Source organism: Myodes glareolus, chromosome 11, assembly GCF_982192425.1.
Source record: "Myodes glareolus chromosome 11, mMyoGla1.1, whole genome shotgun sequence".
Lineage (NCBI taxonomy): Eukaryota > Metazoa > Chordata > Mammalia > Rodentia > Cricetidae > Myodes > Myodes glareolus.
In genome coordinates this window covers 42,276,286-42,564,643 of record NC_142036.1, presented here as the reverse complement: position 1 = coordinate 42,564,643, position 288,358 = coordinate 42,276,286, and the positions used below count along the sequence as shown (strand labels likewise).

Here is a 288,358-nt window from a genome sequence, read left to right as displayed (position 1 = left end):
ACTCTATTTCCCCAATGTGCTGGGATTACAATCAGATATGCTATTAATTGGGTCTTTAGAAACATTTTTATTACAGTTATTTGTATGTGTAGATATGTGTGCAGGTGCGAATGTGTATGTGGAAATCAGAGGATAACTCATAAAAGTTCTCTTCTATCATGTAGGTCCCAGGGATCAAATTGAGACCCTTTGACATGTTGAACCATCTGCTGGCATCAGCCTGCAGACTTATTCTTAATATTATTATTAATTACTTGATTTTTTTTTTGGTCCTTATTGCCCATCCAAGCTCCTCCATTAATATTTTGTCCATCCAGTTATAATTAACATGTCCTTTGATTCATATAGCTGCTGTGTGTTAAAACTTTTCCTGGAGAGGGACAACACACAGGTCTATTCACTCCATATAGGAAGCCAGTGACAGACCAAGATATGATAAATACCACCAAAGTTCAACTTGGTAAACCAATGATCATTCTGATTTTTCAAGATGGGGTTTCTCTGTAGCTTTGGAACCTGTCCTGGAACTCACTATTGTAGACCAACCAGGCTGGTCTCAACTCACAGAGATACACCTCTCTCTGCCTCTTGCATGCAGAGGTTAAAGGCATACACCACCACCACCTGGGTGAACCAGTGAATCTTACTGAGGTTTCTTCAGGAATATGGGTCAGGGGTTACAGGAGCAGGAATGACTCAAAGATTGCTACCTCACCAAGGTCCACTCCAACATGAGTGACAGCTCACAGAAATTGGGAAACCTGGAGCAGACTTCACAGCCTGCAGGCAGCTCAGCAGGTTAGAGCGTGTTCTTTCAGAGTCACTCCGACAGGTAGCTATACTGCTCTCTGCTTCATTCAGGCAGCCCGTCTGGTGGTTTTTTTAATTTCTAGTTTTTTTATTGTTTATTTATTTATTTATTTTGGGCAGCTTTCTTACAGCTCAGTTCAGATTTGTTCTGAGAGGGACTCTCAGCTTTTATTTATTTATTCATTCATTCATTCATTTATTATATATACAATGTTCTGCCTGTGTGTATGTCTGCAGGCCAGAAGAGGGCACCAGACCTCATTACAGATGGTTATGAGCCACCATGTGGTTGCCGAGAATGGAACTCAGGACCTTTGGAAGAGCAGGCAATGCTGAGTCATCTCTCCAGCCCAACTCTCAGCTTTTATTTTTTATTTTTCTGTCAGGAAAATCTGATGAGTTTCAGGGACTTACTGAACCTATCTTCAGTTGTTTACCTTCCTGCTCTAGGTTTTCTCTGCAGGATGGAATATTTCAATTTGGAAATAACTTTTACGCAATGACCGCTGTCATTTCTTTATTGTCTTGTCTTAAAATCCTGTCGTCCCACATCCCCCTTCCACACACATGGTCTCTAATGTTTACTGTCTCATTTCTCACAGTCTACCACACCCTGTCTGACTGTCACATTCTGTACCCTTTCCAGATCCCTGATTTTCACTAAAAGTGAAAATGATTTCACTAACTTCTCTTTTGTACCCACCCTATCACCTAGCAAAATGTCTTCTAAATAACGTAATAAGCATTTATTGAATGTCAGTAATAGTTTTGTGATCAGCTCTTGGTTTCCTCTGATTTGAAGTAAAAGGAAGATCAAAAAGATAGCTTTAATGAGTCAGAGAAAAATATAAAATTGTATAAAAGAAGTGAAATAATTTTCCTGATTTTGAATTTAAAGTTTCCTTGTTAACTAACTTGATTAAAAATAGTTAAGTATGTAGATTAGTATTTTTTCTTTTCATTTTTAAAAACTGGTGTTTAGTAAATTGTATTTCATTGCAGCTAGTCAGTCTAATTTGTCTAGTCTTTTCCCTACTTGTTTTCCATTTGCTCAGCATTAAGTCTATAAACATAGACTAACCTGCATGATTGTATCAAGCTGTGTTTTGTTAACCATGGGTCAGGAATAAACTGGTGGGCTGTAGAGATGGCTCAAGGGTTACTAACTAACATTGGGAACTTTTGACCCAGGTTTGATTCCCAGCACACACATGCAGCTTACAAACTGCCTGTAACTCTAGTTCCCGGGGATCTGACACCAGCTTCTGGCCTCCCCTCTACAGCATCAGGCATGCAAGTGGTACACATAAATGCAGGAAAAACACCCATACACATAAAAGAATGAATTGGTGTGCGAGGTGAATTTCTCTAATGTTAGTATTTCGTAGGGAGAGCTGGTCGATGAGGTTAGCCTGATCTACTTATTAAGTAAGGCCAGCCAGTGCTTGTACATATCTTAGAAAACAAACAAAATGATGAGAATTAACTGGTGAGTGTTGGAGTACAGATAATCTATGGATAGCCACGTGTATTATATTCTGGTAGATGAAGTTGCTCCAAGTGAACATCTTCACATAGTCCCTTCCAAATTCATAATGTTTACTGAAGGAACTGTGTGTTTGTTTAGGTTTCCCCAGAATGGCTTCTTTCATTTTATAGAAGTTAGTCTTGAAAAAGTTTCTTAGACTTGTTACTTTGTTAGTATTACTTAGTATACATTTTGGATTTGGAGGTAGAAGTTAAAATTTGGAAATGGAAAGTTGTTGGCGAAGTCAGCTAGAGCTTTAGATCAGAATTGGCAACTTGTCTAATGACCTTTCTAACCCAAATTAACTTCTCTCCTTACACATTATTTCAACACATTTTTGTTTTAATGATAATTAGCAGTCAGCTAAGAGACAGCCTTTCCTAGCTTTTCTTTCTAAAGATGTAGATTGTAAGGAAGTCAGCCATTTGAAAGGTTGAGTTGTGCATTAGTTATTATAAATCCTATATGGTTATAATTCTGGCAGTTAGCTATGTTAATCCTTAAATTTTCAGTTTTTTTGAATGGTAATTTAGAGTCTGAGTTTCTTTTACATTAGCAGGCCTCTGAATTTACAACTCCATTCCTAATCCTATGGTCAGAAACCCATAGTGGGAAACCCATTTGTGGGAAAAAAAGTTAGCAGTGTAGGAAATGTCACACAGATTGTATGTTTTTTCTTCTGGTTTCTTTTTTAGAGCGTTTCACTGTGTAACGCTGTTTGGTCTGAAAATCCCAAGTGCTGGAATTAAAGGCCTTCAGCCCCACACATGGCACAATAGTATGCTCTTTAATGAATATTTTGTTAGTGTAGAGTTAGTTATCAAAGGCCAAGATTCAGGGAGCTGGTTTTGGTGGCATATAGTTGTAATCTCAGCACTTAGTTGTCTGAGATAGCAAATCCCAAGCCCATTGGGGTTTTATGTTGGCTTTGAGCCAAAACAAAAGTAACAAAGTACTCCAAACCTGGAATTTAAATGTAAATGTTACCGGCGCATTCTCTTTTAGAAAGGCATAGTGTATCATTAAGGATTTTAGTGACAGGTGTATAAATTTGAAGGTCTTACTGTCCTTTTCACCAACTTAAAATAGTCTCCATAATTACAGTTTGCTACATATTGTTGATAAATAATTTTAGAAGTTTAATTACAGTCTTGTGTAAGCATCTTGTCTTTATCTAAGATGCCAAGTAGAAAATTTGGCTACAAGAAGATTGGATGAAGAGGCAGGTTTGAGGAAGTAAGAAACTTAATAGAGGGGGTTGTTTTATCCTTGACACAATGTCTTATATTATCTATCATACCCTTCTATTTCTTAGTGTATGTTCATAATGGTTGTGGGCAAAATTCTTCTTTAAACATTTGTGATTTTTACTTTCTAATGATGTAAAACAATGTGTTCAGAATAAGGATTTGTTAAAATTAAATGTTGATTAATATTAGGCTCATTAACTGCATAAAATATATGTCTAATGCTAGAAACATCTTAATGGTTGTTATGAAATAACTGGTAAGTTATAATTACTTAAGTAACCACAAAGCATGAAGTTCAGCTTCAGTAGAGTTGAATGTGATGTTACCAAGAGCCTGACATTTATGTGAAAGATTGTAGTCCTTTTTCTGTTGATGTTTTGGCAGTTGAAACCAGGGTGACTCATGGACCACTGATCTGTGTTTCTGGCTCTACAAGCATGGTTTTAAATTAACTTAATATCTGGGGGCTTTAAGGCATAATTAGAAGCAACAATGGCAATTTTTTTTTTTAAATGCTAGACTGATTTTCTTTTGAGATAGGGTCCTATTGTGTAAAGGAAGCTTTCCCTGGTAGTTATCATTTTCCCTTAGGACTGTTTTTATTTGTTACCTTCCCAGATTTGAGTGAAGGTTCAATTCTTCACTTTTCACTTGTGGCCTTTGTAAATTCATTTTAACTGTTTGAGACTTTTGTGTCCAGTTGGAAGGGAAGATCAGGTTTTGTGTAATCCCAACTACCCACAAATTCGACACTGCTGTGAATACAGGCTTCAGCCATCAGTGGCCAATCAAATATTCAATCTTAATGATTCAATCTTAAATGATCGTTATTAGAGTCTCACTAATATTTTTTTAGAAACATTGAACAAGTCGTTTGTATATGGTTTGATTGATTCTTTTCGTTAATTTTTTTTTGAGACTTTTTTTTGTGTGTAGCCCTAGCTGTCCTGGAACTTGATTCTTGAACTTGGATATGCACCTGCCTCTGACTCCTGAGTGCTGAGATTAAAGACATACTTCACTATTCCTGGAGAGGTTTTGATTCATTATTAATGATATTGCATGTGTGACTCAGGAGAAAGAAGCATATATGGTATATATATATATACGCTGTGGAGACATGGTTTCATTCTGTAGCTTTGGTTGTTCTGGACCTGTATACAGATAAATCTAACTTTGAACTCAGAGATCACTGGCCTCTGCATCCTGGATACTGAGATTAAAGGAGTGCACCTTCATTTCTAGCTAGGTATATGTTTTTACTGCACCATTGGAACTGTAGAAACCAGGCTAGTGAGGTAGCTGATTAGGTAAAGGAGCTTCACTGCTAGACTTGACCATCCAAGTTTGATTCCTGAGATCTTGAACCAACATTCAAGTTATCCTCTTGACTTCCACATGTATGCCATAGGACACACACATAAACACGCATAGAATTTTTTTTTAAAGATTTAATAATATATAAAAGCATATGTGGGGAAAGAAGCCATCATTTTCAGCATATAACCTTTTTAATGTTTACATTTTGTAGATATAGCTATCTAATATTTTTCTTTGTTTAGCCTATTCATATTCTTTGGAATGATTTTTTTCCATTCTCCCCAAATTTGTCTTGGTTTTTTAAGAATGCCAGACCAGAAACTGTTACTAATGATGATGAAGAAGCCTTAGATGAAGAAACAAAGAGAAGAGACCAGATGATTAAAGGGGCAATTGAAGTTTTAATACGTGAATACTCCAGTGAGCTAAATGCACCCTCACAGGAGTCTGACTCTCATCCCAGGAAGAAGAAGAAGGAAAAGAAGGAGGACGTATGTGTTCTGACAACATAGTCATTTCAAATGTTTATTCTTCTGAAAAATTATGGTGTTTCTTTAGAAACTCTGGGGTTTGTGTCATGAAAAATGCTATAACTGTATATATCGATTATTTAGGGATAGGTTCTATTTTGGGTTTCAGTGGTTTTTTTTCCCGGCCATTTTAAGTTTTATTTTTGGCTAGATACACTTGTATTACTATAATTTTTCACTTGATCATAAATGTGGGTCTACTTAATATGTCTATTGTGAAAGTTGATAGTTTGTAGAGTTTGTTAGGTATTAGGTAAACTAGAACTTCCTCTATTGATGTGGAAGGAGAAAAATAATTGATAAGGGAGAATAAGTTATAGAAATACTATTCTTTGGTAAGAATTATAGGCAAATCTTTTTATGTGGTAGATACTTTTTTGTGCATTCAAATACATATCAAGTGGCAAATGTTATTAATATTAAGTCTGCTTATTTTCTACAGCTTAGAGATATGGAAACAGTCTTGCTACCCTTTTTTTTCTTTTCTAGTATTGTGAGATAAGGTTTCTCTATGTTACAGCTCTGGCTGTCTTAGAACTCATTTTTTAAAATTACTGTTTCTTAAAATTTATTTATTAATTATATGTGCAGTCTTCTGCCTACTATATGCCTGCATGCCAGGAAAGGGCACCAGATCTCATTACAGATGCTTGTGAGCCACCATGTGGTTGCTGGGAATTGAACTCAGGACCTTTGGAAAAGGAGCCAGTGCTCCTAACCTCTGAGTCCTCTCTCCATGCTGGCTTTCGAACTCACAAAGATCTGCTTGCTTCTGCCTTCTGAGCTCTGGGATTACAGGCATATACTACCACCACTTGGCTAGTCCTGCTCTTCTTAAAGACACTTTCTTCCTGTCCTCGCCAGAGGAGGTTTTAAAGATAAGGAAATAATTTTAAAGATAAGGAATATCAAAATATCACAAGTAATGGTTCCAGTGTAAATATGTAGTAAGTTGAATTAAGCATGATGTTTTTAATAAATAAAAAGTTATAATAAACATTAATAAATAAAATGTTTTTATAATAAAAACAACATAATGGTTTTAAAAAAATCTTTGTGGATTTCTCTGCAGATTTTCCGTAGATTTCCAGTGGCCCCATTGATCCCTTACCCACTCATCACCAAGGTTCGTTTAAAACATACATTTGGATTTTATGTGTGTGCTAATTGCCAGATTTATGCTTTTTTCTATTTTTTAATCATTACCTTAAATTTTGCTGCCAAGTTGGTGTCTTTTTCTTAGTCGATTTTGTAATACTTGTACAAAATACTGAATCATTTTTTATTAATGTATATAAATATTTATTCCTTTCTGTTTTCTTATCTTTAGGAGGATATTAATGCTATAGAAATGGAAGAAGACAAAAGAGACTTGATATCCCGAGAGATCAGCAAATTCAGAGACACACACAAGGTAGTATTCTTATATTTTCACTTGATACCAATCTAGACTTTTTACAGAATCCAAAGCAAACAGACAAGAAAATCAACTTTACATTATTAGAGTATAATTTATTGCCTTGTAAGGCTTAGTTATTACTGAGGTAGAAACAAAAGAAGACAAGCACCACATTTAAAAGTGGTCGTTATTTAATTTTTTTCAGTCACTAACTACTCAACATCTCAACTTTAAAAGAACAAGTTAATTCATAGATTTCAACATAGATGTCAAGGTCAGATTTAACTATATTTAGGGGGCAGCAGATACCATACATACAATTTAGTTTATTTTTGTGGGCAGTTCTTTAATCTTAGGAAAACTTCTTTTTAAAGAGCTGAGATTAAAATTTAAGGTTTATATTTGTGTAGATTTAAGTTTGAGTGGGGGAGATTTTAAAAAGTAGGTCAGTGATTACCAGACTTACCAAATTATAGATGCATGGAAGAACTGTAAATTCCCATAAAGCTAATCTATTCATTGACCCCCCACCATTATGATAGAGATCATATGGTGACTAATGCAAGATGAAACTCTCAGCTTGGAAAGTAACAAGGAATAGGATGTAAGTATGAGCTTCTGTTTTTATTATATTTATGGATGCCCCCTCAGAAAAATATGCAAAGGGGTAACTGGCTTGAAATTGGTATTTGTGTACAGTAAATCCCACTCACGAGTTTTGCCTATTTAAAGCTTCTCTCAATGACAGTACCTCTGTGAATGTTGGCTGGTATTGAAAGTGGTGCTTTTGGATGGTGAAATGCAAAATGCATGAGATGTATTTTGATGTTTGAAGTAATGAGATCTTACTGGTTCTGACTAGATTGAGAGATACATAACATAACTGAGTGGTGTTAAGTGTTCATTTTCTCTATATTGAATCTTATTGGTCTCAAAATCCCAAGTTGATAATGCTAATGAATAAATGCTGCTGAACACTTAATGTCCAGTTGCCCAACCATAGCTCACAACGTTGCTTTTTCTGGAAGTAACTGTGTCTAAAAGCACAAATGTAACTCCCACAACTTGAGAGTTATAATGGTGGTCTGTGCATTGTCATTGTAGAATACTTCTATATATGGTCAGTATTCCAATTCAAGGCTGAGTAAGCTTAAAAATGGTATACAGTTGTGTGTGTGGTTTACCCCTTCTATTTTTATTTATTTATTTTAAACCTTCTCATGTTATTGGTAAATTATGAGGAAATCAACTTTGTAAAAAATTTTAATTGAGAAAATATTACTTCAGCATTTTAAGGGTCTGTCAGGCATTTCGCTGCCTTAATACTGTTTTACTGAGGGGAATGTTCCTAAAGATCAAAAAAGAAAAAATCAAACTGGTTCTCTTTGGGTGGTGTCGTTAAGGGGATATTTGAATTCTTAGTAAAAAAAATGAGCTCAGTGAACCTTTGCATGTTTTGGTATGAGTTTATTAAATAACCGCAGACTGTCAGGGTATCAGCGTGGCAGGGGGCGTCCATTTACAGCACGGATGAGTCTGAAGAGAGAATAAGGTAAGATTTTTGATTTTTTTCTTTTTCTTTTTAACCTCTTTCCTTTTCTCTTCATTACTTAATTTTTAAGGAATCATTTCATTTCTTTCTTCACTATTTCTTAACATACATGTATATATGCTTGTATGCATACACATATTGAATATATAAATAACTTTTTAGAATGCATTTGTTATGGACTTTATTTGCTCACTTTTGTTTACATAGAACAATTAGGACTTTAAAATGAGTTTTGATAGATTGATTTTTACATCACAGATAAGGTAGCATAGTAGTAAACAACAGGAGTGAAAAAATTGAGGACTTTTACAAAAGAAATTAAAAATCTGTAAGTATATATTATCTCAGAAATAAGTTTCTTAAATGTATGATACTGAGGTAAGTTTTATGTAGTCTAGATTCATTTTAAAATACAATTTTGATTTCCATTAGGAATGTTCAGAAATTAGATTTTACTCCTGTAGTACTTTTCAGTTTCTGACCTCTTTCTCTCCATGTCTCCTATCTTCCCTTTCTAATTTCAATGTATTCAGTATTGGCTCTGCCTGTATGCTTAGTTCAGCAGCTGAATATATTGATGCCTCATACACTAGCTTTTCTCTCATAATCCTCTATCAGTTCTTTTGTCCGTGAGCAAGAGAAAAAGTACCTGACAGGTAAGACTGCTTTTTAAAGTTTTAAATCCTTTACATGACTGAGAAAGAAAAATGCAGATTTTATTGTTGCAGTTTCAGTTTCATTTCTGTGAAATTAAACGTAGAACTTCAGGAATAAATGTGTTTTGTTTTCATTTTGTTTACTTGTTGGGGTTTTTGTTGTGTTTTTTTTCCCCTTCTTAGTTTGTATAGAAATCTTGTGGTACACTGGTAATCTTTTAGGGATACACACTTGGTCTGACTGTTATTTGGTTTATTTGTGAACCATGTACTTGCTCTTCCTCCCAGAAACATAGCTTGTAGGCAAGGTTAATCCAGTGTTGGCGGTCCATGTCCTAGCACAACATCTGTAAGTTAACATAAGATCCTTGCAAGGGTGGATTTATCATTGTAAATATATTTTTTATTGTCTTACAGGCATAATGGTGGGCATAACTGTACTGCTTTTAACTTTTAAATTAAAATGTTGCAATTATGTACACATTGCTTGAAGTGAGTGGTTTTCAAAGTTTCTGTATTTGGTGGACCATCCATTTTGTAATGGTGGGAATACATATTTCCATGGTAAAGACAAAATTTTTGACTGAATTCAGCTTCTGCTTCTTGTGGAGGGTGGGCAGCCTAGAGTGCAGAAGATTGCTGTATAGTGAGTTGAATGTTTTCCACCTCTTCTTAAAAACCCTCATCAAGTAATCTTCAAGTAGTGAGCCATCTAGGATTCTAAATACTATCACTGTTCCCACTGACTTAGAGATATTCATAATGGGCAGAATTAAGCTTTAGCCAATTGTATTTCTAGGAATTACTAGAGATCACCACATTCTTCATGGTTATTTTAGATATTGTGTAGTTAGTGGTCAGCCACTCAAGTTTCCCCAACCCAAGATTGGAGATTTTTGGTTTGTGTAGAGTATATGATTTTGCACAAAATCTAGCATTCTGATTGTTTTAATTTGTCAAATAAAGCCACAAGTATTTAAAGCCTTGGTGGTTTGATGCTTTTCTTACCAGTATTGGGCATTGCGCCGGGGAAATTATAAATACTGGAGCCACAAAACTAACTCTAAAAGTACTTTTATTGGTTTCTAGAAACTGGAAGAAGAGAAAGGCAAAAAAGAAAAAGAAAGACAGGAAATTGAGAAAGAACGGAGAGAAAGAGAGAGGGAACGTGAAAGGGAACGAGAAAGGCGAGAACGGGAACGAGAAAGGGAAAGAGAACGTGAACGAGAAAAAGAAAAAGAACGGGAGCGGGAACGAGAACGGGATAGGGACCGTGACCGCACAAAAGAAAGAGACCGAGATCGAGAGAGAGATCGGGACCGTGATCGAGAAAGGAGCTCAGATCGAAATAAGGATCGGAGTCGATCAAGGTAAGAGGACTATATATGTAATTGATTGTTTTTGATAATGTAAATGAATTACAAGATTGCCATTGATACCATTTTCATTTAAGTTTTTCATAGCCTGCCTATCTTGTATACACAATAATATTATTGACGGGTGAAAGTAACCTTATTTTTTCTTTATTTTGAAGGGTTGGGAGAAAGTTCTCTCAAGGTAGCTTTTTTTGCATCAGGTAGCCTGGAATTTCCTATGTAACCTAGGGTGATTGTGAATTCATCTTTTTGCTAAGCTTTTTGTGTTCTGGAGGGCTTATGGCATATCCATCATGCTAGATAGGATGTTTGGGCACAGGCAAGCACTCTACTGCTGGGCTCCATTCCCAGCAACAGCAACAGCAACAATTTTCTTTTCTGTAGTTACTCTTTCTCTCTCAGGCCAGTTTTTAAAAACCTGTTACTGATGGTTACCTCAGTGTTAAGAAAGACATAGTTCCATTATATCTTTGAGTTGGTAGACTGTTTTTCTATTAGCATTCAGAAGTCAATTCTACCAGTACTGTTTTTAGATGTAGATGTGTAAATTTCCATTTCCATGTGTCCGTTTATCCATCTGGTTTAGTAATTTCACCATCTTTTAAGGTGGTCTTTTAAAACTTTTGGTAATTTATGATATTTAGAGCGAGATAAGAGAAGAGCAGGGATTTAGAAGATAGGAAAACTCAATTTTTTAATCATTTTCGAAATACATGTTACTTGTGGCAATGTAGCTTAAAGCCTGCTTTGATAGCATGACCAAAAGTAAAATTGGAGAGTTTATTTAGGATTTCTGTTGCTGTGAAAAGACACCACGACCACAGCATTTCTTATAAAAGAGAACATTTCATTGGGACTGGCTTACTGTTTCAGAGGTTTAGTCCGTTATCATTATGGTTGGATATAGTGGTGTGCAGGCAGAGAAGATATGCTGGAGAAGGAACTGAGATTTCTATCTCTGGTCCCTGGGTCTACAGGAAGTGAATTCTATCCCTCATGGTGGCTGGGGTGGGAGGGGTTGTAGCTTGAACATAGAAAAGCCCACCCCCACAGTGACACTTCCTATATAACAAGGTCACACCTCCTAATAATGCCACTCCCTATGGGCCATTATGCATCTAGATCCATAGTACATTTTATATTTTCTCTTTTTTCCTTGTTGTTATAGCCCTTAATGAGAATTTGGCATTCTCTGAAATTAAACAATTTCTTTTTAAAAATTATCCTTCAAAACCATACCTGGTGGTGCACATTTTTCATTCCAGCACTTTTGTAGGCCAGCCTGGTAGCAAGTTCTAGACCAGTTAAGACAATACTCAAATATATATATATATATATATATATATATATATATATATATACATACACACACACATACACATTCAAGGGCTGCTGTGATGGCCAGGGGTTAAGAGCACTGTCTTCTCACCCAGCAATCCTGAAATCGAGTGCCAGCTTCTGGCCTGCAGGGATACATGGAGGCAGAACACTATACATAATAAATACATCTTTAAAAAGATATACACAAATAAAAATGTCCATTAGTAACAAAATTGTCTCAAATATACACACAGGTATTTATCTCTGGGTATTGTGATGTATTTTGCAGTGTAACTTTTTTTAAGGTTTAGTTTTAATTGTGTATGTGTGTTTTCTGACGTGTGAATAACTATTAGGACTGACTTGAATGCAATTTAGAATTAATAGTTAGAATCTGCGTTTTTGTTTAATTCCAACATTGGGATTAAAATGCTGGACCTTGTTCATTTTAGACAGTTACTTTACCTGAATTTGTACCTTTCAGTATAGAGATATTTACAGTTCTCTGAAAATATTAAAATCTGACTTGATTATATATTGATTTGTAATGTATATTACAGCTTCCCTTGGTCCCTAAAGAAAAAGAATAGAGCGATAAAAAATATTTAATGTTTTATTTCCAAAGAGAAAAAAGCAGAGATCGTGAAAGGGAACGGGAGAGGGAACGAGAGAGAGAGCGAGAACGGGAACGAGAAAGAGAGCGAGAACGAGAGAGAGAAAGAGAAAGAGAACGGGAGCGTGAAAGAGAGAAAGACAAGAAGAGAGACCGGGAAGAAGATGAAGAAGATGCATATGAACGAAGAAAACTTGAACGCAAATTGCGAGAGAAAGAGGCTGCTTATCAAGAGGTAACCCGAGGAAAGGCCTTTCCTTGTGAAGTGTGTTCTACTCACATAGGCTGGTGGTCATGTTTTACAGAGTCCTGTGTGAAATTTTAAAGTTTTGAAACTTTTTTTCCATATTAGCGCCTTAAGAATTGGGAAATCAGAGAACGAAAGAAAACCAGGGAATATGAAAAAGAGGCGGAAAGAGAAGAAGAAAGAAGAAGAGAAATGGTGAGGTTTTAGGTGTAAAAAGGTGTTTTGTCAAGTTAAAAACATTCAAATTTAACACAGAAAATGTTATATATGACAGCTTCTCAGTTAATAATTTTTTGCTTCTGCTTTTTAGTATGGTATCACTGTGTAGCTTTAAATGCCCTGGAATTAATGATGTAGATCAGGTTGGCCTTGACTTGACTCATAGAGATCACCTGGATTTCTCATTTCAAACAGCTTTGAGATAGACTCAGTACACATCTCCTCCTACATTTCAAAAATTTTGCTGCCCATTAATGATATTTAGCATGATATCAATCTGCTCCAGTGGGTTATAGAAACTTAGAATTAATTTGATGTCGTTTAGTTAAGATTTTAAAAACTTGCTGAGCTGACAAGATGCCTCATCTTGGAGAATTGGCTGCAATTACCACCCTAAAGTTTAGTCTGCAAAAAACCTTTTGGTTGAGAGAGAAAACTGACACCCACAATTTTTTTTTAAAAAAGATTTATTTATTTATTATGTATGCAGTATTCTCAGTATCTGGTCTGCATGTATGCCTGCAGGCCAGAAAAGGGCACCAGATCTCATTACAGATGGTTGTGAGCCACCATGCAGTTGCTGGGAATTGAACTCAGGACCTCTGGAAGAGCTGACGGTGCTCTTAACCACTGAGCCATCTCTCCAGCCCCAACACCCACAATTTGTACCTTGACCTCCATATATGTGTTGTGGCATCCACAGGCACATACACAAAAACTTAGTGCCATAATTTTTTTCTTTTAAACAGTTCTGCATAATTGTTGAATTAGTTAGTGCGGGTGTGTGGTTTGTTTGGAGGGAACAGGCTTATCTTGTTTTTTTTTTAATGATTTGTTTATTATTTCACTGGTGTTTATTCTGCATGTATGTATTCTGAGGTTATCATATCCTCTAGAACTGGAATTGTGAGCTGCCATGTGAGTGTTGACAACTGAAGAGCAGCCAGTGGGTGCTCTTCAATCAATGATAAGCCATCTCTGTAGTTCCTCTTGGCAATCTTTTAAGCAGAAGTACATTTAGCATTTATCAAGTAGTTTTCTTGCTACTGTATTCTCTTTATATGGTCATAAATTTAGTTTTGTTGCATTTACATTGATAATTGTTAAGCATGAACAATTTGTTTGTTGAGAGTAGTGATAAAAGTTGCTTCAATAATATGTTCTCTGTGTTGTGTTATGCAGGGTGTGGTGGCACACACCTTTAATTCCAGTACTTGAGAGGCAGAGGCAGGTAGATCTCTGTAAGAGGCCAGCCTGGTCTACAAAGCTAGTTCAGGATAGCCAGGGCTACACATAGAAACCCTGTCTATGATAAAAAAGGAAAAAAAAAAGATGAGAGATGGGATTAGTTGGAGAAACAGACAATGTTGTGCTTGCTGTGAACAAATCTGAAACCTTAAGATAAATATTTTCTTTACAAAAATTTTTTTCTGAATTTAAAAAAATTGTTGTTAACTTAAGCATTTTCTCATGTTTAAGTAACAGATAAATTCAGTACAAGTGAACGTTTCCCTGAGTAGTACATTTCATTTGCGTTTCTGTGTACTTTGTCGCCTGTTCTATATAGCTGTACCATGAATATTTGAAGATACATAAATTACTGTTATTCTTGTCAACAGACCTCTCCTTATCATATTCCTGCCTAATGCATTGGACTGGACCATAAAAGAGTGTTCATAATTTTGAAATAAGTGTAAAGAAAATATGAGTGTTTGAGATATGAAAGAGTTTTGCTCCCAGTATTTTGGAAGTACTACAGAAGGCTCATTGTGCCTCAGGGAGTAGTTACTGAGGAATTGACAGATGGTTCCTATGGATGTCTGTTACAGGACTTTTACATCATGATTGCTGAAATGTATTAAATTGTTAAGTTAGAAACTATTATCTGCTTTACATATAGATGTGAATTCTATTTTTAGAATGTGGACATCATTTAAATCAAAATCTTGAATTTTACTTAAATCACTTGTAGTTGTATCTGTCATATGGAATAATAAGATACTTTTGCCTATCAATAACATTTAATAATATATTGTATTGCTTTTTAATGTCTTCAGGTTTCATTGGGAGAGTATTTGAAAATTATATTTAAGGGATATTTGTTTACCGTATTGTATGGGTGGAATTTTTCGCATCTCAGATATGTCCTAAAGCTGAGTTGTTTAAAATTTTAATTTGATACCCATTTCTATGTGAATAAATGAGAAGTATTAAAATTTTAATATAGATGTGGAAAAAAAATTTTCCTAAATGAAGGAAGGATTCTAACTCCTAACCCGAGTTTTCCATACTTTGTCCTTTATTTCTACAAAGGCTAAAGAGGCTAAACGACTAAAAGAATTTTTAGAAGACTATGATGATGATAGAGATGATCCAAAGTACTATAGGTAAGCAAGTGTAAACTGATGGGCTGTTTGTGAATACGAGACTAGCAGGTGTGTTTAGGTTTAGAACCAATAATCCCATGTGTCTTTAGAGGGAAGCCTATCATAGGTACAACAAAGCTGTCTTCCAGCCTGGTGGTGGCCGCACACACCTTTATTCCCAGCACTCCAGAAACAGTTTTTTCAAGGCCAGTCTGGTCTACAGAATGAATTCCAGGACAGGTTCCAGAGCTACAGAACTACCCCTGTCTCGTTTAACAAAACAAAACAAAAACAAAAACTTGTCTTCCCCTTGAACATTACCTGTTGGCTTTTAGGCACATTAGAATGATTTTTTTAGAAGAAAGTGACAACTCGGTGCTTACTTGTTGGTTAGGGTTAGGGCTATGTTACACATTAATGTAGAGAGTATACTGTCTTGGGAGTTCTTTGTAGAACACTTGAGTCTTCTTAGCATTCAGTTATGTGGTTTCTAATATTGGGAAAAGGCACTGTTGGAAACATTCTGTGTTTAGGCGGTGATCTGATTATTAAATAAATAAATTCTTTTAACTTTTTAGGGGGAGTGCTCTTCAGAAACGGTTGCGTGATAGGGAAAAAGAAATGGAAGCTGATGAACGAGATAGGAAGAGAGAGAAGGAGGAGCTTGAGGAAATCAGGCAGCGCTTACTTGCAGAAGGACATCCGGATCCAGATGCAGAGCTCCAGAGGGTGAGATTACAACACTTGAAATTGTTTGGTTTTAAATCACTAGAAACTTTAAAGTCGGCTATGTTATATTTTTGTTTGTAGATAAATATGATAAATTGTAGATACATTGTGGTCTTGGAACTTAATGGTGCCTTTATTTAGTAAGTTAGTAGGTACTTCTGTTCCTGTTAGTGCAGAAGTCATCAAGCTGAGTTGAATTTACACCTTTCTGTGTATGTGTATGTTGGGGGACACTTCAGGGGTGATGTACATGTGAGAGCCAGAAGTCAGTCTTGGGTATTATTCCAGAGAAGTGATCTTTCTTGGTTTATTTGAGACAAAGTCTCTCATTGTTATGCTAGCAGGCTGTCTCCACCTTGCCAGTATTGTCATTGCATATGTACTTGGTGTTGCTGGTACTAGAATCAAACTCATATCCTCATGCTTTCACAGCAGTCAGTAATCCAATGGAGATATTTCCTGGGCCCTTGAATTCACAAATCTTTGTAAAATGTCAACACATCAATTAAGTTTCCCATTACTGGTGAATATTTGTTAATAAATTTGGATAGAAAGTGGTCCATACAATTTTTTTGTTTTGTAATAAAACTATAGTTTGAAGTATTTTCTTACTAGAAGAGGTTTTCAATTCATAAAGTATCATTTTAAAAAAAGGTTTAGTTATTTTTATTTTATGTTAGTTGGTTTGCTTAGATGTAAATATGTCACATTCCTATCTAGTACACTCTCAAAAGTTAGAGTCTCTGAAATTAGAGTGATGGTCGGGAGCCACCATGTGGGATCTGAGAACTGAGCCTGGGTCCTCTTAAGGGACAGCGGATGCTTTTCATCACTGAGCTGTCTCTCCATCCCAGTAGTCTATTTTTAAGCAGAGCAGACTGTTAAAAGATGTACCATGCTCTACTTTTGCATCCAAGAACTATTAGTTTTGAAAACACTTTTAGTTCTTCTATTAAGTAACAGTAGAATGTTTCTGTATTTTTACATGTTACATACCTTAACAAAAACATGTCCTTCCATGTTCCCTTTTTGTTTACTGAGTTGAATACCCTGCGACTTGAGTTACAGACAATTGTAGCCAGACAAGCAATGCTTTTAACCTCTGAGTTCTCTCTCTCTCCCTAGTACTCAGTTCTTGCTTAATATTAAGGTTTATCCCACTGGTCAAGTAAAAAAAAATTTTTTTTGTTTTTTTAAAGATTTATTTATTGTGTATATAATGTTTCTCCTGCATGTACACCTCCATGCTAGAAGAAGGCACCAGATCTCATTACAGATGGTTCTGAGCCACTATGTGGTTGCTGGGAATTGAACTCAGAACCTCTGGAAGAGTAGCCAGTGCTCTTAACCTCTGAGCACCCCCCTATCATTTCAAGTAAATCTTTTATCAACTGTTTTATGTAAAATGTGTAAAGCAAATGGAAGAGTTATAGTAGTAGTCCTTTTTAAGGTTAATCAGGTAGTGGTTTTTTTGGCTGCAGATGGAACAAGAGGCTGAGAGGCGTAGACAGCCTCAAATAAAGCAAGAACCAGAATCAGAGGAGGAAGAAGAAGAAAAGCAAGAAAAAGAAGAAAAACGAGAGGAGCCTATGGAAGAGGAAGAAGAACCAGAGCAAAAGCCTTGTCTTAAACCCACTCTGAGACCCATCAGCTCTGCTCCATCTGTGTCCTCTGCCAGTGGCAATGCAACACCCAACACTCCTGGGGATGAGTCTCCTTGTGGTATTATAATTCCTCATGAAAACTCACCAGATCAACAGCAGCCTGAGGAGCATAGGCCAAAAATAGGACTAAGTCTTAAACTGGGTATGTTTGATTTGCCTTCCTTTTTTGTCCTTTCCTCCAATGTCCCAAAAACCTTCACTGTAAGGTCAGAGACAATCCGTATAAATATATGGCTCCTTGGTAGATAGATAGCAAAGTATTCAACAATGCCTTTCTAGCTCACGATTGTTTTCGTAGTTCTACTAGTGCTCCTATATCTCCAGCTGCCTCAAGCTCTGAGAAGAAGTGAAAAGTTAAATTTTCTAGCACTTGTGAGTAGAGAGTTTTTTTGTTGTTGTTGTTGTTTTTAACAGTTGGGATCTTTCTCTGAGAACTGTGGAAGTATATTTGCATTTTATGAGGGATGGTGGGTTGTCAAATTTAGCATTTGAAAATGTTGTTTTCTTACTAAGCTAGTGTTTTTAACTATAGGTGCTTCTAATAGTCCTGGCCAGCCTAATTCTGTGAAGAGAAAGAAACTGCCTGTAGATAGTGTCTTTAACAAATTCGAGGACGAAGACAGTGATGATGTGCCCCGAAAAAGGAAACTTGTCCCCTTGGATTATGGTGAAGATGATAAAAATGCCACCAAAGGCACTGTAAACACTGAAGAAAAGCGCAAGCACATTAAGAGTCTCATTGAGAAAATTCCCACAGCCAAACCTGAGCTCTTTGCTTATCCTCTGGATTGGTCTATTGTGGATTCCGTGAGTAGCACATTATATGTCGCTGTATTTGGGCTAGTTTTCAATGTGACTGATGTATGTACAATCTTACTAACAAATAAGGTGGAATAATCTACTTGGCATGGCGAATCTTGTCACTCAGTAGATAACTTGGCAGAGGTTTTTCTATCTCCTTATAAAATCATTTCATTGTAGCTGGGTGATGGGGAGTGCATGCCTTTGATCCCAGTGTGGTCTATAAAGCTAGTTTCAGGTCAGCCAAGGCTATGCAGAGAAACCTTGTTTCCAAAAACTTTAAAAAAAATTATTATAATAAAATCATCACAAAAAGCATCACACAGCTAGCTACATTAAGATGGCCACTCAGGTCAAGCAGTGGTGACCCATATCTTTAATCCCAACACTCGGGAGACAGAGGCAGGCCTCCAAGTTAAGGCTAGCCTGGTACAGACCAGGTTTCAGGACATATAGGACTGCATAGAGAGACCAAAAAATTTTGTAAATGGAAGTTATTCTGAAACTATTGAGCTTTACTTAGGGTTTTATATTTTCATTGTCAGTTACATTTTTATGTACTTACACATCACAGATAGAATAATAAAAAACACCATGTAGTTGAAATTTAAAAATAAATTAGCTTTATTTCTCCTCTTTTTGACAATTTCTATTATCTTTTTCTCTGCATTCTATCCTTCAATACCTAATTCTGCCCTTTTCTCTGCCATAGCCTTATCCTCCGTTCCTCTCACCACCCTCCTACTCCCACCCGCTGGCCCAAATACTGCCTTCTCTTTAAATGTTAATAGGGTTCACAACACACAGTAAGCTAAGTGACACATAGGGAATTTTTTTTTACTTTCTGAGTTTAGGTGACAACACTTAATGTTTTATGCTTAAGTTCATTTATTTTCCTGCAAAATTAATGATTTTTTCTTTGTTTTCTTTATTGATTTTAATTGAGCTGTATATATTTTTCTCCATCCCCCCATTCTTCATTCTTCCTCCTTCCCCCCCATGCTCCCAATTTACTCAGGAGTTCTTGTATTTTTTTTCTGTCCTAGGTGGATCCAAGTATGTCTCTCTTAGGTAGGGTCTTTGTTGTCTAGGTTCTCTGTGGTTGTGGAATGTAGGCTGGTTATTCTTTATGTCTAAAAGCCACTTTTGAGTGAGTACATATGTCTCTCTTTCTGGATCTGGGTTACCTCACTCAGTATGGTTTTTTTTTGTTTTGTTTTGTTTTGTTTTCTTTTTTAAAATTCCATTTGCCTGCAAATTTCAAGGTGTCATTTTTTTTTAACTGCTGAGTAGTACTCCATTTGTAAATATCACATTTTTCTTATCCATTCTTCAGTTGAGGAGCATCTAGGTTGTTTCCCTGTTCTGGCTATTATGAAATAATGTTGCTATGAACATAGTTGAGAAAATGTCCTAGTGGTGTGACTGAGCATCCTTTAGGTATATGCCCAAAAGTGGTATTGCTGGGTTTTGAGGTTGACAGATTTCTAATTTTCTGAGAAATTGCCATACTGATTTCCAAAGCGGCTGTATAAGTTTGCACTTCCACCAGCAATGGGGGAGTGTTCTTCCTTACTCCACATCCTCTCCAGGATATGTTGTCATCATTGGTTTTGATCTTGGCCATTCTGGCAGTTTTAAGATGGAATCTCAGAGTTGTTTTGGTTTTGATTTGCATTTCTCTGGTGGCTAAGGATGTTGAACATTTTCTTGTTTCTTTCGGCTGTGACTGTTTGAGATTCGTTTGTTGAGAGTTCTCTGTTTCGGTCTGTATTCCCCCGCCCCCCACACCTTTTGTTGGATTATTTGTTCTTTTGATGTCTAGTTTCTTGATCAGTCTTCTGACAGATGTGGGATTGGTAAAGATTTTTTTCCATTTTGTCCTATAAAGGCTGCCATTTTGTCTTGTTGACTGTGTTCTTTACAGAATCTTCTTAGTTATTGTTGCTCTCAGTGTCTGTGCTACTAGCATTATATTTAGGAAGTGTTCTCCTGTGCCTGTTTGTTCAGGCTACTTCTCACTTCTCTATGAGGTTCATATGAGGTTCAGTGTGATTGGTTTTATGTTGAGGTCTTTGATCCATTTGGACTTGAGTTTTGTGCATGGTGATAGATATGAATCAGTTTCATTCTTCTGCATGTTGATAACCAGTTATGCCAGCAACATTTGTTGAAGATGCTTTCTTTTTTCCATTTTGTAATTTTAGCTTCTTTGAAAAATCAGGTGTTCATAGGTATGTAAGTTGATATCCAAGTCTTTGATTCGATTGCATTCTTCCTTCTGTTTGTTTTTATGCCAATTCCAAGCTGTTTTCATTACTTAATAGAGTTTGAAGCCAAGGATGGTGTTGCCTCCAGAAGTTGGTTTTTTTGTTTTTTTGTTTTTTTGTTTTTTTTTTTTGTACAGGATTGTTTTGGCTATCCTGGTTTTTTGTTTTCCCATATGAAGTTGAATATTGTTCTTTTGAGGTCTGTGAAGAATTTTGCTGGGATTTTGATGGTTGGTCCATAGACTCTGTAGATTGCTTTTGGTTAGATTGCCCTTTTTATTGTGTTTATCCTACATGCCCAAGACCATGGGAGAGCTTTCCATTTTCAGATGTCTTCTTGGATTTCTTTCTTCATAGATTTAAAGTTGTTGTCATCCAGGTCTTTCACTTGTTTACTTAGAGTTACCCCTAAGATATTTTGCTATTTTTGTACTTGTGTACTATACAAGTTAAGATTGTTTACACACACAGTAACCTAAGTGACTCATAGGGAATTTTTTTCTTCTGAATTTGAATGAGACCACTTAATGTTTTATACCTAAGATTATCCATTTTCCTGCAAATTAATGATTTTGTTTTTCTTTATACAGTTTTTTTAACGTGTGCCAGACATTCATTATCCATTAATCTACTGATAAATATCTTGGTTGGTTCACTGTAGTAAACAGAGCAGGAAGTTCAGATAGCTCTATGACAGAGTTCTTTGGCTATAACCTAGGCATCGAATACTGGGTCATATACCAATCACATCCATCCATCTATCCATCTATCCATCCATCCATCCATCCATCCATCCATCCATCCATCCATCCATCCATCCATCTATCTATCTATCTATCTATCTATCTATCTATCTATCTATCAGGCAGTGTCTCACTGTGGTTTCAGGTCTTCTAGCCTTTGTCTCTTGTGTCCTGGATTTAACATCTGTGCCCCTACAGTTGACTTATTTTAGTTCTTCAATCTTGCTTTGTTTTGCAGATGCTGATGGAACGAAGAATCCGGCCGTGGATCAATAAGAAAATCATAGAATACATAGGCGAAGAAGAAGCTACATTGGTTGATTTTGTTTGTTCTAAGGTTGTTTTTTTTTTCTTCCTCCATCTTTAACATTTATTTTAGACACTTAAAAATTTTGCCAAGTACATGATAATTCAGTTTTAATTAAGTGACCTGATATTTAAAGGAAGCCTCCTCCTTTTAGACCCATCATTCTACAGCTTTGCTTCTGAGTCAGGGAGGACAGAATTGGTGTCTGTTCCCAATTATATTTTCTCTTTTCTACTGCAAATGCCATGCCACTGTGGTTTTGTCTTTTGAGTTTGAATTTTGCAGAGGTAGCCAATAGTTTGTTTTCTCAATTTCTTTGGCAGTCACCCATCTTTTGAATAGTCCTGTCATTAATAGTGTTTAGGCAGTGTCTGATTAGAGTTCTTGACAACTGTGTATTCTATGGAACTTTGTCTTTTAACTTTGTAGCAGTATACAAGTCTCAAATGGCATCCTTACTATATTTATGCATGAAGAAATTGAACCTTATGGAAAATGGTGTCTTGGCCATTTTTATACAATATGTAGCATTTTCAACTCTACAGGCTTTTTTTTTTTTTTTGGTTTTATAACAGATTCTTATAGCCCAGGCTGAGTTTTTCCTTGCCTCCATTTCCTTAGTGCTAGAATTAATAGCATGTACCAGTACACTCAGCCATCATCCAGCAAGATGTGTTTTATTGTGTGTCCTCAAAGTATTGTGTCTTTTAATAAGATGGTTATTATAGTAGGAGCATCATATTCTTGTAATAGTATAAATAGTAAGAATGTTAATCTTCCACTATTCTCTGCTTAAAATTATTATAGGATTAAGATTTATATAGCCAAGTGTGGCAGATTTCTGTAATCCTAGCACTTAGGAGGCTGAGGCAAAAGGTCACAAGTTTGAGGCCTCGCTAGGTTGCATAGCGTGAGAGGCGGGGAAAAGGCATTTTGTAAGTAATGATTAAACTGTTTTAGTGGTTAGGAACCCGGGTTAAAAAACTTAGCCAAATGATAGTGGCACACACCTTTATCCCTAACACTTAGGAGGCAGAGGCAGAGTGATTGCTGAATATACAGAGCAAGTTCCAGCACAGTCAAGGCTTCACAGAAACCCTTTCTCCTATAAAAAATTAAAAAAAGAAAATAAAAAGCTTTTAGAGCCAGACATGGTGGGGCTTGTCTCTAATCCAAGCATTAGGGAGGCAGACAGATCTCTGTAAGTTCCAAGCCTTCTCATAACTAAACATTGAGACCATGCATCAAATAGAGAAACTCCCTCGGGCACAAAAAATTCTAACCTACCGTTTAGAGGTTTTGTACAGCTTTGTAACTTTGTTTGTATCTTTGTTTCTTTTAGGTTATGGCCCATAGTTCACCTCAGAGCATTTTAGATGATGTTGCCATGGTAAGTTAAAAAAATATTGTTATCTGTGTGAACAAACTGCTTTATAAATTTCTTGCATTTTCTTGCTAAAAAAATCAAATTTCTAATTGTATTTGATTTTGTATTATGATCAGTATTTTTCTTTTATTGAACATTATAATTTTATAAGCAGAAGGAGGGAAGAGGTTTGCAATTTAAATGAGAAAAGTACTGCATGAAATATGAGGGAGGGCCTGTTTAACCCTAACCCTAGCAAATTTGAGTAGAACTGGTAGGCTAACTGTGGAAGATTACTTATAACTAAACAACTGGGAAAAGCTTGCTGTCAGAGAATAAGGTGATAAGAAAGTAGACTGCGCTGAAATTGCATTCCTTTAATCCCAGAGTATTAGTCCAAATGATGGCACTTGCCTATCATATACCTTGGGAATTCCTAAGAGCATTGAGACATGTATTAGAGAACGGTACGGGGGTTAGGTTTCAGCACAATGGTATGTGTTCATACCCCAAACAAACAAACATGCAAGTAATTTAAAAATTGTTTTTTAGCTAGTCAGTGGTGGTGCAGACCTTTAATCCCAGCAGAGACAGGCAGATCTCTGTTAGTTCAAGGCCAACCTGGTCTATAGAGCAAGTTCCAGGACAGCCAGGGGTCTTTGAAACCCTGTCTCAGGGGGGAAATTTTGCATTTTTTAAAAAAACTTTCAAGGTATGTAGGCACATGTGGATAAGGCTTCTTACTGTCAAGTACGATGCTTTACAACCAACATAGTAGAAGTGTGCTCATGCAGGGGCACCCACTTTGTAGACCAGGCATGCACACAGGTAAAAGAAAGTATAAAAAGTAATATTCTCATGTATCTAAATGAATAGCTCAGAAAAAGTGCTTACTGCTTACTCAAAATCTAATTAAAATGTTGAGTGTGGTGGTATGCTTTCCTGATCCCAGAATGGAGGGATCTCTCCACGAAGGAGGTGAAGACATTGTTGGAGCTTGTCCAATCACCTCTTTTAATTGGTAAGTCCCAGGTTCTGGTGAGAGATCCTGTCTGGGAAAACAAGGTGGACAACTCATTAGATGAAACCACAGGTTGATTTCTGCCGTCCTTGAACTTACACCTCTCCACACCAAAATACCAGAATAAAAGATGGAGAAATGAATAATTGAAAAGAACAATCTATCATGAGATCCAGATTTCTAGTTGCAGGAACCATGCTGTAAGTCAGGCACACCACCTGCACACTTGTAACTCCAGCAGACATGGGATTTATAAATGCTTCTTAGATGTTTAAGATAGATTTTTAGCTCAAGTAGTACTTTATTCCTGATAAATATATTTGGTGTTTTTACTTTTATATTACAAACTTTGATTACATATTTTGTGTTCCAAGATCATTTCTCAAACTACGGTGTAATAATGACCCACAAATGTGTTTAAAAGAAGTTTAAAGAAATTTCATTTGATAATGTACTGATCACTATGTAGCAAGTACTCACCTGCAGCTAATTTAGTTCCTGCAGTAGTAGTACTACTGGTATGATGCAGCAAAATTTCTTACATTTTTACAGCTCAGAGAATTGAGACTTAGTGAGCTTCATATGATTCTGCCAAGTACACATCTAATAGATGGTAAAGATTTGAACCTAGTTTTTTTTTAAAATATTTATTTATTTATTATGTATACAATATTCTGTGTGTATGTCTGCAGGCCAGAAGAGGGCACCAGACCTCATTACAGATGGTTCTGAGCCATCATGTGGTTGCCGGGAATTGAACTCAGGACCTTTGGAAGAGCAGGCAGTGCTCTTAACCACTGAGCCATCTCTCCAGCCCCCTTGAACCTAGTTTTAATAGGGATTGGGTTCTCAAAATTCTTAGAGGCTGTTTAGGGAAGAAACCAGGCAATAAGAAGTTGCTTTCCACTCAAAGCAGAGATATCCTGGAATTTCATCATAGATAATGTCTTTAAGGAAGTTAGGTCTTTTAACAGTAGGCCCGAGGGCCAGAGACTTATGTCTGTAGGCTAAAGGCAGAAGTAGTATTGGGAACATTATGTAGTGATTAAATCCTAGGTAGATAGTAAAATAACCTAGTTTATTTAACAGAAAAAGATAGTGTTCTTTTATCCTGTGGCGTCGGTGTTCTCTTAATTCTGTTTACTGCATTCTAGAGACTAGTAAATTCTATTGCAGTGCTTAATTCGGTGGCACATGATGACCGTTTGTTAAATGTTAGGTACGATGATGAGTCTGACTTGGGATAAATAATATTACTCTACTAATATAGATAGTTGTATATTTAACTCGTTCATAAATTACTTTTTATGGTAAGGTTTTGCTTTATTTATATAGTTTGGCCAGTCATATATAAATGTAACGTCTATAAAATTAACATCAAAATAAAAGAAAAATATTACTGGAGGCAAGAATGGTGACATGTCTATAATTCCAGCACTCAAAAAGGGGGACGGTTATTTTTGTTTTCATTGAAGTTTAGCGCTAGCCTGGGTTGTGTGTCTCAAAGTCAAACCAGTAAACAAAAGTATAATGGAATAATTATTAGTTGTTTTTTTTTGTTTTTGTTTTTTTTTGTTTTTTGGTAACTTAAATATTCTGTTGAAATCTTTTTTTTCATCCTGGATAATTTTTCTTTTTGGTTTGTTTGAGACAGGGGTTCTCTGTAGCTTTTTGGAGCCTGTCCTGGAACTCACTCTGTCAACCAGGCTGGCCTCGAACTCACAGAGATCCACCTGCCTCTGCTTCCTGAGTGCTGGAATTAAAGGCGTGTGCCAACACCGCCTGGCCGGATAATTTTTCTTTAGGTCATTCCGTTGATTGTGCTTGTGGGTAAGAGTTTTGCATGTTACTGTTGACTTGACATGCCACTAATTATCTTTGCATCTTTTGGCCTCTAGGTACTAGACGAAGAAGCAGAAGTTTTTATAGTCAAAATGTGGAGATTATTGATATATGAAACAGAAGCCAAGAAAATTGGTCTTGTGAAGTAAAACTTTATGCATTCAGAGTTACATTTCAGAATTCTTCTTTCATACCCTTCAAAGAACTTTGAATTTTCTGTGTCTTCAAAGACATTTGTGAGATCTGTAATTTTTTTAATGTAGAAAATGTGAATTCTTTTGTCCTCTAATTTGTTGATACCATGTGTACACGCTTGGTTGTAAAGTCCTGAATCCCTGGTTCCCTTTATACTCACCAGGTACAAATTGCTGGTGTGTTTTATAAGCTGCAGCTACTGTACACAGCCTATCTCATGTAATCTTGTTCTGCTGATTCGTCCCTTGTAAATATTGAAATGACTTCCCAATTCTTTTGCAGGATTCCACCTAATATTAAAACTGTACTGTATAGGCACCAACATGAATAATTTGAATACTAGTCATACTCATTCCCGTGTCACCCCACTCCCTTGATCAGAAATGGCAAGCCCTTGTAAAGGCATGGAGTTTAAAATTAGAGTGCAGACCTAGAGACAGCCATTCCTAATGTATCTCTGTATTAATGTGTTTATGTCAGTCTATGCATAAAAGTCTTTTTAAATTTTCTTTGGGTTCCCTTAAACATTTCATAATTCATCAATAGACTCATAAAGGAAAAGTGATAATTGTGCCAACCCAAGTAACTAGTATAATTACGGTGTGAGTTTCCCAGAGTGTGATATTCTGCAGTGATCAACAGTCTGCTAAACCAGATTTGTGTTTCTCTGTGAATAGGATGGTATATCATAGTCTTATTTCTTCTCCCATTTGAATGCTCACGATTGAAGCAGATTCTAAAGTTCTGGAGCAGTTTACTCAATACATTTTCAACTTACTTGACTTCGTTTAATTTGGATGTATTCCTTTTAATAAAATAAAATAAATTCCCAAGGGAGGGGAGGAGCCCATCTTATTTAACACAAATAACCAGGAGGCACCTCAGTGGAAGAGCTTACTATGCTTACCATGAAAGAGGGCCTGGGTTCTGTCCCTAGCACCAATAAATAAGTAAATAAGGTAAGTTTACAGAAGAGATTTTGACAAAACACAGTAGTAGTTCACTATGATATTTAACTGTTTATATCTTTCTTCCAAAGAAACATCATTCATGGCAGTTTCCCACCTATAAATCTTTATTACTTGTCATCAAACTTTTAATATATTGATGACATGTTTAGAAAAATCCTTAGAATTTAACAGTAATTCAGAAGAACACCAGGGGACAAAATTTATTTGAAAAGTACCAAGTTCCAAACAGTTACTAACAAATAAAGTACAGCTGTTGCCATGTTTGTTTATTAAAAGGTAAAGATTGAATTGTTAGGGTAATGGAACTGTGAGCTTGAGTTACTAAGTTTTTATTTTAATTTTTTTTCTTTTAAACATCTTGAGGACATCCAAAACACCGTTCTTAATGTTGAACCTTGACATGGCTTCATTTTGTAAATATTTCAGTTATTAAAAATGTATATATTTGATCTTGGAAATGCTTTCTTTGAGTCTTATAAATAAATGACATTATGTTATAATTGTGTAGTGCATATACTAGAAAACAACCCAAAACTAAATTTTTAAATGAGTTTTTATGGTATTAGAAGATCAATGAGGCCTTAGTTACCTTATTTTGGATGAGGCTGTGTCATCCATGGATATCTCTACAAAGTGTTGAATATATTTCAAATTTTGTTTTTTAAAAGAAAGTTGCAGAAAAATGACCCTTCCAGTTAGAAATGTATTTATTAGCCATTTTTCAGATTTATCCCTCCACTAGCCCAATAACCTGTTTACGTCATTTATTTTGTTTCTTTGTCTTCTAAACACATTGAACATTTGCTTTGACCTCGTGCTAGGTTTTTATTTAGTTAATATTACCATGAAGTTTTATTCAAATAGATTGACTTTACCTTGCTAGTCTCTCAGATACCTGTAAAAACTAGAGATGTTTACCTGAAGCTTTTAGGAGTATATACCTTATACTGCGTAGCACCTCCCCGTAAAGTCATAGAACCTTTCAGGAGAGCTGGGATGTTCATGTGGGTGGCAGAAAAAGTGGTTAAATTAAGCTTATATTTTAAACCAAGTTTTGCCATTAAAGCTTCTTAGTTTTTATGATAGATCTGTACATTCATTTTAGGTTTTATATTGGTTGGTATCACTCATTTAAGTAATAAAACACATGAAGTCTTAAAACTAAAATGCTTTTCCCTCGTTTGACCACAGAATAAAATTTAAGTATATTTTGAGAAAGAGTAGTTAAAATGTTTGACACTAGTTTTTCTCACATTTGATTGGGCCCTTTTGTTACTTGTCTTGTTAAAATGCCTATGTGGTTTAGTAGGGTGGATAATACCTTAAAAAGACACCCTCCCCCACCCCCCCCCGGGTTTCTCTGCGTAACAGCCCTTGCTGTTCTGGAACTGTCTCTGTAGTTCAAGCTGGTAGCAAAATACAGAGATCTGCCTCTCTCTTCTTCCTGAGTGCTGGGATTAAAGGTGCGTGTCACCACTATGGGCAATGCCTAAAATTTTATAATTACCAAGTCATACTAGTACCAACTGATCCATGAGTTACATTAAGTCGAATAAGATTTTTCAGATACCTGCACATTATTTTATCTTGGCAGACTATATAGTGGCAACATTTGTTGCTCAAAGTAGATTTTAAAGAAAATAGCTATTTTATTTTACTGAGATTGGACAATTTTCTAATCAAATTCAGGCTGTCCTTGAATTTCCCAGGCTTCCATTGCAATCCAAAAGACTAGGTTACAAGTGCTCAAATATGGTGATGCTTGAGAACAGTAGTTAGCTATGTACAATATGTTCTATTTGTGAACATCAAAATAACCCTCCAAAATAGTGCCCTAGGTCAGTTGTCCCCACCAGACTCTGAGGATGTTCTTTTAAAAGTTTGATATTTGAGCTTTATGATAGTGCTTCCCTGTAAACTGTGTAATAGCAAATGTTGATGTTTTCTTCACAGTAAAGTTTCAGATAATCTAACAGGAATACCTATAAGATACAGAAAAATCAGTTTTGCCTGGCGTTGGTGGCGCATGCCTTTAATCCTAGCACTTGGGAAGCAGAGGTAGGCAGTCAGTTCAAGGTCAGCCTTGTCTACAAACAACAGCTAGTTCCATAGCTACAGTGAAACCCTGTCTTGAAAAACCAAAATAAATAAATAAAATAAAGAAAAATAAGTCTTGAGCCAAAACAAGTATTACGTGTCTGTGTGTATCTCTACCACGAAGAAAATAAATTAGCAAATTCATATAAATAGATTTCTAATGTTTGTGAGGCTTGTTTTCGTCAAACTTTTGGTATCAAGATCTGTGATTTCAGAATGGCTGTGGATTTTTCTGGTTATAGTTCAACTGTTTATTTACTACATACAATTTTAATATCTTTATTTCAGAATGTGCCTTTTATTTTTTTTTCATTTTTTTGTCATTTTTGTTAATTTTTTTTATTTTTTGAGACAGATCTCCCTCACCTTGGCTAGCCTGGCACTCACTATGTAGATATCTGGCCCTGCTTAAGTTGTTTTTGTTGTTGTTGTGTTTGTTTGTTTGACTTTTGAGACAGTGTTTCTCTGGGTTGCTCCGAATACACTCCCTCTGTAGACCAGACTGGCCTTGAACCCTGGTGCTGGGATTGAAGGCACGCACCACTGCCTAGCTCTCTCTTTGAGTCTGTTTGGTTGGTTGGTTGGTTGGTTGGTTGGTTGGTTGGTTGGTTGGTTGGTTTTTGATCTTAGTTTTAGTTTTCGAGATGGTTTCTCTATATATCCTGACTGATACGGCTTGCCCTAGCCATCTGCTTGCCTCTGCTTCTGCCTCCCAAATGCTGGGATTAGTCACTCACCACTACCTAAGTGTGTCTTGAAGCAACCAAATTAGGCATAGTTGTAAATATCCATAGAAAAAAATAATTATAAAAATGAGTGAAAAAATACTACATACTTATTAGTTGAATCGACGACCTTTATATTCTCATACAGAATGGGAGTTATATTGTGTAGTAGCCAAACTTTTTTTGTAAAGGAGAGTTTATGTTGAACATGGTGACCTTAAACTCACAGATCCTCTTGCCTCTGCTGAGATTAAAGGCCTGCATCACCACACACACAAACCCCTCATTTTGAGTGTGTACTCTTTGTTTTTCAAGACAGGATTTCTCTGTAACAGCTGTCTTTGAACTCTGTAGACCAGGCTGACCTTGAACTCCTCTGCTTCCTGAGTGCTGGGATTAAACATGTCCCACCACTGCCTGACTTTATGTGTGTGTTTTTTAATTGGGATTGATTTTATTGAAGTCCTTTCTTCTTACACATCCCCTTTTCCCCTCTGTCTCTCCCCATCATTGTCTAGATTTGGCCTAGGCCCATTTGTGTAATCCATGTTGTCCTCAATTTACCAAGAAACCAAGTCAAACAATATTCCATTCCTGTTTTGATAACAAAAGGAAAACGAGTCCAACAGCTAAGGGTTCCGTTTCTGCCTTTAGTGTTTAGTGTTGATAGATGTATTCAGTTACAGAGATTGAAGTAATTAGTGAGAAAACAGACTCAACTTTCTTTTGGATTAGTTTATTTCTAGGCAAGAATCTAAAGTTTGGGCATACTTTTAATTGAAAGACAATTCAATGTTTCTATAGGAATTGTAGTGTTAATGTGAGTAAAAGCAAATAATGATCATATGCAACTGTTAATTGTGTATCTAGGACTCCTTGGTAATACACGTGGCGTTCTCATTGACGAGACCTTGGCTTTAGCGATGACATCATTTATACTCTAGTCTTTCAGGCTCCCTCTTATGTAGCACTTTCAGGTTCAGGCTTCATTCATCACTAGTTAGTCACTATTGGATCTTCTTGCTGCATTTTGTTGTTCATACCACTGTTCTGTTTCCATGTTCTGAATATTGGGGAAAAGAAATGCCCTATTGCAGAGACTCTTGAGTACTCTTGGTGTTGATAATTCTTAGGTTAGCTTTCAGTGTTTCTAGACTCAGTGTTACAGTTCACTGAAAAATATTGGATGACTTCTTGCCTACATACCCACAAGTCCACCACATGCAGCAAATAGCCCTCAACCCTATCAAGGACTTGTTAGAAAAAGTATTGGGCGAATTTCTAGTTCTCTAGTTCACGAGTGTAGCAAACTTAAGTCCTGCCTGGTGTAATAACTCCATTTGAGTTATCTAGAAGACCTCTTTTCTGGCCATCCCTACAGTTTCTTGATCCTTGTTCAAGTAATTTTCTTTCTTTGAAATAATTTTGTTAAAACAGGCTCACCTTGAAGTCTTCAATACTGCATCAGTTCCCAAGGTATATCCCACCACAAACCAGCTTTCTTCTTAGTTTCAAGAACAAAACACAAAAGAATTAACTTGGCTTCCATCTCCTTTTTATTAGTGATTCCAAGAAATTAATATGTACCTTCCAAATGTCTCATTCATCCTCTTGGAAATGTGTGTAATTCTCAGTGTTTCCACTGATTCCTTGTGGCAGCACTATTGGGACACACAATAGCTTGACTCTAAGCATTTGCTGTCTACTTGGGATTCACAGGTGTCAATGTTTAATCACCTTTGTGCTCCTCTAATGTCTGTCTTCACACCGTCTCTTGGGTGTTCATATCCCTAGAAAGAGGAATATAGAAAACAGGAAAAGGATCTGTAGTCCAGTTTGTGTGTCTTTTCCACCTGCTGCTGACACCTTTCCACCAACCCCTAGACAAAGTTTCTCTTTTCTCTATTGACCTGGTCTCTCAAACTCACCTGCTTTTGTCTTTCTGGGATTGACAGTGTGTACCACCACACTGGGCTTTGCACATAACTCATGCGAGGCTTTTTTTTTATTTATTATGTATACAATATTCTGTCTATGTGCATGCCTGAAGAGGGTACCAGGCCTCATTACAGATGGTTGTGAGCCACCATGTGGTTGCTGGGAATTAAACTCAGGACCTTTGGAAGAGCAGCCAGTGCTTTTAATCGCTGAGCTCATCTCTCCAGCCCCCTCATGTGAATTTTATAACATGGGTGAACTGTGATTTTTTTTCTTTATTTTTATATACCAATACTCCATGAACAAAATGTTATGTTGAGGTTGGTTCTACCAAAGATTGCAGTTAGGATAATGAACAATTTTACAAATGCCTTTTAGCCTGTCTTTGTTTAGCGCTTGTATTGTGCTCGCTCTATGTGCTCTCCACTATTTTCTGTATTCTTCCCCATATAAATGAATTTTATTGGGGGAAAAACTAAGGGTAAGAAATTTATGGTTTGAAGTATGTATGGTGTGTCTCCTCCCAGCTGCCATTCTGCTGTTGTGAAAGACAAATATGAAAATTTTACGTATGAAAATATTGCATGAAATCTGTGTTGAAGCAGGGTTGAGAGTGTTGGGAGAAAATGGAGATGGTTGCTCTGGATTAGAATGAGGCGTCCTGGGAAATAAAATAATTAGACCCTGTGTAGCCCAGTTTACCCTGTGATTTGTTAAGCCAGTTTGACCTCAGCTCACTGACCTGCCCTCATCTACTGAGTTGGATGACAGACATAACTGTTAACAATCGTCTTTACAATTACATAAAATCTTACGGATGCAAACTCAAAGTAGGAAACATTTTCTGCTCTCCAGACGCTTGCATCTTGGAAGACCTTTTCAGAGTTGGAGCCTAGAATATTAGGGTAGTTTCTCAGATTCCGTTTACCCACCAATCGCTTTAATTTATTGAGGGCACGAACAATAAATTATATCCATTTTGAGCAACTGTACAAATGTGAAGAAAAGGGAAGTGTCCGGTTTTAAATGTTACCACAAAACGAAGGATGATGTCCAAACGCGTACGGTGTATACAGAATAGGTTTTCTTTTTCTCTTTTTTGGCGGGGGGGGGGATTTTTGAGCCAGGGGCTCTCTGTAGGTTTTTTTTTTTTTTTTTTTGCCTGTCCTGGAACTAGCTCTTGTAGACCAGGTTGACCTCGAACTCCCGGAGATCCGCCTGCTTCTGCCTCCCGAACGCTGAGATTCAAGGCACGGGCCACCACCGCCCGGCCCAGGATAAGTTTTCAAGGCCGTATGGGGTGTGTTTGAGACCTGCAGGGAACATACGAATCTCAGTCTCAGCCAAAACACAAGGGGAAAATGTCTTCGGTTTTAGCATGGGAGAACACTAGATCAGTCTGAAGCCCTACAACTGCTTCAGATCGCCCAGCATCTTACTTCGACCCACAGCAGTGTAGCTCCAACCCTCACAGTCTGCGCGCGCCACCGGAAGTCCCGTTCACTGTTCGATCTCGTAGCCAACGTCGTGGGGCCGGAAATGACGACACCGACGAGGCCTTTAGGGCGGGGCCTAGGACGACCTGCTCTGCGGGCCGCGAGTTCTCGTCGGAAACAAAACAGCGGCAGCCTAGACCGAAACCTCCGGTGCGAGCCGGCCGTCAGGGCGCGGAGAGAGAAGGTGAGTTTCCGGGTTTTGCGGGGCGAACGGTGTCTCTGCCAGCTGTGGTCGCTCGTTCTTGCCTAGGGCCGGAGCCTGAGCCTCTGCGGGCCGCGCAGCGGGCGTCCTCGAGGATGAGGGGCGGGGTCCGGCCGGGCGGAGACCGAGGAACCCCGCATGGGAAACGAGGTCGGCCGGTTTGTCAGGGCCGTCCAGGCTAAGAGTGACCCCCTCCGAGCTTTGGTCCGGAAGTGCTGGCTTTCCCGGACGGCCCGGAGCAGGTGGCTGCTGTCGGGGGTGGCCGGCTGTACGGGAGTGGAGCAGGAGATAGAGGAAGCGCCCTAGGCTGGGTCGGCTTGAGCAACTGGTGAGACGCTGCGTCTCGTGTCTCCAGTGTGTCCTAGTCCAGGAGTGAGTGGCACTCAGGGCTAACTTCTCAGTGTCTCCATTGCCAGGCAAAGAGTCGTATCGCCGTCGCTTGTTCCTTCATCAGAACTGTTAAGATGCATGTGCACGCCCGACGCTTGTAGGCATCTTTAGCGCTTGCCTTTTCTTCTTTTTCACGTTTTCAGATGTGACACTGCGGTGGACAGAGGTTGCTACAGGCACATCCGTCTGGTAGTGAGGCTGAAGTGCATAAGAGAATTTAGGTGACTTTTATGTAATTAGGAGAGATGAGAGTTACAGTAACGGGAATGTATACAGGAGAAGCGTGAGCAGGACAAGCTATCGGTTCAGCTAAAGTGTGAGATTGAGTTCAAGAATGAGAGAGAAATGAGGAAGTTAGGAAGTGGTTTGAAAATACCACTTTTGAAGTGTCAGTGGGTGAAGATGGCCTGAGGTTAGCACTGTAGGCATGGGTCACTTAAGTAGATTTGCTGCTTGTTGTTTGAGCAGCTAACTGGGTGACAGGAACTCGAGAGCCAGGTGGAAGGAGGGTTAGGAGACAGCTGAGGATGAGTGTAGAGCCACAATAGTGCAGTGTCACAGAAGGCAGGGAGGCTTGAGGTTCGGGAAAGCTTTGTCAGCGACTTGGAATGAAAGGCCTGGTATTGTAGAAGTATCTGAAAATCGGAGTAGCATTGTGCGGTTGAAAGAGGAAGGTGAACCACACAGTTAGCAGTTTTAAGTGTGCCAACAGACACGTCTGTAAAGGTTACAGGAAACAGGTGAAATTCGTTTTAATGATTTGTTAGCCCAGTATAGCTAGCAGTTTTATTTTAGCATGTAATCACTGTAAAGATGAACTTGTCTTCTCCGCTAGATCTTAATTGAAAAAAAAAATCTGATTTCTAAAGTGTCCCAGGCACATGGCACAAAAGTTTTGTTGTGTAAAAGAAACCCAGTTCCTCTTTGAATGCTGGAAGAATTCTTGTTTGGTTTTCATAATGCCTTACCCAGTTCCTGGTTTAAGTTGAGTAAAAGCAGACGAATTTAGGCAATGATAAATATCAGAAGCTTGCAAGCTAATTAGATGTAAATATTCATTTTTAATTAAAAATTAGTTCTATTCTATCCATTTCCACAGAAGGTTGAGACAGTGATTCACAATAATCATAACTTCATTACAGGGTTATTAAAATTTAAAAGAGTAGAAAGTAAAAAAATTAAAATAACATTGGGAGAAAGAGTCTTTATAGTTGCCAGGTATGGTGGCATGCATTTGGAGTCCCAGTTAGTTGGAAGGTGAGTAAGAAAATCAAGGCCAGCCTTGATGAGAGAGAGACAGTGAGTGAGTGAGATGAGATTTGTCCTATGTGATCTGAACCTATTATAGTCTGTAGTCTATTTATAGCCTGTGTAGGTAGATAGGACATATAGTACAGTGTGTGTGAGAAAACTATGTAGACTCTCATTGTGTGGGTGTATGTATGTGTGCACATGTGTACTTTATATGCAAAGCTACAGAGTCTTTGTCTATATATGTGGGTGCATGCATCCATGCTTGCAAATGCAGAGGCCAGAGAAGGACACTGGATGTTTTTCTCTTTTACTTAGCACCTTTTTTTTAAAAAATCTTTTGTTATGTTTTTTTGTATGCAGGGTTGGGGGATGGTGGTGGTGGTGGTGGCATGGTGTATGTGCTGAAGTTTGAAGTGAGTTCTTCTTTCATCTTTAAGTTGGTACTGGGGATTGAACACAAGTCTCTAGGCTTGTGAGGCAAGTACCTTTACTTTCTGAGCCATCTCTATAGCCCCTTATTTTTTTTTTAACTTAATTGTTTTGTCTTGTTTTTTTGAACAAGGGTCATTCTATATAGCTCTGAGTATCCTGGAACTCACTAGACTAGGCTGGCCTCAAGCTCACAAGTTCCAGATCTGCTGGAACTGAAGGAATCCAGCTTTAATTTTGAAAACTTAATTGTGTGTGTGTGTATCCGTAATGGGGATCATATGTGCTGTGATACAAAGGATAATTCACAGGGTTATTTTGTGGAATCATTCTTGTTTACATTATGTGGGTTCTGAGCATGGAATTATGGTTGTCAGATATATGCAGCAAGTGCTCATCAGCCCTGTACCTTATTTTGTAAGCCAGGGTTTCTTTATTGCACCCGAAGCTATTTCAGCTAGAGGGCTGGCCATCAATCTCCTGGGATCCTCATCTCTACCCCCAGTGCTGGGATTATGGGCACTATAGTTTTGCCTGGCTTTTCTGTGGTGCTGGGAATTTGAGCCCCAGGCCTCTTATTTTCACAGTAAGTGCTTTTCCCCACTGAGCCATCTGCCCAGATTATATGTACTGTCTTAATATACTTTGAGACTGTTGGTTTGTTTCGCTGTAGAACTGGATTTATTTGACTTCTGTGATTCTAAGACTCTTGGAAGTAGTATCAAGCATATATTTGTATCACATTGCCTTTATAAAATCCAGAAAACATCTATATTCTAATACATTTAATCCTGAAGGTTTGACTAAGATCCTCAGCTGTTTTTAGCTCATCTTCATTGCATCTTCTGAGCCAGCCAGCATTACCACTGTTTTAAAACAAGCTACAGCAGGAAGTGTCCATAGCAGCCCTCCTTCAGAGCTAACAGCTTAGAGCGCATAGATCTCACTCACTCAAGGCTCTGCTTCAAGGTGGTAGTGTGGGGCAGCTGGGACCATTTTGATTTGAGCATCTTATGGGGCCTAGGTGGGGAGGGCAAGGAGTACCAATCCATGCTAGTGTCTTCTCAAGGCAATGTCGAATGTATAAAAGGGCAGGGCCAACTGCACAAGCGTAGTTCACATATCTGCCAGTGTCAGTCAACTAAGATTACATTGACAAAGGCACATAGGATTTCACCTAAAGGCTTAGAAGGTAGATAATGAACTTCACCCATCATGAGACCAAAGAGAGATTGGTTCCAGGACCACTAGATTCCAAAATTTGAGGATGCTTCAGTTCAGTCCTTATATAAAATGGTATATAGTATTTGGGGTGAGAATGTAGTCATGTACAGAGACCTACACTGGGTCCCTAGCATTGAATAAAAAAATCTGAACAAAAATATATTTGTTACTTATAATCTATACACACAAATCCTCTTGTATACTTTAAATCATTTCTTCATTAGAATATCTAATAACACAAATAATTGTTACACTGTGTTGGTTAAGGAAGAACAAAGAAAACTACATGCCACATATATCAGTCTTTAGTTGGTTGAACCCAAGAATCCTGAACCAGAAGATATGAAGGCTAACCATTCTTCTCTTAGGGATACTGGGGGAAGAGAGAATATTTACTGAATAATAATTTTATCTATCACAGATGGTTCACAGAGGTGGAGTGGGATGGGAAGAGGGAAAAACACACACTCAATAAGATGCATCACCACCCTTGCTCTTTTTAGTTCTGTCCCTTTCATATCTCTTGGAGGGCAGGGGAAATGATTTGCTCTCTGTACCTTAAAAAATAAGAGTTATCTTGGCTATTCCTAAATTAAGGGATTTTCATTTCAGTTATAGAATACAGTTTAGAGTTTGGTTACATTTATTATTGAATGTGAGCCTTCAGAAACTCAAGTAGAACCAGGTTTGATAGTAAACACTTTTAATCCTAGCATGTGGGAGTTGGAAGCAGGAGGACCTCAAGGTCAAACATTTGAGCAAGACCCTGTTTAAATAAATACGTAAATGACAGGGTATGCCTTTAATCCCAGCACCCAGGAGTTTGAAGTCAGTCTGATCCACATATCTGAGTACAGGCCAGGTGGCAGGCTACATAGTGAAGCCCTGTCCCAAACAAACAAACAAACAAGGGGAAAGCCAAGGTATGGCTCAGTGGAACACTTACTTGCTTCCCACCAACCAAAATAAACAAATCAAAACTGGAATCAGCATTTGGGCTGCGTATCAAGGAGCAGCTGTCAAAATGACAAGAAGAAGATAGAGTGGGGAAAGTGTGTGTGTAGTGGGCATGGGGAGAACAGCCAAAATGCCCGTTTGTGCAGTCTGTTGGTCAGTTGTGAGACTCTGGCCCCAACTTTTTGGGAGAAAGCTTTAATTTTTTTTAACAGCCAGCCTTGGGCTCACGGGACGTCCATCAGTCTCAAAGGAAGTAGATATGTGGTAATAACAACAAAAATATTGATCTTGATAATTCTTGTCCCCCTTAGGGTCAGAATATCACTTTATGAGGTTAAAAAGACCTCCTTACCATAAATATCACTTTATGAGGTTAAAAATGCCACCTTACCATGAATATGCCATCTACCTCAAATATTCATCATAAAGTCTTTAAAGTCTGTAGCTCAGAACCCACTCACGTTCTGCTCCTTGTGTATTTTCTTGTAGCCTACTTGGGTCTTTCTTTGGAGTATATACATTGCTAAATAAGCTTTTGCTTAGATTATGTATGTGTGTGTAGACTGAACCCTCACCTGTTAAGAAATAAGACCCTCACTTTAGGCCATGGGAAGATGTATGTGGAGACTGCACCTTCATTTACCGGCCACCCAGACCTAAGTAATCACACAGAAACTGTATTAATTACAACACTCTTTGCCCTATGGTTCAGGTGTATTTTTTGCTAGCTCTTACATCTTAAATTAACCCATTTCTATTAATCTTTATATCACCATGAGGCTGTGGCTGGAACAGTAACATTCCAGCATTTTTCTCCTTGGGCAGCTACATGGCATTTCCCTGACTCTTGAACTTCTGATTCTCCTACCTGCATTCTTCTAAGTATTGGAATTAGAAATGTTCAAACCCATATCTGGCTTATGTGTATGGAGACTGAACCCAGGGATTGGTTTATGCTGGGCGAGTACTCTAGGAACAAGCTACCTCTCTAGCCCTGTGGCTGCTTCCTTGAGTGGGATTTTCTCTTAGGAGCCTATTCTGAAACTTGAAACATTGCTCCTGAGATGTTTTTGAAGTTTTAGTTTATAGAGGTTTCTAGTTGGATAGACTTAATTTTTTTCCTCATATGTGGTATGTTGATGTATGCATGTTTTGTTATATGCTCGAGACTGATTTCTGGACCTTTTCTAGATCACTTTCCACCTTATTCTCTGAGACATAGTCTCGATCAAACCCAGAGCTCACTGATATAGCTAGTTTGGCTAGGGAGCTTGCTTTGGGAATATCCAGTCTTTGCCTCCTGTGATTAGAGCTGGGTTGCCAGACCCACCCACCCAGTACTGAAGTGAGTCCTGCCATCCCACAGCAAGCACTCTCACCCTGAACCATCTCCCCAGACCCTGCATAGACGTTTCTGTGGAACATGTCTGAGCTCTGAGTTTATTCATAGTTCTGGGACTCTTTTCTCCTTTGTATATCTGTCTTGTTTTCCCTAGTACTAGGGATGGGCCCCAGGGTCTGCACATACTAGGAAGCAGATCTGTGTCCCACTTGTTAACTGTCTTTGTCTGATAGAAATTGTAGTTGCTCATCAGAACAATGATCGCTTTTTCCTTTGTCTGACTGCCTGAGTTGTGCTAGGAACAAGCCCAAAGCAGAGGGTAAAGTATTTGCTAGATCAGAATTGATGTGAAGGTCTAGTAAAGAAAATATACTGTGGACAGAACTATGGCAGGAGTGTGGGGTGGGGCAGGTAGGGGTCCATGATTGGTAACGGGATCATTTTATAGCAGTCAAGAGACTGATTACCTGGCCTTATCTCCTGACCCATTTGTATGGGATTCACTTTGAGTACTTCTGTACTCAAAATTTACTCAAAAATGTACTAAAAAGTCCTTGTAGGCTGTCAAGGTAAAGCACTCTGATAATTAGGAGTTAGTCTCAATTGTGTATATATGGTCAGCAGCACAGGCTCCATAGGTAGGATCTGATAGTGAGGGGTTTTGCTCTTTTACTTTTGGCACTTTGATTTCGGCCCTTTGTCCCCACAGTGTCTGATAGAAAGGAAATAGATGGCAGTGAAGAGCTTCAGTGTGTCTGTTCTCAGCAGGGTCCAGAGTGGAAAGCACCAAGATCTACATCCCTTCTCCTCCCTTGCAATGCAGGTCTCTTCCCAGCTACTGACTTTTGTTCACATCTCTCAGCTGAGAATGTTATCAAATTTGCAAGTACCTTCTGCCATGCTGCCTGAACCGTGAGGTCAATTTTCCATCACTCTCTTCAGCTGTTCTGGATCAAAATCAGCTCGATTTGACCTACCCCTTTCTTTGTACCAGCAGTATGTGTCTGCTCCCCGCCGTGGCATGGCCTGCTTCTGCTTCTGGGTTCCTTCTGAAGACAGTTCTATCAGGGAGGCTCTTCTTATGCACTGTGATCCTCAGAGCTACGGGGGAGGCCTGTCATTTCTCTAGGTGACCAGAAGAGCCCTGGGCTGAGTATCCTCACCCCCTGGGCTCTGGATTGGTGGTGTTACTCATTTGCTCCTTAACCCTGCACATACAGATCCGTTTGCCTTAGCCTCAGGTGCTTGTTGTGTGTGGCATGTAAATGCAGAGTCTTGGGCAGAATTTTTTGTTTTGGTTTTTTGGGTTTTTTTTTTTTTTTGGAGGGGCAAGCAAGGAAGGTTTTTTGAAAGGGAGAGAAGGAGCTCCCTGAAATAGGAGTGGAGGGTGGAGGATTAAAGAAAGAGCTGTTCCTTCATTAGAATTTTTATTATTTTCAGAAATTTTTGTAGATTTATGCGTATAAGTGTTTTGCCTGTGTATAAATATGTGCACGTCTGTGTGCCTGGTGCCTGTGGAGGTCAAAAGAAGATATCAGCTATCCGGAAACAGGAGTGATGAATGGTTTTGAGCCGCTGTATGGGAGCAGGGACAGAAACCTGGGTCCTCTGCAAGAGCAGCAGCAAGTGCCCCTTAACCACCGAGCCAACTCTGTGCCCTCGGGGAGTTTTTCTACCCCATTTATTTATTTTTATTTTATGCGCATTGGTGTTTTGCCTTCATGTATGTCTGTGGGAGGGTGTCAGGTCTCTGGAACTAGAATTTCAGGCAGTTGTGAGCCGCCATGTGGGTGCTGGGCTTTTAACCACTGAGCCATCTCTCCAGCTCCCCATGGGAACTTTTAAAGAATCAAATGGAATATGACTATGAAAAGAACTTTGAAAATAGCATTGGGAATATGCGGAAGTAGTGACTGTTTTATTATTGATGGTTCTTACAAGGAAGATTTGTCTGCGAGAGCTCCAGTATGGTTCCTTCTAATGGCTAAACAGACTGTGTAAACATTAAAGAGACAAGTAAAATGGCAGTCCTTTATAAAAATAAATACTAGTATTGGAAAATGCTGTTTGTGGAAAATACTTTAAATATCTCAGGTTTTACTTAATACTGAAAGCAGTTGCTACTTGTGAGCAGTAGTTTGCTAGTGATAAAAATGAGTTTCACAAGCCTTGAGGCGGTGGTGCCTGCCTTTAATCCTGTCACTTTGGGGCAGAGGCAGGCGGAGGGCAGCCTGGTCTGTAGATTGAATTTCAAGACAGCCAGAGCTATATAGTGAGACCCCATTTCAAAAAACCAAAAAGAGAAAAATGAGTTTAATATAACCTAGTCTGAATTGCTGTAAAGCGTTAGGCAAGGATAGTGTACTATATGTGGGTTTGGATGCCTTTGTTTACCAGATAAGACCTTGGTTGAGATAGTTGACTTCTTCGTACTACACTCCCCCCCCCCTTTTTTTTCTTGAGACAGGGTCTCATTATACAGGCTAGGCTGGCATCAAACTCTGAGAGATTTGCTTTCTGAGTGCTGGAATTAAAGTATTGTGTTACCACACCCAGCTATTTGATTTTATTGTAAATGAGTGGATAAAGTGAATAAGCTAATTAGATGTTTTTACTTTCTGTTTAAATTTTCTGTGGAAGGAAGGAGACAGATGAACATAAAAGAGAGCCTGCAGTGACTAGAAATTTGCCATGGGAAGGCTGGGGTGTGGGTTGGTAGAAGGCTTATCTAACATGAGTGAGACCGTGGGTTCCATTCTCAGGAGCCCCCCTCTCTTAGAAAAGCTATTTGTTGGGGATAGAGAGACTGGTCGGTGGTTAAAGGGTGCATCTGCTCTTGGAGAGGACCCAGGTTTGTTTCCCAGCTCTTAACCCAGGGCCTCAAAGCACTGTGCCCCTGAAGTCAGTGCCCATCCCCCTCTTCTGCTTTTATAAATGGCTGTCCTGTCGGGTGAAATGAGACGGCTAGAGAAGGGTTGTGAAGTGAGAGAGCTAGGCATCTATGGTATGAAGATGAAAAATTAGTTTAGAGTTGTCAGCACAGAAAAGGAAATTTGAACCTGTGGTGATGCACACTTTTAATCCCAGCACCCAAGAAGCCTCAGAGGTAGGCAGATCTCTGAGTTCAAGGCCAGCCTGGTCTACAGACCAAGATCCAGGACAGCCAGTGTTACACAGAGAAACCCTGCGTCGCCCCCCCCCCCCCCAAGCAAAACCAACAATAAGAAAAAAAAGAAATTCAAGACTGTCTCTTAAAATCACGTGACTTCTTGGTTTGAAGTTAGAAAGTATCTCAGTGTTTGAGGTCTCATTGCCATACCGCTCCCTAACACAGTAAAATTTGCCAGTCAAAGGTCACGCATAGCAAGTTAACACATTTCTTCTGACTTGCGAATGTTTGAGTGGATTTGACTAATTATGAGTAACGTGGTAAAATCCTATTTCATACTAATCCAGGAGTCAGCACGTGACGGAAGCCCTAAAAGGTCCTTAAGCAGCTCGGCCTGGAAGAGAACACATGAGAGAAAGGTTTGTTTTTACAGAATGTAATTCATGAGAGTGTTTAAAAATAAGTGAGTAATCTTAACAGCTTGAAGTTCTGCCTTGTTTTTCCCTTTTCAGAATCCCAAGAGGCTCTGTTTTCCTTGAAAGGGTATTTCTATACAGTTGCTCCAATGACAGACATACCTGCACCCTTGTCCTACTTCCAGAATGCACAGATGTCTGAGGACAACCACTCCAGCAGCACCGTCCGTAGCCAGGTACAGTGTGGGCTTCTGAAGCTTTCCCACCATCCTCATGCGCCTCTGGAAGGTGCTGAGCCTGGGGCAGCTTTGTTCTACTTTGGACATCTTTATTTACTGAACACTAAGCTGTGGGTAAAGTATCATAGCCTTGGTGAACGGCGCTCCAAAACTACTTTTGTTTTACTTTGTTGTGCTGGGAACTTATCCTAGTGTACTGAGCTGCTCCCCCAGCCCATAAGGCTATTACCACATGAGTGTTAATGCAGGTCCTGCTGGCCTCATCACCTCAGCTTCCTGAGGTATAAGGACCTCATGGTCCACATTTTTCGTCATGATCTTACTCTTCTACAGGAAGAAGGGATACGTTTTATTAAGTTTTCTAGTTTCTGGAAGTGTTCAGTAAGTAGTGACAGTGATTATACAAGGTAAAGCATCAAAGGTCTGAGTTCAGGATAGGGCTGTGGTACAGTACACAAGTTTTGAAACTCTTACTACAGTCCTGAACAAATAGGTTCAAGATTGAACTGGTTACTCTTACCACAAGTATAATGAATTGAAGTCATTTTGGAAACGACTAGCCAAATCTTTATAGTCTGCTAGTTGACATTCTTGTCTAAGTTTAAGCACCATTATATGTTGTTAGGTAACATAATTGGACATAACATGTAAAAAACATTTCTTGTTCCAGATGTCTTTAGCATAACCACTTTTATTTAATTACTTATTTTTATTTTATGTGCATTTGTGTTTTACCATGGATGTCGGCTCCCCTGGAACTGGAGTTACTTGTGAACTGCCATGTGGGTGTTGGAAGAGCAGTCAGTGCTCTTAGTCACTGAGCCATCTCTCCAGCCCTAGCGTAACCTCTATAACAGATGCAATGAGGGGCTGTAGGAGTCCCAAAAATATGTTTTCATCTTGTGGGCTGCTATGTATAATCTTATTTATAGTCAAGGGACTAAGTGGATAAGAGTCACTATTTTTTAAAGTCTAAATATTTATAAAAATTTTATTGTATAATGTTCTAAGCATCTAGAGTAGTGGTTTTCAACCTTCCTAATGCTGCAATCATTTAATATAGTGAGAACCCCAGCCATAAAATTATTCTCATTGCTGCTTCATAACTGTAATTTTGCTACTGTTATGAATCATAATGTAAATATTTAATATACAGGATAGCTGATGCACAACCCCAAAGGAATTGTGACCCACAAGTTGAGAAGCACTAATCTAAAGCATAGCAAATAAGTAACCAACGTTACTAAAGTTAAAGGCTGTATTATTTGGGATGTACTTCTTGTTTGTAAAGGCGGTTCAGATTTTTCTGTTTCTATGTCTGTTGACCAAGGTTTCTGTCCCACCTGGTCCTGCAGCCGTTCAGTCCCAAAGAAACACAAAGAGGTCTACATTGATCATAAACTGGTTGGCCTATTAACTCAGACTTCTTGTTAATTCTTATATATTAAATTAGCCCATAATTCTTAGCTGTGTGGTTTGGTACCTTTATCACTGAGGCATTCTCATCTTGCTTCCTCTGCAACTGTGTCACGACTACAGACTGACTCTTTCCTCTTCCCAGAATTCTCCGGTTCTTGTTGCCCCACTTCTACTTCCTGCCTGGCTACTGGCCAATCAGCATTTTATTAAAATACAAGTGACAAATCTTTACAAAGTACAAGACCATTGTCCCACAGCATATGTCTCTTGAAAACAACAACAAAAATGCATTTCTATGATGTGGCAGTTCAAACCCCGATATTTGTACATGCTATGCTGTTTCTATTTATTGATCCTAAATTCAATGAAACCATAACCAAATAAAATAAATTTCTACATTTAATTTGGAAAGAGACACTAGTTTTGTGGGAAAACAATATAGAAAAAAAATTGAAGTACCTCTTCCCATCCCACCCTCTTTTGTAGGGAGTTACTCTTCTAAATTTGGCTCTTTTAACATGTTTACTATAAATATGCAACAAAGACAGACTTTTGCAATTGTACATGTATCAGCCCAATCTCCTTTGTTCTCTTTTGTGGATATATAAAAACTTGGTTTACAAATGTTTGGTAGTTCCCAGTTTCTCAGATACTGAGCAGATCTGTTGCCTGTGGTGGAGGCTTGAGAGGTCTCAGATAGAGACCAGATTGAGTCTCTGTCCAGTGTTGCTCAGCTCTGAGACAGTGCGTGGGGAACTGAAAGACAGTTCTATTCTAGAGCAGTAGTGCACTTGGAGTGTGCAGGCTTTTTGGGAGAGTTCTGGGTGTTTATTTCACAGATGAGCCTTAATGGAAGGGCTGAATGGGGGGTTATCCAGATAGGAATCTGAGTAGGTTGGGGTTTCTTCCTCTGTAGGGTTTCTTACTCCTTTTTTGTCCTTACAAAGTTTCTGGTGTATGGAAATAGATACATGATGAGAACAGCCAATTTTGCAAGGCTAAATGAATGGAAATTCATTCTATAAAAGCAAAGTCTGGGTTGGCTATGCTGGTCCCAACCAATTTGAACAGTGGTGTGATAAGATAAAACACAGCTCTGTGGTTGCATTAGTCTCTAAACCACCAGCAGTTTGTCTGTCCTTTTTTCCTATGCCTGTATAGCCTATCTCAGAGCTGCCATTTTTAGTAGAATAACTAGCGAGAGCTGTCACAGGAGCCCAGTGGAGATTTCATGGTTTTCCCACTACACACACATACACACACACCCTACTTTACTGCCTTCTGTCAGCTTACCCACACTGCCTCAGTGTGCACACGACTTTCATGTTTGTTGATGCCATTGATTGGCTATGTGTGTATGGACTGGAGACTAAAAGATGGTATAGTTAAATAATTGTTCACCTATTTCTGAAAAAAAACAAGGTTTAGAAAGCAATAATAACCATAGCCCTTTTTTGTTCTAAATTACCATTTAAATTAGGTATTCAAGAAACTCTAATAAGAACCCTGGGTGTTTGGCTGTAGTTGGAGAAACAGTAGTAATTAACCTTGCTCTCTGAAGTACAGTCCTGTGTTGCAGTCAAGGCTGGCTTCTGCCTTGCCATCCTTCCTAGATGCAGGGATAATAGATATTCATCACCATACCCGACTCTTCTTTTGTACTTTTTTTTGAAATATTTTAATATTAGTATTTTTTGTAATGTAATATATGTACCACTCTTGTCAATGATGGCAGCAGTGGAAGAGGCCGGGAGAATATGTGAAAACTCTACCCAATGTCCTCCATTCTTGTTTCTGTTTTAGTTTTGTTTTGTTCAGAGACAGGGTTTCTCTGTGTAGTCCTCACTGTCCTGGTACTCCCTCAGTAGACCATGTTGGTCTCGAACTCATAGAGATCCGCCTGTCTCTGCCTCCTGAGTGCTGGGATTAAAGACATGTGCCACCATTGCCTGGCTCTGCCCAATATTCTTATAAACTAAAACTGCTAAGTGTATATTGAAAGGAAGACATGGATTATCACCACACATGAAGGAAGCCTTTGAAGTTTTTATTGTTTAGAAATACAGAAGTATTTGTGATGAAAATGAGATTTGTTTCCATAGTTAAGAAGAATCAAAGTAGGTAGTGTGTGGGAGAAAAGATGAATCAAGATTATCGGTTTTTCACTTAGGGCTTTACTATTGTATATTTCTGACACTGCTTAACTTTTTCCAGTAGTGGTACACACCTTTAATTCCAGCACCTGGGAGGCAGAGAAACCCTGTCTTCTACCCTCCACCCCCAGCCGCTGCCCACAAAAAAAAAAAAAAAAAAAAAGTTGTCCATAATGAAAAGTTTATTGCTTGCTCTTTTTTGTTTGTTTTAAAGACAGAATCTCTAGTAACCATGGCTATCCTGGAGCCTGTCATGTAGCCCAGGCTAGCCTTTAACTTACCATCTTCTTTCCTTAGCCTCCCATGTGTTCAGGTATAGGCATATGGCACCATGCCAAGTGAAAACCTTTCTTTTTTTTTTTTAATTTCTCTTAAGATAACGCTGTGTCTATATCTAATCCTTTTAGTAGGCACAGAATTTTTAATTTTGGAAACCCCTAAGTATTTTTAGTATCATCTCCTCATTTTAACAGCTTTGAAAGCTGTTCTTTGTTTTGTTTGTTTTTGTTTTTCTGAGGTAGGTCTCTTTATGTAGCCTTGGCTATACTGGAACTCAAAGCATATTTTAAAATTCCTTTAAAAAGGTGCTTACATTTTATTTTATTTATTTTAAAAGAGAATCAGTCTCTTTTAATTTAGACTGATTTCACAATTCTGCCTTAGTTTCCCAAGTGTTGTGATTATAGGTGAGTGTTATTATGACGATTTTGATGGAGCCAGACTGTATCCCAGACTGGCTTCAACCTGGAAGTATAAGCATCTACCACTGTACCCGACTGGCAGTCTTTAAGAATGGCTTTATCATGGTATAATTGGCATATAATGAACTATACATAGTATTCCATGTGCTGACTTTTATAAATACTCTTCAAATTCCACCATGGTCAATAATGAACAGACCTCATCAACCCCAAGTTGCCCCAAGCTCCTCTTGTGTTGTTTCTCAAGCCCTTCTGCGCCCCAGCAATCAAATTTTTGTCACTGCACTCTAGTTTTGCTCTTCTAGAAGTTTATATAAATAGAATCATGCTGGGATGGAGAGATGGCTCAGCCTCTAAAGACTAGGCTCATAATCAGAAATAAATGGAATCATGCAGACTTTTTTGTCTGGCTTCTTCCATTAGCGTAATTCAAAATTAATGGGTATTATGTCAGTTGTCTCCTTTCTATTCCTGAGTTGGATCTAATTGTATGCTTGTGCACAGTTCTTTGATCATTTACTTATTTCAGTATTTGGGAGGTTTTCAGCCTGTTGACATACTGCAAATAAGGTGCTGAGGATATTCAGTTAAAAAATTTTAAATGGACATGTATTTGTTAAATATCTAAGGGCAGAGCATAATCTAGTATTTCAGGGTATATTTAGCTTCTTGAGATACAGTTACTATCAGTGTATGAAAGTTTCATCCAGTTCATCCCATTCTTGTCAACACTCAAGGGCCAGTCGTAAGCTTTGCAGCACTTGTAAAAGGTGTATTGTAGTGTTCCTTGTCTAATGAGCAGTGGTGTTGGTGTTCTTCTGTTGTCACACTGGTGGCATTTTCTCTGGTAAAGTCTCACAGTTGGTTGCCTATTTTTAAATTGTTTGTTGGGGTGGTTGATTTTTGTCTTTTTGGGTAAGTTGCTTTCTTGCTACTAAGTTGTGAAAGTTCTTTAAATTCTGGATAATGTAAGTTATAATATTTACATCTTGAAAGTATTTTTCCCAATCTTTGGCTTTTTTTATTACTGGTGTTTTTTGAGCAGCAGTTTTGAATATTGATGAAGCACTTTTTGTCTTTTTTTTTTTTGGTGTGGATATGGTTTGTTTGTATATGTGTGTGTTATTATCTAAGAAATCTTTCCCAAGTTTTTCAAAGTTTTTGTCCACATTATTTTCTTTATAGTTTTATATTTTACATTTATCTGTTATTGGCCATTATGGCACACACTTGTAGTCCCAGCTACTTATTTGAGAAGCTGAGGCAGGAACATCACTTGAGGCAAGCCTAGACAACCCAGGCTCAAAGACAAATCTCATTTTGATCTGTGATGTAGTTTAAGTTGGTTTTGTATATGGTCGCACAGTATGGGTGAGAGTTCGTTTTTCTGCGTGTGAGCATGTCAGCACTATATTATGAAGAAGACTCTTGTTTGCAGTAAAGTGTCTTTGTATCCTGGCACACATCCTGTTCTGTCCCATTGGTCACTTTGTCTTTGTACCAGTGGCACATTGCCACTATTACTGTAAGTGTATATTAAGTTCTGATATCACTACCTAATTGGTTGTTATTTTGATTTTGGTTTTTTTTTTTTAAATATCAGTTGAGTATGGCATTGCACACCATTAATCCCAGCATAAAGGAGACAGAGGCAGGCAGACTTCTGAGTTTGAGGCCAGCCGCTCTACTTAAGCCGTTGTGTATTTTAAGTTCTTTTACAAAGTTTTCTTGTATAAGGCCAACTGGCAATTTGAATTGCATTGAATCCATTCATATGTTTTGTAGAGGATTTGTGGAATTGATATCTTTATAATACCAGTCTTCTATTGCATGAATAGTATATTTCTATATTTATTTAGGTCTTTTAATTAAAATTTTCAGTTTTGGTAGCACAAAGTTTAAAGTTTGCCATCTTAACCAGTCTTTAGCTCATGGTTTAATCTTAACCACATTCACATTGTGCTCTAGAATGTTTTCACATCTTGCAAAGCCAACATATCCATTGAACTGTCTTCCCCACCTCCACAATGATAGTTATAGTTCCTATTTCTCCCTGTGACTACTTTAATGCTTGTCTTCTGTGGCTTGCTTCCTTCACTTACATAGTGTTCTCAAGACTCTTCTATATTATAGAATGTGACAGGATTTTCCTGTTTGTTGCTTAGTTTTTCCTTCCTGCTCCTTCTTCTCTGTCCTTTACAGCATAGCCAGGACTACAGGTATACCCCACCTTGTCTGGTTAGGACTGCTTTAAGGCCAGGTAATACTCTGTTACATGCTTGCATGTTTAAAATTTTGGGGGAGGGGTACCCTGTGAGACTTCTGTCTCCTAGCTGTAGAGGATAATGTGCTTCTTTGAGTATGGGTGTATATCTCTTTCAGATTCTGTTTTCAACTTAGTAATTTAGTATATGTTATATATGTCTGAAATGGAATAGCTAGGTCATTTGCTATTTTTAATTAATTTGAGCAGGATCTTGCTATGCCTCAAACTTATTGTCCTCCTGCCCTAATGTCCTGTGTGCTGGGAATACAGGCTGTGCCACAGTGGCTAGCCCCACCCCCTCAGGAATCCACCTGTTACTTTCCTTATTGGTTGTGCCTTTTATGTTCCAGATAATAGAGTACAAGGGTCATAGTTTCTTCACATCACTATTGCTGTTAGTTCCTGTTCGTTTTTCTAAAGCTGGTTTTTCTTACCTAGCTTTGCTCTAACTAGACAAGCACTTTAGACTGAGCTACACCCAGCTCCATTTTGTGTTTTGTTTTGTTTTGTTGATGGTGGCTATCCTAATGGTGTGAGATAATCTTTGATATGTTTTTCAAATGGAATTTACTAGTAGTTTCTTTTGTTTGTAGATTACCTATTCACTCTACTACATGTTCCTTTGGTGCATTTTTTTCTTTTGTAGTTATTTATTTTATTCACTTTTTTTAAAAAAAATTCCATATTCCTTTCTTCACAGCTGCATGTCAAAAAAGACACTATAAACATTTTGAAATACATGTAGGAAAACAGATATTTGGTATAAAGCTTATTTAAATTTTTTCTTAAAAAATTATTAATTCAGAGTTTCAAGAAATTTAATAAAATTTTCAGTGATGATTATTTCTGAAATGTACAAAATTTAAATATTATAAAAAGGTTAAACCAAAATATGAAAAGTTTTTGCTTTTTCCTCCATAGTAAAAATTCAGATGAGTCATATCGAGAAAGTTCAAAAGGTTATAGTGGTTGTCATCTCAGTCACCCTTGGAATTGCTATCCCTTCTCATGGGGACAGGGCCTCGCACTGAGGACAGCAACACATCTTTGATAGGCTTCTTGGGGTTCTCCTTGAGGTCTGTCTTGATTCTCCCGACTTAGACAATTTCCACTCCAGCTCCTTGCTTGTACAGGTGTAAGATCACCCAGAAGCCGTCACCAGCCTGGTAACTTCTTGAGCATAATCCTTTCCTGAGATCTCTAAAACTTCTCCATATTTGTTCCTCAGCTGATTTACTTTCCACTCAGCCAGCTCGATAGCACGTTCGTCCTCCTCATTGAATTCATCCTCATTCTCCTCCAGCTTCTCCAAAGTCATCTCTTCATATGCTTTCACCACTGACTGCTGGGGGAGTGCCTGCTCCTCTTTTTCTGCTTCCTCCTTTTCCAGTTCCTTCAGGTTCCCCTTTGGGGGCAGGATGCCCTTTTTGCATAGGATGTCATTCCACTCGGTGTCTGCATTGGGGTCCTGCTTGCCTCCATTCACTCAGACCAATTCTTTGGTGCATTTTTTATGGTTGGTGTAGTTATTTGTTTTACTTCTATTCTTTAATTTCTCTTTGCAGCATTTTGTAATTTCAAGTGTACAAGATATTTGGGGCAGGAGTCCTAGACTACCCTCGGTTCTGTAGTTCACTGGAAGGTCTCACAGACCTCGGGAAAACTATTGTGTTCACTGTCAGTTGATTAGCATGAAAGAATACAGATTAGCATTGGTGATAGAAGAAGGCACATCAGGCAGGCCAGAAGACACTTGCATGAGATTCCAGTGGATTTGTGCAGACAGTGCTTCAGTTCTAGCTACAGCACATGGCAGAACACGTGGACTATTTTCAGTCAGGGAAACACACTTGGGCCTCAGTGTCCAGGGTTTTTATTGGTTATGATCCATACAAATACCACTGCTTTGGTTCTCCTTCTCCTTCATAGGTCAGACTAACACTGTTCTTGATAGAGATCACAGTCTAGGTTGCTGGAAGGCCTCTCATAGACAGTCCTAATAGGATATTCCAAGGGTTTACTGATATCTTCTAGGATCTAGGTGAGCCAGAATATTCTTGGCAGGTGCAGATTTAGAAAATCCTGGTGGACTAAGTTGGTAGCCTTACTGTTCAACAGACCCTTAAATCTTTTCTTCCACCTGGCTTGGCTTTCTGGTGTCATCTGCCCCAAAGTAATCACATCCCAGGTTTCTTTACCCTCTGTTTATTCTTTGCAGAATGGTCCCCGAGTGTAGCAGTCTTGTTTGTGTGTGTGCCTTGTATCAGAGTAGTTGAGGAGAACAGGGCCTGTCTGTCTAGTTTCCCTGCTTTTCTCCTGGCTCACAGCATCCTCTTTGGACATGACTTATTGTCACTCTTTGTTACAAATGTAGCAATTAACGCTTAGAAACTGAAACACATTTATTTAACAGGAAAAATGGTGAAAGACAGGAATACAGTTTATTTCTTTAAACTTTCTTTGTTTTGTATTTTGGGGTGTGTGTGTGTGTGTGTGTGTGTAACCTTGGCTACCATGGACTCACTTCATAGACCAGACTGATCTGGAACTCAGATCTGTAGTTGGACTTTTCTTTGGACTGCCAGCCATCTTCCAGGTAAAGACATTGAGACATTTTATTAATTATGAATGTTCAGCCTTAGTTTAACTCTTTAACTTAATTTAAACTGTTTCTATTCATCTACATTTTGTCTTGGAGCTTTCTACCTTTTTTTGTTTCATTCTGTATATCCTACTTTCCTGCTTCCTCTGTGTCTGGCTAGCTGGCCCCTGTCATCTCTTTTTCTTTCTCTCCAGAACCTAAATTTCTCCCCCTCCTTACTCTCCCTGCCTGGAAGTTTCACCTATGCCTTCTCCTTTGCTATTCACTGTTCAGTTTTTTATTTGACCAATTAGGTGCCTTAGGAAGGTAAGGCAAAACAACTATACATCTTTACATAATTAAACAAATGCAACACATGTTTGCATAATTAAACAAATATTCTGCAACATTTCCCCTTTTTTGTCTAAATAAAAAGAATTTAATTTTAACATAGTAAGACTCTATACAATAAACAGTTATCAAGTAAGAATTATATTTACAATATCCAGTCCATTTGTATTTGGCAAATTCAGAGAAAATACTCTGTTCTCTATCCTGTCTTGGTAAGTTCAAAGTTTTATACCTAAACCACTGTCTATCATAACTTGTAATACCAACCTAAAAATATCTTTTTAAACCTTAAAACATTTTATTTTAGATAAAAGACTTTATGTCTATCAGCCTTTGTAAATTTTGCATCTTTTTTTGTAAGCTTTTTTTCTGAATTTGGTAAGGAAGAAAATGGTATAACTATCTAGTCTTCAATCCCATCAGAGACACAAGAAGGATAAAATATTACCTGAGTAAACAGGAAGTGCAGAACAAACAACTCCCAAAACTGTAGAAATGATAGAGACATCTGGTTGCCTTGACAGTCAACCAAAGTTCTTCTGCAATATTGGCACATCCATCTTTGGCCTTTAGGCCTAGAATATCTGATAGACTACTTTTGTGTGAAGCAGGAGTTTTGAAGGACTGTCTTACTTGCCTTTGCAAAGTTTGGCAGCTACTTTATTTTATGTCCTGCTTGTCCAGTTTTTACAGTATACTGTCAGCAGTTGAAGCAAGGGCAGTTTCTTGCTCAAATGACTAGCTTTGATACAGTGAAAGCAAATTTCATATGGAGGTTCTTGAGTGCCCATCACCCTTTTATGAAGTAGATTGATGCTGGGAGCAGATGTGTCTTGCTGTCATGAAAAGCATTAGGTTATTAAATATCTTAAATGCCATGTTCTGTAGGTCTCTGAAGCTTTTGAAGATTACTCGTTTATCTAAAATAAATCTGTTTAACTCTGAAAACATATCTAATGTGACTACAAGTTTGATTGTTATAGGTGACTATTAACTTGAATTTTAAAAAAATATCCTAAACAGTTTGTAATGATAGCTTTCAAGGACTAGAACTTTATATTGCATTTTTAAATGAGTTGTGTGGGTACAATACAATGCCTTAGACAAGAGTAGAAACACATAACAAAAATAACCTTAAATTTGTATCAGTATACAAGAATCCATACAATATAAAATATTTGAGATGAATAGTTGTCTTTTTGTCCTATATTTTATATCCCCACTAAATGATGGCAGATATTCTTAAGCCATCAAAAGACCGAAAACCACCCACCCCACTTTTTGGGAATGTGGGTGTTATGTTCTTTAGACTGCTTTCTACTTTCTGGGGCTGATGGCATTTCCAGGGGACCCTGAGAAAATTGAGGTAATGGTCGAGTCCTAAGAAAATTAGCTGTAAAATTTGTTGTCCAGTGTTTATGTAATGGGAAAGTGCAGGTCTTATCTGAAGCCCTGGCTGGGATGGTCTGTGAGGCTGGGCCATCTCAGGTAGCAGCTTTGAAGTTGTTCCGAATGCAGAATTCTGAGGAAACTGTAACAGAAGCACTCTGGAAGGCTGCTTCACCTGGCCACCCGTTTTCAATGGTGTCAGGTTCCCTTGCTCTGAAAACACAGAAAACTTTCAAAGGTGACATACATACCTGCACTAACATAAATATGGAATATGTGTTATATACAAGCCAACCAAAGATGATTTTGTAGTTTATCTTTGAGCAAGTAAAAGTTACCTGTCAACTTTTTAAGTTTTTTTGAACTGTATAATGAATGAACCCTCTATCCGTGCCATATGAAAGGACGGCATGTAATAATAAGTCATGAGGACTCTGTAACTAACAAGATATATCCTGTCTCATCCAGTCTCAGAGTTGTCCCCACGTCAAGGGATCAGCATAGACGTCATCTGTCTTGTAGTCTTTCTAGGTTTATCTCTGTGTCTTCAGCCAAGATTTTCAGGAGGTTTCCCCCAGTCAAATCTGGTCTCTATTAATTTTGAAGGAATTCACAGGCTTTCATTTCCTATGTGAACAAAAGCATAACTTCTTCCCCAACACAATACATTTTCTGAATTCCACTTAAGAGTTAAGGCATCCCTAAAGTCTCTAGGCTGGTTTATTCTCAGTTCCTCAGCCAACAGCGCACCATAGAGGATCCAGACTCCCTGTGCATTTCTCATCGTTTCATGGCTTGTTCTTTTTATATTACTTTACTCTTTTTTAAAGACTTATTTATTTTTAAACTACTTTTTTCCCCTGTTTCTACCTCCATTTTATTTCTTAGACACCTGTGCACATTGTGTAATTTGTTTAAAATTTTTTTCGGTCTAGACCTGTTTTACTGTGCACTTGTAGCATTCTCTGACCTCATGAGCCAAACCTTAAACTACTGAGCAGCAGCTAGATCCTCCACTGTATGATTCTGCTTCTCCTTACATCCATAAGAGCCGAGCCATAAACCTGCAGACCTGGCCTGGCCCAGAGCTGTCTGTAACTGAGAGCTACATTCAACCACCCAGCTCTAGGAAGTTGGTGCCCTCACTGTGGCAGGTGTTTTTACTTAGCTTGCCATTTTACATATTGCGGTGACTGCTCAAATGCTGTGCTGCACAGCAGCTCCTCTTAAAGGAGTCATGTTCAGTTTTGTTTTTTGTTGTTGTTGTTGTTGTTGTTTTGTTTTGTTCTTTCTTTTTCAGGCCCCAGCTTGGGCACCTGAGATCTGCCTACCTCTCCCTCCCAAGTGCTGGGATTAAAGGCATATGCCACCACTGACTGGCAAGAGACCCTAATCTTAAAAAAAGAAAATGAGAAACTGGTTGTACACTTTTTCATATTTCTTACTTTAAAACCATCTAACCTTTACAATATGTTGTACCTTTCTAAAAGTTGAAAATACAAAGACTAGGGAGTTAAGCAAAATAGTGGATGTATGTATGTGTATGTGTGTGAGAGAGAGAGACAGAGACAGACAGACAGACAGACAGAGAGAACAAATATTCACTGCTAAGTTAAACCACGCTCTCCTAGATCATTTTAGGCTCAAAACAGGGCAGGGTTGAGTGATGTTCCTCATCAACCAGAATATCCAGTGTAGGAGTGAGTGCTTGATCTCCTTGTCATACCAGCTTTAATTAAACTGTTCATACAGACTGATGATAGGACTGTGGTGCCAAGAAAGTCACACCTATTTTAGTTCATGGTGCACATTAACCCATCAGGGTGATTAGAATTGTATTGCTAAACACAGACGTCACATGTGGCTGATGACTTGATCACTTCCTTCTCTGGGAAAATAGAAGCCTAGTTTATCTCTGTTGCTATTTTCTAAATTTATTATTCTGTGTGTGCGCATGCACGTGCTTTAGTCTTTATGACTTTGTATTTCTCACAGGATAAAGTCTCAAGTCTGTGATAGGGCAAATAAAGTTTCCTTAGAACCTGTCCTAAAAGTCAGCAGAAACTTTTCAAAGAGCAGAGTTTCTAGAGCCAGGACCCTTTTAGGGATACTGGGTTTGAACCCAAGGTCTTGCTCATATTGAGTAAATGTAAATGAGCTACATTCCCTTTTCAAAATTTTATTTTGAGACTGGGACTTAATCATACTGCCCTTCAGACTTATTTCTCCTGCCTCAGCTTCCTGAGTAATTAGACTGTAGGTGTGCCCCACCACACCCAGCTCAGAGTCTAGAGTGAACTGATTTCAGTGTTGCCACAGCAGAGGATCTGGGATGTAGTAGGATTCTTCTGATTACTTGTGAAATGGTATCTTAGTTACTTTTCTGTTTCTTTGGCAAAACACCATGACCATGACAGACTGTAGAAGGAAGGGTGTATTTGGTCTGTGCTTCCAGAGGGTTAAGAGTCCATCAGCATCATGGCAGGGAAGTGTGGTGGCAGACAGTCTTGGTAGCTGAACTGGAAGCAGAGAGAGCGTGCACTAGGAATGGTGAGACTTTTAAACCTGCCCCTAATGACTTATTTCTAGTAAGGCCATACCTCCTAAGTCTCCCAAACAGCACTATCAGTTGGGGACCAAGTATTCAAACATCTGAGCCTGTGGGGGACATTTTCATTCAAACCACCACAAATGGGTATGCTCAAGCGAAATCAAAGAGAACCTTAGCCTAGGAGGTATTCCAAGATCCCATGTTGTCTCTCAATTGGCAGATTAGGAGAACTTTTTTTCTGGAGGCAGGAGGCTCTGGGTTGAGACCCTTGTACATTTGCTAGCTGTGCCTGTTTTCTTGTCTATGGAATGATGGCAATAGAGTTACTGAAAAGTAAAGGGTATGTAATAGTCCTTCTTTCAATGAAATAATTCTTTTTTTAAAGATTTATTTATTTTTTTATGTATACAACATTCCTTTCATGTATGCTTGCATGCCAGAAGAGGGCGCCAGATCTCATTATAGATGACTGTGAAAGAAAAGAAATAAAGCCAAGGGTCAATGAGATAGATCACTGGATAAGGGCACATGCCCCCAAGCCTGATCCCAAGTTTTTACCTGTACACACACACACACACACACATATACACACACACAACAATAAAATAAAGTCAGGATGAGACTGTGGCTTGTTAATGGCAGACTTGCTGAGCATGTATGAGGTATGAGACCTTGAGTTCAGTCCTCAGCATCACAGACAAAATAAAGAGGGGTTGATAACCCTAAACATAGACTAGATATGAAAATAACAAGATAACCCCTGGGTTTAAGTAAGGAAAGTGAGGTCTTGCAAAGATTGTAAACTCATCATCCATCGTCTAGTGTTCATATCCACTCCCTACTGTATTAGGCTCAGTAAAGGTTGGGAAGGTGAGGACATGGAGCATCAGGATTGTGTAAGGCCACTTGCTGTCCAGAAGATTGCTTGCTTGTTTGTTTTGTTTTGAGTTAGGGTTCCTCTGTGTAATGCTGGATACCTGGAACTCACCATGTAGAATAGGCTGGCATGAGTTGTTAAGTGTAAGGATCAAAGGCATGTGCCACCATGCCTGGCTGGGAGAATTTATTTCAATTAAATATTTTAAAATGATTCTAGTTTTACATGGCATTATGAGAAAGGATACAGAGAGATAATCTTGAACATTACTACATATATTTTAAAATCTTATTAACAATGAATCCCAGCATTCGGGAGGTGTAGGCAGGCAGATCTCTGAGTGTGAGGCTAGCCTGGTCTATAGAGGGAGTTCCAGTACAGCCAGGGCCATACAGAGAAACCCTAAAAAGGATAGTATACTGTCTATAAGTTGACCCTTTCTTGCTTCGTATTTTTCAAATTTAAGTATTGATTGGCCCATTACTATTAATCCCAGGTATAATTCTTATAGAATGCCTTGGTTGTGCTGAGAGTCTGATTTACTGAATGGTTTTCTTTGCTTTTAGAATGACAGTCAAGAACGGCAGCAGCACCATGACAGGCGGAGACTTGACAACCCTGAGCCGGTCTCTAATGGTCGACCCCAGAGTAACTCACGGCAGGTGGTGGAACAAGATGAGGAAGAAGATGAAGAGCTGACATTGAAATATGGAGCCAAGCATGTCATCATGCTTTTTGTTCCCGTGACCCTCTGCATGGTGGTAGTCGTGGCTACCATCAAATCAGTCAGCTTCTATACTCGGAAAGATGGGCAGCTGTAAGTATTAGTGTTTCATTCTCAAGGCCAGTGTTACTTCTTCCATGTCAGAGCCTGTTGTTATCCCCTTGAGACCTCTGTACTCACAGAGTATGGTAGAGCCATCTTATCTGATGGCCAGCGCCAGTGGGGATGACGGTGTTTGATTACTTGGTACTTTCAGTGACAGAAAGAATGCTGGAGAATTATTCCCAGGATGCAGTCATGGGTGGAGCTGAGTTTATGTGACACTGAACAGGGTGACCGTCATCTTTCCTGTCAGGATCATTGGGCCATCATTCTTACTCCTGGACTGCTGGAGCTTCTTTGTTGTTGTTGGTCTATTTTGAATCGAATTCTTACTTTTCAACCAGGCAGGTGGCATGGTTGGCATGGGCCTGCAATCCTAGCACTTGGGAAATGGCTCATGGGAGTTTAGAGGTTTAGAAACCCTGAATATGGAGGTTCGGCATGTGTTTGAGATACAAGCATGGTGGCTAACATATACCTGTAATCTTAGCACTATTGAGTAGGGGGTGGAGAAGGAATAATCAGGAACTCGTGGGCAATTTCTGCTCTATGCAAATTCCAGGCCAACTATTGTCCTCATCTTGGCTTGCCTGTTAAATCTTTAACTGTAACTGCCTTCATCTTCTGCTAGAACTAGATCTTTACTAGTGTTTCTCACTGTGTCTCAGGCTGGTCTGGAATTCATTGTATAGTCTAGGCTAGCCTCAAGTATTTGATCCTTCTGCTTCAGCCTACTGAGTGCTAGGATTACAAGTGTGTAGTACCATACCCAGCTTTATGACCCTGTTACAGAAACTCATTTCTCTCAGAGTAGTGCAGGGGTAGGCAGCCCAGTACTGGTCTATTGGCCTTTTATTCGTGAAGCACCTTGGCTCCTTTCTTCCACCTCTGTCCTCTGGGCTCCTCCAGGGTCCAGACTTAGAACCTCAGCCTTCATTCAGACAGCAGGAAGTTGAGAAGGAGATGTAGTCATCACTTAGCAAGGGCACTCCTTTCAAGAACTTCTTTATAACACATATTCAAAGATCTTTGGCCATCATTTAGTCTCATGACCACACCTGCTATAAGAGACAGAAGAAGAGTCATTAGGCAAAGAGCCTTGGCACCAGAAATAAAGTAAAAAAATAAAGTATGTAAGTGAAAAACAAGGAGAAGACAACTCCTATTGTAATCACTCTACAGATAAAAGACAATGGTTCAAACCTTGTTTCCTCCCTCTAATAATTGTCGTTTTGCCTAGGTAGTTTATATGGCAGATCCTGGCTATTTAACAGATTCTAATGACCCGTGGAGAAAACGTTGGGTGAGATTATTATTCCAGTACATGACATCCACTAGATGGAGCCAGTGCTTGGCTCATGTGTGAGTGCATCTCTACAGAGTCTAGCTATTTCCTTTTACCTTGAAGCAGTTCTTTTAGAGGATAGCTATTTTTCGTAGGTTAAAAATTCTTAGCTAGAGGTTTGGAGAGATGGCTCATCAATTAAGAGGTTGTACTACTCTTGTGGACATCTTGAGTTTGATTCGTAACACCCCTACCAGGGAGCCTTTAATTCCAGCTCCATGTGATTGGATGCCTCTGCCCTTCATGAACATCCACACATGTTAAAATAATAGTATATATCTGTGTATTCTTAAAAATTGTTAGTTAGCACCAGAGTAGTACAGACCTATAATCCCCACAGTTGAAAAGCAGAGGCAGGAAGATCACATATTCAAATACAGCCTGGGCTACATGGTGAATTTCAGGCTAGCTTGGAGTTATTTACTAGATTCTGTCTCAAAAAACTAACTAAACAAAAAAAAATTCTTAATTGTCTGATTAACTGTGAAAAGTATATTCTACGGCACTCAGTTACTCAAAGACCTCACAAGGGAGTATATGGTTTGAGATATCCATTAACACTTTTGTATTGGTTTTTTTTCTCTACTTCCCTCCCTCTAGAATCTATACCCCATTCACAGAAGACACTGAAACTGTAGGCCAAAGAGCCCTGCACTCGATTCTGAATGCTGCCATCATGATCAGTGTCATCGTTGTTATGACCATCCTCCTAGTGGTTCTTTATAAATACCGGTGCTACAAGGTGAGCATGACATACAGCTTGGCGTGCTTTCTGCCTTGATCTTTCCAAACTTTGTTAGTATGTAGAAAGGAGAGAGAGGGTGTGTGTGTGTGTGTGTGAGAGAGAGAGAGAGAGAGAGAGAGAGAGAGAGAGAGAGAGAGAGAGAGAGATTGAGATTGTGTGTGTGGGGGGGGCCTGTGCTTGCCAATGTACATGCACAGTGGAGAGGACAACTTTGTGAAATAGGTTTTCTCCATCTTTTCGTGGGTTCTAGATATCTAATACTCAAGGTTGTAAACACTTGCATTCACCTCTTGCCGCTTCACAACCTTCTCGTCTTGTTATATACTTGACTAGTAAAGAAAAACGTGCCTTATATCTGGATCTAAGTTTTAGCTGTTTTTCTTTCTTTTCATTCTGGAACATGTTTAAAGTACCAAGACATGACTGGGAAACATGTTTCCATGTAAGATCATGTAGCACAACGGTAGTGGCCCACGCCTTTAATCCAAACATGCGGGAGGCAGAGGCTGGCGGATCTCTGTGAATTCGAGGCCAATCTGGTCTACAATAGTAAGTTCCAGGACAGCCAGGGCTACACAGAGAAACTCTGTCTTGAAAAAAACAAAAAACAAAGATCATGTGGCTTCAGTATTTCGATTTATATTGTGCCTGTGGCATTCCAAAGGGATGTGCCCTAAGATTTTTGTGTATATCCTTATAGACAAATAGCACTATAGGATTTAAGTGTGCCATAAAGCCACCTTCAGATGCTATTGTTAAACTCAGCAGTGACTGGCTAGCTGACTTGAGAACTCTCAACATCATTTGTGTGATCTCTTGTCCTGGCTACAGTGAGAAGGTGCAGTAATAATGCAGGCCAGCCTCAAACCTCTCCTCCCTCCTTTTTCTCTCTCTCACTAAGTGACGGCTTCCTGAATTTCAATCATCTAGCACATACTTCAGACTCATATCACAGAGAAACTAGTCATTGCAAGTCATGAACTCTTAAGATCATTTTCAAATAATAGGAATACTAAGTGTTAACTCTCTAGATATTACAGTCTAATTTCCTCTATGTATTTTTTCTGTGTATTCTTAAATGTGACTAAAATGTATGGTCAGTGTGTGTCCTTTCTTAATTTTTTTTTGGCATAAAGGCTTAGAAAATATTTCTGTAGCTCTGTAATATAGCTTGGTAAGTATAATTTCTGTCTTCTGAGCTCTCTGATTTCGGACATTGTTTCTGTTTACTACTGTAAAGGTAATGTCTTTATGAGTAGACCTTTTCCAGAAGCTTAAAATTTTAATCATCTAGAAGGTTTATGGGGTTTTTTTGTTTGTTTGTTTGTGTTTTTTTCTGAGACAGGGTTTCTCTGTGTAGCCCTGGCTGTCCTTGAACTTCCTCTGTAGACCAGGCTGGCCTCAAACTCAGAGATCCTCCTGCCTCTGCCTCCTGAGTGCTGGGATTAAAGGTGTGCGCCACCACTGGCTTTCTACAAGTTTTTAACTCTTAGTGTGCCAAATTTGTGTTTAGACTTATTTATTTTGCTTTATGTGTATGAGTACTTTTTATGTACATACATACGTATACCACACATATACCTGGTGTCTTCCGAGGTCAGAAGAGGGTGTTGAATCCCCAAGAACTGGAGTTAGATGGTTCTGAGCCACCATGTGGGTACTGGGAGTTGAACTTTGGTCCTCTGGAAAAACAAGCGCCTTAACCTGCTGAGCCATATCTCCAGAATTATTATTGTTTTGTTTTTAAGATTTATGTTGTATTTATGTGTGTTTACATGTTTGTCCATCACATATGTGCAGGCCAGAAGACAGCCTTGGGTCTCCTGGAGTTAGAGGACCGATGAGCTGCCTGACGTGAGTGTGGAAACCAGATTCACGTCCTCAGGAAGAACACTGAGAACTCACAGCCACCGAGCTAGCACTCTAGCCCACAACATTATTTTTCAAAAAGATTTACAATTTGTATTGATCACCAATAGCAAATGGAATATCTGTATTTTAACCTTCACCGATGTAAATTCTGCCCCTTTTGATAAAATACCGTTAATTAAGCCAAATGTGGTGACACATATATTCATCAGAGGCAGGTAGATATTTGTGAGTTTGAGGCCAGCCTGTTCTATTACTAGTTAGATCTACATGGTACAACCCTATACCATGTACAAAATAAAACATGTGCACACACACACACACATTTTTATAGGGTGAAACTCAGTTGACTGCTAGTCAAAATCAAGTTATTTTTTATACCCACGACTCTAAGCTCATAATCTAACCTTGCTAGATGAACCTTTGAGCGTGTGGTGGTGTTCGCCTGATGTGTAAGCATTGTGTTCTGACATTTTGTGGAGGCCACTGAAGAGGAAAAGTGCGTGATGGCGACAGGTCGTCAAACATTCAGAAGCAGAAGCAAATGCCTAAGCCCTCCCTTCCTTGAATGTTGTGTTCTTTAGGGTTCTCTGTGCCCTTCCCACTGCGGCTGTATATGTGTCTGCCAGTCCCTTTCTTGGCTTAGTGGGCACATTCTGGAGCTCAACTGATTATAGGCTAGGCTTGTTCTTTGATTCCTTTTCAGATTTAATTAGGGGTGGAATTCTGCCTTCTCCCAAGTTTATTCTCCCCTACTCCTAGATTTCTTGCTTTTCTTTCAAAATCACCTGTGTGCTTGGATAGAGAGCTGTGGATTCAGCATTGTATTTCCTGAAGTTCCCCCCCCCCAGTAATTTTGGAATATTACTTCATTTCTGTGAATTTTTACATTTTCATATATAGAAAAGAAACCACCATCTGTAAGCTACCTCTCCTCTCTCTAATTTTTTTTCCATGCAGTGACGACAATATAGCAAACTATGTTCACATCTGCCTTGTTTCATTTTAATATCTCACAAGCGGTGCATGTGGAGGCCCCTCTGTTCTCTCAGCTTTACAGTTGAGGTATGGAGGCAGGATCACAGTTGCCGTGAGTCAGAAGCGGGTGACTCAGTTTTGGAATTTTAGTCCAAAATTTGGCCTTGATTGACTCATAGCCGTTATATAAAAATCCTCTCAAATCTTGTCCTCAATTCCTAAAAACTGCTTTCTCTTTGTGTGCCTCATGGAAACTATGTACACATGTTAGAAAGTATTTCCCTGGTTGGGAAGTTATGTTTCCACATATGTTCTCTTCATTAAAGGCTAAAAATTATAATAAACATGTAAAACTTTCAGTGGGGTTAGAAAGATGGCTCAGTGATTAAGAGCTATTCCAGATGGCCCAGATTTAATTCCTAATACCCACATGGTGGCTCACAACTGTCCATAACTTAGTTCAGGGGATCAGATGTCCTCTTCTGGCTTCTGCAGGGACCAGGTGTACACATGGTGCATAGTCATACATTAAGGCAAAACACTAAGACACATAATATAAAAGTAAATAATAAAATCTTTTAAAAAAATTTCAGTGCCATGTGTGGTGGCATATGTCTTTAATCCCAGCACTTGGGAGGCAGAGGCAGGTGGATCTCTGTGAGTTTGAGGCTGGTTCCAGGACAGGCTCCAAAGCTACAGAGAAACCCCTTCTCGAAAACAAACAAACAAACAAATTTAGGTATTTTGTCTGTATGTGTGTGTGCATGCGTGTGTGCATGCATGCATATTATGGGCTAGTCCAATCTGCATATTTAGGCCAGGCAGTTTCATACTGAAACCCTGTCTCAAAAACAGCAAAACCAGAGGCTGGAGAGAGATGGCTCAGCAGTTAAGGACACTAGCTGCTCTTCCAGAGGACCTAAGTTCAAATCCTAGTACCTCACAACTGCCTGTAACTCTGGTTGAAGGAAATTTAACATCCTCTTCTGACCTCTACCACTACCAGACTCACAGGATGCACAGACATACATGTAGGCAAAACACCCAGAAACATAAATGAGAGTTGTGTTCACATATGCTTCCTGGGAGATAGGCCCATGACCTCATGAATGGCTTCCCAGAGGTGACTTTTCGTTTCTCTAGACTTTTCTTTTTGGTTCCTCCAACCAGACACTGAGACTCTTTCCTTGGTGTCAGGATAGAAAGATGGGAAGTCAGAGAGAAGTCGAGCAGCTCGTCTCATTCCCTGATGGTGACCAGTGAAGATTCCCCAGGGCCCCAACTGCCGCTTTTTCCCACTCAGGGCTGGTGGGTGGCTGGACTTAAATAGAACTGAAAAGCGGCGAGGGACTTCCAGAGTGCTGTTGTCTTTCTAGTGCCAGCTCTGGTGGACTCTGTGTGGGAGTGAGCGGGACCGAAGTGGCGCTACTTGGACTTGCCCAGCTAGCTGAGACACATAGCCTTCCATGTGTACCTGTATTTAGAGGAGAGACACATGGAATGTGCTTATTCTGCCATAGCTAGACCTGATCTTAACATATTTGGGTCAGTTCTGTATATCTTTTAATTATGCTAAATGAAAATTTATTCCATTTCCACTTGTTCATTTGTGTTGTTTCATTGTTAATGTTTCAGTCTTAAGAAGCATAGCCAGTTCTATAGAAGAATGTTGTTTACTTTGACTTCTTGTGTGAAGTAGAAGGAGCTTGAGCCAGGCATTCAGAAGCTTGCTGGGACCTGTTTAAAAATAATAAGCCCTGAGGAGTTCTCCTGTTAGTAGTTTGATTGTACGGTGTCTACAAGAAGCCAAACAAACAAAAACAAAACAAAGCAAAAAAATAACAGAAAACAACCTTACAGGGGAAGACACAGGAAAGGCAGTTGACCTTGACACATGACTTGTGGCAGATGAACTGTAGCTTTAAAGCCATGAGTTGCTAGCCTGCATAGCTCGGGTTTAGAGAAAGTACTCACAGCTGGGAACAGAGCAGAGCTCCCAACTTTCAGAGCCTTTACCAGTGGCACTAAGCTTGGAGACTTAAAGAGAATAGAAAGCTTTCTTGCCCCTCGATTGTCTCAAGTGGAGGGTGCTCTTTAATCATCAGAAAAGTCATGAGAATCATAGGGGATCAACCTAGACTACGTACAACCTCATTACTTGTGAGGGAAATAGAAAGAAAATGGAACAAATAGCCTGTCAGAAATACCTAAACAGAGAAATTAGGAGGGGGGGCATGTATGTCGATGTGTTTCCTCATTAGTGGAAACATAAATGCATGCTAAAAAAAAAAATCAGATTAACGTATTTGGCACATTGATGTGATTAATCTTTTTGTAACTATTAGCCGGTGTTTATTAATGATCAAGTAATTAGGAAAACTTAGTAGACTTTTTTTTTAAATATTTATTTATTTATTATGTATACAATATTCTGTCTGCGTGTATGCCTGCGAGCCAGAAGAGGGCGCCAGACCCCATTACAGATGGTTGTGAGCCACCATGTGGTTGCTGAGAATTGAACTCAGGACCTTTGGAAGAGCAGGCAGTGCTCTTAACCTCTGAGCCATCTCTCCAGCCCCTTAGTAGACTTTTAATTAAATTTAAGTAACTTTTTTTGGAGGGGGTGAGGGATTTAGAGACAGGGTTTCTCTGTAACTTTGGAGCTTCTCCTGGAACACCATCTGTAGACCAGGCTGACCTCGAGCTCACAGAGATTCGCCTGTCTTAGCCTCCCAAGTGCTGGGATTAAAGGCGTGAGCCACCATCACATGGCAAATTTAAGTAAATTTTAAAATTAGTTTCTGTGAAAGAACTGAAAATCCAGAAAGAAAAAGTTGTATGCTAGGGCATTCATGATAATAAAAATAATATTGGGTGGGGAGAAAGATTATTAAATATATATAAATATTTATAAAACAGATTCCATATGTAGGAAAAGTCTAGATTGTAAATTCATACATGCAAGTGGAATATTTAAAAATCATGTTTCAAAAAACATTTGGTGTGCTCTGTGAATATGTCTGTAATAAGGATGAAGTGTAGCTGGCAGTGGTGGCACACCCTATAATGCCCAGATTGAGGCAGGATTATGAGTTTCTGGCTAATCTACCCATCCCTCAAACCAGATTGTTTTTAAAAGCATAAATAGAAGCTTATACAGCTGACATTTTGTTAAAAGACTTGCATACATGCTGACACTTTCAGGTGAAAACCATGTGAGGAGAAAATGGTAGTTTTCTTTCAGTATTTTTATGTTTTCTAAATTCTATGGGTACTTGTTGCTTTTTTGTTGTTACTTTATTTTTAATTCCTACAATACTAGAAATTGAACCCATATTATGAAAGCACTTTACCATGAGTTGTTACCCAGCATACCTTGCTATGGTGTGTCAAAAAAAAAAATTAAAGGCTTTTAGAATGTATCTAAACAGGAATTTTTAAATTGGTTTATTGGTATTTCACATGTTTTGCATGTCTGTGTAAGTATCTGCACCTGAGTGCAGCTGTCTGTGAAAGCCAGAAGTTTCAGATCTCCTAAAAAGCTGTCCAGTGTGGGGCATGGTACTGGAAACCTAGCTCAGGGTCTCAGGAAGAACACCATATGTTCTTAAACCACTGAGCCATCTTTCTAGCCCCTTTATTGTTCTTTTTTTTTTTTTTAAAAAAAAGATTTATTTATTTTTTATAACATTGGGGTTTTGCCTAATGCTATATCTGTGTGAGGATGCCAGATCCCCTGGAACTGGAGTCACAGACAGTGGTAAACTGCACATGAGTGCTGGGAATTGAACCTGGGTTCTTTAGAAGAGCAGTCAGTACTCTTAACCACTGAGCCATCTCTCCAGTCCCAACATTTTTTGATCATCTTTTTTTTTCTTTCAAATTATGGGCCAGAATAAATAATAGGAATTATTGTCTCTTTTTTTTTTTCAAGTAAATGCCAAGTGATGTCTTTTGTTTCTTTTATAAAAGAACTTAAAAAAATATGTTAAGTGTTTGTGTATATATGTGTATATATATATATATATATATATATATATATGTATCTTTATGACATTTCTGTTTTACACTCTGATTAGCACCCAAGATTTCTGGATAACTAACTATTCACTGATCCCAAAGCCACATTTGTTCTGCCATTTAAAGGTAAACGTGGGCATGGATTAGAACTTGGTAATATAACAGTTGCCAGCATGTGTCAAGTCACAGGTTTCATCCCAAGCACCACAAAGGAAAAACAAACAACAACAACAAAAAAAAAAAACAAAAAAAATCAGAGTGATAGCATGTATCCTGTTCCTTGTTTAGAAATTATAGAGTTTGTTGGTTATATTTGAGTTCTCTCTCTTCTAGGTCATCCATGCCTGGCTTATTGTTTCATCTCTGTTGTTGCTGTTCTTTTTTTCATTCATTTACTTGGGGTAAGTAATACAGTTTCCTGACCTCTTTATTTACTGTGGCATCCATCACTACCCTTAGATGAATTATTTTTTTAAGTAATCATTTTCCAGATACTATGCCTTAACCGGAATATAAAAGGTGAGTTGGTATTGCTAGGTGTAGTCTCTCTCTCTTTTTACCTTATTTGTATGTACATGAGAGCAAGCACCCATATGAAGGCCAGAGGACAACTTTTAGGAGTCCATTTTCTTCCACCCTGGGTTCTGTGAATCAAACTCAGGGAGTTGGGCTTGCCTTTACCCACTGAGCTTGGTGTAGGAAGTCCTTCTGTTTGTGTTGCTTTCATTGGTTGAATAAAGAAACTGTCTTGGCCTTTTGATAGGGCAGCACTTAGGTAGGTGGAGTAGACAGAACTGAATGCTGGGAAAAAGGTCAGAGAGAGAACTGCCATGGAGCTGCCAGGTCAGACATGCTAAATCTTTACCAGTAAGCCGAGGTGACATACAGATTATTAGAAATGGGTTGAATCAAGATGTGAGAGTTGGCCAATAATAGGCTAGAGCTAATGGGCCAGGCAATGTTTAAATGAATACAGTTTCTTTGTGATTATTTCGGGTGTAAACTAACTGGGTGGGAGACCAAAAGCAGGCCCTCTCTCCTCACTATGCTGAGCCATCTTGCTGGCCAGGTAGAGAGGTGGGTACCTCGTGCCACAGTATATATGTGGTAGTCAGAGGGCAACTTGGAGGTGTCAGTTCTCTCCTTCTACTGATTAGGTCCTGGGGATAGAACTCGCATCATCAGATTTCACAAGCACCCATGCCTGCTGAGTTATCTCAGCAGCCCTTTAGTGGGGATTTTCTTGTTCTTTGTTTGCAATAAGTAGATGTGTAAGGATTCACAGCTGGGGCTGGAAAGGTGTCTCATTGGTTAATAGCACTGACTATTCTGCAGAGGACCTGAGTTTGGTTCCCAGCATCCCCATGGTGGCTTACAGCCATCTGTAATGCAGTTCCTGGGAATCCCCCATCCTCTTCCAACTTCTTCAGGCACCAATCAGATCCACATACCAATACACATACATATATTCAGACAAAACACTCATACACATAAATTTTTTTTAAAAAAATTAAAGAATAAAACCCTGTCAGAACTGTGTGTAATAGACTGTCATTTGTATCTAATAAGAATATGTGTATTTGGGCTGGGGAGGTAGCTCAGTTGGTAGAAAGCCATGAATTCCTTTTCCACCACCACATAAGCCTGGTATGCAAGCAGCAGAATCAGTAGTTCTAGGTCATCCCCCATTACCGATTGAGGGCAAGCCCATCTTCAACCCTGCGTGAAAATAAAGTGTGCATTAGGTAGACTCTGGAAGGATATCATAAAGCTAATACAGCAGTGTTTTTCCTAGAGAACAGAACTGTGGGACGGGAAGGGAGACCTGTTGTCCATCTTGTGTTATCTTACGCATATATCCCTAAGAGTTGAGATTAGTTTGATTTTTCTATTTTTGAAATTAGTATAATACACATTGCAACCTCATTCAGAAATATCAACATTTTACTTTATTTTAGAATTTCAAAATAGGAAAAAAATCATCTTCTGGATTGTCCCCTTGGCCCACAGTTTGTGCTTAAATATATTCTTTCTCTATAGCTACTTAGGATATCTCCTGTAGTTGTGATCTCTTTAGATGATAGATTTTATTCTCCAGAAGTAAAATGGTAATTTTCTTCATCTGAAAAAGTTAAGCATGGTCCAGGGAGTTGGTTCATGTGGCACTGTGTGCTGGTCAAGTATGAGAACCTGGGTTTGGATACCCAGAACCCACGTAGGAGTCAGGTATAGTGACAAGCTCCTATAACCACAGCAGTGGGAGACGGAAATGGACAGATCCCAGGGACTTGCAGGCCAATCAAGCTAGCCAAACAGCAGCAGCAAGTTGTGTGAGAGGTGGTGTCTCAAAAAATAAGGTGGATGTCAAATTCATGCCTCTGTATATACCCTTGTAGGCGAGCTTACCCACATACACCACACAGAGTAAGCATTCTTTTCCTTAAGGGGATAGGAATATAAATCGGTGGTGGAGCCCATGCTTAGTATGCATGAGACCTTACTTTTTTTTTTCCCAGTACTGCACAGACACTCTATTATATTTTTTATTAATTCTTCATTTATTTACATACCACAGTTTCCCCTCCCTCCTCTCCGCCTGTTCCCTCCCCCCACTTCCCTTCTAACATCCCCCCATTCACTCCTCCTCTGACTCCATTCAGAAAGGGACAGGCCTCTCAAGGGAGTCAGCAAAGCATAATACATCAAATTGAAGCATCAAATTGGGTGAGGCAACCGAGCATGAGGAATGGGTTCCCAAAAGTCAATTCAGAAAGTGGGACAGGTCCAGACCCCACTACTGGGAGCCCCACAAACAGATCAAGTCACACAGCTGTCACACACATGCAGAGGGCCTAGGTTGGTCCCATGCAGGCTTCCTAGGTGTTGGTCCCGTGTTGGCGAGCTCCCGCGAGCTCAGGCCACCTCACACAGACACTCTAAATAAAAGGCATTTTATAAGAATAAAGGTAACCTAGGTGGTGACACATGCCTTTAATCCTAGCATTTGAGAGGCAGAGACAGTCTGGGAGTTTGAGGCCACCCTGGTCTACAAAGTGAGTTCCAGGACAGCCAGAGCTACACAGTGAAATCCTGTCTCGAAAAACCAGGATGAATGAGTGAGTGAGTGAGTAAGTGAGGGAGTGAGTGAAAAAGGTAAGTCCAGTCGTCCTTCTAGAGGTTAATGGATAAATCTCCAGCTCTGTTCTCTTTTCGTTTGCTGGGATTAAAGGCATGTGCCACCCCACCTGGGTTCCAGCTGTATTCTTGGGACACTTTTCTCATCAGTGGGATTGGAGTTTGTTTCTTTGTTTCTGTAGCAACAGTGTATCAAACTATATTCTTTGCATGTGTGTTTGTATAAAAATTATGTTTTGAAATGGATACCTTAAGTTTCATTATGAAAATATATTTCTTCTATAAATCTGATTGGTCCTTTTTTTAGTTTCAGATACTTTAGGATTTCATAAAATATGGTATTATAGGCAATATAATTTAATTCTTCTTAGTTTTTGCTCTTATTTTACAGGTGTGACCTGTATTAATGAAATTCATTCATTAATGTGAATGATGTTATACCTGTTAAAATAAGTTCTGCTTGAGGAAAGTGTGATTTAAAAAAGATATTACATAAATAACAGTACAGCATGGGCCATAGTAGAAACATAAAAATTTGAATTTGAGAGTTAACGTTTCAGAATCTTAGTTCTAAACTATGTAACATGAGAATTATTACACATAAGTCACCTTAAATCCTTGTTTATTTTTCCAGGGAAGTCTTTAAGACCTACAATGTTGCTGTGGACTATGTTACAGTTGCACTACTCATCTGGAATTTTGGTGTGGTGGGGATGATTGCCATCCACTGGAAAGGCCCACTTCGACTGCAGCAGGCCTATCTCATTATGATCAGTGCCCTGATGGCCCTGGTATTTATCAAGTACCTCCCTGAGTGGACCGCATGGCTCATCTTGGCTGTGATTTCAGTATATGGTAAAACTCAAGACTGACACTTTGTTCATCACAGAAATCCTTGCTGGTGTGTTTTCCTTCCTCTTCTAGTTCTCTTGATTTAAGGAAAATCTTAACAGTTATTTCCCATAGCTCATTAGTGTTCTTTTCTTTTAAAGTGCTGAGGGTTTTATCTGGAACTAGTTGGTGCTAGGCAAGTGCTGTGCCATGAGCCCCATCTCCAAACCTGAGAGTAAGGACTTGAAGTTTTGACTAGGTGTGTGCCGAATTGATGGGAGGAACCATAGGTCTCTGGTCAGAAGATTTAGAGTCAGTTCTTTCTCTTAGCATGTGTTAGGCCCTGGCTTTAGTCCCCAGACCACAGTAAGCAAAAAAGCAAAATAACATCTATGATCAGTAGTTTTATTGAGCTTTGATTTCCTTGTAAGTTGCGAACAAGTGTGCAGGATTGTAAGAGTTTAGTGAATTGAATAAATACTGAGAAGTGCTAGCAGCTGCCTGACGCATGTAGAATGTTGAGTTTATTCTTTAAGAATTATTAGATAATTTTTTATATAAAGGCATGTGTTGTGGCATGAGTATAGAGGTCCGAGAACTACCTCTGGAGTCAGTGCTCTCCTTCCTTCAGGCCGGTCCTGGGGGCTGAATGGGCTTAGACTGTCAGGCTTGGTGGCAGGTGCCTCAGCTGACCTATCTCTCTACCCCCAACTCGTTTTTTTCTTTGACTTTTTTTTAATGTCTGTGAGTGTTTGCCTGTATAGCTATGCATGACACACAGGCCTTGTGCCTGCAGAGGCTAGAAGAGGATGTCATATACTCTAGAACTGAATTTACATCCAGTTGTGAGCTGCCTTGTGGGTCCTGAGAATTGAACCCAGGTTCTCTAGAAGAGCAACCAGTGCTCTTAACCTCTGAGCTACCTTTAATCCCTTCCTCAATTAATCTTTTTTAAAAAATAACTTCTTTTATTTTGATTTTATATGTATTGGTATTTTGCCTGCATATATGTCTGAGTTGAGGGTGTTGGGTCTTCTAGAACTATGTTACAGACAGTTGTGAGCTGCCATATAGGTTCTGGGAATTGAACCCAGGTCCTCTGGGGGAGCAGTTCTTGCTCTTAACCACTCAGCCATTTCTCCAGCCCCTCTTCAATGCATTTGTAAGGTCAAAATCATACAGCAACTTCAGTGGAATCACCCCCTTAAAGATGAAATTTTTACTGATGTGGTGTGTACACCTGTGATCTCAACACTTGATCGGTAGAGGCAGGAGGACCAGTGGTTTCAAGGTTATCCATAGCTAATATAATAAGTTTGAGACCAACCTGAGCCACTTTAAAACCTTTTTCAAAAAAAAAAAAAATCTGAGAATGAGGTTTACATTTGTAAAACAAGCCCACTGCCTGTTTGTTTATTGTATTTGAAGTTAAATCTACAGAAAGACCTGTGGGTAGAGCCCATAACTTGAGGGGTCCCAACCTGGCGCAGATTGACTTCATCAGCCTGGATCAAATTTCAGGGAGTCTAATGCCAGGCGGTTCATCGTCGGCTTTATTTAAAACACAGTACAATTTGGGGAAAGGTTTCCAGGCAACAATCAGTCCAATTCCAGGTTCACAATAAAGCTTAATGTGTACCAACAAAGACCATGTGACCGTGAGGGTGGGTTCTATAGCTAAAAGGCCTAGAATCTAGTGTGATCTCTGACCATAGCATAAAAGTCAGCAGACCATAAAGTACTTGCAACATCTCCCCTAAGAATGAGTAATGGCTTAGGAAGGGAAAAGTCTGGAATAACCATTCTGGGGAATTGGGGTGAGGTCTGTCTCCACAGATAAAGGTCACCAGGTCATTAACAGAATCCATTCTCAGCTTTCTGGATGGAATCTAGATACTTGATTTGTATCTCCTCCAGTGAGGAGACACCCTGTGTGATTAACATTCCTTCTTCTCTTAGTGCTTCTCTGTGAGTACAAGGACCTCTGTGCCTCCAATAATAACTGGTATAAAAGTTCTCAATAAGAACCTATCATTTTACAGCCAGGCATGGTGGCGCGGGAGGCAGAGGCAGGCAGATCTCTGAATTTGAGACCAGCCTGGTCTACAGAGAGAGTTCCAGCACAGCCGGGGCTACACAGAGAAATCCTGTCATGAAAAACAAACTAAAACAAGCAAAAACCTCTATCAGTTCAATAATAAAAGCAAACCTTGGGACTGGAGAGATAGGTCAGTAGTTAAGAGTGCATACCACTCCTGTAGAAGACCAGAACTCAGTTCACAGCACCCACATACATACACATAATTTAAATTTTAAAAATTGTAAACATGCTTTTGGACAAGTAAAGATTCTAATTCTTTAACAACTGCTGTGACATGGGTCCTGAAAATGTCACAATACTCTAGTCATGAGTAACGGGGACTGGCTTTATTCTGCAGCTCTTGCCCCACATGAAAGCCAAAAAGAGCTCCCTTCTCAGAGACTACTCAGTGCTCACCATTCTAAAGAGCATGGACATATGTGGTGACCTGTAGCCGGGATCTGTCGTCCCCCTTGAATTGATGGAGAAAAGCCTTTGAGAATAGAGCAGCTAGTCGGGGTTAGAGAAGTCCTTTACTCTGTGCCCCACTCTTATGGAAACTCATCTTAGTGATGCTTTGTAAATCTACCATCTGTCTACTCATTGCTAAGCAGCTTGAAGGTTACAGAGGTGAAATATTTGCCTAATCTCATGTGACTTGACCTAAAATCTGAATTCTAAGCCTGTCTTATTCTCTCCGTGACCCTCAGCCCCCTGCTCATAGCACAGGTGAGACCTCCTCAGAGCTTTGGGTCTTCGGAATGTGGAAGAGCTGTGCCCGGTGTTAGATACTGACTCTCAACTCCATTTCTTACAAAGCATCAAGATGTTTTGTCAGAAGTGTTCTGAAAACTTTTAAGTAAATTAATCTTCATTCATTTCAGTTGCCCTAAAAATAACTGAATCTATTTATTTCAAAATTCTATAAGGGAAACATGTAATAAAACCAGAATAGTTGCAGGATGTGGCCCCTTTAGCCACATTAGCTGCCAGCGCCGGAAATCCGCTTTCCTCACCTGGACTAGAGGAGAGCGCTGTGCTGTGTTCTCGCCTGCAGATGCATGGCCACTGCAGGCCTCGCAGTGGCATGAGTCAGCTGTCAGGCCTTCCTTTGCAATTTTAGTGTGCCTGTTTGATATTTTTAGATGTTTGAGGTTATTTTCTGAATTTCTAGAACAGAAAATACAAGAAAAATTATAGTTTATGGAAGAAAATGGTGTCACATCAGACACAATTTAGGCATATTGCCTCCTCTTTGAGCTGCTATTTTTGTGAAATAGGTCAGTGTTTAGCTCCACATATGTTCTGAGACCTAAATATTTATGAAGTTCTTTTTTGACTGGAAACTGAAAAAATATTAAACTTTGTCATACAAAATTATTTTATTTAAATGTGTTGCCCTGTTGTTGCAAGTTCCTTAATTAAGTGTGCTTGCTTTGAGATGCTGGGGACCAAGTTCAGGCTCACATGCTGGACAAGTGCACCCCAGAGCACACCCCCATTCCGCGCTGTTAATCTGTAGGTGGAATTATCTGGAAATGATTCCCTTCCACTCTGCGGTCACAGATTGAGAACCACTCTAGAATCGTTCTCTCTTGCTGCTGCCGCGTCTCCTTCCAGCCAAGAGTCGAGTCTAGACCCCAGTAATCATACACTGGAGACTGGGCACACGGCAGGAAGGCCAGAGTGTAATTTGCACAGGTCTTCTGTTTTATTTTGTTTAGGTTGCTCTTTTTCTCACTTAACTTGAAGTATTTCCATGTTTTCCCAGCACTCCTTTGTCAGATACATTAACCTGTCCCTCAGTTAAGTCCTCCCCAGCATGTACTCATTTACACATTTCAGTATATTTTATTGGGTGTCTTTATTTCTTTCTTTCTAGATTTGGTGGCTGTTTTATGCCCCAAAGGTCCACTTCGTATGCTGGTTGAAACAGCTCAGGAAAGAAATGAAACTCTCTTTCCAGCTCTTATCTATTCCTGTAAGTATGCCGGAGTGATACTGTGTTAGTGCATTCAGTTTTAAGGTGCCCTCTGAGGTCAGAAGTCAGAAGAGAGCATTGGATTCCTGGAACTAGATTTACAGATGGTTCTGAGCCACTGTGTGGGTGCTGGGAATCAAACATGGGTCCTTTGCAAGAGCAGTCAGTGCATCTGTGGCTCTAAGTACTGAGCCATATCTCCAGCTCCAGTGCATTCAGTTCATTCGTTCCTTCCTTCCCTCCCTCTTTCTTTCTTTCTTTCTTTCTTTCTTTCTTTCTTTCTTTCTTTCTTTCTTTCTTTCTTTCTCCCTTTCTCCTTTTTTTTTTTTTTGTTTTTTTTTTGTTGTTGTTGTTGTTTTGTTTTGTTTTTTCAAGACAGGGTTTCTCTGTATAGCCTTGGAGCCTGTCCTGGATCTCGCTCTGTAGACCAGGTTATATTTGTTCCTTCACCTACAGTCTTTTACCATGTTTTAACCCTCAGTTACTCCTAATTGTTTAACATTTGAGGTGACATCACAGACCAGTGGCTGCAGCCGTAGAGAAGTCATGGCCTTTTGCTTGCTAGCGCAGTGTCCTAGGCTGTAAGAACTCACCAGAAACTTTGTCTTTCTCAACAGCAACAATGGTGTGGCTGGTGAATATGGCTGAAGGAGACCCAGAAGCCCAAAGAAGGGTACCCAAAAACCCCAAGTATAACACACAAAGTAGGTGACACTCATTGGTAACTGTCCTAGTTTTACAGGCTCATTGTCATTTGTAGATAAATAGTTGAGGTTATGAAGCAGTGACTTAAACCTTCTCTTTGGTCATACACTCCTTACTGGAGCTCAGGACCAGAGCACTTTCTTGCCATTTGAGAAGCCCTGGGCGTAGAGGATGTGTGACAATGACAGACGTCACAGAATCTCCTAGAAAAACTGGCCACCCCGGTAAATGCACATAGAACTATTTTTTTTATTTTTATTTTTTATTTATTATTTATTAAGCATACAATGTAATGCTGGCATGGAAGGCACCAGGTCTAATTACAGATGATTGTGAGCCACCATGTGGTTGCTGGGAATTGAACTCAGGACCTCTAGAAGAGCAGTCAGTGCTCTTAACCGCTGAGCCATCTCTCCAGCCCCACATAGAACTATTTAAGGAGCTGAAATATTTGCCAAGCCACCAGTCCACCCTGGACTAAGATGCTGTCGTTAATGTGTATATTTTAAAAACAAAGCTCTCTCTTTCTCACCCACCCTCTAAATAGGTAAAAATGAGAACCTTAACCAATTGTAGTCAGAACATCTGTAATCTCAGCCTGGAAGTAGAGGCAAGAAGATTGTTAGTTCAGCCTTTGACTGTGTAGTGAGAGCCTATCAGCAAAAGAGGGAATGGGGTCGGTGACTCTTCTCCAGCATGTCCAGGGTAACGGAATGTCTGTTGAGAGGTGTGGTGATGCTCACATTAAGAAGGTTAAGTACCTCAGTGGATGGATAATAGTGATGAGCAAGGACTGGTTTCTACAGAAGACAGTAAGGAAAATCAATTAGAAGGTGTGTCACAAAGAATTGAAGAACAGGGACTGGAGAGATGGCTCAGCAGTTAAGAGCACTGACTGCTCTTGCAAAGGATACGGGTTAAATTCCCAGCACCCAAATAGCAGCTCACAACTGTCTGTAACTCCAAAATCTGAAACCCCCACACAGACATACAGGCAGGTAAAACACCAATGCAAATAAAATAAAAATAAATAAATATTTTTTAAAAGAATTGAATAGTGTGGTGTGAAAGTAAAACAAAGAAAATTTCTTAAAAAGACAAAGGAAAGACTATCCTTTGGAAGTTGGAAAAAAAAAAGGAAAAAATAGTTAAGAGAAGAACAGTGGGACCTGCAGAGATCAGCAGAGGGCGTCAGATCCCATGGTTGTGAGCCACCATGTGAGTGCTGAGAGCCAAACCCAGGTCCTTTGGAAGAGCCATCTCTCCAGCCCCAAGTCTGGGTGGCATATTGAGCTAAAGAAAAAAAGTTGTGACTGTATATATTAGGGTTTCTATTACTGTGAAGAAACCCCATGACCAAAGAAACTTGGGAGGAAAGGGTTTATCCAGCTTCCATTTCCACAGCATTGAAGGAAGTCAGGACAGAAACTCAAACAGGGCAGGAACCTGGAGACAGGAGCTGATGCAGAGGCCGTGGAGGAGAGCTGCATGGCTGGCTCAGCCTGATTTCTTACACAACCCAGAACCACCTGCCCAGAGATGGCACCACCCACATGAGCCAGGCCCTCGTGAATCAATCACTAATTAAGAAGATGCTCAACAAGCTTGCCCACAGCCTGATCTTATGGAGGCGGTTTCTTCAGCTGAGTTTCCCTCCTCTCTGATGACTCTAACTGTGGCAGGTTGACATGGACCCATCCAGCATACATATATTATATGAGTGTGACTGTATTTTTGGTATATTGAGATTTTATTCTTTCAGCAAATGGTGACTTAATACGAGGTGTATGCCCAGTGCTGTCTTAAGCTTTGAGGGTAGAGTACTGGACAGTACATTCCTTGGTGGTGTTCACTGTGGTGATACTTTGTGTTTTAATAAATGAAGGGGCTGGAGAGATGGCTCAGTGGTTAAGAGCATTGCCTGCTCTTCCAAAGGTCCTGAGTTCAATTTCCAGCAACCACATGGTGGCTCAGAACCATCTGTAATGAGGTCTGGTGCCTTCTGGCCTGCAGGCATACATGTAGACAGAATATTGTATACATAATAAATAAATATTTTTTTAAAAAAAATGAAGCTTGCCTGAAGATCAGAGTGCAGAAGTAAGTTACTAGAGGCCCGGGAGTGGTGGCACACACCTTTAATCCCAGGACTTGAGAGACAGAGGCAGAGGGATCCTGTGAGTTCAAGGTTATACAAGATTGAGTCTGTCTAAAATGAAACAGAGCTCACACAAAGGTCATCCCAGCACTGGGATCACACGCCTTTAATCCCACCAATAGGGAGGTGGAGAGAGGAATATCAGGCAGGAGGAAACAGGAGCTCAGTGCAGTCTGAGATTTGGTGAACACATTTGTAGTCTGAGGATCACCCCTGAGGTCTGAGGATGCAGTCTGAGGAGACAGTTGGAGGACAGGGTCACCTTTTTGGTCTGAGCATCGGTAGAGGTAAAAGAGCTCTCTAGTGGCTGCCTCTCTGCTCTTAAACATTAACCCCTGTATCTGACTCACGGCTTTTATTTTTAAGACCAGCTAAAGTTTGTGCTGCAGTTCACAGGAGCGCAGGTTCTTTACCATTTCCTCTCCACGACCTTTGACATCTCCTTGTGGTCATGACAGTTGCAGTGCTGGGCATTATATCCAGACCACATGCAGGGGAGATGGAAGCCATTCCTTCCTTTCTTAAAAAGGGGAAAGAAAGGAAAGAAAGGGGAAATGTCAACACTCAGTGCCAAGTCAAAGTTCTTCAGCTGTAGAGCTTTAATTGGCTGTGCTTTCCTGAACCAGGATTCTGCATTCTAGAGTATGAAAGAAATGGCTCTAAGTATTAGAACTCTAATTGCTGCCTTCTCTCTTAAAGGAGCAGAAAGTGAGACACAGGACACTAGTACTGGTACCGATGATGGTGGCTTCAGTGAGGAATGGGAAGCCCAAAGGGACAGTCACCTGGGGCCTCACCGTTCGACTCCTGAGTCAAGAGCTGCTGTCCAGGAACTTTCCGGCAGTGTCCTAACTAGTGAAGACCCGGAGGAAAGTACGTGTGTCGTGTCTGACTGCAGTCTTGGCTTACTTTGAGTGTATTACCCGTCTCTTGAGAGTGCTTTGAATTGTTCAGGGGAATAGCTTATTCTGTATTTGCCACACAAGCATGAGGACCCGAGTTTGATCTCCAACACTCATATTTTAAGAAAAAGAAAAAAAAGATCAGCACAGCTTTAGTGATCCCAGCACTGGGGAGGGAGAGACAGGAGGGTCCTGGGGTTTGCAAACTCAGGGCCAGTGGGAGACCCTGTCTCCAAACTACGATGCTGAACAACTGAAGAAGACACCAGGTATCAGCCTTTGGCCTCTAAACCTGTCAGTTGCATACAAGGTCATGTCGGGATTCTGTGGTACAGGTTCTCACTGTGAGCTAGGCTTTATGTAAAAGTCAGGAGATGTTAATTTGGTTTCTGTGGTTGTTAAGATGGGACAGCAGCCTCAGTTGGGACTCCTAAAATTCCTGGTGTAAAAAAAAAAAATGAAAGATAAAGAAAACAATCTTTCTGAAGCCTGAATTGTGACTATTGTTTACTGATAGTAAGGGACTATGTGGGGTTTTTTTGTTTGTTTTTTTAAAGATTTATTTATTTATTACATATACAGTGTTCTGCTTGCATGTACAGCTGAAGGCCAGAAGAGGGCACCAGACCTCATTACAGTTGGTTGTGAGCCACCATGTGGTTGCTGGGAATTGAACTCAGAACCTCTGGAAGAGCAGTCAGTGCTCTTAACCTCTGAGCCATCTCTCCAGCCCCCGGGACTATGTGTTTGATTGATTCATTTGGCTTTGGTTTTTGAGATAAAGTCTCACTGTATGAGGCAGACCTCAAACTCCTGGTCTTAAGCTGTCCTCCTATTCAGCCTCCTAAGTGGCTCAGAATGTAGATGCATGTCACCACGCCTGGCTTGGGGTCATAAATTTGAATTATGAGATCACAGCAGTTAGGTGTGGTGGCACGCACTTGTAGTCCTAGGGCTTGAGTGGCAGAGGCAGTAGGTTTACAAATTCAAGGCCAACCGGGGCTATATAACAACACCATCTGGGGGAAAAAAGCATAGGAAAGAATGACAAACTTTCTTACATCTTTAATCTTTCTTTTTTTAGGGGGAGTAAAGCTTGGATTGGGAGATTTCATTTTCTACAGTGTTCTGGTTGGTAAAGCCTCAGCCACGGCCAGCGGAGACTGGAACACAACCATAGCCTGCTTTGTGGCCATACTAATCGTAAGTGTGCCCTGGCAAAGATAGGTCAGACACTGAATTCCCTGTAACTTTAGGATAAATTTTTTTCACGTGTGTTCATGCACATATACTGTGGAAAATGTGTAACAGAACAACTTTTGGGGAGCTGGATCTTTCCTTCCCCTGGGGCAGGGCCACTGCAGTTTTTGCCCCCCATCTGCCCTCCTGTCTTAACTTCCCATCCCCCCAAAGGAGTGCTGGGACCACAGGTGAGTGCCCGCTACATCCCACTCTTTACATGCGCTCCTGGGATCGAACTCAGCTTGTCAAGCTTACGTGGCAGTGCTTTTACCTGCTGAGCCATCTCCCTGGCCCTAACAATTTCCTTTGGATTCCAGATAGGCTGAGAATTCCAATCCCTTGAGAAGCTTTTAAAAATGGATAATTAGACCCTACCTGAGTAGTTCTTCACTCTGGACACACATTAAAATCGCCTGCTGTTTCTGGCCTAGCTGTGTCCTGTCTGCGAAGAAGCATATTGCTGAGTCTCCTAAGCTGCAGCATCGTGCACGTGCTCCTTCCACACTTGCTTTGCCATCAGTCCTGTGCTCACCTCTGTCCCATCCAGAGATAGAATGGCTACCTTGTTTTGAGTAGTTCTTAGAAATTCTCCTGGAAATTATACCTCTTAGACGGTATGTTGAGAGCCTGGCAGCGTAGGTGGGAGTCAGCAAGGATTCCCAGTCCATGCGCCGAGCCAGCACCCAGTGCTCTTACACTGACACTCATCCGCCAGGATTTCTTTGGGACGGCAGGTGTGGAGCGAGAAAGGCTGGCCCAGTACAGGATCCCATCTTGTTTATAGTACTTCTGGCTTTCAGAATTTAGAAAACTGGGTGTGTTGGTATACACCTTTAACCCTGGTATTCTGGAAGCAAAGTCAGGTGACTCTCTGCCTGGTTAAATTCTAGGCCATATATAGTAAGATCCTATCTTCTTGGTTTTGTTTTTTTCGAGACCAGATTTTTCTGTAGTTTTGGAGCTTGATTTGAGGCCAGCCTAGGCTGTATGTGATGGTCTTTAAAAAAAATTCTATTTAATTCAGGCATTGTGCACACTTAGTTCCTAGTACTTAGGAGGCTGAAGCAGGAAAATGAAGAATTTGAGGCCAATCTGGGCTGTATATATAAATAAACAAAAAAGCAGCAACTGTCTTTTCAGGGAGGGTCACTCTCAGCATGCACAAGACCCTGGCATCGCCAATACAGATGTGTCTTCCCTTTCCTCCCCTCCCATGGCCTCTGTCCTCCCTTTCTCTGGAACCAGCTCTCACTGTGCTGCCCAAGCTGGGCTCCAGCCTCGGCCTCCTGCGTAGCTGGCATGTGCCATAAGGTTCCATTCCAGAAGCTATGTTTTTCTTTCCTGACTTTAGATTTCATGAGAGTTTTGTTGTAGAAGTTAGGACTGAAGAGAGTGTTCACTGCATGTGGTACTGAACAGTCCTGAGTGTGCATCCCTCCATCCCCACAGGGCCTGTGCCTTACCTTACTACTGCTCGCCATCTTCAAGAAGGCGTTGCCAGCTCTTCCCATCTCCATCACCTTTGGGCTGGTTTTCTACTTTGCCACGGATTATCTCGTGCAGCCCTTTATGGACCAGCTTGCATTCCATCAATTTTATATCTAGCGTATCTGCAGTTAGAATCCATGGATGTTTCTTCTTTGATTATTAAATACCTGAGGAGGACATATGTGACTCTCCCATGTCCTCATCTAACGAAGTCAAAACTCTAGCTGGACTTTTGCAACTTCCTTCCAAGTTCCCTGGCCACCTGCATTGTTGAACTTTGGAAGGAGGTGTCTACAGAAAACGGCTTCCAGCATTCATCACTGCAGTGGGCAGATATCCCTCAGTGCAAATACCACCAAATTTGAGGGACAAGGACAAGAAGATGTGCTGGACCAAGAAGTTGTGTTCTGCCAGTAGTGTGACCCTTGGGCACGAAGATTTTGCCAGCACTGGGAACCCTCAAGAGGCTAAATGAAGTGGTGTGAACCAAACAGAACTTCCATCTTCTCCACCATGTTGGAAATAAAATCTGTATTAGCTGAATCCTGTACTGTCCAGAGGTTCTGTGAGGAGGGAACACTGGCCTGGGCCTCGCTCTTAGGCTCTTTTGCTGCCCACTTGTAAGTTTACATAAGGGCACCACCCCCCACAAACTCCCACTCCTGTCACATCCGTGGTGTTGACCATTTTTGTTCTCAAGCACTGACTCACTATCATCTGTGGTTGCCGCTTCTTCCCAAGGCCAGTCTGGACGCATTTGGGGTTGCTTTATTCTGAGAGTCCATAACCTCAGGTTCTAAAGTTTATAATTTATGGAAGTGATGGAATTATTGCTTGACAGTACCCTGTCTTCCTTAAGTAAGTTCTGGATTTTCCACAGCCTCATTGTTAGACATACTTGCGAGGTACTTCACCCCTGATGCTTCTCTCTCTGTCCCTCCCTTGTCCCCACAGCAGTTCTATTTGACATCAGACAGGGCAGCTCTGGGAGGTAGCAAATGACCCTGATAACCCAAGGTCCTAACCTCACATAAGTCAGTGCTGCAGCCTGGCTGTCGTCTGACCCCCTCGGAGGCAGACAGGATCAAAGCGCAGGCTGGCTGGTGAAGCGCTCTGGCCTGGTGTTTCTTCTGTCACGGCAACCCTCTGTCAGGGTCAGAGTTAAACTAGGACTGGGGTAGAACTCAGTGGTAGAATCTTTGTCTAGCAAGACCCGGGTTCAGTCCCCAGCATTGGAAAAGAAAATAAAACTACAGAATTTGAATTAATGTCCAATGCCCGTAGTTTCTCAGTTCATGAACCAATTGTGTCTAACAACACAAGAGTTTGACAGAAAGCTGGTTCTTAGTTAGCTGTGGAGAAACTGGAGTCTACCAAGGGCAGGGGCCTCCCACAGCCGTGGGCAGTGTGCTCACTACACAGGCGGGTGTGAATGGCAAGGCTGTGCTACGGAGGTCACAGGTGAGCTCAGGTGCTATGGGTCAGTTTGGCAGCATGCACAGACTGAGGAGTCCCATGAGTATGTGACAGCGGCCTCAGCCAGGAGATCGGCCGGGCAATGTGAAAAACTTTGATGTGGATCAAGAAATGCTTGCTAGCTCTATCCCAGACTAGCCTGTGAGCCAGTTTGGGCTTCTCTTTATTCATTTTGGGTCACAGTAGTGTGTGTGTATGCGTGTGTGTATGTGCACATGCGTGCATGTGGGAGGGGGCACAGTTGATCGCACCTGGGGTTTGGGGCATGCTAGCAAGTGCTCCACTAATGGGCTAACTCAGCCTGGGGTAATTCTAGTAAGAATTTGACTTTAGGAGTCAGGCCTAATCCCTCACTGGTAAGGTGGAGACAGGTGGATCTCTGGGCTTGCTGACCAGCTAGCCTAGCCTCATCGAGGTCTAGGCCAGTGAAAGGCCCTGTGTCAAAAAGCAAGGTGGATGGCTCCTGAGGAACAATACCCATACAAATGCACACCCATAAGAAGAGCTGAGGGTGTAGCCTTTTGGTAAAGCACAGGGCGCTCAGCATCCTTGGGGCCCTGGGTTCAGGCTCATCTTAGCCAATGAGAAGAAAACTAAGAACCACACAAGGAAGAGAGGGACTTGGGTAGAAGGTATTGTTTTATTATTGTGTGCACATACCTCAACCCATACGTGGAGGTCAGAGTCAGCCCTGTGCTATCTCAGATCTCTCTACATCCACATGGGTGCTGAGGCTCAGACTCGGGCCACCAGGTGCTGCCCAGCCATCTCACTGCCCCCCTTTGCCCTCACTCGGACAGCAGAATGGAAGTCACAGCCTTTTGATTCAAGGCACTTTTGTGGCTCTCAGCCAGAGCAGCTTGTGTAAGGGTCCAAGTGTTTCGTTGTCTTTCATGGACAAGAGGGTCCATCCAGGCTGTGCTTGTGTTGGGTGTTTAAGTCCAGGAGAGGAGTGGCTGCAAGCCGCACCTGGGATAAAGTCACTGGATCCAACCTGCTTAGTGGAAAAGTGGTGGGGAGAGAAAGAAGCAGTAGCTTTGGGGCTCAGGTCCGATGCCTGCAGGATACAGCATTTCTGGGCAGGGTGCCAGCTGCAGTTGGCCGGAGAGGAAGGACTCTTTCCTGTTTTTGATCCTGCTGTGCTAGAGGGGTCCTGGGGCCACAGCTTTTACTCTCAATGACTACATTTCTCCAAGAGGAAAAAAATGGAGCAAAGGACAACAGCCAAAAGCAGTCTGTCAGTTTCACCACAAAGGAGCAAAGTTTCATTTTTAAACTTTGCTTGAGAGTTTAGTGTCCTTTTACGATAGACGCCCAAGTGTTTGCTTCTTGTCCTGTCTGTGGTTTTAAGCCAATGTGTGCATGTGTGATAGGGTCTCCTGTGGAAGCACAGGTTGGACTCAAATTTATGATCCTTCTGCCTTCACCTTACAACTACTGGGATCACACAGACATGAGCTGAGTCATGTATGTATATAATATATACATTACATTTATTTGTGTGTAGGCGCGGAGCATGTGCTCATGAGGTCAAAGGATAAACAACAGCAGTTGCTTCTCTGCTCCCATCATGCAGGTTCCAGGAATTGAACTCGGATCCTCAGGCTTGGAGGCCTATGCTTTTTACCCACTGAGCCATCAAGGCCCTGTGTATGTTCTTGATTCTATTTGTTAAACTGGCAAACAAGGTCTTCCACAGTCAGACTTCTAAGGGCAGTAAGTCTCCGTCTCCGACCCCAAGAGCCAGGCTTTGCATTGGTGACCATTTGTGACCTCACCCTGGAAGAAAAGCTGAGACGCAGGCGTTGTTCAGTATCCTGTGTGCTTGGCATGGTACAGGAGTCAAGGCTGCAGAGATGAGCCAGAGCCTTGCTTGCCCTCTTCCCTTCCTGCCTTCATCCCTCCACTTCCCTTCCCTTTCTGAAAGAAAACCCCAGGCTATCCTCAGATTCATCATTTAGCTGAGGGTGTTCCTGAACTTAAGCCCTTCCAGTTCTCGCTCCGAAGAGCTGGGTTACCCACACGCACCACTGTGCCCAGTTTACTCGGAGCGGGGGATCGAACCTGAGCCGTGTGCGTGATAGGCAGGCACTCTACCAATTGAGTTACATCCCCAGATACCACACAACGTCTTTTGACTACTTTTGACCACTGAGGCTTACAAAGGGGGTGATGTCTATGAGGTGACGTCATTCCCTCAGAAATCCGCCCTTTCAGCAAGCCCCCTTGGATCCTTGATGCTCAGTTTGAGGATAGCTCAGGAACTGGATATCTGCTTCCACCCTCAGGATGGAAATAGGTGTCATATCTTGCGAAGTTAGAGTTCAAAAGCATTCCTGACGTCTTCTCGTGTCTTTAGACTATCCAAGCACAGGCAGTTTTTAAAAAGGAAAAAGGCACCGGTTTTTGTTCTTCCCAGCCCTCTTGGATAATGCCAGCTAGATACCCACAGGCTGCCACGTCTCAGGGTCTTCTGCACCTCATCAGTCTACACATCTGATAGGAAACCATAATTTGCATATTGCAAAGCCCATCTTGGTGCTGAAATGAACCCTTTCTTGAATGTCAAAGCCATTTCCAGGAGTGTGGGGTAGCAATGTACCTCTCTTGGGATGCAAGGGACCCCCTCTGACCCTGCCAGGTAGTGCTACAGCAGGAAGGGTTCCCTGGAAGCACTTCTGTTCAGATGCATACTTGTGGAAGGCTGATGCCGAGTGGCAAGTGCCAGGGTGAGCTTTTCCAGAGTGTTCTTTACTCTCACGTGGTCACTGCCTGGCTTCACCTACTATGGGTAATAATTTGTACATAGCAGACTGTGAATATAACTTTTTAAATAAATACTTTCAAACTCTTGGTAAGATATAATTTTGATAATGATTGCAGATTTTTTCCCTGTATTTGTCAAATGAATAAAGAATGCATGAGCCCAGTGGTGCTAGTTTTCTTCCAAGGAGCATTGGGATGCCGAAGCCTGTGCACTGGGTCATAGATGCCAAGACACCTTGGAGCTCACTGTTCTCTATCTGTAGCAAGGCATTATGGGTTGTAGCAGAACCACACCCTTAAAGGTGCAACATCCCATCTGTTTCTAACTGCTGTTCATGGTTCTGTATTACGGATCTGTGGTTCAGCAGCCACAGATAAGTAATTTGAAAAACAAAACAAAACATTGCATTTGTATCAAACACACAGAATACTCAACATCTCCTAAATGAAACCACACTTATTAGCAGTCTGTATTCTAAATAACTCAAAGCTGGGCATGATGCTTGCCTGTACACTCAGCACTTAGGAAGTTGAGCCAAGAGGATTGCTATGGGTTCAAAGTTTTGTTTGTCTTAAACAAAACAAACAAAAACACCTGGCAGTGGTGGTACACACCTTTAATCCCAGCACTTGGAAGACAGAAACAGGCAGATCTCTGTGAGTTTGAGACCTTCTTGGTCTACAGAGTGAGTTCCAGGACAGCCAGAGCTGCACAGAGAAACCTTGTCTCAAAAAGCCAAAATAACAACAACAGCAAAAAAAACAACAACAACAACCTAGAGATGATCCAAAGTTGTACAGGTGGATCTCTGAGTTCCAGGCCAGACTGGTCTACATAGCAAATTCCAGGCCAGCCAAGGCTATGCAGTGAGACTTGAGGAGCAGGGAGGGATTGCTCCATAGCCTCACTAGTGGAGAAATGCACTCCTGTTTTCATTAGGTGTGGCCCCTACCTCTCTCTGTCCTGAAATCGGAGACATCTCCTCTTCTGAGCTGTGAATAAATACATGACGGCTCAGCAGGTGGAGGTGCAAATCTGAAGACTGGAATTCGATCTCTGGGACCCACTTGGTAGAGAGAATGGACCCCTGCAGCCATACAGAGAATCTTACACCATTAGCTCGGGCAGGGAAAGCCACCGCGTGCCATTGTCCTTAGAAGGAGCAGCTCAGAGGTAGAGCCAGGTGTGGGGGTGCACACTATAATCCCAACACTTAGGAGACAGAGGCAGAAGAATTTAAATTTAAATCCAAGGCCACTCAGACTAGTAGGTAGCTAGAACCTGCCTCAAAAAACAAAAGGTGAATGAATGGCTAGTCATGCCCCAGCCCAAACATCCGGAATCTGAATGTTCACTCCTGTCTTAGGGTTTCTGCTGCTGTGAAGAGACATCACGACCATGGCAGCTCTTAGGAAACATTTAACAGGTGGCTTACAGTTTCAGAGTTTTAGTCCATTGTCATCCTGGTAGGACATGGCAGCATGCAGGCAGACATGGTGCTGGAGGAACTGAGAGTTTTACATCTTGATATACAGGCAAGACTGAGAGCAAGCCTGCATTCCTCTCTTCGGCAGGTAAGGACCACTATTCTGTCAGCCAGTGTCACACCGCATCTTAGGGGTCAGGGACAACTCAGGATCTAGCTAAAAAAGGCCATCACAATGGTTCAACAGGTTAAAGCACTATACATGTCTGAGGACCTGAGCATCACTGCCAGATCTACACAGCAGAGGGAGAAAACCATCTTTAGAAATGTTTCCTCTGACCTCTGCACGCGCACTGTGGTGCACAGCAACCATACTCAATAATAATACAAATTTAGATGAAAGATACAATGGCTGGGCCTGGAGAGATGGCTCTGTGCCTAAGAGCATTGCTGCACTTGCAGGGGGCCCAGGTTTGGTACCCTGGACACACACAATCATCTGTAACTCCAGTTCCCAGAACTCTGACTCCTGAACTTGGGCATCAGGTATGTACATGATACACAGACATACATGGAGGTAAAACATATACAAATCTAAAAAAGTTTTTTTAAGTGCACACATACATATATGGAGAGCGAGCAAAAGAGCTATTGTTTTTGTTGTTGAAACTCACTATGTAGACCGTACTCACAGAGATCTGCCTCCCGAGTGCTGGGATTAAAAGCATGTGCCACCAGGCCCAACACACGTATGTATGTATGTGTGTACACACATTATTTACTTATTTTAGGGAACTGGCAAGGAACAGCATAATGTTGGCTTACATAAATTAAGCAGAAATCCAGGAGGTAAGGATCCATAAAAGATGAGATTTAAAATTTGTTTTACCAAGTATCACAAGCTTTTAATCCCAGCAGAGGCAAAGACAGGCAGGTTTCTATGAGTTTTGAGCCAACTTGATCTACATAGTTCCAGGCAGTTACATAGTGAGACCCTGTCAAGAATCAATACATAAATAATTTTATATTTATACACACGTGTGTTTGTGGTGTGTGTGTGTACAGGTGAGCGCTGGTGCCCTCAAAATAAAATGCTGATTGGTCAGTAGCCAGGCAGTAAGTATAGGCGGGGAAACCAGGCAGGAAGTAGAGGTGGGGCAATGAGAACAGGAGAATACTGGGAAGCGGAAAGAGTCAGTTGGCAGTCGTCACCCAGACACAGAGGAAGCAAGATGAGAAGAATGGTACCAAGTCACATGGCTAACATAGACAAGAATAATGGGTTAATAGAAAATGTAAGAATTAGTTAATAAGGAGCCTGAACTAATAGGCCAACCAGTTTATAATTAATGTAGACCTCTGTGTGTTTCTTTGGGACTGAGTGGCTGCGGGACCTGGTGGGACAGAAGTCAGTATCCTCACCTGCCATGTGGGAAACTGGAGTTTGATTCCCTGAGAGGGAGCCAGGGACCTGGTGGGACAGAAAACTCTGTCAACAAGAATCTACACAACTTTGGGACATTCATCATGCTCTATTAACATAAGGGTTGGGGAGATGGCTTTGCAGTTAACACTTCAAATCCCAGAACCCACACAAACTCCAGGTATGGCCACATGCTCTTGGAACTGCAGCCACAAGGGGAGGGGCAAAGAGACAGACAAGTGAGCTGGTCACCAGCCTCGCCCTGTTCAGTGAAAGATCCTACTTCAAGGGAACAAGGTCGAGCATGGTAGAGCAGGACACCTGACTCCTCCACACACATGCCCAGTATGCTAAGATGGCTGGCCAGCGAGCTCCTGGGTCCTCTGTCTTCAGCCTCCAGCATTGGGACTACCTGCCCCGCTAGGCTCTTTACATGGGTGTTGGAATCAAAACTCCAGTACTAAAACTTGTGCCAAAACACTTTTCCCACCAAGCCATCCCCAACCCTAGTTTAATATTTTCCTTTTACATGATTTAGAGAGCATGAGGAGGAGAGGTTGGTTGTATAGCAACCCTAAGGTTATCGCAAGGTCAAAAAGACTGAATTTAGAACATTGATTTTGACCTGCCCAGTAGTGTCGAAAGGGTTCAGCACTTGAAAGACAGAGGTACCAGGTAGGTTTTTCAGGCCAGCCTGGTCTCCATAGTGAATTTTAGTCTAACCAGGGTGACACAGTAAGGCCTTGTATCAAAAAAGGGCAAAATAAATTTAAAAATACATAGATATAAAAATAAAATAACAAAATCTTTTTTTAAAAAAAAATTTATTTATTTATTATACAATATTCTGTCTGTGTGTATGTTTGCAGGCCAGAAGAGGGCACCAGACCTCATTACAGATGGTTATGAGCCACCATATGGTTGCCGGGAATTGAACTCAGGACCTTTGGAAGAGCAGGCAATGCTCTTAACCACTGAGCCATCTCTCCAGCCCCCAAAAATAAAATAACAAAATCTTTATCACAACTCAGTTTTCTAAAGTAGTCAAAAGCCTAAAGAAAGCTGGGCAGTGGTGGTGAATGCCTTTAATCCAGCACTTGGGAGGCAAAGATCTCTCTGAGTTTAAGGCCAGCCTGGTCCACAGAGTGAGTTCCAGGACCACAACCAAGACTACACAGAGAAACCCTGTCTTGAAAACAAAAACAAATGGAAAAGCAAAACAAACAAACAAGCAAAAACAAAAACAAAAAAAAAGAAAGGAAAGAAAGAAAGACAAAGGCAAGAAATTATGTTGCTAGAACAGAATCTACCCCAGGAGAACTACAGCCAAGAACAGAACATTTACTCCACTTTCAGGATGTAAAGAAATCAGAAATTGAATGTTTGTGCCCTGTTGTCGAAGTGCCAACTGCGGGTGAGCTAGAGACAGGAGGCAGATGCTACTGCCCTGTGCAAGGAGTTCCTAGGGTTCAGTGCCACTGGGCAAACATCATTGGACTTCGCCTGTGCTGTGGGTATCCCAGGAACTGGTGGAGCCAAGGAGGCAGGATGCTGATAGTGCCCTGCTGGCCCTGGCTGTGGCTGCTGTGGGAAACTGATCCAATCTTGCTCCTTGCATCAGACGACATCATGGAGTCTTCTGTCACTTGTTGGGGGCAGAGCTGCTGGTATCAGAAGCCAGGCATAGGTCTAGAGGCCATCTGTGATGCTCTGCTACTGGAGGCCTGGCCTGTATCTACTGCTTGCTGAAGCCGCGCTGCGGGAGCTCCCTGCTCCCGGCACCTGATGGAGGCTTCCTGCTGAGTTCCCAGCCACCTGAGATCCGCACACTCTGGATGAACTCATCATCACTATGCTCCCAGGCCATGCGGGTCTGGGAAGACACTGCAGAGGTGCACAGCTGTTGTCAAGTACAAGACAGCTCCGGGCTCCTTCCAGCTGCCATGCTCATGGCAGGCATGGATAGGGAGCGGGAGTAGCCAGTGCCAGGAAGGTCCTGCTGGAGATGGGCTCTTTCAGATCTGGATGATTACTTTGATCTTCTTGGGGACCCCAGTGTTGGCACTGACATCTGGGACAATGTAGATGGTGTTTCAGGGTCTGCAGTGAGCTGCTCCCCAGTAGCACCAGATCTTAAGGGAGAATCAAGGACAGAAGGGCCCAGAGAAGGTGAAGCAGGTAAAAGCGCTTTATGAGGAACCAGATCTGCCCTGTGTTCCTCATGTATGAGGAGGCAGTCACAACCCTGGCAAAAGTCTCATGGAGCAATAGGCCACCGCCCAGTTCCTGCCCTAAAGCATCTTCCCAGAGGCAGCAAAAGAGCCACAGAGAGTGACCTCAGTACAGCCCGTTGGGAGAGCCCTTCTTTGTCATGGGTGAGTCCTAGGTTGGGCCTGGTGCTACACACCTGAAATCCCAGTACTTGGGAGGCTGTGGCAGAAGGATTGCCATGTGAGACCAGCCAGGCTACATAGCAATACCCTGTCTCAAAAGACCAAAAGGGCGGCAAGGGGAAGACATAACAGTCATGGTGCGTGCCATTTTCTGCTACACTGGCTAGCAGACACAATTGCCCTCAGTGCAGATCAATTTACACGCTTCCATAGACCTTGGAGAAAGCATTTCAAGATGGGAAGATTGTTGAGTGGCTAATGCTGTCCTGTAAGTGTGAGAATAGGAGCTTGGAGCCCCAGGACCTGGGTAAAGCCAGACGTGACGCTGTCATCCATGGTGAATGAGAGGTGAAGACAGGACAATTCTGGGGAGCTCAAGGGCCCAGTCTGTAGAGTAGTGAGCAAGAGACCTTGCCTCAGAGAGCAAGGTTAAAGGCAAGCACTAACACCTGTTGTTGCCCTCTGACCTCCACATGAGCACAATGGCACATGCATGTACACATATGAATACATGTACACACATACACACCATACACACAAACAGCACACACATGGCATACACATATCTTATACATGCTATATACCTTAAACACACACCATACACACACATCACACACATATATGATACACACATCATGAATACATACCATACACACACATCACACACATACAGATACCATATATATATATATACACATCACATACAGATACCATATATACACATATTACACACATACATAGAACAAGTTAACCATGTCTGCATCAGACTGCAACAACAGAACAGCCCTAAGAAAGGAGCAGGAGGGAGGGAGGCAGCGAATCACACACAATCTGCTGACCTCGGTCATGAGACACAGCAAAACTCAAACTTCTGGGAGATGAATTCGCAAAAGGAGAAGCCCATCCCAAGAAATGTAATTGCTACTTTAAATAGAGGCGATAGCATTCAAAACCCAGAATTAGGGAAATTAAATGGAGCCTGCAGGACGGGGAAAGCTGCAGTCCCAAGGGTGGTTGAAAAAGTAAAAAGTGGCATCAGAACAAAAATCAAAGCTTCTCAAAATGTTTACAAAGAACAGCCCCAGAGAGCTGCGTGGCTGACCTGTTGCAGCAGACAGGTTCTGCATTTGGATAATGTGGTAAAGCTCAGTGTGTAGGGGAATTTAGGAATAAGTCCCTTTCGATCACAGCCAACTTGACCACACACAAAATTCCTTTTATAAAATTATTTTTCATCTGGGTGTGTTGACACTTGCCTGCGATCCCAGCTTTCAGGAGGTTGAGGTAGGAGGACCCATGGCCAAGGCCAATTTTGGCTATGAAAGTCAACAAGACCCTGTCTTAAAAACTTAACACCAAGAAAAAATTCGTCCTGCACAAGTGTTTTATAGCTACCGCTGCCCTCGAGGATGTGGGTCACATCTATAACCATAAAGACCCTGGACGGCAGCTGGGTTTGCGGGCTCCTGCAGTCCCAGCTACTGAGAAGCTAAGGCAGGAAGATGAGTTGAACTCGGAAATTCAGGACTGGCCCAGACACCATGGTAACAGCCCTTGGGGGGGGGGGGGTGGAGACATAAAACAAAATGAATTTTCAATTGCAATAAGCCTGCATTTTAGGACAACTTTTGAGTTTTTTAGAAACATGAATTCAGCTGGAGTAGTGGTGGTTCATGCCTTTAATTCCAGCACTCAGGAGGCAGAGGCAGGAGGATCTCTGCGAGTTCGAGGACAGCCTGCTCTACAAAGAGAGTCCCGGGACAGCCGAAGCTACACAATGAAACCCTGTCTCAGAAAACAAACAGAAACGTTAATTTGTGATCTTTCAGGTGCTCACACTTTAGCTAGCACGGACTGAACGGTGAGGCTAACAATCTCTCCTTGTTCCCTGCACCTTAGCAGCAGATTCGTCCCTCTTTCCTCGCCCTGCGCCCTAGCAGCAGATTCGTCCCTTTCTTACTAGCCAAGTTAGTTTGGTCAAACAGCAAACGCTTTAAGGATGACGTCTAAGGAATTCTCTGCAGTGTTCAGCCTTTCCTGGCCCACGTGGCAGATGGAGCAGGTTTGATCTTGATGCCTAGCGTTATTTCAGTGTTGCTCCGAGTTCAGGGTTCTGACCTGTGTGCTCAGGAAGCTTGGCTTTCATAACCACCTATCCTCTTCACTGTGGAAACCGGCAGTCTTTTAATTAACTGTTCCTCACCCTAACCAATCGTTAGCCAGACAGACCTAAGCTTACCGTCCCAAAAGGGATGACTCTGCTGTTGGCTGCCATGAAGCTGCTGTGATTGGCAAAGCCATTAATTAGAAGATTAGAAGGCCTGCTTTTTTCTTATCTTGATTGGAATAGTCTAGGGGGATAACTCCGAAGCAGGCTTTGAAATTAGCAATAGTTCATTCCGTGTGTGTATGTATGTGTGAGTGCGTGTGTTTGTATGTGTGTGAGTGTATGTGTGTGTGTGAGTGTGTGTGGTGTGTTGTGTACGTGTGTGTATGTGTGTGTGTGAATGTATGTTTGGTGTGTGTATGTGTGTGTGAGTGAGTGTGTGTGTGAGTGTGCGCATGTGTGGTGTGTGTGTGTGAGTGCGTGTGTGTGTGTGTGTGAGTGCATGTGTGTGTGGTGTGTGTGTGTTGGAAACAAGACTCATCCCTTGGGCCTTGTGCATGCTAAGCCCCTGCCCTGAGTTATGATCTCAACCCCATTTCTATCTAAACTAGTTAATCTTTTAAAAGTTCTTTTTAAGGAGCAAGGGAGGTGGTGACTCAGTCGTCAAAGGCACTGGCTCCTCTTCCAGAGAACCTGAGTTCCATTTCCAGAACCCACATGGTGGCTCAGAACCATCTAAAACTCTACTTCCGGGAGATACAATGTCCCCTTCTGGCATGCATGGGCACCAGGCCCACACATGGCCCACAGACATACTTGCAGACAGAACACCACACATAATTTTACAGTTCTTATAAAATATTTTGTTGGTGGTGGTGATGGTGGTGGTGTCTGTGTGTGTGTGTGTGCGAGAGAGTGAACCTGGCACAGCAGAGGTGGCTGTTCCCCTTCCCAAAATGACCCCAGGGATCAGTCTCAGGTCATTGGTCCTGGTCATATGCTCTTACCCATTGCTGCCCGACTGTCCTCTAAGCCAAACTGCCACTGACTGAGGAATGCAGCTGTGCCAGCTTGCACGTGGTCATACCAGCTGGGCTTGTTGACTGTCTATACCCCTCACAGAGCAGGGGAGGGTCACAGACCCTCACCTGGGCATCCAGCCACTTCCTACTACTGTTGTGTGCTGTTCTGCCCTAACTGTGCCGAGCTTCCGGGAGGGGCCAGAGTGTATGGGGCAGTGACGGTTAGGGGAGGGGCTCCATCTACGTGGTTGTGTGAGAATCATCATCCAGGCTGGGTAAAGACTTTCCAGTTCAGCCTGTGGGGTGGGAGAAGCATGCACACTCTGGTGACCTCCCCTGTGCTCTGTAAGTCAACTTGCTGGTCACTCCGAGTGAACTTTGGTGGAATCATACCTCTGTCTGGCTGAGGATGGGGCGTAGGAGGAGGGGTAGATGTTGCCTATGCCCCCTCCCTCCGGGGAAGTAATTTTAGCAACGCCCTCGAGACACAGCACTCTAGAAAGAGCCCTCTCTTTAAGATACAGGACCTCACTTGGCATAGGCTGGCCTTGAACTCTCTGGGTAGGCAGGGAAGTGTTTGAACTCCTGACCCTCCTGTTTTACCTCCCAAGTGGTGGGATTGCCCAGATATGCCAATACTCTTGGCTTGTACTAGGTGTGATCACCATACCTGACAGACAGAAAGTACTGGAAGAAAAAAAAAATTTTTTTTTTGTTTTTTTGTTTTTTTGAGACAGGGTTTCTCTGTGCAACAGCCATAGCTGTCCTGGAACTCTCTCTATAGACCAGGCTGGCTTCCAGTTCACAGAGATCTGCCTGCCTCTGCCTCCTGAGTGCAGGGATTAAAGGTGTGTGCCACCACCGCGCCCTAGGAAGAAAGCTTTTCCTTTGTCTCATAGTTTCAGTTTATCACAGTGGGAGGAAGGCAGAGTAGTCATGGCAGCAGGAGTGTGTGGCACGGGCCGCATCTCAGCGGACCAGGAAGCAAAAAGAAGTTTAGGACCAGAGTCTATAACCTTCAAGGGCCAGCCCTGTACAGTGACCTGTTTTTGCCAGCTGGGCCCCATCTCTTAAAGGTTCCGCAGTCTCTCAAAATATCACCAGCAAAAGGTACAAGGTTTCAAAACCCGAGCCTGTGGGGACTGCATTTGTCCACTGTCTTGTTGCTGTGACAAATACCTGACATTGCCCCAGCTCTCAAGGATCAGGGAGCAGAGACCACATCCAGCCGGCCCATGGGAGGGGCTGCTTAGTGAGACTCTGTCTCAAAACGAAATATCGGAGAGCAAGGAAAGCCTCTACTCAACATCTTCTTCCGTCTGCAACCCCAGCCCAGGGGAAGGTGCCGCCCACACATGGATCGTCTCACCTCAGTCTACTCTTAAAATTCCTCACATGCACGCCCAGAGATTTGTTTCCCTGGTGACACTAAATCCCATCAAGTTGATAGTCAAATTAACCATCACAGACACATCGCAAACCATCACAAACCCAGCTGGGCTCCCAAAAGGCTCTCCGCCATCTCGTAATGCGTTTGTTCTGTCTCTGAGAGTCCTCATAGTCTTTTTTTTTTAACATTTATTTATTTATTTATTATGTATACAATATCCTGTCTGTGTGTATGTCTGCAGGCCAGAAGAGAGCACCAGACCTCATTACAGATGGTTGTGAGCCACCATGTGGTTGCTGGGATTTGAACTCAGGACCTTTGGAAGAGCAGGCAATGCTCTTAACCACTGAGCCATCTCTCCAGCCCGAGTCCTCATAGTCTTAACAGTGTAAAACTTGTTCCTCCTATGCCCAAAGCCCCTACAGAGACACAATACATATTCTTAGCTATGTGAAGCTACTGTGAAGTAGAAGTGAAAGTTGCAGACTTCCTTCCGGGCTGGAGAGATGGCTCAGCGGTTAAGAGTACTGACTGTTCTTTCAGAGGTCCTGAGTTCAATTCCTGGCAACCACATGGTGGCTCAGAACCATCTGTAATGAGATCTGGAACCCTATTCTGGCCTGCAGGCACACATGCAGACAGAATACTTCCAATATAAAGGAAACACCCCACTCCAAAGTCAAGGAGCAGGGGGACAGCACGGAGAAGGTAAACCAAGCCCAGTGTGCAAACACCAAGCGCTTTTAGGCACCAGCCTTTAGGACATGCAGTAACATCATCTGGACCCTAATGGCTTAGGTGGTCCTTCCCCTGCCACACACATTTCTCTTGGGCTGTGTCGAGTTCTTACATAGCTCCAAGGACACTGGAGAGGAAATGAAGAAAAGACAGACGCTCTGAACAGAAGTGGGGTCATCACAAACAGCTGAACAGGGAGGCGGAGAGGCAGGGCCATCGCATACAGCTGGACAGGGGTCAGGGTTTCTGGCACACTGCAGAATCCAGGAGGAACAGTCGGTCTCTGCAGAGGAACAATCTTCAGGCCATAAACATCCAAGAATAGAAAGCTGTGGTGGACAGTTTGTGTGCGCACTGTGACCATTCACACTCTGGGAAAGACCTTGCCATTTATCTGACCGGCCTGGGAGAAGGCTTTGCCACCCTCTAGGGCTGTGCTCAGCATGGATCCCCTGATGGAGCACACACTTTCACTCAGCACTTCCTCTCAGTGCCCACTCCACTCCCCACAGATAGCTCTCCTCGGTGCTTACAGATCACCTCAGCAAACTCTCCATATTCCTGGTATCTTCAGCAGCCTAGAGTCCATTGTTACTTAAATTTTATGGCGTTTTGACTAAAGAGCCCCATGGGTTCATATATTTGAATGCCTAGTCATCAGGGAGTGGAATTATTTGAGAAGGATTGGGGGGTGTCACTGGAAGTTGTTTTTGAGGTTTCAGAAACCCATGTCAGACCCAAAGAGCTCCGCCTGCAGATCAGGATGAAGTTCTCTGTGCCTGCCAGCTCTGTCTCTCCCTGGCAAGTTTATTCCGTCACTGGCAGGAGAGCCTACATCTTCGGGATCCTGGTGCATCCTGAAGACCAGCTGAGATATCCGGCCTCATGGATTGAACGCTGCTGGATTTTTGGACCTCCTGTTGGTTGGTAGACAGCCATTGCTGCACAAGCAGGACCACAGTCTGTAAGCCAGCTAGCTCCAAGTCACAGCTTCATGAATTGCCCTGTCAGACTCCTTTGGGGAATCCAATCCAGCTACACACTATCTGCCCCCCCCCCAAGTCTTTCTGGAAAATCTGGGTGCAGCATCCATGACTTCATAATGCTTTCATTCTGTATGTCTACAAAGCCACACCACTAGGACCAATCAGATGGCTCAGTTTGTAAAGATCCCTGACGCCAGGTCTGATGACCTGATGTAACGAGTCTTTCTCTGTCCAGCTCCCAAATAACTACTCAGAGACTTACTAATAATGAAAACCTGGCCTTATCTTATGCTTGTCCCACTAGCTCTTATAACTTAAATTAACTCATTTATATTCATCGACATTTGCCTCATGGCTTTTTACCTTTCTTTGATTCTGTGTGTCTGACTCCCTTCATGTTACGTTGGTGTCTCTCTGTGCCTCAATTATCTCCTTCTACTTCTCTCTGTGCCCGGAAGTCCCGCCTATACTTCCTGCCCAGCTATTGGCCAGTCAGTGTTTTATTACACCAACCACAGCAATACATCTTCACACAGAGTTCAAATGTCCTACTTTTCCTCTGTGACTGCAGGAAAGCAAACACCGACAAACAATTTGTGGGAGAAAAAGAAAATTGTCTAGACTCATGACTTCAGTCCCTCACGGCAGGGAAGGGGAAGAACGGCAGAGTCATTCATGGCAGTAGGAGCTTGTGGTGGGATTCTGCTCCTCCAGAGGACCCAGGTTCAATTCCCAGCACCCACATGGCAGCTCACAACTGTAACTCCAATTCCAGGGGATCAGACACACATCCAGATGAGACACTAATGCTCATAAAATAAAAAATATATATCTTAAAAAAATGGGTTCTAGGGCTGAAGATATGGCTCAGTGGTTAAGAGCATTGCCTGCTCTTCCAAAGGTCCTGAGTTCAATTCCCGGCAACCACATGGTGGCTCACAACCATCTGTAATGAGGTCTGGTGCCCTCTTCTGGCCTGCAGGCAGACATGCAGACAGAATATTGTATACATAATAAAAACATATTAAAATAAATAAATTTTAAAAATGAGTTCTAATGACCTACATGACATCCCCAAATAGTGCCATTGCATGATCCTGGCTGAACATGGTGGCTCACACCTGTAATTTTGTCACTTGGGAAGCTGAGACAGGAGAATTGCTATAAGCTAAAGTTCTCCCTTGGCTGCACAGAGAGTCCCGGGTTAGCACAGGATATAAAGCAAGACGGTCTCCAAATAAAAACAATACAACATAAAAACTTAAGCCTGGTTGTCATAACTGAACCACAGTGACAGCTATGTGGTAATGTCTCAGATCCCTGAGGAGAGATTTTTGGAACTTCATCCTGTTCCCTGGTTTTCAAATATATTGTTAGGAACTGTAACTTACTAGGTTACGTTTGGTTTTTCTGTTTACTGATGAGAACCGCCCGCATGTGTCACTAAACAGCTTTAACCCTTGTGAGCTGGACAGAAGCCAGTGTGGGATGGCTCACTGCACTTTCCGAAACCCCTCCCCTTCTAGTCGGAGGGATTCAGGAATGCAGGGTGTTCGCTTTCAGTTTTTCTTCCATATCTGCTCTGGGGTCGCTCTGGGCCGCAACTTCGTATTTTGCAAGTGTGGGGTCTCTTTCTCCGAGGTTACTTCTGATGGCATCCAGAAGCCAATTCCCCTTTTGCATCTCAGTTTCCTGGCAGCGCTCCAGCATCCGAGTAGAGAGGAGGGCCCCTTGCCCTGGCCCCTGTGACGGCAGACAAGCCTGGCCAAATCTCCCCACTGGGAACTTGGCCAAGGCAGATGTTTCCTCAGCCCCTCCCCGGGCTTGCCCTACCCCACAGGTCTGCATCTCCAATGCATTTTTCTCACTGTCCAGGCCCTTTCCTCCAACGGTTGCTTTGCCGGGGCTTTGCCTCTGGCTGCCGAGGACCTGATTCTCGCCGCCTTGATTTCTCGGAGGTTTGACGTTTCTGGGTCTTTCCCACCCCCACCTGGTTATTCCCAGATCAAACCCAGTTCTGCGTGGTGTCAACTGTCAGCACCAGGACGTCCACAGATGAAGATGTTTCCCTCACTGAGGCCCAGGAGCCCTGCAGGGAACCACGAGAGGGCAAATTCGCACAGAATGAGGGGTGGGGTGGGATGGTGGCATCCAGCCATCCAACCTATTCCTCAGAGTCTCGGTCCCCAGGCGCGGGACACCCAACCTAGGCTCCCATGAGCTGTTGAGTAACCGTTTGAATCAGTGAAGCAATGGGTAGAAGGCGTCTGCCAAAGGGGAGTTCATCACTCCAAGTGATGTAAAGGACGTGTTTTGAGTAAGAATAAACATTCCACCCTTGTCTACAAGGCTGTGCTATGGAGTGGCAGGCCTTCTGTGTTTACGAGACCCTTTTTTACAAACTAGTCAGAACTGTGCCCAAAGAACGTTTCTCCCCCAGGAGACCTCCCTGACATCTTGGGTCAATGTCACAGTATTCAGTACAAGAGAAGTAATTCATGACGGGGCTCTCAGTGTTTCCCCTCCTTTAACCAAAGAGCCTCAGAGGAAGGCGGTTTCACCAGAAAGTCAGAAATTATGGAGCAGTTACAATTTTTTTGTTTTGTTTTTCAAGACAGGGTTTCTCTGTGTATCTTTGGAGCCTGTCCTGAAACTCGCTCTGTAGACCAGGCTGGCCTCGAACTCGGAGAGCCACCTGCCTCTACCTCCCGAGTGCTGGGATTAAAGGCATGTGCCACCACCGCCCAGCAGGAGTAGTTACTACTAACATAGTCCAGGCCCAGCAGAAGTAAACCTTCACATCGTCACCTGTGAGGTCAGCCATTCCCATTTTACAGATGAGAAAAATATTAGAAGATGTAAGATTAGCCAGCACAGAAAGAAAAGGTATTTTATTAAAATTTTGGATTAAAAATTCTTTAATAAATATCTGAAAAAAATATTAGAAGACAGCTATACAAGCGGGTGGAGTTCATCCCAGCCAGGGTCTTCTGAGCCAGGACCTCCTCAGAGAGTCCCTGGGTCACCTGCTGGGTGGCTTTGTGGTTCTCAGGATACAGTAGAGCCCTGTGGTTCTCGATTCTCTTATAAAAACTGCTCTGGCAAGAATGCCTGAGGGTCCAGGACGCAGTTCTAAGTGACATCCTGGGAATGTTGCTGGACTTTTTATTTCATAATGTATGCTTTGTGTTATTTATGAAATACACACACCATAAGCCTTACCATCTTAACCAGTGTGCGTGGTCATGTATGTGTGTGTGTGTATATGTGTAGTGTGTAGATGTGTGCATGTGTGTGTTGTATGCTGTGTGGTGTGTTTGCGTGTGGTATCATGTAGGTGTGGTATGTGTGTGTGCGCTGTGTGGTGTGGTGGTGTGTGTGTAGTATATGTATGTGTGGTATGTGTGTAGTATATGTGTATGTGTGTGATATGATGTGTGTATGCTATGTGGTATGGTGGTGTGTATAGTATATGTATGTGTGGTGTGTGTATAGTGTATGTGTGTGTGATATGATGTGTGTATGGTATGTGTGTCTGTGCTGTGTGTGTGTGTGTGTTACTGGGGACTGAACTCAGTACCTCAAGCAGGAGAGACAAGTGCCTATTTTGTGTTTTTTATTTGAAGCAGGGTTTCCTTAAGGCATTCAGTGTCTTAGGGTTGCTAGCTCTGTGATAAAATATCATACAAAGGGAACTTGGGGAGGAAAGGGTTTATTTCATCTTATACCGTGTAGTCCACCATCCAGGGAGGTTAGGGCAGGAATCTGGAGGCAGGAACTCAAGTCACCAAGCTTGGTGCAAGTGCCTTTACCTTTGGAGACACATCAGTGGCCTTGAAATTTTATTTGTATTTTGAGACAGTTTTACTATGTAGCCACTGCTGGCCTCTAACTTGTTGTGTAAACCAGATTGGCCTCAACTCACAGAGATCCACTTGCCTCTGTCGCTGAATGCTGGGATTAAAAGTGTGTGCCACCATGCCGGTTGCCTGGAATTTTCTATCCTCTGCCTCAGACTCTGAGCAGCTGAAATTCCAAGCCTGCATCTCTCCCTGTATGTGTGTGTGTGTGTGTGTGTGCGCATATGCATGTGTGCATCTGTATATCTGTATGTGTGTATGTGTGCATATGTATGTATCTGTATGTGTGCATATGTATGTATGCGTATGTATATGTATGTGTGTGTGCACGTGTATGTGTGCGTATATATGTGTGTGCTGTATGTGTGTGTATGTATATGTGTGTATGTATGTATTGTGTGTATGCCTGTGATGTGGAGGCTTCAGGCCGAGCTTGGGGGTCTTCCTTGATCTAACCCACTCTACTTTACTGAGGCAGTCTCCCAACCAACTGCAAAGGCTGTCAACTATGGCTAAGAAGTCAGCCAGCTTGTTCCAGACCCCCCACCGGCACAGAAGCCCTGTCTGGTTCGCATCCCTGCCCAGCATCTCCATGGGTGCTGGTGACCTGAACAAGCCCTTTATTCACGGAGCCTGCTCCCTGCCCCTCCTTGTCCATTTCTAAGTTTGGGATTCAGAGGTGTTAGGCACAAGTGCAACCAACACTCCTGCCCACCTCTGGAGACTTCTCCTCCTGATCAAACAGCCCCGACCCCTTCCCCCGCCTTTCCCAGCCCTCATGATGCTTTCTGACTCAGTGACTGACTACTCAAAGTAGAGGAGACTTTTTACAAGGACAAGGCTCTTTGTCATGGTGACTGGTTTGTTCCACTCAGTTTACGTCCTCAAGGTACATCTACACACACATACCGTACACACCAAATCACACACACCACATACCACACATAGCACACCACACACACAGATCGCATACACACCACACACACAGCATACTACATATACCACATACACACACCACGCACACATACATCACACACACAGCACATACACACCACACACACACACACATCATACACCACAAACACCACAAACTCACAACCCCCACCCCTGTCTCCCACGGCATTATTACATGTCAGTCACAATCTGGAAGCAGATATTTCTTTTCTTTTTCTTTCTTTCTTTCTTTTCTTTTTTTTTTTTTGAAGCAGATATTTCTAGAAGCTGGACTTCATGTGTTTAGTGTCTTTCTGTGTCCCTAAGGCCACACACCCCCCGCATAAGAAGCACCCACCAGCTATCCCTCAGCCCCAAGTTCTAGCCCATTCAAAGGACAGCCGTGGTTGAGTGATCAAGGCTTGTGCTCATTGGAGGCTGGTGCTGGTGGATCCTCATGGGCCCTCCCTCCCTGAGATGACGCTGTTATTGTTCGCAGTCTTTGGGGCTGCAGATTCCTAGGAATTTTCTAGTTCACTATGATTGATTTTTACATTGATTCCTTTTTTTGAATGAGGTAAATGCCATTTGGGAAAGTTACCTTGCCTAACATGTCACAGCCAGTGAGTGGTGACCTCAGACTGTGGCTAGACAGGCTTGACTGAGTGTCCCGCCCCAGCCTCTGGCCCATGCTGGGGCCAATGTGGCACCAGCAAAGATGAATGTGGCTCATCTGAATCCTGATAGTTTTGCAGCTGTGCAGTATTGAATTTGTGCAGATAATTATAAAATTCAAAACACTTCTAGAACAGAAAACTTGGATTTAAAATCTTTTCTTTTCTGTTTTCTTTTGCACTCCCTCGTTTAAAAACAAAACAAAACAAAATCAAATCAGTCAAACCAACAGAAAAACCCAGGTTCCTTTGTAGCTCAGCTGGCCTTGAATTTCTTTATACTTGAGAATGGCTTTGAACTTCTGATTGATTCTCCTGCCTCTATCTCTTAAGTTCTGGAATGACTGGCATATGCCAACCATGTGATCTTACTATGGTTGGAACTCAGGGCTTCGTGTATGCTGGACAAGCACTTCACTAACTGAGCTACACTCTCAGTTCAGAAAATGGAAAAGGTTTTAGAAAATTTACCAATAAAACCTGACCTGACTTACTGAAGGCTCATGGACTCATTGATCCCATTGGGATGGATATGTTTTGCTGCTGCTGCTGGTATGTGTGTGTGCTGTATCTGTATGATGTCTGTGTATGTATGTATGTGTGAGTAGTGTGTCTGTATGGTGTGTGTGTATGCATGTATGTGTGTGTGTGTGTGTGGTGTACCTGTATGGTGTGTGTGTATGTGTATGTGTGTGTGTGTGGTGTGTGTTTGGTGTGTGTCTGTGTGGTGTGTCTGTGTCTGTATGGTGTGTGTGTGTGTGTGTGGTCTTTTGTTTGCTTGAGATTGAGAAGGGCTTCCATTCTGCTAGGGATGTTACATAGTATGTAGTTTAATGACATCTGAAATCTGAAAACTTCCCAAACCTGGAATAAGAGTTTCAGTTAAGAGATTGGGACAAAGATACAGTAGCGGCCCTTTCTCAAGGGGACACCTTCCAAGGTCCCCAACAGCTGTCTGAAATAGAGCTAATACCAAATTCTGTGTACTATGACTGTCCTTATGAATTCATACCTATGATGAAGCTTAGTTGATAAATTAGGAATAGAAAAAAGATGAACAGAGCCAGAGATATGTCTCTAGTTAAAGGTGTTTGCTGCCAAGCGCAGTCACCTTGAATCAGATCCCTGGAACTCACACTGTGGAAAGAGAGAACTGACCCCATAAGCTGCCTGCCATCTGACCGTCTCAGAGTGTGCACTGTCCCGCCTACCCCCATGATAAATAAGTAAATGTAATCTTGAAACATTAACTATGATAACAAAATAGAATAGTTGTATCCATTGCACTAAAAGATCGATTGTTTAAATTAAAGAGCAATATTAGACTTACAAACTCTTTTTAGAATTTTCTGTGAGAAAGTTTCAGATATTCATATGACAGTTGGCTGCCGGGATCTGAAACCATGGAGACAAAGTGCGGGTGAGGGTGCCTAGGGTACACGTGAGCTCTCCCAGGGACAGAGAAGGCGTGCAGATAAAGACCTGAGGTCCAGTGTTTCTCGCTAAGGTTAAGCCACGCTGCGCCACCCAGGAGCAGCCCATTACCCATCTGTGTGTCTTTATTAGGGATGTGGCATGTTTTTTATTAATTTTAATAGTTTTCAGCTTTGCATGTTTTGCAAGTCATTGTTTTAAAAAACGCTTGAACTATGAGAATAATATACTTGCTTACTAAGTCCTTTAACCAAAAGACTAAACGTTTAAAGATGGAAAATGGGGCTGTGATACGGTCCATTTGGTAGAATGCTTATGTGGCATTCACAAAGCCCTGTTTGGGTTCCAGGATGGCATAGCACTGGCCGTGGTAGAATACGAGTCACCCAGCACGCAGGAAGTGGAGTCAGAAGGATCAAGAAGCCTAAAGTTGGACCAGAGAGATGACTCAGAGGTCAAGAGTGTGTACTGCTCTTCCAGAGGACCTGAGCTCAGATCCCAGCTCCCATGTTGGGCAGCTCACAACTGTAACTCCAGTTTCAAGGGATCAAACACCTTTTTCTGGCTTCTGTAGGAGCCTGCACTTATATACTTCGTTGTATTCATTCACCACCTACACACACACACACACACACACACACACACAATTTCTTTATTTTTTTAAATAGTTTTGATGATTTATTTATTTTATTGATGTTTTGCTTGCATGTATGCCTATGTTGGATTCCCTGGAACTGTAGTTACAGACAGTTGTGAGCTGTCATATAGATGCTGGGAATTGAACCCAGGACCTCTGGAAGAGCAACCAGTGCTCTTAACCTCAGAGCCATCTCTACAACCCATAAATAATTTCAAAAAATAATAAAAATAAACTTTTTTTAAAGGAAGTTCAGCTGTTACCCAGAGAAGCCCTCTCTTGACAAAGCAAAACAAACAAACAAACAAACGAATAAATGAATGAATGAAGTTTGTCATTCCTGGCTAATAGCAGTTCCAGGCCACCTGGAATAGTGAGTCCCGGTCAAACAGCCAGGCGGAGGTGGTGCGCTCCTTTAATCCCTGCACTCTGAAGGCAGAGGCAGGCAGGTCTCTGAGTTTGAGATCAGCCTGGTCTACAGAGTGAGTTCCAGGACAGCCAGGGCTACACGGAGAAACCCTAACTTGGAGGGAAAAGAAAGAAGAAGAGGAGCGAGAACGACGACTCCATGTTAGGAGCACTGGCAGCTTTTGGAGAGAGAACCTGGGTTTGGTACTTGGCACCCACATGGCAATTCAAACTGTTGGCCCTGCCAGTTCCGGGGGTTTCTGATGCCTTCCGGCCTCTGTGGGCACTGCAGGAACATGGCACATACACATATGTGCAAGTACAACATATATAACAATGTAAAAACAAGCAAATCTTCAAGACAAACAACATGAATAAAGATGAAGACAGGGTGAAGTCAGTGGCAGAGCAATTATCTAGAGTGCTCGGGGACTAAAATTTGACCTCCAGCGCTGCAGATAAATGTGTGAATATATATATATATACACACAGTAGGGGCCAGAATAACAGGTTCCAATGATTCTAAAGTTTAAAAAACAATTTAGCAAGAAGAGCAAAGTTGGGCTGTAACTGTGGCTCAGTGTAGGTGACCTCCCTAGAATCTGAGCTCCATCCCCAGAACTGAGACAGGAAGGAAGGAAGGAAGGAAGGGAGGAAGGGAGGGAGGGAGAGAGGGAGGGAGAAAGCACAGAGACACTCAAATTTGGGACTCTAGCACAACTAGGAGGCTGTGAAACTCTGAGGTCCTAAATACACACACACACACACACACACACACACACACACATTTATTTTGTTTGGTTTTTCAAGACAGGGTTTTTCTGTAGCTTTAGAGCCTGTCCTGGAACTAGCTCTTGTAGACCAGGCTGGCCTCTAACTCACAGAGATCACCTGCCTCTGCCTCCAGAGTGCTGGGATTAAAGGTGTGCTCCACCACCGCCTGGTTTCTAAAAATATTTTAAGTGGAAGTTATGTTTCCCATCTGAACCTACTGAACACAATAGCTTAGTCTCAGTGCTCGGGCTTCAGCTTCCTCTATCGTGATCCTGTGCCTGGAGGGAGCTGATCTTGGCCAGTCCTGCCCAGCATGGGGAGGGCACAATGGATCTATAGTCTGCAGATGTTGGGACTGTTTGGAGTCCTGGCCTCCAGCTGCTCTTCCCTGCTAGAGATCTTTACGTTCCTCTGATTTGAGCTACTGAAAGCTGTGTCAAAGTTGTTTACCAGCTCTGCTTCACGAGCACGTGCTGCCTTGCCTTGAGGATTAGAGGATAAGGTTTTCACCTGTTGGCCCACTTGACTGTAGGGTATATAAGCCTCCATGGTGCTACTGAATGAAGGGCTTCTTACCAGTGACTAGAGGTCCGTGTCTCTGTCTGTCTTTGTGTGTTCCAACCTCCAGCCCCTTGTCTGATTGTCTGAAGCTCACGAACTGTATAGTAGCGCATAGAGCGCAGACAGGCGTTGTGCGCTGCATGCAGAAATGATTACGATGTGAAGAATTAACATAATGTCTGGGGGCAGGGGGTACGGGGTGGAAAGAAAAGACTGTTTTTTGTTTTTCTTAAAAATTTAAATGACATTTATTTGTGTATTTATGTTGTGTGTATGCATGCAGGCGCATGCACGTGTATGTTCGTACACATGTGTGGTATAAGCGCCTTTTACCACTGAGCCATCTCAGTAGTCTAAGCGAGCTTTCTGGAAGCCAGTTCTCCCTTCCTCTTCCTTCTCCATGTGAGGGGAAAGGGGGCAGTTGTCGGTGAAGCCTTAGCTCTGGACATCCCACCAGGGTGTTTGTTACCCGTCTGAAGAAAGCTCAAGAGGGGAGTGAGGAGATTGAATCAACTCACGCACTGGAAAAGGACCCCATAACAGAGAATTCAGGTTTAAACATTGGAAGAACTGGGGTGGGGCAGCAGTGTGCATACTGAGCCTCAGTCACGGAGGGGTCTGCTGACAAGGTCCTCACAGAGTTTCCTGAGAAATTCCAGCGTACAACTTGCTGTCATTGACAGCTGTCCCACTCTGAGGGTCCACTGTTCCCTCTAACTGTAGGCTTGGGACAAGGCCTGGAGACCCTTGGGCACTTTTTGAGGGTGGGTAGTCTAGAACAAATCTGACAGGAAGGGGCCAGTGATGGCTCTTGCTGCCAGTTACTCGCTGCCTGGCCGGCTAGCCTGAGTTTGACCCTGGGACCTGTCGGAACACGTCTGAGAACGGAGCCGCGCGAGCGGAATTCTGAGTGCTCGTGAGAAAACCCCGAGAAACCAAGACAAGAATCTTGGGATCTCAGTTTCTTCAAAATACGAAATTGAGCCAGGTGGTGGTGGTGCACACCTTTATTCCCCGTACTTGGGAGGCAGAGGCAGTTCTGAAAAATGCCAAACAACAAAAACCCACGGAATTATTCTTGGAATGTGCCTTCGTGCCCCTCCCAGGTGTAGTGGACGGGAGGGCGGTCGGGTCAGGCTACTCATTACAACTGGCTACTGCTCTCCTTTACGGGCCTCTGAGGTGGAGAAACAGGTCTTTGCCACGTGCAGATTGTCCTTGTGGTATACAGCTTGAATTCACGAGTGCTTTGCTCAGGTGACAGTTCTTAACGCTCAGGGTATTAAAGGTGGCTATTGAACGAGACTTCAGCTCCTCTCGTTTTGGGCTTCGTTCTCCCAGGTCTAACCTCCTCCAGAGTCGTAAAGAGGGATCCGAATCCTGAAAATTGTCCTCTGACCTCCACAGACATGCCGTAACACACGGGTGAGTGTGTGCACACATACAATGAATGGATTTTTTAAAGAGTTGGTAGTGAAAATGTCTTGATTACACTCATCTGTGGGCTTTGGCCTTAACGGAATGGAACAAGCTACCTTGGGCATCACTGGTGTTGAGACAAACACTCCTTAAATGATTTACACGTTCACTGCTTAAGTAAGCAAGAAATTGACACAAAGTAAAGGAGACAAACACAAAACAAAGGCAGAGGGGCCAGGCTTTTGTCCTGCCTGTGGATGCAGCTAGGTCAGTGTTTATCAAAAGCATTTTCTGAAGTCACTGAAGGAGACTTGTCTTGCCCACATTAACACACAGGGCTTCTCGCCCTACCTACCTGCCTCTCAGGACTGAGCTCCTGCTGCCACTCCAGGCTGCCCTACCCAGACACGGGGGTCCTGGTATCGCCAGGGAGAGGCCCCATGTTGGTGCGTGGCTGGTTAAACCGGTGAGGTGGGCTTTACACTTTCTCCTGAACTCGTTGTTTCTTTGGTACGTATAGTACAAGCGTGTCTAAGTGGCTGTTTGTGCAGATGTGCGGAAGCCAGAGGTTGACACTAGGATCTCATCCTCGGTTCCTCATCTCCTCTCTTGAGATGAGCTCTCACTGAACTGGAGCTCTCTGCTTTGGCTAGACCGGCTGTCCAGTGAGTCCCCGGAATCCTCCAGTCTCTGTCCTCTGGGGCTGGACTTTCAGGCCCAGGTTTTGTGTGTGGGTCCTGGGAATTTGAATTCAGATTCTCACGCTTAAGCACTTGACCCGCTGGAGCCATCTCCCCAGTCCCTTCTGCAGTCTTTCTAAACAGTCGTATATGTGTGTGCACAGTTAACCCCGAGATTAAGCACTGAGCTCTGTGGGTCTTAGCGAGCCAGCAGATCCATTCTTGTCTACAGCAGGGATTGATTAGAAAGGCCAGGCCTGCGCCTTGATTCTGCTCTGAACTGGTTCTTCCTTCTTAGCCCCAGAGGCCTCTACGCAGCAGAGGTGAGGACCAAGAATCCAGATACGGGTGTGGAGTGACTGTTAGGATGCAGGCATTCTGCTGGCCTGCCCTGTCATCTGATAGGATGTACCCACCCAGGCTGTACCCTGGCCAGCTCAGGATACTGGTTTGTGCGCAGGTGCAAAGGTCCCTTTAAGAGACAAGTTCCGCCCACTCCTGGTCTCTGGTTCCAGCAGGTCTCTGCCTTCTGCTCTCTTTCTTTCTTCTCTCCCTCAATAAACTCCACACCTAAATTATGTCTGCATGGTGTGTTCACCCGCCGCGGTTTGGGCCCAACCTTTATGGGACACCGCAAACGTCCCCCTCCTGTTGCATCTTAACAGTGCAACTGCCGCAAAGCGTTTGGCGCCATGTCTCACATTTTGCTGGTACAGCCTACCAAGAAGCTAGAAGGCAGGACTCACGATGAATCTGTGAGTGAATGCATGAAAGGTGATTGTAAAACGTATGAAGATACCCCAGCAGCCCCTCCGCCACACACGGTTTCACGCCATCGCTAGGTTTTATTGACGACCTGGAGGGTCTCGGCTGTCTTTGTTTACTTAGTTGATACAGACTGGATCAAAGAGATCTGGATGCTCCTTCACCACAGGCCCAACAAGCTGGGAATTGTTGAACTGGAAGCATTAGGGGCTGGGGGTGGGCTTAGAACAGGTGCATACAGCGTGCTGTAGTGAGCATTTTGTATGACAGCAATCCTGTTTCCATTTTGTTACGCTAGAGCCAAGATTGAATGCATGCCATGGAACATGGATGATCTTTTCATTCGGGAAACCACCATTATAGCCCCTTTGCTCTTTTTCTTTTCTTTTTAAACATTTTTATAATTCAGAGAGAAAGTGTTCTTTGCCATTTAAGGTTGGTTCCAGTCCTTGAAACTGTTGGTATCTGCTTTACAGGAGCAAGCGCACTAAACCCTTGTGGGGGGTGGGGGGAGAAGCTTAGTTATGTCCTCTGGGAAAGTCTTAGTGAAAACCACTAAGAAATGGTCTGTAGGGGTGTGCTGGTTGGTTTTATGTCAATTTGACACAAGCTAGAGACATCAGAGAGGAGGGAGCCTCAACTGAGAAAATGTCTCCATAAGATCAGGCTGTGGGGAAGCCTATCATTCATTTTCTTCTTTCTTTCTTCCTCCTCCTCTTCCTCCTCTTCTTCCTCCTCTTTCTCCTCCTCCTTTTTCTTCTTCTTCTTCTTTTTTTTTTGTATTTTTGAGACAGGGTTTCTCTGTGTAACCCTAACAGTCCTGGAATTCCCTCTGTAGACCAGGCTGGTCTCAAACTCAGAGATCCACCTGCCTCTGCCTTCCAAGGGCTGGGAATAAAGGCATGAGCCACCACTGCTGAGCCATTTGCTTTTTATTTCTTTTGTTTTCCAAGACAGGGTTACTCCATGTAGCCCTGGCTGTTCTGGAACTCTCTCTGTAGACCAGGCTGGCCTAGAACTCGGACATCTCTGCCTGCCTCTGCCTCCTGAGTGCTGGGATTAAAGGTGTGCGCCACTATGATTGACGGGGGGAGGCAGCTCATTCTGTGTGGTGCCTGCCATTCTTGGACTGGTGGTGGTCCTGGGTTCTATAAGAAGGCTGATAGTTCCTGTGTATTTAAAAATGTTGCTCAATAAAGCAATTCTTGCAACTGGAAAAAAAAAAAAACAGTCTGAGCAAGCCAGTAAACAGCACCCCTCCATGGCCTCTCCACCAGTTCCTGCCTCTAGGCTCCTGCCCTGTTTGAGTTCCTGCCCTAACTGCCGTGTCTGAAGAGTGATGTGGAATCATAAGCCAAATAAACTCTAAAAAAAGTCCAGGTCACACCTGGAATGGAGTCAGTTGGTAGAATGCTGGTCCAGTCTATGCGAAGCCCTGGCTTTGCTGTTCAGAACTCCATAGACTGGACAAGGGGTCTGGAACCCTGGCACTCAGCATCATTGTCAACCACACGTTTTGTTTATTTCATTTATTTTTATTTTTCATGACACGGAACTCAACTCTTGTAGACCAGGCTGGCCTTGAACTCACAGAGATTCACCTGCCTCTGCCTCCCAAGTGCTGAGATTAAAGGTGTGCACCACCACAGGTGGCATAGAGAGAGATTTAAGAGGAGTAGAAGCTGGAGAAGTTTGGGGTGGGGGCGGGTATAAATTCAAATTGATGGGGAAAGCACTCGCTCTTTGTGTGTGTGTGTGTGTGTGTGTGTGTGTGTGTGTGTGTGTGTGTATAAATTGATTGTAGCCAACTATAGAATTCAGAAGGTGGCTGTAGGAGGTCTGTCAGTATAGGGTAGCATAGTGAGGAGGAGTGTGTGTGTGTGTGAACTGATTGTAGTCAAAGTATAAAATTCAGAAGGTGGTTGGACACCGAGGTCTGTCAGTGTAGGGTAGGTGTAGTGAGGAGGGGTGTGTGTGTGTGAACTGATTGTAGTCAAAGTATAGAATTCAGAAGGTGGCTGGACACCGAGGTCTGTCAGTGTAGGATAGGCTTGGCGAGGAGGTGTTTAGGCAAAGATCTGGAGGGCTTGGACATGGGGAAGTAGGACTGAAAAGGTGGCTGGCACAGACCCAAGACCCGGAGCCCACAGTTGAGAATAAGTAAAGCCCTGGCAGAAGCCCAAGAAGAGGAAACACGGGGCAATCCTGGGCATCCGGGGCCTCTCCGTGGGGGCACTGTGCTCCTTCAGGGATTGGAGGTGGGTGTCAGCCGACTGGGTGGGGGAAGATGGGGCGGGGAGGAAACCAGCCAGCAGAGGGGAGAGAAAGTCCAACCTCCCCTGGCTTTCGTCGGTCTTGGAGAGGTTGACCTAGTCTGGGCGCTGACGGCGCGACTCCGGGGCTTTGCAAGTCAGGTAGGAAGGCAAGCGGGCGTTTTGGGCAGGGCACGCCCCGGGCATCTGTAGGCATCTGCCCCTCCTGGCTTAGGTAGGTCGCCGGTGACATGGAAGTGAGAGGCCCAAGGGAGACCCCGTCTCCAGCCGTGCGGTGGTCACCGAACTGGCACGGGGTAGGCTCTCAGCTCCGCGTCGGGCTGGGTGGTCAGGTCCCCCCCCCCCTTCACCCCCCTGCTCATCTCCAGGGACAGCATTACCTTTCCCGCCACCCCACTTCCCCGCCAGGGCACAGTCCAGGCGCAGCCTACGGACCAGCGCACCCCCTGGGGACATGCGGTGAAGAGCCTGGCCACAGCCAACACCTGCCAGGCACCCAGGGTCCCCGAGGGAACCGCCCCCTCAGCTCCTCTGGGGGCACATGGCGCCACCCCGGGGCGGAGACGCAAGGTTTGGAGAGTCGAACTGCCAGACTCAGGGATGGCTTTGGTTTGAGAGGAGGAAATGGTTAAGCTTCGGGATTTTGGAATCAGGGTCAGGGTCGCAGGCCTGGGCAGCGCCTGTAGTGAGTAGAACCCCTTAATCTTTTCTTCAGTCTCCCTCTGTTCAGGCTCACCCACCTCCCCGCCCACTAGCCCTTGATCAAGTCTGCGCCCACATCCCCTCCTGGGTGCTCTTAATCCCCCAGAAGGTGTAGCCAAACCTGGGAATCTCTGCTGATAAGAATGACTGAATGACTTGCTGGTTGTGCCAAATTAAACGGGGTTTTCTTCCATCCATGTACTAGAGTAAGCTTTGCTGAATGTGGCTTTTGTGTGCTCTACTTCATCCCTATAAAATGACCGTCAGCCGTTTTATTCTAAAAGAATTCAGAACATCAGTAGAACTACAGATTTTAATATTAAACACACCTGTCAGCACTTGTTTCATGTTCTGTACTGAACTGCATGCTGCTTACGTGTCTCTGATAGAGACATGTGCACACACGTAAGCACGCCCTGCACTGCACACACACGTAGTGCACACATGCCCATACCACTACAGCAAATGCACAAGTGCACACCCTGCACACAACTCTGGGCTCGCGGGTGCATACAGTTGTTACGCAGAGTGCGAAGGAAGATTTCCTGTGAAGACAAGAGTTGGCTCAGATTTAAACCAGGAAACTGTGAAACTGTGTTTTGGGAGGTGTGGGGGGAGGGGAGAAATTAAAAAGGAGGGAGAACAAGAAAGAGAACATTGGTGCTGGGCATCCAAATCAGAGTCTCAGCATACTAAGCATGAACTGGATCCCAAGACCTATACTTAAATTTTGAAAGCAGTTGAATTTGGAGTGGGCCTTTTTGCCTAGACTGGACTTGAACTCCTGGACTCTAGTGGTATTCTTGCTTCAGCCTCCCAGTAGCTGGGGCTACAAGGTACCCACCCTACAGAGCACCCATCCTACACCACACCTGGATAAGCAATTGAATTTATTTATTTATTTATTTATTTATTTATTTATTTATTTATTTATTTATTTATTTTGTTGGTTGTTTCTTTTGAAGATAAGATTTCTCTGTGTAGCCCTAGCTATCCTGGAACTAGGCTCTGTAGAGCGCCCAGCACTACAATTGATTTTTTTAAACTATCCTCACACAGAGGATATTTTCTATATATTTCTATATATTTTCTGGCGAGGCTGGGAATATGGCCCTGTCAGTGAAAAGATTGCTGTGCAAGCATGCGGCCCTGAATCCAGATCGCTACAACTCTGGTAAAGTTGCTGTTGCAGCACGCTCTGGAACCCCAGCCCTGTGGGGAGGGTTGGGGAGGCGGATCCCTCCAGCTCATTGGCCAGTCAGCCTAGCAGAAAAAGCGGAGCAGCCAGTTCAAAGAGAGACACTGTCTCAAAAAAATACCGGAGCGAGCAGCTGAGGAAGACATCCGCGATCAACCTCCAACCTCCCCGGTCCCATGCCTGCACACGCTCACACATACACATATACACCCTTATTTTGGGTGATGAAAATTGACAGCAAATCGATTATTGCTAGCTGTCTTTAAGTGGGATGAAATGGCCTCTTAATTTCTTACCGAGTTTAACGGCCTGATTACTTTGATTTCCATCTCGCTCAGTTCTTCAACAACATAGCCGTATTTTTAACCATTCTTTCCCCTCTGAGATCCTCAAACAAGTTGCTCCCGTGCTTCTGCCTGCTGCCGGCCAAGCCGTCTCTCCCTCGTGCGTGAGTTGCGTACGTGTTGTCTAGTGTCCCAGAGACTGGGTCTCCGTGGGAGGAACATCCCACCCACATAGCAGAAGCCACCACTTTCGGCAGCTGCTGCGGCCCCTCTGGCTCAACTCGTGGCTTCTCCTGCAGGCAGAGATGCTGTTGTTGATTCTCACGTTCCTGCTGCTGCTGGCCTCCACTCCAGGGTCTTGGGTGAGTGCAACCCCGTAGGACTCTGGGAGGCTGCTTTGGGAGCCGTGGGGGAGGGGCAGGAGATTGGCAGTACCCGCAGCCCTCCAGAGCCTTCACAAACCAGGGCACCTCAGAGGTCTGCCTGGGACGTTTAGCTTCCTAAGGGGGCAGTCTGCCTGAAGGAGGCGGCTTGGATGTTCGTTCTCTCTCTCTCTCTCTCTCTCTCTCTCTCTCTCTCTCTCTCCCTCTCTCTCCCTCTCTCTCTCTCTCTCTCTCTCTCTCTCTCTCTCGCCCTCTCCCCCACTTCTCTCTCTCTCTCTCTCCCCCCCACTTCTCTCTCTTTCTCTCTCTCCTCTCTCTCTCTCTCCCCCTCTCCCCTCTCCCCCACTTCTCTCTCTCTCCCCTCCCCCCTACTTCTTTCTCTCTCCCCCCCCTCTCCCTCTCTCCCCTCTCCCCCACTTCTCTCTCTCTCCTCTCTCTCTCTCCCCCTCTCCCCTCTCCCCCACCTCTCTCTCTCTCTCTCTCTCTCTCTCTCTGAGGTTCAGTCAGCAGCTACTTGGTTCATGTGTCTATTGCACACTTGAAATGTGGCTAGCACAACTCAGGAGCTTCTGACGTTAACCCGAGAGCTTAATCTGAACTACAGGTAAATGTGGCTATCAGGTTAGTGCAAACCTAGAGGGCGGATTCTGGAAGCTGGTGATCAGGGAACTGTTTCATGAGGGAGCTTAGGGGGTGGGACTCCCGTGGAGTCCTACAGCAAGGCAGGGACGCTTTGCAGGGAGGACAGAGGGCTTGCAGAGCTGGGTGCTGAGCAGAACAGAGAGCTCAGAGGCAGCCAGGTGCCATTCTCCTCTGAAAAGCCCTGCATAAGGGAGACCACAGCCCTGCTCATCCCCAAGAAGGCCCAGATGAGAGAGGAAAGGCTCAAAGGGTTGGCTGGCTGTCTTGGAAGGAAGGGGGCCTACTACTCCCCGCCCCCCCCCCCCGGCACCGTGCTAATATGAGTGGAAAGTGAGGAAGGCAGGCAGGGGTTGGTGTCAGTGGTACGCACTGGGCAGCCCCACCCCCACCCCAAAGCTCATACTTGGACACATAGACATGCCAGGCATGGGCAGACTGAAGCCCCCTTCCCGATTTCTGTTTCATGTGCCACCTGTGCCTACAGCCCTTGCTCCCTGGAGTCGGCTCTCTGAGGTTCTTCAGTTCATGCTGGTGACTTAGCTGCATGCAGGTGAAGGCCCAGAGGGAGGGGTCTCCATGGCTGCATCGGCACCCCAGGGTGAAATCCCAGAGCCCCAGAACCACTCCCTAATAGCCACTTGACTCCAGTTTGTCCTCCAAGCCACAGACAGATAACCCAAATCCCGTGAATCCCATGTCCACACCACACGCAGGCTGTCTGTCACACAGATGAGCCCATGGTTACAAAGTATACTGAATCCTGTAAGGTCCCTTCTTCTGTGTAGGAACCCGGAGTGGCCTCTGCCTCTTCCTCCTCCTCCAGCAGGAAAGGCCCAGAAGAAGCTGGGGTCTTTCCCTGTCCTCTGTGTGATAGAGAGGCTCAGCTCCCTCTATGGTGGCGTATCCACCATGGGGTCCTGATCACCCCAGGGTCCCTGTCAGGCCTGCCTAGTCAGTCTGCTTGACCGACTGCTCAGATGGATAGTTAAAGGCCTGGCTGGGAGTCCCCTCACCTGGCCTATTGTCTCTGTCCCTTCCTGCACGTCCTGGTGCACAGCAGGCCCCAGAGTCTTCTAGGACAGGTAGGAAAGGGGGCTCCTGAGCCGGGAGCTGGAGGACAAAGGGTGGGGTGCTGAGAGCAGCAGCCTGAGACAGGCAGGAACAGGCCCAGAGCAGGGTTGGGCCACACCAACTCCTGGCTTCATACCACCGCACAGCTGGGGGTTTAGATAATTATGGAGAACAAAACGTGCTTGCGTGCTTGCGGCTCAAGGCCTGATGGGTGTGGAAATTGTGCAGGGAGCGTGGTTCAGTATTGCACAGACCTAGGCTACAGCCACGCACTGGCAGGGGGCCTCTGCCTATAGGTGCTGGTCACAGGAAGCAAGGAATGTCTGTAAAAGGCACCTGGCAGGAGTGTGGCATCTTTAGAGCCCTAAGTTCAGACCATTCCCCTACCTGTCAGACATCCTAGAATGACTTTGTGGCCAGAGCATCCCCTATTGCTGTGGACACATGAATTGTCCCTACCTTGCCTCCAGAACAGCCGGATTTCTGGGGGCTGCTGCTCCAAGGGGCCTAGACAGCATCCAGACAGATGCTGAGCAAGGTCAACACTAGCCAGGCAAGCGAGGGCAGCCGGTCTACAAGGGCCACCTTCTAGTACTTAGCACATGGCAGAGCCAGGCTATGGTGACACATGCCTTTAATCCCAGCCCTCGGGAGATAGAGGCAGGTGGATCTCTGAGTTCGAGGCCAGCCTGGTCTATAAGAGCTAGTTCCAGGACAGACTCCAAAGCTACAGAGAAACCCTGTCTTGAAAACAAAACAAACAAACAAGCACATGGCAGCACAGCTTGAGGGGTCACACGGGCCAGAACTCCAGCCTGGAATGTTACCCCAACACCAACCACACAGTAAGGAGCGCTCCCCTTCAAAACAGAAACTCAAGCCGAATAAAACCAGTTTACGTGTTGTTGCCAGAATACCTGAGCATTTTGGTTCACTGGTTTGGAAAGCCTGGAGGTTCTGTTCTGGCTGGAACTGGAGTGGATGATTTACAATGAGAAGCAAGACCTTTGGTCTGGCTGGCCTGTGCTTGGCTCTGTGTGTGGTTAGCAAGTTCAGTGCGGTTTGCTCTGCTTTTGAATTGTGGTCTATAAAACTAAGAGTAATGAGATAGTTGATGTTAGGCATGAGCAAACATCCCTGCTCGCCTCGGACTGGCTAACCAGAAGGCTCCACGTTGGGAAAGGGCTTGTTTTTCTTTGTTCACACTTGGCCTCTTTCTGAACAATAGGAGTTCCATTTTCTAAGTTCTTACAGTGACACCTCAAAATAAACTCCCGTTTCAGCGCACGAGACATGCTTACTGGGCGCCTCTCTGCACCCTTGTTTAGCCCTTTAGGATCCAGTGTCTCAGGTGGGGACACAGCCCTAGGATGAGCGGTGAGGCACGGAGTGTTTCGGCTTCCTTGAGAGCCATTAGGCTACAAGGATTAGATGAGAGAATGTGTGTACCACGCGTCCATGGGATGCTGGCTGCAGGGTGTCATCCATAATGAATTTCCATTGTGTAATCTCAACAAGGCAGATTGGGTCTAACTCTCTACCTCTCACATACACACTCAGGGGTCGGAAGTTCAGAGCTGTTTCATTTCACGAGATCCTCACTTTGTTTGAAGCCTTTATCCCGAAGTCGTTTGCCAACCTAAAGGGCTGTTCCTACCCTAGCCATTACAGCAGGTTTTCCAGCAGAAAGGCTTGCTGGAGGGCCAGGAAGACATGGCCATGCGCACTGTCTCTTCGCAAAATACTCGAGACTGCTGACCAGCACTTGTGTGTGTGTTTGTGTGCCTTTGATAAGACTTAGGATCTGAGGGCTGGGGCCGGTAAGCTACGGGAAACTAAGAGTTCTGAGCATTGTGCAAAAAGTCAAGTTTTCAGATTCTCTTATAAGGGCTGGGGGAAATAATAATGGGGTACCCCTGGGAGTCTCTGACACAGATTACCCCAAATACTGTAGTCCCCCTACCCAGCCCACACTAGGTTCTAGTTTAATAGGCCAGAACTATAGAAGTTTCTGGAAGTGAGCTCACTTTCGGAGCAGAAGTGGTACAACAGGCTTGGGGTGGCTCTTCTCCAGGGGAGTCGACTGACGTTCTGTCCTGCCTTGGTTACACTCTCTGAACAGTGTAACCTACCTGAGGACCTACCGTGGTGATCTTTCCCACCTACCTGAGGACCTGCCGTGGTGATCTTTCCCATCCCATATGGGTCTCTCTTGAAAAGGATGGGTCTGCTGATCCACAGGATCCATTTAAGGGACACCAATCCAAGTTCTGCACTTGCCAAGCATAGCATTGTCAGGGGAGACAGCCTCTTCCCGGCCACGCCCCCTGGCCACGCCCTCCACGCCGTGTCTGGTAGACACCCAGAATATGTGGTTGTCTTGCTAGATGAGTAGACCACAGTTGAGTAGCGAGGGCCCAAAACAAGACATCGAGGTACCCTCGTCCTAGGTTCCTTCCCCCCTTCCACGTTAGAATTGACCCACAAATGCCTGCACTGGCTGCAGGGCCCCTCCCCCAGGGCCCCTGGAACTGCAGGCTCTTCCCAGCTGACTGAGCCCAGTCACACCTAGGCTGGCTCTTCCACTCCTTCAGAAGGCATCTTAAGTTCGCAATGAACATTTTGGAGTACCCGATGGCGCTTCTGTGTCCTGAACGGGCGGCACAGGAAGCCCCCAGGTGCTTTGAACCGGTCGGGGAGCATCTATCTCTGCAGAGCTCTGGGTCCCAAGTGCGTGCGCGTAGGGGTGATGATGAGGTACAGCCCGTGTCTTCCACAGGCTCGGAATGTGAGGCGGCAGAGTGACACCTGGGGCGTCTGGGGCGAGTGGAGCCCCTGCAGCCGGACCTGTGGAGGAGGCGTCAGCTTCCGGGAGCGCCCCTGTTACTCCCAGAGGTAGGGAGGGGACCTATACAACCTGCCAGCCCCTTAAAAAAAGGGCAAGTGAGGAATGTCAGGCTGCTGGGTGGGGAGCCTGACGTCAGGGCCGTTGTGTGACAGATTCATTGTGGAAGAGTGATGATGTGTATAGGAAAACCGATTTTTCCTGTGTACTCACCTCGGATTCCAACACTCAGCCTAGACTGAGAGGAGCTGGGCCAGGTCTGCATCCTCCCCGTGGAGCCTGGCGCATGGGGGTGGGGTTGGGGGGGGGCTTCATTTGTAGAGCTGACGTGTTGTGGCTTTCGAATCCACTGGGAGTAACCAGAGAACTTAGACTCAACTAGAATTTAGATTAGTTGTGTTAATTTATTCTTACTCTTGGCAGAAGGGCAACATTCTTCGAGCCAATACAGCTTGCCATGTGGAAGGCAGTTACCGTGAGAGGTTTTAAGGTGGACATCAGAAAGACGCACATTCCAGATGTCCATGGAACCCTCAGTCAGGCAGGAACAGCGTTTTACTCCCCTCAGCTGTTTCCCACTATAGAGTAACAAAGAGGCCATTTCATCCCCTTTTCATAGCTACAAGCTGGTTTTACAGAACCAAAGGCAACTGTCAATACCTCACAGCCCTTTATCCTATTCTTGGCTCACCTGCAGGCCACGGATGCCTGGCTCCATATTAAGTCTCTTTAGCCTTTACGGGACCTGTGTAAATGATTAGTTGGGTCTGAGCACTCTACTGACTGGGATAGAGCTGCTCCGTTCTAGACAGGCAAAAACTCAGGGCTGGCTGTCCATGTCCCCACCAGTGAATGTCAGTCCGCAGTTCCTAGTTGCTGTGATTTCTTTGCCCTTGGCTGCTTTGTCAAGTGCAGAGGACCCTTCCCCCGGCAAGTGATTTTAGAATTTACTAGGAGCATTGTTTTAAGAAGGGCTCTGCAGGAAGGTGGTCAGGTTCGAAGGAAAGGTAATGAGGCGCCTCCTACTGGTGGGTTTGTGAACTGTTTCCTGAGATCCTGTCAAGTGTGGTGGGCAACAGTAATCTTAGCACTAGGAAGGCAGAGGCCTGATGATCAAGGTCATCCTTTGCGACAGAGTCAACCTGGCACTTTGTCTCAGAAAATAAACATACAAAAAACCCAAAACTCCAAATATCCTGGAATATTATTATTAAGACGAAGATTGAACCCTCAAGTGGGGGTGTAGTATGTGCTGGTCAAGGGCCTTGTGGCCAGGAGTCAGGTCAAGGGTAGGGACAATCAGCCTAAGAACAGTACAAACAGGTTCCACCCACCCCTCCTCAGCTTGCCTCGGGTTTTGGTCCAGCCTTGCCCATCTGGGGACTCCGCGGAGGGGCCAGGAGGGCCCAGGGATGGGTGGGAACATTGAGGCCTTCCCGGTGCTCTTGCCCCGTAGGAGAGATGGAGGCGCCAGCTGTGTGGGCCCCGCGCGCAGTCACCGCACCTGCCACACCGAGGTAAAACCTGCGTGGGCCCTGCTCCCCACAGCCCCGCCCCACTCCCACGGTCCCACCTCCAAGCCTCATCCTAGCCTGTTCTGGGAACCCACCAGGCACTGGGGGTGGGGGAGAGCTGGTAGCCCCTCCTGGGACGGCGAATGGGACAGAGGTGTAGGACCCCAGGGCTCCAGAACATGGAGGGCGGATAGGGCAGGATGGCAACTTCCCTGGTGCCCACGTTGGCACCCACGTTCTCACGCAGAGCTGCCCAGACAGCATGCGGGACTTCCGGGCTGAGCAGTGCGCAGAGTTCGATGGCACCGACTTTGAGGGCCGGCGCTACCGGTGGCTGCCCTACTATGCTGGTAAGCGTACCACCCTGCTCTGCTGGTTCCACCCCTGCCTCCCAAGCAGCACACCGAAAGTTATAACCTCTCAAAGATGCCTTGCCACTTGGACAATGACGTGGTCCTTAGTGCGCCCGTTAACCCAGTAATGAGCGTGGTGTGAATTCTTTCGGACCTTTTCTCTCCTCCATATGCGTTTTCAAAATTGAAGCTTTGGTGTGTCTGACTCCAGCCTAGCTTTGTTCAGTTCTGAAGCTTCTCGCCCTGTTCACACAGATCTGTGGAATAAGGGGCCGCATGGAGGCGTAGTGCTGCTTGGGGCCATGACTGCCAAAGTCAGGAAAGAACTTGGTACCCAACTACCCAGACCTGCATGTAGTCTGGGGAAATGCAGGATATGGGGTTCAGGAAAAGAACACCACTGAGAATGAATCTGAATCGTTTTGGAATAGCCAAAAGATGTCTTAGGAGCTAGGGTTTCACTCCATGGCAGAATGGTTTTCTAGCGTGTGCAAGGGCCTAGCACAACCAAAACTTCGTGTGGTGGCGCACACCTGATACCTCAGTGCTTACGTCAGGAGTTTAAGGCTAGCTTGGACTATATGTTGAATTCCAGGAGTTCGAAGCCAGCCTGGTCTACTTGGTGATGCCTCGCCTAAAAAATAAAATAAATTAAACATAAAAAAATATCAAGCCTCAGAAAAAGTCTGGGGCATTGTTTTTTTTCCACGAATGATCCCTAGAGACCCTGCACACTGATTTCCAGTACTGAACTCTGTCCTCTCTGTGGCTCTGGTGTCACCATGGTCAGAGAAGTGACCACCCCCCCCCCCCCGTGCCCTTTGGCATACAGTATTCCTGAGAAATATGTTAAAAATAACCTTCACATGGGACTGGAGGGATGGCTCAGCAGTTAAGAGCACTAGCCACTCTCCCAGAGAACACAAGTTTGATTCCAATCACCCATGTCAGGCAGTATATAACCATCTATAATTCCAGTTTCAGGGAATCTGATACCTTCTTCTCTAGCTTCCCACCCTCACCTGTGACACACACACACACACTCGTGCACACTGATGATGATATGAGGAGTGGAAAGATGGGTCAGTTGTTCAGATATCCTGCTCTTGACCTACCAAGGACCTGAGTTTGGTTCCCAGCACTAATGTCAGGTGGCTCACAATCACCTGTAACTCCAGTCCTGAGGGATCCCAAGCCCTCTTCTGGTCTCCATGGCACCTGCATTTATATGTACATGAATGCACACATGTAAACAAATAGTTAATCTTAATTTTTTAATCTTAAAAGATTATACAGTTGGTTGTCTTGTAGACAGGATGATGATCTTGTTAGCACTTTGGGGCTCTCTGAGGTCATTGAGACGTACAGGGAGTTTAAGGCCATCCTGGTTTGGGATTTATTTTGGAAGGGGGAGCAGAGTCTCCCTATGTAGTTCTGTCTGTCCTGGAACTCACTATACAGATCAAGCTGGCTTCCAACTCAGAGATCGCTTGCTGGGACTAAAGGTGTGCACCACTGTGCCCTTCCCTTAAGGCTAGCCTGGCGTAGAGACCTCAACTCTTGTAGGCCAAGCTGGCCTCGAACTCACAGAGATCCACCTGCCTCTGCCTCCTGAGTGCTGGGATTAAAGGCGTGCGCCATCACCACCCAAGACCTCATCTCAAAGCAACACAATTTCCAGGTGGTGGCGCACGCCTTTAATACCAGAACTCGGGAGGCAGAGGTAGGCGGATCTCTGAGTTAGGGGCTAGCCTGGTCTACAGAGTGAGTTCCAGGACAGCCAGGGCTGTTCCACAGAGAAACTCTGTCTCAAAAAAAGCAAAACAAAATAAAGCAATAATATGAAGAATGGAGCTTTGTAGAGGTTGCTGCTTGACTTGGTCTCCAAGATGCAAATCGGTTTGCAGAGAATATCCCTTCTCTCTGGGAGAGGGGTGGGATTCTGTGCTGTTGGGGGTGGGGTGTTGCTGTAAACCCCTCTCCTGGCAAGAGAAAGAGTGTACTTTCGGCTGCTGCCTACACCTCCCTGGGGGATTCTTACAAAGCCATGAGCTAGGTTCTCGGCTTCTCCCTCTTGCCCACCCAGCCCTCAACAGATATTTAGGTGTTACTTACTTACTTTGTGGTTGCTGTAGTAAAACACCCTGAGGGGTAGCTCGTAAAAGGAGTTTTTCTGGGCTTAATGACTCCAGAGAGCAAGTCCATAATGACTGGAGACTGGAGTGGGAATCTGGCTGAGAACTCAAACCCGAAGCGGGCGAGGCTCTAAGCTTTGAAGCCTACCCCCAGCAACGCTCTTCCTGGAAGACTCCCCTGAACAGCGCCACTAGCTAGGGACCAGGTGTTCGAATATGTGAGCCTCTGGGAGACATTTTTGGTTCAAGCCACACTTTTGGGTCAGGATGTCAGCCTTCTCCTCTTGCCTACCCAGCCCCAAACAAGTGTGAACTGAACTGCATTCCCAAGGGGGAAAACTTCTACTACAAGCACAGGGAGGCCGTGGTGGACGGGACACCCTGCGAGCCTGGCAAGCGGGACATCTGTGTGGACGGCGTCTGCCGAGTGAGTTATGCCCCTACCCGGCCTCCAAACTGACTGGGGATTGTTATGACCGGTGTCTTCCGGCCCCAGCAGGACCAAGTGGCTGTCAAAAGCTTGGTGGCTTCTTCAGCCACTAGCACCCAGAATGCAATGCGGTCATTACAGATGTTCCCTGACCACCGCAACTTTGCCCCAGAGAACACTAACCTCATGAGAGAAAGTTTAGATGGCTGAAGGCTGACCTCAACCAAACCCAACCAAATGTGAAGCGAAAGCTGTAGGCCACGAAAGAGCCTAGACATTTCTCTCTCCATCTCTTGCTTTCTTTTCTGAGTCAGCTTCTGGCTCGTGCAGGCTCTTCCCATGAACCTGCCACAAGATGGCAGCTCCAAGCCTCTAGCATACCAACCTGTCAGTTTAGGAGCCCCAGCTCCCTGACCTGCTAGCCTGGGCTCACCTACACCATTCTCTGGGGAAAGGAGAGCAACAAACCTCTGGGCATGCCCAAACCCACATTTATGGCATTCCATCCAAACTGGGAGAGACATGGCCTCCAGAGGAAGACTGGGAGTGATTAGCAGGAGTCAGGATGGACCTGACCTGTCCTGTTTGGGACATTTGGAGCTACGTCCACGACGCTCCTCTCTCACCTGGCCCTGTCATTTCCCTTTTCCCCCTGAAGGTTGTTGGCTGCGATCACAAGTTAGACTCGACCAAGCAGGAGGACAAGTGTCTGCAGTGTGGGGGTGATGGCTCCACCTGCTACCCGGTCACAGGAACCTTTGACGCTGATGACCTCAGCAGAGGTGGGGTCACACAGCGGGCTCTGAAGGGGTCTGTGGCCTGCCTTGGCTCGCCTGTCACCTTCTCTGACCAAGGCTTGAGGCCAAGCAATCTCATGGCACTCAGCCGATCTGACTCAGGTCATGTGACTGCAAGACAGTGGCTGTACCTCTCCTGGGTTGGGACTCTTGCCCACCTGTGCAATCTAATCTCACACTGCTGATACTGGATGCCCACTCTCAGCCCTCCCACCTGTCCCTGCCCCCATGCTGTCTCATTTCCCCCTAAGATGTCAGGTGTCTAGAGTCTGCGCCCACCCCCACACTGCCACGACCCGTGTAAAGCTGGTTCCTCTATCAAAAGCGCTCTCCCCAAGAAGTCCCAGGAGCAAACCAGCACCCCTCACCCGAATCTTGTCCCCGTCAGGCTACAACCAAATCTTCATCATTCCTGCGGGGGCCACCAGTATTCGCATCGAGGAAGCTGCGGCCAGCAGAAATTTCCTGGGTGAGAGATGGTTTGGAACTGGGCAGGCTGGGGCTCAGAGGTGACTGGCTGTCCCACGTCCCCTGACAAGCGGGGTCTCCACAGCCGTGAAGAGCGTCCATGGAGAATACTACCTCAACGGGCACTGGACCATTGAGGCAGCCCAGGCTCTGCCAGTGGCCAGCACAGTCCTACAGTACGAAAGGGGCGTGGAAGGGGACCTGGCCCCTGAGCGGCTCCAGGCACGGGGCCCCACCTCAGAGCCCCTGATCATCGAGGTGAGTGAGGCCCCGAGGGAGGTGAACCCTGCACGGGTGGGCTGCTCTGGCTTCCACGGGCCCGGGCAGGGGGACTTGAGCGAAGACTCTCTGCAGCTCCTCAGCCAGGAACCCAACCCCGGCGTGCACTACGAGTACTACCTGCCGTTGAATGACCTCGGCCAAGGCTTCAGCTGGAGCCACGGCTCCTGGGGCGACTGCAGCGCTGAGTGCGGAGGAGGTGAACACGAGCGTCTGGGGGAGGGGACAGTTAGGTTAGCCATCCCCATGAAGGGCTGAAACTTGCCAGGATAAGGGAGAACTCCTAGGAGGAAGTGCCCACTGTGGTTCCTGACGAAGGTCTCTCACTCGCCCCTAAGGCTCTCTGAGCCTCCCTGTATTCCTCTGTAAGTTGGTTATGATGGTGGTACCTGCCACAGAAGGATGCGAGGGACTTACTCGGGGTTAGCTATGGATCTAGTCCTGAAAGGTGCCCCACTGGAGAGCTCATCTGGAGAGAGCTGGTCTCCCTGCAGCTCTGTGTGGCTCTGCCCCCGCCCCCCCAGGTCACCAGTCTCGCCTGGTGTTCTGTACCATTGACAACGAAGCCTACCCGGACCACATGTGCCAACACCAGCCTCGGCCCGCCCACCGACGTTCCTGTAATCCTCACCCTTGCCCAAAGACCAAGCGGTGAGGCCTTGCCAGCCCCTTCCACCTATGGTGGAGCCCAAGAACTTGGGTGGAAGGGAGGGGCGCTCTTACACTGTTTTAGGCATAGGGTGGAAGAGGGGGCAGGGGGCGCTCTTCACACCAGGTGACAGCTGTACCTGAGGGAGGCAGTGAAGGAGCCTGAGCATGAGGCCCAATAGCGTTCTCTCTATTCCTGGGTCTCCTCACAGAATCGGAATGCATAGACTGGGAGCAGGAGGACTGGGGACAGTACCAGAGGGTCCCCTGTCTGAGGCAACAGGGGGCTCACACAGATGACTAGGGGTGAGGCAGTAATTTGGCCAAAGGGCCAGTAGACTTTGGCAAACGCCTTTGTTCGTGCACGAAGGGTCTCTTTCCTGCACCGGCCGGGAGCGTGGCGCCATTCTGGGGCCCAGCATGTGTGTAGGAACAGGTAATCCGTGGATCAGGGGGTTCCCGGAGGGCTGGTGTTGGTACCCTCACTCTCCTGGCCTGGTGAGACGGTGGTGGGCTTGTCTTTGCATGGTGTGTTTGGGGCTTCCCTTTCCTTTGGCCCTTGTACCACTAGCCAGGCAGGGCTTCTTCACATACTAGGAGCAGAGCCGTTCTGGAGATGCCCCCCCACAGGACGGCAAGGGATGGAATCTGACTGGGATGCCAGGACCCAGTGAGGAGGAGAAAAGGAAGAGTTGGGGCACAGATATGAAAGCCAAGGGGCAGCAGCCAGGCTGTCTGTTAAACAGACCCTTTAGGGGATGCCTAGAAAGGCCTGGCTGGTGGTTTCTCCACAGAGTTCTTGGGTGGGGTGCGGTGGGGCCCCAGTGCACTTCACGCTGGGGAGCTGCGCCCCCTGCGCCAGGCTGACCTGTTTCCGTTTCCTGTCAGCTGGAAGGTAGGACCGTGGACACCCTGCTCAGTCTCCTGTGGGGGTGGATTCCAGTCTCGGCCTGTCTACTGCGTCTCCTCAGATGGGGCTGGAGGCCAGGAAGCTGCCGAGGAGATCCAGTGTGCTGGTCTACCTGGAAAGCCCCCTGCCACACAGGCTTGTAACCTGCAGCGCTGTGCAGCCTGGAGTGTGGAGCCCTGGGGAGAGGTGAGGCCTTGCCCGGGACTAGGATCTGTGTCTTGGGCCTGGGTAGCAGCAGGCCTGGGCTGAAAGGCTTGTCGTCTGTGTGGAAGGAAGCTTACTTAGGTCTTGAGAGGCAAAGGGATCTCGCTGGTCATCTTGAAAGATGTAGCCAAAGCTGGGATGAGATGCATTTGGAGACTCTGGTCCAGGGTTCTCCTGTCTTTAGCATCCCAGGGCTGGGTGGGAAAGGGTTTGTCTTGACTGGAAGACAGAGCTGGGTGTGTTTGGAGGTGAGGGAAGCTTTGCCTCCTGCACCCAAAAGCAGGACGTGGCGGCTATGGAGACCACTTAGTGGCTAAGAACGCTTTTTGCTTTTCTAGAAGGACCTGACTTTGATTCCCGGCACCGTGTCAGGTTTTTCACAACTGCTTCTAACTCCAGCTCCAGGGGGATCCAACTACCTCTCTGGCCTCACAGGGACCCCACACACAAGTGGCATACACACAGGGAAACACACGTATATACATATAAATAAAAAAAAATGATACTTTCAACCTGTGTGACTTCAGAGCAGCGACTTGGCCTCTCTGGGCTTTTGAGGGAGAGAAAGGCAGCAGAGCACCATCTGCCTTCTAAGCCAGGCTGGTAGGGCTCCAGCTGTCCAGCTGGCATGGCTCCCCTGGGGGACCTTTGTGCTGATAGCTTGTCCCTACAGTGTTCCGTTACCTGTGGAACTGGCATCAGGAAGAGGAGTGTCACCTGCCGGGATGCTGAGGAGTCTCTGGTCCACGCCTCAGCATGCTCCTTGAAGGACCAGCCACCCCCCACTGAGCCCTGTGTGCAAGAGGCCTGTCCTGTACTCCGTGGCCAGGCCTGGCATGTGGGCGTGTGGAGTCTAGTAAGTGTGGACCTCTCCTGATGCCTGCTGTCCAGCCCTGATTCCTGGGGCCCTGGGAGGTTCCACACACATGCCCATGCAGAGCACTGCCCCCCACTTCTTCAAGGGTGTCCCTGGCTTCAGGGTCTCTCTCTCTCTCTCTCTCTCTCTCTCTCTCTCTCACCCACCCTGGGCTCTCAGTGCTCGAAAAGCTGTGGTTTGGGAACCCGGAGGCGACGTGTCACCTGCGCCATTGGGCCGCCCGGTCACTGTAGGGACCTGCAGTCGTCCAAGCCCGCGGAGGTGGAGCCCTGCAACAGACAGCCCTGCCATCTTCCTCAGGGTGAGGGCAAGGCAGGGAGGGTGCATCCCCTTCCTTGCTGGCTGCCTGTTTAGTGCGCACCTCCTCTCTGGGGCCTTTCCCTGGCTGTTTTCCCACATCTCTGGCCTCTTCTGCCTTTGCAGTTGCCAAATCCATCTACAGAACCCCATGAGCCTCCAGTTTACCCGGCGCGTTGTTATATGTGCTGCCTTTAAATTCGTTTTATTGTCCTGCATGGTCCAATATGGCTTCTTATTCTCGCTAGCTCTTAGCTCCCCAAGGGTTAGGTCCACGGCTTCCTGGTCTTCTCTATACTCTTTGCCCGGTGTACCGAGTACTATACCTGTACCCCATTACCTAGTCCCTATACTCAACTGTTTGCTGCATGGCTGAATGAAGAGACAAGGCATACCCTCCCCTCCACCCCTTCACTCCTTTTCCTCTGGGGAAGACGGCTTCTCAGGCATGGAGACTGAGGGGAGGGCTTGGTGTGTGGGTGTGAGACAGTTGGGGGGTCATGGCTGAGGTAGGGAGGGAGGGCAGGCAGCCTCTACTGAGAAAAGTAGGTTTGTCTCTGAAGTGCTGATTTGTGGGGACTCTTGCATATGGGGCACCTCCAGGTGGGGACAACAGGCCTCCTATGTAGCTGTGTGGCAGGGTCTCAGGGGAGTGGCAAGCTTGGCTTGGGTCACCAGCGTGGTGACTCCAGTGTGGCCCTAGGCAAGTGTGACTCCTCTCTCCTGGACAAGGGCAGCAAGGGTGACTGTCCGGTCTGTGGTTGTCACGGGGCACCGTGTCTGAGCATAAGGGAGCCCTTGAGGAGGGTCAGGGGGCGCACTGGGCTTTTCATGATTCTGAAGTAGGGAGAGGCAAATTTGGCCCACACTGGGAGGGGGCAGTGTGAAGTACAGAAGAGATTCAAGAACCCCAGGAGGCAGAAGGCAGGAATCCATGAGTTAAGAAGGGCAGTGTATGATGCCCTGGACACTGGACAGAAGGGACAGGGTGATGTTTTATTATTATCATTATTGGTTATTGAGACAGGTGTAATGTAGCCTAGGCTGGCCTCAAATTCATTGTGTAGCTAAGGATGACTTTGAACTCCTGATAAGTCTCTCCATCTCCCAAATGTTGGGGTACAGGTGTGCACCACTACACTAGACCTAGAAATGTTTTTTTAAATTAATTTTTAAAAATTATATTTAAAATTTTATTTTATGCATATGGTAATGTTGTTTCCATGTTCAGCCATGCACCTTGTGCACACATGGAACCTACAGAGGCCAGCCAGGCATTGGATCCCCTGGAACTGGAGTTACATATGGTTATGAGCCACCATTTGGGTGCTGGGTGGGACTCGAACCCACATCCTCTGGAAGAGCAGCTAATGCTCTTAACTGTTCAGTGATCTTTTAGCCTCCCCACAATTAGATCTTAATTATCTTTTTTCCTAAGGCCGACTCTCACTATGTAGCCTGTTGACCTGGAACTCCCAGAGAGCACTTTTTGTGGGTGCTGGGACTCCGCCCTCACCCCTGCATCGCACATGCCTTCTCCACTAACCCGCCGCTCCCTGCAGTGTTCTTAGTCTTCCTTGTTAGTTATTCCAGCAAACTGCTTATTGTGGAAGGGCAGGAAAGCCCCGATCAAGAAAGCGCTGTTTTGGGGATACCCTGCCGGTTTCCTTTCCTCTTTATAAAAAACCCAATTTCTATGTTATTTTATGATTAGAAAAGACTATTAACTACTAAAAATGATGAAAATCCATTTTTTTTCTCTTTTGGGGGGCACTGGGGCTCAAACCCAGGGTCTGGCTCATGCTAGGCCAGTGTCCTACAGTCATCCAGTCTAACAGGACAGCAGAGCTGGACAAGATAAAAACTCAGACACGGAGAAAAGCTGAAAGAAATCTTTGAGCCAGGCGTGTTGCTACCTACCTGGAATCCCTGCACCTGAGAGGCCGAGGCAGGGAATTTTTTGTGACTTTCAGGCCGATACAGTCACAAAGTCTCTGCTGGGTGTTTTCAGGGGTTGGGATGTCGACTTTTATCTCTGGTGTTGTTTTTCTCTGGTTCTGCCCTTCACACCTATTACTTGGTCCCCTACAGAGGTCCCTAGCATACAGGACTCAAGGACCCACCCCTCAGACCCCAGGATGCCTGTAGGCCCTCAAGTGTCCCCAGTCTCAGGTGAGAAGCTGGGTCCTGACCACTGGGGTGGTCTGGCGGTGGTCTAGAGGGAGTGGGGACCTAGGAAGGTGGTGGACTTGGGATGAGGGCAGGAGCAATGTGGGTGCCCCACAGTGGTCTTTCCCCCCTCCTGATTAGATGCAAGAAACCAGCGATGGACTGCCCAGGAGCGACCCAGGGCCCAGAGTAACCCCAGGGAAGGCCCAGACCCCCACCAGTCAGCTGCAGGCCGGGTCCCCACTCTGCAGCACCCTCCACACCGCTCACCCCTGAGGCCTAACTCAGGCCCCCGTGACTGCAGACACAGCCCCCATGGATGCTGCCCTGATGGCCACACACCATCTCTTGGGCCACAGTGGCAAGGCTGTCCCCTGGCTGGGGCCTTGTGTCTTCAGAGCAGGTGGGTTGGGGCAGCTATTCTTCCTCAGCAGGCGAGAGAAAAAAGGTGGGACTGGACAGCGCTGGGCAGGGCCAGCGTCCCTGCTCAGGGCAGGTTTGCCCAGCTTGAAATTCCTGAGGTACCCTGACTGTGACATTTTGGGTGGATGTGTGGGTTTCCTTCCTCTTGATGGGCTTCTGATGCGGCCAGCTTGTGAAGAGGTAGCCTGAGGCCTGGAGCAGACATGGGAGGTGGGGCCAGCGCTCAGGTCCATGCCAGGCCCAGGAGCTCAGGATGAAGCTGGCCACATCTCAAGTCTTCTGCCAATAGGGAGGGGCTGAGTCACCCCATCCTGCCAAATGCCTGCTCCATTCTTCCGAGACCTCCCTTGTGCAGGCCCCCTGAGGAACTGCGCTACTGTAGGTCTGGGATTTGAGGCCAGTGACTTCTTGGCTCTTGGCTTCCTCTTCTGAGAGTCAGGAGCAATGGCTGCTGATGGAGGTTGTGAGGGAGACTTCTCTCCCTTCCTTTTGCTTCAGAAACTCTAATTGATGGAAGATCAATTTTTTTTCTTTTTTCTTTTTTTTTTTTTTAATCTTTTCGGGAACTTCTGGGAAGTCGATATTTGTCCGGGCTTAGATGCATTCCCCTTTCTGGTTTTGGGATAGGAGGTGCACCATGCATCCTGGCAGCTGTTGGGTGGCAGTGGGACTGAGCAGAGCTTGGGGCAATGAAGAACGGTATCGCTCTGCACAGGATCAGGCTCTCCCCAGACAGCTTCCTAAATAAGCGGCCTCAGAGTCCCCTTCTGCCCTGGGAGTTTAGGCCCCAGGCCTCATGGGAGAGCAGGGGCAGGGCTGGGCAGTGAGGGTGGCCATGTACTGCTCTCTAGGTACGGATGCTGCCCTGATGGGGTGTCTGCAGCTGAGGGGCCCCATCAGGCTGGCTGCACCAGGTCTCACGGCAGTGACAATACCGGGAACAGGCCAGGGTCCAGGGCAGTGGCTTCCAAGGTAAGTGGTTCCCGAGGCAGGAACACAGCTCAGGGCTACTGGGATCTTTGCAGCTTCAGCCTTGGGAAAGGGAGAACCCTATAGACCTGGTAACCTAGCCGTCCTTTCAAAGAGTGGGGCTTCAGGGGTGGCCTCTAATCTCCCCTGGGTGGGGCTCTCTACCTCTGACTCTTTCCTTTTCCTGCCATACTTCCTCTGGACAGCCCAAGCTCCCCGCTGAAAACAAGATTTATTCCTAATTTCCCAACCTCTGGCTTCCTCTTCAGGTCCCTAAAATCCACCATCAACCGCAGGCCCATGAGGGTGAACCCAGTGATTGTCGTGGGTCCCAATTTGGCTGTTGCTATGACAACGTGGCTGCTGCAGCTGGTCCTCTGGGAGAAGGCTGTGTGGGCCAACCCAACTACGGTGAGAGGGTCCTCCCTTCTCATCCTTACTGATGGGTAGACTCCGGAGTCTCACTGGGTCCTCATTCCCCCACCCACAACCAAAGACCTCATTAATTCATAGCTCCCCAATACCTGAGCATACACGAGATAACCAGGGCAGAGGATTTTGATGGGTTGTTCCTCTATCTACAATGTTTGTTCTTGGCTGGGGAGGGTTACAAGTGGAGCTCCCAGGGCTGTGGATGCAGCCCAGTTGGCAGAGTGTTTGCCTAGCATGCACGAAGCCCTGGGTACAATCTCCAGTGCCACATAAACCAGAGATGGTGGCAGAGGTCTGTAATCCCAGTACTTGAGAGGTAAAGGCAGGATGATCAGAAGTTCAAGGTCATTCCTGGCTCCATACCATGTTCAAGGTTAGCCTGAGATAAATAAGATTTTGTCTCAAGAAAAAAAAAAAAAGATGGAGATCACAAGAAAAAACAAGTCCACCTATGTCAGCGGGTCAGGAAGGGCAAGGTGGGCAGTGCTGCAGGGCTTGCCCATGCCTGAGATGGGGTGTGCCAGGAGTAGAAGCTGAGTTTTAGAGAGAAAGTAGGGGCTGGAGTAGGGTGATTGATGAGTGGAGCTTCCAGGGTCTGCCATGGGCATCCACATCTACAGTCTAACAGGCTGGAGGCCCAGGGCTCAGCAGAAGGCAGAAGGGGGTGGTATCGGGACAGGCAGCCACAGCCACTTGGAACAAGGAGAGATGGAGCAGGCTATCCACGCCGGCCAGTAGGGCCGTGAGGGCAAGCAGACTAGAGCCATGGTCCTGAGGATGAGGGCGAGGGCAGATCTGCTGGGCACGCTCACAGTCCTCAGGGGAGGCCACAGTGAAGTCCAACTCTAGCCGGCCTGTGTGTGCACACCCAGAGACCCAGGCTGGAAGGACGTGAGAGAGCTTGCTCAAGGTCGTTTCTTCCTGGGGACTGTAGTTGGGTACAGGTAAAGGTGTAACCCAGCCGAAGCAAGTCTAGCACAGGTCCTGGGTGTGTCCTGGGCTCCTAGGGGCGGCCAGAGTTCCTGGCAGGAGTGGAGCTGTGCACCGTGAACCAGGACAGCTATAAGTCTGAGGGGAGAGGGCGGTGTGACCACTGGCCACCTGGGTGACGTGTACCATCCACATTCCACAGCCTACCCAGTGAGGTGTCTGCTGCCCAGTGCTCCTGGATCGTGCAGAGACTGGGCTGCCCACTGGTACTTTGTGGCATCGGTGGGCCGGTGTAACCGCTTTTGGTATGGCGGCTGCCACGGCAATGCCAATAACTTTGCATCGGAGCAGGAGTGCATGGCTAGCTGCCGGGAGCACCCTGGGCCCCGCCATCCTGAGGCAGGCGCCTCTGGGCATCGTGTCCACATGAACGGTGGCCAGCGTGGTCCTGGAGGCCAGCAGGAACCTGATTGGCACAGGACAAGAGCCACAGTCCCGAGACTGCCCTCACCTTCCGGAAGCCCTTGGCGGAGAGAAGAAGAGCCAGGGCCTGGGGAGGCGCACTACCCCCCAGCCTATGGAAGCCGACCTGGAGATCAGGACCTCCGGCCCAGAGTCCCTGGGCTGGGTAGAGATGCTAGACCGCCAGTGCTGCCCACACATAGCTCCTACAGGTGAGGCCTACTTCCCAAGTAAGGGCAATGGATACCCAGGCTAGAGTTGAGCCCTAGACAGACAGCCCAGCCAGGTGGGTTTTGTTACCATCACGCTACAGACAGGGATGCTGAGGTTCTGGAGACGTAGGCTTAGCTGAGGTATCCGCTCGCAGATTCTCTCTATGCCTCAGCTACTGTACCCTGAGGTCTCTGTCTAGGTAGAAAAGCTGGCTAGAGCCTCAATTTCTTGATCCATGGCTGTAATGTTTCATTCCTGGAATATATCATAACTTTTGATAATGGGCTCTGTTATTTATCACTCTTGTTCCATCATATTAACACAGGGTTTGGGGAAATAAACAGACTTAAGAAACCAAAGCACATGCTGCCAGGCCCAAGCCTCTTGGTTGGCTCCCCACATGAGCTGACATGTGTGGCCCTCCTCAGCCTCCCCCTACTTGCTTGGGCTGCCTGCCGTGTTCTGCTGCACAGCTCTCTGAGGGGCAATGGCTAGGGGTGTGGCGGGGTTGGGAAGACAGAGCTGCCCATGGGACTCTAGCCCTGCAAATGCCTACAAAAGACAGTTCCCTGGAGACCTGGCCCCAGGAGGCAGATCCATACCTCTCACCTCTCCAGGATCAGCGTGGCAGGCTCGGAGCCCTCCCTGGTCCAGGCATCTGTTGGGCAGGCGGTACAGCTCTTTTGCCCTGGCAACACCTCCCCGGAGTTCCAGACAGGGTGGCAGAAAGATGGCCAGACCCTCTTCTCTGATAGGTGGGTGTAAAACCGCGGTCCCCTCTCTGTGGGAGAAGGCGGGGAGCAGCAGCTCCCTTCCATCTCTGTGTGCAGTGTCCTCTCTTGGGGAGGCCCCTCTGGCATTCCCTGGGAGGCGCAGGGCTCCGAGGGCTGTGGGGCTGTTTGGTCTTCTTTGGTGGCAGAGGACTCAGAGCCCAGAGATATGCCTCTTCTCCCTCCATCAGGTACCAGTTACAGTCAGATGGCTCCCTCATCATCAGCCCCTTGAGGCCAGAGGATGCTGGCGCCTATAGCTGTGGCAGCCACAGGCCAGGCCATGACCCCCAGAAAATCCAGCTTCGAGTGACAGGTCTCTGTCCTACCCCCTCTACCTCTACCTCCCAGGGTCTCACAAATCAGAGGAGGGCTGAGGGAGGGAGGCCTGACCCACCAGAGAAAGGCCTGAGTTTTTCCTTGGTCACTTCCTCCTGGTGCAGGGACAACACCCTCTTGTCCCCACCGGGCTTTGCTGGTCTCAGGCCCCTCTTTGATTGCCACCTCCTCAAAGCTCATACTTGCTTCTTTTGGCCTCGTCCATGACAGGGCGTGACATGCCAGTGTTGTCCGAGGCCCAGCCAAGGCAGTTCCCTCAGACCAGGCATCCAGACCCTGGCCATGGTCCTCGGGACTCTGGAGCAGAAGCTGGGGGCCCAGGGGCTATCTCTTCCCCACACCTCAGGCCTGTCAGCAGGTAACAGCACACCATGTCCTAAGGCTCTCTGAATATGTCACAACACATTCAGAGCCTTCATGGTCCATGGTCTCTATAGGCGATAAGGGAAAGCAGGTGCTGGGGTTGGGTTTTCACCAGTCAGTGCCCGGGGCTCGGAGAGGTGACAATTGGAAAAGTCTGGTGCCTTGAACTGGCCTGGAGGGGTGGTTCTGTCTCTGTGGATTTGGGGGCAGAGGGAGCATCTCCGGCAGGGCCTGACGGCAGATGCAGAACAGAAGGTAGGCAGAGGGACACTGGGTTTAGTCAACCACGGTAGATGCCAGCTGTGCCTTTACTCCCCAGTTCTTAATAAGTGTTGGTGTCCTAAACGGGACTAAGGGATAATTTTAGGGATCCAACCCTGACCAGAAAGGGAGAAAGGGGCTCATGCAGAGGACTCTTATGGGGAGAAGTAGCAGCCAGGTCCCCTTAAGCTGAGTACAATTTATTTTCTAGGCTGCGTCTGGATCGGACTCAGCCTGGGGTGGTGGATGCCAGTCCTGGCCAGCGGATCCAGCTGACCTGCCGTGCTGAAGGCTTCCCGGCCCCCACCATCGAGTGGCAAAGAGATGGGCAGTTGGTCTCTTCTCCCAGGTTCATTCAGCCCCTCCCCTGCCCCACCATCCTGTCGCCAGCCACACATCCTATGGAGGCCAGAGCAGGACTTCAGGCTCTGGAGAAAGGGGGTTTGGAGCACAAGGCCTCTAGGCATTTCCAAAGTATGGTTGATGGAAATGAGAGGCCAGCCAAGTGGGGCGATCGATTTTGAATGCCCCTAGATGGTCCCCATTGCTGGCATTTATTTACTGACTTTGCACTGAGGCCCGTTCACTGCTGTGTAAGCTGCAGGGGCCATCCTGAAGCGTGTGCTTCTTGTCAGCAGTTCACACACAGGAGCTCAACGCCACACAGCTCACCGTAGAGTCAGGGTTTGAGTCCATTTTGCATATGGCAAAAACTAGAAATCTAAGCCTTTAATTCAAGCACCCTGGAGGGGAGGTAGGTAGACTTCCGGTGAGTTAAGGCCGGTCTGGTCTACATAGTTCTAGGACAGCCAGGGCCACACAGTGAAGCTCTGTCTCAAAATACAAACTAGAAAGCTAATATAAAATTATGTTACACATCCACATCCAGAATTATGTGCGCTTCTGTTTATATGCCAGAAGTCAGTTTTAGATATCATTCTTAGGAACCATCCACCTTGTGTCTTTGAGACGGGGTCTCTCATTGACTTGGAGCTTGACAAGCTGATGAGGCTGGTTAGCCAGCAAGCCCGGGAATCCTCTGTTTCCCCAGTGCTGGGATTACAAGCATGCCCCGCCCTCCCACCATGCCTGCCTGCCTCTCCCGGCCCCAAATGCGGATTCCTCACGCCTGCAAGGCAGGCACTTTACAAACTGTGACCTCCCTAGCCCCCTTCTTGTTTTTTTAACATCGGGCATCACACGGTAGCTCAAGCGGCCTGATCCACCTATATACCAGGTTGGCATCAAACTCATGGCAATCCTTCTGCTTCCAGCTCCTAAGTGCTGGGATTACACCACACCTGACCTCAAATACTTTTTAAATCAGAGAACATGAAAGGCTTTGTTAGATTGAGTTTAAAAGCCAAGCCTTGTCAAGTAAGAGTGTTGGCAGCGGGGCTGTGTGAGGGGTTGAGGCCAGCTGCTCTTTGGCCAGCCATTGTTGAGCAGCAGGGGCCCTGCTCAGCCCCTACGTGGGTCAAAGCCAACTGGCTGTGTTTGGTCCCCAGGCACCAGCAGCAGCCTGACGGCTCTCTCGTCATCAGCCGGGTGACCGTGGACGATGGTGGCTTCTACACTTGTGTTGCATTTAATGGGCAGGACCGTGACCAGCGCTGGGTTCAGCTTCGAGTTCTGGGTAAAAAATAGTGCTGAGTGGGGAGGGGGGAATGGGCGTTCCAGCGGAGTGGGGGAGGGGTCTGTTAGCCACTGACAATGTCTTCTTGTGTGTAGGGGAGCTGACCATCACAGGCCTGCCTCCTTCGGTGACAGTGCCAGAGGGTGACACAGCCAGGCTTCTGTGTGTGGTGGCTGGAGAGAGTGTGAACATTCGGTGGTCCAGGTAAAGTGCTATTTTAGCCGGTACATGTTCTTTCTGCCTCATTCTGTCAGAAATGTCACTGTCACCATAGGCCATCGTCCTCTGAGGCCTGGTGCCAGGGATGGAGGCTGAAGCACCCTCATCCCACATCATGAAGCTGTAGAGGGCAGTTTCTACTAGCTGGGTGACACAGTTTCCTTTTTGGGGGAGGGGTTTGAGACAGGGTTTCTCTCTGTCGCTCTGGCTGTCCTGGAACTCGCTCTGTAGACCAGGCTGGCCTTGAACTCACAGAGATCCGCCTGCTTCTGCCTCTTGAGTGCTGGGATTAAAGGGGTGCACCACCACTGCCTGCCTAATTTCTATTTTTCTTTTGGTATTTTCAAGACAGGGTCTCTCTATGTAGCTCTGACTGGCCTGGGACTCACTGTGTAGACCAGACTGGCTTCAAACTCAGAGATCCTCCTGCCTCTGCCTCCAGAGGGCTGGGATTAAGGGTATATGCCACCATACTCAGCAACTACAGTTTCTTAATCTTAGCATCATTGAAATATTGGGCCAGTCAAGCTTGTTGTTTTAGGCCTGTTCATGGTAGATATTTAGCAGCATCTAGAGCATCCACCTGCGAGGGCCAGTCACACTCTCTCTGCCCAGGTTAGAAAGTGAACAGTATTTCTAGACATGGCTCTGTCTCCTCCATGTTGAGAACCACAGGGCTGCATGCAGCTTTGGAGATTTTTTTTTTTTCCAAATTTACTTATGAGTGTTTTGCTTCCATGTATGCTTATATAAAACATGCTTTCTTGGTGCTGTGGAGGTCAGAAAGAGGAGGGTGGTTGGATCTCCTGTGTGGCTGCTGGAAACCGAACCGTGGTCCTCTGCAAGAGCACGTTCTTAGCTGCTGAGCCATCTCTCCAGCTGCAACTTCAGAGCACACTAGTGTATTTAAGTTCAGCAACTATCTTTTGTCTCTACTCCTTTAGAACATGTCAGAACCTATGTTAGTATCTGCGGAGATTTGGGGGCCTCAGGGCACTATGAGCTGAGAGGTGGCCTTGGCCCAGGTTTTCCCCCCAAGTGCTGGTTATACACAGAAGAAAGTGTGGCTTTGGATCTGAGAGAGTTAAGGACAAGGCCAGGGAGGGTAAGGAGAGGGCAGGATGCTCTTGGGAGCAACAACAAGTGGTCAAAGGCAAGTATTTCCTGAGGGGGGCGCCCTGCTGGCGAGTGATGGTGACAATGGAGTCCGGCTGCCACTTGGGTGGCCAGGGGCTAAAGTGTTCAGTGTCCCCCCTCATAGCATGGCTGTACATCTTGCTGTCTGTCCTGACACTGCTCTACCTACATCCAGCCCCTGATCCAGGGAACACTGCACCAGAGAGGCCACCCAATCACCTCTCCACCCCTACTGGCCACGTGATCTTCTCAGAACACTCCTTTCCCATGCTTCCCCGCTGTCCTCAGCTCTTACCTGGGACGCCTTTAGAGTAACGCACTTGCAGAGGTCATTCTGTGCTGATACACTCTGAGTCTGGACTTTCCAGCTTCAGCTCTCACAGGCATCCCAGGTCCAAAACGTCTCACTGGTCATTCTTTCCATTTGGGAGGGCACCAGTGAGCTAGACCTGGTCACCCATCTGCCCTCACGGGGAAAAAGAAGGCGGCCCTCGAGCCGAGTCACCGTCTCCGCCTCCCACATCTGCCCTCACCCGCGTCTACTTCGGTGCTCTGCTATCTTCTCCACATGCAGGAAGCACCAACTACCCCCACTTTTCTCTTCCCCACTCCCCTCAAGGCCTTCTAGCCACTCCCAGAGCCTGCTTAAACCCTTGCTGGAGCCACAGCGGGTTCTCCTTGATCTGGCTGTGGCTTGTCTTCAAGGTCCCAAATCCCTAGTTTCGCCTTCTGTTGGCCTGCTGTGCTGCCGCCTCCCCTCCTTGGGTCAGCTGGCCCCTTTCTTGTGGAAGGCTCCCTGAAGGTACATGTACCTTTCCTCCTGACACAGGGCCTGCCTGGCATTTGTCAGTGACAAGCTGGAGTGGGTTCCTTTGTGGATCCAAGGCAAACTGGTAACTCAGTGCTCAGCTGTGTCACTTGGCTTTGGTAATGTCCTCCTACTCTTTAGAGCGCCTGTCCTCACTTCCCTGAGGCATGCTGTCAAGGGGAGAGAAGGCTCGCTCTGGAATAGCCTTGGCCAATATCTTCCTTATCTCCCAGGCCTCCCAGGGCACGTCCCCCAGAAGCTCTGGATGGCTCTCCCAATGTCCTCTTCCCTCCAGGAATGGACTCCCAGTGCAGGCAGATGGCCACCGTGTGCACCAGTCTCCAGATGGCACACTGCTGATCCACAACCTGCGGCCCAGGGACGAGGGCTCTTACACATGCAGTGCCTACCGTGGGAGCCAGGCTGTGAGCCGCAGCACCGAGGTGAAGGTGGCCCTGCCAGGTAAGAGAGGCTTGTCCCTGGGTTTTGCTGTCCCTAAAGGCCAGCTGAGTACAGCAGGTCACAGGCTTAGCGATCTCGTTCTCACCTGTGTTCACTTTCTAGCTTCTGATATTGTAATTGGGGACAGGTATTCGGTGTCACCCCAGAGCCCACTTTCCTGGGGCTACTTCACTACCTAAGGCTGAGGTGCAGATGTGGGGAAAGGGTTCAGGCTGGCACTGCAAATGCCTCAGAACTCTGACATTCAGACTTACCAGTCTAATGCTTAAATATGGACGGACCCCTAAAATCTGTTCATCTAATCAGGGTGGCAGATGGTACTGTGGGGCTGGGGCTCAGTGCAGTTTTTGCCTAACGTGCAAGGCCCTTGGCTCTATCCCTAGCAGTAAATACATACGTAAATAAAAGGCCTTATTCTTAAAAGGCACAGATGATTCTTTGATCAATGTTTGGTACAGTCTCCTTTCCAAATCACATATAGTCAACATTTTTATATAAAAAATGGCTCTAGGATGGAAAAGTGCCTCTTCGATCATCTAGGCATGTAACAGAGGGCAGGGTTACCTTTACCCATGAGACAGGTACCCAGAGAGTTTCAGGGATGTTCCCACCATCCACACAGCAGATGTGGACAGCTGGGAACCAAACCCAGGTTTTTTTTTTTTTATTTTTTATTTTTTTGACTCCTGGTTTTATTTCTTTCTTTCCTTTTGTAGCCCAGGCTGGCCTTGAATTTGCCAAGACTACTTTACTCTCCCTGCCTTTGCTTCCCAGGTGCATCTTAGAACTGGCGAGACAGGACTGTCTAAAGCTCCCACTCATGGGGGCGCTCTGTGTTGAGATGACAGGGCTAGAGCGGGAGGGGCACTCACTCTGCTCTCTGCAGGTCTTAGTGTTTCAGGGAGGGTCAGGGCAGCAGGGCAGAGCCTCTCCTCCAGCAGCCAGCTCTCACAGACCTGAGGCAGATCTGGAGAATGGTGCCTGGCACGGAGGTAACAGGGCACTGACTGCCTGGTCTGCATGAACACTCACGACAAGTAGAGTTCCACTGCCAATATGGGAGGGCTGGGGTCAGTGCTGGTTTTCATTTTGACTGTGAGGCTGAGCGTGGGAACTGGCCAGAACTTGAAGGTGTGTGTTGCAATGTTGCTTTGCAAGACTGACACTCACTCTGGGACCCCAGGACTCAGACCAGTGCTCTACAACTTGGGAACTCAGATAGCTGGTGGCTCGGTGTGTCTGTGTGAACACAGCACCCTGATGAGAACACCATATTCCACCTCTGATGTTCCTAGAAAATCCATCTCACCTAACACTAGCCAAACGAACAATGCCAGGAATGCAGACTTCTATGGTCTGGCAGGCGATCGTTATGAGGACTGAGGAATCCTAGCACGTGGCTTACATAGCAGGATTACCAGTTTTTTTATATTTATTTATTTATTATGTATACAATAATCTGTCTGTGTGTATGCCTGAAGGCCAGAAAGGGGCACCAGACCTCATTACAGATGGTTGTGAGCCACCATGTGGTTGCCTGGTATTGAACTCAGGACCTTTGGAAGAGCAGGCAATGCTCTTAACCGCTGAGCCATCTCTCCAGCCCAGGATTACCAGTTTGAGTGCAGTGTGAGCAACATCCCTGTGTTAAAATATAAGCCAAACAAAACCCATCTCAAAAACAAACAACCCCAAGGGGATCTGGACATTCACACTTGTGACCAACTGTAGAGGTATCTACCGTGAGGGAGGCCAGATGATAATCGAAGTTTGACAATGGAGGCTAGTGGGTTTTTGACATGAAAGCCACCACGCTGAACTTCCTGACCCCACTCATGGCCTCAGCGAGCCTCCTTTCTCTTTTCCTTTGCTGGATGTTGCAGCCTTTACTTATTTTAGAAGCATCTCTCCAGAATCCCAGCTGTCCCCTTCCTACCTGTCTGGATGCCTTCTGTTGACCAGCCTGCAGATAGACGCTCTCGTTAGTTAGTTTTCTGATAGTAACACAGTGACTATCTCATGCTGCCCAAGTCACGGCTTGGCAGCACTGGAGTTAGTGTTAGCATGGGGTGGGCTTAGGCTTCTTGCACATTGGAGTAAAATCTGAATTGTTTTGCCTATGAGGGCTGAATGAAGAGCAGGAAATACTGTGGGGTTGGAAGGTAGTCTGGCACCCATTCTACCCTGGCCTCATTTTTTGGAGAAGACACTGCTGTGCACTCATGGTTATCACATGTCCTGGGTGCTGTCATGAGCGGCTTCTGCATGTTATAGACAAGCACTCTACACTCGACTACCAAACTACACTGCTAAGCCTCTTTTTGGTATTTTTAGTTTGAGATAGGGTCTCCCTGAGTTGCCTCAGCTGGCCTTGAAACTGTGGTCTGCCTCGACCTCCCAAGTAGAGACTGCAGGCCTGTGCTACCAGACCCAGCTGTTTTAAGTCCTTAGAACACCCCTCTGAGGCAGACATTATTTCCTCTCCATTTCACTGAGAAGGAAGCAGAGGCTCCTAGAACTCAAGAAACGTGCCAAAGGGAACTCGGTAGGGAAGGGATGGTCTACTGCGATAGGGTAGAGCTGCAGCTGATAGTTGGAATGAAAGTTCCTGATCTTGAAAAATAAGCATGCACATGTGGGTTTGCTACCATGCTCCGGTTATGTTGGTAAGAATAGCAAGCCTTTCTAAGGCCACTCAGCTGGTCTGGTCTTTATGGGGTCTTCTGAAGGAGCAGGGAAATGAAGATACTCAGCCCTGTGTGGCTGGCTGTGAGGACACTGGGGACAGTGCGGCACAGATCCCGCAGAGAGGGTAGAATAGATCTGAGCGACAAACTAGGAAGGGTGGTGAGGTAGCGTAGGGGCTATGCCATCAGCCTCGGCTAACAGGGCTTTGAAGATTCATCGTGTTCTCTTGTGGAAAGCAGGAAAGATGGGGCTAGGAGACGGGTGAGCCGTGGAGGCTGGAGGACTCAGCAGCACCAGGGAGGACGACAGCTCTCACTGACTTCCAGCTTTCCTAGGACTTGACCCTACCTTTCCTTCCTTCCAATCCAGGCCAACAGAGCTGTCATGTGGCTCTTTGGCTCTGGACAGTGAGGGCAGATCCATCTGATGATCCAGTCAGTAAGGAGGAGTCTGGGAAAGGCTGTGCACTGGGCTGAGACCGCAGATAGGTAAAAAAGGAGGACCACTAGTGAGGTCAGCAAGGAGTGGAAGCCGTAATCCCTTCTTGCTGATCGAGTATGTGTGGACCAGGTGAGAAGTTGTGGCAGGGGAGCTGCCTCAGCCCTTTCTCTCTTGTTCCGCAGCACCAGTCGCTCAGTCCAGGGACCTGGGCAGGGAGTGCATCGACCAGCCGGAGCTGGCCAACTGTGCCTTGATCCTGCAGGCCCAGCTCTGTGGCAATGAATATTACTCCAGCTTCTGCTGTGCCAGCTGCTCTCGCTTCCAGCCAAATGCTCAGCCTGACTGGCAGCAGGGATGAGGGCTAACTGTGGCGCCGGTTCCGGATGGTTTGCTGGGGAGAAGGGATGGTAAGACACGGCTTGCGGAGGAGTCACCTCTCAGGAAGCCAGGGTTAAGCCCCAGCAGCTGCCAGTGCCAGCCTCCCCCTGTAGTGCTCAGCAGGGTCTGTGTGCTATGACGTCAGGTTGCTGAGAAGAGGACTCCACCTATACAGAACTGTTCCTTTACACCTTCTCTTTATAGTTCCTGCTGCGTTGAGGATTCTTTATCTGAAATGCTTGGGACCAAAGTGTTGTAAACTTTTAAATATTTGCAGACTTTACTAGTGGAGCATCCCTAATCTAAAAATCTGAAATGATTGGAAGCCGAAAACGCCCAAATGCCATGTCAGCCTGCGAAAACGTCGAGAAGTATGTTTGATTTTGAGTGAGGGATGCTCAATTTGTATAGAGGATCCACTCACCACATTACAGAGCAAGCTGGGGAGGGAGGCACGTGACAGTAGCAGTAGCAGCAACTGCTCAGAGTATTCTGTGCTAGAACCCAGTCATTGGGTCAGACGGTGAGCTGTCTTCCAGGCCTCTTCATCTTCCTGGTAGTGGCCCAGCTGGCTTCAATACTATCACTGTATGGAGTTTATAGTGATGTTAGGGGACATTCTCAGCAAGGGGGCACACAGCCCACTGGCCTGCTCTGGGCTGCCCTGAGGGGGAATCTGTGCAGCAGAGCACTTGTTGCTAGAGTCAGAACTATGCTGAAAACAGCAGCCGGGGGCTGGGGAGATGGCTCAGTGTTAAAACATGCACTGCCAGGCCTGATGACCTGAGTATGACCTGGAACCCACGCTGGGAATGGTGGTGCATGCCTATAATCTTGCTCAGGAAAGAGCTGAGAAACAGCTGGGGTCAGCTGTCTGCAGGTACAAGCAGGAAGCTGAGCAGCGACAGTAAACTGCTCTAGACCAGGGGTGCTTACCCTGCTAACCAGATTGTAACAAACCGCCAGAAACACACTCCTCAAGATCTGAAACACAGCTTGGTACTCTCACTGAAATTTTGATTTAATTGGGCTGGTGAATAGTCTGGTATTATAGTTATTTGTGTGGGTGTGCATGCGCGGTGGGAGATGGTGGGAGATCTCAGGCATGCTGAGTTCACATTCCACTAAGCTGCACCTCAGGGAATTCCAATATACAGCCCAAGCTGAGAAGCCGTGCTGTCAGGCAGTGGTGGCGCACTGAGAGGCAGAGGTAGGTGGATCTCTCCGAGTTCGAAGCTAGCCAGGACGACATAGTGAGACCCTGTCTATCCATATGGCACCACTCAGAGTCCCGGCTTCTGGGTGTGGTCCATGCTGCTGCTGCAGATCAACTCAGCATCACAGCCATTGATGCACCCATGACAGCTAAGGACTACACTAGTCCCAAACTAGAAACCGGCAGTAGAGAGAAATAAAAAACAGAACTAGAAGTTCACTTGCAAATAAGAACAGCCCTTCATGGGCAAAAGCTTCTACCACGAACATTTATTTTGTTAAAGCAGATTATAAATTCTCATCAGTACAAATATATATATGTATATATAACTTACATTTGATTGTAAGGCCAACGTTCAAAAGTAAAAATGAGATGGGGTCTCACGTTGTTACCCGAGGTCAAGTAGCTGCAACTGGCATGGGCTGTTCTGTTCATGGTGGGGAAGAGGGGAAACGGACACACAGAACAGATAAATCCAGAATCCTCATCCCTATAAAACTTACGGGAACGAAACTTTAAGGACAAAACCCATTAAGACCCATACTACAAACCAACACAACAGACTGCATTCCCTTCTGGTATGGCTATGTCACTGTCACCTTAATGATAAAGGATTAACATAAGGAAACTGCAATGATACATAAGATAATACACATTCTCTAGAGCGTAGATTGATTCCATTAAAATAATGACATTAGAGTTTCACCATAGGTTTAAAACAAGAACAACACTGCTTTCATTTTATTTAAAACTACAACCTAGTGGCTGTACTGGTCATCAGTATGATTGTTGTTGCATGTGCTAGTTACAGTGAATGATCACAGACAAGCCAGGGCTCCTGCCCACAGTTCCCGACCCTCCCTCTTTACTTCAATAGGCATCAACGATAAATCAATCTTATGTACAATTTCTTACAACTAACCCGCTCAGTTTTGGCAAGATTACTTACAACTCATACAACTTTTTAATATTGAGAACTATTTAAAATATTCTAGGTGCATAAAAATAAAGATTTTGGCTTTTTTGATATATATATATATTTATAATATTTATTCTGTTATTCAAAATGGAAGCTCAGCTTTCTCCCCAGTACACAGCTCTGCTGGGCAGCTGCTGCTGAGCTCTCCTGTGAACAGGGCAGCACGGCCTGCCTGGCTTCCCAGCCTGCACAGGCCACACTGCTCATGAAGCTCTCAGCCAGGCCAGTATGGGACGTTATGGGTGACTGGCCTGAAAAACAAAGGGAGATTGTTTTGCTCACTGTTACGTTTTATATTCCAGTAAATGTGCTTTGAATACAGATTCCTCTTCAGATACTTCTGCCTCTCTGTTGCCAGAGATTTGTAAGGGTATGAGAGCGGTCAAAAGGCAACGTCTCCTTGACTTCTCTAGCCTAGCTGCAGAGCGGTCCTCTCCAGGAGTGCTTTCCTCTCTGGACATCACCCCTCACTGTACTCTGAGCTTGGACTCGCTCCTTGGGACCTTTGGGATTAGTAAAAAGTGTACTGATCAGGAAAGCAAAGTCCCCTTTGCTCCTCTGCCTAAGTACAGAAAATGACACGTTGCAGAAACTGCCTAAAGTTCGATTTCAAACGTCTTCTGTAAGTCGCTGGAGAAAGGGTTGGTAGGGGAGGGATTAGTGCGCTGTTTGGACTTGCTTTCTAATGCAGCCCACTGGGCTTCAAAAGGATCCACTGGGCAGGTGCCCCCAGGGACCTCTGCATGCCTGCTTCCTGAGGCCAGCCTGCCATCGTCTACACCATTGAAAGCTGCAGAACCATTGAGGTGCTGAGCAGGAGGCTTAAAGAAGGGACTGGTGGTAGCACTACTTGTCTCATACTGAGGGAATGTCTGCTGCTTGGCCAGGCTTGGTGACTGATGGGGATGACCGGCCTGGGGATGACCTGCAGTGCCAAAAACATTGGCTACCATCTGGGAAGGGGTGATACCCACTACAGGCACATTAGAGGCTGCATAGGGCATCCCATTGGCCACAGGGTAGGACTGGGCAGGGACAAAGGCTGGTTGCAGGGGTGGGACCACACCCACTGGGACAGGCTGAGAGGTGAGGAATGTATTTCCTTGGAAAGGTGGTGCTGGCGGCGCAATGGCAGTAGGTGGAGGAGGCTGAAGAACTGGCTGCAGAGGGGCAGTTGGGGCCTGTGGCTGCTGGACCCGGACGCTCTTTGATACTTCTTCTAACCAACGGTCAGCCTCAGAGGGAGTACGTCTGTGACCAGCCTGGAAGAGACCTGGAGAGGCAGCACCAGAAGACTGACCCCACTCAGTCCCTAGAACCAACAAGACAGAGGGAGGGAGGAAGAATTAGAGACAGGCCGTTCTTGATAACCTCGGTTATGTAAATGATCTAAGTGTGGAACATGTCTCCATGATGGGACACTTGTGGTTCTGGTAGAGGAACTGAAGTGTCACCAGCCAAGGAGGACAAGCAGAACCTGTCTGAGTCTGTGCTTATCTGAAGACATGCTGAGGCTGTTCAGCTATGGCTCAAACCCCTGATCCAAGGCAGCCGACAGGTGTGAAAAGTCTATCAAGTTGCCATGGTGCAGCCACAGTAGAGAACTAGCTTATTCTCTTGCGGGGAGGGGGATGTCAAAGAGCTGGACACATGGTGCATGCCTGCATTCCCAGAACAAGGAGTCTGAGGCAGTGGACCAAGAGGTTAGGGCTACGTAGCAAGACTGTCTCAAAACCCCCAAAACATGGATAATTAAAAACACTGAAAGTCAGGACTGGTAGTGCACACCTTTAATCCCAGTACTCAGGGGGTAGAGGCAGGTAGGTCTTTGAGTTGGAGGCCAGTCTGGTCTACAGAGTGAGTTCCAGTCAAAGTTATATAGTGAGATCCTGCCTCAAAACACTCCAGAAAAGTTGGTGTAAAAAAAAAAAAAAGTGTTCTTCATGGCATTTTTGGTAGCTGCCTTTATCTATAGGCAGCTGTGTGTGCTGTTAAGTCCAGCAATAAGGGTGCTGCAGGGAACGGTGGCTCACTAATGCTCTAGAGTTCTACAGTCCCGAGAGCCTCCCAGCTTAACCCTCTTGTCCCAGCTTTAGAGCCTGTTTTCACAGCCACTTCTGTCTGGGAAGGAATATATTTTTTTATAGTCCTCACTTAGGTAACTGGCTGATTTTAGAACCTGCTCCCAGAATCCACTTCAATATCTGTGGCCACCTTACCCGGATGTATGGCTGCAATTTCCTTGTTAGCAGCATCAGGGGCATGGGCCCAAGGGTTCGTTTCACGCACAGGCATTGCTACGGGTGCTAGAGCAGTATTGGCTGGCTTAGCAGCAAGCACATGGAAGGCTGAGTCAGTGCCATTAGCTATAATGGGAGCAGACAACATTGATGGAGTTAATTCATGCAGGGTGTCCAAGCTACTTCATGGAGATGGGCCAGCCAGGCCAATGCACTATACAGTGGGGCAGACAAGGCAGCAAAGCTGGTGTTGGGGTGATCATGCTTTCCTACAGTGGATACACAGTATCAAATGACTGTTCTATGAAAATATGTATGAGAGAGGAAATGAAGCCTAACTAATACAAATTAAGTTGAACATGATTGTTCAAGAACTAGGCTTTGGATTAATTAAGTAGATAAAGCACATCTCGTTCTTCTATACTTTTCCAAGAGATCAAATCAGGCCAATAACAATAGCAAGTTGAGTATAGTAATTTCTTGGTATATTCTGGGAATCAAGCTAACAATATTTTATTTACATTATCAAATTTAATTCTTTCAAAAGCCCATAACTCTGGGATTGGGAAATAAGTTCCTAGATGTTCTACAGATGCCTAAAAACCAGATGGTAGCAAACCCTATATAATACTGGGTTTTTACCTATACCTTCACACCCAGGATAAAGTTTCATCTATAAGCTAGACACACTGAGGGGTTAATAACAATTATTGTAAGAACATATTGTAAAAACTTAAAATATATGAATTCTTTCTTTTTGGAATTTTCTATTTAATACTTTGAGATAGTTAACCGCAGACAATTGAAACTTCAGAAACAGAGACCATGAATACATACTCTAGTATGTCTACAAGTGAGAAATCAAATGGTATGTGTTTTCAGGTACTTTAATACAATTGTCACTTACTACAAAATTAATTTTATACCTTTAAGACTCCCCACCCAGGTAATATTTATAACATCCCAAAGTGCTGATCTTTCTCATTTCCTTGTACCCAAGCCTCCTAACCCTTGTTCCTTTGATCGCTCTATCAGGTTCTAGTCTGTGTTCTGGTTCTCCATCTTTAGCACAGAGCAGACAAGTGCCTTCCCCTGCCCTGTGATAAACTCTGTCTTCACCTTCTTTAGGAGTGGACAACCACACAGTTTACCTGGGGCTGAACAACAACAAAACCACCTTAGCCACAAACTGGATGCCCTCTAAAGACAAGGACTGTGTTCTGTTCAGCAGTCAGGGCCAGTGGGATGTAACTGGTCCAGGAAGGTCTGACTTTAACTCCTAGCTATACAGTCTGGGCATGTCTCTTAGCCTCTTGGCCTCATTTTTCTTTTCTTTTCTTGGTTTTTTGAGACAGGGTTTCTTTGTGCCCTGGCTGTCCTAGAACCCACTTTGTAGACCAGGTTGGCCTTGAACTCACACATCCATCTGCCTCTGCCTCCCTAGTGCTGGGATTACAGGCCTGTGGCAGCACCACCCAGTCATTTTTTCTTATTTGTAATGCTTTCCTCAAAGAGCTATTTGAGGTTTAACTAAGATAACGTGTGAGGGTTTTTCCACTGTGGCAGGCACTGTTTAGTGCTCAATAGACCAAATTTATTTTTTCTAATACTACAAATGTCTGTCAGCTGGATAGAAAGGCTATGATATAAAGCACATATGGCATTTGCTTCAAAAGAGACAGAGCTCCAGACTTAGACCAAAGCCAAGGGTGTATGGCAGCTTCTTCCTGCACTGTCCTGCAGGGCAGCCCTTTCTCTGCACTCTCCAAAGAGATGGACTAAACCATGCTGGCGTTTACTTCAGAAGTCACTGACTTAAGTGACATAAATTCTCCGTTGATCCATGAGTGAGGACTTTATTTAGCATCTGGGCGTGTGGGGCTCCAATCCTGGAGTGTAACTCTGTTGTCACAAAGGCAATTTTAGGATACTTGTTATAGACCATAAAATGAACCAGAGAACTGCAGAAAGGCTTCTACTTTATGAGCCTCTCAGAAGAGAGGAGGTGAGTCCAGATCTCCTCAACTTTGACACCACTGACATTTTGGAATGGGTAATTCTTTGCTGTGGGTCCCATCCTACACACTGAAGGACGTTTGGCAGGATTTCTGATGCTGTAATTAACATCCCCTCCCAAAATGTCTCCATACAAGAAAGGCCGAATTTTCTGAGAGGGCAAAATTGTCCTTGGTGGGGAATCACTATGCTAGAAGGCCCAGAGTCCGAACCACTCCTGATAGTTGCTGATTTTGTAAAGCTGGCTGGCTGCTCTGACTCTTGAGAGGAAAATAAAGCGGTGGACTGAGGTTACAGAAACTCTTAATAGCAGATAAAAGACAGACATATATGTGCCAAATGATGAAAGCGGACATTAGGAGACAGGAGGGGTTTGAGCAAAGCCCCAAGAACTGGGTGGGCAGGGAGATGAGGATAAGGCAAGCTCAGGATGCTAACATGATTGTTTAAGGAGAACAACCGAGGTCAGAGGTTACCAACCTTGTAAGACAGGAGACTGTGGTGCCACCAGTGTCACTGGCTTGGTCATTGGGGCGGAGGAAAAGGGGTCTTCAGGGGGTGTGCTGAAGGCACTGGTGATCTGTGAGCACAGGGAACTGATGCTCTCTGCCTCTCCTTCTACCTCTGGCACTGCAAGGCAAGCAGAATGTTCTAGACAGGAAATGGAATAGGACACTGTGGTGTAGGCAGCCATTTTTCACTTTATATCCTTCACTTGCAGAAGGACAAGTCTCAACTGTCAAGTTACACCATCAGCTTCAGTGAATTAATTGATGAATACTTCAATTTTCAGATAGCAAAGCAGAAAATGTCAGTAACTTATGCACTAAGATAGAGCGTCTTTCTCTGCAAATTCCTAAATTTATTTCTTCTTAAGACACTGTGGAGAATTTGATGGGGCTATTTTTTTCTTTTTTTTTTTTTACTTTAATGTGAGGGTGCATGTACTAGGTGGATCTTTCTGGAGGATCTCTGCAATCTATTTTTCTTTCAGCAAGTTCTTAGAAGTTATGACCCAATCAGGTTCTAGAGCCATTAAGCAATTTTATCAAAAAAAAAAAAAAAAAAAAAAAAAAAAACCAACAACAACAAAAGAACAGGTTAAGGCGGGATGCAGAGCTCTGCCCTGGACCAATGAGGACGTGAACAGGTTAGGGCGGGACACAGAGCTCTGCCCTGGACCAATGAGGACGTGAACAGGTTAGGGCGGGATGCAGAGCTCTGCCCTGGACCAATGAGGACGTGAACAGGTTAGGGAGGGACGCAGAGCTCTGCCCTGGACCAATGAGGACGTGAACAGGTTAAGGCAGGATACAGAGCTCTGCCCTGGACCAATGAGGACGTGAACAGGTTAGGGAGCTCTGCCCTGGACCAATGAGGACGTGAACAGGTTAGGGCGGGACGCAGAGCTCTGCCCTGGACCAATGAGGACGTGTTACTACTCTCATTTTCTTTACAGTCTCTAGTACATGAACTGTGATATCAAAGACAGTGAGCTGAGGACGCTAAAGACTCTCCTTAATACTAAGTCTGGACAGTCAAGCAGGAAGATTGCTTTCGCCTAGAGTTGTGTCCAATAAAGTTTGAGATCCTGTGTGTGTGTGGGAAAAGACTCTGAGAACACTTCCTTATCACTGAGCAAATAAACCATGTTTACTGAACCTTTGTTTATCTGTGAAAAGACAAAGCCCTTTGCGCCTCATCTGCCCCAGAGGGAGACTGACCAGGTACTTGAAGCCTCTGGAGCTTGTTTCAGTGGGTGCCTAAAAGACTTCCTGTGATCACTCACCTCCAACTGTCCTCTAAGCCTAGTTTCATCTGCACACAGATCTTCCCTCGGTACTTTACAGTGTTGTCAGTAGAAGGGTTGATTGAGCCAGAGCTTCCTCATGTTCAGTCATAGAGATAGCATGACAGTTTCAGAGGGAAGTAGAATAGGGCCAATAAAAGCACCATCCAGATCTCACTTTTTTTTGCTCTAGATCGTATGATAAGGACAGAGCTTACAGCTGGCTCAGCTGAACAGAACACACACAGGTGATGAGCAAATGTGAGCAACCGCTTGCTTCTGTTCAACAGTAGGCCTAGATCTGTACAAGATAGCCATTTAGAGTGTCTTCCCTATGAAGTCACCATGCAGAAACACAAGGAACACTGATCCATTTCTTCTGTTGCTTTGACAGTGGTACTATTAACTTGTAAATGTTTTAAAAGCCTCTTTAATTCTCCTGGGTCCTATGCAGCACAGTAAGAATGGGAATCTGGAGCCCTTGATATTTCGAAATAGGCTGGCAGAGAGAGAGTATATCTACACCAGGACAAACCACGAACCTGTGGCTCAAGCTAGAAAGTCCATTGTGGTTCTGTCAACCACTTATGGAAGAGAATATATTATTCATAGGCCCTAGGGTTTTTTTTAAAGATTTATTTATTATGTATACAGTGTTCTGGCACCAGATCTCATTACAGATGGGTATGAGCCACCATGTATTGCTGGGAAGAGCAGTCATCTCTCCAGCCCCCAGGGCCCTAGTTTGCTGTCACAGGAAATGACACACGATACAACTAACAGCTTCAGAGAGACAGGAGACTAACTCAGAGGAATCTGTGCTGTCAGTGAAGGAGGCGGTGCTTCAGAGCTGGAGCATATTACCTGCGTTTTTGATTGGGAAATCAGTCTTCCTCTGCATAGTGGAAGGCAACTCATTGATGCGGAGGGATAGTTGGCGTTTAAAGGGCGACATCTTCTGGCTAAGAGCAGGAAATCCCCGGAAGGAGCCCTGGCGAGCAAGCTGTTCAATTGGTGCATGCCGGCGTGGGATGGCATGAGGATTGCTCATCTCCAGAGAAGCAGTGGTATCCGAAGTGGGAGAGGTGGGAGAGGATGGGGATGGTGCAGTGTTGCCAGAAGCCACCGATGGACCAACAACTGCCTTATCTGTCTCTGCTCAATAAAATCAAAGAAAAAGACCATAGGACTCAGTAGTGACTTTCAAATATTCTGAGTTCACAGAGCTAGGGGTACAGAAGCCCTCTTGTTCTTTAACTCGTCCACCTCCTTGTCTTATACAGATAGGCTGGAAAATGGTTCAGACCTCCTACATTCCAACAGATGAAAGTTTAGTAATGCCTGTTGTCTTATCCTCTATTAAGACTGACCAGACAGGGCTGGAGAGATGGCTCATGGTTAAGAGCACTGGCTGGCTGTTCTTCCAGAGGGCCCAGGTTCAATTCCCAGCACTGACATGGCAGCTCACAGGGGATCCGGACACTCTCTTCTGAACTACCACGTATCTTTCACGTACAAATGTTAAAAACAAAAGAATGATGGGTCATCTGGATGATAAAGCCCTATAGCTAAAATCACATGCTCTGGCATAGGACACAGAAGGCAAGTTAGACTTGTGCTGGAGGAAACTGTCACACATGGTGTTACTCAGCAGTGGACCCTGCAAGCTGCAACAATGGTTGGCTAGGCAGGATGTGCCCACTGGTGCAATAGTATGAGGTCTATTGTACGAGTAACCAACTACTTTCTCATTGGATTTGGGGCCCACATTTGGTTCTGTAAATCTAGTAAAACAACCAATGGATGAGAGGCTAAGGAGATGACTCAGCAAGCCAAGTGCTTTTTGTACAAATCTGACAACTGGAGCTTGGATTCCCCAGGACCCATGTAAATGCTGCCTGGGCATTTACACTCAGTGTAAGAGAAAGTCCAGCACTCAAGAGGAGACAAGGGATCCCTGAAACAAGCTGGCTAGTTAAACTATCCAAAGACAGTGAACTCTGGGCTGAACTGAGACCTGGTCTTAATGAATAAGGTAGATGGGAATGGAGAGATGGCTCAGCAGTTAAGAGCACTGGCTGTTCTTCCAGAGTTCAATTCCCAGCACCCACATGGCAGCTCACAACCATCTATAATGAGATATTGCACCCTCTTCTGTTAAGCAGGACACGTGCAGGCAGAACACTGTACACATAATAAATAAATCTTTAAAAAATAAAGTAGTGCTACTGAAGAAGACTCAGTGCTGGCTCCAGGGTTCTGTACACTCTCAAATGCATTAGAGAAGTAAAGCTTCAGGATAAGACCAGCACTGTCGCTTCCAGCATCGTAGCCAGTGCTCCCTTTGTGTTTCTACACCTGGGGGCTGTGCTTCCTCCTCCAAGTTTGTCTTTGATGGCATTTGTGTCTAATAGAGATAGACACATTGGAATTAAATCTGTTTCAGGATAGGCAAGGGGTATCTCTCGGCAGCTTCTTCACCTTCCCCAGAGGAGCTTACTATAATGGAAAAAATATGGTTTTTAAGCCACTCTAAATAAAGCACTTGTGAAAGACTTTTAGTTTTGTCCTTAAGGTCTTCATATGTTGCTAAGAGATCTCTCTGAGTGTATGGTGTGGGTGGAGGATAAAGGATGATAAAAATAGAACCCATATTAGAAATGCTTTATCACTGGGCTATATCTGTAATCCCAAGGGTTCTTTTTGTCTGTAGGAAACTTGTCTCTGATAGCTTCAAATATAAACCTGTTGGGAAAATCCACATTTATAAACATACTCCCCCCGCCCCCCCAAAAAAGCCAGGCAGGTGTGGCACATGCCTTTAATCCTAGCATTCAGGAGGCAGAGGCAGGTGGATCTCTGTGAGTTCAAGGTCAGGCTGGTCTACAAGAGCTAGTTCTAGGACAGGCTCCACAGTTACAGAGAAACCCTGTCTCAAAAAACCAAAACAAACAAACAAGCAAGCAAGCACACCACAGCAGAACACACTGCACCTTTCTTGGCATCGTGCAGCTGTTTCATGACCTCCTCCCTCTCGGCTTGTTCTGTGGCAGTCGTGACGCGGAATGATCCTTCTCTTGTAAAAGTGGTTCTACTGGCATCAAAGGTGGCAGTGACTCCACATTCCTTCTCCCGTTTCTGTTTCCGTTCTAAACAGGCTGCAAAAGCACAGCCTACGGCATGGCTCAGTCTCTCCCCCTGAAGAGAGCAGGTTTTGAAAGCTCTTTGAGAGTCACAGCACCAACAACGACATACACATAAAGTTGTTGCAAATTCCAGTTTAAAATTAACCCTCATGATGGCAAATACCACGTTGGACTTACCGTGTCCTTGACAGCCATGAAGCAGTGACAGATCCAGCGCCGAGTGGTGCCATCTCGGCATATATAAGAAAAAGCTCTGTCGAAGTTTCTATCTGGGGCACAGAAAGAAACTTTCTCTATCGTCTGGTCAACTATGAGGTCCTAGAAAACAGAAGCACAGAGCAAGAAAAGGCTTATGAGCTATTTGGTCTTCTTAAAAGTATCACAGGATGTTCAATTCTGCAATGCAGAATCCCTACACAGGTTGCAACTGGGCTATGGAATAGCTGTATCTAGTAGTTGGAGCAGTGAGTTTGACTATGAAGCATCACTTGCTCAGATGACTCCCTTACTTCACCTCCTTATTCTAAAGTACGTATGTGTCAGCTGGTCCTAGCTTGAAGCTCTTTCACAGTGACTGTCACGCCCAGTTTGACAGTATGTACACGTATGTCAATGTCTTAAATCCTCTTGGTTTATTTGCAAATACAGCAAAAACATGATAGTGAGGTCCCACTATCTTTGTTATGCAAATTAGACTGATAATATACAGTGTTCTATATTTTCCCTTTTTTCCAACCAACTGTATCTCCATCCAACAGTTTTTTTTTTCACTTCAAGTACTATATTTTTTAAATGTATAATTTTCTCTTCCAGCCCTAGGATTTTTGCTTCTTTTTCATAATTTCTGAGATTTTTTTTGTTGTTTATTCAATAGTAGCATCTTTTCTTTCACATCCCTCACTGCAGTTGCAATGCCTGCTTTTCAAGTTTTGTCTGCTGCTTCTAACTCCCAGATTATTTTGGGGTGGGGTCTCTGCTCTCTCTGTATGAATGAGTCATATTTGCTGTTTCTTTGTATGCTAGAAATTCATGTGTCGCCACTACGTAGTATCTTGTTCAAAGAAAGGTTAGGGACCTGAAGTTCGAACTTCTGTATTTGCATTAATTTGTGCAGATCATGGCCTGGCCTTGTCACAAGCACTAATTCCAATTCTGACAACTGGTAAAATATAGAGGAGGGAAAATGGATCCAATGGTGACAAGCCACCAATTACAGTATGCATGGTGGCTCAGGCCTACAATCCCAGCACTTAGGAGGCTAGGGCAAGAGAACTGATGCAAATTCAAGGCCAAACTAGGTTGGTGCATAGTAAATTCCAGAGGAGACTGGGCTAGGGTTCTCTATGGGATACACAGAGAGACCCTGTCTCTACAGACCCAACCTACCCACTAGCTACTATCATCAGTCAATGTGGAAAGAACAAAATTCATAAATGCATGTGGTATGAGTAACCACTAAGGGGCAGTATAAATTTCCAACAATAGTGAAAAACACACAGAAGTATGACAGATTTGGGAGGCCAAGGCAAAGGGACTGTTAGATCAAAGGCAGCCAAGTCAAAACATGTCATCCAAAACATGAATTAAAATGATACAAGTTTTAAAGGATACTTATAATCATTGTTTTAAAAAATGTGTTAAAATTTAAGCCTATTAATATTTTGAACTTAAAAAAAAGAAGGGCAAAGGTCTGAAATGCAGCTGTATTAAGTCACATAAAAATGATCAGACATTGCCGGTGGTTGTGCATGCCTTTAAACCCAGGACTCAGGAGGCAGAGGCAGGCAGATCTCTGTGAATTTGAGGCCAGCCTGGTATATAGAGAGAGTTCCAGGACAGTCAGGGCTCTTACACAGAGAAACTCTGTCTTGAAAAACATAACAACAACAACAACAAAAAAACTGGATAAATTGTTTATCAAACCTGTTCTTTGTTTGCCCAACTTTATCTACTTCCAAATTAAGTTCTGGTTCAAAATGTTTCCAGACATTAGGTCTCAAGAAAATTAAGTAATGATTAAGTGTCCTTACATAACTTAAGCATTTAGAGTCACTTTCTATTAAATACAAAATGATACCTAGAATACTGTTTGAATCCTAAATAAATTCTCATCTCTAATGCTTAAAATTTCACTTCAGTTGAGCCTTGAGTTGGCTAATTCATTTATCACTTCCTATAATATGTTTTATTAAGGAAAAAGGGCAAATTTAAGATGTGGCCTGTCACCTAAAAAATTACAGTAAAAGATACATCACCTATATACTTATGGATCTAAAAAAAGTAAACATAGAACAAAGCTAGAACTCATATCTGATTGATTGAAAGTGTCACCCCAGCCCCTGGCATACTTCCTTGGGTGCCAATGGAGCAGAAAGCTCTATTTCAAGCTCCTCCCTGCTGGGAGTTGCCTTGGTCTGAACTCCATCTCCAGAAAAGTAAGCCAAGTGTTGACCCCTCCCCAGGAAGGGTCAGGATCACTCTCACAGGCTATTTGGGCTGCCACTGAGACAAAGAACACATGGTCTCTGGGTTTCGCGTGGTCCCCCCTCCCCCTGCTTCCCCTTGCCATGCTTCCATGCCACCTGGGAGTGCTGAATTAAACATGGGCATCGGGGCATCGATTTGGTCTAATTTGAATTATTTGTGTAGGCCAAGAGGCTCATCATGAGATTATCTTAACAATATCTAAGCATTAAACTTTAATGCTTGGTACGTGAAATATGCTATATCATGTAGAACAAAATGTTGTGAGTTCTTTTTTTTCATAAAGTAAATGAGTTACTAAATTAGTTTCCTGGACATGGAAATAGTCTCTCAAAAGACTGTACTCTGGACACGTGGTGGGATATTACAGGGCTACTACAACAACTTAATGCCATTTTATCACTAGAGATTAAAAAAAATCACAAGAGCAGTAACATTTGAACTCACAAAACCTTTACCTTGGTTTTTTCATCCACAACCCTGAGTCCGTCCGCCGATACCCATAGAACGGCCTTCACTGCTTTCTTTCCCGTCTTTGAAAAGATAAGGGGGGGGGGGGGACATACACAAATAATGTTAAAAGGAAAACAAAATTCGTCTTCCAGAGAAAATACTGATTTCTGTCTTCCAAGAGTCACAAGGGGAGAGGAAGTCCAAGCGCAGGAAGGATGCCCAAAGCCAGATACTCAACCAAACTGCAGAAACGTTCAGGAAAAAACAAGCCAAAGCGATTACTTCAGAAACATAACACAGAGTCATAAAACAAACTAAGTAAGGGAAAGGGACAGACAGAACTAAACCAAGATAACACATTCCACAAAGGGCAGAGGATTTACAACTAGATTTCTCACCCATTTAAAATAAATAATTGAGAAACTAAGACTCAGATAAATATTAAATACATAAGGAGTTACACCACAAAAATGTCTACAGGTTTAGTGTGGAGAGCAATAGATAAATCAGAATCATTATGCTGACCGTTTACTATTCTGATAACCTGTGTGACCCTTGGTCACCTGAAATTTTCATGTTAAAAATGACAAGAAACCTTCATTACTCTATGGACAATCTTTAAAAGCCATTATTTATCCCCTCAAGAGTAACACCCCTTCAGTTTGGGTTTTTAAAATATTTATTTATGTATATGTATGTTTTGATTGCATGTATATTTGCACAGCGGAAGAGGGCATCAGACCCATGGGACTACAGCTACAGATGGCTGTGAACAGCCACGTGGGTGCTGGGAACTGAACTCAGGACCTCTGGAAGAGCAGTCACTGCTCTTAACTGCTGAGCCATCACTCCAGCCCTGATTTAATTTAGTTTTAATTTGACATTAAATGCATGAAAATATTCTAAAGGCAAAGCAAGTTTTAAAAATTATGGAGAAGATAAGGGTTATTTGGTGCTGTTGTCTGTTTGGTTGGTTTTTTGAGACAGGGTTTCTCTGTGTAGCCCTGGTTGTCCTGGAACTCACTCTGTAGACCAAGCTGGCCTCAAACTCAGAGATTTGCCTGCTTCTGCCTCTGCTTCCCAAATGCTGGGATTAAAGGCAAGTGCCACTATCGGCCACCCCGCCACCCGCCCATCCAGTTTTTTTGTTTTGTTCTCTTTCTTTTAGCTGGCTGGAAAAGACCTCTCTGTTGGGTTGTTACCCAAATAAGAACCACTGAGACCAAGTTAGTAATTTATTCCTCTGTGAGACAATGAAATAGTACTTAAGATCCTTTCTTAACTTGTCTATGGATATAAGCAAATTAAAAAAAAGGCTGAGGGTGGGTATCAGACTGGAACAGAAGTAATGACTAAAGGGTATCTGGTGTCAAATTTGGAGCAGCAGCTTCTAGAAGGGACAAGGAATAAGAGAACTGGCACTCTCCTTCCAAGGCCCCGAGCCCAGGAACCTGGCTGTGGAAGCATGCTCTTAGCTAAACACGCTGCTAGGACCCCTCCAGGCTCGTCCTCTCCACTGCCACCACCACATGCCAGATGAATGTCTGCGATGTTTTAGCCACCATACATACAGGAAGACCTCACAGACTTCTGAAAAGTGGTACTCCAAGAAAACAATAAAATAGTAAGTGCTAGAGATGAGTGGAAAACAAGGTACAATGATCAGAAAAAGCCAGTCAAATTTATTTGTGGGACTAGTGAAGGCTATACCAAGAAGATAGAACTGAGTCCTGAGAAAATTTTTCTCGATGCCCTAAAATAAGGCTAGGGAAGCAGAGAAATGATATGGACAAGCCAGGCAGAAGATAGTAGTCCAAGTCGGGAGGTGGTGGCACACTCCTTTAATCCCAGCACTTGGGAGGCAGAGGCAGGAGGATCTCTGTGAGTTCGAGGCCAACCTGGTCTACAAGAGCTAGTGCCAGGAAAGGAAACAAAGTGGCACAGAGAAACCCTGTCTTGAAAAACAAAAACAAAAAAACAAAACAAAAAAGACAGTAGTCCAAGACATCAAGGCAAATGGTACAAAAGTCTGGCACTCTGAAAATATTTTAGTATAGGTTGAAAGTAGGCTAGGCAAGAAGCAATGGTAGACAATCAGGAAGGAAGGCCGCATCACACAAGACCTGTATGCCTTCTAGGGAACTGGATCTTAATTCTGTGGGCAATGAAAGCTACTAAAAAAATTAAACACAATGAAGTTGATTTCCATTTCTATTCTTAGGTGTCAACCTGACTGTGTATGCATGTGTGCACAGTCAGAGGACAACCTGCAGTAGTCAGTTCTTCCCTTTTCTGATGTGGTCCTGGAGAGGGAACTCGGGTCACCAGGCTTGGTGGCAAGGGCCTTCACACACCATGCCATCTCACTGGTGTCAGGTTTGCATTTTCTAAAAATGTATTCTTATGTTTAATTATGCCTGTGTCTGTGCCTGTGAGTGCAATATCTGTGGATGTCAGAAGGTGGTGTTATATCCTGGAGCTGCAGTTATAAGTAGGTATGAGCTGCCTTTTGTGGCTACTGAGCAGTAAACTTGGTTCCTCTGGAAGAACAGCAAAAGCTCTTAACTGCTGAGTCATCTCTCCAGTCCCAAAATTTGCATTTTGAAACAAGACTTTGCAGCAATGTACATGAGGTCAGAAAGAGATCAACAAACAAGATTCCAGGTGTGGGGGGGAAATCAGGGTTGAGTTATCTTGGCTAAGATAGAAAGGGGGGTTTTACAGAGTATAGGGGAGAGGATGAGTTCCTGTCTTGTGTAAGAGTGAAAGGTAACTCTGGCTAAGATGATAAAAGATGCGAAATCCATTTTAGAGGAGATTTTAGGAAGTCCGAGGTGTCTGTCAAGCATCTAGCTAGGTGGGGATCAGCAGACAACTGAATATACAGGACCGAGGCTAAAAAGAGAATTGTTTTTTTTTTTGGGGGGGGTAATGTTTCTCTACACAGTCCTAGCTGTCCCTGACAGAGATCCTCCTGTCTCTGCCTCCCAAGTGCTTGGATTAAGAGTATGCTACCACACTTGGCAAAAGATAATTTCTTAAAATAAGTTTGCTAGCTTGGTGGTAGTAATGCATGCCTTTAATCAAAGTGTGACTTTGAGGCCAGTCTGGTCTATAAGAACTGGCTCCAGGACAAGCCCAAAAGCTACAGAGAAACCCTGCCTCGAAAACCAAAACAAACAAACAAACAAACAAACAAACACAAAAAACAAAACAAAACAAAACCCCCCAAAAAGGTTTGCTGTGGGATAATGCTCAATGCTGATGGACCAGCAGCCAGGTAGGGGACAACTAGACTAGGAGGATTCTTGGAAGAGGAAAGGCAGAGAGAGTCAGTCACCAACCAGACACGGAGGAAACAAGATGAGAATGCTGCACTGAGAAAAGGCACCAAGTCACATGGCTAAATGTAGACAAGAATTATGGGTTAATTTAAATTACAAGAGCTAGTTAATAATAAACCTGAGTTAAAAGGCCAAATAGTTTATACTTAAAACATGCCTCTGTGTATTCTTTGGGACTGAATGGCTGTGGGACCAGGTGGGACAGAAACTTCTGTCTACAAAAGTAATTATTTTATGTACATGAGTGTTTTATCTGTGTGTGCATCTGTACACCAGGAGAGGGCACTAGATCCCATGGCACAACAGTTACAGATGGAAGTGAGCTGCAATGTGGGTGTTGAAAATTAAACTCAGGATGTCTGCAAACACAGCCACTGCTCTTAACTGCTGAGTTCTCTCTCCAGCACCAAGAGATAATTAAAAGATTTATTTACTATGAATAGAGTAGTCTGTCTGCATGCCAGAAGAGGGCACCAGATCTCATTATAGATGACTGTGAGCCACCATGTGATTGCTGGGAATTTAACTCAGGACCTCTGGAAGAGCAGCCAGTCCTCTTAACCACTGAGTCATCTCTCCAGTCCCAAGAGATAATCCTTTTTGTGGTTGTTGTTTTTCGAGATAGAGTTTCTCTGTATCACAGCCCTAGCTGTCCTAGAACTAGCTCTTGTACACCAGTTGGCCTCAAACTCACAGAGCTCTTCCAGCCTCTGCCTCCTGAGTGCTGGGATTAAAGGCATGAGCAATCACTGCCTGGGTGAGGAAATTCTTAAGATAGAATTCTAACCTGGGAGACAATAGAAAGGGTAGACACCAGAGACCCATCAACAATTAAAGAGCTGGGAGGAGATAAGCAATTACTTGAAATGTCAGAAAAGGAATACAGCCAATGGGACAGAATAATGCGTGAGGACTATCATTAAACCTGAAGGAGCAGGGCTCAAAAGTAATGGACAGCTGTGTCAGAAGAGATAAAACCATCAAGTAAATGGAGATAGATCTTAGAAGAGCTTACTGGGAGCCGGGTGGTGGTGGTGCACACCTTTAATCCCAGCACTCGGGAGGCAGGCGGATCTCTGTGAGTTCGAGAGTTCAAGGCCAGCTCTGGTCTACAAGAGCTAGCTCTAGGCCAGGTTCCAAAGCTACAAAGAAACCCTGTCTCAAAAAGGTCAAAAAGAAAAAAGAAGAAGAGCCCACCAGACTGTGTAATAAAGACACAGCAGAGTAACAGAGTCATTGACAGCACATTTATGTGTTAATATGGCTAGGCTGTAGCCACCTGGTTGCTTGATCAAACACTAATCTAAAAGTTGCTGTGGCTTGGAATGCCTGCAATCCCAGCACTCAGGAGGCTAAGGAGAGATCATCATGTGCTTGAGCCAGATGGATACCACGGTGAATTCCAGGCCAGATGGTATACAAGAAATGTCTATCTTTTTTTTTTTTTTAAATCTTTCTTGAGACAGGATTTACGCAACAGCCCCTGGAACTCACTCTGAAGACCAGGCTGGCCTCAAATTCAGAGATCCACCTGACTGTGTCTCTGAGTGCTGGGATTAAAAGCATGCACCAACAGGCCTGGCCGAAGACTTTATCTTAAAAGAACAAACAAGGGCAAGAGAGATGGCTTAAGTGGTTAAGAGCATTTTGATTTTTCAGAACTGAAATTCAGATCCCGCCCCTCAGGTCAAGTGGCGCACAGCCACCTGTAACTCCAGTTTCAGCAGACCCAGGACACAACACCCTTTTCTGGCCTCAGAGGGCACAGCATGTAGGCAGGCACACAACAAACATACATACAAACGAACAAACAAGCAGTGACTGACTTTAGGTAAAGGAGATTATCTTTTAACATTTGGGTAAGTCTTGTTCAACCAGTTGAAAAAGAAAATGTCTACCTTGAGCCTGTAACACAGGAATCTTGTTTGAGTTTCCAGCCTGCTATCCTCAAACTTCAGACATGCCACATGCATAAACTCATGAGCCAGCTCCTAAAATAATCTACCTCACATGTGTCCAAAAGTACATATGCACCCACGTTCACCTATCAAGTGGGCTTCCCTGGAGGACCTGACTGATAGATGAGCTGAGAACTACATAAAAGGTAAAAAGAGCCCATGGATCCCAAACACACTCTTTAAAACGCTTAATTAGCTGAGTGTGGTGGTGCACTCTTTGATCCCAGCACTTGAGAGGCAGAGGCAGGCAAATCTCCATGAGTTCAAAGTCAGCCTGGTCAGCATCTCTGTCTCAAACAAACAACAGGCTTTACTCTAAGGTTAGATGGTGCTGCATGCTTGTAATCTCAGCACTAAGAGGTTAATGCTGGAGGCATATACAGCAAGACTATGTTAAAAAAGCATTTCCATAAAAAGGAGAGTTACATACAGGGCAAAGAGGCAGGCGAGGACCAAAGAACATCTAGAAGACTGTGAAAAACTTGCATGCATTTGCAAGTTACTCTAGAAACATAAACCAGCCTGAATTCAGTGCTATTATTTACAAGCTAAGCAAGAGACAGAACTTCTGCTTCTTCATATGTAAAACTGTGTATGTGTTAAAAGGATTAGAGATTATACACAGTAACTAGAATTTTATAAAGGTAAAAAGGGAATATAGTAGCCATTTAACATTATATTACTGCATCCTAGAGAGGACTGTAAGATGGGAGGAGACAAGTCTCACTCTCAGTCTCAAGCTGAGGATTCCTGGAGGCAGGATCACCCATTTTGGGTCTGAGGCAGAGGCAAGAGTCAGTGGCTGGCTGCTTTGCTTTTCTGACCTTGAGGTCTCTGGGTTTTTATTATCCATGCTACATGATACTGCTAATTTTTTTTAAAGTTGTGCTTTCAGCTTTGCTAAGTGAAGGACATTAATTCTTCCCTTTTTATGTTCAAAGAATTTGCTAGAGATTTGCTGTGGGGAATAGAGAAGGCAGCTATCCAATGACATGCAAGGCTGCTAAATGGTACAGAAAGTCCTTAGTATGTTCATGTGCAGATTTATCACTCATCACATCACATTACACTGCTATATAAACTGCAGTCTGCAGCATTTGCAGCAACAGGTAGGTTAAGGCTAGCCAACTGAAGGATTGGGAAAAATAAGTCATTTTAGAATTGGTCTCTTTGTTAGATTCTTTACAATATTCAGAAATGTTCTGAAATTTATTCTTGGCTCAATTTTATGGTTATAGAAACATTTACTTTTTCATTTATGCCTTCATAAAACATTTTATATTATAATAATGGATTGTATTGCATATAATCTAATAGACTCTGGGAAAGGCATAGTATACAACTGTGTGCCTAGTAGTGAACCCATCAGGATCCAATGGATAGTGCCAAACCCATGGTCACAGAAATGGCCCTGATGGGACACAAAACAAGACAGAGCTGTGATCATGGGAAAGAGATCTGTAAGGAAGAAGTGGGGATGGAGGCTGGCAGCAATGGGAGGAAAGGGAGGCTGGGGAAAGAGTAACCAGAATGCATTATACACATGTATGAAGTTGGCAAGAACAAAATGTATTGATTAAAAAAAAAAGCTAATTCACAAGAAACATGAAATGTAGGACTTACTTGTGGTGGAAATACCCTCTCCAAAAGGTGCATACCTTAGACACTAATAAAACTGTGGTGGTGATGATGTGTGTGAGAAATTACGGATGAGGTTATTACTGTTGTTACAACATTCTGGTTTGGTCATCACGTCAAGGTTACAGGTGAAGGTCCTACTGGCTAATGCTGATGTCAAGAAGAGTTTCACACTAAGATTACTATTTTTCAAAGAAAGAAAATGGACCTAACATAGACAGAATTTCAGTAACTTAGAATTTAGTGACATCTGGACAGAAGGATCAAGCTGACTGTGACTAGTGGAAAGCTTCAAGGTGCCACTTTCTAAATACCCACCCTGGGATTAAAAAATTAGTATCCACTTTAAATTTCTTTTATTATGAGTAAATCTTTTAAATTTTAATTTCTTTCTCTCTCTCTTAATTTTGAGACAAGGTTTTTCTAGATAGTCTAGGCTGGCCCCGAACTCTTTGTTACTCTAAACCCACACGTCTAGTAACCAGGTTCTGGCAGTGAGGCGAGGACAGATAGATGACTAAAGCCTGTACAGGAAAGCTACTACAAATAAGAGAACCACACAGTTTTAAATTTGTGTTGGTCTACTTTGGAGACAGGGTCTTGCTACCCTTGAACTCTCTATGTAGCAACTGGCCTTGAACTTGTGATTCTCCTGTCTTAACCTCCTGGGATCACAGGAGCGTGCCACTACGTATGCCTGGTGAATGGTATGTTGGGACTGAACCTTGTGCATGATAGTCAAGCACTATGTCAACTGAGCTAAATTCCTATCCCTTCAGAGTGATTAAGCAGAAATCACTTTTTAAAATAAATTGAAAACCAATAAACAATCAGGCTGGAGACAGTCTTCATAGATTAGAGGAGCCTTACATTGCTTCTTTTTCACATACAGATGCTAAGCTAAGCTGGAAGAAATGAGATACATTTATAGGAACGAGTGTTTAAATCAGAGATTAGCATTTTCTCTGGAAAGGGTCAACTAGCAAATACTTTGGGCACTGCCAGTCATATAATCTGCACGGCGACCTGTCAACTGTCATTGTAGCACAAAAGAAGTCACAGATAACATGTGAACAAGTGGGCATGGTCTTCTTCCAATAAAACCTGCTTTTCAAAGACAAATAGAGTGGGCTATGCTCTGAAGATTTTTCTAGAATATAGTCATTTCTTTTGAAAGATTCATTATTCTGCACCCCCATATTTATACCCTATCCAATATTTTAGATTGACTCACATCTTAGGTTCTGTCTATGATTCCCAGCATCACTAATGAGGTAAGAATACACACTACCATAAAAAGAACTGAGAGCAGAGACAAGACGGTTTGGGTAGCATATGACAGCTAAGAATGAAAAGACTAAACAGGCATTCTCCCAGAAGTCACAGTAAGGAGGTGTCATGCAGGCAGGCCATGTGGCACAGCTATGACAGTCCCAGAAGCAGCACGCACACTCACAGAGAACTCAGTCACCAGAGTAATAATGACACATTAGCCAGGTAATCATGGTGCAGTATGCCTTGAAAAATAAAAAAGGGCAGGGCGGTGGTGGTGCACGCCTTTGATCCCAGCACTCAGGAGGCAGAGGCAGGGGGATCTCTGTGAGTTTGAGGCCAGCCTGATCTACAAAGTGAGTTCTAGGACAGGCTCCAAAGCTACACAAAGAAACTATGTCTACAAAACTAAACTAAATAAAAATAAATAAATAAGAAAGGAAAGAAGGAAGGGAGGGAGGGAACTTTTCTCCCACAGGATCTTGGATTCAGGTGTTGTTTTAAATTTTATTTAAAATTTGAGGAAAAAGGACTGTGTCCATAACTCGGTATTTGAATTTTGGAGAAGAATGACATGCTGAACAAATAAATGCATATTCTCCAAAGCAATAAAGGGATGGAAACACAACTTCCCCTCAGATTTGAGGTTGGCTCTATGTGTAATGGTTGCTTCATTAAATTTTCCCATTCTTTCCCAACTTAATTAGTCCAAACTCTCAGTCTAGGTGTTCAGAAAACCTTCATTATTCTTTCTTACACTTAAATTTCCATTCTGTTCTAGCAGCATTTGTTACTGTTGAACAGTTTGGTGGTATTTCATTAATGCTGAGTAATTCTTGCATTACAGAATGAACTTGAGAATCTGTATTTCATCTATCCATCCACTAAACTCAAATATTGTAGAGTAGAAACTAAACAGCACACAGTCCTCTGAAGATCCGTGTCCTCAGACAGCCTATGTTACAGTGACAGGGACACACACAAGTAAGGTGTAGGGAACGACAAGCGGGACAAACAGGCAGCATGTGTACAGACAGTGGGGCGGGGTTTTAAGACAGGTGGAAATGAATGCCTCATTCAGATGAGACTTTTGAGCAAAGAAAGAAATGGGGAAGTGGGTCAAGCATATGTGTGTCTGGATGGTATGTGTTCCATATTATAATAAGCTATAGTAAATACAAAGGCCCCGACACAGGAGCATTCCTGGTGCCTTTTAAGGAATTAATAAAGAGGGTAGGATGAGATGAGAGGAACAAGAACAGGACTATCTCTACAATAACCTACAAGGTCCTCATGATTCTTTGGTCAAGACACTCTTCTGAGGTAGGCATTAACCACAAAGCTTCTAAATGTCCAGGGCAGAATTAAATAAATAGCAAAGGCTCCAGAATCTGTCTTTGATACTATGCTATACAATTTATATGATAGAAGTATCAGTACAAAGTTCACAATGCCTGGCGTAACACAGCATTGGGTGACATCATCTAGGTAGAGTTGCAGGTACAGAAATATCCACAACTAAGAAGTATTTAGACAGAGGTATAAGGAAAGCTAGGAATATATTGTTCTCTATACTCCAGATGAACAATGTTTCAAGGAGAGCCAGACCGTCGAGTGCTGATAACAGTCTAGGATCAGGGTGACAGCCTCGCTGCAATAATACAAAGACTTGAAAGGAGCAGCTTTAGTGGAAAGCCAGAGGCCAAAGCAGTGGTGGTTATTAAACGGGATCAACAAAAGATAGGATGGCAGAAATGAAGACACCAAGAAGCTTTTCTAAAAATGTGTTTTATTTTTAGGACAATCCACTGAAGAAAGAAAACTATTAAGGAAATAGGGGATTGGAGTAAGAGCTGAAACAGTAAGAACCTAAAGGAAGTTGGGCATGCTTGTCAATCCCAGCACCCAGGAGGCAGAGGCAAGATGATTATGAGAGAGGCCAGCTTTTCCTATCTAGAGAAGTCCTGTTTCAAAACCAAAACAAAGCAAAAGGGAAGGAATGAGCACATATGGGCACAGACGACAGGCGGGCAAGTGGACGTGACACTAAGCCGGAAGCCAGGCAAGTGCTCTACCGATTGGTACAAGCTTCAGTCCTGGATCAGGTTTATCTGCCCAGTAGGAGCAAGGAGGAAAAAAAGAACAGAGTAAGACATTCTGAGGGCTGGCGAGATGGCTCATTAGTTAAGAGCACTGGCTGCTCTCCCAGAGGACCCGGGTTCAATTCCCAGTACCTAAATGACAGCTCATAACTGTCTATAATACAGCTCCAAGTGATTTATACTCTCACACAGACATACATGGAGACAAAACGGTAATGTACATAAAATTAAATAAACAAATTCTGAAAGGGTTTTGTTGTTGTTTGTTTTTTTGAGACAGGGTCTTACTATGTAGCTCTGGCTGTCTTGGAATTCAGTATATATACCAGAGTGGCCTCAAACTCACAGAGATCCACCTGCCTCTGCCTCCCAAGCACTGGGAAATTCTGAAAGTTTAAGGAGAAAAAAAGAAGTAGAAAAATTATCTAAAACAAGAGAGTAATTGTGCATGAAAATCAAGACATCTTACTCATCACTGACTAGGGACAGACTGCACATTCCATAAGGTGCTGACTTGAGAACCACTGAGATGCTATGAATATGCAGTGTGCATGTGAGGATTGGCTTCTGAAAATTAATAATTTATCCCCTTAAATCTAGAAAAAGTCAGTGACCAAGACTCCCCCCCCCCCCCCATACAGGGTTTCTCTGTGTAGCCCTGGCTGTCCTGGAACTTGCTCTTGTAGACCAGGCTGGCTTTGAACTCACAGAGATCCACCTGCCTCTGCCTCCTGGGATTAAAGGTGAGTACCAATTAGGGATGTAGCTCAGTTGATTGAGTGCTTGCCTAACCTGGATTACATCCTGGTTTTTGCAACACTAGGCTCAGTGGTACACTCCTGCAACCCCAGCACTTCCAGAGGCAGAGCCAAGAGAATGAGAGGTTCAGGTGATACTCGGGTAGAAAGCAAGGTCTAGGCCATCCTAGGATGCATGAGACCTTGTCTCAAAATCCCAAAATAATAGTTCTCTACCTTCCTCCCCCCAACACACAGGAAAATGGAAGCCTGGTAGCACAGGTTTGTAAGCCCAGATATTTAGGAGGCTGAGGTAGAAATATCACTAAATTCAAGGCCAGCAAATTAATAAGATCATGTCTCAAAAGATTAAGTAAAAAAGGGCTGTGGATGTAGTTCATAGTAGAACACTGGCCTGGCATGTGCAACCTCCAACATCACAAAAGAAAAATAGAAAAACAAAAGTGATGGTGTATAGAATGGTGTTTAAGAGTACAGACTAGGGAGACAGATTATCTAGGTTCAAATCCAAGCTCCTATCACTTACTGGACCTGGGTTTAAGGAGGCTACTTAACCTCTGAAACCTCAGCTTCCTCACTGCATAAAGAATAATAATAATTCAATGTTAAAGATTAAAGTGATTCATAACTTTTTAATATCTTATATAAATTTGACATTGTGACAGTTAGTATTGTCAATTTGGCAGAATCTGAAATCACCCAGGAAAGGAATCTAAATGAGGACTTGTTTAGATTAGGTCAGCCTGTGGACTGATTGTGAGCTACCCAAAGTGGGTACTGGGAACTGAACTCGGGTCCTCTATAAGAGCAGCAATTGCTTTCAACGGGCCATCCTTCTAGACTCTTTTATTTCGCTCTAGTATTGGAGACAAACACCTGGGCCTTATGCATGCGCATTCTGGGCGCGCACTCTACCGCTGAAGTACATTCCTTGCCCTGGTCCTTCTGAAGATCTGAGCAGTGAACAAAGATCACTAGAGAAGTATGAGAGTACAGCACCCACGCAGCAGATCCTGGCAGACTATTAATATGACAGCTTTTCCTAGATCAAAGGTCAAAGATCACAGTAGGATCTTCAAAGTAAGTTTAATGTACTTTCATGTATACTCCTGAAATTTAACTTAAGATCTGTTAAAAAGTAATAGTATTGCATGTAAAATTTGGGGTACTTCCATTTTTTACCTGATTTTAATATTTCTTTCTATTTCTGTCAGTCTTGGGCCCTAACTAAAAGCTACCTGTTAAAAATATAGCTAAAACACTAACAAAACAGTTTTGAAAGATCAAATAGAGTATCTAATAGCAGGTGCTGAAGAGATCATTAAAAAAAAGAAACCTACTTGATTCATTTATTGGGCTTCCCTAAAAATCAGATTTAGTATTACAAGGAAAAAAAAAGGGTAAAACCATAAACAGCAACTAATTCTTTAATTTTCAGATACAGTCAAATCTATTTCTGTTTGTAGAGAAATCAAGGTTTTATTTTGTTAGCATGTCAGTGCTATACTGGGGTGTAACTCCTTATAGAATAAGCATAATCATGGCATCAAACTTACTTTTCCAAAGAAGCCTTTGAAGAACTTCCTTTCCTGGAGGAACAGGGGGACAAGTCGAGTGCTATTATTGTATAGGCTAATAAATGTCCCGGGGTTTCACATCAATTAAGCACATACAGAAATAGAAGGGAAAGTGGGAGAAAGGGAGAGATGAGGGTTTTAAAGAGTTATCAATACCAGGAGGGAGGGTGACAGGGAAAAGGAAAGGTGCATTAAGTGCAGGGCAACACACGGTATGACCTAAGAATCTCTGGAAAGGGAGGAATTCAGAGCCTGTATCCATGCAGGGCAACTACTTCATTTAGGAATCTCTATTTTTCCAACAGAGATTATCCAAATTTGGCAGCAGATAAAAAGATTAGGACATACCAGGTGGGCATGATTTTGTATTTAAAATTCATAATAATAACAAACTGAAGCTTAGTTCTACATACATTTTTCTACTTAAAATCAATGATAGTCAAATGTGGTGGCATGTGCCTATCTATCATCGTAGCTCTTTAGGAGGCTGAGGCAAGGCTGACTGAGCCCAGAAATTCAGGGTCAGCCTTGACATCATCAGCCTGCCTCTTAAAGAAATAAAAAATAAAGCTGGGCAGTGGTGGCGCACGTTTTTAATCCCAGTACTTGGGAGGCAGAGGTGCAGGTGGATCTCTGTGAGTTCGAGGCTAGCCTGGTCTACAAGAACTAGTTCCAGGACAGGCTACAAAACTACAGAGAAACCCTGTCTCAAAAACCAAAGGGGACAGGGGTGGGGGGGGGGAGAAAGAAGGAAAGGAAAAATAAAACAGGAGCCTATAAAGAAGCTCCAGGTTAGCCTGGCCTTTATAGTGAGATTCCAGATTAAAAGCAAACCACCACCTTGTTGGAACAGCATGCTTCCCATGCTGTTAGGCTCTGAATTTGATGCTCTGGAACTGCAAACCTTAACAAAACACATAAAGCTAAATCATGAGCATACCTCAACAGTTCTTGTCATACCCTTTCTAACTCAGGGAGCTTAGTCATGGGTGGTTCACATCCATTAGTGTAAGTGTATATATGTGTATGTGTATGCTCATCGATTCTACAACATACAGAAATAGCGGGATCTATTCCAGTTCAGAATAAATCATTATAAGGGACTGAAGACTAATGCTTATACTGGGGCATAGAAAAAATATTGGAAAAATCAAATTATGCTCATGGGCCACAAATAGAATTTAAGAAACAGGGTTTTATTTAACTGTTCTTTTTGAAGCAAAGAATCTTGCACTGATATAATCATACAATTACTAACTATCAGGATAAGGAAATCATAACAATCTATGGTCCTACCATCAATTTGTTGTTTTGGTTTGTTGAAACAGGGTCTTACTATATAGTCTGGTACTCACTTACAATATAGGCTGGCCTGAAACTCACAAAGATAGATCTGCTGGGAGTAAAGGGATTCACTACCACACCTAGCTCTACCATCAGTTTTAAGCTCCATTTACACAGTTGATTATTAAGAAAATTTGAAGAATGTATGCAAAGTAGATAGGTTCAAACTCCCTCAACCCAGCTTCCTATTCCCTTCCTAGTGCTGAACTGTACTTTTATCCTCTACTTTTTATAACCAACTTTTGTAGTTGCAAAAATGTCTAGTAAAAGACAAGGATGCGATGCTGAAATCTGAGTCTTCTAGCTTTTGAACTCATTCAGTGTTTTTAAACACTAAAATGACTTCCTCTAAATTCTGAAAGTCACAACAAATATCTCCACAAGATCTAAACAAAGCTGGAAAAATAACCAGCGTGTTCCAGGTAGCTGTCACAGCAAGACTAAAATGATTTCTGCTGCCAAGTTTGGTGGACCTAGTTTTGTTAGAGTAACGCTCAGCTTTAAAGGATGCAGCCAAAGTTAAAGATTCAACATTCTCGTGCAGGGCAGGGAGGGGACAGGACACGACAGTTAATATTTAATTCAGCTCCTAGAAAAGCTCTTGTTAAAGATGAGATTTTTTTTTCTTTTTCTTATAAAAGATCCCAGATGTTAATGAAAAAAGGTGACATGCAAAATGCATAAAAGACAGATAATGGATTGGAGAATATTAATGTTCTTTAAAAAAAAGATATGATTCTTTTACCTGCTAAAATAAGAACATATATTAAAACAAAGATATCAAATAGTGAATAAAAACCCAACATACTAGGAACTAGTTATATAATGAAACAAATCTAAAATCAAAGGCAGAGAAAGAGAGACATTTAGAAGCAATGGAATGAAATAGCATTCTACAATGAAAGGCATTTTGGATCCCGTGAAGCAAGGCAAAGTCTGATACAATAATTATAGAGCTCACTGCTAAATGCATTATTTACCACCCTGTAACATAACTAAGCAACAGCTATATCTGAAATTTATTCTATGCAATCTAAGCTTTGTAGTAGTGAATTAGTGAATTATGTCACAAAATAAATGAGTTAAAATAATTGTTACTTCATGTATATGAGGGTAAGAGATGGTCTGAGGTACATATTTTAAAAACTATCTTGATACTATTTTCTCCACTGGAGAATGTCAGCTTTGCTGATGACCTCTAACACAATTTAAAGTAATTCTAAATTACAAGGGACCACTTCGGAAAGGTCCTCATACAACTATACTTTAAATCATTTTCAATTCCCCACAAGGTTAAAACCACTAGAAATAGAATTTTTTGGTTTATAGGCCGTTCACGCAACAGGCTTAATGCCTGTTCGCTGTTTAACTGGTGGTATGTGAGCTATATAACTCCTCACATTTTAAAGTTCTGGCATTCAGTTTGAACAGATTGCAAAGGTATTTTGTTTCTTTAACACTCTGTAACTTTATACACCCCTACAACTTGTTTCTACTTATCTGAAAGTCTTTCGGGAAGCTTTATGATCTTTACACTAACAGACAAACACTAGCGACACAGCATTTGGTACAATGTAAGAACTGGGCACGGCAGGCTGTAGAACCTAGATGGATAGCTGTTAATAAGAATGCTGTCAAGAAAGAAAGGTATCTAATATCTCTACTTAGTGAAAATATGAGAAGACAAATAAACAAAAAAAACGAAACAAAAAAACACCACAGAGCTATGTGGACTCACAAGACAATATCCTGAAGACTTCCTATTTACTGTAGGTTCTCAGTATAGCACTAGACAGTTTATCTACAGAACAGTGATGTTTTATTGAGCATAATAAATAGAAGTTTACCCATTACCCAAAAATCCAGTTTGATTTTTTTAAAACACATTTGCCAGTATAAGTTTATATATCTGTCCTAAGTCTCCTAGATATGCCAGAGGACGATGCAGGTGTATCACTTTGCTGAGGCAGGGTCTCTGCGATCCTGGAGTGCACTAATTCACCTAGACCAGTTGGTGAGTGAGCCTCAGAGATCTTTGTCTTCACACTCCCAGATCAGGGATTACAGCCTTGTGAGTTGTAATCACTGTCTGGCCCTGTATAACTACAATTTTTAAAATGCAAATTTAGGTTCTCTTTATGGTAAATATAAAGCACATTAAATGTTATTCAAACAGTCGTGGACCTTGAACAATAATCTTGTTTTAAAAGTAAACGGTGAAATAAAACAAAAAAATCTACTCAACAAATTAGCTTTAAACTAGGTGGTGAGCAGAGTGGAGAGGGCTGTACCCACCCGTCCTTCCAGTGTGTGGGAAGTAGAGGCCAGAGGAGGAAGAGTTGGAGGTCCTATCTCAAAAATGCCAAAAATTCCCAACAGTAGCAGCAATAAAAACTAGACATTTAAATAAATACTGGCTACATCTAGGTTTGGGAGAGATCTTGTTTTATTTAATAAACACTTTTTAAAAAATTAATCTTATGTGTGTGGGTGTTCTGCCTACATATATGCCTGTGTACCACATATATGCCTGGGTCTCTTGGAGACATAAGATTTCCCTGGAACTGGAATTACAGATGGTCGTGAACCACAATGTGGGTACTCAAAATCGAACCTAGGTTTTCTGGAAGATCAGACAGTGCTCTTAACCACTGAGGAATCTTTCTAGCCCCTATTTGTAAATCTTGGAGTTCATTTGTACTTTATACAATACACATGTTTCTAATTTTTTTTTTTAAGTTAAGATTCAGATGAAGTGACATACTCAGGAGGCAGAGGAGGGTAATGTACTGGAAGTTGAAACTGTCTCAAAAACCCAAATACGACAGACACCAAAGATTAAAAACAAAATTAGATAGTAATGCTAAAGATGTGGCTTGGCAGAGTGCTTGGCTCCTGTGATGCCCTGGGTTTTATATGCAAAAGGACTGAATAAAAAATTTTCTTTTAAAATATTTATTTATTTTATGTGCATTAGTGATTTGCCTGCATGTATGTGTCTGTATAAGGATGCCAGATCCCCTGGAAATGGAGTTTAGAGCTGCCATGTGGGTGCTGGGAATTGAATCTGGGCTCTCTGGAAGAGCAGTCAGTGCTCTTAACTGCTGAGTCACCTCTCCAGCCCCAAATTAAAAGATTTTCTAAAAATTAAAATATTTCCTAATTCCACAGTGGTTTTGTAACCCTTAGTAATATAAATTTTAAGACATTAATAACTATAGTTTGTTTCAGGATAACCTAATTGGCATCCTAGGATTTTACTTTTATTTTTATTTTTAATTATGTGTGTTTCTGCGTGTGGGTTTGTGCACGTGTGTGGTAATCACAGAAAACAGAAGACGACCATTAGATCCCCTGAAGTTGGAGTTACAGCCACCTCAAGAGAGTGATGGGAACTGAATTTGAATCCAAAGAGCAGCAAGCCCCTTTAACTGCTAAACCACCTCTCTTGTCTCCACCCCTCCCCATTTCCTGGTGTGTCTGTTGTTTCCCATCATTAGTAATACACTGATATAAAATATTCTTAAGGCTGGGAATGTGGGCTCATGCCTGTAGTTCTAGCATTAGGGAGGCAAGCCAGGATCAGAAACTAGAGGCTAGCTTGGGGTACATACTGAGCTATACAAAGAAACTATCTCAGGGAAGAAACAAACAAAACATTCTTTAAGAAGTTAAATAACTTTAAAACATCTTTACCTAAACTCATATAATTTATCATTCTAGAGGAATGGAGAATTATTTTGTAAGAAAAACCCTTTTATTTCTCTTTTAAGGTAGTTTTGATAAAAATGGGAAGCTAACCTATCTGAGTCTGTATTTAATTGGGAATAGTTATATAAGAGAGCACATCTGTCAAACTAGTCTCATGGACCACAGAACATCGATGTAAGCCTCTTAACATTGATGAAATCGAGGAAACTTGATGGGTTTCTATCACTTTCACTTAAGAATTTAATTGTCCAAAATCTGGGATAAAAGGGTTTTTTCTACATATAGATGAATGTATGCGCACCATTTGCACACAGAGTTGTTTATGTTTTGTCTTCTACAATTAGTTATTCTTTTTATTTTTCTTTCTACAACAGATTCACGCATTTATTCCAAAGTAAAGTCTACTTCTCTGATATATTTTTAAATTTTACATATACGATACTGAGGGAATACACAAGAGGTAACATAAACTGTACCAATAAAGCAGAAAAGTTTTGGTTATTAAGCAAATTGAGAAAAAAAAAAGCACTCATTAGTAGCCAAACTTATACTAATAAACCCAAAGTAACATGAACTGAATGCTGTTTAGGGATAGGCCATGCAGAAGTGATGCTGAAAGCTTTCACAGCGAAGTGGGGAATGGCTGCACACTGGAGAGAAGGAGGCTGTGAGGGGCTTAAAGAGCTATGGGACAGTACTTAGACATTGAAAATAGAAAACTAACACGTCAATATGATCCTGGCTCAACTGTAAATACTTTCTCTCCCTTCTTAAATACACAAGTATGAATGTAGGATGTATTCTATGATGTAACAGGCAAAGAAAACGCTATGTCTCTCGAAAAAGGAATTATACATTTCAAGTTTATGCAAAAGGAAGAGAAAGCAGGTTGTTTCTGTCCGAGGAACATAGAAGAAAGATGCAGGAGTCAAGATAACGAGAAGTCTTGCATCAGGCATTGCTCAGACATCTTCTACTTTTGTCCCTGGAAAGTTCTTTCTTATAGATTTAAAATTAACAGTGTTATCATTCAGGTATCACAATTAAGTGTTAACTGTGGCATTTTTGGGTTGGCTTTAGAATATTATTTTCTATCAGATTTCATACTGCTTGTTTTTTATGGACTATGGTAAGTGAAAAGCATAATTTGGATAATGTAGGAGTTGGTCTTTATAATCTGTACCTTTGAACAGAGAACATGAGATGTTCTCTTTTTCAGTAAGCCCACATATTTTGCCTTGAGAGAACACACTGTTCTGACTGATTGCTGGGTGGTAAAATTCAATGAGCACAATCTTGTAAGAAAATATTGATAGCATATAGATCAATATTAGCAATCACCAAATACATACAGCTTTCAATCTTTTTACAGCATCTTCACAGATGTGCATTCCTCTTGACTCATCAACTTCTACATGGCCAAGGTACTGTGGAGAGAAGGGAAAGGAGTTAGTTCTATTGATGTTCACTGAGAAACTATTTAGTAGATAGCGGATGATAGAAAATTAAATTCCCGCATCACTAAACTCATAGCTACTGAAGAAAAGTAAAGGTAATCTTATTTTATAGGAATTATCAGGGGAATAAATGAAAAAGCATATGATAGTCACTAAGTATATTCAGTCATCTGAATCTACGGGGTCAAGAGCATAATAACTAAGTGATATACAGCTCCTCTATCTCCACACATAAAAACAATCCTAGGACAAAGTATGTACACCTAACATGAAAAAGTACAAACATGACCAGCAAGACGGTTCAGCTGATAAGGTGCTTACTCACAAACCTGACAACTTGAGTTCGGTTCCTAGAACCCATACAGAGGAAGGAGAGAAGCAATTCTCACAAATTGTTCTGATCTCTACACACGCATCACGGCATACATGCACACACACATACACGTGCATACACAGATGTGTGAAGAAGTTTGAGGAGGAAGGTATTATAAGGTTCAGAAATTATCATGGGCTGAGAGAAGTGCACAAACAATTTATGTGTACTAGGATAACTAAACATCAGCAAGTATTCCTGTTGCCTGGAATATGAACAGATTTTGAGTACTGAAATCAGTCTGCACTTGACCCTAGAGACAGCATGAGATTGTAATTTAAATTAAACCTTATCATAGGACTAGTCTCAGGTTAAGCAAAAGCGATGGTGACAATATGCCTTGATTTCATATTCTAAGGGTTCCCGCCTTCCTTCCCTAACAGACAAGATCTTACAGTCTTGTTGTTATGCACCTCAGGCTGGCCTCGAACTCATGACCTTCCTAGCTCAGTCTCTGGAGCATCTGAGACTGCAGGTATGCACCATCACACATGACCTACAAGTGCTTGCTTTCTTTCTCTTTCTTTCATCCTTCCTTCCTTCCTTTCTTCCTTCGCCCTTTTGTTTTTTGTTTTTTGTTTTTTTTTTTTTGTTCTTCAAACAGGGTTTCTCTACGTAACTCTGGGTTATGAAACTTGCTTTGTAGACCAGGCTGGTGTTATGGAATATTATTTTATTATTTTAAGATGTGTTACACTTGTTTATGCTGTTGAGACATTTGTTTAATGATGCAAAGATGTGTTGCATTCATTTATGTTGTATTTGTTTAACTCCGTGAAGCTGTATTATTTTGCCTGTCTAAAGCACCCATTGGTTTAATGAAGAGCTGAACACTCAATAGTGAGGCAGGAGAAAGGATAGGTGGGGCTGGCAGGCAGAGAATAAATAGAAGGAGAAATCTGGGAGCAACGGATGAAGAGCAGAAAAAGAAGGGGCCAGTCACACAGACGGCCACAGAGTAAGAGTGAAAGTAAGGTATACAGAAATAGAGAAAGATAAAAGCACAGAGTCAAAAAAAAGAGAAGAAATACTTTAAGTTAAAAGAAAAGCTGGCAAAAAACAAGCCAAGCAAAGGCTGAGCATTTATAAGAAATAATAAGTCGCCATGTGTGATTTATTTGGGAGCTGGGTGGTAGGGTCCTCAAAGAGCTAAGGAGCAAAAGAGAAAAAAAACCCCAAAAAACTAGCAACAGGCTGCCTTCAAACTCAGAGGTCTGCCTGCCTCTGCCTCCCCAGTGCTGGATTAAAGGTGTGTGCCACCATGTCCTGGCTCCACATGTGCTTCCTTAAAGGCATCTGGTTCCAGGTATGGTGGAGAATACTGTTTTCTGTCCTGCTGGGTCCTTCATCTGTTCAGTCCCAAATAAACACACATAGGTCTACATTAATTATAAACTGATTGGCCTAGTAGCTCAGGCTTCTTGTTAACTTTTATAACTTATATTAGCCCATAATACTTGTCTGTGTTAGCCACCTGGCTTGCTACCTTTTTCTGTGAGGGAGTCACATCTTGCTTGCTCTGTGTCTGGGTGATGACTACAGACTGACTCTTTCTCTTCCCAGAATTCTCCTGTTCTCATTGCCCTGCCTCTACTTCCTACCTGGTCGCCCTGCCTATACCTCCTGCCTGGTTGCCCCACCTATACTTCCTACCTGGTTACTGGACAATCATTATTTATTTAAAATGTCTGCAGTTGTCACCCAGATGCAGAGGACGCAAGATGTGACTGCCTCGCCAAAAAAGGTACCAAGCCACGTGGCTAACACAGACAAATATTATGGGCTAATATAAGTTATAAGGGTTAATAAGAAGCCTGAGCTACTAGGCCAAACAGTTTATGATTAATGTAGACCTCTGTGTGTTTATTTGGGACTAAATGGCTGTGGGACCTGGTGGGACAGAAACTGCAGTCAACAGAACACTTAGTATACACACCCTAAGCCACCCACTAGATGAAACCATAAAATCTGGATACAATGCATTGGAGCAGCTACTGAGGTTCTGAAAAGAAAATAGAAGAATCAAAGTACTGTTCACTCGAGGCATTACTAATTTCCAAGTTTACCTTTCCCACTTCCTTCACTGGAAACTCCAGTTAAAAAAAAATACAGTTAGAGCAGTAAGAACAGGCACGAAGGAACTCTGGTAAAATGACTCTAGCTCTGACATGAGGACCAGGAAGGGAAACTCCTAAATTCAGAGAAAGCCAAGGAGCTGCAGGAAACCTACTGGTAATGTGGAGACGGTTAAAGCAGCAGAAGTAGCAAAGCTGAAAACACCTTAAATTCAGAGGATCCTTTCCACTTAGTCAGAGAATGAGGGTGCTAAAGGAGAGATCCAAGCAAAAAGCTACTAAAGAGGACAAAAGCTTGGGAAACTGAAGTTCTGCGCTAAACTTGGACTACACAGGTAAGGATCTGCTCCTGTAACTGGTATATCAGGACTTTCAGAGCTGAACCAACAGAAACACCATTTCTCAGTTCTCATACTCACCACCAACGGGTGGTGTACACACCATAGATTTATACTAGACAGATACAAGTCTCATATCTAACTAAAAAATCCAAATTCCTCCAATATGAAATTTTCTGAGTATAGACATGAGATGCAGATATGATATAGATAGTAGCAAAGTCCACACATGGCCTCAGGTTAGGTAAGTCACAGTCAAAATCAGGTAATGCTAAAAATATTACATATAATTACATTTAGGATATATGTGTAAGGCAAATAAGAAACATAAATGTTTACATTTAGACTTGAGCCCTATCTCTAGGATATCTTACTATGGATATATGCAAATAGTCCAAAGTTTTAAAAAAGATCTGAAAAACACTTCTACTCCTAAGCAGTTTTAGATATAGGATACAAAACAAACAAAAATATATATAAGTAAATATAAATAAGTCACCTATATAGCACAGGCTGGCCTCAAACTTGTTATGTAATCAAGGATGACTTTTAATTTATAATCCTCCTGCTTTTTTTCTCTCTCAAGTGCTGGAATTACAGGTATGTGCTATTATACCCATTTTATACAAGTGTTGAGAGTGAACCTGGGGCTTCATACATGCTGGACAAGTGATCTACCAACTAAGCTAAAGACCCTAGGTTCCCTTCCTCAAAAAGACTCAAACAAATCCCAGGGTCTTGCAACGCAATATTCAGCTGGTTTACAGCAAAATCCTGAGTTTAATTCATTTCTGTGGAAAATTAATCCATGTTACAAACACACATATTTTAAAAGCAGTTTTATAAAAACATTCAAAGAGGCACTAGTGTACTCAGAGACTATTTACAATTATACCAGGCAGTAATCTTGGAACTTACTTTTATAGGATCATTTACTTTCATAGGATCCCATAGAAAGAACATCACCCCCATGACAGCTGGAAGTAATTCTAGAAGACGACGTCCCTTCTCCCAGCAAAGTTTGAGCTCAGGGTTAGGGACATCATTTAGGGGTTGATTACGACTGTTACATGGTTAGGGTAGGGAGGGAAATTATGAAGGCTCAGGGATCTCTTTGGGAAAAAAAAGGAGAAAATTGGATGGGATAATAGATTAGTGTGAGCTTTCTCACACTAATAATAACAATGAATTATAGAGTGAATACTTATGAGCTATTATTTATAAACAACTTAAGTTGGTATAGATTCTTGGATACTGATACAAACTTAAATTATATTGAATATGTTCCTATTTGATTTACAATATTTGTATACCTAGGCAAAGTTATTTTATCATATTTTATGTATGCATGATTCTACCTCAGCTTAAGACATTTTGCATATTGATACAATTTTAGAATAAATTTATCATATTGCAATATACATTTCTACCTCTGATCAAGATACTTATACACTGTTTATGTTTTGTGGTCACTGTCCTTACTTGTTGCACACTAAATATGAAGTCTTAGTCTTTCAGTTATATAGATATTAAAAATTATAGGTCAAGTCATCCATACTTAAGTAATCATACTTAGATTAATCAGGTTCTTTAGATACATTGAGATTGTATTCTGCATAGATAGGTAATCTTCAACTACTTCAAAGAGCTGTAGAATAAATATGGCATTTAAATAACTTAGGGTTCTGTTGACATGAGACATGATTGCTTTTGGCAGCACTGATCTATTCCCGAGAAAATGTTGAGCACTGAAGACACTCCACTTGGAGCTTGTTTTCTTCTTGAAGAAACTGGCCTTTGGGCAAGGAACTGCCCATGCATCGACCACTGACAAAATGCACAATGTCCAGACAGCGCAAGCAGGATATAAGATAAGAGACTGTCAAATCTTGCCAAGACAGGAAAAGAAGTTTGAAAATTTTCCTACCTCTGAAAATGGTCTGTCAGTCACTCTAGGCCTTAGCCAAAGGTGGTTGCTTCAACATTGCAAATGAGGGTGATTGCCCAGGTAACCAGTTGTCTCTGTCAATTGTTGCACATTTTGAAAGTTGCTTGATTGTACTTCCTGCTTATGCAAGTAAGATTATTTCCGTTCTCGGGTCTTTGATGGGGTTGAAGACTAGATAGTTGCAGTTACTTTCCTCTCATGACTTGGCCAAGTTATAATACGAGATTTAAACTCTTTAGGATAGGATAATATTGAAACATCATATGTTTCTTGTTTTTTATTGTTTATGCTGGTTGTAATTCTAATTTTTATACCTGATGTTTGTTCTTATTGTATATAATTTTGTATTAGGCTTAAAACTCTTATTTAAACAAAAGGGGGAGGTGCTGTAGGAAATCCTACAGCCAGTAGCTTTAAGTTACCTGCCCACTTGGGCATGGCCTCTTATACTACAAATGCCACTGGAAAGTGTGCTCCCTCTCTCTTCCAGCTGCTAGAATCAGTTCCTGTTCCCTGTTCGTGCAGGACCGTGATCTGTGTGTCTACTCCTAAATAAATAACCCTTTATTATACTCAATTCTGAGCTAGTGTGGGATTTCTTTTCAGCATCCATCTTCAAATTGTCTTAAAATGACTGCAAAATGGAAGGTCTCAACAACAACAACAACAACAAAATAGAATATATATACCAAATTTAAACTTTAAACTTAGAAAACCACATTGGATTAACTCAGTAGGAGAATGGAGAGGGTAACATCTAACTGAAATTTATAGCCAGCATTACTCTTCGTGATGAGAAACCAAATGCCCTGACCCTGATATAAAAATGTAGTTAAGTCTTTTGTCTTCATCTGAATTTGAGGAGCACACTGCTAAGTCAGGTGGTAGTCACAGGTCTGGTTTTATTAGAAACGTTATCTTCTTTCCTAAAATGTCTATACCACGCGAGATCCTCATCTGCAATGAGTCTTTCAAGAGTTCTACATTTTGACCAGCAACTTGTAGTGTCTGTTTCTCTAGAAGGCCATTCTAGCAAACATACAGTGAACTATTTTGCAGTATTTTATTTGTTTTTCGGACAGGATCCTACTATGTAGCCTTGGGTTGCCTTGAACTTGCCAAGATGTTCTCAAACTCAAGACACTCACCTGTCAGATTCCTGAGTGATGGCATTAAAAGCATGTGCCACCACACCAAGCTCTTTTGCAGCCTGAGTTACCATACCCTGAGTGACAGTATTAAGCACGCTCTGTTTATGCTTTGCTACACTGCATCTGGTCAATACTGTCTGTTTCTTTTCTAGCCTTCTTTATTCTCCCCCCCGCCCTCTGTCTTTTGAGACAGAATTTTACTTTAGAATCCGGCTTGGTTTTGACTTCCAGATCCTACTGCCTTTGCCTTTCAAGTGCTAGAAATAATAGGCATGGACCACCATGCTTAGCTTTCCTATCAGGTTTAGAGAATTCTTTTGAATTTCAAGTTCAAGTCTCTTGTAGACATGATTTGCAAATATGTAAAGTTTTTACAATTGGGGCTTGTCTTTTTTTCCCTATTTGTTTATTTTTAGTGTGTTTAAGATGAGTCTTTCTTGTCCTGTGGCCTAGGCTGTACCTCCTAGGCTGTGCAGGTGGCCTCAAACTCATGTTCTCTATACCTCAGCCTCTCAAAGGCTGAGATTTCATGTACGGACCATGAAATCTGGTACGGACCAAGATCTGAGTTTGATCCCTGGGACTCACACAGTGACCCTTATGCATGTGCAGTGGCAAAAATAGTGTGTACATAGGCAGGCATATGTGCACAAAATAAATGATAAAATTTTTTAAAGAGTACAACTCAGTAGCATTATTATATTCAAAATGGTACTGTTCATATCCACTTATTTCCTTAGCTTTTTTTTTTTTTTACTCCAAATACAAACTCTGTCAAGCAATGATGTTTCACTTCTCTTGACCTCTAAATTTATGGTAGTTTCTAGTATATTTTTGTCTTTTTGAATTAGTTTAGTGAAGCTATTTAAGTGGAATCACATAGTGTTGTCCTTTTGTGTTTGACTTATTTCAGTTAGTCTAGTATTTGTAAAATCCATCATGTAGTACTACATACCAGAATCAGATTCCTGTCAGTGCTAAGTAACGTGGCATTGTGCTGCGTGTCATGCTTTTAGTCCTCTGACACTAACCCTGGCTTGTTTCTACCCCTCGGTTACTGTGAACAAGGCTGCAGTGAGTACTGACATATACAGATCTGTAGGAATTCTTGATCTCACTCTTTTTATTCCTTTAGAATTCCCAGGAGTGCAACTGCTAGTTTTTTGTTTGTTTGCTTTTTATTTTATTTTTTCAAGACAAGGTTTCTCTGTGTAGCTTAGGAGCCTGTCCTGAAACTCATTCCATAAACCAGGCTGGCCACGAACTCACAGAGATCCACCTGCCTCTGCCTCCCGAGTGCTGGGATTAAAGGTGTGCACCATCACTGCCTGGCCGGTATTTTTTAAAAGGAATATTAAGGAAGTGACAACAGCTTTCTATAGTCACATCATTGAGCATTCCCAATAGTGATATATGACTTTATTTTCCCACATCCACAACAATTGTCTTTTTCTTCTTTTTGCTTTAAAATTGTGGCAACCTTAATAGGTATGAAGATGTATCTCATAGTTAGAATTTTTGTTTTGTTTTGGGCAGGGTTTTGGTATATAGTCCAGGTTAGCTTTGGCATCACTATGCAGCTCTGGCGGACTTCCAAATTGTGGTAATAATCCCATCTCGGTCTCTCTCCTGTCTGCCTGGATTAAAAGTACACGGCCATGCCTAGTTCACTGGTTTTGATCTGCATAGCCTTAATGTCTAATAAATGTTAATTATTCTCATTTCTTTGTATAAATAATTCACTTGTGTACCTTCTTTGGAGAAGTTTCAATATTTCCTCCTTGTGTACTTTAGCTGGGCTGCATATCTGTAAAGAATTCCTTACATATCTTGGACATCAAATGTTCATAAGATGAATGATTTCATAATGTTTTCCTCTATTCTGGAATTCACTCTTTAAAAGTCCTTTGATGCTCAGAAATTTAGTTTTGAGAAAGGACACGACTACCTAGCTTATGCTGGATCAGCTGGGTCCAATTTCTGATCCTCTTGCCTCTGCTCCCAAGTACTAAATGTGTAGGCATACACCACCAGGCCTGGATTCTCTTCATGATGTTTTTGTTTTGTTTTGTCTTTTTGAGACAGGGTTTCTCTATATAACAGCTCTGGCTTCTAGCTGTCCTGGAACTAGCTCTTGTAGACCAGGCTGTCCTTGAACTCACAGAGATCTGCCTGCCTCTGCCTCCCAAGTGCTGGGATTAAAAGTGTGTGCCATCACCGCCTGGCTTGTGAATTCAGTTAAACTGTACTTTGGACGTCCACATACGTTTAGATCCCATTTTATAATTTTTATGCCTAGTTTTCATGTTTATTTACAAAGTGGTGAAACAGACTTTTAATCCCAGTACTTGGGAGGCAGAGGCAGGTGATCTCTGTGAGTTCAAGGCCAACCTGGTCTACAAAGTGAGCTCCAAGACAGCCAAGACTGTTGCACAGAGAAACCCTGTCTCAAAAAACCAAACCCAACAAATAAAAAACAAACAAAAAAAATTTCCAAAGTCTAATTAAGTCTATAGTTTTTTTTTGTTTCTGTGATATCTGTGATACTAGGCTGTATAAGTATTTTATTAATTCCATCAATCTATAAGACTGTCCTTATTTTCTATTTATTTCAATATATTTACATACAATAGAAATAATTCTTGTAGGGTTTGGAAACACTGGTCCATAAGACTATCTCTACCCAGTCCTTTAGAGAAGTTATCACAGCTTTCTTGTTGAGCAGCGACGGGGCACGCCTTTAATCCCAGCTCTTGGGAGATCTCTGTGAGTTCAAGGCCAGCCTGGTTTAGAGAGTGAGTTCCTGGACAGCTCGGGCTAAACAGAGAAACCCTGTCTCAAGATCTCCCCTCCAAACCCTCAGAAATCAAAGCAAAAATCCAAAACAAAGAAACAAACAGTTTTCTCATTTTACTCATGGTTAAGGCCTATTCAACCTTTATTTTCTACTTTATCCAATTTTAATAATGTATATATCTGTAACATTCATAGTTCATTAGATTTTCAAAATCATAGGCATAAGTTATAAAATGCTTACATAATTTCATTGGGTCTGTCTCTCCACATTCTTACCTTTAATATAAATGTATTATATATATATATATATATAAAATCATACTTGTGCTGGTGTATGTATACATATGTTTGTACATACACATTTTTATTTTTATTAAGGCTAACGTCTATTACTGCCTATAAGTTATTCAACATGTTTCCACTTTATAGACCAAAATGAGATGCTTTTATGAGAGTTACAGATTCTAGAAATATAAGATTTTCTAATTATTTTCATTCTAGCATGTAACTCATGTAACTCAATCAATGCAAATGTCCACATGTGACTATTTATGTCAACAATGACAAAGAAAGAAAACTTGATAGAAAGTAAAAACCATATTATATTTCTGTTGACTCTTAGTGATGTTATCTGTTTAGAAATGTGAAAATGGAAATCAGTCCTGAGTCTCAGGAGACTGTGAGAAGAACGTGTCCATTGAAGTAAATGGCATTTCAAAGGTCTCTTTTCTTCTCTGAGACACTATCTCCCTGAAAAACCACAGCTGACTTATGCTTTAATGGCTAAAATATTTGACACTGGAACTTCTTTTGTTTATGTCTTTTCCAGACTCTCTGAGTAAGGAACTTTTATTCATAAAAATGTGCACTAGAAAAATTACTATGTGGAATTGCATTCTTCAAGAATTAAATCATTTTCCCCTTTTTGAAAAAAATTAAAAATTAGAACTGCTTGGCTGTGGGTCACTGCATCTGCTTCCATCAGTTACTGGATGCAGGTTCTATGATGACAATTAGGGTAGTCACTGATCTGATTAACCTGGAAACAACCTATATGCCTATCAATCAAAGAATGGATAAAGAAAATGTGGTACATTTACACAATGAAATATTATTCAGTAGTAAAAAACTATAACATCTTGAAATTTGCAGGCAAATGGATGGAACTAGAAAAAAAACATCCTGAGTGAGGTAACCCAGACCCAGAAAGACAAACACAGTATGCACTCACTCATAAATGGATATTAGATATAAAGCAAAGAATAACCAGGCTACAATCCACAAACTCCAGAGAAGCTAGGTAAAAGGAGGGACCCTATGAGGTACACACATAGAGGGACTGCCTCAGGAAGGGAAAATAGTTAAGATCTGCTGGATAAACTGGGAAGGGGGTAAAAGGGAAGGGATGGGGATGGGAACATGAAGGATCAAGAAGATTGAGTTGGGGGAGTGACAGAAAGGGAGAGCAAGGAAAGAGATATCTTGCCAGAGGGAGCCATTATGGGGTTAGGGCGAAACCAGGTACTAGAGAAATTATCAGGAACCCACAAAGATAACCCCAGTTGAGACTCCTAGCATAGTAGAGAGGGCATCTGAATAGGCCTTCTGTAATCAGTTTAGTGACTATCCTCTTTTCTTTTTAAAAGTACACTTGTGTGTGTGTGTGGTGTTGTGTATGTGCACGGTGCGAGTCAAGTATATATGACGTCGACAGTCAGAGGACAACCTGAAGAGTCAGTTCTTTCCTTACACCATGTAGGTCCTGGAGCTCAAACTCAGGCTTGGTGGCAAGTGCCTTAAGTCACTAGTCAGTCACCCTTTTTGCACCTCTTAATGAATTAATAAACCCAGGCAATGATCATCAATGCCTATATATCCCCAAAGGATAACAAACTATTCTGTGTGTTCAGGCAATAGTCCACACTACCAGTGAAGTATTGTGTGTGTTTGTGGGGGGCTCTGCTGAACACCCACTGGAAAGTACACCCTGAGAATGGAAGGAGATCAGAGGTAGACAGAGCCCTGCCCGAGGGATGCCTCACTTCTGATTGCTTAGCTGTCTGGTTTTTATTGATTTTATGAGGCAAGATCTCAGTCCAGGCTATCACCAAGGATGACCTTCATCTTCTAACCCTCTTGCCTCTCTCTATCTTGAATGTGCTGGAATCATAAGCTTGTGCCAACCACGTCTGGCCAGGCTTACTTTATTAGAATATGGCAAAAACATTGTAAGAGAGACATTTTTTAAATTATTTTTTTTAATTGAAAACTGCACTGAACGTTAAATGTCCACCTTTACTGTAAAAAATATAGCAATGATAACTCACACTAAAACAAAACATACTCCTGATAGACAATATTTTTCTCTTTGGAACAACTTTAAAGTTTTTCTTTAGTCACAAAAAACCAGAAATATACCTATATAAAGACTCAAAAGAGGCCATCTTTAAAAACAAAAAGGCGGGGCTGGAGAAATGGCTCAGCGGTTAAGAGCACTGACTGCTCTTCCAAAGGACCCAGGTTCAATTCCCAGCACCCACATGGCAGCTCACAACTGTCTGAAAATCCAGTTTCAGGGGGACCTGACACCTTCACACCAATGCACATAAAATAAAAGATAAATAAATCAGAAAAAAATAAAAACAAAAAGGCAACGATTCACAAGAGACTATGAATAGAACATGTAACTAGCAGATACAAATCTAATGGGATTTGTTAAAATCAGTCACATCGATAGCACATCTGAAGTGTTCTCATATAAAATATCACGTGAAGAAAGTGGGTCTATTCATAGACAATCTGACAAGTTACCATAGAAAGTGTTTCCTGAGATGTAAGGAAACACAACATTATTCTTCTTGAACCCCCTTCTTGCCCAAGACTTTCCACTCAATAAAATAGCTGAGGATCTGAAACTGAGAAAAATATTTGACTACAAACAGCTTGTGAAACTTAATACTTAATACTTTTTTCTTTTTGTTCTTCTCATTTTGTTTTTGTATTATTGAAAGGTTTCACTGAACTTACAAACATCCTTGCCTGTTCAGAGTTGAGAGACACTTCTGTACACGAGCCTTTACTTCTTCAATCCTGTGCATGTAGATGTCTACACAGGCACACAATGTCCTCCCCATCTTACCTAATCTTCCTACCGGCAAAGGAGGCAACCAGCCCCTGTAGACCAAAGGGACTAGTCTTGATGAGGATTTCTGCTTAATTTTTTTTATTAATATTAGGGGCTCTTGATGCAACATGCAAGTTGCTCAGGACCTGCTCTACCCAAGGGACCAAAGAAGGAACGCTCTATTTATTCTTTGTGATTTGATGCACAGACGAATAACTTAACACACAATAACAGAAGTTGGTCGTTAATAAATCACGTCCTAATCTCTCCACACTTCCAGAAGCAGACAGCATCTTCAGTACTCTAGCTCTTGTAGCTCTAACACTGTGTTCATGATGCCAAATTCCTTTCCTTAGTTCATCTGTTTGATACTGTCTCTTGGTCCCAAGTTTATCTGAATGATTACCTTCTAGCATTCTCTGCTATTGCCCGTTGGGGTGCTCTTGATTGTCACTGTGCTTTGTGGGTTGGTTGGGGGAGGGAGCCTGGGAAGGATGTGCCACTGTGGGGAGGTTGTGAGGCACTGGGATGCTTCCAGAGAAGATTTCATCCATAGCTGGAGGACTCCCTCCTGGAGCCACCCCCAACAATGCCTGGTGGACAATGCCTGTATGAGGCACCACTGAGCTCAGGATGAACTGCTTGCTGGTCTATGACTGACCAAGGATCTGATGTACCAAAGAATTCTTTTTTGACACAGTTTCGCAAGCTTTCTGGAATGGAACCTGCAACTGCTCAGTGGATCTCAGTGGAAGTTGCTTCCCTCATCTCTAGTGATGCTTGTTTGCTGTACCAGGCTGTGTGTAGTGCGCAGATGAGATTTGGTGGTGCATCTTTCGATGAGCCTTTAGTGAAGCCAAAGGGCTCTGACTTATGCACATCAAGGGCTGCTTTTCTTATCCTTCTCTCTTTGAGGGCCTGAGCTAAGGCTTTCTCATCCATCAGACCACCTTGGGCTGCATTCACAAGGAATGCTCCTTGATAGTGAAGCTGTTGATGAAGAAATAGGAATGCTCATTCTCATTGCAGTGCAGGGAGACACAGTCACTCTGATACAGCAAGTCATGCAGGGTGTAGACCCTCTGCATGGCAGAGGACACTCTATCCCATCCTGTAAGTAGGGGGCCATAAAATAAGATGTTGAATCCAAGGGTCTTGGCTTCAACAGTAACTGCCAGCCTATGAGGATCAGTGTTTCCCCTCGGATCTGAGCAGCTCCCGAGACAACCTCATGGATCTGTTCCATACTATGTATCCGTGTGCTTCCCGTAGGACCTGGTACAGCCATGTGTTCCGTTGATACAGAGAGAGCAAGTGACAGATGGTGGTCTTCCACTGCAGCAGACAGGACACTGCAAACAGCGATCCTGAGCTCATCAGTAGCCTTGATGTCCATGCCATCACTGCCACTGCCAATTCACACAATCACTCTTAGAGCCTTGAACTTCTTCAGGTTTTCTCTGGTGAGGGTGATAGTGTGGTACATCATGACACCCATAGCCTCATTCAACACCTTCTTGGGGATTTTCTGAGTGGACTGTACATCGCAAAAGGCCACAGTGGCCAGGTCCTTCAGGATGGGCATTTTCACAGTACGGTCTCTGCCATCCAGCGGTGCCACTAAAGGAGGTGGATGCAGGGGGCTGTTCATGACCTGGGGATAGATACTTTCACAAGTTCTCTCTAATTGTTATCACTTGACTCCGTGCTTATCCATAAGGGTCATTCTTTGTTTTTGATTTTTTTTTTTTTTGAGACAGGTTTCTCTGTAGCTTTGGAGCCTGTCCTGGAACTCACTCTGTAGAACAGGCTGGCCTCAAACTCACAGAGATCCACCTGCCTCTGCCTCCAAAGTGCTGGATTAAAGGTGTGTGCCACCACCACCCGGCCTACAAGCATCATTCGAACTTTGCAACTCTCTGATTCAAAAGGCAAAGCACTCGGGGAACTCGCAGGAGTCTCTTGCAGAGAACCAGGTTCAAGTCCCAAGGGAACTGACATTCTCTTCTGTTTGTGCATATACCAACACAGGCAAAAAGGCCACATACATAAAATACAAAAATAAATCTTTTTTTTTTTAAAAAGAATATTCTGGGGCTGAAGAGATGGCCCAGCAGTTAAGAGCACTATTATTTCAGAGAACCTGAGTTCAATTCCCAGCACTCACATGGCAGCTCACAACTGTTTGTAACTCCAAGATCTGACACCTTCACATAGACATATGTGCAGACAAAACACCGATGCACATAAAAAAACTTCTTTCCCTTCAACACTTCAAAGAGGCAGCCAAGATGCAGATCCTGGTGAGGACCCTGACTGGCAAGACTATCACTTTTGAGGTCCAGTCCAGTGATTCAAGGCCCCCGCCCTCCCCTCAACCCTGTGACCAGCATAGGCCTATATTTGACAGGACAACCATGACAAAATGATCTGTGTTTTGCACACTTGCACCCCCAACCCCCTGCACCCCAAGAGGGTCAAATAAAGCTGGGGCTGTACTTAGTCCATGATCCCAGGACCAAATACAGTACCCTTCAATCAACTGGAGCAAGAAAAAAAAAAGAATACTCAAGTTAATTACCAGAATTAACACCTGAGTTTAGCAAGGTTGCTAGATATTATTTAAAAACTCAAAGGTCAACTATAAGCTGGATGTAGTAGTATATGACTATATATAAACACATGGGAGGCACAGGCAGGAGGATTGTTCTAAGTTTTGGGTTTTTTTTGGTTGTTATTGTTTTTGTTTTTTGAGATGGTTTCTCTGTAGCTTTGGAACCTGTCCTGGAACTAGCTCTGTAGACCAGGCTGGCCTTGAACTCACAGAGATCCACCTGCCTCTGCCTCTTGAGTGCTAGGATTAAAGGCATGCACCACCACCGCCCAGCTAGCTCTAAGTTTTTGTACAGTCAGTCAGGGCAGTAGTATGAAAGACTGTCTTCAAAACACACACACACACACACACACACACACACACACACACACACACACACCAAAAAAAAAAACCCCACAAAGCAGGGGGAGTCATCTGTACTCCCGAAAAAAAAAATGAAAATTTAAAGAGATCCCATTCACAACACCCAAACTGAGTTTATATTCTCCCATTCACAAATGCAATCCTTTTAGCAATCTCCTCCAAAAGAATATATGCTAAATCTAATCTTTTAACCACTCAGATTAGCAATCTTAGTTGTGTGGGAAGCACACTTGTAACCACAGCACTTCTGAGACAGAGACAGGAAGATTAGGAGCTGGAGATCATCCTCAGCTACACGGTAAATCCAAGGCCAGCATGGACTGGCTGAGACACTATCTCAAAATAAAAATCTTGAACCATCCTTTCTTTTTCCTCTTTGTGATACATCACAAATCTAACCCATCAATAAATGCTATCAGCTTTTCCTATAAAATATACACGTCTTATAATCATAGCTGAGTAGTTAAGGTGAATGTCTTTAAAATATTTCCCAAAACTGACCCCTTTCTTCAATTCCTGACATATCCTAGTTATCACCCTGACATAACTAAGCTGTCTATTTCACATGAACTTTTGCAGTGGCCTCATAACTGCTCTCTGCTTTTAATATTGTAATTCTAGAGCCAACTGTCAGCACAGGAGCCAAAGTGAGCCTAAGAGCTCAACAATCTTCAATAGTTCCTTATTTTGTCTAAATAAAAGTCAAAATCCTTAAAATGGCGCTGGGTGTGCTGGTAATAACGCACTCAGGAGAGTGGGGCAGGATCATGGATTTGAGGCTAGCCTGAGCTGTGCTGTAAGACTGACTCTGTATCCCAACTCTCAACCCCCCAAAGCTCTAGGCAAACAGCTTTTCAGTGGAGTGGTTAGGGGCTGTAATGAGGGCACTGGCAGGAACAACAACTGGGAAAAATTACTTCTAGATAGTAGCCAAGGGCCCAAGAATGAACAGCTAACACACCTACTATCAGACACCTGTAATACAGAAAAGGTTTACTCAAGGTTATCTTTTATTAGATCATTTTTGTTTGTTTGTGTGTTGTTGTTTATTTTTTGTTTTGTTTTGTTTTTTCGAGACAGGATTTCTCTGTGTAACAGCCTTTACCATCCTGGAACTCTGTAGACCAGACTGGCCTCGAACTCACAGAGATCCTCCTGCCTCTGCCTCACAAGTGCTGGGATTAAAGGTGTGCACCAGCACCTGACCTTTTATTAGACTGCACTTCCATTTTAAATACACATACATGTAGTGACTGTTGACAAATGTAACTGCTGTTTCAATTAAGGGAAGACTATACACGCTAGATACAATTTTAGCTACATTTATTTCTTCTTTATACACATAATTAAGTACAAGTACGGAACTTTGTAAACTAATTCAGAATTTATAAACATATTGTATTTGTATCAAAGAATGAGGCCAGTAGGCATGATATTATTTGAAAGTACTAAACTACACAATCTACTTTTTACTTACCCACTCTCACGGCTCCCTTCTCTGTGTCTCTTACTATGCCAGGCATTTCTTGCTGAAGAGCCACTCCGCTTACTGCTCCCTCTGTTTAACTTTGTTTCCTTAGATACTTGCAATGCTTATTTTCTCAAATTCTCTGGGAGTTTTCTCAAATGGCATCCTCCCTGCCCCCACAAAGAGGATTCCTAACCATAGTTTAAACTGTATTTACCCTCATTCATTCCCTTCAATACACAATTCCTTCCCAGTATATCATATATTTTAAGTTTGTTCACTGTCCAACATACACTACCATGAAAACAATGTGCAGGAATTTTGTCTGTGCTGTTCATTGAATACCCAGTATCTAGAACACTACTTGTTCTAGGTAGCAGGCAGCAGACATTCAGCAATTACCTGTCAAACATACCAATGAACCAATGGTTCTAAAGAGAAGAAATTGTGGTAAATTCCTTAAATTTACATTAAACTTACCGCCTCACTGTTAGGACTCAGGCATTATGGGGGCAGGGTCCTAGTTTGTAAGAGGGTGCAAAGGTCCCTTTAAAAGACAAGGTGCACCCTCTCTTGCTCTCTCTCTTTCCTGATGTTCCTCTGAAGGGACAGGCAGGACTTGTCCTGCCTCTTTTCTTTTCCCTCTTTCTGTCCCTCTCTCTTTTTCTCTCCTCTTCCCATTTCCCTTCCATCTCCCAGTAAAACTCCTAACTTAAGCTCTGCCTGCATAGCGTATTCTATCAACTGCTGCGGTTTGGTCCTCGCCCACCATGCACCATTTTACAACACTCAAATAATTTTAGAATAAATGCAAGCTATAGATTTAATTAATATCTATAGGAGAATAAACATTAGTGACCTATTAACATGTAAAGAAAATGAAATTAAAACAGCTGATATAAATTTGAAAGTAAAAGAAAGTGGTCTCATTTTTTATGATGAAATATCAAGATAAATCCTCTAGCAGCAATGGAACAAGAAAGTATAATGAAAAAGAAATTATAAGTACAGGAAATCAAGAGTAGAACTAAAAGTAATCTAATCGCAAATTCTGGGTGAAAAAGAGTTCACAAATGAAGACAGAGGAATGCAAGGCTAAATCATTTGCTTCTTTTGATTTTCTTTCTTTTTGAAGTAGTGTTTTAACTACTTCCCTTGTCTCTTTAGCTGTTAAATACATCTCACTGAAAATAATTTAATTCTTGCTAACTGACCTTATCTGGCCACAAATGATAATGCAGGCTTCTAGGTAATCTCATTTACTTGGGAGGCTGAGGCAGGAGGACCACAAATTCAAGCCCAACCAGGGCTACAGGGTAAACTCAAGGGCAGCCTGGACAATTTAGTGAGACTGTCCAAGTAAGAGGGCTAGGGATGTAGCTCAGCATTAGAGTACTTGCCTAATATGCAGCACCCTAGGTTCAGTTCTCAGCACTCCCCAACCTATATATCAAGTGTCCTTATTTGTACTAATTCTAGATTTATATAGCAAAAATTATTATTATCAATTAATATATATTCCAAAACAGGGTTTCTCTGTGTAGCCCTAGCTGTCTTGGAACTTACTCTGTAGACCAGGCTGATCTCAAACTTAGAGATCTGCCTGCCTCTGCCTTGTGAGTGTTGGGATTAAAAGTGTGCACCACTGCTACCCAGCCAGAAACACTTATTTAAATAATTTAAATTTTAAAAGAAAAATATATTTTTTCTTATATAATTCTATCACTGTAGCAGAATCTGGAGAATTTAATTTCAATTGCCCTGATTCGTAAGAGCTCACACCCTATGGGCTATCATAGAGACTCTTCCCCCAGAAAGAATCACAGACATTTGTTTTTACCTTAACTGGGAAGCTACACTTTCCAGTTCGGACTCCTTCTTCATCTGTCTGCCACTGATGTGGACGACTGGCCTCTGGGACATAAACATCTTTCTTTCTCCTAAAACTCTGCCGTAGTTTGTTCATGTTAGCTTTTACAACCTGCAGACACAGGAAAGAAGTGCCAAACAGTTAGCATCATCTTCTTACATACACTTTGGATCACCATCTGAGTACAAACTCACCCCAAACCCTAAAGTCCCATGTGACAGTATGGCTTAAAGGAAAAGAAACCATCAGTACACTTCCTTCTAGAGAGACAGTTAGTTTAAACAGAACTATCATTTTAAAGACCCCTCCAATCACAACTGGCCCCCAACAAAAGTGACCTAGAGCTTCTGATGCCTTTGCCACCTTTCAAATGCTGGGACTACCAGTGTATCACTGCGTATCAGTTTATGTGATGCTAAGGACTCAACCTAAGATTCTGTGCACGCGAGGCACACATTTTGCCAGCTGAGCTACAGACCCAAGTTCCCACTCTTTCTGTGGCCTAATTTACTGAGTTTTTCCCCAACATTCATTCTCATATTCTATCCTACCTACTTCAACTGTAGTTATATTAGTGGTAGACAAGAGAAAGACACTGATAGTCCTGATTTGAAGAATATTAGACAAAATAGCCAGGATATAGCTCACACTGCTTGAATGAACAGAAATGTCTCCCCATCTTGTATGCAGGTCAAGGGATTGAAACTACAGCCCTGTAGACAGCAGGCAAGCACTCTGTCTCTGAACCCTGTCTTAGCCACTTTCATCTTTTCCTGTTTTATTTTGTGTACTTCTCATATCCCTTTATGGAGATGGAACCCACAGGAAAAAGCTACCTCTCCAAGCCCTGCCTTGTCTTTGTGATATCTTTTGTTTACATTATTATTTCCACTGGAACATAAGCTCTGCAAGGGCAGGATTCTATCATGTTCCCTGTTTACTCCCTGGCTTCCTGGAGCTGGTGGGGAGAGTAGCTGCTCATGTATACTTACTGAGTGAATGCTGTTCAACAAGTACTCATGATTAATAAGCAATGCATGCCTGAGTTTCTGGTCAATACCTAGCTTATGTAACGGGGCATACTGGCACAAGTGAAAGAACCTTGTAAGCTTTACAATGAGGCAGACCTGAGTTTGAATGCTATGCTACCACAGATGGTGATGAGACTGGGGCAAGAAAATTAAATTTCCTAATCCTATATCTTTATGGTAATAACTGTTACCCTGCAGGGTCACTGTGAAGTCCAGAAATAACATTAAGTAAAATGGCTAAATGTTTTTTTTAAAGATTTATTTATTTATTATGTATAACATTCCTTCCATGTATACCTGCATGTACCAGATCTCATTATAGATGACTGTGAGCCACCATGTGGTTGCTGGGAATTGAACTCAGGACCTCTGGAAGAGCAGTCAGTGCTCTTAACCTCTGAGCCATCTCTCCAGCCCCAAAATGGCTAAATGTTTTAAGAGGGGACTCGTTATGTTTCTGGGGCTGGCCTTGAACTGACTGTCTTTCCTAAGCCTCTTGGGTAGCTAAGGCTATAGGTCTAAATGTGTCCAGCATCCAACTGTACTACTCTGAGCCAGTTTTGTTTAACTGCACAAGGCCATTACTGAGACTCTGCTTCAAATCAAGGCCCATTTCACTCTAATCTGTTCTATTACCATCAGCTTTCTAACACATCAATCTGGCCATGAACAACTCTAGTTTAAAATCCACCAACTGCCTCATATCACCTTCAAGACAAAGTCCAAATGCTCACATGGCAAACACAGTCTTCATCCTATGTCTTCTCTTACCAGCCCCATCTGCAGCTAAGCTCCAGGTATACTAAAGCTACTTAAGGTTCCTCTACAGTCAGACCTTTTCGGTGCCTCTGTCTGCACGGAAAGAAAATACTTCAGTTTGAGTGTTGGCTCAAGAGAAGCTAGAATTTAACAAAAATTCATTATTTTTCTGACAAGCCCTTGCCCTGGCCTTGGCTAGGTCCTTCTACTTTCATATGACTCTATTAAAGCTTTCTGCTGATTTCTGTTACTGTGCTCATTAAGACTCTGGAGCAACTTCTATTTCCCTAACAGCAGGCTGTATCTTACCTAGCCGTGCATTCTAATTCGATGCCCGTCATGTGAGGCATATTATACATTTGAAAGAGAGAGGAGGGGAGGGAGGAAGGAAGGGAGAGCTCACAGCAGAGACTACTGAGTAGGTAGGATGACACTACACAACGAGCGAGAATAATGAAGTCACAGTCTGGCTTCCCACTGACAAAGGGGGATGACTATCACTCTCTAAACTGGGGCACTAGCATGGTTTACTTTCCAGGCAGAGCCATCCTGTTGTAGCGTTCTGGTGGCTGAAGAACACAAAAAAATGTGGTGCGGGAGAATTGTCTGTAGTCTGTCAATCATATTTTAAATAATCACTGATTGGCCAGGCAGGAAGTATAGGTGGGTCAACCAGACAGGAAGTAGAGGCGGGGCGATGAGTACAGGAGTATTCTAGGAAGCAGTAAGCTCCCTCCACAGTTCTACCCAGACCACCAGAGAGGCAAGATGTAAGCTGTCCTGCTGAGAAAGGTACTGAGCTGTGTGGCTAACATAGATAAAAATAATGGGCTAACATAAGTCATAAGAGCTAATAAGTAGCCTGAGCTAATGGGCCAATCAGTTTATAATCTTATGGAGTCCTCTGTGTGATTTCTCTTTGGGGCTTGCCGGCTGTGGGGTACCAGGCAGGACAAAAACCCCAATAAGCAGGCCCTTTCATGTTACAAAAATGTCCAAAAAAAAATTGGGGTATAAATATCTTATCACTTTCAGTATGGATGGTTGACCGTCACCATTTCTGCCATGATTCTTGAGTTAGGTTTTATGTAAGCCTAGGACTTGCAGTGGAAAAGTCCAGGAGTCACTGCTTGTTAGAAGGGATCATTACGAAGTCTGAAGATTGGACACAACACTTAGGAAAGTCTTCAAATGCCCATCACAACTTCAGAGAAGATCCGTCTTATTTGATTTCCATGTAAAAATTTAAGAAAAAGGTTTCATAGCTAGGGCAATTTAGAAAAGTAGTAACAAAACAGGTCTTCTGTTGTTTTTCGAGACAGGGTAGCTTTGGAGCCTGTCCTGGAACTAGTTCTGTAGACCAGAGATCTACCTGCCTCTTCCTGGAGTAAAGGCATACACCACCATCACCCAGCAACAAAACAGTTCTAATATAAATTTACAAAGTAAAAATCATATGTAATTATGATATCTTGCTTGCTATTTTTTTCTTGGTTTAGTTTTTATAAGATAGGGTTTTCTGTGCAGCCTTGGCTGTCCTGGAACTTACTCTGTAGACCAGGCTGTTTTAGAACTTGCTCTGTAGACCAGACTGGCCTGGAACTCACAAAGATCCACCTGCCTCTGCCTCCTGTGTGCTGAGGTTAAAGTGTGGACCACCACTGCTCAACTGCTCGCTCGCTCACACACTCACTCACTCACTCATTTATTACAGTGTTACCCCTACAGGCCAGAAAAGGGCACCAGGTCTCATTATTGATGGTAGTGAGCCACCATATGGTTGTTGGGAATTGAACTCAGGAACTCTGAAAAATGAGCCAAGGTTCTTAACCTCTGAGCCATCTCTCCAACCTGCTTGCTACTTCTTAGTGAACAACTACCATTGTCCTGAGGTCATCTGACCTAGCTGAACATAGGTGGCAGATATATTTTTAAGTATAAGAATTGAGAATTATTTTTGTACTATAGGCTAATTTTTTAAAAGCTCCATTATACTACAATTTCTAAAGGTAAGGTAACTAGATACAATTTAATTGCTGGAGTGTGTGTGTGTGTGTGTGTGTGTGTGTGTGTGTGTGTGTGTATCTGTGTATCAACATGTGGGTAACTCAGGTCATCAGACTTGGTGGCAAGTGCCCTTACCCAGGAAGTTGTACCTCTTGTCTTTGGAAACTTTTATACCCCTAACTGCTCTGTAAATGGTTGATGTCATGACTCTTACCTCTTTTATACACATGTTTCCTCCCTAGGCATCTCACTTCCCCAGTATTTTTCTAGTTAGCTTCTTTATCTATTTGTTGACTCGTGAGAATGTTTATTTTCTCCAGTCATTGAAGGTACTACCTAGCAATTCCCTAAGCAAGGTTCAACCTGTAATCTAGGCCAGGCAATGGTGGCACATGTCATTAATCTCAGCACTTGAGAGGCAGAGGCAGGTAGATCTTTGTGAATCTGAGGCCAGTCTAGTCTACAGAGCAAGTTCCAAAACATCCAGGACTATAACACAGAAAAACCCTGTCTCGAAAAACCAAAAATAAAATACAATAAATTTATGCTATTATTTCTTAAATAACAGAAGCCATGTATGGTTTTTCTCCATTTGCACTTTTTATTCAAATTCATTATTTGAGCACATGGATGTTGCTTCACACATACTTAAATCATCCCCTCTTACCTCTCATTCCTAAAGACCTCTTCTTCATTTCCATTATGTGAGTCAATAAAAACTGAAAGTATGCCGGGCAGTGATGATGCACACCTTTTATCCTAGTACTCAAGAAGGAGAGGCAGGCATATCTCTATGAGTCTGAGGCCAACCTGATTTACAGAGTGAGTTTCAGAATAGCTGGGGCTACACAGAGAAACCCTGTCTCTAAAAAACAAACAAACAGGGGCTAGAGAGATGGCTCAGTGGTTAAAAGCACTGGCTGTTCTTCCAGAGGTTCTGAGTTCAATTCCCAGCAACCACATGGTGGCTCACAACCATCTGTAATAAGATCTGGTGCCCTCTCCTGGCCTGCAGGCATACATGGAGGCAGAATGCTGTACACATAATAAGTAAGTAAGTAAGTAAGTAAGTAAGTAAGTAAATAAATAAAATCAACAAACAAACATCCAAAAAAAAAACCCAAAAGTTTATTGTGTGATGATCTAGCCCAACTGTTAAAGCTAGTAGTTACAGAAACAAACAAGATTATTTTCGTGCCTTTAGGTGACTCTCTATAATAATAAAAATACAGAAATTCTGAAGCCTATTATTTCCTATAAGCAGTCATGGTATGAGTTAAGTTTTAAGGAACCAAATTAGTGACAGATGTTGGGGTATAGGAATAAAAAGTATTTTAAGTAGAAACAACTCCACCAAGAAGAGTGCAGATGTGGAAAATCTAATGTTAGGTGGCAGCACATAGTAAGAGGAGTGGCAGAGATTAGGCTGGAGAATCTTAAAAGAATGAGGGTTTATGGGAAACCAGAAGCTATTTAAAGGATTTAAGCCATGACTGGCATGACCAAACTTACAATTTGGTTTAAATACTCTAATAATAATATGGAAAAACAAATCCAAAAGGGAAAAATCTACAGACAAGTTATGATGAGAACTTAAACTAGGGGACTAGTGGTGGCCTTGGTGGAGACAAGGGAACTGAAAAAAGTATAAAAATGCAGCAGTGAGAATTGAGTCAGGCTGATACGACTGAGCTCTGGAATTTTTTTTTTTGTGTGTGTGTGGGGCAAAATGATAAACCTGTTAAACCAGTGGTTCTCAAAATTTCGCCACCCTCTTGGGGATTGAATATCAGGTATCTTGCATACCAGATATTTACGTTATGATTCGTAACAGTAAAAAAAATTAGAGCTGGCAATGAAAATAACTTTAAGGTGTGTGTGTGGGGGGGTCACTATAACACGAGAAACTGTATTAAAGGGTCACAGCATTAGAGAGGTTGAGAACCACTATCTTAAACCCTTGATTAGCTTCACTGTTTGATTCCCAGAAATCCTTGTGAACTAAGTTATCTAGACAAAGAGATCCTACATCAGAGCAAACAGCTTTCATAACAGGATAATAGAGAAAAGACCTCTTTCTTTCTGTGTCCAACATTCTAAATATGTGTCATACACTCTGTTTAACCCCAATCAGTTCAGGACCTTGAAGGACTTGTCTAAACCAAAGCAAGGTACAGTGGCTTTCCTGTAATTCCAGGGCTTGGACAGAAAGTGAAACAAACAAGATACATGTCTAGACCCCATTCCTGGGGGTATTTAAAAAATGATCATTTAATCTTTTTCTTTCAACACGGTGGAGGTGGGAGGTAAAGCCATGATACACATGTAGAGGTCCGAAGACAATTTGCAGGAGTTGGCTCATTCTTCTTCCAGGGAGCGAACTCAGATCACCAGGGGTAGTGGTAAGCACTTTTACATGACAGGCAATCTCACCACCCCTAAAATATAATTTCTGAATCTGGTAGGAGGATTACAACAAGTTCAAGGCCAATGTGGACTACATAGTAAGACCTTATCTCAGAAGATCTCTGGGTTGTACTGGCTGGGCAAACTCAGTGAGCTCCAGCATCAGTGAGAAACTTTAACTCAAAAAAAATTAGGTGGAGAGCAATTAAGAAAGACTCCTGACAATGACCTCTTGTCTCACAAGTGTCTATACACATGGTCACATATCCTCACAAACAAGTATACACACAAACATCACACATATACACACAGAGTAAAATCGAATAGAACTCAATGAATCAATAGCTTTAAAAAAAAAGCAAAACAAAAACTATACTCTTTTTAGACAGAGGTTCTCTGTTGTAGCCTTGGTTGTCCTGGAACTGCTCTGTAGATCAGAGTGGCCTTGAACTCACAGAGATTCACCTGCCTCTGTCTCCTGAGTACTGGCACTAAAGGTGTGTGCCACTACTGCCTGGCTAAATATTCTTTCTTAACTTCCCCTATCAACCAATAATGTGTCAAAGTGGTGCTCTCTCTTGATGTAATAAATTAAATTCATTTTTTGACCAACAGGAGTCTCTTGCTAAGGAAAGTTGTCTACAGGAATTGTTTTAGGTCTCAGGAAACTACATAGAAAAAAGACAGGCAGAATAGTTGGGCATGGCTTCTCACGCCTTTAATTCCAGCGCTCAGGAGGCAGAGGCGGGCAGATCTCTGAGTTTGAGGCCAGCTTGGTCTACAGAGTTCCAGGAAAGACAGGGTTACACACAGAAATCCTGTCTTGAAAAAACCAAAAAACATAACAACAAAGAAGGGATTAGATGTACCTAGGGCCATATAAAGTTTCAAATTATAAAATACAAATTTGGGTTAGGGGTGTAGTGCAGTAACGTACTTACCTAGCACTACAAAGCCATGGGTTTGATCCCAGCACAAGTAAACAAATGACATTTGAGCAAAGATTTGAGAGAGGCAAGACGTTAGGCATGACAGTGGGCAAAAAAGTAAATAAAGTAGTGTTCTAAGTTAGCAAGCTTGTGTAGGGTGTCTGAGCCTGTCCTGTTGAGAGACACATCCACTGGCACACTGTTGTCAGAAATAAACCATGGGTTTGTGATCATTTGAAAACTTCACAGTAAGAATCCCACACTTTCGCACAAAGTCCTTTGAAAAATAAGGTAGATTGTGAATCTTATTTCCATACCGCTGTTTACCCTACGAGGTCCACCCTCAGCTTTATACTTCCTAAAGTTGAGATACTCCTTTGTACAGCTTGAGGGTGAGTTGAAATTACTACAGAAGCTCAACACCAAACACAAAAACCAAACTTTGGGATAATAATATTGAATACAGCCAAGAATGAAATCTGAATGAGCTCTTCTGTTGCTCCATTTTTACCTTACTCATTCACTCATTCCTGTTCCAAACAGGAAATCACATAAACATCAGTTAGAAGGCAAATGCATTTTTATATTTTTCATGGTGTATAGTTGTGCACTTGACAACAATTTCTGAACATTCCTAAGTTGATGTCTATGTGGCAAATGCACCATGCATGATATATGTACACATATTCACATCCAAAGACAGGAATAAATTAAAAACAAGAAATAATAAACACCACTAGTCACTGTATAAACAATATTACAAAAGGCATTTCATGTTCCAGCTTATAGATTGGCAAGATGAAACTGTCTCAGAATACCAGACATCCATGTTTAGGAAGAGACTAACTGAAAAGCAGTTCCAAAGAACTCTCCATAAAACATAAGCACTGACAACACTCCAAGGAAAAGAAAATTTTTAAAATGAATATTCTACTGTAAAAAAGACTCAACGAGTAAATAAAGCTTTACTGACTTGCTATGCTCACCAGCTAAGCTAAAACATTCTACAGTCAGTTTGTCATAGTACGCCACTAGCCATGGCCTGAGAAAAACAAAACTTCTCTAACACAAGCTACAAATCAGAAACAGAGTGGGAAAACATAACAAAATTAGAGGTGAGGTTAATGCACTAAAGGTATAACCTAATTATGGAATACTACTCAGGACAGTGAGATAGGAAGTCTCCTGAGTTTAAAGTGCCCTACACATTGAGATCCTGACTCAAAACAGAAACAAAATATTCCAGCAATGGCAGAACTTCAAAGTACAGATTATGAAATCGGCTGTGAATCTATAGTTACTCTGTTTTTTTTTTTTTTAAGAGGTGCTCATGAAGCCCCATGCCTGAGGAGAAGCTATCTATAGGAAGTTAATGGTTGCTGGGAGAGGGTGTCATATTCTTCAGTCATGTGGAGACTACAGTCATGTGGATACTCGTAAGTTTCCCTTACTCAAATAAATAGCGCTACCATCCAGTCTTATCCAGGCAACCCTAATTAAATGAAGTGGGCCACAAAAAACAAACAAAGACATAAAGGTAGGAGAAAGCCTTATTGGGAACAACAACAGGGTTGGTGGCAGGGAGGAGGGAACAAGAGAGGATGATGGATAGAGCAGAGAGAGTTATGATCAAAGAATATCACATATGTACGAGATTGTGAAATGTAATGAAAGCTATTACAGGAACCCCGGTATTATATAAGACTACTTTTCTACCTTGAAAATTCACACTGGAGTGGATTACTGAGGGATACTAGAAAAGCCTCAAGTTTCAAAAGTACCACTTAAGTGTTCAAGAACTAAATGTTACACATGCCAAACAAGGCACTAGTTCTAACAGGAAAAAAAAAAGCCCTCACCTGAAAAAAAGGAATGAGGAGCCATCTACCTAATATGAACTGGGAGCCACTACATGTTGCACAGATAAAGCGTCAGTACTGTCATGTTTGGATGTGAGTGCTTCCCCCACTGGTGACACTACCGAGGGGTGATTTAATCATGAGGGCACTAACTTTATTTTTTTAAACATTTATTTATTTATTTATTATGTATGCAATATATGTGCATGCCTGAAGAGGGCACCGGGCCTCATTACAGATGACTGTGAGTCACCATGTGGTTGCTGGGACTCGAACTCAGGACCTTTGGAAGAGCAGGCAATGCTCTTAACTGATGAGCCATCTCTCCAGCCCCACACTAACTTTACTGATGGATTAATTTAATGATGAGCTCACAAGTGAATGAGGTAAGGCATAGTTGGAGGAAAGAGGAAACTGGTGTAAGGAGCCCTCAGGACATCGCCATGGCGAGTTGGTGCCAGCGGTCCTACAGTCTGGAGGTATACAGATCCTTTGATGCTGCCAGAGTGCTTGGGGCCTGTGTTTTGCATTTCAGAGCCTTGGTTCCCTGACCTGTCCTGAGGCCTCGGGCCCTAGCAGAATGGCATCAACCAATCAGCATCCAAGCCTCTCCACCCTAGAAAAGCGGCTGCCTTTGGACCATGAGAAGAAACCTCTGAAACTATGAGCCAAACGAATCCTTCATCCTTTGAAAATTTTGTCACAATAAAAAAGTAACATAGTAACCTCATTTAATGGAATTTCTATATTAAAAAGATCAGCAAGTCAAATATGCATTTAAAAAACAGCATTAACAGAGGTATGTGTTTTATTAATTAAAAATGGATAACAAGTACAGAAAAGATAAATGCTATTAATAAAAACTAAAGTATTGTATATCATTTTACACAGCTAATCAGTTTGATGAATATTAACTATCTAGACAATAATACATGGAACAGAAGAAAAGGCATTCTCATTTGCTCATAAGAGCATAAGTTAGTTCAACTATTTTAGAAATTAATAGGGAAGCATCTAGGAAAGTCTAAGATGTACATAGCCTTATAATCAGAAATCCCACTTCTAAGAATATACCGCAGATGCTGGGCAGTGGCGCACACCTTTAATTCTAGCACTCGGGAGGCAGACACTGGTGGATCTCTGTGTTACTCGAGGCCAGCCTGGCCTACAGGAGCTAGTTCCAGGACAGCCAGGGCTGCTACACAGAGAAATTCTAACTCGAAACCCGGCCTCCTCCTCCCCACCAAAAAAAAAAAAAAAAAAAAAAAAAAAGAATACAACCTAGAGAAATTCTTACACATGTGCACAAGGAATGTTAATAGTATCTGCTTAATATTATATATTGTCTCTAATAGCAAACTAACAACATATTATGACAAACACATCTAACAGCAGATCTCACTATGAGATACAGAGGACTTCACAGCTCAAGGTCATGAGTACAACTGCAGAATGAATCACCTAATCTACTTAATACTCCTACTCTTTTTCTGTTATTCTTCTCCCAACAACCATGGATGAATATAAATATGTAGATTTCTTTCATATGTTTCTTTGCATACCTATTCCAAAGAATTATAAGACAATGTATAAGAAAACATATGCGCTGACTATTCAACTGTCCCAGAAGAAAATATTGCTTAAACCTAATATAAAATGCCAAGTTCAACCAACAAATACTGGACTAATTTACATCGTTAAGAGTTTTTACTTTTTCATTGATTTTTTTATATCAATAATGAAATGATTTTTTAAACAGCACAAATTTTAAGACACTAAAATAGTATTACTTCGAGCCTGTGTCGTACTCAGTATTTCTTATGACTGTTTCTAAGTGAAGGAATCTTCTCATGTGATGTAGGTAAATACAAAAATGTAAGGAATCTGAACTCGTATTCATGCTGACAGGAATATACACTTGTATAGCATCTACAGAAATCAATATGGAGGTTCCTCAAAAACCTAAAAACAACTACCATATACCAGTTATATCTTTCTTGGGTATATACCTGAAGGACTCTTAAATCAACACACCACAGAGATACCTGCGTCCATGGATACTGCTGCACTACTCACCTCAGCCAGGAAGCAGAACCAGATGCTGGAAAGATGAATGGATAAAGAAAATGTGGTACATGGTACATAAACACAATGAAATTTTATGCAGCTATAAAGAAAAATAAGATCATGACATTTTACAAGATTAACTCAAAAAAAATCGGTAGCCCTCTGTACACAGACAATAAATGGGCCAATAAAGAAATCAGAGAAACATCACCCTTCACAACAGCCACAAATAGCATAAAATATCTCAGAGTAACTCTAACCAAACAAGTAAAAGACTTGTATGACAAGAACTTTAAATCTTTGAAGAAAGAAACTGAAGACACCAGAGAGTGGAAAGATCTCCCATGCTCTTGGGTAGGTAGAATTAACATAGTAAAAATGGCAATCTTATCAAAAGCAATTTACAGATTCAATGCAATGCCCATCAAAATCCCAGCAAAATTCTTTATAGACCTCAAAAGAACAATATTCAACTTCATATGGAAAAGCAAAAACCCAGGATAGCCAAAACAATCTTGTATAATAAAAGAACTTCTGGAGGCATCACAATCCCTGACTTCAAACTCTACTACAGAGCTACAGTACTGAAAACAGCCCGATATCGGCATAAAAACAAACATGCGGACCAACGGAACTGAACAGAAGACCCAGATATTAATCTATACACGTTTGAACACCTGATTTTAGACAAAGAAGCAAAAAAATATCAAATGGAAAAAATAAAGCATATTTAACAAATGGTGCTGGCATAACTGGTTATCAACATGCAGAAGAGAAAGTGGGAAGTACACTTGAACGCATTGGCACAGGAGACCACGTACTAAATATAACCCCAGTGGCACTAGAGAAACAATAAATGGGACCTCTGGAAACTGAAAAGCTTCTATAAAGCAAAGGACACAGTCATCAAGACAAAATGACAGTCTACAGAATGGGAAAAGATCTTCACTAACCCCACATCAGACAAAGGTCTGAATTCCAAAATATACAAGGAACTCAAGATATCAATAGAACAAGTAATCCAATAAAAAAAATGGAGTACAGAGAACTCTCAACAGAGGAATCTAAAATGGCTGAAAGATACTTGAGGAAATGCTCAACATCCTTAGTCACCAGAGAAATGCAAATCAAAATAACTCTGAGATTCCATCTCACACCAGTAAGAATGGCCAAGATCAAAAACACTGATGACAATTTATGCTGGAGAGGTTGTGGGGTAAAGGGAACACTTCTGCATTGCTGGTGGGAATACAAGCTGGTACAGCCCCTTTGGATATCAATGTGGCGATTTCTCAGAAAATTAGGAAACAACTTTCCTCAAGACCCAGTAATGCCACTTTTGGGTATATATCCAAAAGATGTTCAACCGTGCCACAAGGACATGTGTTCAACTATGTTCATAGCAGCTTTGTTTGTCATAGCCAGAACCTGGAAACAACTTAAATGCCCATCGACTGAAGAATGGATAAGGAAAATGTGGTACATTTACACAATGGAGCACTACACAGCAGAAAAAAAATAACGACAGCTTGAAATTTGCAGGCAAATGGATGGAGCTAGATAACATCATTTTGAGTGAGGTGCCCGAGACCCACAAAGACAATTATCATATGTACTCACTCATAAGTGGTTTTTAAACATAAAGTGAAGAAAACCAGCCTACAAATCACAACCCCAGAGAATCTAAACAACAATGAGGACCCTAAGAGATAGATCTAATCTACAGGAAGTAGAAAAAGACAAGATCTTGTGAATAAATTGGAGCATGGGGACCTTGGGAGAGGGTTGAAGGGGAGGGAAGAGGCAGGGAGGGGAGCAGAGAAAAATGTAGAGCTCAATAAAAATCAATCATATATATTCATGATATTTACAAGAAAAAGGATACAACTAGGAAGCCTTATATCAAGGGAAAAGGCCAGACTTAAAAAGAAAAATCACAATTTTTTTCTTGTATATGTAGAACCTAGGGGTAAAATGCTGTGTGTGTGTGGGGGGGGGGTCATAAAACCAGAAAAGGAATCACGAAAGGGGAGAAGTTCCGAAGGGACATGGGGAATAGAGTAAGGGAACAAACACATGGAACAGAAAAGCAGACAGGGGCACTGATGAGAGGGAGGGAACTAGCTGGAGGAGAGGAGGAGACAAAGAGGGGAATGGATGAGAACTAAGTATAACGACACATATGTATGAGGACACCATTATCAAATCCACAATACTTTGTTTACTGTACCTAAAAATTACATTAAAAGCAAGGAATCTTATACTTATCAAAGTCAAGGGCTACAGACAGGTCAATCTGTTATAAATTATGACTCCTAAGAATTTTGGACTACAATAGATATTAGTGAAACTGATAAAAATAGATTAATAAGAAACTGCTAACATACCTAATTCTATCACTGGATCAATGCTTCAGACAGTGAGTCCAGCAAACAGCAACAAGGTACAGCTTTATCAGAAATAGGTAAATTGACACACAAAATTACTTAAAGAACTAATAAAATTCATTTTAAAACTTCATAGTTTTCTGTTAGAAGTTAATTTACATGCAGATTATGGGAAGCTAGAAAAAACAAAGGGTTTGGTTTTCTGAGATCAGGTCTTACTTAGCCCAAGCTGGCTTTGAACTTTGTGTAGTTGAGGATGACCTCAAACTTGGATCCTCCTGTTTCCAATTTCCCGAGCGCTGGATTGCAGGTATGTGGCAACACAACCAGCCTGATTTTCTCTCTCCCCTCCTGTCTTTCTTTTCCCCGAGTCCCACTTTTCAAAGGAAATATTAATTTAGCTTCTGGTAATTTTGAGTTTGCTTATATTTCAGTTTAGCTCTTAAAAAATAGGCTGCATGTTGGGATATAATGAATACTGTATTACTTATGTCAGAGAATTTTCCATTCACAGCATTTTCAAAGAAAACAAATATAGGAAGCAATTATTCTAATTTCAGATTAAAACTGAAAATTACTTTGCTCCATTAACTGCTGGACAAGATATTTTAAAACAAATTAAGTCTTGGCTGTCCTGTGGTTGGCATTTGAGAATAAAACAATGACACAGTTTGAATGCCCCAGTTCTCTGCCCTATACTCCTCAGCCCTAGTTACTGTTTGGATCACACTCTCAAGCATCACCCACAATACATATTTCCCCCCAGTTCATCAGGCTCGGCAGTCATTTACGGTTATGTCCAAACCTGAACATGTTGTGCACTTTCATTCCAAAGGATTTTTGACTTTCAAATTAACTCCTGCTTTAACCTGATTTTCATTTTAGGTATTTTTCTTATGTGTTTTCACCTTTCCATTCATTTTGTCCACAAAATTCTTTGCTTGAATACAGGATTTCACTATTTACTCCTTAAAGGTAATCATGGCTAGACATAATGGCACAAGCCTACAATCCTACTACCCAGGAGGCAAAGACAGGCAGATCTTTGTGAGTTCAAGACTAGACTGGTTTACAAAGTGAATTCCAGGCCAACCCAAGCAGGGCTACACAGTGAAACCTTGTCTCAAAAAAACCAAAAGCACAAGACAAGATGTTGAACCTGGGGATATTTAAGAAAAAAAAAATTAAGGGCAAGGGGTGTAGTGTGGCTCATTTGATACTGAGAGAGGAGGGGAACCAATCTCCTTCTAGGGATCCAGACTGGTACTAAGCATTGTTGAAGCTGTTAAAATCAGTATTCGTGCTAGGATTGTCTTTCAACAGTCAGCTGGACTACCCTGAAGCCAGCACTGGCTCTTTTGAACAGTCACTGACACTCTGAGGAAACTACATGACAACTAAAACCACTTGCTCTGGCTTCTACAGGTACAGACCCAGCCATGGCTGGCTCAAACATTATGAAATAGGTTTTCCTGCTATCACAGCCTCACTGAACCCTAGGCAGCCCTGGAACCATTTCCACCTGCTTCCTTAATGTTGCAACCATACATCCAACGGAAGTCTCTCAAGTAATCTTCCTTTGCCTACCTTAGTAGTGTAGCCTGAGCTGGAACCCGAAGAAAAGCACAGCAGACAGGGGGTGGCAGGAAGAACAGAATTAGCAAAAGTACAACAGCCATGATAGCTGGGCAGTCAGCAGGTCAAGCTGTGAAAGTGGTGGAGTGGCTAGGTGCACTGACAGCTGCAAAAGGGGTGGGGCCTCAAGACTGGCAGCTGACAGTGCTGGAGGTGGTCAAAGATGGACAGTAATTGCCTCCTTGGCAGTGAGATCAATGACAATGGCCATAGGAAGAAGAGGCAGCAGACAGTTCAAGAGAATGGATAGGGCAAGATGAGGATAGAAAGCTACAACTCAAGAAAGTTAAAAGACCAGAAAGAGCCAGAGAAGTGAAACTGTAGGCTCTGCTCTCCAGAAGGGCTAAAAAGCTGTCAGATTCTGAAACCCCAGTACACAAGCCTGCCTGGAAGTTGTCACCCAGAGCCTAGACGGGAACTCTAACACCTGCAGACCTAAGAGCCCCCCCCTTCACTAGCATCTGCACACGAGCTAGCCACCCTGGAGAGTATTAGCACTGCCCTAGTCCACCTGCTGCCACCACTTGCTACTCTCAAACACCAAGAGATGCAAAAGCTGCCAAAGGCAGTACTTGGAGAGCCCCTCCTGACCTACCCTAGATTTCTGGTACCAGCAAAGCACTTTTTACCATGCATCAGGCTCTGGCTTCAATTCCTAGCACTTCAAACAAACAAAAAAACCTCCAAAACCAATCAAACATAATTCTTCTCGTAATTACAAAACAATGTTTGTTGTTGGTTTTTGTTTTGTTTTTCAAGACAGAATTTCACTGTTTAGCTCTAGCTGTTCTGGAACTTGATTTGTAGACCAGGCTGGCCTCAAATTCACAGAGATCCATCTGCCTCTGCCTCCCAAGTGCTGGGATTAAAGGCGTGTGCCACCACTCCACAAAACCATGTTAGTTAGTTAGTTTGTTTGTTTCCGAGACAGCGTTTCTCTGTAGCTTTGGAATCTGTCTTGGAACCAGCTCTTGTAAACCAGGCTGGCCTCAAACTCACAATGATCTGCCTGTTTCTACCTCCTGAGTGCTGGGATTAAAGGCATGCACCACCTCCACCTGGCTAATAAATAAATCTTTTTTATTTTATTTTCAAAACCATGTTTTAAAGCATTATTGTCATTAGTGTGTATGCACATATGTCATATGTGTGACTGCACAAATGGAGGTCAGATGGTCAATTCCACTGTGGGTTCCAGGGATCAAACTCAGGTTATCAAGCTTGCACAGAGAATGCTTTTACCTGCTGAGATATGTTGCCAAGCCCCAATTTTATTTCATTTTTTTTAATTGGGAAAATAATCAGTGAACTGAATTTATGATTCATAAACACTGAAGTCATGTTAACACTTTATAGGTTAAAAAAACATATGTATATGGTCAAAGCTAGACACTGTAGTATTAGAACACCTGTAAGGCTGAGGTAGGAGGATCATGAGTTCAAAGCCAGTCTCGGCTAAACAGGGAGCCCTAACAAAAACAAAACACAACAAAAAGATACGGCCATCACCCGTAAGCTCACAACACACATTCACATATGATTTCATTAGGAACATTCTTCCCCCCCCCCCCCATTAGGAACATTCTTAAGAATCTACCTTTACTTAAAAAACAAAATTTAATTTTGTTCTGATACAGTAAAAACCGATTTAGCAAGAAACATCTTGGTGAGAAAGGGCAGAGTTCCTGAGAATGGTAACCTACTTCTTACACTGACTCTTCCCAAAGCATCTGTCAGCGTAGGAAGAGAAAAGGTGCTGAAATCTGGAGAGGCAGACTAGAATAAAAATACACTTGGTTCCAAGAATGAGAAGTGAGAAGAGGGAAAAAGAAGGAGAGGAAACGTGGCAGGCAGGAGGGGAAGTGGAAAGTGAGCGGAGGGGAGAGAAAGAAAGACAGGGACAAGGAGGGGAGGGCAGGACCGGAAATGTTTCTAAGTTGGGAAGTATTTTACACAATCATCCTTTAGCTTTTTAACCCTTTCTATGTTATTCTTCCCTTTCTTACATCCCTGTTCCCTAATCTAAGCTATCAATAAACATTTCTAAGACATAACTCACACCTGTGCACTGCTCTGTCTCCACTTCCAGAACCACCACAGCCCTATACAACTTATCTGGGCTACCGTAAAGTGCAAACTAGGGTTTATTTCCATTGTTCCTCTCTGATCAACGATGTACACGGTAGCCAAAGCTTTATATCTACTGACTGACTGATTGTAGAGGTCTGTTTTATCTTTCCAACATGAGAGTCCCAGGGATTGAATTCAAGTCATTAAATTTGGTGGCAGGTGCTCTTACCTGCCGAGCCATCTCAAGTCCCCAGAATAATCTTTGAAAAATAGATTATGACACTGTGTAACCTTCCTGCTGGCTTTCTAAGTGTATTTTCAAATCAAGTTTGAGCTCAGCATTTAGTGACTCAGATGCTCAAAACAGCATCCAGACATAAATGCTCAGAAAATGTTCACATACTAAGGTATTGCCTCTGCCCGACTCTTAGCTTGAAATGGCACTCTCCATACGTAACTCATTATGAATCTTCTCTTTCCTGAAGCTTATTTCCAGTTGGGGCCTGTTGTTTCTTTCTCCTGAAATGTATTCCTTCTAGACTCTGCAAGGGCTTATTTTTTCCTCATACTTCAAGTTTCACCTTCGATGTTGTCTCATTGATGAGGTCTTCTTTTTTTACTTTCTAAATATTTTTCTCTATAATTCATTTTTTAAAAGATTTATCTATTTTAAAATTTTAAAATTTAAAATTTTTTAAAAAATGTGAGTGCCTTGATTGTATGTATGTACATATATATCTGGCTCCCAGAGAAGACAGAAGGCATCAGACCTTCCTGGAACTGGAGTTACAGATTGTTGTAAACCTCCATCTGGGTATTTGAAACTGAACCCAGGTCCTCTACAAGAGCATGGAACCACCTCTCCTGCCCTCTGTAATTCTTTTAAAAACAAAAACACAAACAGGATGTACCTCTGGCTGTCCTGAAACTTGCTATGTAGACCAGCTGGCCTCACAGAGATCCACCTGCTTCTGTTTTCCAAGTGTTGGGATTAAAGATGTGGCCCTCCACACTCAACCCCTACACAACTCATTTCTTTCACAGTAAATTGGAATTATTTACTTTTTTGTTTCATTGATTTAACTCTTGAATATATGCAGATGCTTCAGCATTCAATAAGTTCCCTAACTTGCTTAAAAGTATCTTTTGCACAAAATAACCATAATAAAAGAATATTTAAATTTTCTCACCAAGAAGCTGAATAATTGGTCACTAACATATTGTTACAGTCTGTACTCTGATTCATCAGACCTACATGCTTCCCTTAATTGCTAATACCTTATGTCCAACAAAATACTGTGTTAGATAATGAAAGAAGAGTTAGGATAAGAAAATTAAATTATATCCTCAGGCAGGGGATATGTTTGTCTAGATGGGTCAGTTTGATCTCAGTACCAAGAAACAACCAAAGTGTGCCTGCGTGTATGTTTACACATATATTTATTTCCTCCTTTAAAGGTTTTCAATGATTTAATGTGACAAGAAAGCAGATATTTCAAGTAGGATGAGGTAGTGGTCGGAGTCAGGAGCAATGCAGCCTTCATTTGTAGGCAGTCAGCCGGGTCACAGAGCCAAGACAAACAGGAATCTATGTCTTGGGGAACTAGTAGTCACCTCCAAGAACACTGAGGTTTTACAACAAACAATGTTATTGACGAGCTAAGGAACTAAAATCTAAAAAGCCCTGAGGCATCAACAGTGGCTAACCACCAGCCTCTGTTCTTTTTACTTGCTGGTTCTTCATCCCCCACATGGAACTTATGGTGGGCTTTCCCGAGCCTGTGTATGCCTACTCATGTGATCAGAATTCCCCACATACATGTAAATTAACTATCCAGATTCATCCTGGTTTAATACCTAATTTGCATACAGATAGGACCAAATTGGCCCATTCCCAGGACATGAACATCCTCTGCTTTAAAAACATTATTTAGAAACTCATTAGAGAGCTGTTTCTTCTCAATACACTTTGCTTGCCTGCCCTCCTTGTATTGTCCTCCTTCCTCATTCTTCTTGATCGTGAGACAGAAAACTTGGCTGACTCAAGAAACTAGTAACATTAGATACCATCAACTGCAAGATGTGCCATTACTTTATATTCCACTAAGGAAAAATGCTGCTGAAAGTGTTAATAAATGCCCATTAATTTTGAAAACTCATCAGAAATCAATGAGTGATGCTTCTTAGGTCCAGAGATGCTAAAGTCTGTGAGGAAGGAGTGAAAAAAGGTAAACTGGGAGAAAAAGTAACAGGAGAAAAAGGGAATTACCATTCTATCAACAACACTACCTGAGTTTTCCAGAACCACAGGAAGTATGAAGATATGGACCACTGTTGACTCATTTAAGCTTCATCAGCATGAGGAGGAAGTAGCAACTGCTGCTTCCTGTTTCCATTTGCCTGCTCACCCTGGCTCATCCCTTTAGGTTTAGACTGTCTAGACCACCACGTTTTAGATGTACCTCTTCTTGACTATAGCATATCATTGAAACTTGTTTTGTAATTCAAATTGAATATGATAGAAAGATATACATAGGTACACATACACACTTTTTAAAACTTAAAACCACATGTGGACTTATAGATTACAGACCATAGCTTATGATAGAAAGATAAAGACAATTATAATAGAAATTTTACACTTGAAAACATATATAATTGGGACTGGAGAGATGGCTCAGAGGGTAAGAGCACTGACTGCTCTTCCAGAGGTCCTGAGTTCCAATTCCCAGCAACCACATGGTGCCCTCTTCTGCTGTGCAAGCAGAGCACTGTATACATAATAAATAAATAGATCTTTTTTTAAAAAAAGAAAATATATATAATTAATAATAAAAATTAATAACAAAAAGACTCACAGGCTGGTACCAGCACCACAAAAAAAAAAAAAAACCAACAAAACAAAGGAAGGCAAAGAATAGTTGATAAGTATCTATCTTAAGGAATTGTAAGAAAAAAAACTCACTAAAATATGATGAAAATAGTATTCCTAATAACACTAAGATTATTCAGCCAATTTTCTCACTATAAAACAATGTAATCAGCAAAATTGTATTTTTTTCTTTTTAAATCTTAAGAGACGGTGGTAGCACAGTCTTTAATCCCAGCACTTGGGAGGCAGAGGCAGACAGATCTTTGTGAGTCTGAGACCAGCCTGGACTACAAAGTGAGTTCCAGGACAGCTAGGATTATTATACAGAAAAACTGTCTTGGGGATAAATAAATAAATAAATAAAAATAAATAAAAGAGTATTGGAGAGCTGACAATTGGAACAGGAACTACTAGATAAAAACCTATGAGAGGGTGGACAGATGGCTCAGCAGTTAAGGACACTAACTGCTCTCCCAGAGAACCCAGGTCAGTTCCCAGCACCACACAATGACTCACACTATCCATAAGCCCAGCTCCTGGGGATCTGATGCTTCAGATTTCCAAGTGCTTCTCTACACATACTGTGACCACACATGTACCCGGGCACATAAATAGACACACAGGATAAAATAAGAAAATATTTTTTTAAAATCATGGGAGGGGATAGATACGACCGAAATACATTGTTGATATTCCATGAGAATTCCATGAGTGAAATCCTATACACACATGCAAACAAATTTAAGACTTTAAATGAGAACAAAGTTTCCTAAACAGCGTTATGCATAAACTCAGGGTTCTACCATGCCTTCCCTGCCGTTATGGCTTCAGACTCACTGAGGATGTGAATCAGAATCAGGTTGTTCAGTCGGGTGTTGTCATCACTGTCACATAAAAGTAACCAATACAATACTAGGATCCTTGTAGGTGTCAGTCCAGCAGTCACCCAACACGGTTTACAACAGATGTGAATTTCATTAAATTACTGATTTTCCTCTAGGTCTAATTTATTCAGGTTTAATTTAGTTTAAGTATATTGTAGCCTAAACCTTGTTATTTCCCATTTGATAATTTACTAGCTGCTAAAAGATGAAAATATCCAGTTGACATTTATTAAATGCTTACTATGTGCCAGGCATATAGCAAGACAAGTGAAGACAGGTATAAAAGTGTCTTACATCAATTAAATTATCTACTTGCAGCAATCCCACCGGGTGGACAACAGCACCATCAGTATTGTACAGAAAGGGAAACTCACACATGAGTTAACTTTCCCAATGTCACACATGTGCGCACAGAAGCTTGAGAATCTCTACCCGTGCTATCTGTCTTCAAAACCCAAGCCCTCAGCTACTATGCTATATTGTTTTTCACAATACTTAAAGAAAAATTAAAAATTTAGGAAGGACAAAAACCTCACCATTAAAAATTATCCAAAGGAGTTAGGGAACACTTAAACAATACCAATATAACTCATCATAGGTTGGTACATCACAGCTATTTCAAAGTATCTTAGCCTTGATTAGTAGTTTTGAAGTTGGACAGACCTGGCTCTGAATCTTGGCTGTGCCTTTTACAAGCTGTGTGACTTTGTACAAATTTCGTAACTTCACCAAGTGTCAGTTTCCTCATCTGCAAAATGAGAATAATAAATGTCTTATACAATTGTTCTTAGTGACACAGGTTCAAAAATAAAAAGAGCTTTTCAACTTTTGTCAGAAAACAGCTCTGTAGTCATGAGAGAATGAAGATCATCACTCCAAGTCACTGAGCAGTTTCAAGATCCAGGCGCTGATAGAAACACAACAAAGAATTCCACAAATACAAGCTAGAGACAAGTCATTATCTCTAGATACTAGAGACAAGTCATTCAAATTTCTGCTCTTTGTGTCTCTGCAGCATTAGGTGACTTAGGGCCTCGCAGGCATCTACTGAGTATACTGAGATATACACCCAAGCCCAATCACTGGACCCTGGCCAAAAAAAAAAAAAAAGGCAGAAAAGGGAAGACCAAGGGATCAAGGGGCACAAAAGAGGAAGGTATGTGTCAAAAAGGATCAATTCCTGACACTGTCAGGAAGGAATTTTAATGGAAGAAAAACAGAAAGGGTAGAAAATGGACTCCAAGTTATGGAATACAATGGAAATCTACTCAGAATGACAGGGCTCTCCATGAGTAGTCCTAAAGTCTTACCCATTTTTTTCCTTTTGTCACATCAACTAAAGCAAAAAAATAAAAAATAAATAAAAATAAAAAAATTCTTTTTCTTGTAGCAAACAGAAACTGTTATGTGTTAAATTTTAAAAAGTCATGCATAATTTGATTTTCTGTTCTATGTATTTCTTTCAGTGTCTCCCTAAATGTATAGCCAGTAAAGGACAAAAATTATAGAGTTATAGTTAAGAACTGGGATTAGACTTTCACACAGGAAACACCATGAAAAGGAAAAGGAAAAGTTTTGCAAAATTTAGTTTAGATTCATTTACTTTATTCTATGTGTATGAGTGTTTGACCTGTATGTGTGTATGTGTATTACATGTGTGTCTGGTGCTTGTGGTCAAAAGAGAGCATCAGAAAATCGGGCAGTGGTGGTTCATGCCTTTAATTCCAGCACTTATGAGTTCAAGGTCAGCCTGGTCTACAAGAGCTAGTTCCTAGACAGCTCCAAAGCTACAGAGAAACCCTGTCTTTGAAAAACAAAACAAACAATCAAAACAAAGAAACCAAAAAAACAAAAGAGAGCACATCAAATCTCCTGGAACTGGAGTTATGGATGGTTGAGAGCCAAACTCGGGTCCTCTGCAAGAGCAAGCAGTGCTCTTACCACCAAGCCATCTCTCCAACCCCAGGAAATCTGTTCTGTTCTTAAAAATATTTTATCAACTATTAGTGTGTGTGTGTGTTTATATGAGGTGTGTGAGCACATGTGCCATACTATGTGTGGAAGTCAAGGGACAACTTTATAGAATCAGTTCTCTCCTTCCACCTTTATGTGGGTTCTAGTGATTGAACTTGGGTCACCAGGTCTTAAACATCTTTCCAGCACCAAAATTAAAATCTATACAGACCTACAGTATATTGACAGCCTCTAGTTTATGAGAGCTACTATGCATGCAAATTAAGCTATAAAATGGTTTCAAGACTAAGAACAATTCAGATCAAATAGTTATGAAACATCTCCTATGTACAATATAACTACAATATTTAGTCTCAGGAGTACAGAAAAACAGTGGTATCATCTCAAATCTCCAAGTTCTCACAATTCAGAAAATACATAAAAATAAAAACCTAGATGACATTAAAATGTAATTGCTACCTGCTTTAAAATGAATTTGAGATTACTGAGAGAAAAATGAAGAAAGGTTTCTTGAATCATAAAACATTGAAAAATGGAACTCAAACAACTCTAACTTCGAACATAAAAATAAATAAAAATGCTATCCTTTTGTCAACAAGAAGCATAAAGACTGTTGTTACTATTAACTATGAGGGAAGTGAAAATAAAAATGTACTAAATAAATTTAAAAGAATATTTTCAAAAAGGAGAACGACAACAATAATCATATTATGAAATTTCCATTTACCTCAAACTACCTTAACATTTGAAAGACTAACAGAAAATACATTTGAAATAACAGACTATTCATTCACTTTTACTACTTTAGAAACTACTAAAAAAAAAATCCTTGAGAGCTAGACCTCCACTGTCCATATTTATCTTGGCATTCTGGTCTTTATACTCCCATGAGAACGGGCCATTAAGCTCTGCTCATAACATTGTTGGTGAAGTTCTACACTCTTCCTGTATACAATACAAAAGCCTACAAATCATGAGGTGAGGTTTATCATAGGAGCCCACTCCTTGATACCAATTTCTGTGTTAGTTTATTCTCTCATTGCTCTGACAAAAGACCCAACAAAAGCAAATTAAGGAAGGTTTATTCTGGATCACAGATTGAGGGCATATACATCGTGGGAGGGAAGCTTAATGTGGCTATTCACAGTCAGGAGAAGAGAAGGATGAGTGTGGGCACTCTGCTTGCAGAAATGTGTTTCCTGTTAGCCTTTCCTGTTTCTCAGTACAAAATTTTAAAGTAGTTAAGAGACTCATACAAGATGGGTCTTCCCTCCTCAGTTAAACCACTCTGGTAACTCTCTCATAGACACATCCAGAAAAGTGGCATCTAAGGGACTCTCAATCCAGTCAAATTGATAGTCAAGATCCTATGGTTTTAAGTTTTGAAAATCAATTTCTGAAAAAACTAAAAACATAATCTTAAAACAAATCTAAATTTGAATTCCAATGTCAACAGTAGCAAACATCAGACAAGTTATTTAGAATTTCAACTCTTTAATATAAAAAAAGATTAAAAAGTTGTACTAGGCATGGTGGTACATGCCTTAAATTACAACATTTAGAGCTAAAATAGTAGAAAGCCTGCAATTTACTTTCACTTGGTTTTTTAAAAAAAATTAATCCCAGGATTCAGGAGGCAGATATAGGCAGATCTCTGTTAACTTGAAGTAAGCTTGGCCTACACAGTGAATTCCAGACCAGCCAAAGCTAAATAGTGAGACTCTATCTCAATCTCCTTCCCCCACAAAAAGATGATAAAGTTGTAATGTTTAAGTTAGAAAATAAATGTACAGTATTTGGTACAGAATATGTGCCAAACTGAAGAATTCATTCCCTTTCCTCCTCCCTCCTCAAGGTGAAGTTCTATTATGGAAGTCTCAAACAGCCCATTTCCTTCACCCATTTGGTTTCCTCTGCCTGGATGTAACACACTCGAACTCACCTTCCTGTTCAAGTTTATACTTAAATGCTGCCACTTCTCCATCTCCTACAACTAACTGTATTTCATCTGTTACTTAATGTTTCTGTTATAAGTACTGTCTCAATTGCCTGCTTGAAAAGAATGTATCTCATTCATTTCCATTCTTCCCACTAACACAAACCACAGTTTTGCACATGGTAATCTTTCAAATATTTGACAAATACTATTCTGGATTTCTCATTACAAGTGCATATCATGTTGAATCCTTTCTGGCATTTTATGAATAAAAAGGTGCTAACATCTGTATCTTACTTGTTTCCTGGGCTGCCCTCAAGCTTACAGTTGGCCTAGGTTCAGGGTCACTCTCATGTGTCACCACACCTTGGCTTAAAAATTTAAAAATAAATTCATAGAAGTATTTGTGGAAAACAAAAGTAATCCAAATCCAATTCTTACAAAGTATTATTTTGTAAGAAAGCATATTAATTAAATATAAAATGTTTAAGAAATCCTCAAAATACCTGTTTTACAAATATTTGGGGCAAATTAATATAGAACATGAGGTTCCTGAACAACAAACAAGAAAGTCAGGTCCTTCTGTTCATATATTACTAATCTGTAATTTTTCTACATGATTGGTCATTCCTACAACACTTTCTCTTTAAATAATGAGAACTATTTTTTGTCTTTTTAAGAATAAATGACAGTGGGGTAAGGTGGGACACTCGTATAATCCTAGCACTTCAGAGGAGGAAAAAGAATCAGGGGGGGTCAAGGTATATCAGATACACTGGGAATTCAGAATCAGTCTTGGCTACATGAGACTTTGTCTAAAAAAAATACAAAATCAATCAACCAATCCTTCTCCACATAATTTCAAATTTCTTTACAATTCATAAATAAAAGAGATGTTAATTTAGGAGTTTTAAGATAAACTTTTGGTTTTATATAATCTCAAAAGAGAAGAAAATTTATTAAGACTCTATTATATTTTGTCCTCTTTATCACCATGTCTCACACTTTATTTCTTCCCCCTTGAGTCAGGTATCCCTGGCGGGCCTAGAACTCCCAAAGATCTATCTATATCTGCCTCCCGAGTGCTGAGGTTAATCTTACACTTTAAAAACAAACAAAAATATGAAAATGAGCTGCAGATACCATGCCACTTAGCCCTAAGCATTGCCCTATACTTCCTTAGGAATGAGGATATTTGTTCAGATAACCACAATACAGCTAAACAAATGAGCACTACAACAATGTGACACTTTCTGTAAAATTATTTGCCTTAGAGTAATTCAGGACCATGGGTTATAGCTACTAGGCCTCTTCAGTATGTAACCTTCTAAAGCAGCTCTTCAGACTTGCTGCACCTTTTGTCCAAGAGTCTCAATGGAACGCAACAGTTGTTTACAGAGCAACACTTCATTTATGTTCATCTTCATTTATCTCAGGTTAAGAGAAACAAACAGATTGAAAATCATGGAGTTACTTTATATCCTGGTCCACAGGCTGAGACAGACAGACACTGAGCCTGGTGTGGCCTTTGAAACCTCAAGCCACCCCCAGTGACACACCTCCAACAGGACCATATCTCCTAACCCTTCCCAAATAGTTCTACTAACTGGTGACTAAGCATGCAAATATATGAGCCTACACGGGCTATTTTCATTAAGCCACAAGGGGGAAATGTCACATTGACCAAATAAGAATACTATTAATTTTTCAGAAACCTGAAACATCTTTAAAATAATATACTTTTTGAAAGCTACACTAATTGAAAACTCTCCTGAGAGCCTGAGAATTCTTAATATGTTATCTTTTGGGCAATACTTGGTAAATTACAAATTTCTACTTTTTTTAACAAAAATAATGAATGGGCAAATTACTACCTGCTTTCCCTTACTAAATTCCTGTTATGTAAAGCATCCACTGGCTATTTGTGACAGAGATGGCTGGCTCTCCATCAATATTTCTTGTACTACTGTACAAATGTGTGCAGGGGTCACAAGATATTTCAGGTGAAAAAGATATTGTTGCTTCCTGAGCTGACTATAAAAAAGCATGTAGAAATAACTGGAGATATTTAAGCCTGGTTGGGGAAAATTAAGCCTGGTTCCTGTATTACTAAAAAACTAAAAGCTACCTTCTTACAAGAATATGTCAGACCATTAGAGCACCCATAATTAGCATTTTTATTTTACAGTTTGTGTGTATATAAAATTCATGATTATATCTTCCCCCTGCTTTCCCATCTGATGTTTGTCGGTTACATATTGCATTGTAGACTGTCTTCATGTAGTGTGGAAAGCCATCCTACGTCCATCATTTATACCGCAAATGTCTTCCAATATTGAACAATTCTAAAGGTCAGACGATAGGGAAATTTCTGTGAAATACTGCTTTTTGGACACAACATAGATGATACACTCACAAATACCATCTTTTGGACATGGCATAAATGATACACTCACAAATACACAGAATCTGTGGTTACCTGAATAAAACCTGCACAAGATCATAATTCTAGCATGGATGGGAGAGACTACCAGATGAGGAGCTAATGGAAGCTGATGGTTGCTGAGGGAGTGAGAATCCTTCTTTGGGGTATCGACCACTGGTAAATAACCCAAGATCCAGTATACGGTCTCACACCCATACACATATGGGCAGCACTTGTTGGATTTAACAGATTATTTAAAAAATAATAGGACAAGAAATTGGGAAGGACATGTGTTATGGGGGATGTGGGAGGAGTTAGAAAGAAAAAAATAAATGTGTATGACCTTGTTTCACTGAATACACGTATGAAATTTGAAGAATAAATTTAAAAACTTAAAAAATGAAAATCATTTATTAAAGGTGCATGCCTTTAATCCCAGCACTCAGGAGGCAGAGGCAGGTATATCTCTGTGATTTCGAAGCCAGGCTGGTCTACAGAACTAGTTCCAGGACAGCTAGAACTGTTACACAGAGAAACCCTGTCTTGAAAAACAAAAACAAAAGAAAACCATGGAGTTAGAATTAGCATTAAACTTAGTCTGATTCTAAAGTAACTGTTTAGGCTAAAGATATTTAAGCCCCAGTACTGCAGAACAGCCACATTTTCTTTAATCTACTATAGTACCAAATTTAGAACTTTATCAATAAAAGATACCTAACATAACTCTATAGAATAAATAAGTAAGTCTGTCTTGGGACAGAGGAGACTAAGGAAAAAGTAGAGTCAGATTAATAATCAGATTAGAGCTGAAAAACTGTTAAGAAAAATCCTTACTATGGCTTACAAAGTTTAGCACCTATAAGACCAACCATCCCAGTCTTCTTTGAAACTTTAAACCTGCCATATTTCTCATCTCAAAGTCTTCAGTGGTTCTCTCAGCCATTACTTTCCCTGAAGTTAATCTGTATATCCTTCAGAGCTCTGCTCAAATATCACCTCTTTAAAATAGCTGCCCTTAACCACCTCCACACTGTAACCAAACCAGCTACCTCTATAAGTTTACAATACCTGAGCCTCTCCTTTACTGTTTATTACAAATTTCAATTAAAAAGTGAGTATTCAATAACTGTTTTCCCTACAAGAATGTAAGTTGTATGAGGGCAGGATTCTCATACATCAAATTAATGAATCAACATATGTTTTAAACTATTAATTTGTTATTTTAAAAGTTATTATTCTTAATAAGCCGAGATATGTATTTCCAGTTATAGCTCCAGTACCGCAGTGCCCCTTTTATCCAACCAATTCTGGTACAAAAAACTGTTTTTAAAACAAAGAAGCTAGAGAGATAGCTCAACAATTAAAGAGTGCATACCATTCTTGTAGAGGACCTGAGTTCAGGCCACAGCACCCACATCAGGGAGTTCACAACCACCTATTACTCCAGTCCTGGGGGTCTCACACTGTTTTCTGGCCACCCCTCCACACATAATTAAAAATAAAACAAATCTTTAAAACAAATAAGGAGACAAAGCAATTGGGATTACGGAGCATATTAGAGAAAAACAAAATATAGAGGTAAGCCTGGCATTTTCCACTACCTTTTCTGAAGGACCAACTGAGGGTCAGAGCTTCTGTAAGTCTAAGGCAGCTGTAGAGATAGAAATTAGAGTTCAGAGCTACTGAAACAGGCAGGATTTGAGGGGCTGTATTTGTTAGGGTTTCTATTACTTCAATGAAAAACCATGACCAAAAAGCAAGTTAGGAAGTAAAGGGTTTATTCAGCTTACACTTTCAAAGCACTGTTCGTTATTGAATGAAATCAGGAGAGGAACTCAAAATGAGCAGGATCCTGGAGGCAGGAGCTGACGCAGAGGCCAAGGAAGGGTGCTGTTTACTGACTTGCTCAGCCTGCTTTCTTATAGAACTCAGGACCACCAGAGACTGAACTACCCACAATGGGCTGGGCCCTCCCCCTCCCCCATCAATCACTAATTGAGAAAATGCCTTACAGCCAGATCTTATAGAATCGTTTTCTCAAAATGTTCCCTCCTTTCAGATAATTCTAGTTTGTGTGTCAAGATGACGTAAGACTAGCCAGCACAAGGGCTAAAAGTTCAGAGAAAATGCAGTCACAGAAGAATAACACTAGACATCCAGTATTACTTCTGTTCTCCGAATAACTTGGTGAATCCTAATCCTTGGGTGAGGCAAGGTCAAAAATTAAGCAAACGGCCTGTTTTAAAGTATAAAAATAAATAAATAAAACCTTCAGATTGACTAAGAGAGAAAAAATTAAGAGTTCAAGATCTGTCAAAAACAAACACCCCAGGATTCCATTTGATACCCCTGAAGAGCAACACTTGAAGTAAATAAACTGGATTTAAACCAGCCTTTGAGAAGCCTAAAACAAAGGCTCGAGCCATCTCAAGCCACAGAGATCAAGGTCACTGGCTTCTACTTTTAACTACCATGAGAAGAAAATTAAATCCTCTCTAATGAGCCATATTATCAAGAGCATCTATCATTTCTCATATACAAGTTTTGATATTCATTTTAAAAATTACTAGGAAAGGTAACAAAGAGGATAAAATGATTGAAAATCAAAAGAAAAAGCAAACAACAAAAAAACAAACAAAATAAAACAAAAAAACCCAAAAGGATCTAAACGTTGTAATTACCAAGTACAGACTTGAAAATAACTATGATTAGCATGTTTAGGAAATAGGTGACAAAAATTGCTAGAGAATTGCAATCTATTAAAACAAACAAACAAAAAACCCAGAATTCTAGAACTAAAAAATACATACTATATAATTAGCAATATAACAGACGCCTTTAGCAGTAGATTGGACATAAAGTACACTAGAAAATACAGCTATACAAAACAAAAAGGTTGGGAAGTACAGAAAACAGCATGAATGGCTAGGGATGCAGCTCAGTTGGTAGAATGCTTGCCTAGCAAGGCAGGAAGCCCTGGGTTCAGTCTCCAACACTGCAGAGTACAGGAACAGTGGCACAAGCCTCTAATTCCAGCACCAGAGAGGTGGAGGCAGGAAGATCAGAAATACAGATCACTCTTGACTACACAGTGAGTGGAGGCCAGCCTGGGGCATATAAGAACTTGGGGAGGGTGACAGAGCTACCTGTATTAGCTCCTGTCTCTCCTGGTTCCTGCTCTTGTGGAGGAACTGTCTGTTCTGTTAACTATTACCCTTGTTTTCTATCCTGATGAGGAACAGCAACAGTGCCCCTGTTCATATTAAAACCAGGCTTTGCTTGTTTAAAAAAAAAAAAAAGGAAGAGCTTGGATTTGTTTGTTTAAAAAGGAAAACAGCATGAGAGACAGATGGAACTCAAGGAATGATTAACACAGAGATATCTAGAATGTAAAGCTGAAACATTAGAAGGGATAGTACAAACTTGACAAAGGACAAGTATCAGTGATGGACTTTAAGTGTCTTAAACATAAAGTAAACACACAGCAGCATTATTAAAAAAAACACAGCTTCTTTAGCTAAAACAATGGACTAGGAATACAATAGAATGATACACTTGAAAGGTTGAAAGAAAATTATTTCGAACCAGGAATTCTATGTCTGACAGACAGATTCTTCAAAAATTAAGTCATGTGTGTGTGTGTGGGAGGCACACCTCTAGTCCCACCACTCTGGAGACAGAGGCAGGTGGATCTGAGTTCAAGACCAGCCTGCTCTGAGTTACAGGACAGTCAGGACTGCTACACAAGGAAACCCTGTCTTGAAAAACAAACAAAACAACAACAAAAAATAATTAAGGCAAAATAAAAATGCTGTCAATTAAGAAAACTTCAGATGGAAGCATGGTAACAGGAAAGAAAAAAGCACTGCAAAGAAGAAGCACGGGTAAAATTAAATAATCATGGGTTATTCCAAATAACAATGATATCTCAACAAGAAAGACTATATTGGAATAATAATCAGAATGAAAGAGCTATAAGGCACAGGAAAAAAATCAGTAAATTGTGTGCAAAACCGAGATGTATATTTACTGTGCTTAAATGTAGACCACAGACCCCCCCAAAAGAACCAACTGTGCTCCCCTTACAAGCATCTGTTTGCTATAGTCTGGATCTTAAATGTTTCTCAAAGATCTATGTGTTAAAAGCTTGCTACATGTTTTTTGATTTGATAGTTTGGAACCCAGGGTCTAGTACATGCTAGGCAATGCTCTACAGCTGAAGTCATGGGACTTTTAGAGGTGAGACCTAATGAGAAATCTTCTGATCACTGAAGCAAGTCCTTTAAGTGGATGCGGACACAAGCTCCTTCCTCTTCCCAGTCAGAAAACAGGTGGTGGCTTGATGCACAACCACCATGCTACGACTGCCTCGTATAATAGCTAATCCTGACTGTCAACACGATTAGATTATCTAGCCTCATCAAAGAAACAAGCCTGTGTGCATGGCTATAAGGGGTTCCCTAGCTCAGCTTAATGGAGGTAGGAAGAGTCACTCTGGAGAGAGCAGGGCAGAGCCACAGAAGACAGCTGGCTGAGCATGAGCATTCATTGCTTTCTGTTTCCTGACCAGATACTCCGCAGCCAGATGCCACAAGCTCCTGCTGCCAGGACTTCCCCGCTATGATGGAAGTGTCCTCAAACTGTGAACCAAAGTAAACCCGGTCTCCTTTAAGCTGCCTTTGTTGGGTATTTTAACCACAATAACAGTAGTAATTAGAAAGACAGCATACAGAAAAGTGGAATCAGAAGTGGGGTCACTGTGGCACTAAATCTGATCATGCGGCTCTTTGGAAGTGGTCTGTAGAAAGAGTTTGGAACTATTAGCTGAAAGCCCTTGAATACCTTAAGTAGAGCTTAACAGGCCATTCTAGTAGGAGCTTGGAAAGATAAGAATGCCCAGAAAGAAAAGTAAAAAAATTAAAAAAAAAAAAAGAATACACAGAAAAACAGACAGTAGCAACCAGGCTCAGGAACTCTCAGAAGAGAACTGACCCAACCCATTCATGTGACATGCTGCATTTTGCTCATGTTCTGAGAACTTGAATATCTGAATTTAAAAGTACTGAACTAATTTCTTTGGCAGAAGATATTTCATGACAGCACAGTATTTAGGCTGTGGCATGGTTACTGCTCACTGCTCTTTTTCAGAACTACAATGAGAGCAAAAAAAAAAAAAAGATTGGGGCTGGAGAGATGGCTCAGTGGTTAAGAGCATTGCCTGCTCTTCCAAAGGTCCTGAGTTCAATTCCCAGCAACCACATGGTGGCTCACAACCATCTGTAATGAGGTCTGGTGCCCTCTTCTGGCCTGCAGGCATACATACAGACAGAATATTGTATACATAATAAATAAATATTAAAAAAAAAAAAGATTTAGTGAAGAAAGTTTTTGTAAGCAAGTTTAAAACTGCAGGTAAGGATGGTGCATCCAACAATATGTGCTGGCTAGTTTTATGTCAATTAGACTCAAGCTAGAGTCATCTGAGGGGAAGAACCCTCAATTAAGAAATGACCCCTGTAAGATAGGGCAGTAGGCAAGCTTACAGGGCATTTTCTGAATTAGTGATTGATGTTGGAGGATTACCCCATTGTGAATGGTACCACCTCTGGGATGGCACCTTATAAGAAAACAGGCCGAGCAAGCCATGAGGAACAAGCCAGTAAGCAGCAGCCTTCCATGGCTCCTGCTTCAGCTCCTGTGGCCAGGTTTCTGCCCTAAAGGACATTACCTGGAAGTGTAAATGAAATAAACCCTTTCTTCCCCAAGTTGTTGTTGGTCCTCATAATTCATCACAGCAATAGAAACCTTAACTAAGACACAAAGTATCTGTAATTGTTAAATAGAAACAACATTCTCTTCACATGGACCATAGGAAAGTTGTCCTAAAGGCAAAAGCTCCAACTTATAAAAATGTAAATTTATCTGAATGCAGAGGCTGAATGCTGACTCAGAATTTTGCAAACGAGCTTCCCTGCTCGAAAACCATCCAGGAAAGTGATTTTGCAGATTCAGCCACTAAAGCTTGTAGAGATTATTAGAACTATGGTCTGAAGAGGCCAGGCTACATCTTAAGCTGGCAGGAGACCTTGGCAGCACTGCCCACGTGGTACTCATTTTGAAGGTATGAAAAATTCAAGAGAGAAGAGAGTCATAGAGTCTTGTTTCCAGGTTTCAGAGAGTCACTTACGCTCTCTGAAATGTGTGGCAGGACCAGAGTATCAACAAGGAAGCTTGGAGAAGCCATTGTGTGAAGCTACAAAAAAATGAAGCCTAAATCAGGCACTGTGACACACACCTTTACTCCTAGCACTCAGGAGGAAGAGGCAAGTGACCCTCGGTGAATTCAAGGCCAGACTGGTTTACAGAGTGAGTTCCAGAACAGCCTGGGCTATGTAGGGAGACAGTCTCAAAACAAAACAAAACAAGACAAAAAAAAAAAACACAAAACAAACCAAACCAACCAACCAACCAAAGAAAAGTAAAGCCTAAATTGCACCAAAGACACCAGCATATGGGAAATGCCAAAATAATGGAATGTCTGCTAAGGGAAGTGTCAGACACGGAACAGAACTGACTCAAAAGAGAGCCTATCTGTGCTCCAGGCAGCAGAGTTGGAGGAGGGGACCTATACAAAGCCCTCTGAGGCCCAGACAATTACATCACAAGCCCCAAGTGCCAGACATGGAACTACATGATCAGGTGTTTTCCCTCCTGGGTTTGGGTCTTGCTTTGATCTCATCTTTCTTTCCTATGCCCTCATTTCCTTCCTTTGGAAATGGGGATGTTTATTTGGTATCATTGTGCATTGGAAGTACGTAATTTGTGTTTTGTTTGTTCAAGAGTTCACAATCTTTTAAAAGACTACCCGAGTCTTATAAGAGATTATGCATTTACATTTTTAAATGGTGTTGGAATTATTGAAGAATACAGGATCTTTTAAAGTTAGGAAATGTATTTTTGTAATGAGAGATGGTCATAAGCCTATGGAGACAATTAGGGGAAGGCTATAGCTAACAGTGATACATTTTGAGTTCACAAGGTTTGAAACTATAATAATAATTTTCTGATTCTCTAAAATCACAAAGGAGACAAGATTCTAGAGACGCTACTATGTATTATCATATTAAGTTAATGGAAGTGGAAAGATTCATACTAAATGTGGGTGATACTATTTCATGGTTTAGGGTTTGAGAATGCACAAAAAAGAACAAGTTGTTTATAGAAGCTAACAGCTAATACAGAAACTAACAATTGGTCAAAGTGTAGAGAGTAAGTGATGTTCTAATAAGTATCTATATTTCCTCCCAGAAAAAGAAAAGCAGAAAGAATGCTAAGTGCCAGACCAAGTAAGAGTAGTATGAAATTCTGTCTTCTGGATATGACATAACCAAGATGCTCAAACTAACAATAGCTGTGGCTAATGAAGTAAGATAAGCACTAGATAGGTCTTTTAACATTCCATCGCGGATGGTGTGGGAGGGCTGTTTAAACCTTCAGTGATGCAGCCACTAATAACTGATCCATAGCCCAGTAAGAACATTCTACCTTCAAGCTCAGGCAAGCAACTTTTACTAAAACTCAGGGGGTCAGCAAACAAAAACAAAAATGTGATAGTAGGAGAAAAACCTGTTGGGAAGGAGTTGAATGAGAGTAGAAAGGAGTTGAGCAAGGATAACAGAGCAATGAAAATGTCCAAAATATATTGTATACATATGTGTGTGTACATAAGTATACAGCACGTACGCATGCATACACACACATATAAATGTTTGTGAAAACCAAAATTAAATGCTGGAGGCTATTGTTAATATTTTTACTTCCCTAAACAAGTTTGTTTGACCCATTTACATGAGATGTGCTTGATCACATGTAGGTAGGAGTAAGTGGACAGGAAATACATCAGGATGTATGCTTGCCTCTGATTGGACCTGATGGGAAGTGCATTGAGTTATGGGTTTTACCTTTTTAAGTTCCTGCAAAATGGGACTGCAATGGCGTGGTCATTTTCTGGAAATTCAGAGACGGACCTAGCCGAAGCCCATTGTTCTGGCCAGTATTAATTAAAGCTTGCTTCAAATTTGGCTCAAAATTGTGTAGTGGTCTTATTTGCAACTAGTGGGATTAATATTAATCCTGAGTGATTATTTAGAAATGGCTGTGGGATGTGGCAGGACACAGAAACCTCCATTTACAAGTAGTGGTTATTATTGATAACATTTAAAGCAGGGCTACAATGAAAAATAGTAAGTGCAGCAGAAAGAAATACAAAATACAGTTTGTAGAGGAAAAGAGCACTAGAAGCTTAATGATGAGGCCAGGGCAACTTTGGAAGAAAGACTGCAGCTATCCAGGAAGTTAGTGCTATTATGGAAAGCTTTGCTCTGCACGAGAAAAAAGGAAAGGGTGTCTCTCCAGGCATGGCTCCACCCAGCAAAATTTCCAACTAGAGAAAGGAAATCAAAGTAACTGAGCAAAAGTGCTGATGGTGATGTGATTCCAAGGGCGCAGGGTTCATCCCAAATGGACAGTGGAACTTGACATTGCTCTTCAAGTGATGCTGGCTTTAGAGGCATAAAGGATGATGCTAAGAGTGATTGAATTATGGATTCTTCCATGCAATTCCAGAGCACTCATCACTCTGCTTTCTGACTTTAGGTATAATATACTAGCTGGCTTGTAATGTCTGCAGCTATGACTTTCCAATCATGGACTGCACCCTTAAACTATAAGCTAAAATAAACCTTTTCTTCTTTAAGTTACTTTTGTCAGTTTATTCTTGTTAGCAAGGAAAAAAATGACTAATAAACCTTACCATAAGTCAAAGTAACAGGGTCAGCTGATCACAGCCTTAAACATCCACAACTGTGAACTAACAGTTAGTTTCTCTTTGGAAGGTTATCTTAGACTGCTGCTACAGTAACAGAAAGCTTACTGGCACAATGATAACTTACGGAGACATTTTTGGTTTTCATGGCCAGGTTCATTCTACTACTGACTGTGGGTAGACCAGAGACATGCTGCTAAAGATCCGATAAGACAGGCCTCCACAGCAAAGAATTATTTGGCCTAAAATGTTGACAATGCCAAGAACAAAAAAAAAAAAAAATCCCTGAAATAAGATGGAACAGAAGAGTGATGTGGGGGGATGTTCTTCTGTATATGTGTTGCTTTTATTGGTTGATGAATAAAGCTGCTTTGGCCAATGGCATAGCAAGGTGGAAATTCCAAGGAGGGAGGGAGGGAGGGAGAGAGAGAGAGAGGGAGGGAGGGAGGGAGGGAGGGAGGGATGGAGGGAGGGAGGGAGAGAGAGAGAGGGAGGGAGAAGGCAGAGTCAGAGGAGACGCCATGCAGCTGCCAAAGGGAAACACACCTGCCAGAACCTTACCAGTAGGTCAGAATCGTGGTGATACACAGATTAATAGAAATGGGTTAATTTAAGATAAAAAGAGTTAGCTAGAAATACTCCTGGGTCATTGGCCAAACAGTGTTGTAATTAATATAGTTTCTGTGTGATTATTTGGGTGGCCAGGAAACAAACGTGTAATCTTTGTCTACAAAATGGTGCCCATACATTTGGGGCTAACCTTCACGGCCAGCCTTGCACTTCGGGTCCGGGTACTTGTATGCCCACTTGGGGTTAGGAGGAAAGTAGCTGAGAGCATGCCTGCCACTCAGCACCCCTACCTTTGAAAGCAGCTGGATCAGGTCTGCCTGTCTCTGCCTCCCAAGTACTGGGATTAAAGATGTACACCACCACTGCACATAGGGTAGAGTTTTTAATTAAAGGGATATTAATGGCAACTGCTCAAACATCAAAGATCCCACCCTTTGAAGCCTTCCCCAATGACTCCAATACAGTCTGACACTCCCTCCATTGCTCCCCAAATCTCTCTTCAGGTAATTTTGTCACAGGAATCATCTTCCTATTACATGTCTTCTTTATAAGACTGAGAGCCTTAAGGACAAAACTGGACCTTAAGTACTCTTGTACTTTTAAAAAATATATTTATTTATATAAATGTATAAATATAGAAATACATTTATTTATACATTTGATGGAGTAGGGTCATCTGTCTATGTGTTACTTTCACTGGTTAATAAAGAGACTGCCTTGGCCTTTTTGACAGGCCAGCCCTTAGGTGGGTGGAGTATACAGAACAGAATGCTGGGAGAAAGAAGCAGAGTCAGAGAGCTGTCTACCATGAAGCTGCCAGGTCAGACATGCTGAATCTTTCCCTGTAAGTCACAAGCTTGTGGTGAGACACAGATTATTAGAAATGGGTTGAATCAATATGAGAGAGTTAGCCAATAAGATGCTACAGATAATGGGCCAGGCAGTGTTTAAAAGAATACAGTTTCCATGTAATTATTTCGGGTAAGGCTAGCCAGGAGCCGGGATCCGAGCGGGAATGCAGCCCGCCGATCCTTTTGCAACATCTATTTATTTGGGGTAGGGTGGGTGATGCTATGGCACGCACAGAAGTCGGTTGTCTCCTTCTACCATGTGGACCCAGGGCCCAAACCATAGTCAGCCAGTGTCTCAGTCAGGGCTTCTATTGCTGTGAAGAGACATAATGACCACAGCAACTCTTATAGAGAGAAACAATTCATTGCGGCTGGCTTACAGTATCAGAGAGTTGGTTCATTATTGTCATGGTGGGACATAGTGGCATGCAGGCAGATATGACGCTGGAGAAGGAACTGAGAGTTCTACATCTTGATCCACAGGCAGTAGAAGCAATTCTGCGATACATTGGGCATAGCTTGAACACGGGTAACCTTAAAACTGTCCTCCATAGTGACACACTTCCTCCAACAAAACTGTACCTACTCCAACAAAGTCACACCTAAAAGTGCCACTCCCTGTTTGGGTCATTTTCTTTCAGACCCCCACAGTCAGGCTTGGTGGTAAGCACCTCTGTTCACTGGGGGTTCTTGCTGGCCCAGTTTTTGTAGTCTTGATATAATTGTCTCTAGTACTCTGGGAGAGGTCCTTGATTGCTGAATATATACATTCAAACTTTGCTGGTTAGACGCACTACCTTGGACAACTTTACAAACAAAAGAAAACCTCATTTTTCTTTTCTGCAACAAGGTAGATAATAAAATAGTAACCCATTTCATAGCATTATATAAAGAATTAAGCCACCCATATAAATATACTTGGCCTGACTGATACATAAATAGCACTAAGGAAATACCATCATGAGCTGCACGTTGTCCTCGAACCTCCACCTATTTACCAAGGGTACATGTCTATGTCTGTCTCTCTGTCTCTGTCTCTCTTCTCATACACACACAAATAAATGTAAATTTAAAAGACACTGAATTATTCGTGGGAACACAGAGATGTTCAGCATACTATTCTGTATAACTTTGTATATATGTGAAAGGTTTCATAACAAATTGCAGTTAATATTATTTTCCTGGTTTGGCACTCCTACTATACATATGTAATATGTAATGTCTATAGAAGAATAGGGTAATGAACACTTTACTGCTTTCTTGCTACAACTTCTTGTGAATCTAAAACCATTTCAAAATAAAGGTTAAAACAAAAAAATTCTGATAAATTTTATCTTACCTTCCTTTATTTTCCACTAACTAAACTATAAAACTGGACAAAGAATTAATTCTATGTAATACTGGAGCATCTAACAATATCATAGTGCTGCATTCAAACACGGGAAAGTTATATAATGGTAACTTACATCAATAAAACAACCAACCTCTCTACAACTCTCTATAAGTCTTTTGCACCACTGAATTTTTAAAAAATATTTATTTATTTATTATTATGTATACAATATTCTGTCTGTGTGTATACCTGCAGCCAGAAGAGGGCACCAGATCCCATTACAGATGGTTGTGAACCACCATGTCATGGCTGGGACTTGAACTCTGGACCTTTGGAAGAGCAGGCAATGCTCTTAACCTCTGAGCCATCTCTCCAGCTCACCACTGAATTTTTTTAAACCAAGTTTTTTTAAAAAAGATTTACTTATTTATTATGTATGCAGTGTTCTGTCTGCATTTATCAATGCAGCCAGAAGAGGGCACCATATCTCATTATAGATGGTTTTGAACCACCATGTGGTTGCTGGGAATTGCACTCAGCTGGAGAGATGGCTCAGAGGTTAAGACCACTGAATTTTTTTTAATTTACTAGAAATTTACCAAGTAAGATTGTTCAATTCTATAAAGGAAGCAGAGGCAAGAAAAACTTGGTGTGTGCAGTTAAGTTGATACTAGTTTTTCAAATTTAAATTGGACACTAACTCCTCAAATAAGTCACAAATTATTAAAATAAGAAAGAAAACTCTAAATAGACTGTAAAATTACTGGCATATTCTGGCAAAAGAAGAAAACAAAGGCCAAGCTATAAATCTTATAGTTTGTCTTATTTGTAAACTTTTATCTGTTTTTAATTATACTTGTGTATTTGTTACTTTGTCAGCACAAAATAAAATCCAAAATCTAGTTCTTTTCATTCTATTTAGGCATTTCAATACTTTTGACTGTTAACTTAATTAGAGAGAGAAACAACTAAAATATTTAGTAAAGCATACTTCAAAGTATGTCTGTGAGGGCATTTCTAGAGATGATTGGCACACAGAGCAGCAACCAAGAAGAAAAAAAACCTGCCCTCAATATAGGTGGCACTTCTAACAGGCTGAGGGGTGGGGTGGCAGATGGAACAAAAAGTGGAAGGAAGGAAGGCCGTGTGTGCATACTCCATTCTTCCTGAGTGAACGGTTTGCTGCTGCCACTGCCACTGCCTGGACATCAGACTCCAATTCTTTAGCCTTTCAATACAGACTCAACCAGTACCTGAAGGGGACTTCCAGGCCTTCAGCCTCGGACATGGGCTGCCTCACTGACTCCCTTGTTCTTACTTCCTACTTCTTGGACTGAGAAGCTACCTGAATTCTGTCTTTCTAAGCATGTGCACGGCCACTGCTGAAATGACTAGACAGACTTCAACTATGTAAGACAATCTAATAAAATTCTTTTATAAATCATATATGTATGATTGTATATATTTTAATTTTATTCCTCTTTAAAGTCCTAATAACTTTAGACAAGAAGAACTCAAATTTTTTATTGAACATCTTTTTCATTTATTACATTTTTCCCCTTTGGTTTTTAAAAATAAACTTTTTATTTTGTTTATCTTTTTAATTTTTAAATTTTTTTTTGCTATTATAATTACATCACTTCTCCCTTCTCTTTCTTTCCTCCAACTCCTCCCATGCAATTCCTTGGCTCACTCTCAAATGTAAGGCTTCTTTGTTGTTGTCTACATATACATATGTTTGTGTATTTGTGTGTGTGTGCGTGCGTGTGCCTATGTATGTATTCCTAAGTACAACCTGTTCAGTATGTATACCTTTGTATGATCTCAGGACCCTGGGTATTGGAAAACCAATTGAGGGCTCTTCCCTGAGAAAGACAATTTATTTTTCCCAGTCTCAGTGCCCCCACTTACCTGCGACTCTTTGTCAGATCTGAGGCCCCAAGCTTTCCTGTTTTTGTTTGTTTGTTTTTGAGGGGGAGGTTATTTGTTTGTCTGTTTGGTTTCTCAAGACAAGTTTTCTGTATGTAGCCCTGGCTGTCCTGGAACACATTCTGTAGACAAGGGTGGCCTGGAACTCAAGAGATCGGCCTGCCTCTGACTCTGAGGTGTGCACCACCATGCCCAGCTTAAGCTTTTTTGAAGATTGATTTATTTTATTTTATGTGTATGAGTATTGTGCAGGCATGTATGTATTGCACCATGCAATACGTCTGGTGCCAAAAGTCAGAAGAAGGCATCAGATCTTATGGAACTAGAATTATAAATGGTTATAAGTCACTATGTGGGTGTTGGGAAATGAACCTGGGTCCTCTGCAAGAGCAACAAGTGTTCTTAACCACTGTGTCATCTCTTCAATCTCAACTCTTTCTTTGGTTTTTGTGATGAGGGTCATACTTTATAGCCAGGCAGGGTGACCTTAAACCCTCAATCCTCCTGTCTCTGTCTCTGTAGTGTTGGGATTATAAATATGTACAGCATTTGGAGCATGCCTAAATTTTTTGAGACATAATTTTGAGACAAAGTCTTGCTATGTAGCCTTGGCTGATCTAGAATTTACTATACATATAGAACGGCTCAAACTTGCAGCAATCTACCTGCCTCTGCTTCCCAAGTCCTGAAGATTATTACAGTGCATGCCACCATATCTGAATAGCTAAGGATCAATTCATGGCTGCACAAACAAAATTATTTATCTGGGTCTGTTAGAAGGTACATATTGCCAAACCTGACAACCTGAGTTCAATGCCAAGGTTACCCAGGGCAGAAGGAGAGACCTGACTCCTAAAAATTGTCCTCTGACCTCCACATGTGTGCTGTGGCACTTCTGCACCCCCGCCAAACACACACACACACACACACACACACACACACACACACACACACACACACACACAAAATAATTTTAAAAATACAAACAGTGGGGCTGGAGAGATGGCTCAGGGGTTAAGAGCACTGGTTGCTCTTCCAGAAGTCCTGAGTTCAATTCCTAGCAGCCACATGGTGGCTCATAGCCATCTGTAATGAGTTCTGGTGCCCTCTTCTGGCATGCAGGCATACACGCAGGCAGAACACTGCATAATAAATAAACAAACAAACAAACAAACAAACAAATATTTTAAAAAATACGAACAGTGACAAATCATATCCCTGAAAGATGACAAGAAAAGCTGACTCCCTATAAAAATGCTCTTACAACGTGATGCTGATAGTTTTGCCTTCAAGGGGTAGGGTTTGTGTCCCTTTCCAATTCTCCTAACCTACACTGACTTTTGTAACTTCTAAAAAGGTAGAATAAAGTAATACTATGTGACTTCCAAGCTAAGTAAAGTAAATCATGTGCCTGCATCCTCCTCTCTCAGGATGTTCTTTCTTGAGTCTAGGAACCATGCTGTGAGAAAGTCAAGCAGTCACAAGGAGAAGTTTAGTATAGGTGTTCTGGCTAACAGCCCAGGCTGAGGACTTGGCCAAGTCAGCATTCACCACCAGACACAGGAGTGAACAAGCATTCAAATAATTCCAGTTCTTAGCCACTGAGTCATACCCCTAGCTACCTCACCTCATACCACGTTAATGAGGACGACCAAACCCATCAAGATTCTTAATCAAATTGCAGGCATATATAAGCAAAACAAACATGCCTGCCAGGTATGGTGATGCACACCTTTTATCTCAGCACTCAAGAGGCATAAGCAGGTGAAATGCCGTGAGTTAAAGGCCAGCATGGACTACATAATGAGTTGTAGGCCAGCCAGGGCTACAGAGAAAGACCCTATCTCAAAACAAAATAGATAGGCAATCTTATCAAAAACAATCTACAGATTCAAGCAATGCCCATCAAAATTCTTCAAAGACCTCAAAAGAACGGTACTCAACTTCATATGGAAAAGAAAAAACCCAGGATAGCCAAAACAATCCTGTATATTAAAAGAACTTCTGGAGGCATTACAATTCCTGACTTCAAACTCTACTACAGAGCTACAGTACTGAAAACAGCCTGGTACTGGCATAAGAACAGACAGGAGGACCAATGGAACTGAATAGAAGACCCAGATACCAATCCACACATCTTCAAACACCTGATATTTGATAAAGAAGCAAAAAATATCAAATGGAAAAAAGAAAGCATATTTAACAAGTGGTGCTGGCATAACTGGATATCAACATATAGGAGAATGAAAATAGATTCATATCTATCACCATGCACAAAACTCAAATCCAAATGGATCAAAGACCTCAACATAAAGCCAGTCACACTGAACCTTATAGAAGAGAAAGTGGGAAGTACACTTGAACGCATTGGCACAGGGAACCACTTCCTAAATATAACCCCAGCAGCACAGACACTGAGAGAAAAAATCAATAAATGGGACCTCCTGAAACTGAAAAGCTTCTGTAAAGCAAAAGACACGGTCAACAAGACAAAACGACAGCCTACAGAATGAGAAAAGATCTTCACTAACCCCACATCAGACAGAGGTCTGATCTCCAAAATATACAAAGAACTCAAGAAATTGGTCACCAAAAAAAAAAAAAATCACATAATCCAATAAATAAAAAAAAAGGAGTACAGATCTAAACAGAGAACTCTCAACAGAGGAATCTAAAATGGCTGAAAGACACTTAAGGAAATGTTCAACATCCTTAGTCATCAGAGAAATACAAATCAAAACAACTCTGAGATTGAGATTCCATCTTACACCTGTAAGAATGGCCAAGATCAAAAACACTGATGACAACTTATGCTGGAGAGGTTGTGGGGAAAAGGGAACACTTCTGCATTGCTGGTGTGAATGCAAGCTGGTACAATCCCTTTGGATGTCAGTGTGGTGACTTTTTAGACGATTAGGAAACAACTTTTCTCAAGACCCAGTAAAACCACTTTTGGGTATATATCTGAAGCATGCTCAATTGTGCCACAAGGACATGTGCTCAACTATGTTCATAGCAGCTTTGTTTGTCATAGCCAGAACCTGGAAACAACCTAAATGCCCCTCGATCAAAGAATGGATAAAGAAAATGTGGTACATTTACACAATGGAGTACTACACAGCAGAAAAAAAATAATGACAGCTTGAATTTTGCAGGAAAATGGATGGAGCTAGAAAACATTATTTTGAGTGAGGTAACCCAGACACAGAAAGACAATTATCACATGTACCCACTCATAGGTGGTTTTTAAACATAAAGCAAAGAAAGCCAGCCTACAAACCACAATCCCAGAGAACTTAGACAACAATGCGGACACTAAGAGAGAGACTTACGTAGATATAATCTACATGGGAAGTAGAAAGTAGAAAAAGACAAGATCTCCTGAGTAAATTGGGAGCATGGGGACCTAGGGGGAGGATTGAGGAGGGAAGGGGAGAGGCATGGAGGGGAGCAGAGAAAAATGTAGAGCTCAATAAATATAAATTAAAAAAATAAAAATAAAAATTGTGTTGGCTGGGCTGTGGTTGCTAAGATACTACACGAGCGAGACCTTGGCAGTTCAGGGTGAGGACCAAGGCGGGTGACAGAATATGCTATACAGAGAGAGCTTGAGTGTGAATTTTATTGAGAAGAGGGACAGGCCTGGGCAATCGGGAGGCAGAAGCAGGTGGATCTCTGTGAGTTCGAGGCCAACCTGGTCCAGCCTGGTCTACAAGAGCTAGTTTTAGGACAGGCTCCAAAGCTACAGAAAAACCCTGTCTCGAAAAAACAAACAAACAAAAAATATATAGATAATTGATGATAGATAGATGCTTTAAAAGCTACTAAATCTACAATAATCTGTAAGGAAATACATAACTGTCATATAAGTTCATAAACACATTTGAAAATGCTAAAAAAACAAAATTGCCCTAAGTTTTACCACTAATATCTTCACAAATATTTTATAATACAAAAAGTATATTACCCACTATCTAAAAATTGGATGCTTTGTTTTTACCAAGAAAAAAAGGTTAAAAATGTAAAGACAGTTAACTAGTTAATCTAACCCAAAACAGGAAGAGTGCTGGAGAGACGGCTCAGTCTTTTAGAGCATTGGCTGCTCTTCTAGACCCAGGTATGATTCCCAGCACCCACATGGTAGTTCAAAATAATCTTTAACTCCAATTTCAGGAGATGGACTACACTCTTCTGGTCTCATCAGGCACCAGGCGTGCACATGGTACACAGACACACATGCAGGCAAAATACCCATACACAAAATGGAATTTAGAAAAAAACAGGTAGGAAGGACTTTTCCAGCAGTTAATAACCCATGTTTCCATTTCCCACTGTCTTCCACCTACCTGTATTAAGAAGATTTCTGAGGACTGTGGCCCACCAATATTCCAGTCTGTGTCAAGATCTTGGTTGCCAAAGTGGCTGTACTGGCAATCTCCCCTGGAAAATGTTCCTTAGGCTCCAAAATCTGAAAACTGCAAGGAAAGAAAATTCTAAATATAGATATCTCTTTTCAATTTCAATCCCTTATAATCTACCTCCATAAATTGAAAAGGCAGCTGGCAAGATGGCCCAGTGGAAAAAGTGCAAGCCCTTCCCACTGAGTTTAATCTCTGAATCCACAGTAGAATCAGAGAATCAATTCTCCACAAAGTTTCCCATTGTCTTCCACATGCACACTGTGGTATGCACCCCTATCATGTACACACACGCACACACATATGCAATAAATAAAAATGTACAGGCTGAAAGAAAACTAACAGCCTCTTAAGGCACACAGAGACACGTTTCACTAAAAACGGGAGTCAGACCATGCTAAAATAGAGAGGGAATACTGCTCCAGCCTCAGGTTTTTTTGTTTGTTTTTTTTAGAGGTAGTCTCCCTATGAACCTAGGCCAGTCTAAACCTTGTGATCCAAGGACTAGGATTACAGGTGTGCCTATCTTACCTGGCCCCATCTCTACTTTCTTATGAGCAACTACTGATCCTAATTAAGACACGGATTTTCTGTGCCTGATTGTTTATACTACAAATTCTCATGTGATAGAAACTGAGGAGATAAGATTACAATTTGGAGGGTCTGGGTCTAGACTCAGTTGTTATTCTACTCTGCTTTAAGAGCTCTGATACACCCCTCGGTGCAGTTCTTTCTTTAAAAGAAAAGATTAAATCAGCAATTCCTAAAATCCAGAAATTCACCTAAACAGAAGCCAAGTATGACAAGACAATATGTATCAAGTTATCAACTGTGCTTAATATGAGTTGCTGTTCCTAGTTTTCCAGGTTAAATTCTTCTTTCATTATAGTATGAGAGACAACATAGTAGTAGTTGTTTTTGCAAATGTTGTGACAGAGTCAAAACAGCTGTAAGACTCCACTGCTGGGACTACAGGCATTAGATCAGATACCACACCCAAGTACTGGGGGATAGTCAGTCTGGACTTCACAGTACACTCCAAGCCAGCCAGAGCAACAGAGGGAGAACCTGTCTCAATATATCAAGTGACCCATGCCTATAATTCCAGCACAATGGAGATGGAGGCAGGAGAATCAGTTCAAAGTCACCCTCAACTCCACAGTGAATTCAAAGCCAGTCTAGGTTATATAAGATCTTGTCTCAAAACAAAACAACAAAAAAGTTATGAATTCTATCTTAGAGTTTCTATTGCTGTGATAAATACCACGACCAAAGAGCAATTTAGGGAAGAAAGGGTTTATTTCAACTTTCAGCTTTAGCCCATCTGGGGAAGTGAGGGCAGAAACTGAAGCAGCGGTTATGAAGGAACACTACACACTGGCTTGCCTCCCTGGCTTATTCAGCCAGTCTTATACCACGGAGGACCACTGGCCTAGGGGCGTCACCACCTGTAGTGGGCTAGTCCCTCCCACATCGTCATTAACCAAGAAAATACACTGTGAATAGGCTTGCCCACAGGCCAATCTAGTGGGGAGATTTTCTCTCTTCTCAAACAACTCTGGCTTGTTTCAAGTTAACAGAACATTAGCTGTTACAAAATCTGAAAGTAAACATTCCTAGGGCTTTTACCCAACAGTAATTTTTAGTGTGTAGTCTAATTAGCCACATTTATCACACTGGAATCAAAATATGCCTGTGTTAAGAAGCAACACAAATTTATCATAAATGATACAATGGTGTTGTTCCAGAATAAAAGGATGGCAGCAGCTGACATTTCTTGGGAACTAGCTGACAGTTTCTCCTAGACAATTGCTATGAGTTAAGTCCTTTATCCTGATGGCTCATAAAATGAGGTATTCCTACATTAGTTCATTTTGCAACTAGGAAAACTGAACTACAGTGAGTTTAGGAACTTCCAATATTACAAAACTACTAAACAGTGGGGCTGAGACTGTTAATATTTTATTATTTTTTCTAGATGCTTATTCTTTTTCTAATGATGGGAAGGAGTTGGGGAAGGGAAATTGTAATCAACATATTGTATGAAAAATCTATTTTCAATAAAAAAATAGTTGTTTGATCTTAAAAAATAAATAATAAAATAAAATAAAACAGATCAGGATACCTGACTGTAAAGCCCTTTATTTCTTTAAACTAATTTTATTTATATAACTCGGATTTTTTCCAAAACTAGAAACATTTGCTGCAAATAATTTTGTTAACGGAACATAGAGATTTTTATTATGCGGGCTAAAGATAAATCCACAGTGCTCTCAAAGACCTCCTAATGTGGCTCGGCAACACTGAACTGGCACACAAAGTTAACCAGGGGATGAATATTTATTTATTCAGCATGCACATGTACAAAAAGCCCTGGGTTCAATTCCCAGAACTGCAAAATACTATTACTGATGATGGTGTGGGGTATTTGTAATTTTCTTCCTTTCTTTCTCCACTCCCCACCTCTTTTGGGGTACTGAGAACTGAATCTGGGGCCTACCACTGAGCTGAATCCCAGCTCTCTTTTACTACTTTGAGTTTACAAGTACACAGAAAGGGCTCATATGTCCTGAAAGGAGAAACGAAGCAGAGCTAAAAGCACCAACAATTTGTTTTGCACAGCCACTTACTCTCAGATAAAAGGAGAACAACAGCAGAACTTCATTCCACTACCAAAACAACTTCAAGTGTAATTTGCAATTAGTTTTAGACAACAATGTGTTTCAGTTCATTTCTTCATTTGGCCTAATTCTTGAACAGACTGTTTTTGATACTTTACTTTCAATTTTAATGGCTGCATTATAAAATAGACTAAATATAGTAATAAAACACTAGAGAAGTCGGGCGGTAGTGGTGCACACCTTTAATCCCAGCATTTGGGAGGCAGCTACCCAGGGTGAAAGGTGGCTAGGGGTTCTGGTTGGAGGGTTAGGGTTAGGAGAATCCGTGAGTTTGAGGCCAGCCTGGTCTAACAGAGTGAGTTCCAAGATAGATTCCAGAAATATAGAGAAAACCTGTCTTGAAAAGAAAAAAAAAAAAAACCACAAAGAAATGATAATAGGCACGACAATTGCTTTTCAGATATGTAAGAAATCACAGTGATAGTTAGAATAACTGACATGTATTTGACCAAACTTAACACCAAAAGTAGACATTTACAGTTCTAGGATAAATTTCACATTCTTCCATGATGACATTTCCCTTCTGCTTCTGTAACAGCAAAATACGTGAAGCCTCTTTATTGTCATTTCAAAAACAAAAAAACAAAACAAAACCCGCTAACCTCCACAAGCACCTGCACATACCTATGTGTACACTCATGAACCCACACACACATGCGAATAAAAAATAAGTCAAAGACTCTTTAGCTAAGGTTGCATAGACTTCACAATTTTCTTTTCCTAAGAAGAAAAAAATTCATCATAAATTTCCTAAGCCCAGGAACCTGACTTGTTTTCAAAAGGAAAACAGAACCAGTCAAACTCTTTAGAGGGTCTGGAAAAATGACCCAGTCAGTAACGCACCTGCATGAGCTCTGAAGCATCTAGATCCTAAGCATACACATAAAAAAGTCAGGCACAAGAGTTGTGTCAGGTATCTGTAACCTTAGTGGGGGGAGACGGGCCCGTTGGCCAACATTTCTAGTCAGTTGCTCTAGGTTCAACAAAAGATCCTGTCTGAAAAAAAAGAAAAAAAAAAGAAGGAAGATTCCTGACACTGATCTCTGGCCTCCATACACACATATACCTATACACATGCGCACACATATATATACTAAAATACTTTTTGTAGAATGAACAAAGTAGACATTAGATGATCCCCTCAACTCAGAACATAAAGAAAACTTCAATGTGTACATGTCTGGAAAGAACTTGTACACACAAATGTGGAGGGTATGGTTAGGGTCTTCAAAATGAAAAGTGCATTCAGATCCTAACAAAAGGAAAGGAAAGGAAAACTACAGGAGATGATGACATCAGAGCACTTGTCCACTACTTGTGAAAGCAAAGGGGGAGGGAGGAAGGAGAGAGAACACAAAGATTATATGCAATTAAGAGACAAATATTTGATTTAGAGACTAGAAATGGATAAATTAACTGGTACCACAGAAATACCAATCAAAATACCCACTTCAAGAGCCTTTAATTAAGACAAATACAAAAAATAAGAACAAACAAACATCTCCATCTATCACATCTTACCTAAACTTAACCAGGAATAAAGAAATAAGAGCCCTATTATTTAGAAATCAGCAAAAAGCAAACTAACTTAGCATAAGCACAAAGATTTTTTGCTCTTGTACACTGTAAAGATTTGTCACTTGTATTAGTTTAATAAAATACTGATTGGCTAGTAGCCAGGCAGGAAGTATAGGTAGGGCAACCAGACTAAGAGAATTCTGGGAAGAAGAAAGGCAAGTGAGGCAGTCACCAGCCAGATAGAGAGAAAGCAAGATGAGAATGCCTTACTTGAGAAAAGGCACTAAACCATGTGGCTAAACATAGACAAGAATTATGGGTTAATTTAATTTGTAAGAGCAAGTTAATAATAAACCTGAGCTAATAGGCCAAACAGTTTGTAATTAATATAAGCATCTGTTTGTTTTGTTGGAACTGAACGGCTATAAGACTGGGTGGGACAGAAACTTCTGTCTAGTTTTTATATTGAACAATCAATATCAGAGGCTGGGATGTATCACATTTGATAAGAGTGCTTGCCTAAGTAGCTCTGGGTTCAATCTCCAGCACCATGTAAACACCTAGTAAGTACCTGGTATGTAGGTGAGGAGGTAAATGGCTCCTGTAATCTCAGCTTTTACAAGGTGAAGATAGTAGGGGTTTTGGTGGTGGTACATACTTTGAATCCCAGCACTCAGGAGGCAGAGGCAGGTGGTTTGAAACGGAGTTCAAGAATAGTCAGGGACGGGCGGTGGTGGCACACGCCTTTAATCCTGGCACTTGGGAGGCAGAGGCAGGCAGATCTCTGAGTTTGAGACCAATTTGGTCTACAGAATGAGTTCTAGCATAGCTAAGGCTATATGGAGAGATAGACCCTATCTCAAAAACAAAACAAAATAAAACAAAACAAACTAACAAAAACCACAAAAAAAAAAAGAGAAGGAAAGCAGGTTGGGAAAATGGCTCAGTTAGTAAAATGCATGCCACACTAACATGAGGACCTGATTTCAATGCCTAAGACCCACATAAAAAGCCATGCAAGTTTATAATCTGAGAGCTAGGGAGGTGGCCAGCAGCCTAACATACCTGGTAAACTCCAGATCCTAGTGAGACATCCTGCCTCAAAACACTAGATGGATCAATCTTCAGGAACAGACACTGAAAGTTGATCTCTGACCTTTGTGTATACAACACACACACACACACACATACACACACACACACACACGACAGAAAAAAAAGAAAAATATATATCTTATATTGAAAAAGGAGGAAACAAATTTAAAATGCTGAAAAATAAAGAAAATTTTAGGAATAACACTGACAAAAATATCTAATTACCTTTAATAGCTGAGATACTCTGAATCAGAATTCTAATGAATCTTTTAGAGAACCAAATAACTTCTAAAACCTACCATAAATTCTGGTAAGCAGTTAATAGCAGTTTAAGGGGAAACTGACAAGACACTGGCCCGGGAAGGAACACTGCGGCAGAGCACCTGCCCCAGCATGCATCCGTCACACACCCTGAGAAGGCGCCACTGAGGGGGGCAAGGTGGCTCTGTGGGCAAATATACTTCCTGCCAAGCTGTCACCCTAAGTTTGATCCCTGGGACCCAAATGGTGGAGAGAACTGACTCCCCAAAATTGTCCTCTGCTTTCTACATGTACAGCATGACTATAAAGGGACTTTTTTTTTTAAAGCCTTGTCTGTTGGGGTCCATATATAGACATATATATATATATATATATATATATATATATATATATATATATATATATATATATATAGGAGTATAGACCAAAATAATTATCTATTATTTAACCATGCAAAACTGCTGAAAGAAAGGGGGAAGAGGAAGAGGGAGGAGGAGGAAAGAGGGATGGAGAGAGTGTAAAGACAAAAAGAATCTTATAAGACCTCAGTTTAATCAAAGTACCTGTACTCTTTTATACAAACACACATACACACACAAGTATCTACTTAAAAAAAAAATTACGTACCCCCAAAGCTACAGAGAAATTTTGTCTCAAAAAAACAACAACAATAAAAATTATGTACATGGGTGCTTTGCCTGCATAAATGCCTGTGCACCTCATGAGTGCCCGGTGCCCAAAGAGACCATAAGAAGTTGTTAAGTCTCCTGGAGTTAAAGATGTTTACCACAATATGGATTGGGAATCAAATCCAAGTCCTCTAGGAGAGCAGCCAGTGTTGGACTGCTAGGTCATGTCTCTAGCTCCCAAAGTGCCTCTACTCTTGTGCAGTCACTCACCCTCTGAGAAACATTTATTTGAAGTTCATTTTTTCTAAGAACGAATATATGATATAGGGTAGCATACTGAATTGTTTTTATTCCTCACTAGCAGATCAACTTCACCTTCTAAAAAGTATTATGCTGTTTCTGACTTGATACAAACACCCTCATGGTTCCAAGAACTTATATGCACACAGCAACTTACAGCATAAAACAAAAATAAAGCCAAGGGCCCATTCTGGGTTTGATGTAATAGGAAGAGCAATCCTATGTCTTATTATTTCACCTGAAAGAATAAGCAAGTAGGATAATTTATCAGAAAGCACAATCATAGACACCTCTCTAAAGGGGAGAAAAATACATTCTGCCTTTCCTAAATCACAATACTAGACAATAGTTTAAAAGATTCATCTCTCCTCATTCGAATCCAAACATTTAGGAAAAGAGATTAAGTAATTTAATTGATATATCTGATAATACAAAAAAAAAAAAACCTTTTCATTCCAGGCATTGTGATGCATGTCTGTATCCCAGGTCTTGGTTTACTCAGAGGTGGGAGGATCACGAGTCAGCTGGGAAGCACAGGGAGTTCCAGGTCAGTCTAAGCTATATGGTGACACCCTAGGTCTCAAATCATCCCTATCTAAACATAAAAGCTTCTGAATTCTTGGGTGCTTTCATCCCTCCTTTTTGTTTCTTGTAACAATCACAGTTGCCTAGGCCACACCACCTTCAATATTGCTTCATGAACACTCTCACATGACTTTCTCCTATTTCACTCCACTATAACTTTTATAATGATTTTTTCTACGACATCTGTACCTATGAATTTCAGTTATTTCAATGGGAAGAAGTGTAACAGAGCTTAAAGTATATCAATTGCAGCTCCTTCAGTGCAGACCTGGTGCCTCTTTTGTGAAGCAGCAGCTGAGGAGACTCCAGCGTTTGCCATGGCCGACGAGAAACCCAAGGAAGGAGTCAAGACCGAGAACAACAACCATATTAATTTGAAGGTGGTGGGGCAGGATGGCTCTGTGGTGCAGTTTAAAATTAAGAGGCATACACCATTTAGTAAACTAACGAAAGCCTATTGTGAACGACAGGATCTGTCAATGAGGCAGATCAGATTCCGGTTTGATGGGCAGCCAATCAATGAAACAGACACACCTGCACAGTTGGAAACGGAGGATGAAGATACGATTGATGTGTTCCAGCAGCAGACAGGAGGTGTCTACTAAAAAGGGAACCTGCTACTTTACTCCAGAATTTTGTTATAGACCAAGAATACATTCGCAATTAGAAAGCCGCAATTTGGTTCCACCACATCCTGACTACTACGGTATAGTTTTCTCTATTCTTTCATTTCCCTGTCCCCACTTTTTCATTGTACATAAAGTAACTGGTGTATGTGCACAAGCATATTGCAATTTTTTCTTTTTTCTTTTTTAAACTAAATGGCCGATGTTCTGTTTTGATTGACAGCAGATGAAGGCGGTCGGGGGAAGCACTGGTTCTGTGAAAATACCCCCTTGCTCCATTAGTGGCACGCTCATTCAGCTCTTATCTTTATATTCCAGGAAGTTACTTTGCTCTCAATGTTTTAACAAAAGAACCCATCCACAAAATCCTTGCACACCTTGTTCGATTGGAGAATTTTAATGTTTTTCATTTATCATTGTAAAACCAAGGACAATTTCATAACTTTTTTGTATGTAGCTGTTACATGCAGGGCAATCTGCCTTTAAGTAGGGATAAATTACTCTTGAACAAAATGATCCTAGATAGTTTTTCCTTCAAGTCAAGTGTCTTGTTGTTTAAATAAACTTCTTCTTTGAAAAAAAAAAGAATATCAATTGCTTATTTCTTAAAATACTACTGTAAATGCAAATAAAGCAAGTTGGCAGTTTTTAAAATTTGCAATTTACCATGATAAACCTCTAACTTAAAATTGCTAGGGTATAAACTAAAATTATTTAACTGTCTCACCCAAATGTGTCAAAGCATGCCAAAATTCTCAAACATGCTGGCAGAAATGGTGACGATCAATGAACAAGTATTTTGGAATTACTATACAGCTGTCTAACAGAAAACCAATAAGGAACAATGGAACCCACAAGAAAATGCAAGAGCTAGCCGGGCTGTGTTGGCGCACACCTTTAATCCCAGCACTCAGGAAGCAGAGGCAGGCGGATCTCTGAGTTCAAGGCCAGCCTTGTCTACAAAGTGAGTTTCAGGACAACCAGTGCTGCATATACACACATATAGATTAGATATAGATATATGTCACCTACTATACAACAGGCATTGTTGTAAGAATTCATATATGCATATACATTTATAATACTGAGATAAGGGCTATACTTCTAATTTTATAGATGTGGATTTGAAAGATTATAAAGATTTCCAGTCAAGATTGCATAGTAAAATTTCCCAAATAAAATTGTATATGAAATTGTGTTAAATAAGCTGGACGGTGGGGCCTCACGCCTTAAATCCCAGCACTCAGGAGGCAGAGGCAGACAGATGTCTGAGTTTGAGGCCAGCCTGCTCTACAGAGCAAATTCCAGGTAAACATAGTGAGACCCTGTCTCAAAACAAACAAACAAAAAAAGTGTCAAATAAATAAATCTTGGCTGGCGCAAAACATCTTGTAATACCTTTCAGATTGTGGGGGACTATAAAGAGAAAGCAGGGCTGAACCCAGGAACCTATGAGGCAAGAAACAGGCGTGGCAGTGGGAGTTTGGCTTCTTTGGGGAAACAGGAATTTAGAGTATTCCACGTAAGATAGAGAAATCTACAGAGGTTGGGGTAAGACACCTCATAAAAGCGTGAGGAGGATATAGTGGCACACAACTACATCCAGACTGGGGAGATATGGTTTTAAAAACCAAAACAAACAAAAATACCAACATTGCCTAGAGGTTGGCTTGAAAAAGAGTAACTTGGGAGGGGCACAAACAGATGGTTCAGTAGGCAAGAATACTTGCTGCCAAATGTGACAACCTGAGTTCTATCCCTGGGACCCACATGGTAGTAAGAACTGACTTTTTTTTTTTTTTGAGCTATATATTACTCCGCTCCCCTCCATTCCTCCTCCTCCCCTTCTACCCTCTCCTGTGACCCCCATGCTCCCAATTTACTCAGGAGATCTTGTCTTTTTCTCCTTCCTATGTAGATCCTTAGGGTCCTCTTTGTTTTCTAGGTTGTGAAGAGTTGTGGGCTGTAGGTTGGTTGTTTTTCTTTGCTTTATGTCTCCTTATGTCTAGAAGTCATTTATTAGTGAGTACATATTATATTTGTCTTTCTTGGTTACCTTACTGAATATGTTTTTTTCTAGATCCATCCATTTGCATGCAAATTTCAAGATATCATTATTTTTTACTACTGTGTGGTACTCCATTGTGTAAATGTACATTTTCTTTATCTAACCATTCTTCGGTTGAGGGGCATCTAGGTTGTTTCCAGGTTCTGGCTATTACGAATAATGCTGCTATGAACATAGTTGGACAAATGTCCTTATGGCATGATTAAGCATCCTTTGGGTATATACCTAACAGCAGTATTGCTGGGTCTTGAGGTAGATTGTTTATAATTTTCTGAGAAATACTGATTCCCAAAGCAGCTGTAGAAGTTTGCACTGCCACTAGCAATGGAGGAGTGCTTACCTTATCCTACATCCTCGCCAGCATAAGCTAACATCAATGGTTTTTATCTTGACCATTCTGACAGGTGTAAGACGAAATCTCAGAGTTGTTTTAATTTGCATTTCTCTAATGACTAAGGATGTTGAGCATTTCTTTAAGTGTCTTTCAGCCATTTGAGATTCGTCTTTGGAGAGTTCTATGTTTAGTTCTGTACCCCATTTTTTTTTATTGAATTATTTGTTCTTTTGATGTCAAGTTTCTTGAGTTCTTTGTATATTTTGGAGATCAGTCATCTATCCAATGTGGAGTTGGTGAAGATCTTTTCCCAATCTGTAGGTTGTCGTTTTGTCTTGTTGACCATGTCCTTTCCTTTAAAGAAGTTTCTCAGTTTCAGGAGGTCCCATTTATTAATTGTTGTTCTCAGTGTCTGTGCTACTGGGGCTATATTTAGGAAGTGGTCTCCTGTGCCAATGCAAGAACTGACGTTTTTATGTTATCCTCTGTCCTTCACATGTGTGGAGAAGTAAGCATCTACACTTGTGTCCACAGCCACACACAAAATAAATAGGTGTTAAGAAAAACAATAAAAGAACTCCCAGAAATCACTGGAGAACTCAGGGTCTCTTACTGATCTTTTTGGCTAGACTGGATGGGCAGGGAGCTCCAGGATCCCACCAATATTAGGGTTATAGGAACACACCCCATACAACATGGGTGCTGAAGAGCTGAACTTAGGTCCTTATGCCCGCACAGCAAGCACTATGCCCAGTAAGCCATCTCCCCAATCCCTCACTGTATATTCTTAAATAGCAACTTAAGTTTAAGCCATCACTATCACAGAAGGATATGTTCTAAAAAGAAGGCAAAATTGAATTGAAGCAGTTTAAAACTGAAAGTTAAGAGTCTGAGATCTGGGAGCAAACTAAATGTGAATTCTTGTTTCCACCACTTACGCTGCAATCTTGGGAAATTGTTTATTCTCGATACCTCAGTTTTTAACTGGAAGATAAAGATAAAAGAGCAACTTGTAAGGGTTGTTGAGAGGACTAAATTGGTAAGTAGATGTAAGCTACTGAGAACAATCCTGTACCACATCATTAACTACTGCTAGAGTTATTACCAAACACCCTGCAAGACTATCATTGCTTACATGTAGATTAAAAACAAAAATGTTCTTCCAAGCAGATCAAGAGACCTTAATGTTCCTGAACCAATGAATGATTCCATATACAAAACTCAAGAAGTAACTCTATAAAACACAGCCTTTAAAGTATTCATTTTGTCATTTAAGTTACCAAAGCCCCCAATAATCAACAGCAAATGTTTAAGTCCAAAATTCAATATGAATTATCACTGTGGCATGAAACTTTGAAAAGTCATTTACTTGAAATAACTGTGTTCATTTTAAATTATAAATTAGCCTTGTTATTACAGATCAAGTTAGTAAGTCTAGATCCATATGCAGCAATAAAATATACTATTTTACTATATATTTATAAGATATTTAGGACTTTGGGAAATGGTTCAGTCACAATAAAGTGTTTGTTGTGCATGTATGAAGACCTGGGTCTGGATCCCTAGCACCCACGTAAAAAGCAGAGCACGACAGTGCACACCGACAATTCTAGCACTGAAGAGGTAAAATAGGAGGGCCACTGGGGCGTGCTGGCCAGCCAGTGTACCAGAATTAATATGCTACAGATTCATGAGAGACCCTGTCTCAAAAATGGAGTAAGGGATGGAAGGGACGGGACTGGAGAGATGGCTCAGTGGTTAAGAGTACTAGCAGCTCTTCCAGAGAATCCAGGCTCAATTCCCAGCACCCAGTTCTCACAACTATCCGTAACTTCAGTTGCAGACAATTCAACACCCTCTTCTGTCCTCCACCAGCACCAGGCACGCATGTGGTACACAGACATACACAAAATACCCATATGCACAAAATAAAATAAAAATTTTTAAAAAAAATGTCTAAATACAGTAGAGAGTAGATAATGAGATACCTAGCATTTACTTCTGGCCTTTGTACATAGGCACACACACACAAACATGTACGCCCCCTTTCTATAATGGTCCCCTGAGCCTCAGGCACAGAAGCTATGTTGTAGATATGAAAGTTGGAACTGGACTATACAACTCTGCATTTTGATTGGTTGTTTTTCTGTAACGCTTTCCATTTATTGCAAGGAGAAATGTCCTTGATGAGGTGTGAAGACTTCGCTTGTCTGTGGGTATAGGGACAAATATTTATATTGTAATTACAGATTAGACTGATTTAGTTAAAAAAAAAAGTGGCTGTTTCCATCACTAAAAAGGAAATACTTAGCTGAAGACTGAACCCAGGTTAAGCTCAGGCTCTATCACTAAACCTCTACTTAACCCTTATAATCATATTTTAAGTGTTCCAGTGATCGACAATGTTGAATTCACCAAATATACACAAAATTCAAAAATCAGTTACTACTTTCTCCCCATTATAGTAGCAAATATTTTAAATAATATTCATTCAGGGCTGGAGAGATGGCTCAGTGGATAAAAGCAGTTCCAGAAAACCCAGGTTCAATTCCCAGCACCTACATGGCAGCTCACACCTGTCTGTAACTCCTGTTCCGGGGGTCTCACTCCCTCACACTGACATACATGCAGGCAGAATACTAATGAACATTAAATAAAAATACATATCAGCCAGGCAGTAGTTCCCGGTCAGCCAGAGCCACACAGAGAGACCCCCAAATCCATATCCTCCCAAAAATTATTAAAATATAAAATTAATCATGATAATGATGATGATGTTGATGAAGCTCCTTATCTGAATCTCACTGTTAATGAAAATGCAAACTGATGCCACCTCTAGAAAGGAACTGTGCAGTGCTTTCCAACCTGAAGTCTGTTAATACACTTGGAATGGACCATTCTATTTACAAGGATTCTGAGGAATGTAGAATTACGGACAAAGGTTCATATGTAACAATATGCTCTGGGCTAGTGAGATATCTCAGGGACTAGGAGCACTGGCTGCTCTTCCAGAGGACTTGGTTCAATTCTCAACACCCACATGGCAGCTCACAACTTTAACTCCAATTCCTGCCTCCACAGACACCAGGCACACATGTGGTATGCTTATATACATGCCAGCAAAACACCCATACACATAAAACACATTTAAAAAAATGTTTACTAAAATTTTATTTATATATGAAATGAAACAATCTAAATGTTACCGCTATGAAAACTGACTGCACAAAAGATGATTTACCATTAATGAAACAGTTCACAGCAGTTGTAAATTATTTTCAATTACTTATATTAAAATATGTATTACATGTTTAAAAAAGGGAATAGAATCAATCAAAACTAAGTATGTACGAAAATGCCAAAAGAGAGTCTGTTACTTTGTAAGCTAATTAAAAACTAAAGTTCAGCAGAGCAGTGGTGGTGCACGTCTTTAATCCCAGCACTTGGGAGGCAGAGGCAGGCAGATCTCTGTGAGTTCAAGGCCAGTCTGATCTACAGATGAGTTCTAGGACAGCCAGGGCTGCACAGAGAAACCCTGTCTCAAAAACAAAAACAAAAAACAAAAAACCCTGAAGCTCCTCACTATACTCAGGTATAGTGGTACAAGCCTATTATCCTGCACTTGGGATGTTGAAGTATAAGGATTCTGAGTTTGATGTCAAGTCTAGGCTACATAGTGAGAATCTATCTCAGAGCAGGAGAAGAGGAAAGTAGGTTCAAAAATTAGGCCTAGGTCTAGCAAAAATATGCATGAAGGACAACATGCCTATAATTCCAGCACCCAAGAGACAAAGAGATAGGAAGATCAGCTGCAAGTCCACAGCCAATCTGTATATACTGTATTCCAAGCAAGTCAGGGCTCACAGTGAGACCCTATCTCAACAACAAGCTCTTTGCGCCAGACTGCCTCTGCCATAATGAGTTACATACATGTTCCCAGGGAGAGCCCATTCCAGTACTAGTCAGCTCTGCCCCATCATCCCCCTGGCTGAAGGTGAAGCCTGACAAGTGAAGGAGATTTACAAGCTAGCAAAGAATGACCTGACTCCCTTACAAATTGGTATGATCCTGTGTATGATCCTGTGCACTCACATGACATTGCACAGTAAATGCTGTGGCTGCCAATAAAATAGAGTTGTGGTGTTTTTTTCTTTTTCTTTTTTCTTTTTTCCTTTTGAGACAGGGTCTCACTATGTAGTTGCTGCTGGCCTGGAGTTGACTATGTAGCCCTCTAACTCACAGAGATCGCCTGTCTCTGCCTCCTGACACGCTGGGATTAAAAGAGGACCACCGTGCCAGGGATTAATTTTTGAGAGTTCTTAAATCCAAAGAACTTACTCCTGATCACTACAATTTAATCAAGAAAGCAGTTCTGTTGGCAGGAAGAGAAGGATAGTGATACTAAATCCTACCTGGTATAGACAGAGCTGAAACCAACCATCGACTGTACTATACAACAGGATGGTCCCCTTCCCAGATGTAAACCTGAGCCGTCCACAACCTCTGCCCCAGTGACTAAATGTCTTGTGTGTTCAAGTAATAAAAATCACTTTAAGTGACTAAACAAGTATGCTAAAAAATGGGCACAATAGACATTAGTATGGCTTTCTCTCTCTCTCTCTCTCTCTCTCTCTCTCTCTCTCTCTCTCTCTCTCTCTCTCTCTCTCTCTGAGACAAGGTTTTTCTGTGTAGCCCTGGCTGTTCTAGAACTCATTCTGTGAACCAGGCTGACCTTAAACTCAGAGATCCATCTGCCTCTGCTGGAATTAAAGGTGTGTGCCACCAACATGCACACTGTGCAAAAGAGTAACCACTACATATCACTTCACAGATTTATCATTTCTTTGAGGAAGCATCCTCTTTGCTGGTTCTTCTGACATGCACAACGGACTGCAATCAACCATGGTTACTCTAGTGCTAGAGAACACTACAAGTTATTCCTCCTGTTCCTGTATCCTTTACACTCATTTATCATCCTTTTCCTGGCCTCTCCACCCTCAGATACTACTTTTCTAAAAAGCAAATTAGAGGGCAAACCACAGAAACTATGATTATATTTCAAGGGTATCGAGGCTTCATTTTTAATAATTTTTACTGTACGTGCATTCGTGTTTTGCCTGTATGTATGTCTGTGAGAGGGTATCAGATTTATTGGAACCAGAATTACAGACAGTTGTGAGATGCATGTGAGTACTGCAAACTGAACCTGGGACCTCTGAAAGAAGAGCCAATGCTCTTAACTGCTGAGCCATCTCTCCAGCCCCACTAGGTTTCATTTTAAGAACACAAAAGGGGCTGGAGAGATGGCTCAGTGGTTAAGAGCACTGTCAGCTCTTCCAGGGGACCTGGGTTCAATTCTCAGCACCCACATGGTAACTCACAATTGTTTCTAACTCCAGTTCCAGGGGAATTGTAACTCCAGTTCCAGGAAATCCAAAACACAGACATACATGTAGGCAAAACACCAATGCAAAAGGGGGAGGGGAGAGAAAAATAATAAATGAGAGATCTATACTCTTCATCAACTAGGTCTACTAGACACAAGAATACGATCAAAATAATAAGAATATAATTTCAGACATGAATATTCAATTTATCAAGTAAAATCCAAGTTCTTTAGGGTCTGATAACAAATCTATAATGAAAAATACAGAATTTAGAACACTACAGACATATACCAAGACATTTAATCTGAGTTAGGAAAAATAAGTAGATGAGTTAGTCATTTTCCACAGGCCAAAACTCAGCTTTTAAAAAGCAACAAAAGAAAGAAAAGACATGGCAAGAAGTCAAGCCAACAACCGGTTTTCCCAGAAAATCTGTTCATATCTGGCAAAGAACTGGCTTCATATTCTGAAACAGAATCCCAAATATAGAAATGAGACATAAAACCCAAATACAAAATATACATACATACATACATACATATCAATAATAGATAGCTATAAATCCCTATGCTTTTGCTTTCAAGACATCCAGAAGAGTAAAGGCCTGTTAAAAACCACAGCTGGAGAGATGGCTCAGTCATAAAGAGCACTGGCTGCTCTTCCAGAGGATCTTAGTTTGTTTCCCAGTATTCACATGGCAGCTCACAACTGCCTGCAGCTCCAGTTTCAGGAGATTTGACACCCTCTTCAGTCCTCCAAAGGCACTCCATGCATATGGTGCAAAACCCAACATGCAAACAAAACACCCATACATGTAAAAAATACAATAATCTTTTAAAAATCACTAAATCTCCAATTTTGCAGTGAGAACATAGTTCAGTGACAGAACACTTGCCTAAAATGTACAAGACCCTGGATTTGATCCCCAGCACTACAAAAAAAACCCTATATAAAAACCTATATCTATTATATAATATATATACACACACATAAATATGTATGAATGTGTACTTTTAATAATATATATGATAAATATTTTTAACTCTAATTCAAGAAGAGAGATCTACAAACAAAGGTTTCCTTCCAAATGCCAAATAAATCTCACATGTTGAAAGATATTTATTTTTTCTTTTCTCAATAGTACTAGAGATCAACTCTTGTGCCTCACAAATACTAGGTCAGTACTCTACCACTAATGAACCATCTCCTCAGTCCATATTTTACTTAAAAAAAAAAAGAGAAAGTTTGCTATTAGTGCTTGTATAGGATGTGTGGGAACACACGTGTCAGGATGTGCACGTAAGGTCAGAGGACAACTTTGTGAAGTCAGTTCTCTTTTCACCTTTACATGAGTTCCTGAGATCAAACTCAGACTGACTGTCAGGCTTCCAGGGCAAGGGTCATTCTCCACTGTGTCATTTACCAGACCCACTGCTCATATTTTTAGCCCAAGGAAGCCAGAGAGCACATCTGTCCCTGGAGCTAGAATTATAGGCAGTTATGAGCTACCTGCAGTGGCTGCTGAGGAAAGAACTCTGGAAGAGCATCAAGCACTTTTTTAAGATTTTTATTTTAATTTATGTGTGTGTCTGCATGAGTTTATGTGTACATGTGCATGCAGATCACCACAAAGGCCAGAGGACAATGGATATCCTGGAACAGTTGTAAATGCCTAATGTGGGTGCTGGAACCAAACCTGAGCCCTGGGCAACAGCAGCAAGTAATGCTAACCATTGAGTCATCTCTCCAGCCCTGAGTAGCAAACACTCTTTGTAGCAAAGAGTAGCAAAATCTCTTTGGCTCCACTATACGAATTTTTGTACGGACATGTATTTTTATTTCTATTGGGTATATGGTAGGGGTTTTAGTTTTGTGTGTGTGTTGGTTGCTTCCTTCTGGAAATATTTATGTGGGCTCCAGGGATAGAACTCGGTGTCAGGTTTGTGTGGCAAGTGCTTTTATCCACTGAGTGGTTTAGCAGGCCCGACCCTGTGGAGTTTCAGAAAGCAGTAGCATCATTCACATTCCCACAGGCAATAAGAAAAGAGATTTCAATTTCTTTCTTTTGTTTTCTTTTCCTTTTGTTTTTTTTTGTACTTATTTTTGTTTGTTTATTTTGTTTTTACATTCCAACTGCAGTTCCCTTCCCCACCCCGGCAATTCACTCCTCGGTTTCTCTTCAGAAAAGTGCAGGCCTCCCATGGGTATTAACCAGCCATGGTATATCAAATTGTGGTGAGACTAGGCGCCTCCTCTCCTATTAACGCCAGAAAGGCAACTTGGTGGAAGAAAAGGGTCCCAAAAGCAGGCAACGGACAACCCCTGCTCCCACACGAAACCAAGCTACACACCTGTAAGACATGTGCAGAGGGCCTTAAGACAGACTCTCATGCTGCACCTGTAAGACATGTGCAGAGGGCCTTAAGACAGACTCTCATGCTGCCCAGGCTGCCCTTCAACTCTATTATATTGCAGAGGTTGACCGTGAATTCCTTATCCTCCTCCCTCCACCTCCCAAGTCTGGGGATTACAATTATGCCCCATCACAGATAGCTAAAAGGCCCAGGTTCTTCACATTCTCACCTGTGCTTGTTACTGTTCTGTCCTCCCTGCCATGTTGGTTATTAAACCCAAAGCCTCATTCATGCAAGACTACCACTGAGTGCTATACTCCCTTATTTTTTGTTTTAAGATAGGTCACACTACACTGCCCAGGCTGAACTTAATTCCCCAGCCTCCCTAGAACTTCGATTACAAGCAGGTGTGTGCCACTATGTGTATATGTGCCACCTATAACCACTCTTACAAATGCTAAGTAAACAGTCTAAGACATGCCAAGCAGATTGCATTTATCTCATGGCTAATAATGTTAATAATTTTTAATGTGTTTATTGGTCTTTTGTATCTTTGAAGAAATGTGTCTATTTGGATTCTATCAATGAATTATCTTTTAAAAGTGAATTGTCTTTTCATTGTTATGAGTTATAAAATTTCTTTATATGTTATGGATATAAGTCTCTTACCAGACACTATTTGCAAATCTTTTCTACCATCTATAGAGAATTTTCTATACATTTTCTATATTACATATTTTCACAACACACCTCTATATATTATATATTTTCTATTTTCTACGATTTATGACCTATTTTGAGGTAATTTTTGTGTATAGGTAGGGCAGGGTCCCAGTGCAACTTTTTATGTATGCTTATCTAATTGTCCCAGATCCTAGAATGCTGAGACAGGCAAAGTGCTACAGAGTTCAAGGGCAGCTTGGACTAAATAGTAAGTACCAGACCAGCAGGGCTACAAAGCAAAACTCTGTTTAAAACAAGCAAATAAATAAAACCATTTATTTATGAAATCATTCAATAAAAGCAATGACATTAATAAAGTCATTAATATAATGTTGAGCTTTTTTTCTGAAAAGAGAGCTAATATTTCCTTCCCATTGTGATCAAAAACTTACTTATTTGGAAGAAGATACGGTTATAAGCTAGAGTCAGCCTCTAACTACACAATAAAATACTGGCCTAATTTGCCTTGAGTTTTATAGTCCAAATCAACAAAAGTGCCAAAACCACAAGACAACAGTTAAGTGCTTTAAAATGTAAGTTTTCTTTCTTAAAGATTTCATTTTTAGTTGTATACATATGTGTTTGTCTGTAATGAATGTTTATATATGAGTGCAGCACCCACAGAGGCCAAAAGAAGGCTGGATCCCCTAGAGCTAGTTACAGGAGGTAATGAGCTGCCTGACACAGGAACCAAACTCTGATCCTCCACAAAAGCAGTATGTGTTCTTAACCACTGTCCATCTCCAGCTTCATATGTAAAATGCTAAAGTCCACTTTTTCCTAACTGCTAACTAGTATATAATTACATTATCTGAGATACTAGCCCACCTTACAAAGAGAAGTCTGAAAGTCTAAAGTTGTTTTAATTATAACAACTTACCAATATCATGTATTCAATGCTTACCATAAACAAGGCAATTACAAATGCCTCTCCTTTATTTATCAACATAAATCTGGTAATGAGTATAGAACAGATTCAATTTTATAGATGGAAATAAACTGAGTTTGGGAGGTCTAATAAACTATCCAATCCATAAATTAATAAGATAAAGTGAATTTGTTTATACAGTTATAAAACTTGGATTTTGCCCATTTTAGCATTTTTATCTAAACACAAGTCACATCTTTTCAAGTTTTACTATATGACAGACACAGATAAGCCTCTGTAATAACCAGGCTAATCTGTGGCTCTGTAAGATTCCAGATTTGATTTTTTGTTTTAAGAAGGGACAGGGGGATTTATCTTAATTAAGGAATACCAAGAACTACAATGTGTTCTGGATGAATTCATTGCTCACTGGCTCATATGTTAAACTGTTGGTAGCCAGATGGTGGCACTGTTTTGGGAGATTGTTCCACTTTTAGAAGGTCCAGCCTAGCTGGATGATGTATGTTTCTAGGGGTAGGCTCAGCCTCAATTCCAGGCCAAGTTCTCTCTCTATTCCTGGTCTGCCTAGATGCAACAAGTCATGCCAAAAGCACCAATCACCATGGACAGAGCCCTAGCAGCCATGCTTTCCCTGACAAGATGGACTGCATTCCCACTAAACCATGACTCAAAATCAACCTCTCCTACTTTAGTTTTCCAGAGTGACAAAGGTTACCTAACACAGAAAATTGGTACCAGGAATGGGGCTGTTGCTGTAATAAGCCTGACTGTGTGGTTCATGGGTCTTTGAAACTAACTTGTGGAAAGAATGTGGAAGAGTTCAAATCGGCGAGCCAAAGAAGTCTTGGAATGCTGTCAATAGAGCTTAACAGGTTCTATTGTATGGAAAAACAGAATGTCATTGGATATGTAGACAGAAAAGACTCATGAAGTTTTGAGGGCAAAAAAGAGATATAAGGGATTGAGCTACAGGTTCAATTCATGCTACATTCTGGAAAAAAAATCTGGCTATATTCTATATCCTGATTAATTTGAGTGAGACTGAATTAAAAATGTATTAATTGTTTGGCAGAGAAAATTTCAGCACAGCATAGCATATAGGCTGTGGCATGTTTATTGCTGGTTGCCCTCAACCAGGTTTTCAGTGAGACTGCTAAGCCAAAATGAAGCAGAAAGACATGAAAAAGTATGTAGTCTGACAAGGAGAAAAACACGAGAACATTTACAGCTGCATATGAGGTCAATATGAACAAATGTCCATTATCAGTTATTAAACTGATCATACTGAAGAAAAAGAATTCTTTTCAGTAAGCTTTGCAAGAGCCCACCCACAGGAAGCTCTGGGGTAAAACAGTGGAAACGCCTCTGGAAAATCTTCAGTTAAAAAGAAGACTGCCTGGAAAGGGGGGTGCTTGAACAGAGTGCCAGCACAGTGTTGCCCTGATCCAACAGGGCCACTTAGGATTCATTCACCCAGGTACTCGGAAACTACTACAACTATGACACGTGGAAACCAAGCTACACGCTGAGCTGGCAACAGAATATGGCACCATCCAGGTGGTGCTGATTTTGGAGGTATGCTTGTACTCCCTCCAGGAGGGAGGGGGACAATAAGGCCAGGCAAAATGTAAACAGAGAAGGCTCTCTCTGCGAGGCCCTGAGAAGGCCCTGACACTTTGAGAGTGAAGCCTAAATTGCAATGGAAACCTAGTATTTAGGAGTTACTAGGAATAGGAGTAGTCTGTTGGAAAAGCTACGGTGTTGTGAGTACCTGTACACTGTGTGAAGATGCACTGCTATGATTGGTATAATAAATAGCTGAATGGCCAAAAGCTAGCAGGAGATATAGGTAGAACTTCTGGGAAAAGAAAGCTCTGGGAAGAAGAAAGGAGATGCCAGGAGACACGGAGAGGAAACAGGAGGTGCCAGATGGAAGAAAGGTTAACACCACGTGGCAAAATGTAGATTTGTATTAATGGGTTAATTTAAGTTATAGGAACTAGTTAGGAACAAGCCTAAGCTATACGTTATGCTTTCATAATTACTTATAATTAGTCTCTGTCATTATTTGGGAGATGACTGCCCAAAGAAAAATCTGACTACATACAGGTACTGAGATGAGCCAGCTTTAGAGAAAGGCACATGTACTACAGGTGACAGAACTAAAGGCAAAGCTCCAATCCAATGGGTACACAATTCCAAACCCAGAAGCCAGATATAAAGTTACAGGATTTGTAGTTTGCCCTGATGAGTTTTAGTCTTACTTCAGTCAATTTCTTCATGTTAACTTCATTCCTCCACTGTGCAATGAAAGTATGCAACCTATTTTTATTCTGTAGGTGCTCACAGCTAAGAGTTTGCCTTAAGTATCATAAGAGACTGTAGGGGGTGTGGGAAGTCCTTCTGTATATGTGTTGCTTTTGTTGATTAATGAATAAAGAAGCTGCTTTGGCCTGTGATAAAATAGAGCTAGGCAGGAAAACTAAATTGAAAACTGGGAAAAAAAGAAGGTGGAGTCAAGAGGACATCATGTAGCCACCACAGGACAGATGCACCAGAACCTTGCTGGTAAGCCACTGCCACATGGTGATACATAGATTAATAGAAACGGTTACTTTAAGATATAAGAGCTAGCTAGAAAAACGTGTAAACTATTGGCCAAACAGTATTGCAAATAGTACAGTTTCTGTGTGGTTATTTAGAGTCTGAGTGGCCGGGAACAAATGAGCAGCCTCTGACAACAGATGAATGGATCATGGATATTTGTCTTTGTTTAGAGAGTGTTAGTTACAAGTTGTTATGGATAATGGTCAGGAAAAAAGTTAAACAAAGGAGATTAGATTCAGAGTTCTTGTTTTTAAAAAAAGGGGGGGAGGGTAAGTGATGTGGGACAATGGTCTTGTACCCTGTAAAGATTTGTCATTTGTGCTGCTTTAATAAAATGCTGATTCACCAGTGGTGTGGGAGGTCCTTCTGTCTATGTGTTGCTTTTATTGGTTTTACTGGAATAAAGAACTGCTTTGAGCCTATGGCAGGGAAGAACAGAACTAGGTGGGCAAAGCTAGGCTGTATGCTGGGAGAAAGAAGAGCAGAGTCAGAGAGACACTGGAACTTTTATCTGGTAAGCCATTGCCATGTGGCAATACACAGATTAATGGAAATGGGTTAAATTAAGATGCAAGAGTTAGCCAATAAGAAGTTAGAGCTAATGGTCCAAGCAGTGATTTAAATAATATGGTTTCTGTGTGATTATTTTGAGGCCAAGCAGCCAGGAACCAACATGCGGCCCCCCTCCTTACAACTGACCAGTAGCCAGTCAGGAAGTATAGGTGGTGCGACCAGAATAGGAGAATTCCAGGAAGAGGAAAGGCTCAGTCTGCGGTCATCACCCAAACACAGAGGACGCAAGATAAGAATGCCTCACTGATAAAAGGTACCAAGCAACGTGGCTCACACAGACAAGAATTATGGGTTAAAGATGTAAGAGTTAATAAGAAGCCTGAGTTAAGAGGCCAACCAGTTTATAATTAATGTAAGCCTCTGTGTGTTTCTTTGGAACTGAATGCTGTGGTACCAGGCAGGACAGACACCTCTGTCAACATATGGGCTTTGGACTTTAGTAACTGTTGATACTATCACAATTATGTAGACTCTTAAGGTTGAACTAAAAGTGTTTCAAACTATAAGATGGTACCTGAGTCTATAGGGAAGGAGGACAAAAAAAAAGTTGCAGTTTGGATGTAAAATGTCCCTGAGGCTCTGTGTTTCAACACTTGGCATCCAAGTAGTGCTATTTGGGGTACACTGTAGAACCTTTAGAAGGTGGGGCCTTGTTGGAGGAAATGGGTCACTAGGCAGTAGGTCTTGAGGACTATACAGGTTAACCCCAGTTCCAGTCCAAGCTCTCTGCTTCACAATCTGACAAGATTTAACAAGTTACAACACAGGTTCCTTCTGCTATAGATGGAGCCCAGCCACCATGCCATCCCTGCCATGATGAACTATATCTCTCTTTAAGCTATAAACTACAAATGAACCCCTCCTCCCTTTAGTTGCTTCTTTCTGGGAATGTGTCACAGCGGTGAGGAAAGTAAGTAATACAGTCTTTGGTGTGTGTGTGTGTGGGGGGGGGGGTGTCCATACAGCAAGTTTCCTGGCACTTGTTTTGTAGACCAGGTTGGCCTCTGCCTGCCTCTGCCTCCCAAGTGCTGGGCATAAAGGCGTGCAACACCATCTCCAGACTTTAACATGTTCTTATACTAAAGAGCAATAATGCTGGAGGTGGGGGGGGGGGGTGGGTTGCTAGAGTGGTGGCTCCACATTTAAGAGCACTTGGTGTTCTTCTAGAAATCCTAAATTCAATTCCCAGTACCCACATGGTGGCTCAGACCATCTGTAATTCCAGTTCCAAGGGATCTAATGTCCTCCTCTGACCTCTGAGGGTACCAGACATACACAGTGACCATATTATGTAAACAAAACACCCATACATATAAAAGATGAAAATATTAGTAGTAAAGCCGGGTGGTAGTAGTGCACACCTTTAATCCCAGCGCTCAGAGAGGCAGAGGCAGGCAGATCTCTGTGAGTTCAAGTCCAGCCTGGTCTACAGAGAGAGTTCCAGGACAGGCTCCAAAGCTACAGAGAAACCCTATCCTGAAAAACAAAAAGAATAAATAAATAAAGTTTAAAAAAAAAATTAAAAGATGCCCAGGAATGATCCTAAGTATTTTTAGGGCTAGGACTAAAACTCAGTGTTTAACATTTGCCTTGCACATGCAAAGCTGTGAGTTTAACTTCCAGTACTGCAAAAAATAATTAACCAAAATAAGAAAAAGAAATAAAAGCATAAGGTAGCAACAAACAAGTAGACAGAGGTGTAGGGTACAGCTCAATAGTAGAATACTTGATCAGCATGTGTGAGGCCCTGGTTTTGATCTCCAGTACCTCAAAAACAAAACAGAAACAATGAAAAGTCTTGTCCAGTAAGAAACTTGTTGCCAAGTCTGCACACAAATACACAATTTAAAAATATAACAAAAAATGTAAAGAGACTGAGCTTTTGGTGGGGAGAGAAGGGGAAGTCAGTGAATATTAATGACTAACACTAAAGTTCCTTGGCTAATCCTGAGATTTCTTATAAATCCACATGGCTGAGGTAAGGCTGGATCAGTGCTGCCTAGCATACCCAAGGCTCTGGGTTACATCACCGGCACTAAGAGATAAGGGATGCAATAAATCTAAACGGCCCTGCCCAGGGTCTCATCCAAACCTCAGTCTATTTACTTGCGTCCTAGTATTATTTCCTGAGTGGAAGAAAACAAAAGAGTTCCAGGAAGCAGCAGAAACTGTGGAGCACTAAGAATAAGTCCATGCAGAAAGCTTCAAATAGGATCGTCCCCCTTTACATATGTCACTCCAGGAAAACTGCCAACAGCTCGCTCCTCTCGCCACACTTCCTGCAGATCCTCCAGACTCTTCCTTGAGCATGCCAGGATTCTCATTCTCCCTTAATTTCAGTCCTTCTTTTCCATCAAGACTTCAAAGTACACAGTTTGTACAAACTATGTACAAAATTCCTCTCCCCTGGGTCTTACTTCTGAATATGTATTCTAAAACCTTGTAGAGTATTTCTTCACCTAGTGATTAAATTCATAATATGCTACAAAATCAAAATTTCTAATAATAAATTTTAAAAAGCTTCTCAAGTACTTTATTGACTAAAATACTTTTCAAAAAGTTGGTAAATTTACTACAGAATCTTTTCTGATAGAGGGAGTTTGTTCTTTCACAAACTGGACTCTCAGGCACCAACATTTACAAGGATGTGCGGCATGAGCAGCTGAGACAAGGAGGCAGAAAAGGCGGAACAGAAGTTATTATAACAGAGGAAGAGACCTACCTGAAATAGAAAATCAAATAATTAACTACTACTAATTAAAACTGCATTTAAAAATTACTTGTCTAAATAAGCCTTGATAAGCGAAAGTGAGTCTCAAGTACAGTTGGGAACGGTTTCTTTGGGATTTAGAATCTATCATTTATTCAATGTCAGATTAATAAATTTCACTGTAAAATGAGTTGAGCAATCAAAGCTATTCCTAGATAAGTACGATTAAATTATGGGTGAATGAGATACATTAAAGTCCAGTTATTAAAGCAAGTCATCTAAGTGCTCAATGTCTAACATTAAAAGAAAAGAACTTTTGCGTTTTTCTCCACACTGAAGACTTTAATTCTCCCATCAGTTAGTATAGATCTACACAGACATACAAAGACTTAAAGAACCATCACGCTAGTGGTAGGAATACTGCATTTAAGTCAATGTAAAAAACTGAATATTTTTGGAAGTTTGTCCACACTACCCCAACTCCCAAATAGTGAATTTATTTTGTGAAAAGACTATTTTTGAAATCAAACATAAAATGGTTGTTTTCTGGCCTTCTATTTAGAATTTTTTTGGAATAAAAATTTTAGTTTGGAACCATCTGAAATAGAATTTAAAAATATTGATGCAAAGCTGCAGCAATATTTCTTCACAATTTCATAAAACATTAATGAAAGGTTACATAATCCCCTGGATTAAATATTTTTAAAGGGAACTGCAAGGATCACCTTTTTCAGTTTTCAAACTGCTTCCTTTATTCTTATAGCCATAAAAACAGAACTAAATCAATTCCATCTAGTTTAAAAATAAGCCATCTAGCTTTCAATTTTGCTTTATTTCTGCTGTTACTATTGCTGTTGTTTGAGAAAATAGCTCACCAGGTGAGGTGGCACATGCCTTCAATCCCAGTACTCAGGAGGCAGAGGCAGGTGATTTCTTGAATTCCAGGTTAGCCTGGTCTACAGAGCCAGTTCCAGAACAGGCAGGGCTACACAGAGAAACCCTGTTGCAAAAAACAAAAAACAAACAAAAAAAAAAAAAGAAAGAAAGAAAGAAAAAGAAAAGAAAGGAAAGAAGGGTTTGCTATGTAACTCAGGCGAGCCTTCCACTAACATCAATTCCCCTGCTTCATCCTTCCAAGTGTCTGAATTATAATTGTGTACCATCATGCCTGACAGCTGTCTGGTTTTCAGAGAAAAACTAACCCAAGAGTAACAGAAAACACTCACACTTATTACAGCTTTAAATGCCTACTGCAAATCACATTTCGGTTCCTGAAGCAAGTTAAGCTTACAAAGTACAATGAACCCAGTTCACGCAGGGAAAATAACCCCACCAGAACAAAAGCTCCTGTACAGCAAACAAGTACCTCTGTGGTTAGGCTTCTACCCCATCAGTGCTCCTTCTCCTTCCCCACCCCACCTCCACCTTGTTTTTTGAAGACTGATCTCATTCTCAGGCCCAATCTGGCCACTATCTTCTAGCAATCCTCCTGTCTCAGAGGTGCTGAGATTAGTCTCTAAAAATAAGCTATCTTTTCATTTTCTCTCTTGAAATGTTTATTTTGTGCTTGTTATCTTTCATACATGAAATATCCTAATTCGATTTAGAGTTAGTTGCTTGATGTTAGTACACCTGTACATGTGTCTTTTACAGTGCAATGGTTAAAGAAAGGAAAACTGGTAAACATAAGAACACAAGGGGAACAAAGTGGGCCATCTGAGAAACACCAGTCTTTGTGCCTTGACTGCCTCGTAAGTATTCATGCCAAAGGCTCTCAACATCTAAACGAGTTCCACAGAATCAGAAGCACAATGCAGTACACAAGATCAAACTATCACCACCTGAGAACTGCTACAAAACAAAGATAAATAACTTAATCCCTTATTATTGAAGGGTTGCTTCTGCCACACTGCATAATGCCAAACAGTTTGTCAAACTTCTCTGAAGTTTGTAAGAAATATATTTTACATTGTGACCTAAAACATATGGGTACAAGAAGTTTCCCTAAAGAATATTTTTCTTCACCAAATGCAAGTCTAGTGTATCCTGTCTTACTTTCAATGCTGGTGGTACAGTATGGTACAATAAATTACTAAGTAATCCAATTTTAAAAAGATACTAAAAAAATATTCTGGGATTGGAGCAGTAGCACTCAGTGATAGAGCCCAGGCCTAGTAAGTGTGAGGTAGAGTATCATTCACAGTACTGGGGGGATGCTCATTGTAGTAAGATGTTCTCTTAATCCCCCCGCCTCATAATATGCTTCTACTGTCCCTTCAGCAAGATGGGCAGATACCCCGGTATTTTAAGGTTACTGATTACTACTATTTTTCATTAAAGCAAGGTGTTCTCAGAATATGATCCCTTGAAGAACACAAAGCATCTCTTGAGATAACTACAAATTCTTGGACCCCACCCTAGGCCTACTGAATCAGAAGCCTAAGATGGAGCAAACTAAACTGTACCAAGCCAGAATGCAACTGCGTTTAAAATCTCATATCTTTCTGTGTAACAATCCAGTCCCGAGTTCTGCACCAGTCACTACTCCAAAAGTTCTACAAACACATAAATTGTTTTGAAATGCCTATGATCCCAACACTCAGGAGACAGAGGCAGAGTATGAGTTCAAGGCTCTCCTGGACTATATAAAAACCAGTCATGGCTGCAGAATGAGACCCTGTCTCAAAAATGAATGAATGAATAAATAAACAAATACGATTTAAACCCCATGAAAAACTGTTAGTATTGCTGAGTGAATGATGGTCCAAAGAATTTTTATTTTCAGTTTAGCAGGGCATGCCTATCCAGTTCATGAATATCCTCTTTCTGATCAAGTCACAGGTTCAGTCCTTTAGTTCAGCTACTCCTCCCCTTTTCCTCTCAAATTCCCCATTCTGTTGATGTCCTTATTTTCCAGTATTTTCGCTGTCATTCTAAAAGTAACTTCTAAAGCCCTAACCTCCAAGACACTTTAACCTTGCTTTTAAGGGCAGCGTGGCTGGTCCTGCTTGGCATATTAGTAGAATTAATTTCTCCTCTTTTCGGAAGCCCTCACTGGCACCATTGTTAATCAGCTGTCCTGGCCAGCTTCCACAAGACCACTCACCCACGGCCGGGCAAGTTTCCCCAGAGCTAACTAACTCCCTTCCTCCAGGGAAAGTACTCTTCCCCTCTTACCTCCATCCCATTTTGCTTAGAGGAACTTCCACTTTCCCGCTGAACCCTTACCCTAGTCTTAGATCCCAGCTCCTAGCGCTCCAAGCCTTCACTCTGAGGGTCTTCAGTCCTGACTCCAGTCCCAGACCTGCTGTGGGGGGCAGGGCGCGGCGGTCCCACCCGGAGCAGTTAGTTCAAGGTCTCCACCCCACAGACCCTTCCTCCTCCGACCGCTGCTGCCCTTCTCAGTGGGGGGAAGGGGATTTCGCACCCCACTCGGTGCCTTTCCTCAGTTCCCTGTCACCCCGGACCCCGGCCTCCCTGGGTCTCCCCACCTCCCACCTCTCTCCGACAGGGGCCACTCCCAGTTCTCTCGGTCCCCACGGCTCCCAGCACACCGAGAAGCCCTGGGAGCCCCTAGTCTCTCCGGCCCCAGGGCCGCTCGCTCCGGGTCGCCCCCGCTCGCACACCCCAGGCGCTCGGTCTCTTCGGGAAGCCGCGCACACGCCGGCCTCCCGTCACTGACCCCCGAACCGAGCCGCTGGTTTGCCCAGGGGACCTCCCGGCCTGGCCGCCGGGGTCCCGCACCAACCTACCTTCCCGACCGAGAAGTCCGTCGGCAGGAAACCAGCCGCTCTCCCGCCGCGCCGCGCCCGGCCCCGACGCGACCCGGCCCGCAGCCCCGGTCCGCGGCCTCCGCCTTCGGAACGCAAAGCTGGAGTTTCCGGCCCGCCACCGCCTCCGCACCTCAGGCCCGCCTCGCCCGCACTCACCTGCCGCTGGCCCTGCACAACTCCGGCGCCTCACACTCTATCTACCTCCGCCGCCAGTAGCCACTAAGCGCCACCACCTCCCCCATGACAACAGGCCCGCCCCATACCACACTTCCAACTTATCCATTGGATGGAGGGGCGGCGGCTCTCTGCTACGATTGGTTGGCAATTCCTGCCCGTCACCGCGTCTGTACCGCCCCTTTTCCTGGACGGGGTCTTCGCCCCCGCCCGGACCTGGACCGGCCTAGATCAAGCTTTAGTTGTAATTGGTTGATGATTGGGCATTTCGGAGTTATGATAGGCTACTGACAGTGTCTGTTAGCTTAACTGACAAGGGGTGTGATGACCGCGGTTGGTTCAAGCCCTGTGCACAGTTTGGTTGCGTAGTAGAAAGCGAAGAAGGGGCAGACGCTCACGTCCGAGGTTACCGGGAAGGGTTAACTCTTTGTTGTGGGGCTGGCGCTGTAAACTCTTCCTTCTCCTGTTCTCTTCCTACAAGGGGAAGCAACTCTGCCAGCTTACGGTGGTAGCGTTTGCAAAACACCGACTTCAGAGGTTGTGTTTAACAACGGTCTAATTCCTCAGCAGAAAGGTATCTCATAGATGAAAAATTGGCTCGTGTTTTCTTGAAGTTTCCTTGAAGTTCTTTCCGGTAGTCTCCATGCTTCAGGTTAGGGCAAAGCGCGGCCCTTTCTGAAGCAGCAGTCCACTTCCATTGCGATTATAAATACCGTCCAGAAACCGAACTGTCTGTCATAGTGAGAGTTCTCCAGCTTCCAGACCCACTCTCCTGGGTCTGCCAAGTGGTCAAACAACCATCAGCAAGTTTTGAATAAACGGACAGTGACTTACCCTTATGGTGCTTTGGAAACGAGAATTTCACCCCCTACCCCGAATTACAGTACTTGACTTTCAAGTTCAGCAATTTTTAAATAGCATTACTAACTGTCTGACAGATACTAACGTTTGCCCGCCCCCCCCCCCCGCCTTCTCCCTCCTTCCCTCCCTCCGTCCCTTAGTCCCTTCCTCCTACCGACTTCTCTCCCTCTCCTATTCCTAAGGCTGATGTTAACGTCTACCCCCCCACCCTCCTTCCTCCTCTTGCTCCTTTCCCTCCCTCTCTACCTCTCCTATTCCTAGCAATCTAAATTAGAACCATTGAATGAATTGCAGAGTTTTTTTATTCCTCTCACTTGGTACAATACACGAGAATAAATGATTGCATTTCTTATTCATTTGGGTACAAATCCCAGTAGGCATTTTTGAGAAATCTGGTGTTGCTATAAAAACTCTCTGCTCCTAGAAATACATTCATCATTAGCTTTCTCTGCTTTTCTTTTTCATTCCTACCGCTTTTCCTGCTCCTAAATAAGAAAATGCTGGCCTGATTACTCTTTCAGTTTCTAAGTCAAATTTAAATATACCTTCTCTACAACTTCACCTGTGGTGATAAATTTAAGGAGGCCTGTACTCTCAGACCTAAGGCCTCATGTTGAAGGCCTTCCTGTGGAAACAGGAGTGGACTTTGGAAATTTTGTACTTTGCCCCTGCCTTTTTGCTGTAACTCAATGTCCCATATCTCTTCTATTTATTAACCTTCTGCCCTTTACAGAGCAAGCTAACCAGAATCTAAAGCTGTACAGCTCGTTATTGGGGGGTGGGGAAGCTGTCTATTTTCTAACTTGTATTTTTAGTTGGATTTAAATAAACTGCACATTTCTATCATCAAACTAAGCGGAAATTATTCCTTCAGTAACTATGCATAGCAATAAGGTGTTTTTTTTTTTCCTAGTTATCTTCCGGAACCTTCTTCCCCTTTCTCTCATCCTCACCTTCCAATTTAGAAATAACCTCCCATTCAATTCAGTGACTCATAGAAAATCCATAAAAGGAAAGTGGAAAAGCCAAAATAACTTCAGAGATGTCTGAATCATTTCACCGAAGGAAAGACCATGCACTGACCGCGGTAAGATAGAAGGCAAGACTTAGGGCCTGATAAAACATCTTATAACACATGAAGTAACGTGTGCAAATAGGAAGCTGCCGGGCAAGAGTGCAACAGCCACACATCCTTTTACACAGCCTTTTCGTGTGTCGCTAGCAGTCTCCTTCTGTCTAGCCTTGGCGGTGTGCCGCACTACCAATTTTAGAGCAAGTTAGAAGGCAATTAATGTCCTAGCAGAGAGGAAACAATCACGTCATAGGAGGGCCTGGCCATTATTATGGTGCTTTGGGTAATAATGGCTCATACACAGCCACCGTGACTAGGTGCCATACAGAACATAGAATTAGGCCAGTCTCATTAAGGGGACTTACCGTCTAAGTTTAGGAACTCAAATTGCTATCACAAAATTTGGTGGATAATTGCCACAGAGGTCAGCCACTCATTATTTCAACCACTAAGAACAAGGTTTTTCTGAGTGCTTTTGGCCATTCCTACACATCTTCTTCTGTCATTTCCCTTTGTAAAACAGGAGAAAATTTAAAATAAATGTAGATGAACAGCAAGAAGAGGAAAAACTTTAAATAAAGAAGGCAATAAGATACAAACTTTTCAGGGTGTGGTGGCACACGCTTTTAATCCCAATACTTGGAGACAGAAGTAGACTGATCTCTGTGAGTTCGAGGCTAGCCTGGTCTATACAACAAGTTCCAGGAAAGCCAGGGTGATTATACAGATAAACCCTGCCTTGAAAAACAAAACCAAACAAACAAAAAGACATATCCTTTGAAATAACAGAACACTATTGTGTTATCAAAACTGTGCAATGCTGGGGAGATTCTTGTTTGAACCGTGCGTTTTGATTTTATGCACGCAAGGTACCGTCATTACCCCACAGGTCTCCTTTTCCTCCCGGTGCTGTGTGCCTCCTACCCCACAGTCCCCACGGAAGCTCCAGCCGGAGCTGGCTGGCTGCAGCTTTGTGGTATATGACAGCCAGTGGAGGGTGTGCAGGTGCTGTCTGTCCCGAACCTCTTGATTCAGACCATAATGGCAGGCATATAGGGGCAAAAGTATCACAGTTTCATAAACACCACTGAGCGGAAAATGGAGGGCTCGGTGTGGCACCCCAGTAGCTGAGGAGTACTGTCATGTGCCCTGGGCCTTTATGGACACTAATGCTGTTTCCTTCTGCCTTATTTCTACAGTGTTATGTTTCAAGGGGGACAACATCCAAGTCTCTCTCTCTCTCTCTCTCTCTCTCTCTCTCTCTCTCTCTCTTGGCCCGAAGGAGCAAAATCCCACCTGGGATAGCTCTATTTCTTGCCTGTGGAATTCTTCAACTCTCCCACCCCCACTTCTAGACACAATTCCAGCTCCAAATGGGTTAGAGAAGTAAATCACTCTGAAAGCCGACAAGGGCCAGAGCTACCTGCCACCGGCGGTTGGAGGCAAGCCAAGATGACCTGCGAAGCAGTGGTTTCCTGGGGTAGGGATCTCAGTCTCAGATGGTAGAGGCTAACAAGGAGGAAGGGAGAGAAAGACAAGAGGGAGTCGGGGAGGAGAAAGAGGGAGGGAAGAAGGAGAGAGAGGGAAGAGAGCAGGCCTGAGAGGAGAAGGTAAGGAAAGCTGGGATACTTACGGGAAGCCCCTGCGTGCTGAGCCAGCTTGGGGGCCCGCCCCTCCCAGTGCTGTCTGTGGACTTTACACTGGCTTGCGTAAGAGCGCAAATAAAATACAGTGTCTGCCACCAGTTAAAGGAGGATGCAGCCCATAGCACTCTTGTCCCATCACCTCTGGGAAACCCTCCCCGAGTTCAAAGCCTGTTGCTCCAGAAGCTGATCATTCAGTCAACCCAAGAACATGTCTTCTTCACCAAAGTGAACTGTGACTGAACTCAGGGAGGAGAAGATTGTACCATTCCATGCTGAAGAACTCCTACTAGGTGGAAGGGCCAAGCTGTTTTCCAGGCTGGAGCCAGGCGCTGTAGTTTCAAAGTTCAAGGCTGCTTCGTGGAAGAGAAGGGGAAGGGGAGTCTATGGGAGGGGCTGGTCTCACACGCAGAACACGTTCGCTTTCTTGTTCCAGAGTGCCTGTGACTTTTAAACGCCATACCATGCCTTATTAGTAAACACTCATTCTCGTCCCCAAGGAAAATGACGTGTCCCTTCTGCCAGATCTGCACGTTACAGGTAAAATAGTGTGCTCACTTATAAAATAAAGTGTTAGCTCATAGTGCGGCCATTGTGCTATTGAAAGGGGCCCCTAGTTACTATCACCAAATCTATGGGTGGATCAGCTATTCTTCAACAGCAGGGAGTAGACCAAGCGAAGTACTTAGCGCCATTTAAACTTTTGTCCATCCCTGTTTTACATGCGTGCAAGAGAGTTTCCTGGAAACATGGCTATTTTCCAAAGATTTCTCCGAGCGGAATGCCTTCTAGGACTCTCAGGTCCCAGTCACATGGAACCTTACGAGAAAGTAAATTTTAACCTGGACTTTTCTTGCTTAGCTTTGTTTGAGACCTGGCCTCACCACGTAGGTCTCACCCAGGCTATTCTCAAGCTTAATGGCAATCCTCCTGCCTTAGCTCTTCAAGTACTGGGACTGAGGGTATGCACTGCCATACCAGGTTTGAAGTAATAGCCTAACTATACTCTAACACACACGCCATATTCACTCATGATTTTGGTTCTGCCGTTTACAAACCATAACTGTGACTTTGGGAAAATTGATTCATCTCCCTAAGCTTCAGTCTCTCATTTCCAAAGTGAAATGTGTATTCGCTATTTTTTTGCTGTGTCACTAATCACCCTACGATTTAGTAGCTTAAAACAGTGATTATTATTTCATAGTTTCTTTGACTACAAAGTCCTCCTCATGCCGCTTTGCCGTGTCCTCTGGCTCCGGATTGCTCCTAAAGCTGGGGTCATTCTGTGCCTCTGCTTCTTGGCTCGCTTGCTTAGTCTCTGGCAGGCTTAAGTTCCTCACAGAATTTATCGTAAAGCCTTAGTTCCTCAGGAACTGTAGACAGCCGTCTCCATCTTTAGGACATCACTGAGCCTTGCCTCAGAGATTTTATGGATCATGATGTAACAAGGCAGCTTACTTCATCAGAGGAAGCAGGAAGGCCAGAGAGAAAATGCCAGCAAGACAGAGGTTAACAGTCCTTTGCACCCTGATCAAAGAAGTGATGGCCCATCACTTTTATCACATCCTTTAGTTAATAGTATGCTGTTAGGCCCCGCCTACACTTAAGGGGAGGAGCTTACACTGTATATAGATACCAGCAGGAGGCTCATTATCAGAACTAGCCTACAGTCAGGTAATAATAAGTCTTAACTGTACGGCTCATTTAAAAATAAGATGAGAGAATATATGCAACTCAGGGCCAATGTATATAAGGCAATGTGCGATGCAACACATATGCAACTATTATTTCTATTAATGTCATTATTCAGTGTGTATAGTGACTGGTTTTTCTCTCCTGGCTACTAGAAGGAAACCTTTTATGAGGAATAAATGAGATAATATAACACCATCCAATCCTGACACATTGCAACTATTTAATAGCCATTAGTAATTGTTCAACATTATTAATGTGCAATACCTGGTTTCTTCAAGCTATTAGAAGGACATGCTATCAACGCTGGTGACTTTTATAGTTTGGTCTAATTCCCATATGTTGTATTCCATTCAGTGAACAGTCTACACTTGCCGGGGCCCAATTCTGGGTTTAGAATTCATAAACTATGACCAACAGAATTATAACCTGGTCTGATTTCCTGTGTGCCTTCTACCAAGGAGGGTCCCCTCAGAGCCTGCAAGACAGGCTAATCATGAGAGCTCCTCCAATTCACAGAAGCATGTGCATCTGGCTCCGTCTGGCTTCCGGTGAAGGGGGGGTGTTCCAGGAAGAAGAAGCAGTGGCTTAAGCTAGTTACTGTGGATTGAGTCAATCCTCAGCTGAGGACCAGAGAAAGAGGAGGCTTCGTGTGTCTGCAGAAGGATAAGGGCACTTCCAGGCCTGGGTTGGAGGTGTCCAGAGCCGTGAGATGAAACTGGGCAATGAACAGCGATTTTATAGGGAGGAAATTGTAAGAAGAGTCCAGTTTGCAACATGATCACTGGAAGATCAGCGTGGATCTGGCAGGGGTGGGTTGAAGCTGGCGTCCTTAGAAGGGAGGAAGATACTGGGGTTTGGCCTATAGCCAGAGAAAGGAGGAACTATAATTAAGGAAACCCCATTATTTTGGCTTTGAGTCATTTCTCAAGGCTCACCCATGACTATTAGACAAGAAGACCTGGGGTGGGGGGAGGATAAAATTACTGAAGTATAAATGGTTCTTAAACTAAAACTTCTGTTCGAGCCCCAGCCTGAGCTACTTAGCAAAAACTAAAGCAAGCAGGACCAGAAAGACAACTCAGCAGGTGAAAGCACTTGTCATGCAAGCCTGGACCTTAGTTCAGAACTCACAGAAGGGCGGAAGGACAGAACTGGCTCCTGAACCTTGGCCTCTGACCTTCACATACACGATGGCATATGCTGGCACAGGTACATAAATTAAAATAAAAAACCTCTGTAGATAGACAAAAGTCCATGTCTTTGTAACTCGTTCCATCTCATCTTTTCAGGCCAGAATAGCTATTAACCGCCACCACCCCGTCTCTTCCTCCTCCCTCCTCTGCCATTCATACTGCACATGTTCTACTTTCCTGTGTTATACTAGCCTCACAAATAAACACTTTAGGAATCTTCAGATCGGAGCTGGCTCCACATCCAGACTCATCTCTAGCAGCATCTGCAGCAGTGTTTTGCCTCAGAGCCCTATAAACAGTCCCAGATAATAGTGGTTCAAAATCAAGTGACCCCCGGGCCTAGGGATAGCGCTGAGTCAGGAGCTGGCTTATGGAGCGAGTACCCTAGGTGTGGTGGTGTAATCTCAACACCCTGGAGGTGAAAGGAAAGGGATCAGAAGTTCAAATTCATCTTTATCTGCATATCAAGTTCAAGGCCAGCCTGTTCTACACACAAGACCCTGTTTTTATTTACTATTGTTTTGTTTGTGGGAGATCTTTGGGTTTTTTTTTCAGTTGTTTATTGTTTTGTTTTGGTTTTGGTTTTTTTTCTGTTTTTCTATTTATTTATTTATTTTTGCTTTTTCGAGACAGGCTTTCTCTGTGTAACACTCCTGGCTGTCCTGGAACTTGCTTTGTAGACCAGGCTGGCCTTGAACTCACTGAGACCCGCCTGCCTCTGTCTCCCAAGTGCTGGGATTACAAGTGTGCACCACCACCATCAGATGAGATCTTTGTTTTTTAAAACCCACAGATTTTTCTGAGCACCACTAACCTTGACTGCTTCTTCTCCTGACACATTCCCCTACCATTTGTCATTACTACCTTTGTTCACAGAAAGAGTCAAAGCAGAAGTTGCTGGGAATGGGAAGGTATGTACCAATGTCAAGTTCCTCTTCCGGTGACTCTTATCTTTTCTTCCAGTTCTGTGTTTCCTCTGTTTGAGACAGAAGAGATTAGTGAGTTTCAATACCTCTTAATATTTTGAGAAGACCCCTGTCTGCCCCTTAGCAGACTGGCCGATTTTAGAAGGGAAAGAGGACTGGCTGCCCATAGGGATGCTGCATTGGTTTACTCTGCCTTTTCCTACACCCAGGACAGCAGCAGCCTCTTGGTCTCGCCCTCAGGAAGTGGATCTAGAGGCTGGCTTTCTTTCTTTTCCTGTTAGTTTCCTGCGAAGGGACATCAATGGCTTTTATCAGCAAGCGATAAAAAAGGATGTTGTCAGTCAAGTGGAGACAGACAAACCCACTTCCCATCACAGACACAGACCATCCTCGTGGCTTAGCCAACTGGGTCTGGTTTTAGAAATTACAAAAGAGGTTAGTTTACTTGTGTGCGTGTGGATATGTGAATGTGAGGGGTGTGTGTGTGCGTGTGCATGTGTGTGTGCGTACGTGCATGTGTATGTGTGTGTGTGTGTGCACCACATGCACGTCTGGCACCTGCAAACGCCAAGGAGGGAGCTGAAACAGGAGAAGTAGAGTTGATGTACAGGCGTGAGGCAGTCACGGTGCGGCTGCTGGAACCTGAACCTGGGGCCTCTGAAAAGGCAGTAAGTGCTCTAAACCTCTCCGAGCCATTACTCGAGCTCCTCCGTCTTAGCTTTTGAGATGAACCCTCCCCCAGTTTGGGCTGGACTGTCTGGCCAGCATGTTCCTGCTTTGTCTCCTAAGTGCTGGGGTCATCACATGCCTGACTTTTTACGCAGCTGCGGAGGCTCTGAACTCAGGCTCTCGTGTTTTGCACAGCAAGTTTCTTACTGGCTGCGCCGTTGCCTCAACCCTCGGAAGCTGTTCTCCTTGTCTATCTCCCTGGTGCTGGCTTCAATCTTCCTCCTGCCGTTCATAGTCTAGCCCCTCTGCCCCCTCCATCAATATAATCATTTTATCTTCCCCTGGAGTACAATTTCACACTTTCCCAAAGTAGCTTCCCACTGTGCAGACACAAAACTGGAGGCATGGAATTGGAGCGTGAGCATGAGGAGGCAGCTTGGGGTTTGTTAAACTTTTTATTTCCTGGAACTCTTACAAATCACATAGCTTTTTACCTAGGTTGGATTTCATTTGCTCAGTCCCACTCGGCCAACAGATCATCTTCAAAGATGCTGTTGCCGGTGAGGCTCCAACATCACCTCTCAGCCACTGCTTGATTTTGGGTTTCTGTGCTACACACCTCCTGTGTGGGTCAGCTCACTTAGTTCCTGTCCATCCTACAGTGTGTCACCTCCGTGAAACCAAGGATCATGTCCTTTCTACTCATGACTGCCTCCCTCGAGGTCCAGCCGTCAGTAGATGACTAAGTATTTAGGAAATGAATGAGTGAGTCAGGAACTGTCTCTAGGAGTAGCCTTGCTGCAGTCATTTATTTTGGGGTCTTATAAAAAAAAAGTATGTGCTAATTATCATATCATGATCAGTGGTGGTTATAGTAATTTGTAGGTAAAGGGACAGTGGTGGAGGCTGACTAAAGAAAGCTCCCCACTAACTAGTATGTGTGGGCCATTCCAGAACTCTGAATTGGGGATTCCACTGTCTGCTTCTATTGGACTTCTGTAGACAGAGCCGTTCCTTGGGGAAAATCCGTGCAGAGTTGCTCACCGCCCTCCCTATTGCCTACACGAGGAAGAGGCAGAACTCAATTTCTCCTAACTCAGCAAAACCTTTCTGGTCTGAAATTAAAGATCAGGCCTCTCTCTGCGGCTTTCCTTTTTCAGGCGCTGAACAGATTTCCCCATCTAAGGTCTGGGCTGAGTCACCGCTCCTCCAGCAAAAACAAGTTAACTTCCTTATGATGGGGGCTGCAAGTGGAGCCTCAACCTTCTAATCTTCATCTTGTCAAGCCAAGGTTCACCATCGAGGTCCCTCTTCTGGGAACAAGAGGGCAAGGCAAGAGAAAACCTGCAGCTCTGTTTCTCCCTTTCTCCCAAGCTCCTGGTTTTTCTTTTGTCCTCTGCCCAGAAGAAGGAGGCTGGAGAAGAAGAAGGAAAAATAAGCCAGAGAACACAATTCTTTGATGGAAGAGGAATGGATGGCCTGGCAGGGAGAGACAAATTGGGATTGGTAATGAGACATAAAGACTCCCCGGAGAGTCTCCAACATTTCTCACATCCAGGACAGCTGAGGTACAGCCTAGTTGCCAGGACACCAGCGAACCCAAAAATGCAATCAGTGGGAGGCGATGACAACTGAGATGCTGGCGGTCTGATGTAGGCCCGAGGAAAGCTGCGCCTGTAGGAGCATCGCAAACTGGCAAACTGCGTAAGACTGGGTAGGCAAGGGAGGGAGTGGGCGGTCAGTGTGAGACCCTGAATCAGGGTGCCTACACTATTTCCAGCTCAATAGCCAATTTGTGGGGAGAACCCCAGGCAAAAGATGAAGGGCAGTGATGTGGCTTAATCAGCTCCCTCGGGGATGGGCAATGTTTTCAGAATGCTTTGAAATCTCTAGATGAAAGGAAGGGCTAGGGAAAGCTATCATTACTTTGAATTCTGATCATAGAGGAACCAGAGTGTTTTTGAGTTTCTGTATTGGAATCAGAGACCGAAGTATTTTTCATCTTGGGTAGACTTAGCTTTTTTTCCTAATGCTATCAATTGACATAACCAGATCAGTGAGAGAGCTGGCTTAATGTGTTAAGAATAGTTTGCAAAGCCTGGAATTAGGATCCCAGCAGTTCCAGGTTCAGTGAGAGACCCTGTCTCAAAATAATAAGGTGGGCACCTTAATTGGGTAGGACACCCAATGTCTTTTTTTGACCTGGCCTCTCTGCATGAACACAGGTTGCATACTTACACACACATGTACATACATGACACAAACACATGAGCATAGACACACATGTCCTTACATGTACACACACACACACACAAAGAAAAAAGCCGGGTGGTGGCACACACCTTTAATCCCAGTACTTAGGAGGCAGAGGCAAGCAGATCTCTGTGAGTTCGAGGCCAACTTGATCTACAAGAGCGAGTTCCAGAACAGGCTCCGAAGCTACAGAGAAATCCTGTCTTCAAACAAACAAACAAAACAACAACAACAAAAAAAAAAACCAAAAAAAAAATAAGCAGAACCTTATCAACAGACTGTAGCAATTTCTACAAATAGCAAATTCAAACAAGTTTTCCAGGCAGACTGGATTTCACCAGACCAAACTTACCTAGCGGGACAATATACAGGCTACGACACTTCTCCCTCTCTCTTATACTTTTACATGTACATAAAGGCTGTTTAAAAACTGGGACTTGGGCTAGATCTAGTGATCTATGGGTCTCTGGAAGCTGAGGCAGGAGGATTGCTTGAGTACAGAATTACATACTAGAGGCTAACCAGAGCCACATGAAAAGGTCCTATTTTGGGGGCTGGAGAGATGGCTCAATGGTTAAAGAGCACTGACTGTTCTTCCAGGGGACCTGGGTTTAAATCCCAACACCCATATGGCAGCTCACAACTGTCTGTAACTCCAAGATCTGACAACTTCACACAGACATATATGCAGGCAAACACCTAAAATTATAGAAATAAATAAATGCACATAAAGTAATAAAAAACAAATAATTTTTTTTTTAAAAAGTCCTATCTCAGGGGCTGGAGAGATGGCTCAGTGGTTAAGAGCATTGCCTGCTCTTCCAAAGGTGCTGAGTTCAATTCCTGGCAACCATATGGTGGCTCACAACCACCTGTAATGAGGTCTGGTGCCCTCTTCTGGCTTGCAGTCATACACGCAGAAAGAATATTGTATACATAATAAACAAACAAACAAAAAAGGTCCTATCTCACATAAACAAATCAACAGCAACAAACCCACTTTGGTTCACTGAAGGGTGCTTGAAGATTCTAGAATGTTTATGTCAAGTGTAGTTATGGTCAAATAGCCTAAATAAGTAAATGAACAAGAAGAAGAAAAGATGGTATGTGTAAACCAGATCCTTGTGTTTGGCAGATCCATGATTTTGGTATTTTCTCTCTTTGTTCATCCCTTTATACTTGACCATGAATACCCCATCACATTGCCTCTTCTCTCTCTGTTTCCTGAAGCAGCCAGACTATTATTTCAAGGGACACCTTTGCTACAGAATTCTCCAGTAAAATAATCTCTCCAATGCTAACAGGCTGACTAGACTCCAAACAGACCTTTAATCCAAGCCTGAGACAAGCTCATGCCTGTTGGGATCCACCTAAGAAGCAGTGACTTCAGGTCATAGTCATCTTAGGGACAGGCACAGGTTTTCAGCTCTTGCATAAAGTGGCCAAAGGTCTAGCTGATGTAAACCAAAAAGATCTCAGGGCTGGCCATGTGATGTAAGCTCTCAAGAGGGAAGAGCTGAGTCTAAGGATCATAAGCACCATGGACAAAATGAATGTGAGGAATGTGGATGTCAAGTCCAGGATTTCAGTGTTCCAAGTTCCAATAGAGTTAGGCTTAGGATATATCTATGCAAGCATGCATATATACATATACATACACACATACACATGTACATATGCAGATAAATAGAAAGAAAGAAAGAAAGAAAGAAAGAAAGAAAGAGAGAGAGAGAGAGAGAGAGAGAGAGAGAGAGAGAGAGAGAGATAGGGAGAGACTGCTTTAAACTCTGGGTAATAACTGTATAGAAGTCATTACCCAGGAAGGGGATATAACCAAAATACAAAAAAGATCTCAGCAAATTTATGTATTACAGAGCTATGAATGAGCGAGGTTGTGTGGATGGTTAAGGAGCTACATTGCAACACTGATCCTATGTGAGAACCCCAGGCTTCTCTACTAATTCCAGAGAATTCTATTGAGTTGGTTAAACTAGGGTCCAGGGACCTAATTACAACTGTGTTACCTGAATAACCTGTCCTCCAAGGCAAAATAACAACAACAACAACAAAAACTATCAGAAGGCCCATAGGTCTGACCTGGTAATCACTGTAACTAAACACTTGGTTGGTTCACTCAGACACGGTTGGTGACCTGGGGACAAGCTCCAGAGTGGCCATTAGATTCGGAATCTGTGGGTCAAATCAAGCAGTGTTCTAGTCTTCTGCTCTCTGGCGCAATTAGAGTTTTCCTTTAAGGTCGGTGAGTCCTTCCCACCTCTGGAATGAGCCAGGGGCTCTTAGAACAAAGAACTACTACTTGGAGAAGGAAGTATTCAGGGTTGCTTATGCAGAAGAGACATAGACTTCTTCATACATACCCATGGCTCATCTTGGACAGCTTAATAGCCATTATTTTCTTCAGGGAATATTTATTGATTCAGAGTTATACACTTCCTTAGATGTCAAGGTGAATGAAACTCCTTCTGCACAACCCTGATAATCTGACTTCAATTCCTAGATCCCACAGTGGAAGGAGAGAACTGATTCCTGAAGGTTGTCCTCTGACTTGTGTGTGTGTGTGTGTGCATGCACACACACAGAATAGAGAATAATAAAAATATCTTAAATTAAGTACATTCTTTAGGCCAATAGTTGATTGCTAAGGCTATAAATAAAAATTAGATAGTGGTAAGACATCAGCCTAAGAGATCTCGAGTCTCTTAGCAATCTAGTAGGTGAGAAAAACTATTTTTGGACTGGAGAGATGGCTCAGTTGTTCAGAGCCCTTGTTGCTCTTGTAGAGGACCTGGTTCAGTTCCCAGCACCCACACAACGCTCACAATCATTCATTACTCCAGCTCCAGGGGCTCTCATACCACTTTTGATTGCCAAGGGCACAGATCATGCATGAGGTATATATACATAGATAAAGACAAAACACTTATACAGAGTAAAATAAGCAAATCTTCTAAAATCTATATTTTAAAATATATTTAAATATTTAAAATACATATAAATAAAAAATACACACACACATATAATAAACGGAGACTGCACTTTTGTTTCCCAGCCACCCAGACCTGAATAATCACACAGAAACTATATTAATTACAACTCTGCTTGACCAATGGCTCAGGCATATTCCTAGCTAGCTCTTACATCTTAAATTAACCCATTTTGATTAATTTATGTATCGCCATGACACTGTGGCTTACCAGTAATGTTCTGGCATCTTTCTCCTTCAGCAGCTACATGGAGTCTCTCTGACTCCCCCTATGCTCTCTCTCCATCTCTGTTTGGATTTCCCACCTGGCTTTACTCTGCTAAGCCATTGACCAAAACAGCTTTATTCATTAACCAATAAAAAAAAAAAAGCAACACATATACAGAAGGACACCCCACATCATTTTCTTTCTTGTTTTTTTGAGACAGGGTTTCTCTGTGTAACAGCCCTAGCTGTCCTGGAACTAGATCTGTAGATCAGGCTGGCCTTGAACTCACAAGATCCACCTGCCTTTGCCTCCGGAGTGCTGGGATTAAAGGTATGCACCACCTCTGCCCAACAGTCTGACTCTTCTAACACATTTTTTAAACTATATTTTATTCTAGTGCTGAAGTTAGTGAAACAACTATCTCAGGAATCTTAAGATTCACTTTTCACTGAGCTATGGTGGCAAATGCTTTTAATCTCAGTTCTCAGGAGGCAGAGGCAGGCAGATCCATGTGAGTTCAAGGCCAGCCTGGTCTACAGAACCAGTTCCAGGGTAGGCTCCAAAGCTACACAGAGAAATCCTGTATCAGAAAACCAAGACCCAAACAAACAGAAAAACGAAATAACAAAAGAGTGATTTTTCACTCCCTTAGAAACACAGTATTTCTGTTCTTCAGAGGTGCCAACCCAAGGCCCTGAGCAGCCTTTTAAGAGAGCATGCATGCCTTTTCTTTTCAGTGCACCCACAGGTGAAAGATGCAAATGTCCAGGAGATAAGAACTAGGTGCATAGTGGTTACCCCCCATGACCCGGGCAGAAGTCACTCCAAGTCACACCATCAGAACACATAGGGTTTTTCTGTTGTTACACAGAACCTATACATACATACTAAGTGTCAGAATGAGCAGATGAAGGAAGCCTGAGCTACAGGAGTCATTTCCTGGGTACTCTTGTACAAGTCACAGGGTTTTGTTTGTGTTTATATGTTCCTGTGTGTGCGGCCAGATGCCAATGTCAGGTATCTTTTTGATTGCTTTGGCCTAATTTTTTTTAAACAAAAAACAAATTTAGGATCTTACACTGTAAGATACAACTGGCCTGAAACTATGTAGACTAGATTGGCCTTTAATTTTCAGAGATCCTCCTGCCTCTGCCTCCCAAGTGCTGGGTTTAAAGGTGCATACTTCCAACCCTTGTGTCTCAGTTAGGGTTACTACTGCTGTGATCAAACACCATGATCAAAAGCAACTCAGGTAGGAGAGGGTTTATTTCACTCACGGTTCCATTTAACATTTCACCATCAAATGCAGTGAACTCAAGCAGGGCAGGGACCGGGAGACAGGAGCTGATGGAGAGGTTGTGGATGGGTGCTGCTTACTGGCTTGCTCCTCATGACTTGCATAGCCTGCTTTATTTTATTTTATTTTATTTTATTTTATTTATTTATTGTTTTTTTCAAGGCAGGGTTTTCCTGTGTAACAGTCCTAGCTGTCCTGGAATTAGTTCTTGTAGACCAGGCTGGCCTTGAACTCACAGGGATTCACCTGCCTGGTGCTGGAATTAAAGGCGTGCGCCACCACAGTCCGGCATTTTATTTTATTTTATTTTATTTTATTTTATTTTATTTTATTGTTTCTCTGTATAGCTCTGGCTGTCTTGGAACTTGTTCTGTAGATCAGGCTGGCCTCAAACTCAGAGATCTGCCTACCTCTGCCTCCAGATTGCTAGGATTAAAGATGTGCGCCACCGTCAGCTTCAGCTTGCTTTCTTGTGGAACTCAGGGGTGGCACAACTCACCGTGGGCTGGACATTCCCACACCAGTCACTAAGAAAATGTCCTACGGGCTTGCCCACAGTGTGATCTTCTGAAGGCAAATTTTCGCTTGAGGCTCCTTCCTCTCTGATGACTGTAGCTTGTGCCAAGTTGACATAAAACCAGTCAGCACACCTGGATAAGATTCAAAGGGCTTCTTGAACTTATATCGGAGTTCACTGATTGGCTAGACTGTGGCTGGCCAGCAAGCCCCAGGGATCCTCCTGTCTTTGCAGCCCCAAGTCTGGGACTACAGATGCAGGCTGCCCTTGCCTTTGCCTTGCCCAGCTTTTATGTGGATTCTGGGAACTGAACTCAGATCCTCAAGCTATGGAACAAACAAAGCACTTGACCTACAGAACCATCTCTCCAATCCCATTTGTTTGTTTGTTGTTGTTGTTTGAGGTGACATCTAAGTAGTTCAGGTTGACTTTGACTTTTTGCAGTGTAGACCACACTAGTATCACACTTGGGCCCTTATTGCTTCAACCTCATGCCCGGTAGGATTGCAGGTGTGCACCGCCACCATTCCTGACTTGTCATAGAATCTTGCTTTCCTCATGATCGACAGAGTATCTACTTTGCTTGTTACAATACAACTGGAAGTCATATTTTAAAAGTCACTACAGCTGGGCAGTGGTGACACACCCCTTTAATCCCAGCACTTGGGAAGCAGAGGCAGGTGGATCTCTGTGAGTTCAAGGCCCGCCTGGTCTACAGAGTGAGTTCCAGGACAGCCAGAGCAGTTACACAGAGAAACCCTGTCTCGGGGTGGGGTGGGGGAGTCACTGGAGCTGGGCCTGGCCACTATGGGTCACAGAGGAATGGTTGATGGGAGAGAATTTAGTTGTTACCATTAAAACAGACAACCAGAAAGCCAGCAGGAAATGACTTACATGTGAAAACTGACATCTAGTGGTGCATTTTTATAACATGGACCAAAAGTATATGTTAATAGCTGACTTAAAACTTAGTTATTGGGATAAATAACTGGACAGCGACAGAGCACCTGATTTTATGTACATAGCAAAATTTAGCTCTCATCAGCAATTTTCAAACTTGGCTGTGGATTGGAATGGCTTGTGAAGCTTTCTGAAACCTACTGACAGAGGGCATGGTGGGGCAAACCTTTAATCTGAGTACTGCAGAGGCAGAGGCAGGCGGATCTCTGTGAGTTCCAGGCCAGCCAGAGCTACACAGTGAGACTCTGTCTCAAAAAAATAAATAAATAAATAAAAACAATGAGAAACATGCTAATGTCTGGATCTCACTGAGAGATTCTGCTTTAACCTGCAGGAGTGTAACTCAGGAAATCTCTCTCTCTCTCTCTGTCTTTATCTCTGTTTTCATCTCTCAGCTTTTAAAATTTTTCTAGCAGTGACATTTTAAAAAGTGATTTTAATATGTAACCAGAAGCTGGACATGGTGGTGATACCTGTGATCCCAGCACTTGGAAAGAAAAATCAAGAATTCATAGCCAGCCTGAGCTACTGGAGACCGTAACTCAAAACACACCCACACACGACTTCACATCATATACACACACCGCATCATATGAACACATATTCACCACACACACACATCATACGCATACACATAGACATCACACACATGTACACACTCACACATATATGGAACCAGGCCGAGAACAACTACAGTGACCCATGAAGTAACTGTTTATTATTCTCATTATATAATCGAAGAAAGTAAAACCTGGAGGGTAAGGTAGTTGCTTCAAAGTCACTTAGTAGGCAGAGAAAATTTGAGCTTGATTTTCCTATATCCCCCATCTGATGTTGTCTTTGCAGAGATTTTTTTGTTTGTTTTTGTTTTTCGAGACAGGGTTTCTCTGTAACTTTGGAGCCTGTCCTGGAATCTAGTTCTTGTAGACCACGCTAGCCTCGAACTCACAGAGATCCACCTGCCTTTGCCTTCCGAGAGCTGGGGTTAAATGCATGCACTACCACAGTCTGGTTTGCGGAGGTTTTTACAAGTCTGATATACTCTGAATAGCTTCCCCATATAGGATTCTTAAGTAAGGGACAGTAAGGCTTGACCCAGCTGAAGCTCTGCAAATGGCTTGGGTTTGGTGGAATAGCATAGTCTAAGGAAGGCACTGACTATCTGACGGTCTCTGTAAACTCATGAGTTTTAAACCCGTAAACTCATGAGTTTTAAACCCGTGAGGTTAATTCTGAATCAAATTGCTACAAGATAAACATTTAAGTGTGTGTGTGTGTGTGTTGAGATCAGAAATATATTAGAGATATCAGAAACTAAATTATTGGTCCACTATTGAGGCCCAGGAAAATGTTAACCACTTACATATCTGAGACACTTATCTGCTAGGCATTAGTGGGTGGGGAAAGGAAAACAGAGGGTCTAAACCCTGCTATCTGGGACCTTTTGCTAACTTGACCTCCCATAGCGTTCCTTAGAGGACGGGTGACATGGAAAGGACAGAGAAGCTCGAATTTGTTCCAAGCCCATCCGGTACAAAATAAAGCTCATTGCTGACACAGGAAATGAATGGGGTTCCCTGGGACAGGAAGGGAGGCTGCATCTCTTAATCACACATAGGGACCAGGCCAAAGTCTGCCAATGCCACGCTTAAGTAATTGCTAGGATAATTTCCCCAAATTTTATGGTGAATGTTTCTTTGATTGACTCTTGGCAGCATGTAAGAGCAGGTTGAGGAACTAAGGTTCAGCCAAGCGAACAATGGTCTAGAAATCATCCTACGAAAAGGCTATATTAGGGGCCACAGACTCAGCCAGAGGACTGACTTTGGCCCACAGATATTTCTGGCTCAGTGCTAGTTGGCGGTGTTTTCAATATTTTTCAATTAATTGCCAACATTCAGCTCTTGGAAAAGTTTACATAAAAACTCTGATTTTTGTTATGAAATATAGCGTGCGTGTGTGTGTGTGTGTGTGTGTGTGTGTGTGTTTCTAGGATTGAACCTAGGGCCTCATACATGCTAGGCAAGAGCTCTACCCACCATTCCTCAATACATGCTTCGTTTATTTTTGAGACAGAATCTTATGTAGAACAGGCTGGCCTAGAATTCGCTATGTATTATTGGATGAGGTTGCTCTCAAGCACATTTTGTAGCCTAGGAGGACCTTAGATCTGCGATCTTCCTGCCTTCTCCTCTCAAGTGCTAGGATTACAGGGGAGAGCCACTATGCGTATGTGTTTATGCAAGGTTGGGGATCAAACCCAGGGCTTCCTGCACGCTCACCAAGCGCTCTGCTGAGTTTCATGCTCAGCCCATCTTCTATTTCTGACACACGCATGGTGAACTTAGTGAACATTTGCTGGTAAGGCCGTTCCTTAAGAAGCAATGGAGTGGGGGGGGGGGGAGAGGCAGTGAGGTCACCAGTAGGAAAGGTGTTTGCTGCCAAACGTGATGACCTGAGTTTTGTTCCTGGGACCCACATGGTGGGAGGAGAGAACTGATTCCCAGAAGTTGTCCTCTGACCTCCATACCTGTGCTGTGACACTTCTAAGTGCACTTCTACACGCTCTTCTACATGCGTGCACACACACACACACACACACACACACACACACAGATGCACAAAATAATGTAATAACAACAACAAGAAAAGAAATTATGGGTCAGCGTGGGAAGATGAAATGATATCCATAAGAAACTGTGGGAAGACAGAAGCAGATTCGAGCACGCGTGTTTTCTTCCCTCCGGCCCTTCTCCATTGATCGACCGATCAATGCTGAGAACTTAGACGGAATTTATAAACTGAGAGAAACACAAATCTTGATTTAAAATGGACTCTTTTTCCTAGATCCAGATTAAGAAGACACACAGTTTGTTTGTTTGTTCGGTGACTGTTGTGGTTCGCTTGCTGGGCCAAACAGAAGCTTCCTTTTACATCAGGCTAGGGACGAGCCACACACCTAGTCAACCTGAGAGCTAATGAAAGGGAAGAAGGGGAGAGAAAGGAGAATGATGGAGACATTCTACGAGCAAAGAAAATCAGCCAGCAAGGAGAGGTAGGCCCTCTGGGAATGGTCACATTTTGTTGGTATGAAGAGATATGCAGACCCATGAGGGTTAGACATAGGGAGCCCAGCTCCTCTGTTGTAAAGATACAAGTGAACAACGCTGAAAGCTAGAGAGGAGAAAGAGGCAGCCATTGGCTTACTTCCCCC

The 288,358-nt window shown here is 42.5% G+C and overlaps 4 protein-coding genes, 1 long non-coding RNA gene and 3 pseudogenes across 29 annotated transcripts in view; 5 read left to right on the top strand and 3 right to left on the bottom strand.

Annotated features, from left to right (window-relative positions):
* Rbm25 (RNA binding motif protein 25) overlaps nt 1-27,595 on the top strand; it is a 50,280-nt gene extending 22,685 nt beyond the window's left edge. For all 6 annotated transcript variants that reach the window (XM_048449107.3, XM_048449106.3, XM_048449108.3 and 3 more), the window contains 13 exons: nt 5,214-5,399; nt 6,511-6,564; nt 6,769-6,852; nt 10,135-10,415; nt 12,367-12,589; nt 12,707-12,796; nt 15,134-15,207; nt 15,765-15,915; nt 17,397-17,721; nt 18,112-18,386; nt 21,632-21,730; nt 23,043-23,090; nt 25,986-27,595. In XM_048449107.3, coding sequence (XP_048305064.3) covers nt 5,214-5,399; nt 6,511-6,564; nt 6,769-6,852; nt 10,135-10,415; nt 12,367-12,589; nt 12,707-12,796; nt 15,134-15,207; nt 15,765-15,915; nt 17,397-17,721; nt 18,112-18,386; nt 21,632-21,730; nt 23,043-23,090; nt 25,986-26,078 — 1,983 coding nt within the window. In that variant the 3' untranslated portion in view covers nt 26,079-27,595. The remainder of the gene's footprint in view (nt 1-5,213; nt 5,400-6,510; nt 6,565-6,768; nt 6,853-10,134; nt 10,416-12,366; nt 12,590-12,706; nt 12,797-15,133; nt 15,208-15,764; nt 15,916-17,396; nt 17,722-18,111; nt 18,387-21,631; nt 21,731-23,042; nt 23,091-25,985) is intronic.
* Nucleotides 27,596-31,455: 3,860 nt separating this feature from the next.
* On the bottom strand, nt 31,456-33,421 carry LOC125409943 (uncharacterized). The gene is made up of 2 exons (XR_007234938.3): nt 33,295-33,421; nt 31,456-33,168 (listed from the first exon to the last, which is right to left on the bottom strand). It is a non-coding gene; the product is annotated as an uncharacterized LOC125409943 (long non-coding RNA).
* On the top strand, nt 33,398-82,049 carry Psen1 (presenilin 1). 3 transcript variants are annotated; one of them, XM_048449112.3, is made up of 12 exons: nt 33,398-33,535; nt 42,606-42,677; nt 42,771-42,910; nt 57,768-58,018; nt 59,973-60,114; nt 67,318-67,385; nt 70,754-70,974; nt 74,913-75,011; nt 75,629-75,715; nt 78,574-78,747; nt 79,861-79,979; nt 81,468-82,049. In XM_048449112.3, exons 3-12 carry the CDS (start codon nt 42,824-42,826, stop codon nt 81,621-81,623), a joined length of 1,404 nt encoding a protein of 467 aa, XP_048305069.1. In that variant the 5' UTR covers nt 33,398-33,535; nt 42,606-42,677; nt 42,771-42,823; the 3' UTR covers nt 81,624-82,049. The 3 variants fall into 3 exon arrangements, with proteins under 3 accessions (XP_048305069.1, XP_085553529.1, XP_048305070.1); XM_048449113.3 differs by lacking the exon at nt 33,398-33,535 and adding an exon at nt 33,746-33,881; XM_085697403.2 differs by lacking the exon at nt 42,606-42,677 and having other exon boundaries at nt 33,420-33,535.
* A 5,534-nt stretch (nt 82,050-87,583) lies between these two features.
* LOC146892345 (farnesyl pyrophosphate synthase pseudogene) lies at nt 87,584-91,941 on the top strand (annotated as a pseudogene).
* A 19,740-nt stretch (nt 91,942-111,681) lies between these two features.
* Papln (papilin, proteoglycan like sulfated glycoprotein) lies at nt 111,682-150,901 on the top strand. Of its 6 annotated transcripts, none has more exons than XM_087911673.1 (28): nt 111,682-111,793; nt 114,136-114,198; nt 118,712-118,827; nt 120,234-120,294; nt 120,539-120,641; nt 123,076-123,206; nt 123,868-123,991; nt 124,395-124,475; nt 124,560-124,732; nt 124,829-124,952; nt 125,278-125,404; nt 125,772-125,837; nt 126,290-126,497; nt 127,189-127,371; nt 127,552-127,693; nt 129,781-129,861; nt 130,000-130,261; nt 131,133-131,253; nt 131,520-131,661; nt 132,815-133,286; nt 133,905-134,042; nt 134,249-134,373; nt 134,607-134,754; nt 135,232-135,369; nt 136,529-136,656; nt 136,752-136,860; nt 139,116-139,282; nt 142,594-145,038. In XM_087911673.1, the coding sequence occupies exons 2-28, from the start codon at nt 114,142-114,144 to the stop codon at nt 142,767-142,769; spliced, it is 3,903 nt and encodes a 1,300-aa protein (XP_087767799.1). In that variant the 5' UTR covers nt 111,682-111,793; nt 114,136-114,141; the 3' UTR covers nt 142,770-145,038. The 6 variants fall into 6 exon arrangements, with proteins under 6 accessions (XP_087767799.1, XP_087767802.1, XP_087767800.1 ...); XM_087911674.1 differs by lacking the exon at nt 111,682-111,793 and adding an exon at nt 113,643-113,996; XM_087911672.1 differs by lacking the exon at nt 111,682-111,793 and adding an exon at nt 113,643-114,000.
* On the bottom strand, nt 144,221-272,432 carry Numb (NUMB endocytic adaptor protein). 13 transcript variants are annotated; one of them, XM_087911678.1, is made up of 13 exons: nt 272,413-272,432; nt 239,488-239,616; nt 215,963-216,047; nt 194,364-194,504; nt 176,169-176,243; nt 169,741-169,776; nt 157,118-157,192; nt 154,353-154,493; nt 154,023-154,227; nt 151,894-152,184; nt 149,721-149,870; nt 147,204-147,350; nt 144,221-146,296 (listed from the first exon to the last, which is right to left on the bottom strand). In XM_087911678.1, the coding sequence occupies exons 4-13, from the start codon at nt 194,487-194,489 to the stop codon at nt 145,581-145,583; spliced, it is 1,962 nt and encodes a 653-aa protein (XP_087767804.1). In that variant the 5' UTR covers nt 194,490-194,504; nt 215,963-216,047; nt 239,488-239,616; nt 272,413-272,432; the 3' UTR covers nt 144,221-145,580. The 13 variants fall into 13 exon arrangements, with proteins under 13 accessions (XP_087767804.1, XP_087767803.1, XP_085553521.2 ...); XM_087911677.1 differs by lacking the exon at nt 272,413-272,432 and adding an exon at nt 271,145-271,166; XM_085697395.2 differs by lacking the exon at nt 272,413-272,432 and adding an exon at nt 268,829-268,947.
* On the bottom strand, nt 188,161-190,002 carry LOC125409946 (C-terminal-binding protein 2 pseudogene; annotated as a pseudogene).
* LOC148120495 (small ubiquitin-related modifier 2 pseudogene) lies at nt 246,946-247,361 on the top strand (annotated as a pseudogene).
* Nucleotides 272,433-288,358: the final 15,926 nt, after the last annotated feature.

Coding starts and splice junctions, on each gene's coding strand:
- Psen1 (XM_048449112.3), top strand. CDS start 42,824: ATGACAGACATACCTGCACCCTTGTCCTACTTCCAGAATGCACAGATG. Junction 75,716..78,573: donor CCCCAAGTATAACACACAAA/GTAGGTGACACT, acceptor TCTCTCTTAAAG/GAGCAGAAAGTGAGACACAG. Junction 79,980..81,467: donor GCTTTGTGGCCATACTAATC/GTAAGTGTGCCC, acceptor CCATCCCCACAG/GGCCTGTGCCTTACCTTACT.
- Papln (XM_087911673.1), top strand. CDS start 114,142: ATGCTGTTGTTGATTCTCACGTTCCTGCTGCTGCTGGCCTCCACTCCA. Junction 124,953..125,277: donor CAGCGCTGAGTGCGGAGGAG/GTGAACACGAGC, acceptor CCGCCCCCCCAG/GTCACCAGTCTCGCCTGGTG. Junction 125,838..126,289: donor CAGCATGTGTGTAGGAACAG/GTAATCCGTGGA, acceptor GTTTCCTGTCAG/CTGGAAGGTAGGACCGTGGA.
- Numb (XM_087911678.1), bottom strand. CDS start 194,489: ATGAACAAACTACGGCAGAGTTTTAGGAGAAAGAAAGATGTTTATGTC. Junction 157,193..169,740: donor TCAAAGGCTTCTTTGGAAAA/GTAAGTTTGATG, acceptor ATCTTTTCAAAG/ACGGGAAAGAAAGCAGTGAA. Junction 154,228..154,352: donor TCATGGCTGTCAAGGACACG/GTAAGTCCAACG, acceptor TGCTCTCTTCAG/GGGGAGAGACTGAGCCATGC.